This window comes from Pelophylax lessonae, assembly GCF_965119305.1.
Source record: "Pelophylax lessonae genome assembly, chromosome: 5".
NCBI classification, from domain to species: Eukaryota; Metazoa; Chordata; class Amphibia; order Anura; family Ranidae; genus Pelophylax; species Pelophylax lessonae.
The window spans coordinates 175249581-175519903 of record NC_138772.1 but is presented as its reverse complement, the minus strand read 5'-3'; the positions used below and the strand labels follow the sequence as shown (position 1 = coordinate 175519903).

The following is a 270323-nucleotide window of genomic DNA, read 5'->3' as shown; positions in this document are numbered from 1 at the left end:
TTGTGACAGCGAATTTGGAGAGAAGATCCCTGGCCCACTTTCACTAGAGGCAGCGGGTCGGGGGAACAGATGCAGAAGTGGGAGCAGGTTACATGTTCTACCCTGAAAACAGGTGGAACATGTTATTTCCAGGTGAACTTATCCTTTAAAGAGGAACAATACTCACCTCAGCTCCAGCAATGCGGCATCCTCAAGCTCCCCGCCTGGCCGCCGTCATTGGCCAGCCATGGATAACGTCACTCCCGTGCATTCGCAGAAATTCGCTCAGTTTTGGCTTTGCTGAATTTGTACAGTGAGCTGCACAACTCACTGCACAAGGGCAGACAGGCAGGTAAATAGCTTTAATGCAGAAGAGACGAAACATGTCTCTTCTGCATTAAAAATCCTGCCTGTTTTGGATCACTTTTATTCTTTATTACAAGGAATGTAAACATCCCTTTTAATAGGAATATGGCATCACAGGTCCTCTTTATGGAGAGATGTGGGGTCTATAAGACACCACATCTCTCCTCTAGGCAGGGGGGACGATGTTAAAAAAAAAAATGATCTCGGCCTTTCCACCCCAGTACACGCAGTGTTTACAACTGCCGGGTCGGACGTGATGTCATAACGTCACGCCCGGGTCTCTGAAGGTCATAGAGATAGCGGGGAACAATCTGGTCCTCTGTATTCTCTATGGTAAACTTTGGCCCCCAGCAGATTCCTTATCCAGCTCTCCAATCGCAGGGGCAAGCCGATAGAAGCACCAGAGGGCGGCGGGAAGGAGGGGGCATCCCCTCCCGCCACTTCTAAGAACCATTAAGTGGCTGAACCGCCGCTATGATTGTCCTTACAGACTTGTAAAAGGTACTAAAAAGGTCCCCTTTTAGGCCCCATGCACACAGGGCGTTTTAAAAAATGAGCTGCAAAGCCAGTACCAACGCTTTTAGAAGCATTTTGCATTGGCGTTAATGCGCATTTAACCGTGTTCGCGTTTTAGCAGCATTTCTCTGCCCTCTTCTATTTTCCACTCCCAAATCCAATTGCTACAGCTTAAAAATGCTAGACATGGCTTTACGCAGTATACAGCGTTAACACGCGTTAAGCCGCATCAGGCGTTTTTACAGCTGTATCGCTGCTGCTCCAGAACGCACCGGCCCTGGGTTTTTTTGCAAACGCCAATGTCACTTACAGCTCCTAAAAGCCTATGTGTGCATGGACACATAGAATAACTTAGAGAGGGGGATTTAAGCAGTAAAAAAAAAAAAATGCAACGCCCCTAGGAGCAGCTGTAAAAAGATCCAGTGTGCATGAGGCCTAAAGCATATTTAAAATAAAGCTAGGAGGTAGAGCTTTTTGGCAGAAGAGATAATGCACGTCTACACTGCCTGCAACATATGCACAGAGCAGTGTACACTTCTGGTCCACCAATGGATCATCAGAGGTCACCCAGTGGCCAAAGAGAAGACTTCAGGCTGGAGAATGTAACCGAAAAGATGACAAAGAAAAAAATGAAAAGAAAAATTGCCCTGCAATTCAGGCTGGGTTCCCGTTGTTGCAATCTGATTTTTATCAGACTTTAAATGCTGTTAAATTATGCAATTTGTATGCTACTTGGAAGTGATTTGCATATTTTAGGGGCCAACATCACGCTGGAACATTTGCCAAAATCGCACTATGCTAAGTTCCATTGACGTGAGTGGGCACCATTGAAAACAATGTGATTTCCATCGTCATGCTACTCTGTGCGACAAAGTGGATTGGATGTAAAGTAAGAAGATTTTTTTTTTATCTTAATGTATTCTATGCATGAAGATAAAAAGCCTTCTGTGTGCAGCAGCCCCCCTCAGCCCCTCTAATACTTAGCTAAGCCCCCTCTAGATCCACGATGTCCACGAATGCCTCAGTACTCCGGGACTCTCTGTCCTGATCGGCCGAGACACAGCAGCCATGTCATTGGCTCCCACTCCTGTCAATCAAACTCAGTTAGCCAATGGGGAGGGGGAGAGGGAGAGGGCGGGGCCAGACTGCAGCTCCATGTCTGAATGGATACACGGAGCTGTGGCTCGGGTGCCCCATAGCAAGCTGTTTGCTGGGGGCGCACTAAACAGGAGGGAGGGGCCAGGCGCTCCAGGAGGGACCCAAGAAGAGGAGGATCCGTGCTGCACAAAACCATTACACAGAGCAGGTAAATATAACAACAGGTTTGTTATTTTAGTAGAAAAAAAAAACAAGGCTTTACTATCACTTTACCTTGCATTTGAAATTGTAATAGTGTAAACATGGTATCACTAAACAGCAGACCGCGGACCAGTCTTGACTGCAGCCATATCACCCAGCAACCTGAGCGGACTCCTCTCCTCCTGCCGCTGCAGCTGTTAAGGATCACTTCCTGGTAGTGAGGCAGGAGGAATAGTAGGGTGGACCTGGACCCCCGCATGCACCCGCCTGCTCTGCTGTGACTGGTGAGAAACAGAAGATCTACAGGGGGAGTGGCAGCTGCCAATCCCTCCCCAAATGCACTAGTAGCCCACACAGCAAGGAAGACCCGGATCCCCCCCCCCCCCCCCGCATGCACCCGCCCGCCCCTGCCACTGTTGAAGTCACAGCAGAGCAGGCAGGAGGAACAGAAGGTCTACAGGGGGAGCAGCAGCTGCCCAACCCCTCTCCTCCCCCAAATGCACTCGCCAGCCGCTGAACCCAAAGCAAGGTGGAAAGAAGGCGGCAGGGAGCCTAGCGGCAGCAGCAAGCATACTCACCCAGATATGGGGGGGGGCTGTGATGTGAGAAGGGGGGAGTTGTAATGTAAGAGGGGGAGCTGGGATGAGAATAGGGGGTTGCTGTGATTTGGGTGGTCTGATGTAAAAGGGAGAAGTTGTGATGTGGGGGCTGTGATGAGAGAGGGGGAGCTGTGATGTGGGGGAGCTGTGATGTGATATGGCGGAGCTGTGATGTGATATGGCGGAGCGGTTATGTGAGGGTGAAGCAGTGATATAGGGGGATGTGATGTCATATGGTGGCTGTAATGTGAGGGGGAGCTATGATATGGGGGGGCTGAAATATGAGAAGGGGGCTGTGATATGAAGGGTTTGTGATGTGAGGGGGGCTGTCATGAGGGGGTGAGCTGTGATGTGGGGGGTTATGATTGCAAGTAGGCTTGTGACGGTATCAGATTTTCATGCTGCGATTAATTGATTAAGGTTTTGCCACGGTATACGGTATTATCACGGTATTCTATTATTAAATTTAAATTATTAAATTTCCACCTCACTTCAATTTCATTGCTGAATTTAGGGGCTTTGGTTCACTTATGCACATTATTATATAGTCAGTCAGTACAGACTCTGTGAACCAGGCCTAAAATAGGTCATCAAGCAGTGTCTGGCCTAACTGGTGATAACTGGTCCTGGCGCTCGGCTCCGATCCGATGGCCTGGTCATTAAGAGGGCAAATCCTTGTGGTCAAGAAGTGGTTAAACCTGAAGGAGGTGTTGTTTATAAATTACTTTACTATTGCTTTAGGCCTGGTTCACATGTATGCGGGTTGGTGGTTCACATGTATGCGGGTTGGTGGTTCACATGTATGCGGGTTGGTGGTTCACATGTATGCGGGTTGGTGGTTCACATGTATGCGGGTTGGTGGTTCACATGTATGCGGGTTGGCGGTTCACATGTATGCGGGTTGGCGGTTCACATGTATGCGGGTTGGCGGTTCACATGTATACGGGTTGGCGGTTCACATGTATGCGGGTTGGCGGCCCACATTTGCACAGGCATAGCAGCCCATTGATTTGAATGGGCTGCTATGCCCTCATTTTCCGCAGAAAAAAGGTGCATGCAGCATTTTTTTAAAATTCAGTGGCCTTGAAATCCATCCTGCTTTTGCACCATGCGACTAACCTGCAGTTCCTGCTCTGGCAAGCTTTCTGCATTTTTTGTATACATGGGCACGGCATTTAAAAACAGTTTGCGTGTGCAGCAACGGCAGGTAAGTCGCATGGTGCAAAAGAAGGATGGATTTCATGGCCACTGCATTTTTTTAAATTCTGCATGCACCTTTTTTCAGCTGAAAACGCAGGCATAACAGCTCAAGCCCATTCACATCAATGGGCTGCTATGCCTGTGCAAATGTGGGCCCCCAACCCGCATACATGTGAACCAGGCCTAAAGCAATAGTAAAGTCATTAATTGGTTAAACCTGCAGGAGGACCGGTGTTTTTATCTATTAATGACTTTACTATTGCTTTAGGCCTGGTTCACATGTATGCGGGTTGGTGGTTCACATGTATGCGGGTTGGGGGCCCACATTTGCACAGGCATAGCAGCCCATTGATGTGAATGGGCTTGAGCTGCTATGCCTGCGTTTTCAGCTGAAAAAAGGTGCATGCAGAATTTAAAAAAATGCAGTGGCCATGAAATCCATCCTTCTTTTGCACCATGCGACTTACCTGCCGTTGCTGCACACGCAAACTGTTTATTTTTAAATGCCGTGCCCACGTATACAAAAAATGCAGAAAGCTTGCCAGAGCAGGAACTGCAGGTTAGTCGCATGGTGCAAAAGCAGGATGGATTTCAAGGCCACTGAATTTTAAAAAAATGCTGCATGCACCTTTTTTCTGCGGAAAATGAAGGCATAGCAGCCCGTTCAAATCAATGGGCTGCTATGCCTGTGCAAATGTGGGCCGCCAACCCGCATACATGTGAACCGCCAACCCGCATACATGTGAACCGCCAACCCGCATACATGTGAACCAGGCCTAAAGCAATAGTAAAGTCATTAATAGATAAAAACACCGGTCCTCCTGCAGGTTTAACCACTTCTGGATCGCAAGGATTTGCCCCTTTAAAGACCAGGCCATCGGATCAGAGCGCCAGGACCAGTCATCACCAGGTAGGCCAGACACTGCTTGATGGCTATATAATAATGTAATGTGGGCTGCTATGCGTGTGTGTGTGTATATATATATTTATTAGAGCTGCACGATTCTGGCCAAAATGAGAATCACGATTTTTTAGCTTGGAATAAAGATCACGATTCTCTCACGATTCTCTGTGTAACAAAAAAAAAAAAATTGGGATAACTTTACTGTTACGTTTTTTTTTTTTTTTTTATTCATTAAAGTCTAATCATTGCGTTTGAAAGACTGCTGCGCAAATACAGTGTGACATAAAATATTACAACAATCGCCATTTTATTCTGTAGGGTCTCTGCTAAAAAAATATATAAAATGTTTGGGGGTTCTAAGTACTTTTCTAGCAAAAAAAAAACTGATTTTAACTTGCAAGCAGCAAGTGTCAGAAAAAGATCCAGTCTTTAAGAGGTTAAACTTCCTTTCTCCCTGGCAGAGGGAAGGAAAAGATACAAATGTAATCATTTTTGTTTATAGTTAGGAGACTTAATGCTGAAAGGTGTTAGCTGAGTGAGTGAATGAGTCATCCAGCTCACTGAAATGTATCAATTCACAAGTCAGGCAGACTTGACAGAGAAACTCGGTATTTTAAAAATGCCACAATAACAATACCGTGGCTATGCAATACCGCGATATATCGAATTACCGAAAACCGGCATATGTCTAATTGCAAGGGGGGCTGTGATGTAAGTGGGTCTCTAATGTTGGGGGCTCTGATGTGAAAGGGGGTTGTGATGTAAGGAGGGCTGTGATAGGAAAAAAGGGACCGAGGACACCAATTTAAAGGGGGCTGTGACGTGAAAGATCTGAGTCATAGCAGAAAAATTAGATTTGGACCTCTGCAGAAAGAAAAAATTGATTTTTGTAAGATCTTACCGTAAAATCCTTTTCTCTTAAGCTCATTGACAGACGTAGTCTTCTTGATTCTCAAGAGCTGGGTTATGTTGTCTCCGCAGGAGTAGGACTAGGCAGAAAGACAAAACGTTCTGGCTCCACCTTAGGGGCAGTCCCTGAGGGTATATCCTCCCTCTCTCTGCTACAGGGAATCAGTTCTGTTCTAAAGCAGTAACAGAGAATTTAACCCAACCCAACTCAATGATAGAGGGGCGGGTACTACGTCTGTCAATGAGCTTAAGAGAAAAAGATTTTACGGTAAGATCTTACAAAAATCCATTTTTCTCTATCGCTCATTGGCAGACGTAGTCTTCTTGATTCTCAAGAGCTGGGACATCCAGAAGCAGTGCCACAAATGAGGGGTGGGATTGACAAAAATCAAATCCAATCTAGAAGGCCCAACAGGTGCCAAACTAGAAGTTTTAAAGGCTCATTATAAACAAAGAATGAGACTAAAGAAAAAAATTTCCAACGGAAAAAAACCCTCGAGGTAGACCACTGGTCTCCTCAAATTGCGGCCTGCAAAACCTTGCGGCCAAACGAGGCATCAGACGATGCCATTACATCAACTTTATGTTTTGTAAAGGTATGCACCGACGACCAGGTAGCCGCCTTGCACACCTGGACCACTGACGCCTGATGGCGAAAGGCCCATGACGCACTAAGCGCCCGAGTGGAGTGCGCCTTAACAGGGAACGGGGGCTCCCGACCCTTAATAGAATAAGCCTGTACTACCGTCTGTCTGATCCATCTGGAAATGGTCGCGGCAGATGCAGGCAACCCCTTTTTGGGTCCATCTGGGATCACAAAAAGTGAATCCGTCTTGCGAAACGAGTCTGTCGTTTTCAAGTATACCCTGATCGCCCGGACCACATCCAAGGAGTGTAAAACAAACTCCCGAGGATGACTGGGCTTAGGACACAGGGAAGGTAACACAATTTCTTCATTCAGATGAAATTCTGAAACCACTTTTGGTAGGAAGGATGGATTCGGACGAAGAACCACCTTATCTCTATGAACCACCAGATATGGTGAACGACAAGATAATGCGGCCAGTTCTGACACCCTGCGTGCAGAAGTAATAGCCACCAAGAAGGCCACCTTCTGGGACAACGTAGGTAGAGGAATCTCCCTAATATCTTCAAAGGGAGGTTTCTGAAGAACCGACAACACTAAATTAAGATCCCAGGGGGGTAACGGCGCGTGCACTGGCGGAGCCAGATGTTGCACCCCCTGGATGAAATTCCGCACCAAGGAATGAGTAGCCAAAGGCTTCTGAAAGAAGATAGCTAATGCTGAGACCTGACCCTTGATAGTACTCAAGGCCAGTTTCTGCTCAACCCCTTGTTGCAGAAAAGCTAATATTCGACTAATCGAATAAGACCGAGGACGGAACCCCAAAGGTTCACACCATGCAATGTAGGACTTCCATGTGCGATGATAAATCTTTCTGGAAGTCGCTTTCCTTGCTTCAACTAGAGTAGGAATAACTGAAGCTGACAATCCCTTGTCCTTCAGCACCTGGGTCTCAATAGCCAGGCCGTTAAAGCCAGCGGTCGTAAAGCAGGATGGAAGATCGGTCCCTGAGACAGTAGGTCCTCCCTGAGAGGAAGTCTCCACGGGACGTCCGCCACCAGTCTGACCACGTCGGCGTACCAAGCTCGACGAGGCCAGTCCGGAGCTACCAGAATTACTGGAATTCCTTCCTCCTCTATCCTGCGAAGAAGTCTTGGCAGTAACGCGAGAGGAGGGAAGGCATACATTAGCTGGTATTGCCCCCACGGGGCGATCAGTGCGTCTGCGGTTTCTGCTAGAGGATCGCGGGAGCGAGCCACGAATCTCTGAACTTTCCTGTTGAATCGTGATGCCAACAGATCCACATCCGGGGTGCCCCACCGTAGGCACAACTGGTGGAAAACGTCTGGATGGAGGGACCATTCCCCCTGATCCAGAGTCTGACAGCTGAGATAATCTGCCTGCCAATTCTCCACCCCCGGAATGAACACCGCAGAGATTGCTGGAACAAATCGTTCCGCCCAGCGAAGAATGCAAGCCACTTCTTTGGCCGCTCGGACACTCTTGGTGCCCCCCTGGTGATTGACATAAGCCACAGCCGTGGCATTGTCCGACTGGATCCGAACCGGGCTGCCCTGGAGCTGCTCGGTCCAGTGAATCAGACAAAGTCTGATCGCTCTCAGTTCCAATACATTTATCGGTAACCTGGATTCTTCCGGGGACCAAAGTCCCTGGACATATAACTGACCGAGAATTCCTCCCCATCCGGATAGACTGGCATCCGTGGTCACTATCGTCCAATATATTGGCAGAAATGACTTTCCCTGGCTGAGCATCGGAGACCGAAGCCACCAGACCAGAGACTCTCTGGTCTGTTTGCTCAATCGGATCTGATTGTCCAGGGATTCCGGATTCCGATTCCATCTGAGAAGAATCTCTTGCTGAAGAATTCGGGTATGGGACTGGGCAAATGGGACTGCTTCGAACGAAGCCACCATCAACCCCAGAACCCTCATGCAAGTCCGAAGGGAAGACCAGCTGTTGGACAGTAACAACTGGACTGCTGATTGAATCTTTCGAAGTTTCCCTACCGGAAGAAAAACTCTTGTCCTGACTGTGTCTAGAATTAGACCCAGATATTCGAGCCTCTGGGTGGGAACCAGAAATGACTTTTGCTGGTTCACCAGCCACCCGAATTCCTGTAAAGAAATCATAGTAATTTCTATGTTTTGTAGCAAGGTCTGAGGAGACTCTGCATGAAGCAGAAGATAGTCTAGGTAACCAAGGATCGATATGCCTCTTTGGCGCAGAAGTGCCAACATTGGGGCCAACACCTTTGTGAAGACCCGCGGAGCCGTGGCGAGACCGAAAGGTAACGCCACAAACTGATAGTGGTTCTCTTCTACGGAAAAGCGTAGAAACCGCTGATGTCCTGCGAAAATGGGAATGTGAAGATATGCGTCCTTGATGTCTATGGACGCTAGGACATCCCCTGGATGCAGGAAGGCTGCTACTGTGCGAATGGACTCCATTCTGAATCTTCTTATGTTGACAAAAGAATTGAGTGCTCTTAAGTCCAGAATTGGACGCACTTTGCCCTCTTTCCTGGGTATTGTAAATAGGTTTGAATAAAACCCTTGAAACCGTTCTGTCCAAGGAACGTGGACTACCACTCCTTGTTGTAGTAAATCTGTGACTGCTCTCCGCAGATCTTCTAAACGATCCGGGGATAGTCGGATATTGGAAGGGAAGAATCGCGCCGGTGGGAGAGATCAAAACTCGATCTTGTACCCTGACCTTATGACTTCGCAAACCCATTTGTCCGGGATTCTGGAAAGCCATGGATCCGGGAACCGGCGAAGACGTCCCCCCACCCCAGTTATGGGTGGGGGCGCACCTTCAGGCTTTGGACGGTTTATCTTCAGGTCTGGAGGGAGCGGGCTTTTGCTTGCCCGACCAACGACCCCTGACGCCTCCTGCAGGAGCTTTGGAGGACTTAATTTTTTCACCCGCGGGACGAAAAAACCTCTTGTGAGCAGAAAAAGAAGGCCCTCGTCTTTGACGAGTTCCTTTACCTTTAAAATTTTGCGGTAAAAAGGTGCTCTTTCCACCCGTGAGATCCTTAATGATCTCATCTAAGTTGGCTCCAAATAGACGCTCTCCTAAAAAGGGGATATTCGCCAAAGCTTTTTTGGAACCTTGGTCGGCTAACCAACCTTTTAGCCACAGTGTACGCCTGAGAACCACTGCTGAGACTGATGCTCGCGCCAATAATGGAGTGGCGTCTAACGCCGCATCACACACAAACTGTAACCCCTGTATCATTTGTTCCAACAAATCTGATACCGCCTGAGGGACCTCTTCTAAGTCCCGACGTAACCACTTGGTCCATTCAGTTACAGCCTGCGAAACCAGACCAATAGCTATTATAGGTCTGAAAGCTGATCCAATCAAGGAAAACATGGTGCGAGACATAGCTTCTATCTTGCGATCCACTGGATCTTTAAAAGACGGAGCGTCTTCTAGAGGAATAACCGTGGCTTTATTCAATCTAGCAATTGGTGAATCCACCACAGGTGGTTCTGTCCATTTCTTAATGAGGGTTTCCTCAAACGGATAACGCCTGTCAATGCGTTTAGAAATAGTAAAAGTGCGTTTTGGCAGACGCCATTCTTCTTCGATTGGATTGCCAAAACATTTGGGCAATGGAAAAACCTTCGCCACTTTGATGCGTTTTTTAGTCCCAAAAGGGATTTCAGTTTCAGCTATTTCCGATGGAATACCCTGTAACCTTAAGGTTTCTTGAACAGATACAATGAGTGCGTTTACCAACGCTTCCTCTCGGGCTATGGCGGATGCCGAAACATCCTCCTCGCTGTCTGAAGAGACAGGACCCGAGACACCAATCCCAGATGAAGTACCTGCAACTGCAGAAATAGGCTCAGAGTCTGAATCCGAGGTTTCAGATAATAAGGGGTTAGGCGGGGGTCGCTTTCTTGCGCCCTGTCCCTGACAAGCCACTTCCACCCGGGACACAAAAGTTTCCATAATAGCTGACAATGATTCAATTGTCAGTGGGGTGCTGGAGGATCCCGCAGACCCCTCGAGGGGATCCGGAGGAGATACATGAGTGGCAGGGTCCATGTTAATTCAGGACACCTTTGCCAGCAAAAACAAAAAAACTTTCTCTTTTTTTTTTTTTTTTTGTGTGTCTCCCCCTAGCGCAATAGCGCCCCTCAGAGTACCTGCTTCTCGATCCCACAGAGAGAGAGAGGGACCCCCAAGGCTCACCAACCGATGCAGTGAAGTTTCCAACCAACTGCAGTCAGCGTCTGTCTTACATAGACTGGAAGGAGCTGTTGCTTTTTCCCAGGTAGAAGGACGTGGCTCCGCCCCCTGTGTACGCCTTCCGGCGTTCCCAGCTCTCCACGAGGTAGCTGGGCTCACGAAACATGGCCGCCCCCATAGAAGAGACATAAGACTCCAAAAACATGGCGGCCGGCGTGACCTGAGGACATACATGCACTTGGTCTACGGCAAAATGGCGGCGGACCGCCGAAATCGTTTTCCCAGCACATCCACCTGCATCTCTGCTAAGAGGCGATATATGGATCTACAGGAGATACACTACAAATAAGGTAGGATTATACCTCCTATGTCTGCTGTAATGTTACAGTCTGCTGGGTAGAGTGTTAGCTCTCAAACCAAGTCCACTTCCCACAAACACATGCTGTATTACAAGGGGGACTTGTAAGTATCAGATATATACTGACCATATATGGAGGGGCCCATAATTCATACTGCCTCATAACGAGGAAAGAAAAAAAGGGAACGTTTACTCACCATACCGAACCGACAGGCACCCTCTCTTCACAATACCCTCTCCACCGGGGTGGGGGTTTGTGGACCACTCCGGACGCCTCGACTCTCTGGTTCCTGGCGTCCAAGCGAGACTTTTAACTCGCAAGGTCAGTCCCTCCACTGGGACTCCGTCGCGGCCGACCCAGCGCGGAGCTCTGGTCTGCACGCGCTCGTAGGCAGAAACCGGGGTGACCACTGGATCTCAACATCCAGCCCGTCGCCCGGCCCCGCATACTTACTTGAATGTGTCGCGGCCGACCAAGCGCAATGCCATGGTCTGCGCGCGCTCGTAGGCCGGCTGGGGTGACCACAAGTGTCGCCCAGTCCGGCATTTTTGCTTGAAGATCTCACAGGAAAAACACTGGAGAAAAACTACCTAAAAAATGTCTTTTTCTTAAAGAAAAAAGTCTTGCCAGGACCAAAAGATCCCAGCAAGGAACTTAGGTCCTTACTCCTGACTAGACAGAAAAAAACTGATTCCCTGTAGCAGAGAGAGGGAGGATATACCCTCAGGGACTGCCCCTAAGGTGGAGCCAGAACGTTTTGTCTTTCTGCCTAGTCCTACTCCTGCGGAGACAACATAACCCAGCTCTTGAGAATCAAGAAGACTACGTCTGTCAATGAGCGATAGAGAAATGTTACCAACCGGACCTCCGTTAATTTTAATTGAGTACCCCTGGAGTAAAGGAAGCCTTAGGCCTCATGTAAACTGGACGTTTTTTTATAGCTGCTGTTTTTGGCATCAGAAGTTATTTTCTGCAGCCAGTAAACTCCCCAGTATGGTATCCTATGTGTCCATGCACACATTAGGCTGTTATCAGCAGTTTTTGGCAGGGGTGTTTTCTAGCCGGGAAAAAAAAACAGAATTAGTGGGTTTTAAGCGGTGTTTTCAGCTGTAAAACGCTCTAACTCTGATAAAAGCTTAAAAACGCTGAAAGAGGCCAAAAAAACTTGGCTATTCGGCGTTTGTCAACGTTTTTGAGCATAATGCCCCATACACACGTGGAGATTATCTGCAGACTTTTGTCTGCAGACATACCAAAACCATATAATATGAGGTCAAACCTAAACACTTTCAATTTGTATGCAATCCGGCAGGCCCTTGCACTACATAGAAAAGGTAAGTCTGCAGACAAAAGTCTGCAGATAATCTGCACGTGTGTATGGGGCATAAAAGAAAAAAGCCTGCCAAAAAATGCTACAGCTGAAAAAAAGCTGAAAAACGCCATCTATTTTCTACTGACATTTTGATAACGTCCAGTGTGCATGAGGCCTTAATATTATAGGTGAACATGGAAGCTACCAAGGAAGTAAATACTGTTTATTGGCACCACGTGGGGCATAAATATAAACCAGTGAATGCGACATTCATCAAACCTTCCCTGCAGATGTATTTTCCTGGTACAGGTCCTAAATAATGATGGATCTGCAGTAGACGTTTGGTAAATGTTACATTCACTGCATGATAAATACGCCCCTATGTATGACTTGTGTTATAAGTAAAATAATTTTAGCAATCCCACTGCTAAAATGTAAAAATTGCTCTTATTCATAAGTGCTGAACAAGTGCATTAACAATTTGCCCTTGCTAAACATTTTGGAAGATAGTTCCTTACCAGAATACTGTCCAAAATCACAGACAATACATTCTATCCAATTTTAAAGTCTTCTGTTTTTACAGTTATCCAAAGGTCTTTCATGGTATTGCGAAACAGAGCAGGAATTGTACTGTTACACATGAGAAGATACAAGTGCTGACTAGCCACAGAAGCAAGCATGCCAAGTACTAAGTCTCGCTCTCGTTTCCATTTTTCTCAAGGTATTGTTGTCACAAAGACTGTCGTTCAAACCAAAGGTTATCTATTAACACAATGCTAGACAAATGCCAGGAGAATCTGTCCTGGTTTCCATGTTCAAAGGTCCTGTGTAAGACAAAATGGGTTAGAACAGTACACAATTCCAATCTTGAAAATCTCTCTTAAGTGAGAGAAAATCTTAGTCGTCCCTTGAACAAGTACATGCATGAGAAGGTTCCCTCTCACATCCTGGACCATTTCCCATCACTTGTTGCAACTTTCGCAGAAAAGTCTATTAATTTGATCATAGTGATTCGGTTACAGTGAAGCCACCTTAATCGATTAGCGGAACATTAAAAAATAAATGTCACAGTTAGCCAAAATATTAATAAATTTAAATCAAACAACCAATATAATATTGGCTCAGCTTTACGCTCATCCACTTATCTATCCTGCAATCTACCAGACATAAGAACAACCATACTTGGATCGAAATTCGGCATGTTCAGCAGTGGCTGGCCAAATTGCGATGTATGGACAGGCTGCTTGTACAGAAGGGGGGTCTACCAATAGCTTTCTGTACAACTATTTCCCAAATGATCAATGCCCATCAATTCAAGGGGTTGAACAAAGATCAAGTACAAATTTTAGGAACTGCAACCATTTTTCCACACAGTCCTCCAATTTTCAGGGGCTCAAACAATTGTACAAATGAATGTAATCATAAATAAAATGTTCATTTTTAATGTTTTGTTGAGAATCCTTTACTGGCAATGACTACTTGAAGTCTAGAACCAATAGACATTACCAAAGACTGAGCTTCCTCCTTTCTGAGGCTTTGCCCGGCTCTAACTGCAGCTGTCTTCAGTTGTTCTTAGTTTGTGGGTCTTTCTGCCAAAACTGATTCCGCTTTCGATTCAATTGTCCAATTACTTTTGGTCCCTTGAAAAAGGGGGGTGGCTATTCTTAAGAGCCACAATTCCTAAACCCTTCCTCCGATTTGGATGAACAAACCCTCAAATTAAACCTGTGTGTGGGCACTTTCAGCCAACATCAATTATATAACTATAGCTTGAATATGTCTTGGTAAACACCTGAAAAAAAATAATTTACAGGTAAGTCATCAATTTTCTTTTTTCTTTTTTTAAACAAGGCTGAATTGGAATAAGTTCGTGTTGTGCAAGGTCTTGTGTTTGAAGGGCTTGGGGCTAGTCGATGACACCAATTTGAGATGCTTCTGAGATCATTCAGAATTTATTGGCCAATCTGTTTGATCTGCAATTGTTCTTCTGACCTGCTTCAAATGTTTTTTGCATGCCGGTGGACCTAATGGAAATGCAAAATCATCTAATGCAAGAAAAAACTAAAAAGGACATTGACAAGGCCACAATAGAGGCAAGGGAGCAGAACTTCATGTGTATGTTTCAGTTACTGACTTGAGTATGGTTCAAGGTAATTCTAATAAGAAAAACATATTTATTTATTTATATAGTTTTTTCTTCTAGCCAGGGCGACTGTAACCTGCTAGTAACCAAATTTAAAGCCTCTATTTAGGTATTTTTGCAAACTGTTTCATCAATTGCATAAAATAGTAAGCAGACTGCTGAGGAGAACTAATGAGGAAAAAACTGCTTATCTGATCCAGTGTGCCTTTAATGAAAGAAGACATTATGCCTTGTCTTTAGGAGTTCTATAACTGTGTACAGCCTTAAGCCTGGTACACACTAGTAGTTTTATTTTCATCCAATCAAGCAGAACTGAACGATAAAGTGACATCTCAGGAGGAAGCGCTGTACTAACTATCTGACGTTAGTACAGCGATCTCCCCGCTGTACTATTTTGTTCTGACAGGGGGGGGGGGCACTCCTTTGCCAGAACACTCCAGTCAGAGACTGACTGCAGCACACACTGTCCGAACGTCGGCCGGTTTCTGATGAACCAGCCGATGCTGCCCTAGGTTTTGCTCGTGTACTAGGCCTAAGTACTAGCACTGATTGGCTTGTGCGTTGTTTGCAGGAAAAAAATGGATTTTTGTAAAATCTTACCGTAAAATCCTTTTCTCTTAGCTCATCGACAGACGTAGTCCTCGGTGATACACCACCTTCGGGTTATGTTACCTCCGCAGGAGCAGGACTAGACAGGAAATTAAAAAGCTCTGGCCACACCCTAGGGGCAGTCCCAGAGGGTATATCCTCTCTCTCTCTGCCTCAGCAAATCAGTTATGTGAAAAAGCAGTGCTTAGAGAATTTAACCCAACCCAACTCCAAAACAGAGGGGCGGGGACTACGTCTGTCGATGAGCTAAGAGAAAAGGATTTTACGGTAAGATTTTACAAAAATCCATTTTTCTCTAGCGCTCATCGACAGACGTAGTCCTCGGTGATACACCACCTTCGGGACGTCCCAGAGCAGTATCACAACTGAGGGGTGGGAAAATGGAAATCAAATCCCAATCTAGAAGGCCCAACCGGTGCCAACTAGAAGTTTACAATGCTCATCCTTAATGATGAGACTCAACAAAAAAATTTTCAAACAGAAAAAAACCCTCGAGGTAGACCACCGGTCTCCTCAAATTGCGGCCTGCAAAACCTTGCGGCCAAATGAGGCATCCGCCGATGCCGTCACATCAATTTTATAGAATTTAGTAAAGGTATGTACCGACGACCAAGTGGCCGCCTTACATACCTGGACCACTGACGCCTGATGGCGAAAGGCCCAGGAAGTACTGAGCGCTCGAGTGGAATGCGCCCTAACAGGGAACGGAGGACTCTGACCCTTAATAGAATAAGCCTGTACCACCGTTTGTCTAATCCATTTGGCAATGGTCGCGGCAGATGCAGGCAAACCCTTTCTGGGGCCATCCGTGATCACAAAAAGTGAATCCGTCTTACGGAATGATTCCGTAGCTTTCAGGTATACCCTGATTGCCCGAACCACATCCAAGGAATGCAACGCATGTTCCCGATGATGCTTGGGCTGAGGACACAAGGAAGGTAGTACAATATCTTCATTCAGATGAAAATCTGAAACCACCTTAGGAAGAAAAGATGGCTTAGGATGAAGTACTACCTTATCCCTATGAATCACTAGGTATGGGGACTGGCATGATAATGCAGCCAGTTCTGACACCCTGCGAGCAGAAGTAATAGCCACCAAGAAGACCACCTTCTGGGATAAAGTAAGCAAGGGAATCTCCCTGATGTTTTCAAAGGGAGGTTTCTGTAGAACCGACAAAACCAAATTAAGATCCCAGGGCGGTAAGGGTGCGCGGACTGGAGGAGCCAGGTGCCGCACCCCCTGGATGAAATTCCGCACCAAGGATTTGGTAGCTAAAGGTTTCTGAAAGAAGATTGCTAATGCTGAAACTTGACCCTTGATGGTGCTCAAGGCTAGCTTCTGCTCAACCCCTTGTTGCAAAAAGGCCAATATTCGAGACACCGAATAGGTACGTGGAGGAAATCCTAAAGATTCGCACCACGCAATATAAGTCTTCCATGTGTGATAATAGACTTTGCTGGAAGTCGCTTTCCTTGCTTTAATAAGGGTAGGAATGACTGAAGTAGACAAACCTCTGTCCTTCAGTACTTGGGTCTCAATGGCCAGGCCATTAAAACCAGCGACTGTAAAGCACGAAGGTAAATAGGTCCTTGAGACTACAGACACTCCCTGAGACGAAGTTCCCACGGAACGTCTGCGACTAACATGTCCAAGTCGGCCAGGCCGGCTTGAAGAGGCCAGCCTAGAATTTCTAGGACCACTGGCGCTGATTGGATCTGAACCAGGCGTCCCTAGAGCTATCTGGCCCCGACCATCCGAGAAAGTCTGGTCGTTTTCTGTTCCCACACATTTATCAGATACCTGATAGTTATCAGGAAAGGTGATCTTTTCTGGTTGAACCTCAGGGACCGAAGTCACCCGACTAGAGGCTACTTGGCCTATCTGGTCAATCAGATCCGATTCCTGTGAGGTATCGGGACTAATCTTAGGAAAAGGTAAGGGAAAAGATCTATACAGGGAACGGTAACTACCGCTTCCTGTACTTAAATGTTGGAAGGGAAGAATCGCACCGGTAGTAGTGGTTGATGCTCGATCTAATGTCCTGAATACCGGTGAAAACGTCCCCCCACCCTGAAAATCGGGTGGGGGCGCACCTTCAGGCTGTGTACTCCTTTACTTCGGGTTTGGCTGGGTTGGTCCTCTGCTTGTCCGACCAGCCCTTCTTGAACCCTCCTGGAGGAGTCTTGCCTTTCCCGGAAGTACCAGCCGGGCGCCCTTTATGGGCGGTAAAGAAAGGTCCTCGCTTGTTGCGAGGTTCCTTAGCTTTTGCAGCCTGTGGCAAAAAAGTACTCTTGCCCCCGGTGGCATCCTTAATGATTTCATCTAGGTTGGCTCCAAATAGATGATTCCCCTGGAAAGGGAGATTGGTCAAAGTCTTTTTGGAACCTAGGTCAGCTGACCAGCATTTTAACCACAGCACACGTCTGAGGATCACTGCTAACTTAGATGCATGCCCTAACAAGGGAGTAGTGTCCAAGGCTGCGTCACAGATAAACCGTAGCCCTTGTATGATCTGTTCTATCAAATCAGATGTCTCCTGGGGAATATCTTTTCCCCTGAGATCTTGGCGTACCATTTTCGCCCATTCTGTAAGTGTCTGGGAAACTAGACCAATAACAATTACTGGTCTAAATGCTGACCCTATCAGAGAAAAGATAGTGCGGGACTCCGCTTCTATCTTTCGATCCACCGGATCCTTAAAGGACGAAGTGTCCTCCACTGGAATAACCGTGGCTTTATTCAGCCTGGAAATAGGCGGATCCACGACTGGTGGTACCGTCCATTTCTTGATGATGGATTCCTCAAACGGATAGCGTCTAGCAATACGCTTGGAAATAGTAAAGGTACGTTTAGAATGTTCCCATTCTCCTTTAATCTGATTTCCAAAACATTTAGGTACAGGAAAAGCCTTCGCCGTCTTGATGGGCTTATTAGTCCCAAAAGGCCTCTCTGTTTCAGTTGCCTCTGCCGGTAAAGCCTCAAGTTTTAAGGTTTCTTGCACTGCCACAACTAGTGCGTCCACCAATGCTTCTTCCTGAATTATAGCAGGAGAAGAAGCGTCCTCCTCACTGTCTGAGGGGGCTTTACCTGGGATAGCAGCCCTTGCAGAGGAACCTGCAACTGCAGTGACCATCTCTGAATCAGAGTCAGAGGTGTCAGATAGTATAGGGGTAGGCGGGGGTCGCTTCCTTGACCCCCGTCCCTGACAGGCCGCCTCCACCCGAGCCACCATAGACTCCAAAATTGCTGTAAATGACTCTATACTCTGTACACCGGCGGGTCCCGAGGCCCCCTCGAGGGAAACAGGTGGGGGAATATGTGTGGCAGGGTCCATAATAACTCCAGTTACTTCCTGGATGATATAATTCAAAGTAAAGAAAAAACTTTTTTTTTTTTTTTTTGACCCTCAGCGCCACAAAAAAAAAAAAAAACCCCTTAGTGTTACCTGCTAGGGATCCCTATCGATCGAGAGAGAGAGAGATAGACCCCCAGGCTCACCACTTGATGTTCAGAGTTGAACTGCAACAGCTTACAGCGCTGTCTTAGACAAACAGGAAGTCTTTTGGCTGGCTGCCCAGGAAGAAAGGAGGCGGCTCCGCCCCTCTGCACGCCTTCCGGCGCCTCCCCCAAGCTCCACGAGGTGTAGAATCACCTAAAACATGGCCGCCCCCATGCTGGAGACACGAGGCTACGCCAAAATGGCGGCTCGTGCGATCCAGCAAAAAAAATGGCGGCGGCCTGTGCTGACTAGCGGTGTGCTGCAGGCACACAACACTCTCTCTGCATGGGGATATGGCGTGGTTGGCGGTACCGGCCCTGGCGGACCGCATGGCCATTCGGGAGGCCTGCTATTAGCTGGAGATCTGACTTGGAAGGCAGTCTACATGTCCATGGCTTCTGACTGGTAGGTAGCTTATACTTAACCCATAAGATTCCCAGAATGCCACAGATTACATCTTTAAAAACATGTATACAATGGATTGTTAGCTCCCAAACCAAGCCTCCTGGCTTTTTGCACACATAAAATCACACTCAAAGTAGGAGGATTTGTGACATGTTATAGGATAGAAAGAAACTCTTTCTTCCCATACAGAGAGGGGCCCGCGTTCACCACAAAACCCGTCAGGGAAAAAGGGGGAACATACTACTCACCATACCGGAACCAGGCGGGCACCAACTCCTGACAGTACCCCTCTCCACCGGGGCGGGAGGGCTGTCGACCGATACGGACGCCGTGACTCATGGTCTTTGGCGTTTCAGCGAGACGTTTAACTCGCGGGTTCAGTCCTTTTAATGGGACTTTGTCGCGGCCGACCCAGCGCGGAGCTATGGCCTGCACGCGCTCGTAGGCTGAACTGGGGTGACCACCGGATCTCAACATCCAGCCCGTCGCCCAGTTCAGCTTTCTTGCTTGAAGATCTCACAGGAACACTGGAGAAAAAAAGCTGTCCAAAAATCCTTTTAGAAAAAAATTCTTGCCAGGACCTAAGATCCCAGCAAGGTATCTAGGTCCTTACTCCTAACTAGACAGAAAATAACTGATTTGCTGAGGCAGAGAGAGAGAGGATATACCCTCTGGGACTGCCCCTAGGGTGTGGCCAGAGCTTTTTAATTTCCTGTCTAGTCCTGCTCCTGCGGAGGTAACATAACCCGAAGGTGGTGTATCACCGAGGACTACGTCTGTCGATGAGCGCTAGAGAAAAACGTATTTCTACATGAAAGTCAAAGCAATATCAGTTTCACAAAAAATAAAATAAAAGCTAAATTATAGGTCAATATAGTTATCAGGATTTTTTTTTTTTTTTTTTTGGAGCAAGTATTTTACCTCAAATTTCAAGCATATTATTGTTCTAATATGCTTGAAGATGGAGCTGATTTGGTAAGCTCTGACTCCTGCTGCTTATTATTTACAAGAAGCCTGGCAGGAAGTTGTAAAATCCATCTGTTACTAAATAACAGTTTTATTCAATAAATGTGTGAGGGGGAAAACATTTTGAAAAATGTCTTTTGTTTCTGCAAAATATTTTTTAGGGTGATTTGCAGAGAATATTTAAAAATGAGTTGGTAAATTACTAAATTCCAACCTATTTTCACACATCTCTGATGACATTAGCTTAAAATGGACTAATTATATTATAATACGAACTTGAACTGACAGGGCATGTGTCATTATTACACAATCGCATTAAACTACTGCCTTCTTGCAGGTAAAGTCACATGGTCCTTGCCAGGAGATTAGTGTTTTTTATTCTACAGTTGTACCCCAGCCCTAGGTTATTTTTTTTTTTCTTCCATTTCTGACCTCATTGAACCATTTTCCTTCATTTCTTGTCATCTTGGGACATCAGTACAAGAGGTAAAAGAAATAGGGTGGAAGTGAAGTTGTCACTGAAATACAGTTAGCTCCATATATATTTGGACACAGGCACAATTTTAGATATCTTGGAGTAGAGTACAGGCTGGATAGTCATAGACCCTGGGTTAAAGGCTGCTACTTTCAGGGAATAGGACACTGGAAAAGCTTTTGGATATGCCCCCTGGTGTACCCCTTAACCCAACCCCCCTTCATGAGTCTTCTTTTTTTTTTAGCAAGCAATGTAGTGTTACACAGAAACAGAAGTGATGGTGGCCTATGTCCTGTACAGTACTCCAAGATATGGAGTTTACAGGTAAGTCAAAATGCCTTTTATTTTACTTGTGAAATACACACACACAGGCTGGATATTCATAGGCCTTGGGGCATCCCCACCCATTGAATCAGGAGGGTAGGCAACAAAAAGGCAAACAGAGCCTTTCCAACAGGCCTAATAAAACAACAAGGGTCAAAGACTCAATTCAGAGTTCTGCTAAAAGAGTCAAGTCCAATGTCTGCATTCAAAGAGGCATGGACATCTACCTGGTAGAACTTACAGAAAGTATAAACTGAAGACCAGGTGGCAGCCTTATGAAGCTGGGCAACAGAAACTTGACGTCAGAAAGCTCAGGAAACTCCCACCAATCTTGTCTTCATGATCATAAGCCCCCAAGGGCTGGACTTAAAAGCAGTGTGTCCTTGATGAGACATTGTCAGCAATACATAGAGAAAGTCTGTTTTTCAAACAGAGGCTGTGGCAGTCAGAGAGCTATTTCTTTGGGATGCTTTGAAACAGTGCACAAAGAAGGAAGGACGATGTCCTCATTAAGGTGCAATATAATGGAACCACCGTGGGTAGAAAGCAGTCTTGGGTGCAAGTCCACTTTTTCCATGTGAAGAATCAGGAAAGGTTCTTTGCATGACAGAGAAGCTAACTCGAAACACATTTGACAGACATGATTAGTCAACGGAAAGGTCACTTCGCAGGATTGATCACTTAAAGCGGAGTTCCACCCATTTTTAATAGGTTGGAATACATAGATCTTTGTAATCCCCTTTAAAACGGCTTTTACCAATGGAAACTTTTTTTTTTTTTTTTTTGCTAGTAAATACCTTAATTTCGGCTTTATTCCTCCTCTCCTCACTTCCTGGTCCGATCGGCGATGACGTCATTCGGCGATCCGCAGTGTCTGCTGGGATGTATTCTATTCCAGAAATCTCAGTAGCTGTATCTGTACTGAGCCGTGCCTGCCCCGCCTCCGCCCCGCCTCCTCTCATTCAGTTGCATTGTATGAATATATTAAGGCCGTTCTCTGCCCCGCCTCCACCCCGCCTCCTCTCATTGAGTTGTATTGAGAGGAGGCGGGGCGGAGGCTGGGCAGAGAACGGCCTTAATACATTCATACAATGCAATTCATTGAGAGGAGGCGGGGCGGAGGCGGGGCAGGCACGGCTCAGTACAGATACAGCTACTGAGATTTCTGGAATAGAATACATCCCAGCAGACACTGCGGATCGCCGAATGACGTCATCGCCGATCGGACCAGGAAGTGAGGAGAGGAGGAATAAATCCGAAATTAAGGTATTTACTAGCAAAAAAAAAAAAAAAAAAGTTTCCATTGGTAAAAGCCATTTTAAAGGGGATTACAAAGATCTAAAGTTCCAAAAATGGGTGGAACTCCACTTTAAGGGGAGTTCTCTAATGAGTTCAAAGGGTGGTTTCTGCAGGGCAGAGAGAACCAAATTGGGATTGTAAGGAAGCACAGGGTGCTGTAATAGGGATCTAATCCATGAGACCAGTGCAAAAAAAGGTTCAACAAGGGAAAAAGTGAATGGATAAGGCCAAAACCTGACCCTGTGGAATACTTAAGGCCGAATTCTGGTCAAGTCCCAACTGCAGGAAGTTCTATCTAGAAGAATGTGCAAAATATGAAAATCTGACTGAAGTGGTTTTTTCTTTTAAAAAAGTTAAGCGTAGTGCAGTCACAGTTATGAGTCAAATTTAGCAGCTTACTAAATCACTTGCTGTTTTTTAAACTGGTCTGTTAGTAAATACATAAACCATTAGCCCGGCTACAATGTTAACCACTTGCCGACTGCCGCAAGTAGATTTACTGCGGTCAGCCCCTCACAGGCAAAGTGACGTTAATTAACGTCACTAGCCTGGGAGGGTCTGGGGAGCGAGCGCGGACCCCCCCCCGCGCATGTGACCTGCGGACCCGATGTCCGCCGGTCACTCGGCGATCGTCGGGGGAGAGGGAGAAAGTCAGGCAGCTTGTGTAAACAAGCCACCTGTCATTCTCCTCGGTGTAAAAACACTGATCACACGGTTCTACTATGTAGAACCATTGATCAGTGTCCTTACACCTCAAGTCACAGCCAATCACAGTAAGAATCACGCCCCTAGGGACACACACAGCCCCTCCCTCTCAAATAAAGTTAACCCCTTCGCTACCAGTGTATTTTTACAGTAACAGTGCATATTTATAGCACTGATTACTGTAGAAATGTCACCGGTCTACAACAGAAAATTGGGATTAATCAAAAATTCATGCATGCAGAAATGATTTGTGCTTGGTCAGCATTCAACAGTGACAAGAATGAATATCCATGATTAGCCATGATACTGCAGACAGAAATATTGTGGTGCTCTTATAACTTTTTTTTTATCTGTATTAACAATTTCAGCCTCTCAAACGAAGCCTACCACAAGAAAAGCACAGAGGCTACCATTGCTGATTTCTCATTTTGAAAATGGTTTAGCTGTCATGTTGATACTCCGGCTTCAGTACTTAGAACCCTTAATATGGAACAAGCGTGCTTACAGTGGGGATTGAAAGTTTGGGCACCCCAGGTAAAAATTTGTATTATTGTGCATAAAGAAGCCAAGGAAAGATGGAAAAATCTCCAAAAGGCATCAAATTACAGATTATACATTCTTATAATATGTTAACAAAAGTTAGATTTTATTTCCATCATTTACACTTTCAAAATAACAGAAAACAAAAAAAATGGTGTCTGCAAAAGTTTGGGCACCCTGCAGAGTTAATATCTTGTTCTGCCCCCTTTGACAAGTATCACAGATTGCAAATGCTTTTTGTAGCAAGCCAAGAGTCTTTCAATTCTTATTTGAGGTATATTTGCCCATTCTTCCTTACAAAAGTCTTCCAGTCCTTTGAGATTTCTGGGCTGTCTGTCACGCACTGCTCTTTTAAAGGTCTATCCATAGATTTTCAATTATGTTAAGGTCAGGAGATTGTGAAGGCCATGGCAAAACCTTCAGTTTACGCCTCTTGATGTAATCCCCCGTGGATTTCGAGGTGTTTAGGATCATTATCCATTTGTAGAAGCCATCCTCTCTTTAACTTCAGCTTTTTCACAGATGGCATCAAGTTACCATCCAAAATTTGCTGAAATTTTATTAAATCCATTCTTCCTTCTACTCGTGAGATGTTCCCTGTGCCACTGGCTGCAATACAACCCCAAAGCATGATTGATCCACCCCCATGCTTAAGAGTTGGACAGAGGTTCTTTTCATTAAATTCTGTGCCCCTTCTCCAAACGTACCTTTGCTCATTCCGGCCAAAAAGTTCAATTTTAACCTCATCGGTCCACAGAACTTGTTTCCAAAATGCATCAGGCTTGTCTATATGCTCATTTGCAAAGTTCAAACGCTGATTTTTGTGGTGAGGACGTAGAAGAGGTTTTCTTCTGATGACTCTTCCATGAAGACCATATTTGTACAAGTATCTCTTTATAGTGGAATAGTGTACCACAACTCCAGTGCAGTGGCGGCTGGTGCTCAAAATTTTTTTGGGGGGGGGGCGCAAAAAGAAAAATGTAATAGGTATTGCTTTGCGTCAAAAAACGCAGTAAAAAATTGCTTGACTTTGAAGTCATGGTACAGGCATGGCACAGGTGATGGTATAGGCATGGCATAGGTGATGGTCAGACTTGTATAAAGTACTCAAAATTTCTACTTGAGTAAAAGTACAAGTGCTCGATCAAAAAGTGACTTGAGTAGAAGTGGAAGTGCTCGCAGAAAAAGTTACTTAAGTAGAAGTACTAAAGTATTCAACATTTTTTTTACTTAAGTATTGCAAGTAGTTTTTTCAAAAAATTTGCTACTTAAGTACTAAAAGTAAAAAGTACCAGTAGTTTTGAAAAAAAATTTCTACTCAAGTACTGAAAGTAGAAGTACAAGTACTGTGTTATGTAGTTATTAAAGAAATAAGTCAAAAGTTTGAACATCATATTGTTTTTTATTATTTCAAATGATTTATTCAAATGATTAACCTAAAGGACAATCACAATTCCTTAGGCTGTAACTTTTTGTAAACAAAAAACAGATAAAGTATGTCCCTCCCTTCCCCTTTTAAAGCATCCACCTTTTAAAGCCAGGGGTGGTCTCCTTCCTGAGCTTCCTCACTCTCACAGCCAGGCAGATCACTTGAAGTTGAAGGGCCAGGGGTGGAAGGTGGCGTTTTTGGTTCGTCCACCTTTTCAGCTGATCAAAAGACAGAACAGGAGCATGCGCAGTCTTCTTAGTTTGATTTGATTTGCTCAATTGATGATGAAGTGCCAGGCCAGCTTCATCAAACCTACAACGCTTAAAGTGAAAAATGCATCAAAAACTACTAACAAAGTGCCTGCAATTATATATATATATATATTCTTCTTGTATTCAAAATCATCGCCCACAGTATCAAAAATAAAGTGACATGTCTGTGCTAAATGCAGTGCAAATTATTCCCACAATGTAAATTTAATTCATATAAAATATATATGACAATACCACAATAAAATAAGTTGTGATTGTGAATAAGTTAGGTGCAAGATTAAGTGTGTAAACTAAACTTTATAAGGAAAAGTCCATAACTGAATTCCAGTGTGCAATCTAAGAAGTGCTTGTCACTTGCTGTCAGATGCTTCCACCTTTCTTCTGTCATCTGCACAAGTAAAGTGGTGGACTGGATAGCCTCTCTCTCTGCCTCTCACCTTAGTAGCACTGGCACCGCACTGGTTCAAAAAGCTGTCTATATTATTTTCAGTGCATTTTCAGTGCATTTGCACATTTTTCCCAGCAAGGAGTGTTGTCTCCAAGGGTTAGAAGGGCTGGATTCATCTCTTTTTCATGGATAGTGTAGGACCCACTGATAATGGGGTACTTTGACGCAGTAGTGGGCTTGAGCACGATATGGCCATATGGTGGGACCAAACCCCCATTTTTATTTATGGACTCTCTTCAGATTTGGTAGTAATTTCTTTTGCATTTGCGCGCTATTCTTTTTTAATATACATGTCTTTTGGTTCATAGCTGCAGCAGCTTTGGAAATACATGGGTATGCTCCCCCAAATTTTTTGCCTGTTTATTATGTATTCGGTCTGACCAGACTATCGAGGTTGAGCAGCCCTCCCCACCCCCCACATACACCTGTACTCAATCAGTGTCCACCATCAAATGGATATAGGAGGAGTCCCCTGTAGTGCATTTGCACATTTTTCCCAGCAAGGAGTGTTGTCTCCAAGGGTTAGAAGGGCTGGATTCATCTCTTTTTCATGGATAGTGTAGGACCCACTGATAATGGGGTACTTTGACGCAGTAGTGGGCTTGAGCACGATATGGCCATATGGTGGGACCAAACCCCCATTTTTATTTATGGACTCTCTTCAGATTTGGTAGTAATTTCTTTTGCATTTGCGCGCTATTCTTTTTTAATATACATGTCTTTTGGTTCATAGCTGCAGCAGCTTTGGAAATACATGGGTATGCTCCCCCAAATTTTTTGCCTGTTTATTATTTTCATTATAAGAACTTGTCAGAACATGCTTCCACCACCTGTCCTTCACACTAGTAGTGCTCATTTGCTTTGCTCAAGTCAAGTGCCACTGCCAGTGGCCACTGCAGTGCAGGCACAGCCGCACAGGCAGAGGCAGGCTGCAGGAAGCACAGGCCGCACCACAACACAACACTTATGGTCCATGGACCATGGATGGTCGGATAATCATCATAGCCATTAGTCTCACTCTTCTTGGTTCAAAAAAGCCACCCATGACCCGTGTGTATACAATATATTAATATTTTATATTGATTATTTGATTCTCAAATGGCACATTTGCCATGGCAAGGATTAGGCCCTCTCCACGGTCCACCTTACTCACCTCATAGAGAAAAAGATGAGATAACGAAGAAAATGCTCCCGTGTCCGGCCGCCGTGTCACAACTCCTCTCAGTAAGGGCCCTAAGGGGTGGAGTCTGAGTGACACACAACACGTCTAGAGGCAGAGACCTCGAGCGGGAAGACGGCAGCATGGCTCCTCCTGTGTGGTCTTAACTTGATGATCATGACAGTGATTCCGCGGGCCGCGGCGCGAGCGAGGCTGTGGGATTGATTGAATTGAGTTGTGCTGCCTACTGCTACACGCTACCTACTACTAAATTGTGAGTCAGTATATTTTATTTCATTTTTATATATAAAAGCGGTATTGTTGAGCACTACTAGCCACTAGATCTCCTGGCTGTCACTTTGTCACATGTTGGAGAATCACAGCGGCTTGGCTCCAGAAGTGGCGGGTGTCCCTGTCATCCTGCCAGGGCCGCCAAGAAGTTCATCAACTAATCTTAAGTTATTAATATCTTATGAGGAGAGGACCTATGATATTGAGAATTGAAATAATTAAATATATATGGCTTTTTGAACCAGTGCAGTCAGTGCCACAGTGCCACCCAGACGCTATCCACCAGTGCCACCACCATTAAGTGTGTTGGTCGGTCACTCGAGCACTGAAGGAGGTGGAAGCATCTGACAAGTGAAGTGACACTTTAGATTTGCACACTGGAATTCATTTATGGACTTTTCGTTATAGATAGGTTTACACACTTCAACTTGTTGCACGCACCTGACCTAACTTATTTCATAACTTATTTTATTGTGATTTATTGTCATATTTTATATGAATTGAATTTACTGTTACATTGTGGGAATAATTATTTTCACTGCATTTAAGCTTTAGCACATTCATGTCACTTTATTTTTGATACTGTGTGGAGTGTGGGCAGGGCACTGGGGGCAACGATGATATATCGATTGCACAGGCACTTTATTCGCACAGCCAAGTTGTGTTTGTTAGTAGTTTCTTGATGCACTTTAAGCGCTGTAGCACAATTTATTTGTTTGTTTCATATTTTCTTTTTATTGGAAAGATTTGGTATAGCAGCTTTTATTATACACAGCCTTTATTTTCGTATGCGCTGATTTACAAATGACATTATACACATTTTTTTGAGCTTTATGCAACCTGCCATCTACTGTTCTGGCAGTGGTAATTTTTTTAAAAGTAACGAGTAACTATGCAGCACAAAAAAAAAATACTTGAGTAGAAGTATCGAAATCATCGAAAAAATGTAGTGAAGTAAAAGTAGAAGTAGGAGAAAAAAATTCTACTCTAGGAAAGTACAGATACCGCATTTTGGTACTTAAGTACAGTACTTAAGTAGTTCTACTTCGTTACTATACATCTCTGGTGATGGTACAGGCATGGCACAGGTGATGGTACAGGAGATGGTATAGGCATGGCACAGATATGGTATAGGCATGGCACAGGTCATGGTACAGGAGATGGTATATGCCCCCTTTCAATGCAGAGACCAACGTACATGCCCCCTTTCAATGCAGTGACCAGCGTACATGCCCCCTTTCAACGCAGAGACCAGCGTACATGCCCCCTTTCAATGCAGAGACCAACGTACATGCCCCCTTTCAATGCAGAGACCAACGTCCATGCCCCCTTTAATGCAGAGATCAGCGTGCGTGCCCCCTTCAATGCAATGAACGCTGTGCCCACACAATGCAGAGTTCAGCGTGCATGCCCCCTTCAATGCAACTGTGCTGTGCCCCCTTCAATGCAATGAACAATGTGCTGTGCCCCCTTCAATGCAATAAACATTGTGCTGTGCCCCCTTCAATGCAACACTGTTCTGTGCCCCCTTCAATGCAACACTGTTCTGTGCCCCCTTCAATGCAATGAACACTGTTCCGTGCCCCCATCAATGCAGAGTTCAGCGCGCGAGCCCCTTTCAATGCAGAGCACTACAGCATTGTCCCCAATCACTGCAGAGCGCCACAGCATTGTCCCCAATCACTGCAAAGCGCCACAGCATTGTCCCCAATCACTGCAGAGTGCCCACAGCATTGTACCCCAAAGACTGCAGAGTGCCACAGCATTGTCCGCCAATGATTGCAGAGTGCCACAGCATTGTCCCCCAATGATTGCAGAGTGCCCACAGCATTGTACCCCAATGATTGCAGAGTGCCCACAGCATTGTACCCCAATGATTGCAGAGTGCCCACAGCATTGTACCCCAATGATTGCAGAGTGCCCACAGCATTGTACCCCAATGATTGCAGAGTGCCCACAGCATTGTACCCCAATGATTGCAGGGTGCCACGGCATTGTCCCCCAATCAATGCAGAGACCAGCGTGCGTGCTCCCTTCAACCCAATGCACTTACCTGGCGGCGGCGGCTCGGCTATCGGCGGCGGCTTCTCCCCTCCTCGATCCTTCGTCCTCTTCTGCGGCGGCGGGAAGGTGAGCGGCTTCTCCCTCGTCCTCTTCTGCGGCGGGAACCGGCGGAAAGGTGAGCGGCGGTGACGGTGAGTGACTGACGCACGCACCGGCACCGCCCCCATTGCGACGTCAGCAATCGGATGTCCTGGATGATGATTGGTCCAGGCTGGAGACTGGACCAATCACAGCCAGGATATCACGAAGGTGGGGGTGGCTCAGCGCTTTTTCCTGCGCCAAGGTTACGCCCCCAGAAGGCAGCCAATCGGCGCCTTTCTGGGTCGTAAACCCCACCCCCCCTTTAGCCACCACATAGGCCGGCGAACCGATTTTTTTTTTCTATAACTTTATTGTTCTTTTTTGTCTTTTTTTTCCCTTTTTTTTAAGGGGGCGGCGCCCTTGGTGCCCCCTGTGCATGGGCCGCCACTGCTTCAGTGTCTGCCAGATCTTTCTGAAGGGATCATGCAGTCAAACGTGGGTTTTGAATGTTTTTTCTCACAATCCTGCGAGCTGTTCTGTCTGATATTTTTCTTGGTCTTCCAGATCTTGCTTTAACTTCCACTGTTCCTGATGACTGCCATTTCTTAATTACATTCCGAACAAAGGATATTGACATCTGAAAACGCTTTGCTATCTTCCTATAGCCTTACAATTTTATTTTTTAATGTTGGTGCCCTTTTATATATAAAGTGTGGTTTTTCTGGAATGTAATTCTTCAAGTGTCTATCTATTTTTAATACATGCCAGTGTTTTTTGAATATTTTCTCCACTGCAAAGGGCACCAACATTAAAAAATAAAATTGTAAAAACCATCATAGAACCCCCGAAAAAAACATTTTCCTTTTTTACTGGAAAGGGATTTTATCCCTGCAAAAGATGCTTTGCATGTACAAAAACAAAACAACCAAAGCAGAAAATAACTGAATTTTCATCTACCAGTAATGGAACAAAATTCAAAATTAAAGATTTTATCTGCTGCAATACAGAGGGAGCAGTCTACGCTTTACAATGTAGCTGTGGACTGCAATACATAGGCAGAACAAAACGGCTATTAAGGATTCGCATTAAAGAACATGTACAAAATATTATCAAAGGAAGCGACAAACACACCGTATCAAGACACTTTGCCAAATATCATCACAAAGACCCCTCGAAAATGATCTTTTGGGGGATCACTCCCTACATAAGACATTGGAGAGGAAGTCATAAAGTTCGCACACTGAGTAAACTTGAATCACAATGGATTTTTAAAATGGATTCTTTTACACCGAATGGCCTTAATGTAGATTTCGACTTAAACTGTTTTATTAGTGATTTTTAAAGTTTTAAAAGAGAGAATATTTTAAATTTTATAGTTTTAATACATAATTTTAAAATATCCCTAAGATAAGTCAGAGCTACCTGTTTTTATGATTAAGAATCAAGAAATATTTCCCATCCCCTTAGGCAGACCAAAACTATTATGAAGATAATTGATCGTCGGTATACATATATTTTAAAATATATACTCTTAGAAATATATATTACTCTTCTTTGTATCATCTCTTCTGTATGTTTCGTGAATATGAACATTTGATGTGTAGACTGTGAACAATTTGATATACGCAGGATATGTATTCATTTAAATAGAAAGCACGATCCACAACCTCATTTCCGGTGTAAACATTGAAGGAATATCATTAATAATACACCTGGTTTTAAAAGCAATATGGCGGAGTCAGTATATCCGCCGGAACTTCGCTTACAAGTTCTTTTAAAATGGCCGCGACGATACTTCCGGTCCGGCTTATATAAATAAACGTCACATCCAGTATAGGCCACTCCCTGAGGAAGTCACGTGATGTGACGTAACGCGTAGGAGGAGCCGCCAGACTACCGGAAGTGACGTTGGAGATCGGAGCGATATCGCTCCCCACGCTGCATTTACACATTATTTGCGAACTAATGATCTACAAATTGTAAGTGCAACTATGTTGTTAACAATAAACCTGATTTGATATACTGCACCATGATTGCCCTCTATTTTCACTGAGCCCGAGGTCACGATAAGGAACTAAGGACGCCATAAAGTTTAATACCCCAAAAGCTAACAGGACAGGACAGGAAACACCTGGAGGTCGGAACAGGATATTGGAATAAGCAAAAGCCTACATGTTGCCCGGAGGCTAAGCTTTATATACAGGCGCAATATACACCTTATTGAGGTGAGAATATAGAACACCTAGATGTGACACCTGGTGGAGGCAAGCAAGTCACAACACCCTTATTTTGCATGAGAGCACGTTTATTTTTCTTTGAAGATATTGAAGGGAATTGCACCTGATTCTGGATTTTTATATATGGACACTATGAACACTGCACTTTATTTATTTTAGATTCAAGAGAAAAAGCACATAGCACCTTTAGTCTTTTTTGAAGTTTTATTTATATATTTATATTTTGTCAACGGCATATTTATTCATTGACATCTTTAAGGCTACATTCACACCTGAGCGTAGCGTTTTTCGCGCGTTTTTTACCGCGATTTTACCGCGATTTTAGCGGCGATTTTTACCGCGATTTTTGTGCAGGCGTTTTTAGATTCAATAGAGATCAATGGAAAACGCCTGTAATCTGCCCAAAAAGAAGCTCATGTACTTTTTTGAGCGTTGGGCGTTTTGTATACAGCTTCAAAACGCTCAGATGTGAACAGGGGCCATTGAAATGAATAGGATTTGTCTTGTTGGGCGTTTTGAGAGCTGATCCTAGAGCAGAAAAACGCCCCAAAAACGCCCCAAAACGCCTACATGTGAACGGAGCCTAAAAAATTGAAGTACTCAGCACTTTTGTCGGATAGAAGATATATTGAAATGTTCTATTTATATTTTAATTTATTTATTTGACCACCACGTTATAATTCAGACAACACATTTCACCACAAGAACACGCTTTATTATTGTATTTTACATATTCGCATTTTTTAAGCTATATTTCCACTTCTGAAGCGCACTACCCACCCAAATTGTACACTTTGTATTGACTGGTTCCTGGTGCCAGTACTGTGGTGCAGCAGCAGGAAGGGAAACGCATATTACCTCGGATAGCGCAGGAACCACCCATACATATAAGATTGCCCCCCATGCTTGCTCCCGAAGAGCGACGTATGGGTACGGCGCTTCGCGCAGCCGAGCCAGCCTGCCGCAGTATATCTGCCGCTGGCGGTCGTCAAGTGGTTAAACCTGCAATAAAAAAATTAAGGAATCAATATATTTAACATGGTGCATGATTTCCCCATCTCCATTTAGAGGACTCAAAATCAGTGCTGACTTACTAAAAAAAAATGCAAAACATCTGGTATGAATGAAGAAGGCAGACCTTTCTTTTATCCACTTGCCGTCAGTTTCATAGAGCACTTTTTATTCATAGAAGCTAAACTGCATCCTCTAAGTATGTAGGAGGGGCAGAAGGGAAGGCATAGTTGTCACTATTGATGAGTGCCTGTCACAGGTGCCTCAGGTTTATTAACCCTCATCGGCATTTTACCAAAAGCAGGATCCAGCAGCTCAATAAATTAATATTAGGTAATTTTAATTGGGCTAATTTTTTTTATTTTCTTTAACGAAACTTAGGCCATAAAGTGGATGTAAACCCTCACATATACCCAGTGAAGTAAACAGCCTCATATGATACACAGATATGATACAAATCTCCCTACATATGTCTGCTGTCTTCAGCTTTCTATATTCTTTAGAAAGTGCACATCGGATTACAAATTTTTCTCCCTGTTTCAGCACTGGGTGTGGAGTCTAGGCATACGCTGTGTGAAAGCCGATTGGAGGAAAAGCCTACACGCCACCTCCACATAGGCAGAGGAACAAAAACTTGCAGAGCTGTGCTGTGCTGGGAATAGACCAGCTCTCTGCTAATCTTGCTCTATGCACCCACCTCGACACAAATTTCCAGCTGCTTTTATCTCCTGTGTCGGAGAACTTGTCAGAAGTTATCATGCTGATAACAGAGGAACGGAGCAGCAGAAAGACACAGGACTTAGGAGAGATAGGTAAACACTACAGCTCTATGTGCCTAGGTCAGATTTCATAAATGGGGTTACATCCACTTTAGGTTTTGAGTGTGATCCGAGAGACACTGGCTATCATGCAAGAAAAGTTACAAAGATCCGTATACAGGTTTGTATAATTTTATAGATACTATTGGAAAATTTGTGAACCGCTAAATCTAAATCACAGATCTCCAATGCAAAAACTAAAAAGGAACCAGGATGTAGGAGGAGTGGTCAGCATTCTTGCCTTGAAGAACAGGGAACCTCATTTCTGCATCCCAGAGGTTATGACTTTTCTCTAACTTGCTTTCTGCACAATTGACTTAAAAATAGAAGCCATAGGAAAATGACCGCAACCGGATGGCACAAATATAAGGAACTTTATAAAGAGCATTGGTATAGATCTCTGTGGATTTTAAAAAAAAAGCATACAAGTGATCTTGATATTTTATAAAGGCAGCTAATTATTTGTTTTTAAATATAAGCATCACATATCACCATACCACTATTAAAAATGGAACCATAACAAATGAATGGTCAGCCCTCTTGCCTTAAAGCCCCAAACCCCTAAATTCTGCTTACCAGAAGTTATGACTTCTCCGATATTGTTTTTTGCATGCTTCCAGCTAAGTCATTAAAAAAACAGAAGCCAAAAAGACAGCATCACAGCGCCACAACTAGAAGTTTAAAAAGACTTCAGTAATCTATCTCAAGAGATACTTCCCTTAGAGGTTGCTCACAATAATCTGCATTCTGCTGTGCGGGTAAAATGCAGTACAATGCAAGAGACATTGTTTTCAAATTGAGGACATTCTCAAATTTGCATAATACCATTCAAGTCAGTTTAACGAGCTTCCTAGAAGTAACACACTGTAATAAAAATGTCTGACATTACTGATGTGCTTATTGAATTGAAGAAAAACTCCAGGAAATGTTCTCTCATAGGTATTGTCCAATAATAACTTTTCGAAAAATGTTATTTAACTTTTTCCTATGAACTTCTTCTCTGAAAAACACATTCAGCAGCTTTAAAGTGGAGTTCCACCCTAATCTTACACTTTAGGTATTCCAGCAGTGATCGGTATGCTTAATAAGAATTGGGCAATAAGATTTTTTTTTTTTTTTGGGGGTCCCTTACCTTATTTTAGGAGCATAGTTTGTTATACTTCCTCCTCCTCCTTCGGCGGCCGCAGCCCCGGACCTCACTTCCGGCTTTGCATTGCGTCCTGAGATATGTTTGTCATCAATCCCAGGATGAATTGGGCTTCGCTGGCCGCTTCTCTCATCGCATGATTTCCAAAGCGGAAATGACGTATGAAAGACGGCATCTAGCACCATTTTTAAAAAGGGTAACCAGGCTATTGTTGCCATTGTTACCCTAGCCTCCGAAGCAGAGTGACCGGCGGTTTTGGAGCAGAGCCCAGCAGCGTTACAACTTCATTACTTTGCTCCAATTGTGGCCAGTAGGGGAGTGTAGGCAGTGTTGGGGACACTCTAATGTGGGCACTGTGATGGGGGAAATTTTATGGGGGCACTGTAATGGATGGCAGCACTTTGATGAATGGTGGCGTTTTGTTTGCATGTTTTTTTAGACAATCACTTCCTTGTTCCTGGAGGCGGAGAAGGGAAGGGCTTTATATTACAAAAGGGGCGGCAACTTCCTCAGACGCTGCAGTCGCTATGGAAACCGACTATGCTAATCGCAATCTACAGCGCATGCGCGAGATTGCCAGGTGCATTCTGGGTAGCCAGCTTGCACTGGAAGCAGAAAGTACACAGCGGCTTCCACAGCAGCTTCAAATTCCCACAATCGAGATGGCCGCGCTCAGACAGCGTTTTTAAAAGTAAGAATTTGAATACAAATACTGTACAACTTATAAATCTGAGAATTGTGGTACTGTAAAGCGGACAAGTGCCAGCGTTGACCAATCAATCAGAACAGCTCTGTTTCATTCCAGAAGCCTTACAGCAAGAAGGAAAGGAGAGGGATATCAAATCCAGGACTCCTACACCAGCTCCATGGGCAGTGACAGCTCAACACCCAAAGCAGTAAGTACAGCTCAGACCAGGGATTTTAGGGTGTTAGTTCATTTTTTCTGAAGTAAACTTTTAAATATGGCCCCTACTGCAACAGGAACCAATTACAGGACTGGTCAAACTTTGCTGCCAGGCAATTTGGAAAGGGAGCAAGGGAAGGTATAGAGCAGCATAATGCAAGCGCTAGGAGGCTGCATCTTGTTGCCAAACAACCAGGATGCTAGCCAAGGTGAGGAGTGGTAAGGAAACCAGGACAAAAGCTGCCATGTCTTGTTGCCTTGTAATTGGTGCAATAGTTCCCACTGAGAAAAGGGAGCACCATTAAAACAGCGAGGGCCTTTGGGCAGACAGGAGGGTATGCAGGCTGCCGAACTACCAGAAATGCATTGTGTTCCTCATTAAAATCCTGTGGCAGGGCTGATTTGTGTAAGGAAGCAAAGTCAACACAAAAGATTTTATTAATAAAGCCACATCTAACTGCAGGCTTTGGAATGGAGAAGCCTCCCTTCCTGTAGGAGGAGCTATCAGAATCTGATTTTTTTTCTCTCCTATCCTGACTAAACATTTGGTCATACAGTTACCAAGAAGTTGGCCATCCTGATTACTAAAACTTTTGAAAGCTTATTTTTAAAAAGGGTTACATTATATACATGTTTTGCCTTCTTTGTCAGCAATTCTTGGAGTTTAACCACTTAAGGACTAAGCCTATTTCTGACACGTTTACAAGTTAAAAATCAGTATTTTATTTTTTTTTACTGTTCCTTTAAAAAAAAAAAAAAAAAATCTGATCACTTTTATTGCTGTCACAAGGAATGGAAACATATCTTGTGTCAGTAATAGGCTGTGACAGGTACTCTTTATGGAGGGATTTGGGGGTCTATACCTGCTTTGCACTTAAAAGTATTGCGTTTTTGAATATTGCCCGCTTTTTTAAATCAACGTCATTGGCAGCCGAGTAAACCCGAAGTGACGTCGCCTCTGGGTTACTTCATCAGAGACCTAATCAAAGCCGAATCCGGCTTTGTTCAGGACTCTGACTAGCCGGAGGATGTGTCGGCTGGTCGCTCGGGTCTCCTGGTAGGACGGAAGACCCAGGCAGAGCGGCGGAAGGTGAGGACGTCCCCTTCCACTCCTTATAACGGCCTTGCGGCTGCTGAGCTGCATTGGTTATCAGAAAGCCGACTACCAGCCTTAAAAATTGTACCAGGGTGATGCATCAACCCGGTACAACCACTTCCTCAAGCCGAAGTACAGGTACATCAGTTTGCAGGAAGCAGTTAAAAGAACACCAGGCAGTTGATAAAGCAAATCCCCCGATGATGTAGTATATAATGCCAGTTTTGTCAAGGGGGTGATTTAACGGAGTAAAACTTCTTACCTTAGCTGAATGTGGAAGAGCACTGGAACATTATCCTCTAAACTGTAGGACGAGCACCAGCCCTACATTGTATGTAATTATGTTGAAGGGGGCGGCAGCTATGTGACTGGTTGGAGACCAGCAAGAAGAGAGACTTTGTGGACTCTATACAGGCATACCCCATTTTAAGTACACTCACTTTACATACACTCGCAAGTACGGACACAGCCTGGTCAGCTTTGCATGGCACTACTCCCGGTTTTTAAAGATTGGCATCTATGGGAAATCTTGGTCAGCTTGACATGGCACTGCTCCCAAACCATAAGTGACAGAGATACCAAACTAAGGGAGCACCGAGAGGGGACCCAGGACTACAACATATCCTTTTTGTGGCCAGCCAGCTTGCATAGGTAATCTACAATGTCATAGTCCTCGGTCCCCTTAATATGCTCCCCACGCTTGGTGTCCCTGTCACTTATGGTTTGGGAGCAGTGCCATGTCAAGCTGGCCAAGATTTCCTATGGAGTTAGTGTATTTACATGCATTGAGAAATGAAAAAAAGGTATCGCTTCACTTTAAGTACATTTTCGTTTTACATACATGCTCTGGTCCCATTGTGTACTTAAAAGTGGGGTATGCCTGTAATAGATCTTTACCTTGACAAAACCAGCTTCAAATCTTTTATCAGCTAGGAGGGGGGGTTAACCAAATTATATGCTTTTGTAACTGCCTGTAAACCTGTGTTTTGCCCATGCAAGATGATAAAAAAAAAAAAAGATTTACTTAATTTGTCTGTCAGAGAGATCAAGTACTGCCAGAGCATCCAATCACCAAGCCAGAAAACGATCATGTGAGGGAGGAGAAAAAAAAAATTCCTTTGCATGGTCTACCATACTGGCCTGGTGCTTCACAATATAATTAACCTATTTTTTGGCACTGTGCAGGTAAAAATCTTAGGTTCACTTTAAGATCTTTTACTTAATGTCAAGAAATAAAATCCTAGTAACAAAATAATGAAGGGTTAGTAAATGCAGCGCTAAACAATAATCCCAGATTGAATATTTCCTACTCAACAGATGACATACTTTCATTTTACAAATGACGGTTATTGGAAAAAGACAATGGATGATATTAGAAACCCGTTTTCCTGTAACACTAATGCTTGCACACATATATAGTAACAAACACGTGATCAGAGGGAGTAATCAATATAGAAAGAACAGGCAGAAGTAATATCACAGTCTAGTAGTCAATCAGCGCTGCTTTGAAATTACTAAAAATGTAACTTCTGAACAGTTTGAAATTTAAACCAAAAACGTTTAGAAAAATATTAATAAAAAGTAAATAAAAATTTTGTAAATACCTTGTTTAGGTGAAGAATAAAAGACAGAAACGAATATAGATTGTTTTAAATGACACAACTGCAGTTGTACAGTCTCACCTAGAATGATTCACATATTTTCCTGACCTTGCATCGTCAATGCAACAAATCGGGTCCTTCCTTGTTGCAAGCACACTGACTTACCAGAATGCTTAGATACTCCATAAAACAGTTAATTGAGTGAATTTAATTAGGAGCCTGACCCTGGTCATTCCAATCACCAAGTCTCCATTACCAGCCCTTTACTAGGACTGCCAGCCTTGCCAAAAATATACACCATAAAAACACAACATACTGGTTAGTTCACCTTTACAAAAAAAAGACTGTGCAGGCAAAGCGCACCAGTAGTGTAAAAAAAAAAAAAAACCCAACAATGTCCTGCTTAGAAAAATGGAGCTTAGTTTATAGGACATACATATAGATCAATCTCTGCATCCCTCAAACCAGGCCATTATACGATTATCCAGCCCAATTGTGACATAGAAACAGGGACGCGCTGACTGTTGCACATGCCCCCAACATTACCGGAATGAGCTTGTTCACAAACTGGCACATGTGCATATTATGCTGGGGTGCGCTCAACGGTCAACGGCAGTGCTTTAAGTGGGCCGGTACGCACCAGTACTCAGTACCGCCACTTCCAAATATGGCTCTTAAGGGTACCGTCACCTCTCCGTGGGCCTTAGCGTACCGGTATGCTCATTTTGGACATCTGCACCAGACCAGTCACCACCAGTGAGTCCCCCTGGCTCCGGAGACCCAGCCCAGGCCAGCAGCGGCGGCAGAGCTGCCACGCTGCAGGTCTGTACTGAAGTGCACTGGTTGCTATCGCCGCTCGGCGTCTAGCAACCAGTGAGGTCATCTGAGGAGGAGGAGAGCGAGGCCCCAGCATACACTGCGGAGCCTCCTTCCTCCTCTGCTGCTCGCCGAGTGGAGTGTTGGCTCCATCCACCTCCTCCCTCCAGCTACTCAAGGCCAGCACAGCGAGTCCTGTGTGTTAGCCGCCCTCAGCCTAAAAACATGAGTAGGAGCAGTTCTGGGGACCCTGATGTGGGATGGGGGGGCTCTGTGGGGACCCTAATGTGAGGGGGGTGCTCTGTGGGGACCCTAATGTGGGATGGGAGGGGGTTCTCTGTGGGGACCCTAATGTGAGGGGAGTGCTCTGTGGGGACCCTGATGTTGGATGGGAGGAGATGGGGTGCTCTGTGGGGACCCTAATGTGAGGTGGGGGGCGCTCTGTGGGGGCCCTGATGTGAGGGGGGGCTCTGTGGGGACCCTGATGAGAGGGGGGGCTCTGTGGGGACCCTGATGTGGGGTGGGGGCCCTGATATAAAAAGATTATAGGCTATAATAGAGTACCGGCACCGCTTTTGGGCCACTTAAAGCACTGGTCAACGGTCATGCCACAATGGGGCAGATTAGTCAAAACAGTCGATTTTGTAAAAGCTTGGGAGGGTTGCAGAGATTGGCCTATAGATATTTCATGTAAACTAATCTCAATTTTTCTAAATTGAACAATTTTTTTACATTAGTGGGGCCTGTAGGCTGCACAGGAATTTGTTTTTAAAAAGATGAACGAACCCTTATTTTATTGTAATCCCCACTCAGCAGATTCAATAACTTCCTTTCCCAGGAAAACTGTTCATCCTTCCCAAGTAGATTGACCTGGGCCTAAACACAAAAAAAAAATTATATATATATATATATAAAATACTACTAACAAAAACCATCATAAAAAATGAAACTGCCAGCAAAGTAGGAAAAACAAAATAAGAATAACGGAGAAGCCACAAATATGCAACAACAGCTTGTATGTGAAATAATGTTTAGGATTACAAAACTTGCAAAAATGACGATAAACTAAAATGAGGGCTTGTTGTCAGGAGACATACGGGCATCAGGGAAAATGTGAGACAGCAGACATGAAACTGAAGGGGGTGTTCATACCCAAGCATTAGTAGGTTGTGTAATCCGCCAACAGCTTCATTAGCAGCAGGGATTTCAGGATCAGGGCCGGAATAACGAAATACAACACAATTTGGATTTGCTGTAAACCACACCTTATTGTAAAAATGTAACCCAGAAATTGCCATTTAACTTAAAAAAAAAAAAAACACCTTAAACAGACTTTCAATATTACAGTGGCACTTCCCACCACCAGTATTGGTCCTGAAAGGGGTCATCTTTTTTTAGCGCATCAGGCCTAGGTCAGCTATTCCATATAAAGAAAGAAGAACCAAGCAGGGAAATTACCAATACAGGAGCAGCCAGAATCTGGAGCAGCTGTGCATGGCAACCAATCAACTTCTAGCTTTCATTTTCAAAGCTTATCTGAACAAGTTGGAGCTAAAAGCAGATTGGTTACAATGCTCCAGATTCTGGCTGTTCCAGTTTTTAAACACCCCCCCCCCCCCTTATATATTTTCCATTACACAAATCTCTGCCTTTCAATCCAATCTCCAGATCAGAGCTTGCAGACCAGCAAAAGAGAAATGGCTAGTGTTCTAATAATAGCTATCAGTTTTCCTTATAATTAAAACAATCTCTTTATTATTATATACACCATTATGCTGTTTGTTAAAATTAAAAAATGCCAGTGTAATTAATATTTTAAATATAAGAACAAACATGGCAATAGATTAAAATTTTCTAAAGCTGGATAAACATTATACCATATTTTTTTTGTTCAATTTCCTTTAGATTTACCTTTAACTATGTAGTGTAAGGGCCTGCCTGATTGCATACAAGGGATGCACCACAATTTCAGCCACCAAAATTTTCGGCCGAAAATGGGCCTATCCCATTTCGGCCGAAAATGGGTTAAAATTGCCGAAATTAATGGCCGCCGTGAGGAAGGGAGGAGTGCGCAGCGCAGGTTTGAAAAGCCCCGCCTCTGGCCGGCCGCCCGCCTCTCAATGATGTCCCTACTACGACCATGTGTATGAATGAACCGACACACCGGGCAGGAGAGCGGCCGCTAATAGCTATAACTATGTGAGCGCTTCACTTCCCTATCATGCAGGTATCTCCTCTGACAGGGAAGTGAAGCGCTCACATAGTTATAGCTATTAGCGGCCGCTCGGCCGCCCGGTGTGTCAGTTCATTCATGCACATATCGTAGTAGTAGTGACATCACAGGGAGGCGGGCCGCCGGCCAGAGGCACGTCTTTTGAATGAAGAACACCGGAGGAGCAGAGTGACAGTAAGAAGATTGCATCCTTGGGATGGGGAGGGACGCCGAGGCAGGGGGGAGGGGGGTGTACTGCCGAGGGGGACGCTGAGGCAGTGGGGGGGAAGCTGAGGCGAGCTTACCAATGGTATTAGTATTATGCAGCATGAGGGGGTTAATACATTGCCACTGCTGGTCACTGATGCATTAGTGACCGACCAGTGGCAGTTAATTAACCCCTTTGTGCTGCATTAGTGCAACCAGTATCAGTGTTAATTAACACTGGTTGCACTAATGCAGCACAAAGGGGTTAATTAACTGCCACTGGTCGGTCACTAACGCATCAGTGACCAGCAGTGGCAATATATTAACCCCCTCATGCTGCATAATACTAATACCATTGGTAATTAAATTAACCTATTGCCAACCCGTCACAGTACATATACTATGACAGGGTGGCAGCGACAGGTGTACGTCGCTGCCTGTTTTTGGTGTATGCCCCTCTATTTTAAAATTATTTGGGGGAAAAAGTCATTTTCGGTTTTCGGCCAAGGGCATCCTGCATTTTCGGTTTCAGCCCAGAATTTTCATTTTGGTGCATCCCTATTGCATACAATTTGAATAGGTTTAGGTTTGACCCATATTATATGGTTTTAAAATAAAAACTAAAAAGGAAAGTTGTACAAGAAAAATAGTATAAAAAATTGTATAGTGTGTAGCCAGCTTAAGAATCACTAAAATGGCCAATGGGCACACTGGCTCTAGTTCAGCAGAACTCCAAAAAAGACCACCCCACTAAAAAGTAGAAATCACCCAGAGTTGACAATCCACACATATTCAATCCAATGAGAGCATCAAACACACGATTGATAAAACCGATTCATAGCAAAATAGACTCAACAACTTTCAGAGGCCCATACTCCCCCTTCATCAGGGTTCAGAAATGGACTAAGGCCCCGTTCACACCTGAGCGATTTCTATTTGAAGCTTGGAGCTCTGGCAAGCCAAATACCATTCATTTCAATGGTCCCTGTTCACAAGTGAGCCTTCCATCACCTGAAGCAAAACGCCTGTCGTTTAGAAAAGTACGAGCTCCTTTTTTGCAGATTACAAGCGTTTTTTGCCCCATAGACTTCTATAGAAACAGCTGACTTGTCACTCCTATCCTTCTCAAACAGCAGCTCTCCACCTCTAATTTTCCCTCTCGCCTCACCTCCGAGTGCTCTCTATTTGCTAAACAAAAACGCCTGAAGCTGTAAAATGCCTGTACTACACTTCTAAAACTTTACAAACGATAGTAAAAAGCTGCAAAAACTAAAAACAAACACCAGAAAAACGCCAGTAAATTGCTACGGTCAGGTGTAACCTGAGCTTTGCGAACTACTGGCGCTTTTCCAAGGGTTTTTGCAGCTTTTAACAAGCATTTTTAGAGAGTTTTAGGAGCCAATTACAAGCATTTTACAGCTTTAGGCATTTTTGTTTTGCAAATAGAAAGCACTAGGAGGAGAGAGAGGGGAAATTAGGGGCGGAGAGCTGCTGTTTGAGTAAGATAGAAGCGAAAAAGCTCTTGTAAAATGCTCAAGTCAGCTGTTTTTATTGAAGTGGATTGGGCCAAAAATTATTGTAATTTGCCAAAAAGAAGCTCATGTACTTTTTTGAGCAGCGGGCGTTTTGCTTCAAGCGACAGAATGCCCATATGTGAACAGGGGCCATTGAAATTAATGAGATTTGGCTTGTGCGTTTTAGAGCTACACGCTTCAAGCAGAACATTGTTCAGGTGTGAAAGGACCTAAAGTGAGCAGATACCAAATAAAACTGCACAGTCAGAATTTTTAAGCCCTGATGAAAGAGGAGTGTTGCCCCTCCCAAAAAATGCATTGGCTCTATTCTGCTATCAATTAATCTTATCATTAAATTATATTGGACGTTTGGTGCTCTCATTGGACTGAATGAGTGTAATTAATAAATCTATGAAACCAAAAAGCCCAGCCTTTAAGCGCCGGTTCACACTACCGCGACGCTACTTTAGGTGGCGACCTCCGAGGTCGCGGTGCGAGCAGCGCGCCGCGACCTCGGAGCGGCCGCCACGGACTTCATAACATTGAAGTCTATGGCGGTCGCTTCCTGGTCGCCCCAAAGAAGCTCCGGACCCTTTTTCTAGGTCGGAGCGACTTGTGTCGCTCCTATTAGAACGGGTCCGTAGCTTCCCTATGGGAGGCGACCTGTGAGGCGACCAGGTCGCCTCACAGGTGGCCCTAGTGTGAACTGGCACTAATACTTTAGTTGCTATAACTGTGCTGAATTCCATTCTCTACTGATCATAACAAATTATCTACAACAGCCTTTTGCAACAAGGGTGCCCAGGCACACTGGGGTGCCTTGGCAAAATGCCTAAAAATTTATCAAAAATTGTATACAAGCCAGCAGGTGGATCAAGCCTGCCTTTTAGTTACACACTAAAGCCACGGGTTTTCATTATGCACCATTATGACTTTGTAAACACTGGCATCTTAACAACCAATGATGCCATAAATTAATAAGAAGGATGTCTGTTGCCTCCACAGCATCCTTGTTCTACCCTCCTGTGCCCCTCTCCCTCAGCACTGGGGTGACATTAGCCGATTGATGGAGAGAAATTGAGGGGAGAAGAGAAACATTGGAATACTAGTCAGTACCAGTTTGCAAAAGTGTATTTGCTTTGGAAGAATAAATCACCTCGAACGTTGGGTATCCTATGTGTGCATGTTGCTGCATTACGTAAATTAGAATTTTTTTTACATTTTAGAATGGTCTGCCTCGAGACTGTCTATAATTTTAGGTGCCTTGACTGAAAAAAAAAGGTTAACACTGATCTACAAGACATATATATATATATATTTTTTTTTTTTTTAAATCAGAGAAGTTTTTATTGAACATAGGAAAAAAACCAAACACACTTTCCAATGTACAGACATGGCATTAGCCTACATCAAACAATGCAAAATACAGTCATCCCAGTGTCCCCATCATCTGGCAAAACAGTCTGAACCCTATATCACAGGTCCCACATCCACCCTCCAACAGTGCTGATTAAGATGAACAGCGCACTATCCAGACAGTAAAAACCGTGCATGGCCTACCCCTCCCGAAGCTATTGCAGTAGTCTAGACATTACAAATTCCCCGGGACTCAGCCCAGGCGTGTCCAGCCAGGGTGACCACAATTTTTCAAATCTTGTTGGGCTGCCTCTATGTTGATAGATATACCTTTCCATAATTAAAGTGTTTCCCATATGTGAAATCCAAGAGGCCACGGAGTGTGGCGTGGAGGATTTCCAACCCAGGAGGAGGAGCTTACGAGCTTGAAAACAGAGCCCTAGAGAATGCCACACGAGCCAGTTATTCCGGGACAACATCCTCCAGAGCTTCCAGTATACAGCAAATTGGATCAAGTGGAACAGTAGTCTGGAACACCCAGTTGGAGTCGGTTCACACTAATCCGACTCAAAGTCGCCGCGACTTCAGTCGACTAATGAAGTCGCCCATGCAGCGCGACTTCAGCGCGGCTTGCAACGACTTCTCATAATAAAAGTCAATGCAGTGAAGGAACCTTTTTCTAAGTTGGAGCGACTTGAGTCCCTCTGATTAGAACGGTTCCATTGCACAGCACAGCATTGGAAGCTACTTGCCAGGCGACCAAGTCGTCTGACAAGTCGGATCAGTGTGAACCGGCAGTCAAGGGTGCCCAGCACTTCACTCCAATACCTATCTACAAGACATCTTTAGTCTCCAGTTACACTATAGCCATAATAAAAAAGGTCATAAAGCTCTATTTAAATCCAAAATAATTTCATAAAAAAACTTTACAGTTTACCATGACAGTAGCTGGATGTGCTTATTGGATATTTGACTGTCGTAAGAAATATACTGGTATCCTCGCCCAGGGGACACCAACATAAATTTCTGCAGGTTAGCGATACATTTCCTTAATGTGATTTACAACAGCCACAACTCATTTAAGATGCTAGATGTAACCAATAATCTTTTTTTGGTTATACTTAGTTTGGTGACAGTTCAACATAAGTGATTTATAACAGTGTATGTAGCTGGGGAATATGAAATGTGTATGTGAAGTGTAAATGAGCAACACCACACTTTTACATTCCAATGATAGACATCCTAATTACCAGGATGATGCTAGCTTACTTCCACAGCAAACTACAATGCCAACACGTACACATTTCCTCCATTTACCTTTGCTTTTCAGGTTTAAAAACACTAGAAGAAATCAGAGGGATCCTTTATAAATGTATAATACGGTCAGTCACACACACTAGAAAAAAAAAAAACAAAACTAATGTCTGTCTAGGTACAATAAAAATCCAAAGCATTCACACTTCATAAATTTCAACAGATGCTGATCCTATGTCTCAATCGCTGCTTTGAGTAACATTCCCTGGAAAGGAAACATACCATTTCCTGAGATTTAAACACAAAGACTCATCTACATTATGTGCATAATCATATACTTATTTAGCGCTAATAAGACTATTACTGACCAAATATACCATCACTAAATTAAGTATGTAATGAAGCATTGCATTTCCATGAGATGCCGCATAGTTGTTCAAAATACAGCAGGGGTAATTCATCACAACTGGAGCAGAAAGAATCTGGAGCAGCTGTGCCCATCAACCAATTAGCTTCTACCTTCAGCTTGTTCAGTTAAGCTAATAAAATGAAAGATAGATGTCAACTGGTTGCCGTTGAAGGTTTATCTATATAATCTATAGAATTGACTGAAGAACTTCTTTAAAGCGGATCTCCAAGCTTTAGTTTAAATAGTTTGTTCAGGCCAAGCTGGCCCAAACAAATAGTTTCCCTTACTAACATGGCTGTGCTGTATAAAGTGTATGTAGCTGAGGTTACATACAGTATAAAGAACTGTGTTTCAGGTGCGAGAGGCGACCTTCCTGTCCCACATCCAGAACAAATAGGGTTGGACTGATTAGTGTTCAGCCATTCATAGGCAGCTTTGTATTCTATCAATGAATACAAAGCTTCCTCTGATTGGCTGAGTCAGAGACACTCAGATAAAGTGGGGCTGCCTATTCGAAGCTAAATCGCTGGAACCCCTACTGGGGTTCTCGCAGTTGATCGAACACAGGCTGAATTCACAAGTGTAAGCGCACCTCAACACACCCAATGGGCCTACTGTGAATTACAATACATGTCAATAAGTTTTTGGTCTATCTTTTCAATATATCCTGCAAAATATTTGAAGGTTTGGTAATGCACGTTTCTGTATTTATAAAATACTTTTTACAGGTCATGCTGACATGAATTGTTTTCACAAGGTAACTTCTGCTCATGCATTTGTATTAAAAAAACACTTTACGGATATCGCAACAGTCCACTTGTGATGATTATATTGTCAAATTTAAAACAGTGATGATGTAATAACATTTTGGTAATGCCATCATATATGTGACTGAAGCAATGCTCAAGCAGGATATCATCACTCGGTATTATCCTTCTGCATGTAATCCCCTGTAGAGCAAAGTTCATAACGGGGGGGGGGGGGGGCAGCACTAGGGCCAATTAGGCCCTGCTTCATGCACAACACAGGAAACATACTTACAGAAGGAGAAGAGATGACCAGGCTTCATCGCCTACCTGCAGGAGGGAGAACTTAGGTCACCAACCTGCCTCTGCTGTCTGGTAAGGCTCTGTATACTGCATATCAGGAAAGGCAGAGAAGAATACAAATACGTTTGAACATTATACAGCTCCCACACTATAGATTTAAATTGGCTATTCTGATGTTAATCTTGAGATCATATTTAAAAGAGCATGAATAGTTCAAAGCATAGGGTGGGAAAGGTTAGAGATTTTTCCCTCACCTACGGTCCAGGTAATAATGGTTGCAGACAGCAACACTGATCCTGCTGCAGAACATTTATCACTGTGATGTCAGTGGAAATATCTCAGATCAGAGTAAGCCAAATAGCTGTAAAAACATGACAGGGGTTCGAATTAGGGATCGACCGATATCGTTTTTTCATTGCCGATACCAATTCCGATATTTTGGTAATCGCGCATCGGCTGATATGGGCCAAAATTTTCGTACATTTAAACATTTTTTTTTATTTTGACAGGTACTCTTGTGGAGGGATCTGGGGGTCTAACAAACCCCAAACCCCTCCTCTGCACTTAAAAGCATTCAAAACGTTTGGCTGTTTAGAATGCTGTCATTTTTTAAAATCTGGCATCAGTACCCGGAAGTAATGTCATGACATCACTTCTGGGTTTTTGCATGGAGACCCGATCAGAGCCGAATGCAGCTTTGATTGGGTCTTCAGGGGCCGTGCAGGTTGGTTGGCCAGGTCTCCCGGTGGGAGACCCCGGACGAGCCTCGGAAGGCGGCGGGAGGGAGGGGGGTATTACAAGACAGACGTTGGACGCCAGTACGGGGGTGATGCCTCTAGCTGCAGGCATCACTCCGGTACAAGCACTTTCCGAAATATCGGTAACATCGGCCACCGATAATCGGTCGAATCCTTGCCCACTAAATACAAAAAGAAAAAATGGTTTGACTGTTACTGGGGTTTAAATAGACTTTAAAGTGTTTGTAACAACCAAATGCGTTCCTGTAATACATTTGGAGGGCTCATGTGGTCTTTAAATAAAGTATACTGAATATCTGTTGGTTTGCTGCAGTCACACAAGTTATCAGTGTGTTTCAAAATATCATTTCACATAAAAAAGGATGGAAACACCAGTGTACTGGTTATTTTAGATATGAGCTGAACTCCAGGAAACTCTTTCAAAATTCCTGTTTTCAGAACACACTTCCTGTTGTAACTTCTCTTTTGCACTATAAGTTTGGAGAAACAGAGGTGACACATTTGTATCAAAAAGCTGCACATACACAGTTTAAGCCTGTTCACTCGGCAATAACTGTCATTATTTAAAGGCATAGTCGCCCTTTGTGATGATGCTTCATGTTACAACCCAATTTAGGGTGTAGCATGAAACGTAGTCAGATTCTGCAAGCCTGCAACACTAAAATTAGAACGAACAAAACAAAAAACGATTTACAAGGAAGTAAAAGCTTTTCTGCATTTGTAATTTTGCATTGCACATGTGTAGCACTGTGGAGAATGTATGTTCATTGAAAAGGGAACACAAGAAAAGTTCTGCAAATCAAATGCCATAAAAACTGGTATGAAATCAAATTGTATGAAAGAAATAGCTGTCACCCAGAAATTAGACTCACCCCTTCATTGTTACAGTATATTAGGCATACTTTAAGCAGGGCTCCACCCAAAAGGGGAAGCTCCACTTGCTTTCTTCCACCCCCCTCCCCCCCGCCACATTTGGCATTTTTTGGGGGAGAGCGGATACCAGTCAAAACCTGTTATCCGCTCCCACTTCTGGGTAAGATGCCACAATCCTTGTGCAGTGATCTACGTAATTTCCAGCCCATAGCCAGCCCCCCCGCTGGGAGACACACAAGTCCCAGAAGATAGTGGAACCATTCAGAAAGTGCAGCACGACTGGCGCACACGCGCAGTAGGAAACAGGGAGTGAAGCCACAAGGTGTTCAGGAGGGTTATTTTTCAGCCAAGCACACCCTCCTGCTCGCATTACTGAGCTAGGGGCACATGGATTCTAGGAAATGCTACATGAATCATCTGCCCTTACTCAAGATGGACACAACCAGAGATGCTAGCAGGTTTTTTTTCAAAGTGATTTATAAGCAAAATAAAACATGGTGACATGGATAGATGAGTGAGTTTGCTTAAAATATTAAAAGTTTAAAAGGTTTTTTTTTTTTTTTTTGTATGAACTAGATGGACTTGTGTCTTTTTTCAACCTGAATAACAATGTAACTATGTAAATAGTATTTTTGGAGCTCAGATACAGTATACTTCCCCGTTAAAGAAGCACTCCCTGCTATAGCTTTTGGGGAGCCTTGAGCAAAGATATGAGCCCCAAAATTCAGTAACAAGAAAAAAATAAAAATAAATAAACCTTTCTGGGAGTGTTGGATTGAGACCCCGTTCACACTGGGGCGATCCGACTTGCCGGGGTGACCTTACAGGTCGCAGCGCGACCTCGGAGCGGCCGGCACGGACTTCATATCATTGAAGTCAATGCAGGTCGCTCCGGGTCGACCCAAAGAAGCTCCGGACCCTTTTTCTAAGTCGGAGCGACTTGTGTCGCTCCTATTAGAACGGGTCCACAGCTTCTCTATGGCAGGCAACCCGTCAGGTGACCAGGTCGCCTGACAGGTCGCCCGACAGGTCGCCCCAGTGTAAACGGGGTCTGAGAGACTCCTGAGCCTTCAATAGTCTCTGCTGAGATAACTTTGAACTCTGACCATCCCACACATACATAAATGTAATTGGTCAATTGATTCATCTGGCTCAGCTAATTAAAAAGAAAAAAAAAAATGTAATATATACAGTGGGTACGGAAAGTATTCAGACCCCCTTAAATTTTTCACTCTTTGTTATATTGCAGCCATTTGCTAAAATCATTTAGGTTCATTCTTCTTCCTCATGAATGTACACATAGCACCCCATACTGACAGAAAAAAAACACAGAATTGTTGACATTGTTGCAGATTTATTAAAAAAGAAAAACTGAAATATCACATGGTCCTAAGTATTCAGACCCTTTGCTCAGTATTTAGTAGAAGCCCCCTTTTGATCTAATACAGCCAGGAGTCTTTTTGGGAAAGATGCAACAAGTCTTTCACACCTGGATTTGGGGATCCTCTGCCATTCCTCCTTGCAGATCCTCTCCAGTTCTGTCAGGTTGGATGGTAAACGTTGGTGGACAGCCATTTTTAGGTCTCTCCAGAGATGCTCAATTGGGTTTAAGTCAGGGCTCTGGCTGGGCCATTCAAGAACAGTCACGGAGTTGTTGTGAAGCCACTCCTTTATTATTTTAGCTGTGTGCTTAGGGTCATTGTCTTGTTGGAAGGTAAACCTTCGGCCCAGTCTGAGGTCCAGAGCACTCTGGAGAAGGTTTTTGTCCAGGATATCCCTGTACTTGGCCGCATTCATCTTTCCCTCGATTGCAACCAGTCGTCCTGTCCCTGCAGCTGAAAAACACCCCCACAGCATGATGCTGCCACCACCATGCTTCACTGTTGGGACTGTATTGAACAGGTGATGAGCAGTGCCTGGTTTTCTCCACACATACCGCTTAGAATTAAGGCCAAAAAGTTCTATTTTGGTCTCATCAGACCAGAGAGTCTTATTTCTCACCATCTTGGAGTCCTTCAGGTGTTTTTTAGCAAACTCCATGCGGGCTTTCATGTGTCTTACACTGAGGAGAAGCTTCCGTTGGGCCACTCTGCCATACAGCCCCGACTGGTGGAGGGCTGCAGTGATGGTTGACTTTCTACAACTTTCTCCCATCTCCTGACTGCATCTCTGGAGCTCAGCCACAGTGATCTTTGGGTTCTTCTTTACCTCTCTCACCAAGGCTCTTCTCCCCCGATAGCTCAGTTTGGCCGGACGGCCAGCTCTAGGAAGGGTTCTGGTCGTCCCAAATGTCTTCCATTTGAGGATTATGGAGGCCACTGTGCTCTTAGGAACCTTAAGTGCAGCAGAAATCTTTTTGTAACCTTGGCCAGATCTGTACCTTGCCACAATTCTGTCTCTGAGCTCTTCAGGCAGTTCCTTTGACCTCATGATTCTCATTTGCTCTGACATGCATTGTGATCTGGAAGGTCTTATATAGACAGGTGTGTGGCTTTCCTAATCAAGTCCAATCAGTATAATCAAACACAGCTGGACTCAAATGAAGGTGTAGAACCATCTCAAGGATGATCAGAAGAAATGGAAAGCACCCGAGTTAAATATATGAGTGCCACAGCAAAGGGTCTGAATACTTAGGACCATGTGATATTTCAGTTTTTCTTTTTTAATAAATCTGCAACAATGTCAACAATTCTGTGTTTTTCTGTCAGTATGGGGTGCTATGTGTACATTCATGAGGAAGAAGAATGAACCTAAATGATTTTAGCAAATGGCTGCAATATAACAAAGAGTGAAAAATTTAAGGGGGTCTGAATACTTTTCGTACCCACTGTATATATAAAATAGTAATAAAAGAAAACAACCATACAATCCCATATACACAATCCTATACCCACAGTGAAAGGCGAAAACCCCCAGCAAAACCCCCGAGAGGCAATCGCATATTCCCTTGATTAACTTTACCTATAAATATTAGTACCCATTTATATTATGTCCACCCAGGAAAGAATCCAGGCCTTTTTTTTAAAGCAATCTAGTGAGCTGGCCAGAACCACCTAATTTTCCACTTCTTGATTAGAGTTTGAACACTGCTGATTGGCTTTCTCAATTCCTTGGATATCGTTTTATATCCCTTTCCTGTTTTCTATAGTTCAACTACCTTTTCCCGCAGATCCTTAGACAATTCTTTTGCTTTCTCCACGACTCAGAATCCAGAAACATCAGTGCAGCACTGGATGAAAGATGCAAGGGTCTGTCAGAAGTCCAGAAACTCATTGACCTTTTATAGAATACACACTAATTACAAGCAAACGGGTCACGGGTGAGGATGGTTACCTTTGATAGCCATTCAAATCCCTTTGTATCAACATGTGTGCATGTTATCAGGACAAAATCACCAGGGTATGTAAACTTTTATCAGGGTCATTTGGGTAGTTTCTGTTGTCATTATGATTTAAAAAGAGTAAACACAGTTGATTGAAAATAAATGGCTTCAGCCAAACACTAAGCATGAGTGAAAGAAAAGTTTTTGTGTTATCATTCATATTCTCAGAAAAATGGCCAAGAAATCAAATTCTGCCAGGGTATGTAAACTTATGAGCACAAATGTAAGTCCCCATGAGCAGAGCCCTCCTAACCCTCTTGTCTTAAATGGCATGTACTGTACTTCTGCCCTTTATATTGCAAAGTGCTGTGCAAACTATTTGCTATAAACCCTGTAAAATAGTTAAAGCAGAACTATACCCATAACAATAAAAAAAATGATGTGCTTTAACAAGGAACATATATTATTACACATTCATCTACCAAAATTAGCGTGTGCTGTAAATTACCTCCACCATTGCTCCTGTTTCTTATTGCTGAATGCCGCCATTTTTCTGAAGCCCAGATCTCTTACACAGCAGTAAATCCTAAACTGGAACTAAACCCATCAATTTAACGGTTTAAAAAAAAATAAAAATCCTGGAATGCTAGGATTGCTAACTGTCACATTTGCTTGTGTCCTCAACCAAACTGTCAAATCATTGAATGGCTGGTGTCATAACTGATCACATAGCTTCCTTTTCTGTAAAGGATAGGAGGGTTTTATTCAGCTGTAAGGCTGTTAGTAGATCGGCCTCTACAAACTCAGCAATGCCTAAAATTGGAGAGCAACTGAGCATGTGCAGAGCACGGTGGAACAGTGTATTACTGGGTTTCAAAAGTTTTGAGAATGACACAAATCGTAATTTTCACAAAATCTGCTACTTCAGTGTCTCTAGATATTTTTGTCAGATGTTATTATGGTATACTGCAGTATAATTACAAGCATTTCATAAGTGTCAAAAGCTTTTATTGACAATTACATTAAGTTTATGCAGAGAGTCAATATTTGCAGTGTTGACCCTTCTTTTTCAAGACCTCTGCAATTTGCCCTGGCTTGAGGTCAATCAACTGGGCCACATCCTGACTGATGGCAGCCCATTCTTGCATAATCAATGCTTGGAGTTTGTCAGAATTTGTGGGGTTTTTTTGTTCACCCGCCTCTTGAGGATTGAACATAAGTTCTCAATGGAATTAAGGTCTGGGGAGTTTCCTGGCTATTAACCCAAAACTTCAATGTTTAGTTCCCCAAGCCACTTAAGGCCCGTACACACATACCGATTGTCGGCCGTAAAGATTTGGCCGACGACTGATCGGCCGATTGTAGGCTTGTTAATATGATGCTTCCGACAGCCGACAGCGCATTTTCGGCCGAACAGAATCTGTCGTGCAAGCATTAAAATTTTTGTTGGCCAACACCAGAACGGCCGATTGTTCGCCAGTCAGTACAGATTTCGGCCTACAGACAGCAGATTTGCAAGACTGGGCATGCTCAGAAAATAAAAAACACAGGGAAAGTTAACCATCACATGACATCACTTCTGCAGTCGGCTGTTGTTGGCCGACAAAATTCGTGTGCAGTCTTTTGCACTTTTCAACAGACAAGACAGCCCTCGGACAAAAGACGGCCGATCGTTCGGCCGACGATCGGTATGTGTGTACGGGGCTTTAGTTATTACTCTTGCCTTATGGTAAGGTGCTCCATCATGCTGGAAAAGGCATTGTTCGTCAAACTGTTATTGGATGGTTGGGAGAAGTTGCTCTCGGAGGAGGTTTTTAAACCATTTAAATTGTGGCTCTGTTCTTAGGAAAAATTTTGAGTGAGCCCACTTCCTTGGCTGAGAAGCAACCCCACACATGAATGGTCTCAGGATGCTTTACTGTTGGCATTACACAGGACTGATGGTAGCCCTCACCTTTTCTTCTCTGGACAAGATTTTTCTGGATGCCCCAAATAATCCGAAAAGGGATTCATCAGAGAAAATGACTTTACTCCAGTCCTCAGCAGTCCAATCCACAATCCCTGTACCTTTTGCAGAAGATCAGTCTGTCCTTGATATTTTTCTTGGAGAGAAGTGGCTTCCTTGCTGCCCTTCTTGACACCAGGCAATCCAAAAGTCTTTGCCTCACTGTGCGTGCAGATGCCCTCACCTACCTGCCTGCTGCCATTCCTGAGAAGGATCTGCATTGGTGGTGCCTGGATCCCACAGCTGAATCACTTGTAGGTTATGGTCCTGGTGCATGCCTTACATTCTTAGGCGCCCCGAAGCCTTCTTCACAACAATTAAACCTCTCTCCTTGATGTTCTTAATGATCCGATAAATGGTTGATTTAGGTACAATCTTAGTAGCAGCAATATCCATGCCTGTGAATCAATTTTTGTGCAAAGCAATGACGACCGCACGTGTTTCCTTGCAGGTAACCATGTTTAACAGAGGAAGAACAATGATTTCAAGCACCATCCTCCTTTTAAAGCTTCAAGTCTGTTATTTCTAACTCAATCAGTATTACAGAGTGATTTGCAGCATTTTCCTAATCAACACTGAGGAGACAGAGAGAGAGGGAGAGAATCACTGACAATGTCAGCTGGTCCTTTTGAGGCAAGGCTGAAATGCAGTGGAAATATTTTTTTGGGGGATTAAGTTAATTTTCATGGCAAAGAGGGACTTTGCAATTCATCTGATTACTCTTCATAACATTCTAGAGTATATGCAAATTGCCTTGATAAAAACTGGGGCAGAAACTTTATGAAAATTAATATTTGCGTCATTCTCAAGACTTCTGGCCAGGGCTATATATATATATATATATATATATATATATATATATATATACACACACACACACACACACACACACACACACACACACACACACATAGTAAAACCTTGGTTTGAGAACACTTTGCAAGACAAGCAAATGTTTTAAATAAATTTTGACTTGATATACAAGCGATGTCTTGATATACAAGTAGCGTCATGTATAAAAGAGGAGCCTCTAAAGTGTAGTAATATGGTTACATTTAATGAAGGTTCAATATTTAGCAACTCACATGGTTGATGATTAAAACAGGCACATCCAAGTATGATTCAAAGCCACACTTTCAGATCACTCTACTGCAGGCTATTCTTCCCGGTCATGATTGCAGACTGACAGTGGTGAGAGCTGGTGGTTCAGAAGATGGTCTATGTGGACAGCTTTACCCCGGATGCCTGCAAACTTAGATGTGCCTATTTTAATCATCAACCATGTGAGTTGCTAAATGTTGAACCTTCATTAAATGTAACCATATTGCAACACTCTCATCTCTCTTATATTCTGTAGCTCTGCTAGATTTTGCTTCTAATCCCCTTGGGAAGGCTGCATATTGTGGATGGACATTTTATGGTTACACAACCTATCACATTGCTATAATCTTTGTATATAGACTATAAACTGAAGGACTTGTGGAACGAATCATCTGAGTTTCCATTATTTCTTATGGGGAATTTCGCTTTGATATAAGAGTGCTTTGGATTACAAGCATGTTTCCAGAACGAATTATGCTCGCAATCCAAGGTTTTACTAATATATATTATATATATATATATATATATATATATATATATATATATATATACACATACACATACATACATACATACATACATACACACACACACACACACACACCTGCAAAAGAGGCCGGCCTAAAGTAATCTAGCAGAACCTAATTTTCTGACTAAGGCTTCGTTTCCACTAGTGCGACTTGTCCTGCGACTTTGGACACACAAAGTCGCATGACAAGTCACAGCCCATTAATTTCAATGGCACCCGTTCCCATCTATGCGACTTAAAGTTGCTGCGACTTTGAAAAGGTGCCTGCACTACTTTGATGCGACTGAGTCAGAATGTGTCAAGTCAGATCAAAAAAGTTGCATCAAAGTCGCCCTGCAATGTTGCACTGTAAATCGCATGACTTTGGCATCGCACTAGTGGAAACGTAGCCTAAATTTCCACTTTAACAGACAAACTGCTCTGGGTGTCTGGTTTAGAATAATTTGCAAACTGAACCTTCAACTTCACAAAGTAGGTAAATATTTGAATATGGCTTATTTAGAGATCATTAAAAAAAAAAAACTGACAGTTGCTAGACAAGTTTTTTTCTTAGACCACGTTCTTCTGTAAAAAATACTTTTGCCTAATCTGACGCTTCCACAAATAGATGTAAGCAAAGAGATAACGGAGCATTGAACGGTTTATTACAGCAAGTCTGCAACTACATCATAAGCCCTGCAGTGATGAAACACGATCCAATCCTAGAGAAGAAAGGAAAAACATCCATAGATAAAGGAACACATTTACTTCTAGGCAAAAATCTGCTTAATCAGAAGCATAAAATGAAGGCTAGATGCTGTTAATATGAAAAGGGAATTGCAATAGACAATAGAATCTAACTGTCAGACATTTAACAACCATAGAACAAGACTTGGAATATGTTCCTGCATCAAGCATGAAAGGTGCTGATACAAGCAGGAGTCAGCTGATGGCAGGAAATGGAACAAGGCATGTATTGTAAACATATTTCAGCCGTTTCAGATATCATGGTTCAAGCAATAAATGCAGACCCATATGGCCGGCACAAACACACACCTATAGATCGGATGACTGTTCTGTCTTTTATTACAGGAGGAAACTTTCAATAAAAATACACGTCTTCCACATAATATACAGAACATTGGTATGTTTTTAAAGGATAACAATACAGGATCCTGGAAAGGTCACATGCTTTTAGCTAGTCTAACCAATGTAGAGCCCCTGAGCATTGGTGGAACTACAAGTCAAAGTGCACCTCAGTAGTTCCATAAGCTGGAGAAGTGTAGAGTCTAAATGACAGATTGGACAAGGTGCTGATTGCTTAGACTCTTTAAATGCCAAATAACACATTTACAGTAAGGATCACATGACCAAACGACAGCTCAATGATTTGAAATACAGTATTCTAAAAGTGAACCTGTACTTTACCCATGCAGAGAAAAAAACAGATTTGCTTAAAGAGGAAGTAAAGCTTATTCTGTAACTTGTGCCTATTATAAGGCTTACCTATAGGTTTTATAAATATCTCCTAAACATGCACCGTTTAGGAGATATTTACCTTACATGCAGCCAGTGACATCACTGGCGCAGGCGCTCTGAAGGAACGGCTCTCGTGCGCATGCGCAGGAATGTCATCATCGCGGCTCCAGCCAATCAGATGACCGGAGGACACAAACCCGGAAGGAAGACAGGTTAACATGGCAGCCGTGTCAGCGGTGTGTGGGCGCCATTGCAGAGGCTTGGTTCTAAGGTAAGTATTTCATAATGAGCTAGTATGCAATGCATACTAGCTCATTATGCCTTTGATTTTCAGGTTATTTTTTAAATTTCTTTTAGGAGGTTTACAATCTCTTTAAAGCAGGGCTTGACAAATTTGCCTGAAATCTAAGAGCCAGCTAAAAAAGTTAGGAGCCAGTTTTTTTTTTTTTTTTTTTAAACAAACAACCAATCTTTATTTCCAAAAAAATAACATACTAAACTTACACATAAAGACGACTAGAACCCCACTCTCCTCTATAGGGCAATCGGATGGAAACAGACTGTCTGTCTGTTTCCATCCAATGCCATCTGATCAATCCACGGGATGGATAGAAAATGGAACCAACATCCGTCTGTTTTTGGCGGACAGGATCAGATGGCGGCAGATTACTGCTCCATAGAGGAGACTGAAGGGTCCGATCAGGTCTGCCTGAAAAACTGACAGTCGGACCTGATCAGGCAGCCCGTGTGAAAGGGGCCTTCGGCTGTGGCAAGGCGATGAGGAAAAAAAAAGAGAAAATATATTATATATTATATACACACACACACACACACACACACATACATACATACATACATATATATACACACACGCGCACGCGTCTTAAGGAACGACCGCCCGTGCCGTTCCTTTAGAGCCCTGTGCTGTGAACAGTTGCGCCTGCGCGCATGGGCGGAATTTAATTTATCGGGGGTCCGGCCAATCAGACGGCCGCAGGACGTGAACCCGGAAAGGAAGACAGGTGAACAAGTCGGCCGTCTCAGCAGTGAGTGGACGCCGCTGGAATGGCTTTGTTCTAAGTTAAGTATTTCATAATGTGCTAGTATGCGATGCATACTAGCTCATATGCCTTCGTCTTACAGGGTTTTTATTTTTTTTTTTTTTTTTTTTTTTTTAGGAGGTTTACAACCTCTAAAGGCCCAGTTCACACTAGCGCAATGTTTGTTGAGTCTGCTGTCACATTGCAGTGCATGACAATGGAAATCACATTCTCTATTTTGTCAATTCACATCAATGGTGCAGTGCTTCTTTTGATGCAGCATAGTGCATTTTTGGCCCCATTGACTTCACCGGGAGCACATAAAAAGCACCTAAAAAACACATGTACATTAATATTTGGTGCATTTTTTTTTTTTTTTTTTTTTTTTTTTTTACAGGGTTTTCTTATTAACAACCAGCCTCACCTCCTACAAAAAAAATGAATAAAACATAAAAAAAAAAAAAAAAGAGAGAGCAGAACTCAGTGGGAAGAGCTTGAGACAGCACACAGGAACAAAGCTGAGGCTGTCAATCAGCTGGTGACCCCTCCCATCACCATTTTTCTCTTGATTTCAGGAAAACTTGTCAGAAGTGATTCCTGTTGATAGCAGAGGAACAAAGCAGCAGACAGAAATGACACTTAAGCCCTGTACACACGTACCGAATGTCGGCCGAACGATCGGCCGTCTTTTGTCCGGTGCTGTCCTGTCGGTTGAAAAGTGCAAAAGACTGCACACGAATTTTGTCGGCCAATAACAGCCGACTGCAGAAGTGATGTCATGTGATGGTTAGCTTTCAGTGTGTTTTTCCTTCTCTGAGCATGCCCAGTCTTGCTCATCTGCTGTTTGTCGGCCGAATTCTGTACTGACTGAGGAACAATCGGCCGTTCTGGTGTTGGCCAACAAAAATTTTAAAGCCTGCACAACAGATTCTGTTCGGCCGAAAAGTCGCAGTCGGTTGTCGGAAGCATCATACTAACAAGCCGACAATCGGCCGACCGTTCGGCGGCCGAATATTTACGGCCGTCAATCGCTACGTGTGTACGGGGCCTTCGTACTCCTAATTGAGACAAGTACACACTATACAGGGATATACAATTTTGCGTATGCGCCTCAATATATTCCAATGGCTAAAATAAATTGTTATTCTGCCTGGTAGAATGCATTTGCGCATACAAATGTACATGCCGTAAAGGCATTTTTCTGCAAAGTGTTGACAGAAATAAAATTATTACATTTAAAACATAAATTCATATGACCATGAAAATAAGGTGTCAAGTGTATGTACAAATTATTAGAAAAATGTTGCTTCAACCTAATCCACCCTTGTCTGTACAGCAAAACAGGTGGTTATGTCACTGTACAAATCATTATTTTAAGAGACCTTGCATAGAAAGGAAAGATCTAATTCTGTTGTAGATCCCAGCCCCATACAAAAAAAATATGTGCACCAAAAGCAATAAAAAAAAAAAAAAAAACACTGAAAGAAAAATAATAAAATTATTCCCCTTATAAAGCTCAGCTTCCAGTGGGGTTGCCTAAAGGAGGACAAAATCACTGGACCTTCTTGCTGTATTTTGGGTGAGGCTCAGTCACATCACCAGCACTTCCAACAAGCTTCTACTAGGTATTTTTTACAATGACTTTTAAAACCAGCATGGTTGCGTGGGGCTCTGTCTGCACAGCCATGTCATTAATTCACAGAAATCTGAATGAATAAACAATTCCTCTTCTACCACTGCGGCAGATGGACTGGTAGTTCTCAATGGAGCAATATTGCGGTAATCGCTACACTTCTAATCTACTAACACTTTCTCCAGCTGACTCGGTAAAGACAGAGAGCTCTGCAGAAGTCTGGCAGTACACTCCAATCCACTGACAACAGGTGTAATGCTTTGCAGGTTCCTATTATAAAATTTTAAAAAAATGCAAATTTTTCCTGTGCAAATATTTGTGCTTGTACTATTTTTTTTTTCTAAAAAGTGGACCGAGAAGCCATTTGTGGCACCAAAAAACACCCATTGATATCATTCTTCTGTCCTGCCTTGATGCTAGGAAGTGCCAAATAGTGGATGCTCACTCCCAGCATTGCAGAAGTCTTGTCCAAAAGCCCTGCATGCGCAGTACACGCTCTCTCTAATGAATGGATGACTGAACCCCCCCCCCCCCCCTATTCTTGGATCATTGATAGAAGATGTAGTACGGCTGGATGGAAAAGGACAGGCATATTTCGGCACTCTTGAGAGCCTGCAACAAGCTGTTGGATCTATTAACCCCCCACGGCTTCAGAAGATTAAAGAGGCAGGGGTTGGGGGGGACAGGAAAAGAGGAGGATTTCTTCTAACAGTAGAGGGATCAACACAAGCGACACATCCTACTGACTGTTTCCCTTGTTCTGATTCTTCTTGGGGTTTGTTTTTTTTTTTTTTTATACACAGGCTGGTTGTCTGCATTAGGTAAAAAAAAAAAAAAAAAAGTTCAGTACCTGTTTCCCTCCATCCCTAAACACTTACAGTCAGGTCCATAAATATTGGGACATTGACACAACTCTAATCTTTTTGGCTCTATACACCACCACAATGGATTTGAAATTAAACAAACAACAAGTGCTTTAACTGCAGACTTCCAGCTTTAATTTGAGGGTATTTACATCCAAATCAGGTGAACGGTGTAAGAATTACAATAGTTTGTAGATGTGTCTCCCACTTTTTAAGGGACCAAAAGTAATGGGACAATTGGATGCTCAGCTGTTCCATGGCCAGGTGTGTGTTATTCCCTCATTATCCCATTTACAAGGAGCAGATAAAAGGTCCAGAGTTCATTTCAAGTTTGCTAATTGCATTTGGAATCTGTTGCTGTCAGCTCTCAATATGAGACCCAAAGAGCTGTCACTATCAGTGAACCAAGCCATCATTAGGCTGAAAAAAACAAAACAAACCCATCAGAGTATGGAGAAGGAAAGGAACTGCTCATGATCCAAAGCATACCACCTCATCAGTGAAGCATGGTGGTGGTAGTGTCATGGCGTGGGCATGTATGGCTGTCAATGGAACTGGTTCTCTTGTATTCATTGATGATGCGACTGCTGACAAATTCAGCAGGATGAATTCTGAAGTGTTTCAGGCAATATTATCTGCTCATATTCAGCCAAATGCTTCAGAACTCATTGGACAGCGCTTCACAGTGCAGATGGCCAATGACCCGAAGCATACTGCGAAAACAACCAAAGAATTTTTTAAAGCGGTTGTATACTGAAAAAAAATAAAAAAAAACCCTGCAAGACAAAGGCATAATGAGCTAGTATGCATCGCATACTAGCTCATTATGAAATACCTTAAAACGAAGCCCCGACACGGACCCCCGGATACCGCTGTGGGAGCTGACATGCTCCCTCTGTGTCTCTTCCGGGTTCGGCGGCTCCGGCGCTGTGAGTGGCCGAAGCCACGGTGACGCATGCGCGCGGGAGTTTCACTTTCCGGCAAGAAGCTCTGAAGGTCCGCCGGACTTTTAGAGCGCATGCGCCGCAGACGTCAGCGGCTGCATGCAGGGCAAATATCTCCTATTATTTGTACCTACAGGTAAGCCTTATTATAGGCTTACCTGTAGGTAAAAGTCACAAAAAACGGTATACTACCGCTTTAAGGGAAAGAAGTGGAATGTTATGCAATGGCCAAGTCAATCACCTGACCTGAATCCGATTGAGCATGCATTTCACTTGCTGAAGACAAAACTGAAGGGAAAATGCCCCAAGAACAAGCAGGAACTGAAGACAGTTGCAGTAGAGGCCTGGCAGAGCATCACCAGGGATGAAACCCAGCGTCTGGTGATGTCTATGTGTTCCAGACTTCAGGCTGTAATTGACTGCAAAGGATTTGCAACCAAGTATTAAAAAGTGAAAGTTTGATTTATGATTGTTAATCTGTCCCATTACTTTTGGTCCCTTTAACCACTTCCATACCGAGTCATGTAATATGACATCGGCAAAGCAGTTGTAAGGATTCTGGCCGCCGTCATATGACGTCGCCCGGATCTCCCCTCTACTGCGCGCCCCCGGGGGCGCGCAGCGCGGCGATCGGGGGTGAGGCTCGTCCCTCGGACATAGCCCATCCCTGATCAAGGTAAACAGCCAATAGAAATTGGCTGTTTACCATGTGATCGGCTGTGTCAATCACAGCCGATCACATGAGCGGCTTCAGCACGAGCCGCTTGTTCTCTCTGCAATGCGCGCCCCGGGGGCGCGCCGAGCAGCGATCGGGGACGAGGCTCGTCCCTCGGACAGAGTCGATCCCCGATCTAGGTAAAGAGCCAATGAAATTGGCTCTTTACCACGTGACCGGCTGTGTCCAATCACAGCCGGTCACAAATGTCAACAGAGAACACTAGTTAACCGATTACAGTGCACGCTAAACACACTGATTGCCGCCCCCCCCCCCCCCCCAATAAAGAGCACCTGTCACTAGCCCATCAAAGTACCCGAGTACCTGTCACCAGCCCATCAGGTACTCAGATGACAGGTACTCGGTACTCTGATGGGCTGGTGACGGGTACTCTGATGAAGGGTACGCGGGTACTCTGATGACGGGTACTCTGATGACGGGTACTCGGGTACTTTGAGTACCTGTCAACGGAGTACCCGTCATCAGAGTACCTGAGTACCTGTCACCTACCCATCAGAGTACCCGAGTACCTTCCACCTGCTCATCAGAATACCTGACGCCTGAAGTACCAGAGTACTTGCCGCCTGCTCATCAGTACCCATCACTACTCAGTACTCATCAGTACCTATCACGTATCAGTACTGATCATCAGTACCCATCAGTACAGTATCACATATCAGTATCAGTACTACTCATCAGTACCTATCACCTGCCTGTCACCTGCCCATCAGAGTACCGAGTACCTGTCACCAGCCTATCAGAGTACCAGAGTACCTGCCACCTGCTCATCAGTACCAGAGTACCTGTCACCTGCCTGTCACCTGCCCAACAAAGTACCCAAGTACCTGTCACCCTTCATACAGCCACCATGTCCAAGTCCAAAAAGGTTTATATACGTCTTCCGTTTAAACCTAAATACCGGTGTTATGGCAGCAGATAGCTGCCATAACCCTGGTATTTTTTTAAACGGTGGACGCTTGGCTTTCCGATAAGGGTGGTCCCAGCGGCGGATTCGCCGTGGGATCACCCTTCCGGGATGGCGGAAGAGGCGCCCCCCCCCCCTCCCGCCGCGTTCCGGTCCTTTTCCCAGCTTACCGGACCCGCCGGCAGCGGGGAAAATGATCCGGTCCCAGATCCTCACAGACAGGATGTCGAGTGAGGGCAAGCTTGCCCTCACTTGACTCTATGGTCTTGGAGGACCGGAGCTACGGAAAATGTTGTTGCCTAGAAACCGGTTTAAAGGTCTTTTTTTTTTTTTTTCATTTTATATAATAATTTTTTTTTTTTTTTTTTTCTATCTTTTAGTGTACTTGTGAGATCTGAGGACTTTTTGACCCCAGATCTCACAAAAAAGAGGTCCTGTCGTGCCTATTTCTATTACGAGGAATGTTTACATTCCTTTTAATAAAAATGATCAATTTTTTTTTTTTTTTAAACGGTGTAAAAATAAAAAATAATAAATAAAATAAATAGTAAAAAAAAAAAAAAAATTAAAGCGCCCTGTCCCCGTGAGCTCGCGCGCAGAAGCGAACGCATACAGAAACCCCGCCCACATATGTAAACGGTGTTCAAACCACACATGTGAGGTATCGTCGCGATCGTTAGAGCAAGAGCAATAATTTGAGCCCTAGACCTCCTCTGCAACTCAAAGATGGCAACCTGTAGAAATTTTTAAAATTGTCGCCTATGGGGATTTTTAAGTACCAAAGTTTGTCGCCATTCCGTGAGCGTGCGCAATTTTGAAACATGACATGTTAGGTATCATTATCCTTCACATTATGGAAAAAAATTGGGCTAACTTTACTGGTTTCTTATTTTTTAATTAAAAAAAGTGAATTTTTTTCAAAAAAATTGCGTTTGAAAGACCGCTGCGCAAATACGGTGTGATAAAAAATATTGCAATAATCTCCATTTTATTCTCTAGGGTCTCTGCTAAAAAAAAAAATATATAATGTTTGGGGGTTCTAAGCAGTTTTCTAGCAAAACAACTGATTTTAGCTTGTAAACACCAAATGTCAAAAATAGGCCTAGGCAAGTGGCTAGGATGCATGATGATGCTCCTTGGATGTTAGGCCCGTCTATATGGCTAGGCTGTGAAAAAGTCTCACACATGTGGTATTGCCATACTCAGGAGGAGTGGCAGAATGTATTTTGGGGTGTAATTTTTGCTATTTACATGCTATGTGTTAGAAATATCCTATAAATTGACAACTTTGTGTAAAAAAAAAAAAAAAAAGGTTTTCATTTGTTTCCCACATTTTCCAAAAACTTGTGGAAAAAAAATGACACGTTCAAACGACTCATAATGCCTCATAGAATATACGTTGGAGTGTTTGCTTTCCAAAATGGGGTCCATTGTATTGATGCTCTAGGGCCTTGAAAAGTGTGATAGGTAGTAAGAAAGTTTTATGTGCATTTATGCTCCTAGAACGCCTGAAGGTGCTTCTTGGATGTGGAGTCTCTTTTTGTGGCCAGGCTGTGTAAAAGTCTCACACATGTGGTATCGCCATACTCGGAAGGAGTAGCAGAATGTATTTTTGGGTGTAATTTTTGCTGTGTACATGCTATGTGTTAGAAATAGCTTATAAATTGACAACTTTGTGGGAAAAAAAGAAAAAAAAAATTTTTCTTCATTTTCCCCAAGAACTGTGGGAAAAAATTACAACTTCAAAAAACCCACCATGCCTTTTACTAAATACCTTGGACTGTCTACTTTACAAAAAGGGGTCATTTGGGAGGTATTTGTACTGTCCTGACATTTCAGGGCCTCAAGAAAGGAGATAGGCAGTCAGTACATCTGGTGTGATCAATTTTCAGTAATTGGTACCATAGCTTCTAGACTCAATAAATTTCACACACACTAAATAATATACACTCATTTGGGTTAATTTTACCAGAGACATGTAGCAGTATACATTTTGGCCCAAATGTATGAAGAAAAATTAATTTTTTGCAAAAATTTATAATTGAAACTAAAAAAAAGTGTTTTTTTTTCAACATTTTTTGCTCTTTTTTTGCATATATCACGATAAAAAAAAAAACCCCAGTTGTGATCAAATACCACCAAAAGAAAGCTCTATTTGTGTGAAAAAAATGATAAAAATTTTGTTTGGTTACAGTGTAGCATGACTGAGCAATTGTCATTCAAAATGTGAGAGTGCTGAAAGCTGAAAATTGGTCTGGGCAGGAAGGGTGTCTAACTGCTCTGTATGGAAGCGGTTAAAAGTGGGAGGCACATAGACAAACTGTTGTAATTCCTACACCGTTCACCTGATTTGGATGTATATACCCTCAAATTAAAGCTGAAAGTCTGCAGTTAAAGCACATCTTGTTTGTTTCATTTCAAATCCATTGTGGTGGTGTATAGAGCCAAAAAGATTAGAATTGTGTTGATGTCCCAATATTTATGGACCTGACTGTACCTGAGTCTTTTCACACTCCAGCATTGTCCCTGGCTGCAGCAGCGCTGCTCTCTTCCTGAATTCAAATGAGAGAGTCTGAGATCTGCGATAGACATAGGGGTGAATTTACTAAAGGCAAATAGACTGAGTACTTTGCAGCTGCTCCTGATCCTAGTAAATTAGATGATGCTCTACTTTGCAAAGAATACCCAATCATATGCGAGAAAGAAAAAAAAAATTTTTTTGTTTGCTCACAATTAGATGATGGACATCAGAAAAGCTTCCCCTCATTTCCTAAGCTCTGGAGGAACTGCACTTGCAAAGTGCACAGTCTATTTGACTGTGCGTAAATCCATCCCATAGACTTCTGCTACTGTCAGTCAAATCCTGTAAGGAGGAAACAGAGGTGGAAATGAGCAGGGCTGCATGTCTATAGACTCACACAGCCCAGTTCAGGAGAAGCCATAGCACACAGCTTGCTATGGGGGCACCCACAGGGAGGAGCAGACAGCACCAGCAGAGGGCTCTAGAAGGAGGTAAGGGGCTGCCCTGTGGTTCTCAGTCCTGCACTCCTGTGTTCCAGATTCAGTAGAAGCCCACTGTCAGCTGAAGTAACAGAGGAGGTCTGGGCTCTGCAGGGTGTATGACAATAGTGTTGGGATTCACCCAGATGACTGACTTGCAGCTGGCTCAGGCCTCTTAGCAGGCTGCTGGGATCCTGAGCCACCTGCACAGCCAAGCACTCAAGGGAGCACTGGAGGGGCAGGGCAGAGCAGAGAGCCGACGACTGACAGTAACCAGCTCTCTGCTAATTGAAGACCGAGAACTGAGCAATCAGCGGCCTCAGATCGATCAGTTCTCAGTGTAGAGCTGGCATGGGCTAGGTATAAATATTTATTTTATTGTGAACTTGCACTTCTCTTTAAGGCCCTGTTCACACCTGAGCATTTTTCAGCTTGTAAAACACTCATCTCTGCTTGCTAAAGGGGCACTGCTGTGTGCTCGCTCCTGAGCCCCGCTCTATGCATCCATTAAACACAAAGCCGCGGCTCAGCCCTGACCCCCACTCTCTCCTCATCAGCTGCGATTGACAGCAGTGGGAACTAGGGGCTGCACGATATTGAAAAAAAATCACATTGCAATATTTTTTTCCCAACAAAATAGATCGCAATATTTTTTTGCTATAGACCCCCCCCCTCACATATCGCTATATAGACCTCTCCGCCCCCTCTTCCCGGTGTACATGGTACAGTCGCCTCCCCCCCCCCCGTATTTGGTCCCATCTTGGCGGCCCCTGGCCCACGTGCGCTCCCTCCGCCTCTTCTGTTTGTCCCTCATGATCGGGCTGTGAAGTCGGTTCTCCTGGAGGGAGGGGGGGGGATCTCTCTTGCTGGGGGCAAACAGAAACGCGGGAAGTGGGGGGTAACACTGGGAGTTGTAGTCCTCTCCCCCGGGCAGCTCCTTGGCATCGGAATCACACTCCCCACAATACACTTCCGCCCCACAGCATAGTGAACCAATCACCTCGTGTGCAGGCACGCGTGATTGGTTCGCTGTGCCGCTGCTCACCACTCAATCAGGAGATCTAGCTGCAGGGCAGACTACATGTGGGATGGATGTCAGGCTGTGTCCTACCACCACTGAGTCCCGACTGCTCTGCCTTCCATATCGTATGTTCGGCGATGTGACTATCGCCCACGCTCGCAGCACGATATCGATGTTCACACCGACTATCGTTCAGCCCTAGTGGGAACCAATGGCTCCTGCTGCTGTGTCTCAGCCAATGAGGAGAGAGAGACCCGGGACAGCCAAGTCTCTCATGAATGTCCCTGGATCAAGAGGGGGCTCAGGTGAGTTAAGGGGGACCGTGTGGGGCGCAGCACACAAAGTTTTTTACCTTCATGCATAAAAACCCTTCAGCCTTTACAACCACTCAAAAGGGTTACTAAACCCACCAAACAATAAAATCAGTCTGTATATGCAGTTTAGCATGATGGGTATACTCACTGTGGAACCTAAGGGTTTAATCCTCAGCATTGTGTAAAAAGGCTGTTTGATCCTGTCTTCTCTGATCCTCCCCCTTTCCCACAGTCCCCAATCCATCTGCAGCTAGAAAAGAGCCTTGGGGGCACTTTGGTGTGTAGGTTTTTTTTTTTTTTTTGTGGGAGGGTGCATGTGATCAGCACAGGGCCAATCAGCACTGTCCAGAAAGAGGGTCAGGTGCCCTGCAGTATCATAGGACAATCAGAAAAGAATAAAAACGCAACACATTGAGAAGAAAAGAATAAAAACTCCTCCTACGAGGATGAGAAAAAGTAATTTAGCAGTTTATTATTTACTAAAATGATTGCATTTCTGCTCCTGTACTGTGGGAGAGCAGATATAGTGAATGCAGGCTCCTGGGTTTAGTAACACTTTAAGCAATATTTTTCAAAGCTGTTCAGTGAATTTTAACCTACTGCCCCATATCAGCAGTCTATTATTCTCAAATGACAAACTGATCCCCTCTCATTCTGGGACAACATCATATGATGTCGCCCCAGTGTCACCGCAGGGGTGCGCAGCGATCACAGGCACAACCCCGATTTCGGTAAAAAGCCAATGACACGACTCTTTACCCATGTGATCTGTGTCCAATCACAACCGGTCACATGTAAATGCGGAAGTGCCATTTATCGGCTCTCCTCGCCTCACACTGACAGAGCATGAGGCGAGGAGAGCCGATCAGCGTCATCTCTTTGCAAGGGAGACTGTACAGGTAATCAGGGCACGCTCATCAGTGCCCAGGACCTGATGCCAGTCTGCGTCCCTCAGTGACCCCAATCAGTGCCCAGCAACTGATGCCAGTCTGTGTCCCTCAGTGACCCCAATCAGTGCCCAGCAACTGATGCCAGTCTTTGTCCCTCAGTGACCCCAATCAGTGCCAAGCAACTGATGCCAGTCTGTGTCCCTCAGTGACCCCAATCCGTGGCCAGCAACTGATGCCAGTCTGTGTCCCTCAGTGACCCCAACCAGTGCCCAGCAACTGATGCCAGTCTGCGTCCCTCAGTGACCCCAATCAGTGACAAGCAACTGATGCAAGTCTGCGTCCCTCAGTGACCCCAACCAGTGACAAGCAACTGATGCCAGTCTGTGTCCCTCAGTGACCCCAACCAGTGCCCAGCAACTGATGCCAGTCTGCATCCCTCAGTGACCCCAACCAGTGCCCAGCAACTGATGCCAGTCTGCGTCCCTCAGTGACCCCAATCCGTGCCCAGCAACTGATGCCAGTCTGTTTCCCTCAGTGACCCCAATCAGTGCCCAACAACTGATGCCAGTCTGTTTCCCTCAGTGACCCCAATCAGTGCCCAACAACTGATGCCAGTCTGTGTCCCTCAGTGACCCCAACCAGTGCCCAGCAACTGATGCCAGTTAGTGACCCCAATCAGTGCCAAGCAACTGATGCCAGTCTGTGTCCCTCAGTGACCCCAATCAGTGCCAAGCAACTGATGCCAGTCTGTGTCCCTCAGTGACCCCAATCATTGCCCAGCAACTGATGCCAGTCTGTGTCCCTCAGTGACCCCAATCATTGCCCAGCAACTGATGCCAGTCTGTGTCCCTCAGTGACCCCAATCAGTGCCACCCATCAATGCAGCATGTTGTTATTGACTCATCGGTGCCACCCCATTAGTGCGGCCTCATCAGCACACATTATGAAGGAGAAAAATTACTTATTTACAAAACTTTCGATTAGAAAGTAAGACTTTTTTTTTTAGCAAAAAATAAAAAACCCAGTGGTGAATAAATACCACCAAAAGAAAGCGCTATTTGTGTAAAAATTATGATAAAATTAATTTGGGCACAGTGTTGCAATTATCATTCAAAATGTGCCAGCGCTGAAAGCTGAAAATTGGCCTGGGCAGGAAGGGGGTGAAAGTGCCCGGTATTGAAGTGGTTAATAACACAAAGACATGTATTTAAAATGAAAGGAAAAGCAATTTAGAAGAATCCCCTCTTTGTAGGACCGCCACTGCACATGAATAGGGATATTTCAGGTAAGAGTGAAGTTCCTGATCACATTGGAGAGTGACACGGCGGGTGACATGTGGGATGAGATCAGTGGGGTACAAAGTATTGGCAGGCTGGAATATTCCACTTTATAGGATTAGGAAGGGGGGGGGAAGGATGAGCCCTGAGCTATGTCCAGCCATCTACCTCTATACAACACATAGACAAACCACACCTCATAGGAGAGTGGTGCAGCTCACCTGCCATTGAATGAACACTGTCCATCCCCTAGTAATGAATGGTAGAGATATAGAACAGCTCCCTATATACAATCCCTGGCACACCCACAGCCCCTCTATGAGGGCGCACACACACAGTGACATGTACCTGCATATAGAGCAGCACCACACAGCCGCGTTATCCCCGCCCCAATAGCGGTAAACGGTCCCTCCTCCTCTCCAAGCAGGGTGGGGGCCTCAGTCCCGGAATGCTCGTACACCCCCTCTCCGGTCTCTGTCACAGCACCGTCCGTCTATGCCTGACTCACAGACTGTCGCTGGACGCCGCCATGTTTACTCCCCTCCCCGGTCCTCCTGAGTTCACATCCCATGAGTTGCGCGCATGCGCAGCAGCAGCCCTGACAGCCTGCCTCCACACCCCCTGGTACCTGTCAGGCGACTGTCAGCTGACTGCTTCTGAGTAACGTAGACGGGACAGGCGGAAGTGTCCGGGCTCCGGAGGCTGCCATGTTTGATGTGGGAAAATGTCCAGGATGTGTTTTTTATTTGGTTTTCTTGTGTGCAGAGGTGCTGCACGCCCTCTTATGTACCCTTTAGTGTACTTCAAGTTCACACGTTCTTTGGAAATGCTGTAAAGATTTCTAAGTATTCTAAAGCTTGGTTCACACCTATGCAGTTTGCTTTTGATCCTTTTGTGCAATGCATTTTGGCACATTTTTCACACGTTTTGCATTTTTAATGCCTTTTTTTTTTTTTTGGGTGGATAAAAAAACACAAATCGCGGCAGAAACGCACTACATGATTTTCTGCTTCTTCTCTTTTGAAGTCTGTAGAACCAAAAACATTTTGCTTTTTAACCACTAGCCGACCGCTTGCCGCAGTATGGCTTGGCTGCGTGAATTGCCGTACCCATTCGCCGCTCCTCGGCAATTTGCGAGAGGGGAAGCTGATCTGCAGGGCTGGCACCGGCGATTGCCACCGGGCACCAGCGATCACTCCCCGGGAAGACAGAATGGCCGGCTGCTGTTGTAAATACGGCAGACCATTTAGGATCGCATGTCTCTGTGTTGATCCAATAAGCCCATCACCTCCAAAGTTAGAAAGCACCCTCTAGGCTCACATTTAACCCTTTGATCGCCCCTGGGTTAACCCTTTCCCTGCCAGTGTCATTATTACAGTAACAGTGCAAATTTTTAGCACTGATTACTGTAGTAATGTCACTGGTACTCCCAAAAGTGTCAAACATGTCAGTTAGGAGTCCAATCTTTCCGCTGCAATGTTGCAGTCCTGCTAAAAATCGCAGATCGCCACCATTACTAGTAAAAAATAAATAAATTATATAAATCTTTCCCCTAGTTTTTAGACGCGATAACTTTTGCACAAACTAATCAATATACACTTATTGGGATTTTTTTTTACAAAAAATATGTAGCAGAATACAAATTGGCCTAAAATTATGAAAACATTTGATTTTTACATTTTTTTTGGAATGTTATATAGCAGAAAGTGAAAAATATTGTTTTTTTTTCAGAATTGTCACTCTTTTTTGTTTTTTTTTTAGCGCAAAAAATAAAAATCACAGAGGTGATCAAATACCACCAAAAAGATAGCTCTATTTGTGGGGGAAAAAGGACATTAATTTTATTTGGGTATAGTGTCGCACAACCGCGCAACTGTCCGTTAAAATGACGCAGTGCCAAATCGCAAAAAATGGCCTGGCTATTAAGGGGGTAAAACCTTCGGGTCCCTAAGTGGTTAAAGCAGTGTTCTAGCTGGGGTAAAAATAAATTAAAAGTCAACAGCTACAAATACTATAGCTGCTGACTTTATAGACACTTAGGCTCCATGTACACGGGACGCTGGAAATGGCCGTTTAGGAGCAGTTGGGCGTTTTTTTCAGAAGCCCCTGAACCCATCTACATTTTATCTTATCTGTCCATGTACACCAGGATGTTTACAGTCATTTGCAGGCAGTTGCGTTCAGGGACTGTTTTTAGAACGCAATTATTTGCGTTCGAACGTGTGTTTCCCGGCGTTTCAAACGCACAAACGCGTCCGAACGCGCCCGAACGCGTCTGAATGCGATGACCCGCGTTTAGTGTTCGCGTTTTTCCATTTTAAAGGGGAATAATTTTTTTGACCTCTAGGAACGCTTCTAAACGCAAACGCCCGCAAACGCCGCTAAACGCCCGCTAAACGCGGGTACAAACGTGACCGAACGGACGTTTCAAACGTCCTAAAAATTCCAGCATTCAAAGGGACTTTTAACAATGTCCCGTGTACATGGAGCCTTACCTGTCCAGGCAGCCCGCAATGTCAGCACCCAAGCCGGTTTTCAGATCGGGTGCCGGGTGCTGCTGCCGCCATTCGTTCTAAGGGAAACCGGGCAGTGAAGCCTTTCTGCTTCACAGCCAGTTCCCCATTGCCCATGCGCGAAGAGCGCTGCGGATTCTAATTGGCTCTGCAGCGGGGGAAGTAGGAGGAGTTCGAACTTCTGAGGGACAGCAGCGCTGTCTACCAGAAGTGGGGAAAGATACCTGTCAAAAACAGGAACCTGTACCCCCCTCCCCCTTGAAAGGTGCCAAATGTGGCACGGGGGGGGAGCAGATGAGCGGAAGTTCCACTTTTAAGTGGAACTAAAAAGTCCCTGACCCTTTTCAAAAACACAGCAGCTGAAAAAAGCATAGATGTGAACGTGTCCCATAGGAAACCATTATCAATCGACTGTGGTGCGTTTCTGCAAAAAGCATTAAAACACGCATAGGTATTTACACCACAATTTCTCTTCACTGTGCAGTTCTACATTAAACTTTGCGTGTTTGCAGAACATTTTTTTTTTGTCATTTGTTTTATTTGCTAAGTTGCATTTATTCCTGCACTTTTGTGGTGCATTCACATGCGTTCTTGCCTGTTTTCCATGCGTTACGGAGAGGAAAAATTAAGCATGCTGTAAACACACATGAAAGTGTGCAATCTAGGCTCATTGGAATACATTCACTTTTCTTCCATATGCGTTTGTACTGTGTTTTTTCTGCATTTAAAACAATACCTGTGATATTAAAAAAAAAAAAAAAACATACACCTGATTGCATCTGGTTTAAACGAGTCCCTAAAGTGATTGTAAAGGCTTGGTTTTTTTTTTTTCTTTTACAAATTCGTTATACTTACCTGCTGTGTGAAGTGGTTTTGCAGCCTGGATCCTCCTCCTCTCAGGTCCTGCGGCGGCACTCCTGGCCCCTCCCTCCTGCCCCTCCAGCAAGCAGCTTGCTATGGGGGAACCCGAACCGAGCGGCAGCTCTGTATGTCCATCCAGACACGGAGCCATGGCTCGGCCCCAGCCCCTCTCTCTTATCATTGGCTCACTGACTTTAATTGACAGCACCAGGAGCCAATGGCTGAACTACTTTGAAGTCGCTGCAACTTTAATTCGAACATACGATGATGGTTATCATTGGAAAACATGGGGAATGACTTGTCACCTGACTTTGATGTCCAAAGTCAGCTGACAAGTCTTACAAGTGTGAATGGACACTTAGGCTGCACTGGCATCTAGGCTTCGCATGAAAGCGCATTTTAAAACAAAATGTATAAGGCAGCAACACTATCGCAATGCTTGCTTTTTACACATTCCATCAACGTGTGCAAAAAAAGTGCACTTTCCCATGTGTTCACAAAATGCGCAGATGTGAATGGAGCCTTACTTTGGCTAATTGAACAGATCCTTGGTGTCTTCATCCTTCCAGGGCCAACATCACTCAGCAAAGCCAGCAGCATGGCACCAATGATATTTTTACTTGTCTGTAAAGGCTCATTCACATCAGTCTATATGCCTTTCTCATGCACCATACTGTAAAGGGGCACTTCACTTACCACCTTTGTAAGGAACACCACTCCCACTAAACCCCAATACAAACGGGCATTACTCCAATGACCACCAATGGTAAGCAATCCACAGTGAATCGCTTTTCAGGGAACAATTGACAGGCAGCTGGATAATATGTGTGCATTACACATGGTTGAAGGATGGTTGCAATGTAGCCCTGTTTACTTAAATGAGTCTTGTTTGTCTGCAGTACTCCTCACCAATTTGGACATGAAGTATCATTTTTTTGCAGCAAAAATCATACCCTATTTATGTTTGATGGGCAGTACCACTACCCAGTGTTGCCAACCAGTACAGTACAAGCCTGGCAGCCAGTAAAAAACAGGCACTTTTCTCCTGCCAGTAAATGCCAGTGACAGAAAAAGGTTACCAGTAAAAAATATGGCTGTGACGCTCTGTTGAGACCATCCGAGTGCCTCCTACAGTGTGTTCGGGCAGTGGGTCTAGTGGAGGCGGTGCCTGAGTGTGTCATGTGATGTCATAGTGCAAGGGAGCAAAGCAGAATGGCCAGAGACTCATGTGTGGGTCTGCGGGATGGGAAAAAGGCAAGCCGGGAATAGGACTGTCAGTGCTGTTTGGAGTGGAGTGGACTGAAGGGACCACCTGGCATGGAGAAAGACTGTCACTGTGACCCAGGAGGGGTCGTGTCAGTGAGGTGTCATCATCCTCTTTGCTGCTGCACACTGCTGTCAGTGTCACAGTGAGAGTGGATTGCATGTGTGTATGTCGTCCATTCTAATTTCTTGCCCTCCTGAGTCCGGTCCCTCAGCTACTTACTTACTATATCAAAAATAAAATAAAAAATATGTTTATTGCCTTCCTCTAGTTCCTCCTCTGGTCCTCCTCCAGAGGCTGCACGTTCTGCTTCCCAATTCCACCCCCAGCTTCTTCCAGGCAGGAGCACAAGGAAAGGGGGATGCACTGTGAGGTAAGGGAGGGTGGGGGACTCTTGCAATCTGATGTAAGGGAGGTGGGGTGCTCTGGATATTCAGTCTTACAAATACAACTGGCCCTTTGAGGGAACCATAATGCTTGTGTGGCCCACAACAAAATTGAGTTTGACACCCCTGGTCTATGCCAAACTGTTTGCTGTAAATTCTTGTGTAACTTCAGTGTGAGCTGTAGCTTGGCTTCAATTTCTTAGTGCATCTAGATCTGTTAGTACATCTAATACTCACCTCCCTGAAGACTGACAATGCTGCTGTAAAAAGGTGCCCCTGTGCTCCTTCATTCAGAGTGGGGACACTCTAATAGTGTTACTGTCCAGATCACCGAGTGAAAACAAAGGGAAAAGGCCTAAAACAAGAAAACAAATGCAGCCACCACATCTAATGATTGGTAAGCTGCAATTTATTACATATTTTGTTTTTCATTAACCACTTAAGCCCCGGAAGATTTTCCCCTCTTCCTGACCAGGGCCTATTTTGCGATTCGGCACTGCGTGACTTTAACGGACAATTGCGCGGTCGTGCGATGCTGTACCTAAACTAATTTGACGTCCTTTTTTCGCACAAACAGAGCTTTCTTTTGGTGGTATTTGATCACCTGTGCGATTTTTTGATAATGCGCTATAAACAAAAAAAGAGCTTCAATTTTGCAAAAATAACAATATTTTTCACATTTTTTTCTATGAAACTCAAAAAAAAATGTAAAAATCTAAATTTTTTAACATTTTAGGCCAATTTGTTTTATGCTACCTATGTTTGGTAAAAAAAATTGCAAAAAGCGTATTTTGATTGGTTTGCGCAAAAGTTATTGCGTTTACTAAGGGAAAGATTTTTGTCATTTTTTTTTTTTTTTTAACGAGTAATGGCGGCGATCTGCGATTTTTTTTGCGGGACTGCGACATTGCGGCGGACAGATCGGACCCTTGACTGACATTTTTGACACTTTTGGGGTTACCAGAGACATTACTACAGTAATCAGTGCTATACATATGCACTGTTACTGTAAAAATTACACTAGCAGTGAAGGAGTTAACTTTATTTGAGAGGGATGGGTTAAGTGTCTCCCTAGGGGCGTGTTTCTAACTGTGATTGGCTGTGGCTACTAGTGTAAGAACAGAGATCAACGGTCCTACATAGCAGAACCGTTTGATCTCCATTCTTACACAGGGAAGAATGACAGGCGGCTTTGTTTACATTAGCCGCCTGCCTTTCGTCCGGTGTAACGGAAGATCGTGAGTGCCCGGCGGACATCGGGTTCACCGGGCACACGCGCAGGGGGGTCCGTGACCGCGCGGGAGCGCGCCTCCGGCGGCGCGCGCTCGCTCCCTAGACCCTCACAGGCTAGCGACGTAGCCCTACATCGCTTTGCCTGTGAGAGGCTCATAGGCGGCCCTCTAATTAGGCAAATTAGGCGGTTGCCTAAGGCCTCGCACCTACAGGGGCCTCGCGGCCAGTGGTGGAGTGACAACATTTAGAAGGGCGCACTCAGGGAAATCTCCCAAAAAAAGATTGTATTAACTCCTCGGATATAAAAGTTGCAGCAGTGTGCTGCAGTCCCTTCACTGCGACTGCCAGGTGTCTGTTGTCCGCTCACGCTTACCCCACCTTCTCTGCCTGGGTATTGGCCGTCTGATCATGTAATCCAAAGATGTGGAGGAATCGGTAGGCGTGTACCTGCATTAGTAGGATGTGACTGCCCGATCAGCTAACTCTGCTATCATTGGTTGTTGCTCTGGGGGGAGAGCTCTGCCCTGGCCCAGGAACATACAGGTAACCAGGTCCCGACTTGTCACTCTGCAGGCTGGTCATAGATTTGTGGTGTTTACTGCGCAAAGGGGGTGAGAAGCCCCAGGGAAGTTAGAAGAGTCTTAGAATGGTTGGTGGCTGGGGGAGGAGAGGGTGGCTGGAAGAGAAGTAGACGGTCCCTGGGTGGCTAGGGGAAAAGGAGAGGGTCCATGGGTGGCTAGGGGAAAAAGAGAGGGCCCCTGGGTGGCTAGGGGACAAGGAGCGGGCCCCTGAGTGGCTAGGAGAAAAGGAGAGGGCCCCTGGGTGGTTAGGGGAAGAGGAAAGGGCCCCTGGGTGGCTGAAGGAGAAGGAGAGGGCACCTAGGTGGCTAAGGGAGGAGAGGTCCACTGGGTGGCTGAAGGAGAGGGCCCCTGGGTGGCTGAGGGAGAAGGAGAGGGCCCCTGGATGGCTGAGGGAGAAGGAGAGGGCCCCTGGGTGGCTGAGGGAGGAGGAGAGGGCCCCTGGGTGGCTGGGGGAGAAGAAGATTGCCCCTGGGTGGCTGGGGGAGAAGGAGAGGGCCCCTAGGTGGCTGGGGAAGAAAGAAAGGGCCCCTGGGTGGCTGGAGGAGAAGGAGGAGAGGAACCCTGGGTGGCTGGAGGATGAGAGGGACCATGGGTGGCTGGAGGAGAAAGAGGAGAGGGCCCCTGGGTGGCTAGGGGAAAAGGAGAGGGTCCCTGGGTGGCTAGGGGAAAAGGAGAGGGCCCCTGTGTGGCTAGGGGACAAGGAGCGGGCCCCTGGGTGGCTAGGAGAAAAGGAGAGGGCCCCTGGGTGGCTAGGGGAAGAGGAAAGGGCCCCTGGGTGGCTGAAGGAGAAGAAGAGGGCACCTGGGTGGCTAAGGGAGGAGAGGGTCCCTGGGTGGCTGAAGGAGAGGGCCCCTGGGTGGCTGAAGGAGAAGGAAAGGGCCCCTGGATGGCTGAGGGAGAAGGAGAGGGCCCCTGGGTGGCTGAGGGAGGAGGAGAGGGCCCCTGGGTGGGTGGGGGAGAAGGAGATGTCCCCTGGGTGGCTGGGGGAGAAGGAGAGGGCCCCTAGGTGGCTGGGGAAGAAGGAAAGGGCCCCTGGGTGGCTGGAGGAGAAGGAGGAGAGGGACCCTGGGTGGCTGGAGGAGAAGGAGGAGAGGGACCCTGGGTGGCTGGAGGAGAAAGAGGAGAGGGCCCCTGGGTGGCTAGGGGAAAAGGAGAGGGTCCATTGGTGGCTAGGGTAAAAAGGTAGGGCCCCTGGGTGCCTGAAGGAGAAAGAGAGGGCCACTGGGTGGTTGGGGGAGAAGGAGAGGTTCCCTTGGTGGCTAGGGGAAAATGAGAGGGCCCCTAGGTGGCTGGGGGAGAAGGAGAGGGCCCCTGGGTGGCTGGGGGAGAAGGAGAGGGCCCCTGGGTGGCTGGGGGAAAAGGGAAGGTCCCTGGGTGGCTGGGGGAGAAGGAGAGGGCCCTACGGTGGCTGGAGGAGAAGGAGAGGGCCCCTGGGTGGCTGGAGGAGAAGGAGGAGTATATATACATACATACATACCTGATGTTTAATAATCTTTGATTAAAGAAGAATTGGTTAGAGAAAATTCTAGAAACTGTGAATTTATAGTACAAAGGTTAAAGCTCTTAATATATGCAATTTATACAGTTAATTTTTATCGCTTGGATTATTTTTCCCATTATGGGCGTAAGTGGGGCCTCATGTCCAAGTTTTGCCTTAGGCCTCACAAAGCCTAGAGCCGCCTCTGGAGAGGCTGACTGCCGACGTAAATCGTCGTGCGGCGGTCGGCAAGCGGTTAAATACCGCTTTAATATTGTATTACTTACTGATCTTCCTAATGTACTAGATATAGTATTTTAAGAAACACGAAAAAACATTTTAAGGGTTCCTCAGGGGTAAAACTGTTGAGAAAGTTGATTTAGTATAGAAACTGAAGGGGATTAACCTATGTTTCCCATAGCAACCCCTGAAGGGAACTGGTTTGTCCCTATAAACAAGACAAACCTATTTGGTTCAGATGGTGTCAAACATATGTGAGGGGAAATCAGGTGAGGAGTACAAAGACAAGTGTGTTTTGCCTACAGTTAAGCATGGTGGTGTGAGTGTCCTGGTCTGGGGCTGCATGAGTGCTGCCGGCACTGGGGAGCTACAGTTCATTAAGGGAACCATGAATGCCAACATGTACTGTGACATAATGAAGCAGAGCATGATCTCCTTCCTTCAGAGACTGGGCCGCAGGGCAGTATTCCGACATGATAGCGACCGCAAACACACCTCCAAGATGACCACTGCCTTGCTAAAGAAGCTGAGGGTGATGGACTGGCCAAGCATGTCTCCAGACCTAAACACCATTGAGCATTTGTGGGGCATCCTCAAACAAAAGGAGGAGGAGCACAAGGTCTCTAACATTCACCAGCTTTGTGATGTCATCTCATCATGGAGGAGTGGAAGAGGACTCCAGTGGCAACCTGTGAAGCTCTGGTGAACTCCATGCCCAAGAGGGTTAAGGCGGTGCTGGAAAATAATGGTGGCCACACAAAATATTGTTACTTTGAGCCCAATTTGGACATTTTCACTTAGGGGTGTACTTACTTTTGTTGCCAGCAATTTAGACATTAATGGCTGTGCATTGAGTTATTTTGAGGGGACAGAAATTGACACTGTTACACAAGCTGTAAACTCACTACTTTACATTGTAGCACAGTATCATTTGTTGTTGTCACATGAAAAGATATAATAAAATATTTACCAAAATGTGAGGGGTGTACTAAGTTTTGTGAGATACTATACATATACTCAGCATATGGCATCTGCATTGGTACTTTTTGGTGCAGTGAAAATTCTGCAGTTACATGAACATTGATTTAAATACAAGATATCTCCAATTTTATCATCTAAAGGCTAAATTCACTTTTTTTTCTCTAGAATCCTCCCCTTTGTATCAATATATAGTTACATAGTTTAATAGTAGATAAGGTTGAATAAAGACAATCTCAGTCTATCCCAGCCTTTCTCAATCTTTTCAACACAGAGGAACCCTTGAAATAAATTTCTGGGAACCCCTACTAAAAGTTAAAAATCTACAACTCATGACACATTAGTGTGACAGTCAGTAGGAAGGATGCTCCTAGCCAGTGGCGGCCGGTCTATAGGGGGCGCAGGGGTGCCGCCCCCCCCAATCTGTGTGCAAATAAAAAAAAAAAAATTACCATTTGAAGCCCACTAGGGGCGACGGACCTACTGCTGGCTATGGGGGGGGTTTGCACCCCACGTGCTGCCACGTAGAGGCTCCGATTGGCGGCCTTCTGGGTGTCATCGGGGCACAGAGCTATGCGCCCAGACACTCCCCACTGTAGTGCTGTCCTGGCTGTGATTGGTCCAGACTCCAGCCTGGACCAATCATACAGGACATCCCAGGTGACGTCACGTGGGGGTGGTGCGTGCGTCAGTCACTCACTGTCCCGGCGTCACCTTCCCGCCCGCCGTCAGACGTTCAGAGAGGAGGAGCAGCGGGCCGGCGCGCGTGATCGAGGAGGAAGAAGATGTCTCAACTCCAGAGTCCCGAGTCTCCGAGTCCCGTCAGCAGCACAGCAGAGCAGTGTTAATTTCGTCGACTAAAACCGACTAAAACGTTTTCGTCGACTAACACAATTCAGATGACTAAAATACGACTAAAACTAAAATGGCATTTTAGTCTTAAGACTAAAATACGATTAAAACTAAAATGGCATTTTAGTCAAAAGACTATAACTAAAACTAAATCGAAATTTGCTGCCAAAAATTAACACTGGTGTATGCTCAAAGCATAAATAATAACATATTAGATTTTTCACTCCAGGACCAGCAGTAGTATATATAATGAGTTTGGAAATTGTAGAGAAATGCTTAAATAATGCATTACAAATTACAATTGAACTACACCCATTTGATTATAGATGACTAAAATGAGTTTTAGTCGACTAAAATGTAGGGCGTTTTAGTCGACTAAAATATACTGGAGTTTTAGTCGACTAAAATATACTGGAGTTTTAGTCGACTAAATACGACTAAAACTAAAACACTTGCAGAAGACTAAAATAGGACTAAAACTAAAATGCCATTTTAGTCCTAAGACTAAGACTAAAACTAAATTGAAATTTGCTGCCAAAATTAACACTGCAGCAGAGAGCAGCAGCACGCCAGGCAGTGACACTGCAGAGTCGGTCCGGTCCGGTCGTCGTGTCGTGAGAGAGCAAGCCCAAGAGCAGAAGGTAAGTGATTTAATGCAGCCGCTGCCTCAGACTCAGTGCCTCCCTCCTCTCTCTCCTGTGTGCGGGACTGCGGACTTGTGTCCGTCCGGCAGTGGGGAACTTTGCAGACTCAGTCAGAGTCTGTCTGAGTCTGACCAGGCCAGCCCAGGACACCTCTTCCTCCGAGTCCTCTCCAAGCCAGCAGCAACCAGCCAGTCTCCTCCTGGTCTGGATATTCTCATCATGCCAGCCACCAGAACCATGATGTTGGGAACCATCTTATACCATGCCGCTGTCTTATATTGTGTACACTGCTAAGCAGGCTGCTGGCCTGGCACTATATATTTATTAATAGAAAATGGCACACAGCGGACTGGTATAAGATGGTTCCATCATGGTTATGGACTGGTGGCATGATGAGAAGTCCTTGTAGTAGTTCTGGCCTCATCCAGGACACGGAAGGATGCCACTGCCACTGCCCACTCTGCTATTAGGGATATCCCCCCCTCCTATGATAAAGAGTCTAGACAGCCTGCTGAGCCACCCTCCCATTCCTAGACTGTGTGACCTCCATCAGTGATAACTAAGGGAAATATTAAAACTCAATTAAAATTTGGCAAGTTTACTCAATTTACCTTTGTGTGAATCTAGGAATGGGAGGGATGGAAGTGCCATGCCTATACCATCTCCTGTACCATGACCTATGACATGCCGGTACCATGACCTGTGATATGCCTGTACCATGACCTGTGCCATGCCTATACCATCTCCTGTACCATGACCTGTGACATGCCTGTACCCTGACCTGTGCCATGCCTATACCATCACCTGTGCCATGCCTATACCATCATCTGTGCCATGCCTGTACCATCACCTGTGCCATGACCTGTGCATGCCTATACCATCTCCTGTACCATGACCTGTGACATGCCTGTACCATGACCTGTGACATGCCTGTACCATCACCTGTGACATGCCTGTGCCATGCTTGTACCATCACCTGTGCCATGCCTATACCATCATCTGTGCCATGCCTGTACCATGACCTCAAAGTCACACAATTTTTTACCGCGTTTTTTGCCGCTAAGCAATACCTATTACATTTTTCTTTTTGCGCCCCCCCCAAAAAATTTTGAGCACCAGTCGCCACTGCTCCTAACTCTTGTCAGAATTACACCCTTACAGATAGCTAAAGGGAACAATGGTGTCATTGTGAACTTATCTAAGGGGCAGTAAATGCCCATTTCTCAAAGAACCCCTAGCAACCTCAGGAGGAACCCTAGGATTCCACGGAACCCTGGTTGAGAAACCCTGCTCTATCCAGTGCAACCTGTGCAGGTGTAGGTGTGTCAGTGTCGATATTCATTTCCCATATCCCTGTATATTGTATACTTTAAGATGCACATCCAAGAGTCTTTTAAAAATATCAATACTCCCCGCTGACACCACCACTTGTGGAAGAGAGTACCACATTCTTACCGCCCTGACAGTGAAAAATCCCTGCGCAGCTTAAAATTAAAACGCTTCTCCTCCAATCTCATTGTGTGGCCCCCTGTCCTCTGTTATATATTATTAATGTACCTCAGTTGCAGAAAAATAAAAGTTTTCTTTTATTTTTAGAACATGGCCTTACCTTAGCCCCTGCTGTGTTCCATAATAAGCAGTTTACCACCAGTTGATATCATTAGTACACTGCACCCATCAACTAGGCCCTCCATATGTGCATTTGCCTGGGTTGTGTCAGTCAAACATGGTGTATCAAATAACTTATAAATAAATGAACATAAAAACATCAAACCTCTCAATGACAAATTATTGTGCAAAATAGTGCATAGTGAATAAATATATAAAGCAATTCCAATCAATAGGAGAAAAATAAAAATTAAATATTAATATATAGTCCAGAATAATTAGTGACTTCAGTGCTCAAAATAATGGTAGAGTCCTTAGTGAAAGTGAATCTTCAAATTTGAAGGTGCAAGTGCTCTGGCGTGACTGGCGGTGACATTAATTCCTTTGCATTGTAAGTAAGTAGATTGGATCACTTACCAGATGAAGTGGGTCCAACATGCCATACGGCATTAGAACCTTTAGCGCTTAGAAAGCCCCCTGGGCTTAATGGGTTCCCCTTTAAGTGGTCCTATGGGCTGCTGATGGCTCCTTTAGGCTCCGGGGTAATCGGCCAGTTTTGGTATAAAAGGAGAAAGAACAGTGTAACAGTGTAATATTGTTAAGAAAAAAGTTTATTTCCCATATACCGGGTAAGAATCAGCATAAAAAGGGTTAAAACATCACTGGTGGTCTAGCAGTGCAGGCAGCTATAGCCGGCAACACTAATCATTGTGTTCGAATGCCAGGAAAGGCTACCTTGTGCTTCCTTGGTCTTCGGCTGTGTTGGTGGGGGATTTAAGCAATTCTCTTTCCTTCCACATGTGGTGGATGGAAGGAAAATTGCATAATCTGCATTACCATACTCTACACAATCTGACTGTACAACCTCTGTTAAAGTGGAGTTCCACCCAAAAGTGGAACTTCCGCTTTAGGTATTCTAACCCCCTGACATGTCACATTTGGCATGTCATTTTTTTGGGGGGGGGGAGCGGGTACCTAGTTTTGACAGGTACCCGCTCCCACTTCCGCTCGGAGCCCTGCGGCGCCCTGAACGGAGGTTCTCCTCTCCCCCTCCCTCCCTGCAATCTTCTGGGACATGTCAGAGGTCCCAGAAGATTGCCGGCCAATCAAGACGCGCAGCGCGACTCGCGCATTCGCAGTGGGTACCCGGCTGTGAAGCCACAAACTGTCCCAGCCGGGTGCCCACAGCAGTGATGCCGGCGCCGCCAAGACCAGAGGGAAGAGGATCGAGGCTTCGGGCGGCCGCATCGCTGGACCGTTGGACAGGTGAGTGAAAAGGCTGGAACTCCGCTTTAACTTTAAATCCTTCCAAAACCATTTATTAGCAGAACCAACCCATTCGATGCAATACATTTATATCCAATCAGGTAGCCTTGCACTACATACATGTTGGTAGATCATATGGAGATTGTACAACCAGATTGTAATGTGTATGGTGAGCTCTAAACCTATTTGTTATTGAACTTTCCTTTTGGCAGTCCTCTGATGTGAGTAGTAAAGTTGTAACATTGGTGCCAATAGCGTTTGTTAAAAAAAAAAAAAAGCTGGTGCTTATTCCAGGAAAGGAGGCTCTTGTAATAGTTAACATGGCAGGCTCCATTCATATTTAAACCTGAAAGTCGGGCCAGTTATTGGAAGATATGTTTCTATAGCAACAGTCTCTTTTTTATATGAGCCTACTGACATGATACTAATCAATAGTGAAAACTGTGAAGCAGATTGTGCTGCTGTAGTCTAAAAATACACTGGGAGATTACTCAGCTTTGACTTTCTAGGGTAGTCTTAATGTGCGGATGTTGTTTGTAACAGTGATAGCCTGATAGGGACATTGGAATGCAGGTTAAACTCTGTAGGCTGGACTGCACTGATGGGTTCCATGCAGGAATAATAATAATGGAAGGGAACTGTCTTATATCTGCCACAGATACTGTATGTTCAAATGAAGATCCTTTTCATGTACAGTCTTTTACTGCATTCTTCAATACAGGAAAAATCTGTGTGCTGGTTACTATCCATTGTTATTTAAGTTTTAGTAAGTTTACCCTTGCGCCAGACTTTGCTGCATGTGACAAGAGATATGTCACCTCTCCATCGCCTTTTCTTTATCCTGAAAAGCCTGCAGTTACAGAGCAGTGGCGATGCAGTCCCATTCCCTTTGTCACTCTGCTTTCTCCTTCTATCAGCATGCTTCTCGTCAGCACAGAAATGCTCAGCTCTTTGTGATTCTTCTTTCTCTTCTACTCTGCGTTCTGCTGAACAGGGACAGCCAGAGACTGATACCAAGTCAAAGTCAGGTACATTAAGCCCTTTACACACCGGCTGAATGTCAGGACACAATGGCCGGTCCAAAAACAGCCTACATTCAGCCAGTGTGTATGTCGATCTGTCCGACAGAAGCCGGCCTCTTGTGCTGGAAAACCAGCATTCGACCGACTCAAAACCTTGGATTGTGAGCATAATTAGTTCCAGAAACATGATTGTAATCCAAAGCACTCTTATATCAAAGCAAATTTACCCATAAGAATTAATGGAAACTCAGATGACTCGTTCCACAACCATTTATTTATAAATCCTTCAGTTTATAGTCCATTTAAAAAGATTATAGCAATGTGATAGGTTGTGTAACCATAAAATGTCCATCCACAAATGGAAGTCCTTCAGAATGGGATTAGAAGCAAAATCGAGCTACAGAGTATAAAAGAGAAGAGAGGCGCCTCTAAGTGTAGCAATATGGTTACATTTATTAAAGGTTCAACATTTAGCAACTCACATGGTTGACTAAAAGAGGCACATCTAAGTATGCAGGCATCCAGGTTAAAGCTGTCCACATAGAACAGGGTGTCCAAACTTTTTTCAAAGAGGGCCAGACTTGATAAAGTGAATATGCGTGTGGGCTGACCATTTTGCCTGACATAAGAGAAGGCCAAGGTCCCCCTCCCAATATAGATCCTCCTAGAGCAGGCCAGGGTCCCCCTCCCATTATAGATTCCCTTAGAGCAGGCCAGGGCATGTTTCTCCCCCATAGAAAAGATCTGATCCATAGTGAGTACTGTAGTGAGTGACTCTGTCTTGACTTCAAGACAGTTCTCTTCTTACTTCGCCTACCTTAGAATGTTGTCTCGAGTCCTCCGGTCCAGCCTCTCTCTCCAGTCTCCAAGAATTTATTCCTCCAGAGTCCAAATCCTCCCTCTATCCAGTTCTCCTCCAGCGCTTTGGCGGTGGCGCTGCAATGCACAGTTGACTAGTGAGTCCACTCCTCAGTCTAAGTCCCTCCCCCAGCCAGGGTCCCGAGATCACTCCGCAGCCACACAGTCGCATGTCTCTTGCCGACACCACTTCACTTGTAGGTGGCGCCGGCCAGATAGAGCCAATCAGGGGGCGGAGTGGGACTCAGCAGAACTCGGGAGCGGCCGAGCTGCCGAGGGAGGCCAGAGGCAGCGAGGCCCCGCCCCCAAGCCATCGCATCGGCATTGAGGCGGGGATGTGAAGAGTCTCAGAGAGACATTGAGAAAAGTCAGCGGTGTCCCTGGGGCTGTATTAAACTGAAGCACGGGTCGCAATTGGCCCACAGGCCGGACTTTGAACATGACTGACATAGACCGTCCTCCTCACCACCGACTCTCACTGCTGTTAGTCTGCAGTTGTGACCGGGAAGACTACCCTGCAGTAGAGCGATCTGAAAGCGAGGCTTGAAGTGCTCGTGGAGCACAGCATGGAAAGGATGATGTTGATGGCGGTGCGGAGGATGGTCAATGTGGACAGCTTTACCCCGGATGCCTGCATACTTAGATGTGCCTGTTTTAATCATCAACCATGTTAGTTGCTAAATGTTGAACCTTCAATAAAGTTTACCATATTGCTACACTTAGAGGCGCCTCTCTTCTCTTTTATACTCTGTTGTCACATGACGGTACTTGTATATCAAGACATTACTTGTTTATCAAGTCAATATGTATAAAAAAATTTTGCTTGTCTTGCAAATTGCTCTTAAACCAAGTTACTCTCAATCCAAGGTTTTACCATATTATCATTTTTACCTTTTTCTTGATTTTTGTGCAGCAAAACTGCTTTCTGGCCTAGGTCAGGCCCCATTGCCCCCTGGAATTGCTATGTCATACATATCCCAGGAGGCAGTGTGTTATCAAAGGGGCACACACGCAGCAAAATGAAGCACATGGCAAAAAACATGTGCATTTCCAGGGCATCTGCGCACACCCACAGCAGGTTTCTGTGCAGGTATACAAATGGTGCAGACCACTATAGTGCTCAGCTACCAGGAACGGGGGCTATTGTGCGTGAGTGCAAAAATTCTCTCCAGGTGCTCAAATGTACCGTCAGTCTCTGCCAGGTTCCAAATTCCAACTTGGTAGGGACCAGCAGCATATTTCCACTTTAACTTGTTATTAAAAAAATATATATTTTAATGATGTATTAACCACTTGCCGACCGCCGCAAGTACATATACTGCGGCGGTCAGCCCCAGCCAGGCAAAGTGACGTACCGGTACGTCACTAGCCTGTCACTGGCTTGTGAGCCAATAGCGGGCGAGCGCCCGCCTGCGGAGGCACGCCCCCGCAACGGCTCATTCCCTAACAAGTCAGTGCGTGTGACCGGCGGACCCGATGTCCGCCGGTCACTCGCGATCGTTCGACGGGAAGGGAGAAAGGCAGGCGGCTAATGTAAACAAGCCGCCTGTCATTCTCCCCTGTGTAAAAATGGAGATCAGACGGTTCTACTATGTAGGACCGTTGATCTCTGTTTTTACACTAGTAGCCATGTCCAATCACAGTTAGAAACACGCCCCTAGGACACACTTAACCCCGCCCTCTCCAATACAGTTAACCCCTTCCCTGCCAGTGTCATTTTTACAGTAACAGTGCATATGTATAGCACTGATTACTGCAGTAATGGCACTGGTAACCCCAAAAGTGTCAAAAATGTCAGTCAAGGGTCCGATCTGTCCCCCGCAATGTCGCAGTCCCGCAAAAAAAAAAAACGCAGATCGCCGCCATTACTCGTTAAAAAAAAAAACACCAAAAATGACAAAAATCTTTCCCTTTGTTAGTAAACGCAATAACTTTTGCACAAACCAATCAAAATACGCTTTTTGCGATTTTTTTTTTTACCAAACATATGTAGCATAAAACAAATTGGCTGAAAATGTTTAGTTACATTGGTAAGTATACATTGTCCATATCTATGGGACTGCTGTAAAAGTATCAGGGCTTTTACAGTAACACCGTGGTCTTTCGGGTGCTGTGCCAAACAGCTGCCCTTCTGCACAGTGAACACAGGGGGTCCCAAACTTACCACTGCTGTCATTCACTGAATGCCTTTTAGTTTCTTCAAACAATAGCCAATTGTGCCTTTAACTGGGTTAATACTCCCAGGGGCATGAAGGACTGCTCAATCATGTGACCAATGTGATTGGCAGTCACAGTCATCAAATGGTCCAGAACTGGTCCCGCCAGCTCCCGATCATTACTAAAAACTGGGAGCTGTCCTTAACCACTTAAGGACAGGAAAGTTTTACCCCCTTAATGACCAGGCCATTTTTGCGATACGGAACTGCATTACTTTAACTGACAACTGCGCGGTCATGCAAAGCTGTACCCAAAAAAAATTGATGTCTTTTTTCCCCACTAATAGAGCTTTCTTTTGCTGGTATTTGATCACCTCTGTGGTTTTTATTTTTTGCGCTATAAACCAAAAAAGAGCGACAATTCTTAAAAAAAAAAAAAATATATATATATATATATATATATATATATATATATATATATATACAGTGCCTTGCGAAAGTATTCGGCCCCCTTGAACTTTGCGACGTTTTGCCACATTTCAGGCTTCAAACATAAAGATATATAACTTTAATTTTTTGTGAAGAATCAACAACAAGAGGGACACAATCATGAAGTGGAACGAAATTTATTGGATATTTCAAACTTTGTTAACAAATAAAAAAACTGAAAAAACAGCTGTAATCGCAGCAAAAGGTGGCGCTACAAAGTATTAACTTAAGGGGGCTGAATAATTTTGCACGCCCAATTTTTCAGTTTTTTATTTGTTAAAAAAGTTTGAAATATCCAATAAATTTAGTTCCACTTCATGATTGTGTCCTACTTGTTGTTGATTCTTCACAAAAAATTACAGTTTTATATCTATATGTTTGAAGCCTGAAATGTGGCAAAAGGTCGAAAAGTTCAAGGGGGCCGAATACTTTTGCAAAGCACTGTATATTTTTTACTTTTTGCTATAAAACACATCCAATAAAAACAATTAAAAAATCGAATTTTTTCATGAGTTTAGGCCAATATGTATTCTGCCACATATTTTTCGTAATTTTCGTAAAAAAAAATCCCAATAAGTGCATATTGATTGGTTTGCCCATGGACACTTTTTTTCCAGTTTCACCTAGTTTTCTACTACTGGTTGTGGAACACTTGCATGGTAGACTTTCATGGCTGCGTTGTCAAAGATCAGTCTGTGATAGGGAAATGTTTCCTTCGTTTTAGGTCAATCCTGGAAAGTGTTTTCAAAATCATGTACTGCTCCTTTTTTATTCTTGGAATTCCCTTGCAACCAAGTACAGTACTTTAAAATATTTGGTCCAATTTCTGTTTTTTTGTTTAGGACTCCCTTTTTATTTAAAACTGGCTATAAATTCAAGACAAAACAGAGGAACCCACCAAAGTTTACAGGAACTAAATATTGTGCAGTTGTCATGAAATGCCTTATGGTCATAGATATCCACACCAGAGCATTCATTTCCTGGTTGAATACAATTTCCCACTAATCAGTTCAATTGTCTTCATTTAAAAGTACTGTACATCATCTTAAATTCATCTCTAGGCTTTAAGCCAGATGCTGAATATATTATTTCCATTTCCAAGGCTACTATGTAATGAGTTTTGATCTTTTATTCTGCTGCAAATATTTCTCCTATTTCCAGGAATAAATTTGGTCCAGGCTCACAGAGTATATGATTATGATGAGTATGATGAAGTAACGTTTCCAATTACAGTAACTATGAACTCATAGTTTGAAAAGGCCGTTCATATTAGGATTCTTTAGCAATATAATAATTAAACTTTGTTTTGTCACTTCATATGCATGTAACTCATATTATCATATCATCAGTACGGTGGAATAGTATTTTTTTTTATTTTGGACATCAGTTTAACTGTATAAGTTTGGTGCAGGCATGAAAAAGAAACCAAAATTTAGTAATGAACTCCAAGTTTTATCTGTATGGCCAAAAACCATTATTGCAGGCCCTTTCTCTGAAATGTCAGTAAACTACAGTAATTATGCAGGATTCATACCTTCAAAGCTCAGACACATATGAAGTTCCTCAAATATTAGCCCCTTTTGGTAAAGTGTATTTTGATAATAACACTGTCAGATCCCACCCTGTGCAGAGATGTTCCTGCTCTGGGACATACAGGTGCGTGTCATAAAATTAGAATATCATCAAAAGTTAATTTATTTCAGTAATTAAAATTAAAAAGTGAAACTCATATATTTTATATAAATGCGTTACACACAAAGTAATATAATTCAAGCATTTCTTTCTTTTAATTTTGATGATTATGGCTTACAGCTAGTGAAAACTCAAACTTCAGTATCTCAGAAAATTAGAATAATACATAAGACCAATAAAAAAATGATTTTTAATACAAAAATGTTGGCTTACTGGAAAGTATATCCATGTTCAGTATAGTTTGCACTCAATACTTGGTTGGGGCTCCTTTTGCATGACTTGCTGCATCGATGTGGCATTTCATGAAGGCAATCAGCCTGTGGCACTGCTGAGGTGTTATGGAAGCCCAGGTTGCTTTGATAGTGGCTTTCACTTCATCTGCATTGTTGGGTCTGGTGTCTCTCATCTTCCTCTTCACAATACCCCACAGATTCTCTATGGGGTTTAGGTCAGGCGAGTTTGCTGTCCAATCAAGCACAGTGATACCATAATCATTAAACCAGGTATTGGTACTTTTGGCGGTGTGGGCAGTCCTGCTGGAAATGAAATCAGCATCTCCAGGAAGCTGGCCAACAGAAGGAAGCATGAGGTGCTCTAGAATTTTCCTGCTAGAGGGCTGTGCTGACTTTGGACTTGATAAAACACAGTGGACTAACACCGGCAGATGTTAAGGCTCCCAAAATCATTACAGACTGTGGAAAATGTAATTTGGCAGTCAAGGTCCCAGAGTCTAGAGGAAGAGTGGAGAGGCACAGAATCCAAGTTGTATTAGGTCCAGCATGAAGCTTCCACAGTCACTGATGAATCTTCTACTGGTGCTATAAGGTCCTGGATATTAGAGGCTTTTTTTATATATAAATCTGAGATGTGAAGGGAGGATAGGTCTCAAGAGTCTATCATTCTGTAAAATCCCCCAATATTTCATAATAATCTTTTCTATACGTATTGTACATTTTAATCAAGAATGATATGGAACTGATCATCGAACTCTGTTCTATTTTGTCCTATTATGTCATGATTTTCTCTCTCTCTCTCTCTAATCAATGCACCCCTTTCTTTTCGATAACATATCAGATTGTTATAAAAAAAATCTGTATCCAAGGTTCAGTTCCTATGTGAATGGAATAGTTGGCCCCTAAGAATATTAAATAATAATTTCTTATGGTGACAGCTATCTAATGGTATGTAACTGTTATGACTGGTTGGTTTGAAGTTGGTTTTGGTCTCAAATTTCCCTTTCTCTACTGAGATTTCCAAATCTCAAAACACATTCCTCTTTTTGTCGGTTTTCCATGAAAGGACTATGTTTTTGTCATAACAATCGAGCTTTTCCATAAACAAAGACAAACTCGTCACATCACCTTCCCAGATCATAAATAGGTCGCCCATTAACTACCTATAGCACTTAAGCTGTTTAGGTCTATTTTTAAACACCACTTCTGCTTCCCAGTGGACCATAAAAAGATGGGAGTGAATCTGGCACCCATAGCAACACCCTTGACTTGTTGATAATTTTGGTGATTATACCAGAAGTACTTGTGCTGTAATCAAAATTCCAAGCTCTCAATCAGATACTTTTGATGTTTCTTACATCTGATCTTCCCAATGCCCACTTCACATAAGATAAAGCAGCTTGTTGTCTAATTATTGTATACAGCAAACCTACATCAGCTGTTACAAGGATACAAGAATTAAAGCCTTCAATACTCTCCAAAATGTGTACTAAGTGCTCAGTATTCTGTAAATAAGCTTCCGTAGAGCAAATTAGAGATTGTAGAAAATATTATTTGTATTCCCCAACCAACCACTACTTTCTAACTCCATCCATACAAGGCAAATATGCTCAAGAATATAGGGCATGCAACTGTTTACAGCTATCAGTGTATGCCTACTGCAAGCTGTACCTCTAATATAATACTGCAATGGCCATCTTCATCTGTATGGCTGTTGTTTTTTTTTAAAGTTATACCATTATAAAACAAATAAAAAAAAAATACAAAACAATTGACCATCTCAGCTCAGCACTACTGCTCTTTTATTTTATTATTTATTTCAGGTACTTACATAGAGCTGTCAATTTATGCAGTGCTTTACATATACATTGTACATTCACATCAGTCCCTGCCCTCAGGGAGCGTACAATCTAAGGTCCCTAACTCACATTCATACATACATAGTAGGGCCAATTTTATACAGGATCCAATTAACCTACCAGCATGTCTTTTGGAGTGTGGGAGGAAACCGGAGTACCTGGAGGAAACCCATGCAGGCACAGGGAGAACATGCAAACTCCAGGCAACGTAGTGTCGTGGTTGGGATTTGAACCAGCGACCCTCTTGCTGCTAGGTGAAAGTGCTAACCACTACACCACTGTGCTCTTGCTTACATGTTGCTGTGACAATGCTTCTGCCCATCTTTATGTTATTTCCTATTGGCTTTTTTTGTCTAGGTATGTTGTTTTTTTCAGGTGTTTTGATTTTTCAGTAAACACCAATATTTTAAAACTATTAGGGAATATCCTTAACTTTTGTATCTGAGTATCTGACATAGGGAAACACCTCAAACCGTTATGTTTGTTATGATATACACTAAATAATCTACAAGGGAGCTCACCATATTAAGTTGCAAGTGTAGCCAGGTGCTGTACTACAGAAACATGGATGAGATATTGTCCTCTTTACAGTCAGTTTTACTTTCACTTTCTACCACTAAGCTGGATGTTATGTTGCATGCCTCCAGTCAGCTGGAAAAGTCATTGGACCTCTATCATGGGAATTTAAGTCAGAACCCGGGTTTGAACCTGTGACCTCTGCTGTGTTTGGCAATGTCTCTTCTTACTGAGCCACCTGGGATGCTGGACAGCTCCCTGGACAAGTCCTTGAACAATCTTGGCTTGAACCTTGTTTCTCTTGAGCCTTGAACCATTTGCTCCTCCTTCCTATTTAAGCCATACTTTTGCACTTTTTGTTTGCCAGAATATTGTGCTTTTTCCAGCCAGTAGCTCACTCCTGTCACTCCTGCTGCTGTTCGTATCTCCATTACCATTCATTACTGACCTTTGGCTTGTTCCTTGACTACACTTCTGCTTGAGCCCAACCACTTGCTTCCCATCTTTAGCTTGTTTATTGACTACGCTTCTGCTTATTCCTTACCTGCTCTATCTGCTACTGGACCTTAGCTTGCTCACCTCCTGGTGGGGCAATCCTGAGGACTTTGACCTGGTACCAACACGCAGCAATACCCATCTTCACCATCAGGAGCTCTTGTGAACACCAGATAGTGCTTGGACTCCACACCTTGTGTGAGCCCCTGATGTCTGCCAGGGTGATCTTCTACTGCACTTATCCAGCTGGTCAGAATGAGCCATTCCACTCCTTTTGCTACTCCAAACCTGACTGTGGCTCTTCATTTGCCAGACTACACTGTGGAAAGGGGAGTGGTGGAAGAGCTTTTACTGTACCAGACTGTAGTGGAAGCTTCTTCCTCTTGGCAGCCTGGGACTCCATGCTAGCACTTCAGCCTGTGCACACACATTCCTGTGGGAGACGCGATCGGCTGGGACCAAAGCTTGAGGCCCAAGAGCAGTGACAAAAGGGCAGTGCTGCACTGACCCTGATGACTCCATCAATCCTGCCATTACTGCAGAGAGACTGGAGCGTTCTCACACTCTCCCCTCCACTTCTGATTGCCGGAGCCATCTGCTTAGAGGAAAAGGGCCCCTTTCCTAGAGTGGGAATCTACAGCCACACCACAGGAACTGGTGAGAGGGCTCATTGCCCATCATTTGAACACTGTTATCAGAGACTGAATTACAGTAAGCAGTATATTTAGTACATAGCACCTACACTGCATGCTGGTTCACCAAGACTGTTAATAAGTGCACCAATGCTGCTTATGGGCCCAAACAATAGCCAGCAGAAGAACAACGTAAAGAACTGTCCCTTAAAAAGCCATTCTACCAGTCCCTATATACTACTCATATGAAGGGTACCTCCATTCAGTTAGCCTAGGCCCTGGATAGTCACTCTTATTGCACTTTGGCAGTATAGTCTCCTTAATGTAGTAAATTTAGCCACATTACTGTCCATTGCTGCACTCACGGTGGTCTTGCTACTGTTTATGCTGATCCTGGTGCATAGTGTTATCTTTTATATCTACTACTGACTGATGATTATACAGTATGTTGAGTTATACAACTATTGCTAATCTTCTTTTATGTCTTTATTGCTACCAATCATATTGTGTGACAGTATATTGAGACTTGCCTTTACCAACTCATTTGGTGCCTGATACAGCATCATTATTGTGTATCCGGTATAGCCTTCAGTAATTTCTGTGATATTGCAAGCTTTGTTTGCTTAATCTAGTGTGTCAGAGGGGCTGAAGTCATTGCGTAGGTAGAGCAAAGAACCTATCCTATCCAGCAGCTCCTGCAGGGGTAGAGCTACACAAGTAAACCTTGCTGTTGCATTGTACCATTTGTGGAGTTTCTGTTTTTTTTTTTATTTTAGTGATTGGCTTTTTTTTTTTTAACCGCTCCTTTAATCTTCATGGACCCAATACTGACCACCTTCTAAAAAAATGCTAGCTGCCTGGCTGCCTTTGGTTTCAGTACTTTGAGACCCTGACCCTGATGCAGATCAGGAAAGTTAAAGTCAAATTAGAACTACTAGTTTGCATTCCTAATCTGTGTTAGTGACAATACTGAAGCTAATACATGATAGTCATGGAACTAGCATTTTCAGAAGGTATTAACAGCAGTATCTTCTATAGTTTTTCAATACATTTGCTTTTAAGTATTGAAAGACCTACTAAGCTCATTTTGAAAATGTCTTTTTAGAATACACCACAAAGAAATTGTGGTCTGTAATATGTTAACCCCTGATTCTCATAGGACATAATGTGAAAGAGCAAGGGCTTATGTCCTATTTAGTATTTGTGGCAGGATCAGAGCTTAGAGGTCTTCCTTCATAAGGGCTGGTTCACACCAGCAGATGCAATTTAACACGCAGCATATTGCACTGTTTACTTGTTCTTCGTTTTTTTTTTTTTTCAACTTAAACCTAAAAAATTATATTCTTTTTGAATATATTCCTCACAGCTCATTGCGATGCGGCTGTGATGCAGTGCGGCATGAAAAAAGCATGGCATGTCCTACTCTTTTTAGTGCTCACTACTGTACCTTTGAACTGAACACACACGGCATAAGGCAACTTGCCTTGTCCATGCATTGGACTGTCCAGTGTAGCAATACACACCTGGTGTGAATGAGCCCCAAAGGAGATGGTCTCTATTATAAGTTTGTTCCACAAATCTTTTGCAGCTGTACAAACGCACAAATGTAAATCAATAAAGCCATTGATCTGCTGACGTGTTGTTTTTCTTTCCACTCTGCAATTCTTTACAAATTAAGTTAACTCAGGAATTATGCAGAGCATATTATAGCAGCTGACAAGTGCAAAATTTCCTCATAATTGTCACTATAGTAAGATAAAGCTGCTTTAAAATAATTGACAAATTCAAGAAAAAAGTTTAAAGGGGCATGTTAAATATTACAAGGGAAGTAAAAACAGAAAACAGAATACTGTAAATATTTAAAACCCCAAGGGGGTCTTTTTTTAAAGCCTTAGGTTTAGATGAATGTCACAAGCAATTGTGCAGGCAGCAGTTATTTTCCATACTATATTAGTTACTTTGATTGTCCGCTCCATCTAGTGGCCATAATGCAGTATAGTTTTCTGTACTACCTCAATGAGAAAATATACCAGATTTTGGTCAACAGATGGAGCTGATGATCCTAAGAATGAATATATTACAGAAAATATGGGGAAAATTCATCCAGCTTACACAAATTCTTGTGATATTCTTTCAAAGGTTTACCACTTCAGCACCAGAAGGTTTTACTCCCTTAATGACCAGGCCATTTTTTGTGATACGGCACTGATACTTTAACTGACAATTGTGTGGTTGTTGTTTTTCCCACAAATAGAGCTTTCTTTTGGTTGTATTTGATCACCTCTTTTTTTTGCGCTATAAACAAAAAAAGAGCAACAATATAAAAAAAATAAAAAAAAAATGTATTTTTTTTTTACTTTCTGCTATAAAACACATCTAATAAAAAAAATTTTAAAAAATCAAATTTCTTCATCAGTTTAGGCCAATATGTATTCTTCTACATATTTTTGGTTAAAAAATCCCAATAAGCGCATTGATTGGTTTGCACAAAAATTATTGTGTCTACAAACTATGGGATATTTTTATGGTATTTATATATATATATATATATATATATATATATATATATATATTTTTTTTTTTTTTTTTTTTAACTAGTATTGGTGGCGATCAGCGATTTTTAGCAGGACTGTGACATTGCGTTGGACAAATCGGACATCTAGCTGACACTTTTTTGGGGACCAGTGACATTATTACAGTGATCAGTGCTTAAAATAAGCACTGTTACTGTACTAACGACACTGGCAGGAAAGAAGTTAACATCAGGGGCGATCAAAGGGTTAAATGTGTCCCTAGGGGGTGCTGGCAATGTTGGCAGCACTCATACGTCTATTTCCCAAAGACAACCTCTGGATATGATGCTGTGCACGTGCACTCAACCTCTTTGGTTGACCATGGCGAGGCCTGTTCTGAGTGGAACCTGTCCTGTTAAACCGCTGTGTGGTCTTGGCTACTGTGCTGCAGCTCAGTTTCAGGGTCTTGGCAATCTTCTTATAGCCTAGGCCATCTTTATGTAGATCAGCAATTCTTTTTTTTAGATCCTCAGAGAGTTCTTTGCCATGAGGTGCCATGTTGAACTTCCAGTGACCAGTATGAGAGAGTGAGAGCGATAACACCAAATTTAACACACCTGCTCCCCATTCACACCTGAGACCTTGTAACACTAACGAGTCACATGACACCGGGGAGGGGAAATGGCTAATTGGGCCCAATTTGGACATTGTCACTTAGGGGTGTACTCACTTTTGTTGCCAACGGTTTAGACATTAATGGCTGTGTGTTGAGTTATTTTGAGGGGACAGCAAATGTACACTGTTATACAAGCTGTACACTCACTACTTTACATTGTAGCAAAGTGTAATTTCTTCAGTGTTATCACATGAAAAGATACAATAAAATATTTACAAAAATGTGAGGAATGTACTCACTTTAGTGAAATCTAAACAAAATAAATAAATCGGCGCTAATCTATCACAAATTCGAAATTCCTGTGATAAAATTATATCTCCAATAATAGAGAATATAAGGTGCAAATAAGATAAATGGAACACTATATAAAATAGTGATAACAGTGATAAATAAATGATGATAAGATCCACAATAAATAATGATAAGATCCGCAACAAAAAGATTCACCCAAAAATAAAGAATAACAACCTAAACAAATGACAGGAAAGTGGGGATAGCACCTAAAGGGTGAGTATGAATCTTAAAGTGCACTGTGCTGAAATAATCAAAAAATATTAAATAAATTCATCAAAAGGAATATACCATCATATAAAATTGCTAAAACGTGGGTGTAGCAATTAAGAGGTGAATGTGAATCTTCCAGTGCACTGTGCTGAGATAAAATAGATTTATCAAAAACATAACATTTCAAAAGAATAAGTGATAATCAGTGCTACACAACACACAAAGGCGGCATATATAAATTCAATAAATGCAAAGGGTCCTTGTGTATATAAATCAATGCGCAAAGTTCATGTGCTTTCAAGTGAGATAAAACAGAGATAGGAGATGGTGTCTTCACAAATTGCCAGCAGTGGAGGGGAGCGTGTCACCAGGGCGTGAGCATTTATCCACAAACAAGTGTAATGGCCGCTCACCTCCAAAACACTCAAAAAGAGCGTTGTAATGGATATCACAGTAGGCTCTGCTACAGGTACTTCCTCCACATCGGGGGTCTGGATATAGATATTGATTTTCTCCTTATCTCTTTGGGTGGTATTAATCCTCCGGTGGATGATGATGTTTTTTATAGGGGCAAATCCTAGTGGGGTTTGAGCTTAAACCGAGGATAGAAGGAGGGACTTCATAGTTTCAGCTCAGACACCATGGGGTATGTACCCATGCCCGCATTGTACCGAATGTAATTTTGTAATTAGAAATAAATTTTTTACACAGTCAATAACAGGAAAAAAATTCCAACTAAATTGTTTGTGAACTGCTGTGGTTACCTGTATGACGGGGGACATGTCCAGTCACCCGTCTTCCGGGATCGTGGCATCCGGCCATCTGATTGGCCGGAGCCGCGGTGACGTCACTCCCGCGCACACGTGCGGGAGCCGACAGTCACGGCACGGGGCTCTGAAGAAACAGCACCAGCGGCCGTTCCTTCAGAGCGCATGCGCCAGTGATGTCACTGGCTGCATGTAAGGTAAATATCTCCTAAACGGTACATGTTTAGGAGATATTTACAGTACCTATAGGTAAGCCTAATCATAGGCTTACCTATAGGTAAAAGTTGCAGAGGAGGGTTTACTTCCTCTTTAAGCCTTGCAGTGTGTGTGTGTGTGTGTGTGTGTGTGTGGGGGGGGGGGTGATTGTTGTGTCCAAAGTTGGGCTTTAATGCACAGATAAAATAAGTGTATGTGAGCTGCCTTACAACTTAAATGAAGTGTAGGTTTGTTCACCTTGTTGTATGATCTTGGCTGACAGCATAGCAAGATTGGCAAACCTCAATTTTCTTCATTGCAGTTAAGTAATACAGGTTGGTTACCATTTTTATTTTGTATATAGTAGGGAGAGTTATAACCCCTGTCCAGTGGTGGGATTCAGCCGGTTCGCACCGGTTCGTTGGAACCCGTTACTAACATTTCACAAGTTCTGCAAACCAGTGCAAGCCAGAGATTGGGCCGGTCCATCTGTCACAGGGTTGCAACTTGCCACCCAGCCGGTAATTTACCGGCACAGCTGGTATTTGTGGATTGCCAGCAATTGCCGGTATTTGTATTGCAGTATCTGTGTGCAGTAGACTGTGTGCAGTGGTTGCTAGGATGGCCAGCCGACTGGCATCTAGCAACCAGTGATGTGCAGAGTAGAAGAGGACCCAATATGCACTGCAAAGGAGGATCTTCCTTGTCCTCTGTGCCTGGGTCTGGCTCCACCCACCTCCTCCCTGCATCTTCACAATGCGGCTGCTGCAGAAGGGAAACTGCCTGACAGAAGACCTCAGAGCAGACACAAACTGATGAATTGGTGAGTCTCTCCCTCTCCTCTCTCTCTCCCCGTCCTCTCTCTCTCTCTCCTCCTTCTCTCTCTCTTTCCTCCTTCTCACTCTCTCTCCTCCTTCTCTCTCTCTCTCGCCTCCTCTCTCTCCCCCTCCTCTCTCCTTCTTCTCTCTCTCTCCCTCCCTTCATCCCTCTTTCTTTTCCTCTCTCTCTCTCTCTCTCTCTCTCTCTCTCTCTCTCTCTCTCTCCCTCCCTGCATCCCTCTTTCTTCCCCCTCCTCTCTCTCTCCCTTCTTCCCTATTTCTTTCCCTCTCTCCCTCTCCCTCCCTTCATCCATCTTTCTTTCCCCCCTCTCTCTCCCTCCCTTCATCCCTCTTTCTTTGCCTCTCTCTCTCCCTCCCTTCATCCCTCTTTCTTTCCCTTCATCCCTCTTTCTTTCCCTCTCTATCTCTCTCTCCCTTCATCCCTCTTTCTTTCCCCCTCTCTCTCTCCCTCCCTTCATCCCTCTTTCTTTTCCTCTCTCTCTCTCTCCCTCCCTGCATCCCTCTTTCTTTCTCTCTCTCTCTCTCCCTCCCTGCATTCCTCTTTCTTTCTTTATCTCTCTCTCTCCCTCCCTGCATCCCTCTTTCTTTCTCTCTTTCTTCTGACTGCCTCTTGGGTTGCGAGCACGCGCCGCCGGAGGTGCTCGTTCCCTAACATGTCCGCCGGTCACTCGCGATCTCCAGGTGGAGAGGGAGAAAGGCAGGCGGCTAATGTAAACAAAGCCGGCTGTCATTCTCCCTGATGTAAGAACAGAGATCATACGATCCTGCTATGTAGGATCGTATGTCTCTGTGGTTACATCACTAGCCACACCCCTTTACAGTTAGAAGCACGCCCCTAGGGACACACTTAACCCCTGCATCACCAATAAAGTTACCCCTTCCCTGCCAGTGTCATTTTTACAGTAACAGTGCATATGTATAGCACTGATTACTGTAGTAATGTCACTGGTACCCCCAAAAGTGTCAAACATGTCAGTCAAGGGTCCGATCTGTCCGCCGCAATATCGCAGTCCCGCAAAAAAAATCGCAGATCACCGCCATTACTCATTAAAAAAAAAAACATAAATAAAAATTACAAAAATCTTTCCCTTAGTAAACGCAATAACTTTTGCGCAAACCAATCAAAATACGCTTATTGCGATTTTTTTTTACCAAACATATGTAGCAGAAAACATTGGCCTAAAATGTTAAAAAATTTTGATTTTTACATTTTTTTGGGGGGGAATTGTGAAAATGTGAAAAATATTGTTATTTTTTCAAAATTGTCGCTCTTTTTTTGTTTAAAGCGCAAAAAGTAAAAATCGCACAGGTGATCAAATACCACCAAAAGAAAGCTCTGTTTGTGGAAAAAAAGGATGTTAATTTGGGTACAGTGTCGCACGACTGCGCAATTGTCCGTTAAAATCACGCAGTGCCGAATCGCTAAATAGGGCCTGGTCTTTGGGCAGCCAAATCCTCCAGGTTAAGTGGTTAAAAACCCTTCTATTCAAGTACTGTATGTATTAAAGTTGTAAAGGCTCCTATTTTTTCTTTTTCTCTTAAAAACATGCACAGAGCAGCCCTGAACTGCCCCTTTTGGGATACCCCACCGGCGCTCCTCCTCTTCTGTGTGTGCCACCATAACAAGCTGCTTGCATTGGGGGCGTACGCACGGGCTTGCTCCTGAACCAGGCTGTGCACATGCATAGACATAGACACACACTGCACAGCTCTGCCTTGCCCGCTCACAGGATTTGATTGACAGCAACAGGAGCCATTGGCTTCTGCTGCTGCTTCTGTGTCCTGTAGGGAGAAAGAGAGAAAGAGAACAGCGATATGTCCAATATTTAAGGGCAACACTTCTTGGTACTTATTATCTCTGAACGAGATTACAGTCTTCATCTGCTTTTCTCTACAGAAGCATGTTTCTTTAGACTTCATTCAGCATCTAGTTTCTGGACTGAAATGATGGCTCAGGGATAAAAGTCATGTAAATCATTGTGTCCATGCAGTTCTTAGCTGTGTCAAATATCTGACACAAATCAGCCCCTGTTGAGGTCTTTCCTTTTGTAACTGGCTATAAAGTTAGGATTTGCGGTCTTATCAATGGGAGAGGAGGAGGAGAAAATGCTTCACGCTGCCTTCACAAACTGGTCATGTTATCTCACTTAACTGGAGCTCATGGATTACTTTCTAATGGTAAAAAAAATGGGGATTTTCTGAAAAATGTTACTGTTAGGGCCCATTCGCACTTTTATGTTCTGGTAAATTAAACCACATTGTGTCCCATGCTATGTTAAGGTAGACAATTCATTTGAATGGTCTCACCAAACCATGTGCACGCACGATTCCTGCACCATGTTAGTGAATTGCCATTTGTTGCGTATGTGTAGGGATGCCATGGGGTGTGTAATTGCAATAAAGAGCCCTACCTGTATCTTTTGACATGTAAGGAATTTATTTGTGAAAGTTACTAAAAGGTCCCATTATTTTGGTTCTATCTCTACAGTTTTTATGTTGCATACTGCTTGTCTATAACAGATGGTCTCAAATCATTGTATTCTTCTATGCTTACTTTGTATTGTGTAATGCAACTTTGGATAAATAAAGAAATTACAAAAAAAAATGTCCAATCATTATTTTTATATATCAAAGTGTATTAAAAATAAAAGAAATTTACAGGTAGATATGGTGGCTTGTGAATATGATGCCTTTTTTAAATGAAAAAGTTCTGAAATTAAACGTTTAAATCAATGCATAGATACATCAATGGAATTAGAGACTGAACCAATTCACAATAATGTTTTTATTTTCACATTTTTTTCAAAAAAGCCATAACATAAGCAATACCTTGCTTGCCCATAAGTCTCATGTTCTTTTAAAATATACTATACATATTATATAATAAAATAATACATTTGTGTTAGCTTTTTAAAAAAAATATTTGTTTTTATAATTCAACACACAGTTTAAAGAAGTAATAAACCCCAAAACAAGAACAAAACATATTATATTGCAGTGTACTGATGTAAGACAATGTGGTGGTTGGATTCGTTTTCTTTTTTAGGCTTTTTTTCTTTATATTCACCTGTTGATCCTGACAGCCTATTTTTCAACTTCCTTTAATAGACAAAGCTGGCCAGCATAAGTGGCAATTAGAGGGATGAGACAAACATTTACAGGGGTGCTAACAATGGTCAGATTTTATTCATTTACGTAAAAACCTTTATCCTAAAGGGAAAAAAAAAAGTGTTGCTAGCTGGAGTTTGGTTTTAATTTGTTAGTCGAGTCGATCTAAATCTGCCAGTGCATCTAACACTACCCCATCCCCAGACTGATAAATAGGAGCAATCTTCCAATTGACTATGCCACTAATGTACAGTGAGCTGTAGACAGAGTAATTATTAGCAGGAGTTCCCTGATACTTGAAAGGTATTTCATGCGTTTCTCTGTGTTAAAAAAAGTTGAGAACTTTTGATCTAAAAGAACCCTGGTTGAGAAAGACTGTTCTAAAGCATTAAGATGGCTCATGGTTAACAATTGAATCTGTGAGATAATCTAGTTGTCAATTTATACTCAACTTTGCCAGTCAGCCATATTTACTAAAAGCATAACAAAAGGCAAAACTTTTTTATTTAAAATGTTGGATGGAGTAGAGCGGGATTAGAACCCCTGTCAGTTTTAATTTCTGTCTGTGCCCCCAGTAGGGATATTCACCCTCTCCATTTGCTCTAAAAGCATGTATGATGCTTATCCTTGTTATGTTTGTAATCCTTAAAAATTCAGGCCAGTTCTCCCTGAGGAAGCAGGCTTTGTCCCTGCGAAATATGTCGGGGGCCTTTTGTATAAAATACCCCATCATACCATCTGGGGATGAATCCATCTGTAACTGGCAATACATACTATATTGTCAAAAGTATTGGGATGCCTGCCTTTACATGCATATGAACTTTAATGGCATCCCAGTCTTAGTCCGTAGGGTTCAATATTGAGTTGGCCCACGCTTTGCAGCTATAACAGCTTCAACTCTTCTGGGAAAGCTGTCCACAAGGTTTAGGAATGTGTCTATGGGAATGTTTGGCCATTATTCCAGAAGCGCATTTGTGAGGTCAGGCACTGATATTGGACAAGAAGGCCTGGCTCGCAATCTCTGCTCTAATTCATCCCAAAGGTGTTCTATCAGGCTGAGGTCGGGACTCTATGCAGGCCAGTCAAGTTCCTCCACCCCAAACTCGCTTATCCATGTATGGCACTGTTGCGCAGTCATGTTGGAACAGGAAGGGGCCTTCCCCAAACTGTTCCCACAAAGTTGGGAGCATGAAATTGTCCAAAATGTCTTTCCCTTCACTGGAACTAAGGGAGTGGTTTCATAATTATTATCATTCAGCTGTGGCAGCTGCAGAGCACTAATGAGGAAAGCTGCTGGGCCTACATCCCTTTAGACGTGTTCCTATTGGGAGTATCTCACCAAAAATGAAATTTTTGTTCCAGGGGATGCCTGAAATCTGACTTAGTGCAGGCTTCTGGGAAAATCGGTGAGCCAATCACACAAGCAGGAAATTATGTTTCTGGGGTGTGGTCAATACACATTCTGTGTAGAGAACAACTCCAGGTAGCCATATTGCATTGCATTTTCAGAAAATTACAGCGGGTCCAGATCGAAAAGAAAAGGTAATTTTTAATAACATTTTGTACAAAATGTGCAGCGCTAAACATGAATAACAATACTAATAATGATGAACCTAATATCGTAAATTAGATGAATTGAAACAACAGTGAGAATATATAAAACAAATTTGTAAATTCGCATTCAATTACAATATGATTTGTGCCACAATTGTATATGCTATATTGTTTTTTCTTTATTTGCTATTTTTTTTCCTACCAAAGTGGAGTTACCCTTTAAGCATTTTTTCTGCCATAAAGCCACTGCTCCTAGGGCAGTGAGTTTTTTTTTTTTTTTGCTTCTAAAAGCTCCTGCCAGTTAACGCTGCTAAAAGTCTATGTGTGCATGGACACATAGGCCAAAGTGCCGTGGAGTTTAAAGGCAGGAAAAAAAGCCTGACGCCCCTCAAAGCAGCTGCAAAATCGTTCATTGTCCATGAGGCCTAAGTTCTATAAAAAATCCCACCAGGTTCCATACCCTAAAAAGCTAACTTTACCACTTGCCAACCGCTCACTGTGCTGCTACTGCAGCACAGTGGCTCCCCTGGGTCCAGCGATGTAGACCTACGTCGCTGGACTCCTAGTGGTCTCGGCGGCATGCGTTTAGACACAGCGGGAGTCGGGCCCGGAGGAGGAGAGGCGGTGATCACTGCCTCTCTTCCCCGATCGTCGGGGAAAGCGTGAGGAGATCCGCCCACTTGTGTAAACAAAGCAGGTGGATCTTCTCTGTGACAGACAGGGAGAGATCACAGGATTCAGCATAGCTGAACCTGCAATCTCTGTCTCTGTCACAGAACCCCCTCGCCCCACACACGTCAGTAAGCATGAGGCATACATTTAACCCCTTGATCACCAACAGTGTTAACCCCTTCCCTGCCAGTGTCAATAATACAGTAACAGTGCATATTTTTAGCACTGATTACTGTAGTAATGCACTGGTCCCCTCAAAAGTGTCAAAAATGTCAGTTAGGGGTCCGATCTGTCTGCCGCAAAAAAAAAAAAATCGCAGATCGCCGCCATTACTAGTAAAAAAAAAAAAAAATGACAAATCTTTCCCGTAGTTAGTAAAACCGCGATAACTTTTGCACAAACCAATCAAAATTTGCTTATTGCAATTTTTTTTTACCAAAAATTTGTAGCAGAAAACAAATTGGCCTAAAATGTTAAAAAAGTTTGATTTTTAAATTTCTTTTTTGGGAATGTTATATATCAGAATGTGAAAAAATATTGTTTTTTAAAAAATAAAAAATCGCACAGGTGATCAAATACCACCAAAAGAAAGCCCTATTTGTGGGGAAAAAAAAGGACGTAAATTTCATTTGGGTACAGCGTCGCACGACCGCGCAATTTCCCGTTAAAGTAACGCAGTGCCGAATTGCAAAATATGGCCTGGTCAGGAAGGGGGTAAAATCTTCCGGTCTTAAAGTGGATACAAATACGATCATTGAGAATTTTTTTGTCAAAGACATGTAGCTAAATAGATTTTGGCCTAAATATATGACAAAAATTTAATATATTGGATACTTTTTAACAGTCAAAGTAGAAAATGTAAATTTTTCGCAAATTTTCGCTCTTTTTTTATTAATATCGCAAAAAATAAAAAGCGCAGAGGTAATCAAATACCACCAAAAAAAAGCTCTGTTTGTGGGAAAAAAGGACGTAAATTTTGTTTGGGTACAGCATTGCATGACCGCGCAGTTGTCAGTTAAAGCCGCGCAGTGCCAAGTTGAAAAAAGTGGCCTGGTCATTGAGCAGCAAAATCTTCCAGGGCTAAAGTGGTTAAAACACATACCTTCAATAGGGAACACTGCCCAGACAGCCCAGTGCTGAAATTTGTATATAAGTCCTGGATCGGGCATAATCTGCTGTGCATACTCTATGCGCTTAACCTCATGTAGGTGTCTGCAGTTCTACGCCTGTGATGAGCATGGCCATCTCCTAATGGCAGCACCCTTCGCTTGCACCCACTGCAGAGAACATTAAAGCTAGGGCCATAAACAAGAGCAGTTTGCCTGCATCAAAGGTATCATTTCCATTGCTAGCTGTGATAGCAATTCCATCAACAAACAATTGCTAAAATATATAAAGTATATTATTGCTATGTAAGAACAAATGGCAAAAGAACCCCCTATAGATGGGACTATGTAGACTACCACATATCCAATTGTGTTAAAAAAAAAATGCAAAACAACAATAAGGAAAATTAGAGCTACGTACATGAAATATTAAAATTGAAAAACACGGCTTGCAATGAATGTTGATCACTGGTGTAAATGAAGGCCCCTTGACCCCATCCTCTAGGGAAAGGGAGCCTTGACTGATGGAAGCTTGGCAGCTATGTGGGCATTGTGATAAACGGGGAGTTTAAGTGGATTTGACGGGATTGGCCACTAAGGCACAAGGTGATGGGGTGGAGCCTAAGCTCTAGAAAAGGGGCTACGCAAGGGCACGTCCAACCACTCTGAGGAGTTTCTGACGTCACAAGAGTTGCCCAACCACCCGTTGCAAATTTGTCACAGCTTTGTTGGCAGTTTTACCTGCGATGGATATTCCTTTATGGGTCATGCCCTAAAGTTTAAGTCTGGGATCAGTTTAATGCCTGTCTCGCACTGATGGTGGATATAGGCCTATTAGACTATCTGTGTTTGTTTTGACACTCACGGTATAGACCGTGACTGGCATCGTTATGTGGTAATTTTAATTTAATATTGTTACAGTTGAAAAATTCAATAAAGCTGTGGCCTTGCCCTAATTCCAACTTAAACAAGTCTGTGTGTCTTTTCTGGGGGGGCAAGGTCTTGTGTTCGTAATAACTGGTCAGAATGGGCCTAAGCTTATCAGCAGTCAAGTAACATCGTGGAAATCCTCCAAACACGGTTTGGAGGATTTCCACTGTTACTTTTTTACCTGTGATTAACATTCATTGTAAGCCGTGTTTTTCAATTTTAATATTTCATGTATTTAGCTCTAATTTATCTTATTGTTCATTTTGCATGTTACTGTATATATTTGTAAGCAGACACATGATGTGTCACACTACCCACTATTTGTATTGTATTAATAACAATTTTATTTTTACACAATTGGATGTGTGGTAGCCTACACAATCCCACATATAGGGGGTTCCTTTGCCTTTTGTTCTTACCTCATAGGGACAATGGCAACCCACATCCTGGGTTCCGAATAACTGGGGATTCTTTGTTATTTGCTATGTAATACATATGTACTGAACACTTTCTTAGCAAGAGATGCCATCAGTGCAAATCTGATTCATTCATCTTGTGAATTTCCTACTTTATATTGCAGTACATGAAGTCATTTATGTAATCTGCACACTTAGCAAACATGGCGGTCACTTTTGCTCTCCAAAGCACCATCCAAAAACTCAAATACAAGCACATCCTCTGATTTCACGTCATAATGTTTTGTTGCAGATTTGTGTGACCTCTTGATGAGAAAGCAGCAGTGATAGTTCTTTTTTATCCGCCTTGGTGCCAAATGTTTAGTAGTCTGTTCTCTTGTTTTTAACGCACGGTCATTTTAATATAACATCAGTTTTAATGGCATAATACTGAGTGCTTCTCCAAAGATTTCCTCATACTGCGTCATAACGCTCCTTCATCAACTGTTTCCGACAGATAAGACACACGACCAAAAGACCAACTAATGCAATGGCCAGGATAATCACAGCAATGGTCAATCCTTTAACCTTGCCTGGAAAAATAAACACATTTTTAAATTAAACACCATAAAAAAATGACGATCAACATACAATATATTTATTGCAGGGAAATTTTGCAGCTAATTCAGATCCCTGTACTCAATAATATCCCTTATCCCGAGCAGGCTATTAGCTGTCATCTCAAATATTTTGCTCACAGCACACCCTGTTGGTGAATTTGAGATCACCCATTCATTTCTCAATCGTTTCGATTGACTTTATCTAAAAAGCAGAAAGAATCCATGTAATCAGGGGAGAAGTTTAATTTATAGATTGCTTTCGGCCAACTTTACACACATCAATGTAATATTTGAAATAGAAGACTGATGCTGAGTACACATTGTCATTCCTAATCAGTGCAATTATTAGCTGTGATTATTTTAATAAATAGCGCTGTACATCTCTGCTGTCAGCTCAGCCGGTTGTAACTGCAATCTATACTAAAAACATTCAACCATGCTTGTGGTCATGATCAATGTCAGAGTAGATCTTATAGGTTGTTTAATATAGAATGGCTATGGTTGCCACCTCATCCCTTTAACCACTTAAGCCCCGGAAGATTTTACCCCCTTCCTGACCAGGGGGTTTTAGCGATTTTTTACTGCATGACTTTAACGGATAATTGCGCGGTTGTGCGACGCTGTACCTAAACAAATTTGAGGTCCTTTTTTCCCCACAAACAGAGCTTTCTTTTGGTGGTATTTGATTACCTGTGCGATTTTTTGATCATGTGCTATAAACAAAAAAAGAGCGTAAATTTTGCAAAAATAACAATATTTTTCACATTTTTTTATATGAAATTCCCCCCAAAAAAGTAAAAATCTAAATTTTTTAACATTTTCGGCCAATTTGTTTTATGCTACATATGTTTGGTAAAAAAAAAAATCGCAAAAAGCGTATTTTGATTGGTTTGCACAAAAGCTATCGCGTTTACTAACAAAGGGAAAGATTTTTGTCATTTTTGGTGTTTTTTTTTTAACGAGTAATGGCGGCGATATGTGATTTTTTTTGCGGGACTGCGACATTGCGGCGGACAGATCGGACCCTTGACTGACATTTTTGACACTTTTGGGATTACCAGTGACATTACTGCAGTAATCAGTGCTATACATATGCACTGTTACTGCAAAAATGACACTGGCAGGGAAGGGGTTAACTGTATTGGAGAGGGAGGGGTTAAGTGTTGTCCTAGGGGCGTGTTTCTAACTGTGAATGGACATGGCTAATACTGTAAAAACAGAGATCAACGGTCCTACATAGTAGAACCGTCTGATCTCCATTTTTACACAGGGAGAATGACAGGCGGCTTTGTTTACATTTGCCGCCTGCCTTTCTCCCTTCCCGGGGAACGATCGCGAGTGACCGGCGGGCATCGGGTCCGCCGGTCACACGCACTGACTTGTTAGGGATCGAGCCGGGGCGGGCGCGCGACTCAGCTATTGGCTCACAAGCCAGTGACAGGCTAGTGACGTACCGGTACGTCACTTTGCCTGGCCGGGGTTAACTGCACATTCATTTTATTTGGGTACAGCGTCGCATGACCGTGCAATTGTCAGTTAATTGTCAATTGTCAGTTAAGTAAGAATCGCAAAAAATGGCCTGGTCATTATGGGGGAAATCTTCTGGTCCAATAGTGGTTACATTAAAAGCAGGGAGTTAGTACATCAGTGAGTGGTGGTGGACACAGCAACCTCCCCCCTTCCCCTGTATGGAGAGAGAGAGAGAGTATAAGAGAGAGAGGGATAAAGGGAGGGAGGGAGAGAGAGAGGGAGAAAGAAAGAGGGATGAAGGGAGGAAGAGAGGGAGAGAGAGAGAGAGAATAAAGAAATAGGGATGAAAGGAGAGAGAGAGAGAGAGAGAGAAAGAAAGAAAGATGGATGAAAGGAGAGAGAGAGAGAGAGGGAGAGAGAGAGAGAGAGAGAGAGAGAGGAAGGAGGGATGAAGGGAGGGGGAGAGAGAGAGGGGGACAGAAAGGGGGATGAAGGGAGAGAGAGAGAGAGAGAAAAAAAGAAAGAGGGATGAAGGGAGGAAGAGAGAGAGAGAAAGAAAGAGGCAGAGAGGGAGAGAGAGGGAGAGAGAGAAAAGAGGGATGACGGTAGGAAGAGAGAGGGAGAGAGAGAGAGAGGAGAGAGAAAGAAAGGGGATGAAAGAGAGAGAGATAGAGAAAGAAAGAAAGATGGATGAAAGGAGAGAGAGAGACAGAGAGAGAGAGAGAAGAGAGAGAGAGAGAGAGAGAGAAAGGAGGGATGAAGGGAGGGGGAGAGAGAGAGGGGGAAAGAAAGGAGGGATGAAGGGAGGGTGGGAGAGAGAGAAGAAAGAGGATGAGAGAGAGAGAGAGGGAAAGAAAGAGGGATGAAGGGAGAGAGGGAGAGAGAGAGAAAAAGAAAGAGGGAGAAGGGAGAGGAGAGAGAGAGAAAGAAAGAGGGAGAGGAGAGAGAGAGGAGGGAGAGGGAGAGAGAGAGAGAGAGAGAGAGAGAGAGAGAGAAAGAGGGATGACGGGAGGAAAGAGAGAGAGAGGAGAAAGAGGGATGACGGGAGGAAGAGAGAGAGAGAAAGAAAGAGGGATAAAGGGAGGGAGGGAGAGAGAGAGGGAAAGAAAGAGGGATGAAGGGAGAGAGAGAGAGAGAAAGAAGAGGGATGCAGGGAGGGAGAGAGAGAGAGAAAGGGAAAGAAAGAGGGATGAAGGGAGGGAGAGAGAGAGGGGAAGAAAGAGGGATGAAGGGAGGGAGAGAGAGAGAGGAGGAAGAAAGAGGGATGAAGGGAGGGAGGAGAGATAAAGAAAGAGGAAGAGAGAGAGAGAGAGAGATAGAGATAGAGATAGAGATAGAGAGAGAGAGAGAGAGAGAGAGAGAGAGAGAGAGAGAGAGAGAGAGGAAAATAAGGAGGGATGAAGGGAGAGAGAGAGAGAGAGGGAAAGAAAGAGGGATGAAGGGAGAGAGAGAGATGGAGAGAGAGGGAAGAAAGAGGGGAGAAGGGAGGAGAGAGAGAGAAAGAAAGAGGGATGATGGGAGGGAGAGAGAGAGGGAAAGAAAGAGGGATGAAGGGAGGGAAAGAGAGAGAGAGGGGGGGAGAAAGAGGGATGAAGGAGGGAGAGAGAGAGAGAGGGGGAAAGAGAGAGAGGGGAAGAGAGAAGGGAGGGAGAGAGAGGGAAAGAAAGAGGGATGAAGGGAGGGAGAGAGAGAGAGAGAGAGGAGGGGAGAGAGAGAGTGAGGAGGGGGAGAGAGAAGAGGAGAGAGAGAGAGAGGAAGGAGGAGAGAGCGAGAGAGGAGGGGGGAGAGAGAGTGAGAAGGAGGAGAGAGAGAGAGGAGGGAGAGAGCAAGAGGAGAGAGAGAGAGAGAGAGAGAAGAGAGAGAGAGAGAGAGAGAGGAAAATAAGAGGGATGAAGGGAGGGAGAGAGAGAGAGAGGGAAAGAAAGAGGGATGAAGGGAGAGAGAGAGATGGGAGAGAGGGAAAGAAAGAGGGATGAAGGGAGGGAGAGAGAGAGGGAAAGAAAGGGGATGAAGGGAGGGAGAGAGAGAGGGAAAGAAAGAGGGATGAAGGGAGGGAGAGAGAGAGAGCGGAAAGAAAGAGGGATGAAGGAGGGAAAGAGAGAGAGAGGGGGAGAAAGAGGGATGAAGGGAGGGAGAGAGAGAGAGAGGGGGGAAGAGAGAGAGAGGGGGAAAGAAAGAGGGATGAAGGGAGGGAGAGGGAGGGAAGAAAGAGGGAGAGAGGAGGAGAGAGAGAAAGAGGGAGAGAGAGAGAGAGAGAGGAGAGGGGGAGAGAGCAAGAGGAGAGAGAGAGAGAGAAGAGAGAGAGAGCGAGAGAGGAGGGGGAGAGAGAGAGAGAAGGAGGAGAGAGAGAGAGAGAGAGAGAAGGAGAGAGCAAGAGGAGAGAAGAGAGAGAGAGAGAGAGAGAGAGAGAGAGAGAGAGAGAGAGAGAGAGGAAAAAGAAGGAGGGATGAAGGGAGGAGAGAGAGAGAGAGGGAAAGAAAGAGGGATGAAGGGAGAGAGAGAGAGAGAGAGAAGAGAGAAGAGAGAGAGAGGAGAGAAGGGAGGGAGAGAGGAAAAGAAAGAGGGATGAAGGAGGGAGAGAGAGAGAGAGGGAAAGAAAGAGGGATGAAGGGAGGGAGAGAGAGAGAGGGGAGGAGAAGAGGGATGAAGGGAGGGAGAGAGAGAGAGGAGAGAGAGAGGAAGGAGAGAGGGAGAGAGAGAGGGAAAGAAAGAGGGATGAAGGAGGGGAGAGAGAGAGAGAAAGAGGAGAGAGAGAGAGAGAGAGAGGAGGGGGAGAGAGCAAGAGGAGAGAGAGAGAGAGAAGGAGGAGAGCGAGAGAGGAGGGGGGAGAGAGAGTGAGAGGAGGAGAGAGAGAGAGAGGAGGGGAGAGAGCAAGAGGAGAGAGAGAGAGAGAGAGAGAGAGAGGGAAGGTAGAGAGAGAGAGAGAGAGAGAGCGAGAGAGGAGGGGGGAGAGAGAGTGAGAAGGAGGAGAAGAGAGAGAAGGAGCGAGAGAGAGAAGGAGGGAGAGGAGAGAAGGAGGAGAAGAGAGAGAGAAGAGGAGAGAGAGAGAGGACGGGGAGAGAGAGGAGAGGGAGAGACTCACCAAATCATCAGTTGTGTCTGCTCTGAGGCAGTTTCCCTTCTGCAGCAGCCGCATTGTGAAGATGCAGGGAGGAGGTGGGTGGAGCCAGACCCAGGCACGGAGGACAAGGAAGATCCTCCTTTGCAGTGCATGTTGGGTCCTCTTCTACTCTGCATGTCACTGGTTGCTAGATGCCAGTCGGCTGGCCATCCTAGCAACCACTGCACACAGTCTACTGCACACAGATACTGCAATACAAATACCAGCAATTGCTGGCAATCCACAAATACCAGCTGTGCCGGTAAATTACCGCCTGGGCGGCAAGTTGCAACCCTGTGACAGATGGACCGGCCCGATCTCTGGCTTGCACCGGTTTGCAGAACTTGTGAAATGTTAGTAACAGGTTCCAACGAACCGGTGCGAACCGGTGCGAACCGGCTGAATCCCACCACTGGACAGGGGTTATAACCCTCCCTACTATATCCAAAATAAAAAAAAATGGTAACCAACCTGTATTACTTAACTGTAATGAAGAAAATTGAGGTTTGCCAATCTTCCTATGCTGTTAGCCAAGATCATACAACTAGGTGAACAAACCTACACTTCATTTGAGTTGTAAGGCAGCTCACATACACTTATTTTATCTGTGCATTAAAGCCCAACTTTGGACAACTATCCCCCCCCCCCCCCACACACACACACACACTGCAAGGCTTAAATGCTAGGGAGGTGCAAAATCCCTTCCGTGCCTCCCTGCTCCAACAGGCTCTGGTGCTCCCCTCTTCTCCCGAAAGTTGTGGCCTGTGGGCTAATAACCATGTATTGTACATGGTGGGGGTGAGTGCACAACTGTGGACAGGAGCATCTTACAGAGGGGGCTGTGGCTGACTGGTAGCATGAAATGAGAAGCCAACTGGAGCAGGGAGTCAGATAAGTAATAAATCCTCTTCCAAAACACCCTAAATTTAATGAGCATTTAACCCTTGCATTCTGGGGGGGGGGGGGGTGATTGAGTTTAGTTTTAAAGTGTTTGCCTTTATTATTTTTGGTTTCAATTGTATTACAGTCCTATGTTTTTTTTATGAAATCATACATTTTTGTAAAAAAAAAAAAGTGAAATGTGAGTGTGGAAGGCATTTCATTTGGATACTTTTTTTGTCCTAATAAATTATGTCAAAGTCAAATTCTAATGTATTTTTAGACACCTTAATTGCTGAGTACTGTTAATGTTTAAAAAGATATAGCTCTACTTCCTTCTCCGACTTCCTCCCTTTCTTCTTGCAAGTTTATATAGCTCACTACCTAAGTCTTAAACAGATTATTATAATTCTATGCAATAAACAAATGTAACCTATAATGATTAATATAGGCATGTCTTTTAAACCGGAAAAAGATGTGAAAGATAAAAAAACCCTCTAATTTTAGGCAAAAATGCATGTAATAGTTAATATTAGTGAGGAATTCTGTTTATAGAATCAATATAACAGCCAAATGATAGGGTACAGAAAATAGAAACTGACAATTAAATTTTTTTTTAACTTTATGGGCTTATACACACGGGTGCTTTCCTATCTACAGTGTAAAGCTGCATATTTTGGTGCCTGGGAACCCCTGATACAGTTTACAGCCATCTAAACACATGAATTTGTGTAGGCAGCAGCAATCAGGTATGTGCTGCTACGGCGCATTTATGTGGACATAAGATCCAGAACGCAGACTGTCTGCAATCACTTATTTAAACAAGTAGCGGTTCATACCTGCATACTGTCACCTACATCCATTTAGGTCTATGGGCCGCTGTATCCAGCACCAGGGGGCATCAAAATAGGCAGCATGTTTATGCTGTAAGGAATGTGCCCCTGTGCATGTGCCTTAGTTGGAAAGAAGTTCTCTATATACAGTAGCTAGTGTTCTAGGACAGTCCCATCTGCTAAAAGGGATAGGGGAAGCTTGTTGTAATGTTTTCTGCATTGATATGGGGCTCAAAGATTTATAAGGTAAGATGGTCAGTCAACCCATGTGCATAGTCCCTGCTATGAGATGTGATATACTTATAGGTTTGGGTTGCTTTACAATGCAGAAAAGGTGTCCGCTGACACCTACCTGGCATCCGATCCGACAAGATTTGCTGAAAACAGACGGATGGCGATATGTTTGCCATCCATTCAGCGGGTAGGATCGGATGGGATCAGATGAAAACAGACAAGACCTGTCATCCACCTTCCACTGGGTTCAACCAGTCCGTCCAAACAGATCTGCCCCATGTGAAAGGGGCCCAAGTCAAAAAGCAAGCATAAATGATCTATTATTTTGATTAAAGAAGAACACTAGGCATGTAGTTATATATGTTTATTGTTCTACATGCCAAAAGGTTTGTAAATCTGCACAGCCAGTAATGTGATTGCCACACTGCACTGTCTGTTAATGAAACACTTATTTCAAATGTCAGCAATGCAGCTTCCTATGTTACCTCTTTACCTCCTCATCTGATCACTGTACCATCAGTCAGTATCATCACTCCTATTCAATGACCCAGCTGACCTAAAACATTAATACTAAGTCAAAATGTAGCTGACAAGGAGAGGTGTGTGTATATCACAAGAATTGCTGGCCAAAATGATGCCAAAACTATGACTTTTTTGGTAGGTTAGGCTTGGTCCACATTTTTGCAGTTTGCGATTGGTGAGTTCTACAGTGCATTTTGCTGTGTGTTTTTGCACACATGATTTTACTGCATTGTGTTTTGCATGCTTTTATTTTTTTTGCAAACTTGGCCAACTTGTTGTTGGGCAGATTAAAAAATGCAGATCAAGGCAAAAATGCACTACATGCTTTTGTGCAGCCTCTCCATTGAAGTCTATGGAACCAAAAAGCAATGTTTTGTGCTTAAAAAAGTCAATGATCCTTTCCAAAAACACAGCGGCTGAAAAAAGCATAGATGTGAACATGTTCCATAGGAAACCATGTTCAATTGACTGTAGTGGGTTTCTGCAAAAATCACCAAAAAATGCATTGGTCGTGACCCAGGTCTAAAACATATATGTATTTAAAGTAGAACTTCAGCCAAAAAAATTGCCTTCAGTCTGATGGCTAGTATTATTCAAGCCACTTCTTCTGAGCCTATGTTGTCCTGGACCCTCCACTCTGTGACTGGGCAGAGGAAAGAGGCAGCACAGTGATTTATCTTCCTATTAGTATTCTTCTTGTAAGCACATGAGCTGATTGGCTTATTGTGCTGCTTCTTCTATTCACACTCAAGCAATGCTGTACAGGGACTGTAAAAGGCTGATACCAGGTCAAATTTGTGTACATACGCTGCTAGCATTTAAAAAAGAATGTATATATTAATGATTCATTTGTGTCTTATGGATACCTAGATTTGAAACGTGTATTTAACTATTTGCTTAGTGTTCCACATTAAAATAGAATTCCAGTCTAACGCAACTAGTCTTAAAAATGTTTCCTCCCACCTCCTGCTACCTCTGCTGACTGACCTGTGTAAAAAAAGATGTGTATACATACCTTTTTTTAGTGTGTTCTGGTCATGAAATCCACAGCTTTGGCTTCCCTGTGTGAGCCAGCAGCAGCTGCAGGGGAGAGGATGGAGCACTGACAACGGATGGAACATACCTACGAGCAACGTCACAGCTCCTAGAATTCTCAGCCATTGTTGAGCTTATCCCCCTTCCCTTGCAGCCGGCGCTCACTGACACAGGAGATCACGTGAACAGACTGGAGAGGACTAAAAATAGGCAAGTATACAGAACTTTTTTTTTTTTTTTTTACATGTGATAGGCAGTATAGGTAGCAGGAGGAGGAAGGGGACATTTTTAGGACCAGTTGGTGTTAGGCTGGAATTCTACTTTAGGTTGGTCATAGTATGTACAGTATATGTTTGCCAAAAAAGTTTATTTCATGAAAATTTTAAAATGTGAAGGAAAACATAATGTCTAATGGTATAGTAAAGGGTTCAATCCTTTCAGTATAACATTTGACACCTTGGTTATATAAAGATATAAAGATATAAGATGTAACCATACCTGAGAGATTATTCCCATCTTCAAATCCACATTCTTTTCTCCAGTCTTGCACAAAGATTGAGGATGTTAGGTCAGTAAAACGCTTCAAACTACAAGACTGGGAACATTCTGGTAAAGCAATTGGGTACGGCTCAACTGAAGAATCATTCCTATAGTACATCTCAATATAGGTCCTATTATTTGAATATATAATAGTTAATATTTTTTTTTTATCACATAATGCAAAATTCCATGTATAATTTTTGACATGTAGATCAATAAACAGTAAATATGTGATAATTAAAATATTGTTTTAGGTAGTGTATGTTAGTGTTAAAAGAGATCAAAAGTCACAATGTACACTTTTATTTTATAACAGCAGCATTGTAATAGCCATACAAATGATACTTACAGTATTATTGACAAGCTTACTTGAAAAATCTCCTTTCACGTTGTGAGTGCTGCCTGTCTGCTGGCCATCTCTATCCACAACTTTCTGGATTCCCTGCATGCTTTGCAGCTTCTCCTCACCTACTTACTTTCATTTCTAAAGACTACATATCCCATAAAACCTCACTGCCTGTAAGCAATGATTCCTGCACCGATTCCACCTCTTGAAACTCCTCCTCTCGGTACCTCTGTAATTCAGAAGGCAGGCTCTGTGGAATGCGTGACACAGCAGTGCCTACTCACAGGGCACAGTAAAAAGTGTGTCATAAAATTCAAGCCTTTGTGGAAGGAAAGAAAATCAAATTATCTATAGGCTGCTTAACTTTTCTCATAGCCTACAAAATAGGAATTCGGTCTGTTTTCAAAGGTGGACTCAGCCTCCTAACTGCTTTGTCTCCAAAACAGGAATTAAAAAGAAATATTCCAAAAAGGAAACAGACAGCAAACAAGGCTTTTAACCATTCTCTGCTTGATCTAAAACCAAAAATAAAAGTTCGAACTAGAAATAAAATTTAGTGGAAGTTGAACTATCATAGACAATGACTTAAACAACTTCAGTGATTTTACTTAGAGGATGAATTGTTCCAAAGTGCCTGTAGTTACAGAGGTCAGTGAGAGACTTATTTTAAAACTCATATACTCTTTCCTAAGAATGTGTGAATACCTAAATGTCCATAGCCTTAGCACAAGTTTAGTATGAACCAATGACAACCTAACCATAGGTTATCCTTTAATTTAAGGTAAACATTTTGCAGCCAATATACTCCCTGATCTGACATATTTTGGTTTGAATCAGGAGATGATCCAATATCTACAAGGCAGCTTAAAGCAGGCCCAAATAGGAATTTTTCATGAATGTGATCCAGGAGGTTAGAAACCCCTGCCAGATTATTGTTTTCGTTTGTGCTGCCATTGTCTGCACCCAGGTCATTCTGCCTACTCCTATGCCCTAAACGTAATTGTTCATGCTAGGGCACTCCTGTTTAGGGGGACAAATAGCCCAGAAGACATTCCGAGACAGTTGGATTGTGCCTGCTGGTCTGACTACTCACTAATATATGTGGCCAGTGGTCTAGGTCGAGGACTGAAAAACACAGAAGAGGGGGCGCATGCGTGAAGCCATCCAGGCAAGTCATGCTTGTGTGAGGCTTCCCATCTACCGGGACTAAACAGCCATAAAGTGCCAGTAGCCTTTATATGTATATATATGTATATGTATGCAGCAGTTGGCTACACGCTTTGAAAATATTTTATGAAACGAAACGCGTCAGCCACATCATATTGGCCTGTTTTGAATCCATTATGCTGTTTACTTGTGGATGTCTGTAAGTACATGTCCTTTTTTAATAAAACGTATCAAAGCAGTTTTACACTATGTACTTCTGTTTGGCTTGCTTACATGGTCATTGAATGCGGAGTTTATCATTCTACATCCATCTATATCTGTGAGGCCTTCTGCCTATTCCCTATGAACAGCTACTTAGAGGAATCCATGTTTTTACCTGCTATGCTTTGCTGACCTGTCTGCTGTATGGTAATACAGGTCTATTATTTTTGGCATTGGCAAGAGTATCTCGTTTTTATCTTATTTTGGTGATGGAATACCACGTATCTGGCTGATTTTCCTCTTCACGGACCTTCAATCGGTTGCATGTGGATGATATCTATAAAATCTGTTTAGCCTGTATACTATGGTATTATAGGTTCACATCATCTGGTAAACATACACATAGGGTGTCTTTTCCGTGGTGATGGGATCCTAAGTGTTAAGGATTCGTTGGCGGATTTAGCATCTTCCTTGGACGAGTAATTCAGTTTGGCTGCTACAGTGCCTTGCGAAAGTATTCAGCCCCCTTGAACTTTTTGACCTTTTGCCACATTTCAGGCTTCAAACATAAAGATATAAAACTGTATTTTTTTGTGAAGAATCAACAACAAGTGGGAAACAATCATGAAGTGGAACAAAATTTATTGGATATTTCAAACTTTGTTAACAAATAAAAAACTGAAAAATTGGGCGTGCAACATTATTCAGCCCCTTTACTTTCAGTGCAGCAAACTCTTTCCAGAAGTTCAGTGAGGATCTCTGAATGATCCAATGTTGACCTAAATGACTAATGATGATAAATAGAATCCACCTGTGTGTAATCAAGTCTCCGTATAAATGCACCTGCACTGTGATAGTCTCCCAAGGAGCACTGTGCAGGCGATAATATTGAAATGGAAGGAGTATCAGACCACTGCAAATCTACGAAGACCTGGCCGTCCCTCTAAACTTTCAGCTCATACAAGGAGAAGACTGATCAGAGATGCAGCCAAGAGGCTCTGGATGAACTGCAGAGATCTCCAGCTGAGGTGGGAGACTGTCCATAGGACAACAATCAGTCGTATACTGCACAAATCTGACCTTTATGGAAGAGTGGCAAGAAGAAAGCCATTTCTTAAAGATATCCATAAAAAGTGTAGTTTAAAGTTTGCCACAAGCCATCTGGGAGACACACCAAACATGTGGAAGAAGGTGCTCTGGTCAGATGAACCCAAAATCAAACTTTTTGGCAACAATGCAAAACGTTATGTTTGGCGTAAAAGCAACACAGCTCATCACCCTGAAAACACCATCCCCACTGTCAAACATGGTGGTGGCAGCATCATGGTTTGGGCCTGCTTTTCTTCAGCAGGGACAGGGAAGATGGTTAAAATTGATGGGAAGATGGATGGAGCCAAATACAGGACCATTCGGGAAGAAAACCTGATGGAGTCTGCAAAAGACCTGAGACTGGGACGGAGATCTGTCTTCCAACCAGACAATGATCCAAAACATAAAGCAAAATCTACAATGGAATGGTTCACAAATAAACATATCCAGGTGTTAGAATGGCCAAGTCAAAGTCCAGACCAGAATCCAATCAAGAATCTGTGGAAATAACTGAAAACTGCTGTTCACAAACAAACACTATCCATCCAACCTCACTGAGCTTGAGCTGTTTTGCAAGGAAGAATGGGCAAAAATGTCTCTCGATGTGCAAAACTGATAGAGACATACCCTAAGCGACTTACAGCTGTAATCGCAGCAAAAGGTGGCACTACAAAGTATTAACTTAAGGGGGCTGAATAATTTTGCACGCCCAATTTTTCAGTTTTTTAATTGTTAAAAAAGTTTGAAATATCCAATAAATTTCGTTCCACTTCATGATTGTGTCCCACTTGTGGATTTTTCACAAAAAATTAAAGTTTTATATCTTTATGTTTGAAGCCTGAAATGTGGCAAAAGGTTGAAAAGTTCAAGGGGGCCGAATACTTTCGCAAGGCACTGTGTATATATATATATATATATATATATATATATATATATATATATGCTATTGAGTCATATCGTTTATTATTTCTGGTAAATGCATATCTTAACTTTCATACCTGGTGACGGGTTGGTCTAATTACTGCACTTCACCTCGGTTAATTGTTTTTTGTGAATGGTCCTTATTCCATTATTCACATTACCCTACACTTCTGCCTGGTGTTTGAGTGATATATGCATGCACGTATGTGATACATTGTTGTTAGCGGTATCACACTATATAAATTTTACTTTTTTTGCTGCTTACAACAGCCCGGTCTGGATGAGGGACTCCTCTTTTACCTCTTGAAGATTATATATCCAGGAAATAAGTCCTGACGACACCTTCTTCAGAGTATTCCTACATCAACTTTTTGGCCCAATTGACTTGCGTACCGTAGGGTAGCGTAAGCCCACTTATTCTGGTAAGCGCACTTATCTACCACCATAACGGAGGGCAAGATATCTACATCTTCTTCAATTTGCTATAGATTTATTTGGACTTTTTTTATATTTTTTTCACATATAACATACCTTCAGGAATTTTAAGTTATTTTAGATTCACTATGTTTATCCAACACAGATTAAGTTCATTCTTGGACTGATTTGACTAAACACTTCCACATATGGACCTCTTCCCCAGATAACTCTTGCTATGAAGCCTTACCTACAGATTTTACAACAACATTGCATCGCATATTGCTGGCATTTTCCCTTTGCCATTCGTTTCTCTGACAAAGGAACCTCCTATCAATCCTAATCTGTAGAAGACCTCCAGGCCACACACCAAGATCTACGCCTCCTGCCAGCCGAATCTGTTGCTGAGGTCTCTCGGGGCAGAGCAGCCTCCAATTCTCCCAAGAAGACACCAACTACCTCATGTCTTCAAACTAAGTCCAGTGCCAACAAACGAGGACGCTACATTTCACTGGGTCTGGCTCCAGAAGAAGACTCCATGGACTGACACTATTGCCCTGTTAACTAGGGGTATTCCCCCCGTATCAACCTCTCTTCCCTCTTCAAGATGTCAACCTTACAAACCCAGTAGGTGACACCTTTAGAACGGTATCCATTCAATGTTCTCTTCCAAAAACGTCTGAACTGTATTCTCCAATACATTCAACTGCTAACGCTAACCTATGTAAGCTGTATGCCTACAGCTCCCCTATCGGCTCCTCATACCCCTTCCACCCCTTCCCACTACCCCCTACCCTCCACCGTCCCCACCCCTCCTTCCCCTAACTTGTATTGGTTTTATTTGCTAATAATGTAGTCTGGTTTCTTGGGTGTCTCAAGGGCTCAGTATGCTTTGGCTTCCACTTACTCTTCCACAGAGAAAATAATCGGTACTCCCTGCCCTAAGTAACCAAGGTCGTCCTTACTCCTAATGCATCTGTAGCCCTTGTCCCCCAAAATCCCTCTTGGTGACTCCCTGAAACCTGGCACTGACCCCCCCCCCCATGTTAGGTGAGGAGATCCAGGCTCACACGTGTCACAACAACTACTTGAAAAATCCTGCTTTAAAGCCTACCACGTTGTTTTATATAATCTCTCATCTTATCATTAGTTTGTGAAGTTATCCTGATCTCACTTAGTCTCAACCTAGGGGCTTTTATGCCTCTATTTATTGAGGCATGTTTTAGATCTAAGCTCAATGGTTTATTTTTGTTACTACAAACTCTAGTTTACTAATGTTACCTGCTCCATTGCTTCCTAGGACAATCGAGTAATCCACAAAGGCTCCCTGATTGTCGATTTGGAAATACAATGATATTCGTTCAGTTGAACTTTGTGTGTTACGGTATTGTGTTACCGTATTAATGTCTGTTTTTTTAAGGCTGCAATTGTCCTGGAGAAAGTTCACTGCTCCCCCACCTAGTTCTCCAGTGCCCCACCTCCAAACTAATTGAAGTTATCCCAAATTTTTTTCCATAACCAGGTGCTCCTTGGACTACTCCTCCCCCCTTTTCCTTATTTTTTTTAGGTCCAGTGGCAAAGTAGAAGATTCTACACCCTCGGACCTCCAGTTCTGTCACTTCCCTTCTCTCTGTAGTGCTTATAACTTCTCCCATCTACTCCCCCCTCTACTCCCCTTTCTTCCTCCTGCTTGAACCCCCCCCCCCTCCCTAGGGAGGTACTCCAAGGTTTTTAGTGAACCAAAATTGACATACTACAGATACTAATGACGACCTCCTTTTTATGTCCAACACTTAATGTGCAGGGCCTCGAAGCCCCAGCAAAACAGACTAAAGCACGTTTTCACCCATCTTAGCCAGAGTGGTTTGTCTACAGGAGACGCACTTCTCAACTAACTCAACCCTAAATTCTTTGGCTGTCAATATCACCAAGTATACACAGCCTCTGCCCCTACCAAAAAAAAGGGGGGTTCTTGTAGCATTCCATCGGTACACATCATTTATGCCCCTGGGGGAGTTCAGAGACCCAGAAGGTCGCTACCTAATCCTCTCTGGCAATCTCTTGGATAGTGAAGTGACGATTGTCTCTTATTATGCTCCCAACAGAAATCCGGTTCCCTTTCTTTCCCATTTACTATCAGTAGTTGCCTCTCACAGAAAAGGAATGCTCTTGCTTTGTGGAGGCTCAAACCGGGTTCTATACCCCTTTTTGGACAAATCACCAACCCAGCATACAGCCCAGCACCTCTCTTTTGAGCAACTCCTGAACCAATATTCTCTATTAGACTCCTGGAGGGAACAGAACCATGCCAGACGCCAATACACCCTTTATTCCCACCCTCATAAGCAATTTTCCCATATAGATCACATTCTCATCAATAACAGCACCTCCCCACTAACTTCTGCTCATGGTTTGATCATAATGCGGTTATCACTTCCTTCTCCTCCTTAGTCCCTAGACCTAACCACCACTCCTGGACTATCAATGATAGCTTGCTGACCAACCCAACCCACCGCCAAGACCTTGAAAAAGCCATTAAAGATTACATAATTAACAACAGCACTTCAGAAGTCTCCCCTCTAACTCTATGGGAGGCCCACCAGGAGGTTACCGATATTGCCGATACTTCGGGAAAGTGCTTGTATCGGAGTGATGCCTGCAGCTAGAGGCATCTCCCTGGTACCGGCATCCATAGCCGATGGTCGGCTGTCTTGTAATGACAACCGATGCAGCTGAGAAGCCGCTCGGCTGTCATTACAAGTAGTGGGAGGGGACATCTCCCCCCTCCCGCCACCTTCCGTGGCTCGCCCGGGTCTCCCGTCCCACCGGGAGACCCGGGCATCCTACCTGCACGGCTGCCGAAGAGAAGACCCGATCAAAGCCGCATTCGGCTCTGATCGGGTCTCCATGTAAAAAACCCAGAAGAGATGTCATGTCATCACTTCCAGGTACTCGGTGGCAAATTAAAAAAAAATGCGAGCAATCAAAACAGCCAAACTTGGCGTTTTGAATGCTTTTAAGTGCAGAGTAGGGGTTTGGGGTCCTTTAGACCCCCAGATCCCTCCACAATAGTACCTGTGAAAAATAAAAAATAGAAAGAATTTTTTTTTCTTTTAATGTCCGAAAATACCTCCACCAAGCAGGAGACAATATATGAGGAGCCACACTCCTAGCCCACACAGCTCGTACCTGCCGCATTCCGACCTGCTTCATTTTCCTAGACATACGCAAAGCGTTTGACATGCTTTCCTGGTCGTTCTTAGACTCCATCCTACGCCGTTGGAGGTTTGGCTCCCACTTTTTGAAATGGATATCAGCCCTCTATCAGAACCCCAAAGCATACGTATCATATGCTGGCTTTCGTTCTGACCTCTTCCCTATTGAGCAAGGCACTCGTCAAGGTTGCCCACTTTCCCCACTACTTTTTGCCCTGGTGATTTAACCTCTCGCACTCTTAATCCGCTCAAACCCAAATATTAAAGACATAAAACCCAGGAGGACACCAGCATAAATTATACTTATTCACAGATGATGTCCTCATCGAGATCCACTCAACCCTATTTGAGACGCCATTGTCACCTGACTCTACCATAGCTCTCCTGAATACCCACCCTTGACTGTGACCCACCGCCAATTCAAACTCCTTCTTATTATCACTAATGTGGCTACACAGACCATTGCGAAGACCTGGAAATCACCTACTCTTAGTACCTTAGCAAGGAAACACAGAATTACTCAGGCAATGGCCCACGCCAAGATCGAGGTAGTCTTCCTAGACAAAGTTTCCTCCTATGAAAAATTTTGGAGACCCTGGATTGATCATTTCCTACCCCTTGACTTTGATGGCTTACTCCTGCTACCTTAAACAATTTAATTCTCGGGGTACTACTGACGACAAATTATGGACCTCTCTAGGGATCCCAATTACTTTGACCCTTCCCCCTCACTCCCACCCCCTTGCTCTCCACATCCTACTTAGTTGCTTCGGTCTCCAACCCCACTTCTCCTCCTACCCCCCTTTTTTTTCCTTTTTTTTTTTTTACCTGAGACTTCTTTTACAACCTAGTATCCGCTCAAATCCAACAATGAGGGGTTTACCATTTAAACCTGATACACAGCATAGCATTACTTGTTTGGAATTAGCTTCCCCATTCTGGTCTTTGACTAAAGTAATGTCATGATGTATTGATGCTGTGATATTCGAATGCTCCTGATTGCTAACCTTTTTCTCTATTATATATATTGTTTTGTTCATTGAGAAATGTTAAATAAAATATTTGAACAAGAAAATCACAAACAATAGGAAACAAATTGTCTCCTGGTTTACCTTATGTTGAACAGGATTAACTAAGAAACTTGTATAAGCATTTGATGCATAGACTGCAAGACTTTTTTAAAAAAGCCAATCAATAATTTTTGCAAAATCAAGGTGACCCTTAGGCTATTACTAATAGCTATTGAAGCGAAAGCTGACCATACACTGGTAGATTTTCGTACAAGCTTTCATTTGAAAAATCTTGTCAGTGAAAATGCCATCAAAAACATGGCAAATTACATTGCTTTTAAAATTTTGTTTACTTTTAACAATTCATTTTGGAATGAACTGAATTTCTAAATCATCATAAATTATGAGAAAATCGACAAACATTCTGAAAATTAAAAATAAAACAAATCCTACTGTTGTATGGCCAGCTTAAGTGTACTGGCATGGGCATCTGTGTGCTATAGAAACTATTATACAGTATACATGTAATATGAAAACTTCCTCTTCATTATTGAATGTTTTTATGTAAAAAAAATATGAACTAAATGAGATCATAAAAGAGAAAACAATAATCCTGCAATAATCAATTTTTTAGCTACTTACTCATTGTCAACCTGGTAAATCTCAAAGAAATTACAAGAGGCATAAGGAGGGAGTTTTCCATTGGAGACATTTAGAGCTATCTGCAGAGCACCTAAAGTTGTATCATGCTGCAAGAGATAAACAGACCATACTAATTGTTATAGGTCAAGTTTAGCCTAAATATAGTATAATAAAGTAATGGTTATCCTCATAATTGTTATACATAAATCTGCTGGTAATTAGATTTTCTGAAGACATTGAAGGGAATTCACAATGAGAAACACGTAAGTTTTGTGGTGTAAATATTGGCACTTTTTTGTGTTCCAAATTAACTGTCTTTTGAGACAAATTTTATGTTGTTTTGCACATGCCATTGCGAACTCATGTTAAATGCTATCTGACAGTTCCTACAATTGTCCAGTCTCATGCCGAAAATTAATGAAGCACTGTTCTAAAATATATACAATTGCCAGAGTGGCAAAAATACTGTAGTGAGGAGGGGTAAACAGCACTGCAGCAAGGATAGGAGAATGTGTATGGATAACCAGTGATGTAGGAAAGAGAGGAGAAAATTAAGGATGATCCCAAAAGAAAATTCTCAATTTTATGACAAAATGTTGGTGTATGCATATGCCACCATAACCCCCTATGCCTCATACACACGATCAGATAATCAGAAGAAAAAAAATCACTTTCGAAATGATCGTACAATAATCTGATCATTAGTACACAGCTTTCGACAGCTGATCAGGACAGTTCGTCCAACAATATCCAAAGGGGCAAACACGAAAACTTTACTCGCACGATAGCCTAGCGAGGGACAATCATTTAAACAGTACAGTATGAGTTCCCTAAAAATCGATAGACAAAGACCATGCATGATCGGAAACACGAAAATAACCTGGAAGGAGATGGCAGAACATAAGCAATGTTTGAACAGCGAAAAATATAGCCAGAAAATCATTTGCAGGCTATCACAATGTCTCTCAACGTTCAGTCGGGACTTTTAAAATACAGCAATAATGATAAAGACTGGCTGCCATTGTTTTTGATTTGCACTATTTTTTACACATTGCAGGGTAACTATTCCACTCCCTTTTTTATGGAAGGGGATTCCACGCAAACAGGAAGCTTTTCCAGAAGTGTACGAAAAAAAAAATGAAACGTTTAGTACTCATTGTTGAACTCGATATTAATGCAACAAAATGCGAATGATATCTGATCATACGCGGCATTACACTATTATCACAATGTGACAAATAAACAAATTGATGTTATTAATTTGTCACAGGAAGCACTAATTAAGCAGGTCTTATTTTAAATAGGGGCGTGGCATTCATTTGTAGGTGTGGCCCAGATGGAGAGGAGTAATGCGGTGCGCGCAGCGTGGCAAAAAAATGGGTGTGGTTTACATTATTCTAAATAGTGGGCGTAGCTTAAAGAAGGTGTGGTTAAATAGAGTCTGAGGTGAAAGAGGGATGGAGGGAGAAGGAAGATAGAAAGAGAAGAGAGAGAGAGAAAAAGAAATGGAGGGAGCGAGAAAGAAAAAAAAGTGCTAGGGAGGGAAGGAGAAAGAAGGAAAGAAAGAGGGATGGAGGGACAGCAGGTCCAGATCCAATAACACAATAGCAATATGTGTGTAGCGGGGTTAAACATGCCTAAAGACACTGTTTGATATGTGGGAAGGAACTAGGCTCCCTCTAGTGGTAGCTGCATGGAATTTCCCGGGCTGTGACTTCCTTTTCACAAGATGAAGAAACTACATCTCCCAGGCTGCTTTGCAAGATCCAGGAACTAGGCTCCCTCTAGTGGTAGCTGCATGGAATTTCCCAGGCTGTGACTTCCTTTTCACAAGATGAAGAAACTACATTTCCCAGGCTGCTTTGCAAGATCGAGGGTGCACGGCTGCACCGCACGGCACTATGGGGGAGGTTATTTAAAGGAAGAGAGAAGCGCGCGAAAGGGGGGGCCTTTCTGTGCTGGACTCTGAGGAACCAGCGAGCGAGAGTGAAGGACTGACACTGGATATTGGGCCAGAGCCTTTTAGCCTGGAGGGACGACGTGGAACCGTCCCATCTCAAGCACGAGGCACATTCCTGGAGGTCATACTGCTGTTTGCCGAGACCGGAAGTCATCCGCCAGAAGGACCCCGCGCGGCTGGCATATAGCCAAAGGACTGAGACCGCAGTGGAAGCGCGCGAAGGAGAAACTTCTGTTGGTGAGAGGGCACATGCCCAATAACTGACTTTATCTGCTGAAGAGACAGTTTTATCTACAGATAGCGGTAGCGCAGCAGGAGGTGATAAAACCCCGGGGTTTATCACCATACTCTCTCAGGAGACTCATAGACAAACAATAAGGTCTGTAAAGGAGTCGCCAGAGGCTTATCTCTCTCGCAGAAGTTATTGCTCAGTTACGCAGACACCCTGCGGTGACAACTAACAGCTCGTTGTTTTTTTTCTCTCTTGATCTTTATTCCTAATCTGGATTACAAATGAGCTCTATTCAATAACCTTGCTAGCGAAGATCAACAAGAAAGAAGAGAACTCTGGGGGAGGGACTCAGATAGGCCCACCTACCTGGTACTGTGTCTAGCCTTAATGCAAGAGGAGTGTGGGGGCATTCTTTTACCTTTTTAAAGCTGTTTTAAATAACCTTTTATGGACTTGTATTGTATTGTATTGTATCTCCCCTATTCAATTTGATACATAGTAAACTAAGTTTGGTTAATTACAATCTTGTGCGTTGTTCCATTGTGTCACCCAGAAGGACTACTATTCAAGAAGGTAACAAGGTATTGTTGCATAGTGAAGTATTGTATTCCAACCTGTGTATCTATTTGATAGTCCAGTCCTATTCTGGGTCAGTTGTGCCTGAGGAGGGATCGAGCCAATTTGATTGGGTTGTTAGGCAGGGTGTAGACCCAATAATATAATCAGCAGCTCCTGCGGGGGTGGCGCTACACGTGGGGGCTCGTCCGGGATTTCTACAGTCCTGCAATACAACCCTCTCAGCCATAGAATCCCCTCCCACGCAGAAATGGATCCTGTCGCTGCTGCTGAGTGGTGCAAGGAAGAGAATGTCATAGTGGAAAATGGCCTGGTGGTTGAAATCAAGGGAGAAGCCTGGACTGAAGAAAAGCTCCTCCCTGTTTTGAGGGCACTATCCACAGACAGGAAATTTTGGGTGATTGACATGAAAACTGACACCACTGTCCCACACACGTATGCACTGTGTGAGTGGAGGAAGGGGGTCCCTGATTATTTCAACGGAAACAGTGTAAAAACTACTGACCAAACAGAACTTTTCCTGATACATCCAGGAGTTCCTATTGCGGGTCCCTCATCCACCACCCCTGGGGTATCCAGCCAAGAAAAAGGTGTCCAAGAAGGGCATCCTGAGTCATCACCTTTGTCGACTTTTAGCTCAGAACTGTGTGCTGTTCTTGGGGAGATTGTGGCAAAATGTAGTAGGGACTCCTCGAGCTATTTGATGACTGGATATAGGAAGCTCCGGACATTCTCTGGGAAACAGCCTGTGCCTTCAGCAGAAGATGGGTTCGAAGAGTGGTTAGATACCGCCACTCAGGCTTTGGAGGAATGGGAGGTACCAGAACAGCACAAGAAGCAGAGAATCACAGAGAGTTTAAGGGGACCTGCATTAGAGGCTGTACGTAATCTAAAGCTTAGCAAGAAGAACTGCACTGCACAGGATTATTTGGACATTCTGCAAGATGTGTTTGGTCGGACGGAGAACGCGGCTGAACTTCTCTACCAGTTGGACCACTGTTATCAAGAAGAGGGGGAGAAGTTGTCCGAATTCATTAAACGTCTGGATAGGATTATCCACCAGATTCTGTTAAAGAAAGGAATAGACCACCGGAAAATAGATGAGACTCGTGCACGACAGGTTCTGAAAGGGGCTCAACCTTTAGATCCCATTGCCATACTGTTACGAACTCGTCGAGATGGCGGCATTCTAGAATACCCCGATCTGATTCGAATGGTCAGAGAGGAAGAGGTTATGTTGGACAACAAGAAGAAAAGTCGGCAGTTTGACTCAACTGCCCGGGTTGGAGTGATAAGTGTGGAAGAGGGTGACTCTCAAGTTGAACTTCTAAAGACCCAAGTGTCTCAGTTGATAGAAATGGTGTCCATCCTGACTGGTCTGGTATCCACTCTACCCAAGGGGAGTATATCGGAGAGGCCAGATGAACCTGTTAGTCTCAGCACAGATCCAGAGCCACGGCCTGCAAGATTGTTAACTTGTTTCAACTGCGGGGGAGTTGGGCATGTTAGAAGGGTATGTCCCAGCTCAGGAAATGCTGCCGCGAAACCTCGCGAGCCAGCGGGAAACTTCAGAGGACACCGGTGAAGGAGTCAACCGGGTGTCCGCCAGTCTTAAGGGACTCCAGAAGTGGTGCAGGATCAGGGAAACTGAGTCAGGGGGTCAGACCCAAATATAATACCCCCAGTTCTAGACTCCGGGTTACTGAGGGAAGGAAAGTCAATGCACACCGGGTTCAGCGGGGGCCCAGATCAAGGAAGAAAAAGGAGAAGAGGGCCAGGGTACAGAGAACTGAATCAGACAACCAGGCTACATCAAGAGAATTCCCAACTAACTTGGTCGGGCCCTCCCCAGTGGTCTCGGTTCAGGTGGAAGGAATTTACACAAGAGCCCTCCTTGACACAGGGGCCCAGGTGACTCTTTTGTATAGAGACTTCTATGATAAATATCTTACCCATCTACCTTTGCAGAAGTTGGAAGATCTGGAGATATGGGGTATTGGGACCCAAAGTTTTCCCTATGACGGGTATCTGCCAATCAAGTTGACCTTTGATCCATCAGTGGCTGGTGAAGCGGAAACCTTCGACACCTTAGCGGTGGTCTGTCCTCGTCCACCAGGGGCCAACAAAAGCTCTCTCATCGTAGGAACAAACACTGACCTGGTAAGGCGCCTTCTGATACAACTGGTCCAGGGACAAGATGCTCAGGCGCCAAGGATCCATCCCATGCTACGGCAGGCCTACCAACGATTAGTGTTGGAGCAAGAGACCCCCGCAGAAGGAGTTGGACGACTCTGGAAGCTGGATAGAGCAGAAAAGGTCTTACAGCCAGGAGAGGTGGCCTGTTTTAAGGCTTCTGTTAAACTCACATGGCAACAGCCGGGTCCCTTCATTATCTTTGAATCAGGTCAAAAGGAGAGACAGAGAGGGATAGAAGTGATCCCTGAGGTGATCCCTTTGAAGGTGTTACAGGAAAACCGTGGAAGGGTTTTAGTGAGTGTCAGAAACACCTCTATTACACCAGTGAAGGTACCGGCCAGAGTGCTCCTGGGCCAAGTCAACCCGGCTACCCCAGTTGCCCCCATTGATTTCAAAGAAAAGGAACAGGGTGAAGCGGTTATAGAGGAGCTTTGCTCTGGAAACGCTGCCCTCCCGCCGGAATGGGTGAAGAGGGCCAAGGCACAACTTGCTCGATGTAGGGAAATATTCTCTAAGGACGAGTTTGACGTGGGATGTGCCAGGAGCGCTACTCATAAGATCCGCCTGAGTGAGGACAAGCCTTTCAGGGAGAGAGTCCGGCGAGTCCCCTTAGGTGACTTAGAAGATCTACGTCAACAGCTGGCAGAGCTCAAAAAGATCGGGATTATCCGAGAATCCAGGAGCCCGTATGCTTCCCCGATAGTGGTAGTCCGGAAGAAAAATGGATCTTTGAGGCTTTGTATCGACTACCGAACGCTGAACAGAAGAACCATCCCAGACCAGTATACCACTCCTCGAATCGAAGATGCCCTACAGAGTCTGTCAGGGGCGAAGTGGTTCAGTGTGATGGACTTAAAGAGTGGGTATTATCAGATCCCCATGCACCCTGAAGATCGGGAGAAAACAGCCTTCATCACCCCTGTGGGGTTCTTTGAGTTCAATCGCATGCCTCAGGGGTTGTCCGGGGCCCCTGCTACCTTCCAAAGGCTGATGGAGAGGACCGTTGGAGATATGAATTTGATAGAGGTACTGGTATACTTGGATGATGTTATCGTGTTTGGCAGAACTTTAGAAGAACATGAGGAGAGGTTGGAAAAGGTCTTGAAGAGGCTACATGAAGAAGGTCTGAAACTTTCTCCTGAGAAGTGCCAATTCTATCAGTCCTCGGTCCATTACCTGGGCCATATCGTGTCTGAAGAAGGGGTGGCCACTGACCCGGACAAGCTGGATGCTGTTGCTTCCTGGCCGAGACCCACAAATGTGACCGAACTCCGGTCATTCTTGGGCTTTTGCTCCTATTACAGGAGGTTTGTGGAGGGGTTCGCCCAGATTGCCCGACCCCTAAATGAGCTCCTGAAGAATGAAGAAGATGATGTCCCTGAGTTGGTAAAGCCGGCGAAGTCCACCATAGGCCCCCGGAAGGCTAAGGAATCCATCCAGGATCAGTGGACCCCGGAATGCGAAGGGGCCTTTGTCCAGCTGAAGGAAACCCTAACCACTGCCCCTGTGTTGGCCTATGCGGACCCCACAAAACCATATGAACTGCATGTTGATGCCAGCCGAGATGGGCTGGGGGGGGTACTTTATCAGGAGCATGAGGGTCATCTGCGACCTGTTGCCTATGTGAGCAGAAGCCTATTGCCTGCTGAAAGGAATTATCCTACTCACAAACTTGAATTCTTGGCCTTGAAGTGGGCAGTGGTTGACAAATTGAAAGACTACCTGTACGGAGCTGAATTCATTGTCAAGACAGATAATAATCCCCTCACCTATCTGTTGACTACGGCCAAGCTGGATGCAACAGGACATCGATGGTTGGCTGCCCTCTCTAGCTTCAATTTTAGCCTGAAGTATCGGCCAGGAATCGGAAATAGGGATGCAGATGCCCTATCCAGAAGGTTGCATGTTCCACAGGAACCTGCGGAAGAATGGACTCATTTGGCTCCAGAAGGGGTGCGTGCCCTATATCAGGGAACTGAATTTCGATCCCGAGGAGGGTCAAGAGCAGAAGAGATTGGGGTTTCGGCTATCGGAGTACCCAAATGCTACTGCCAGGTGACCCAAGTTGAAGGGGAGGGTTTGCCCCGGCTGTCCAAAAGGGACTTGCGGAAGGAGCAGTTGGAAGACCCTTTGGGAAAACTTCTCTTGGAAGCTCTGGAGATCCAGAGCCCTGAGTTGCTTCTAACTGACTCCCCTCAGGGGGCCCGTCTGTTGCATAGAGAGTGGACCCGGTTACAGATCAGAGAAGGAGTGGCCTACCGGAGAGGTCCATCTGAAGATCTGGAGGAGAAGTGGCAACTGTTCTTACCAGCTAAATACAGAGAGGGAGTTCTGGCCGCTCTTCATGATAATCATGGCCATCTGGGGCCCGAAAGAACCTTTCAGCTTGTCAGGGACAGGTTCTACTGGCCTTGTATGAGGGCCGAAGTTGAAGGATACTGTCATTCTTGTGTCCGGTGTATACAGAGGAAGACTCTGCCACGTCAAGCAGCCCCAATGGGCCATCTACAAAGTCAGGGACCCATGGAGCTGGTGTGCATTGATTTCCTTTGCTTAGAGCCTGATCTGAGTGGCCAGGGGAATGTCCTTGTGGTAACAGACCATTTTACCAGATATGCTCAAGCATTCCCAACAAGGGATCAGAAGGCCTCAACGGTAGCCAAAGTTCTTGTAGAGAAGTTCTTTGTACATTATGGGTTACCACAACGCCTCCATTCTGATCAGGGAAGGGACTTTGAAAGCAGACTGATCAAGAGACTGTTAGATATGTTAGGCATTCAAAAGACTAGAACCACTCCCTACCATCCACAGGGGGATGCCCAGCCTGAACGATTTAACAGGACTCTTTTGGATATGTTGGGGACTTTGAGCTCAGAGAAGAAACAGCATTGGGGCAAGCACGTAGCTGCCATTGTGCATGCCTACAACAGCACTGTCAGTGATGCTACTGGATATTCCCCTTATCGGCTGATGTTTGGAAGGGAGGCTCGGTTGCCAGTGGATTTGGCCTTTGGCATTTCGCCTGATCATACCTCTTCAGCATCGCATAGAGGATATGTGGACCGACTGCGGAAGAGTCTGAAAGCGGCCTATGACAAGGCTCAGGCCACATCTGATCAACGTGGACTGCGGAATAAAAAAAATTTCGACCTAAAAGTTCGGATCCATGACCTGCAACCAGGGGACAGGGTTTTGTTGAGAAACTTGGGTGTCCCGGGAAAACACAAGTTGGCAGACCGCTGGAAGTCCCAACCTTATGTTATCTGCAAGCAACTGCCAAACCTTCCTGTGTACCAAATTCGGCCTGAAGGAAGTGTGGGTCCATTGAAGGCTTGGCATCGGAACCATTTGCTGCCTCTCTCTGAAGCGGTTCGTATGCCCCCTGTGGAAGACTTGTCAGAGGCCCCTTCGACTTCTCGCCGGTCTAGACCAGTTACCAGATCTCAGACGACGCTCCCAGATGAGGGAGAGGGAAGTTCTCCATCTGAAGATTTGGAAGATGAAGAGGAGGTACCTGACTGGTTGTGGTCATCTCAGTTGCCAGAACCCACACCTGCCTCCCTGTCTTCATCTGACTTGGCTGATAGAGGAGCCCTTCGGGCAGAAGCCCCTGAATTCATACCCTTTCATATGCTTCCAGAAGAAGCAGCTGAGGATGAAGATCCTGAGGAGGAGGTTGCACCCTTCTCTGAAGAAGAACTGACCTCTCTTGAACCATCAGGTTCCTCTGTGTTGGAACATGAGGAGGGGGACATTGAAGAATCCTCAGAAGTGCCTGATCCTAGCACCTCTGAGAGCATGCCTCCACGGGAACAGAGGGAAAGGAGAGTCATTCACCCACCTAAGAGACTGACCTATGATCAATTGGGTGAATGTTCGGAAGAAGCTGTTTTTACCTCCAAAAGATCTCCTGACCAGCCTAGTTCCTCCACTGTAGATTTGGTGGGGGACAACCCTAGCTCACCCCCAGGCACAACTGTACAAGCCACCCAAGTTTTGGGGGGTCTGTGAGAGATCATGAGAACAAAGTATTGAAGTAGAAAACGTTTGCATTTAAGTTTGTACATAAGGATATTGGGTTTGGCCATTATAATAAGCACAGTTTTTGATGTTCACAATTTGGTTTACTTTGTGAGTTAATGTTTGCGCACATTTTGTTGCTCTGACCTCACTATATGTTTTTTTTTTTCTTTCTCACCTTTTGATGTTTTTTTTCAACACAAACTTTAAGATGTAAGTGTTTAAGAAATTGCAAAGGCACATGTGCTTTTTAAAGCAGCACTATATTAACACTGTAGAAATCACTTATTTGTTTATTAATTGCACTTTATCGTTTTACTGTTGCACTGCTATTAGAATACAAAATTGGATGTATTCAGATTGATTTATTTCAGCAAAATGTTAATGTTTTTGTTGTATAATGCCAACCTATGCACTAGGGTACATACTGTTGACCTCTTTGGGGACCAAAGTTTCTCAAGTGGGGGGAGTGTGTAGCGGGGTTAAACATGCCTAAAGACACTGTTTGATATGTGGGAAGGAACTAGGCTCCCTCTAGTGGTAGCTGCATGGAATTTCCCGGGCTGTGACTTCCTTTTCACAAGATGAAGAAACTACATCTCCCAGGCTGCTTTGCAAGATCCAGGAACTAGGCTCCCTCTAGTGGTAGCTGCATGGAATTTCCCAGGCTGTGACTTCCTTTTCACAAGATGAAGAAACTACATTTCCCAGGCTGCTTTGCAAGATCGAGGGTGCACGGCTGCACCGCACGGCACTATGGGGGAGGTTATTTAAAGGAAGAGAGAAGCGCGCGAAAGGGGGGGCCTTTCTGTGCTGGACTCTGAGGAACCAGCGAGCGAGAGTGAAGGACTGACACTGGATATTGGGCCAGAGCCTTTTAGCCTGGAGGGACGACGTGGAACCGTCCCATCTCAAGCACGAGGCACATTCCTGGAGGTCATACTGCTGTTTGCCGAGACCGGAAGTCATCCGCCAGAAGGACCCCGCGCGGCTGGCATATAGCCAAAGGACTGAGACCGCAGTGGAAGCGCGCGAAGGAGAAACTTCTGTTGGTGAGAGGGCACATGCCCAATAACTGACTTTATCTGCTGAAGAGACAGTTTTATCTACAGATAGCGGTAGCGCAGCAGGAGGTGATAAAACCCCGGGGTTTATCACCATACTCTCTCAGGAGACTCATAGACAAACAATAAGGTCTGTAAAGGAGTCGCCAGAGGCTTATCTCTCTCGCAGAAGTTATTGCTCAGTTACGCAGACACCCTGCGGTGACAACTAACAGCTCGTTGTTTTTTTTCTCTCTTGATCTTTATTCCTAATCTGGATTACAAATGAGCTCTATTCAATAACCTTGCTAGCGAAGATCAACAAGAAAGAAGAGAACTCTGGGGGAGGGACTCAGATAGGCCCACCTACCTGGTACTGTGTCTAGCCTTAATGCAAGAGGAGTGTGGGGGCATTCTTTTACCTTTTTAAAGCTGTTTTAAATAACCTTTTATGGACTTGTATTGTATTGTATTGTATCTCCCCTATTCAATTTGATACATAGTAAACTAAGTTTGGTTAATTACAATCTTGTGCGTTGTTCCATTGTGTCACCCAGAAGGACTACTATTCAAGAAGGTAACAAGGTATTGTTGCATAGTGAAGTATTGTATTCCAACCTGTGTATCTATTTGATAGTCCAGTCCTATTCTGGGTCAGTTGTGCCTGAGGAGGGATCGAGCCAATTTGATTGGGTTGTTAGGCAGGGTGTAGACCCAATAATATAATCAGCAGCTCCTGCGGGGGTGGCGCTACACGTGTATGCTATAAAGTTTAACAATCAGCAGATAAAGATACTTCAAACACCAGAGTGTGCGGACATGATACAGGAGATGGTCACAGAGTGTGCGGACCTGGTACAGGTGACGGTAAGAGAGGGTGCGGACATGGTACAGGATACAGCCAGAGAGCGTGTGGACATAGTACAGAAGACGCTCAGAGAGTGTGCAGACATGGTACAGAAGAAGGGCAGAGAGTGTGCAGACGTGGTACAGAAGATGGTAAGAGAGTGTGCAGACATGATACAGGAGATGGTCAGAGAGTGTGCGGACATGGTACAGAAGACAGTCAGAAAGTGTGCGGACATGGTACAGAAGACGGTCAGAGATGCGTGCGGACATGATACAGGAGATGGACAGGGAGTGTGCGGGCATGATACAGGAGATGGACAGAGAGTGTGCGGACATGGCACAGAAGATGGTCAGAGAGGGTGGGGACATGGTACAGAAGATGGTCAGAGAGTGTGCGGACATGATACAGGAGAGGGTCAGAGAGTGTGCGGACTTGGTACAGGAGATGGTCAGAGAGTGTGCGGACATGGTACAGAAGATGGTCAGAGAGTGTGCGGACATGATACAGGAGAGGGTCAGAGAGTGTGCGGACATGGTACAGGAGATGGTCAGAGAGTGTGCGGACATGATACAGAAGACGGTCATTGAGGGTGCGGACATGCTACAGGAGATGGTCAGAGAGGGTGCAGACACAGTACAGGACTTGATGTGCACCTCCAATCCAAACACAGCTCTGTAGCCCCCCACACACAGAACATCCAGCAGATTACCCCATGACCACTCACCTGCAACTGTGGTGCGTGCAGCATCTCCCCCTGCACCTCTGGCTGTCAGCTTATTAAGAATTGAGAGGGTGGAGGACGGTAGTTCTGTGGTGCCCACGAAGTCTCCCTCCAGCTAGCAGGTGTCTTTCCTGTGTACAATGGAGAGAGACCTCCGACCCTGGCAGCTAATCGGCTTCAGTGTACATGTGAATTGCTTTGCTTGTACACTAAAGAAATAAGCCGATTAGCTACTTGGGTCAGAGGTCCCTCCCCTCTCCACTGTACACAGGGAAGACACATGCTATCCAGAGGGAGATCCCGCGGCCATGTTTTCACAGCCGGAATCTTCGGCCATCCCAAAGATCTGACGGGTTGCCCACAGAACACTGGGACAAAGCCAATTTCCTGCGATTTTTCCGGGGACACAGACGGACTGGGGCATGGGTCTGAATATCTTTAATGTCCGGTGAAATTCAGGACTGTTGCCAACTATGATATTGTTGCATTTTCTAGCATGCACCAGTCTTTGGTAATTGGTCTTTGGTAACCCCCCCCATACTTTTTCGTTATTGTGTAGAAATAGAAAAACCTGGGTTTACCATTTCATTTTTACATGGCCTTACAAGCAAAGGTTGAAAACATTATTCTAAAGCAGTGTTTCTCAACTTCGGTCCTCTGGGCACACTAACAGTCCAGATTTTAAGTATTACCTTGGGGAGATGCAGACTAGAAAACTGCAATCACTGAGCATCAAATGATATCACCTGTGATGTATTTCAGTTTTCTTGCAAACCTGGCCTGTTAGTGTGCCCTGAGGACCGGAGTTGAGAAACATTGTTCTAAAGCATAAAAATGCAGCAAAGAGCCTCTAAAATAATGTATATGAAACAGTAAATTAATTTTAAAGTATAATTTCACATTAAAAAAAAAAAAATTATAATAAATAAATAAACATTTTTTTGCAGTTAAAAAAATTTCTATAATTTTTTTTTTTGTAGGAGCCTGGAAAGTAACTTCACACAATGCCCTCCCTGATTATCATCACAGACAGAAATAAACTCCCCATTGAAATCACTGGAAATTGTGGTACCCATGCACAGAAGAAGCTGATAGTGAAGAGGCAGCGTGGCATTGCACAGACCACACAGAAGTCTCGAAGGAGGTAGGACAGGTAAGTGTATCGGGATAACTGAGAGGGTATTGAAGCTCACCAAGTGTAAATCCACTTAAAGTGGAGTTGAAAGCCTAACAATGTGAACAAAGAAAGCAATAAAATCCTGACAGAGTTTCTAACCCTTCCAATCCTTTATTTAAAACCCAACACCAGGAAACCTAAAATATTTACTCTTGTAGGGTTTAAATGTTTGTTTAGTCTAGGAACAGAGGATTAAGGACCTAATATTTACATTACCCCTTAGCTCCTGCAGAGTCCTCTAAGAAGAGACTGGTCCCCTGCAGTCTGCTCTGTAAGCTTGGACCATCGCAGGTCACACTCCAGACTCCTCAGCATACCATAAAGGAGTAATGTTCCTGTTTTGTGTGTAATGATGCCGCGACTCCACAGACCAGAGCTTAAGGCATAGGAGGAGAGCGCTGGAGCTAGGTGTAAGGGCCCTTTCATTCCTCTCCTGGACATAAAAAGCATTTAACCCTTGCAGTGTGGGAAAGAGTGGATTTTTTCATCCTCCAAGAGTTGTAGTAAACTCCCATTGGACATTTGTACCTACAGGTAAGCTTATAATAAAGCGTTACCTGTAGGTACAAGAAATATTTCCTCAACATTCACCATTTGGAAGATATTCAGTATCTTTGCAGCTGGTGATGTCTCCGACGCATGTGCTCTGAAGGAATGGCATACTCCTTCAGAGCTCTGTGCGGCGTCTGGGACTCCCACATGCACGTGGCCAGGAAGATCGTGTGAAGATGGAAGCCCTGTCTGCAGTGACCTGTGTGCTGCTGGAGGGCTTTGTTTCAAGGTAAGTCTTTCATAATGTGCTAGTATGCGTTGCGTTTTTCACTAGGCTGTCAGCTTTGGCTAGGGTCATACCTGGACCCGACAGAGCAGGGATATGCAAACTGTGGCCCTCCAGATGTTACAGAACTACAAGTCCCATGAGGCATAGCAAGTCTCTGACAGCCGCAAGCATTACACCCAGAGGCATAGGCATGATGGGACTTGTAGTTTTGCAGCAGCTGGAGGGCCACAGCTTGCTTATCCCTGCTACAGAGGTTGCACAGGCAGTCCAAATCCTCCAGTATGGCACATCACTACGGGCCATTGCCAGAAGGTTAGCTGTGTCTCCCAGCACAGTCTCAAGAGCATGGAGGAGCTTCCAGGAGACAGGCAGTAACTCTAGGAGAGCTGGACAGGGCCATAGAAGCTCCCTAACCCATCAGCAGGACCGGTATCTGCTCCTTTGTGCAAAGAGGAACAGGATGACCACTGCCAGAGCCCTAGAAAATGACCTCCAGCAAGCCACTGGTGTGAATGTCTCTGACCAAACAATCAGAATTAGATTTTATGAGGGTGGCCTGAGGGCCCGATGTCCTCTAGTGGCCATTGACATTTGCCATTGAACACCAGAATTGGCAGGTCCACCACTGGCGTCCTGTGCTTTTCATAGATGAGAGCAGGTTCACCCTGAGCACATGTGACAGACGTGAAAGGATCTGCAGAAGCTGTGGAGAACGCTATGCTGCCTGTAACATTGTTCAGCATGACCGGTTTGGTGGTAGGTCAGAGATGGTCTGGGGAGGCAAATCCATGGAGGGACGCACAGACCTCTACAGGCTAGACAACGGCACCCTGAATGCCATTAGGTATCGGGATGAAATCCTTGGACCCATTGTCAGACCCTAGGCTGGGGCAGTGGGTCCTGGGTTCCTCCTGGTGCATAACAATGCCCGGCCTCATGTGATGAGAATATGCAGCCAGTTCCTGGAGGATGAAGGAATTTATACCATTGAATGTCCCCCAGGCTCGTCTTACCTAAATAAAATAGAACACCTTTAGGATATTATGTTTCACTCCATCCATGCCGCCAGGTTGCACCTCAGTCTGTTCAGGAGCTCAGTGATGCCCTGGTCCAGATGTGAGATGAAGTACCACAGGACACCATCAGTCATCTCATTAGGAGCATGCCCCGATATTGTCAGACATGCATAGAAGCACGTGAGGGCCATATAAACTACTGAGTACCATTTTGATTTTCGGGTTTCCTTTAAAATTCAACCCTCCGTAGGTTGATAATTTTTAATTCCATCACATCCTTTCATTCCTAACACATTGCCCAGTCCATATCAGTATAGATATCCAGCATGATATTTTTCCCCATTGAGATTTGATGTGTTTTCAAAGTGTTCCTTTAATTTTTAATATATATATATATATATATATATATATATATATATAAGATTAACTAAAACCAGTGTCCAAATCCAGTTTAGAGGTCTATTTCTGTTGTGTTATATTTTCTTACATTTTCTTGAGACCCTTTTAAAATATGAAGAAATATTGCTAAGAATGCCAAATACATACCGCTGAGTACATTATCAGTTTTTGTTTGCTAGATGTAGTGAGAGCTTGTGTGATATTTTCTAAAATGGCTTTCACAAGAACACCTGAAAACAAGATGAAATGCTTTGAATTAATTACAAGAATTCAAAGAACACCAGCTGTGCAATTTTTGGCTTAAGTTAAACACCTTCACCTTATTCACTGATAAATATATAAAAATATTTGGTTGTTTACTTCATGGCTGCTTGAGTTCTCACACTGGTTGTCAATTGTTTAGCAAGCTTGTCTTTTACATGACATTTACAAAATATTCACTGCAGGTGAATCTTCCACTTGCATGTGTTTTATATGTCAGTGCTTGATTCAACACCAGTGAATACTTAGTGAACCTCACATTCACTGCTTTACATATATGCACCTGGTGTCTATAGAGTAAAACAACTAGATATGTTGTTTTAAAGTAACAGAGGAACCAGCATCCAAAGTGTACAGTATCTCCCAAGTGTCAGCCAGCCGCAGCTGCAGGGTTGAGGAGAGAGCCCTCCGACAAAGACTAGTAAAGCCGTAAGTGGTGACATCACCCATAGACTTCAATGGCCCATCCGATGTCGGTGTTCCCTTTTCCCCCCCTGAAACCCCGCTGGCTGACACAGAGGAGCTGAATCATGTGAACAGACCAGAGCAGGCTGAATAGGTAAATACTGTATATAAATCTTTCCTAAACAAGTTAGTTAGCATAGCTGTTAGGAGGGGAGAGAGGACAGTTTTAAGAGTAGTTAGTTTTAAGCTGGTTGATAGCATTGTTTATACAGAACAGACTGAAAAAAATCCTGTTGCATTATGGAAGTGGAGCATATGAGGAGTGAAAAACATCTATTTAAAGCCTAATTTTAACTAAAATCAAATAGATAACAATTAGCACAAGGGATTCAACTTACAATCAGTATGATATGTCCCGTGTGCTGATTCATCTTCTTTGTCTTCCTCCATCCCACCCCCTTCACCCCTGCCACCGCAATCTTCTGGCACGCAATAATACAACTAAAGGGCTGTCAGGAGCTCTTATAAAGAGTGTCAGGACTTAAATTACCTGCTGGCGGTACTGTGGTTCCCTGGGAAGACAGTTGTAGTTGTAGTGCCCATCTACAGCACAGTGGGTGTCTCCCAGGAGTCAACATTTTGTAGTAATCAGTCTCCACCTTTATGCTAGCTACTGGGAGGGTACTTAAAGCAGAGTTCCACCCAGTGAACTTTTTTTTTAATAAAAATACCCCCGGGACAGTCAGGGCTAGTGCATTCCACAATGGCTAGCCTCTGATCTGTCCGGGGTTGCACTTACCTGCAAGACGAAATACTTACCTTGAAAATGTATTCTCCAGCGCTGCCATCTCAGGTGTGGGCAGCTTGAAGCCAACGCGATCCTCTTCTGTGTCCTCTTCCATCTTCTTCGGTACCACGATGCACTGCACCGGCCCCGCCGTCACTTCCGGTGCCGCAGCGTCATCCCTGCACAGCTTCTGGGCATGCCCAGAAGCTGTTTTGCAAGGTATGACGGCACCTGCACCGGAACTGACGTCGGGGCCGGTGCAGGCGCATTGATTCCTGGGAGCAATGACGTTCAGCTCCCAGGAATCATTGCATGCCAGGAAGTGACGAATCGCCGTGGCCGCCGAGGGGAGGAAGTAGGAAGTAAGGTGAGTATATTAGCTTCTAAACGAGGTAAGTAGAAAAAAAAAAATTGCGATTATCCATTTGTTTTTCAGGTGACCCGGAGCGAGAAGATGGAGGTAAGTATCATTTTAGGGTGGAACTCCACTTTAACCTCCCTGGCGGTATGATTCTTTTGGATTTTAGGTGCTGAAAGCGGTACCATTATTTTGCATGTAATTCTTGTGAATGAGCAGCCCAAACCAACTGTATACATTTATTATATATATATATATATATATATATATTATATATATATATATATATATACACAGTTTGTTTGGGCTGCTCATTCACAAGAATTACGTATATATATATATATATATATATATATATACACTATATATATATACACACACATATATACACGTGTATATATATATATATACATATATATATATATATATATATACATATATATATATATATATATATATATATATACATATATATATATATATATATATATATATATATATATATACATATATATATATATATATATATATATATACATATATACGTATATATATACACACACTGTATACACTGTATATATATATATATATATATATATATATATACACACACACACATATTTACATAAAAAGTACAGTAAAACTGCAGGAAAGGGCACTGGGGGGCAATGTAATGTGATTTTTTTTATTTTGAATGATATCAGTGTGTTTGGTGTGTTTTACATTTGAATTTGCCGCCGGTTCCACCCCCCGGCGGACATCACGTCGCCGGAGACGGAAGTCGGGGCTCGCAGACGATCCGGAGGAAGCTCCGCCGCCGCATACCGCCCGCATTCTTCGCTGGATCCCGGGGAAAAGGTAAGTAAAACCTCTACCAGGATCCAGCGATCTTCCTAGCGCTACCCCGAGTGTGGCTCAGGGTTACCGCTTTTGGCTCTAAAATCTAACCCCGAGTCACGCTCGGGAATACCGCTAGGAAGGTTAAGTACCTCTTCTGCTGGTACACCTTGCCAGTGTTTTGATTTGCTTGCTATGTCAGCAAGTTAGATGCTGCTACCTTTTATCCTGCTCTCAATCTTCCTCTTGTCCTGCATCCTATAGCTTGCAGTCAGCTGCCTAATATCTGCTCCCCTTGTTCCTGTACCCAGTCCTGGTTCCCCCTTTCCTTGTATCTCTCGTATTCCCTGTGACCTGTGCTTCCATTCTTATATATATATATATATATATATATATATATCGTACATAGTGTATGGCTATAGTGTGCAAGACATAGTGTATAACACACACTTTTTTCCCTTGAAAATAGGTGTCAAATCATGTGTGCCTTTTATACGCCAATATTTTACCTGGCTGACTCGCAGGGGACTCGCAATGACATCAGGTGACTTCAGATAGAAAAAGATGCTCCCTGATGGAAGGCTGGAACTTCCAATAGTAGTGACTCGCACGGTTCTGTGTGCGGCCGCCATACTGAACCGGGGCCAATGCGTAGTTGAAAGCCGAGTCCTACGTGCGGACTGGAAGTGACGCCTGGATGACGTCACCGGAAGTAGCCGGAAATAATGCCGCGGGGATCCACAGAGGCCAGGCTGGGCGGATGAAGTATCACAAATGCTTCTGAAGAGCTTCTGGTTGCCACAACTACATGTTTCGCTATATATAGCTTTGTCAAGTAGTAATGTCTTAGTTGTGACAGACCACTTTACTAGGAGCTTTTCCAACACAAGACAAGAAGGCTAGCACATTTGCCAAGACACTGGTTGAAAAGTTCTTTGTTCATTATGGCCTGCCGCAACGTTTACACTCTGACCAAGGTCGGGACTTTGAGAGCAAGTTGATTCGGAAACTATGTGAACTGTTGAACATACAAAAATCAAGAACAACACTGTATCACCCTCAGGGGGATCCTCAGCATGAAAGCACCTAGCTGAATATGTCACTCGTGGACGCTGACGTTATATAAAATGCCTAGTGACCTTTGGAACCACAAGTATTCTTTTCAACACAAAATACACTGACAGCAGTTGGGATCTTATTAACATCCTTAACCTTGGATTACAAATATCACATGAAGAGTGATAAAGAGCTCCAAATGCCAGTGAAGTAGTGCAAGGCCTTGCTAGCATAGGTACTACATTCTCTTCGGTTCTTAAAGGGGGCTTCTGTAGCTGTCCAGCTAGAACCTGTCCTAGGTTGCTAATATGACCTACATGCATATACAGCTAGACCTGTTAATAACCTCAATACAGTGCATATGTTTATATGTGAGAGACAAAAGCAGAGTTATTTACTGTGATTTCATGTTTGGATGTCACATAACAGTTGTATGTTGTGTTCACAGAAGCAAAAGGAAATTTGCCTGTAAGATTCATTTATATGCCTGTAAGGTAAGCTCAGACAGAGCAGAGTTGAAACCAGAAAGCACAGAGTTAAACTTTATTACCCATAAGGAGTTTGTGGCCAATCACAGCCAATCTCATACTCAGCAACAGTCTTGGCCAATTACAGCCAGCCTTACACTCATTTTTTGTCTCTGAAGCCTCATGCTTCAGCCAGCCTTCTCATTTTCCACTACAGAAGAGAACTGAATAGACACACAGATCCACAGAGCAGTTTTATGGAAGCAAGTGGCCAAAAATAGGTAATTAACAGTTATACATGTTCCTATTGTTAGTAATGTGATTAGAGCTGTATACTGAACTAGTTATGTGTTCACTTGTAGTTCCACCAAACTCGAACACGAAATCAAACAAACAAACAAACTATCAAACTTCAAAAGTTATATCGAATTCAAACTATCGAACAAACCCAAACAACTCTAACAACTCAAAACCAAACCCAAGCAAACAAACTCAAACAGCAAACAGCAATAGAGAGAGAAATATATCCACCATTTGTTATACTGTATTCAGCACATGTTGTACATGGACTGTCTGCTGCAAAAGTGTCACTGTTATCTATGAAGAAAAGTTGAAGTTAATAAAGAAGATATCTTAAGCGTTTGGTGTGCTCTTTAACCGCTTTACCTCTAGCCACTGTGCTGCTACTGCGGAACAGTGGCTCGTTATCGTATAGCGACGTAGACCTACGTCGCTAGACTCCTCCCCTGTAGGCGGCGCTCACGCGCCGCCGGAGGAGCGCTCCCGCTGTTTTCATTCACAGCGGGAGTCGGGCCAGGGGAGGAGCGGCGGCGATCGCCGCTGCTCTGCCCCGATCGTCGGGGAATCCAGTTTGGAGATCCGCCCGCCTATGTAAACAGAGCGGGCGGATCTCCTAAGTGACAGGGAGTGACAGATCGGAGTGTTCAGCATAGCTGAACATCCGATCTGTCCCTGGCTCACTCAGTCACCTCCCCTCCACACGTTAGTAAGCACCAGGCATACATTAACCCCTCCCTCTCCAATAAAATTAACCCCTTCCCTGCCAGTGTCATTTTTACAGTAACAGTGCATATATATATAGCACTGATTACTGCAGTAATGTCACTGGTACCCCCAAAAGTGTCAAAAATGTCAGTCAAGGGTCCGATCTGTCCGCCGCAATGTCGCAGTTCCGCAAAAAAAAATCGCAGATCGAGTTTATTACTCATTAAAAAAAAAAACACCAAAAATTACAGAAATCTTTCCCTTAGTTAGTAAACGCAATAACTTTTGCGCAAACCAATCAAAATATTTTTTTTACCAAACATAGGTAGCAGAAAACAAATTGGCCAAAAATTTAAAAAAAATTTGGTTTTTACATCTTTTTTGGGGGGGAATTTCATATAAAAAAATGTTAAAAATATTGTTTTTTTTTTTTAAAATAAACGCTCTTTTTTTGTTTATAGCGCAAAAAGTAAAAATCGCACAGGTGATCAAACATCACCAAAAGAAAGCTCTGTTTGTGGGAAAAAAAGGACGTAAATTTCGTTTAGGTACAGCGTCGCACGACCGCGCAATTGTCAGTTAAAGTCGCACAGCGCCGAATCGCAAAAAGTGGCCCAGACGTAAGACAGCAAAATGCTCTAGTGGTAAAGTGGTTAAACCTACTGCTTTCCATAGAACGGTATTAGAGGAATTTATAGAGTAACAGACAGTCTGGTTAGACTGAAGTCAGAGAGATCCAATTCTTCTAATGCCACAGCGCATAAGGCACTTTGTAGTGCTGCGCCTGCCACAGTGGAACTATTTTAGCCCTTTGAGGGCAAAGTAATAGTGCTCCTCAACTTGCAGAGTAAAGAGCGCATTTGAGCAGCGGAGCTACATAGAGGCCATAACGTGTGGTTTTAGTCAAACTGCAGCCAACTCTTAAAGTGGCAGAACGGCAAAGATAGACACAGAAAAAGCGCCAACCCTCCTGCGATTCCTAGAGAGAGAAAGAGACGCATGGTGGGAGGCCAAAGTCCAGAGCTAGAGTGCCTGCACCGCTACCCATGGAGAGACCACGTACTGCAGCCAGCTAGTTTCCCGCCACTAGGCCCAAAGCCTGCAGCACAAAGCATCGCAAGTCAGCGCAGAGCATCGCAAGTCAGAGCAGAGCATCGCAAGTCAGAGCAGAGCATCGCAAGTCAGCGCAGAGCAACGCAAGTCAGCGCAGAGCATCTCAAGTCAGCGCAGAGCATCGCAAGTCAGCGCAGAGCATCGCAAGTCTGCATAGAGCATCAGATCAAGAAAAGACAAGTCTCCTTTTAGACTGATATTTGTTCCATCAACCTACAGATCACAGTATCCTGCTCTTCAGAATAAGGTCAGAACTTTCCTTTATTACTTATCATTGCAATAGGCTTGACAAGAAAAAGACATTTTCGTGTTCAGGAATAAAAGGACTGTAAGTAAAAAACAAGGGGCAGTTGTAGTACACGGACTCTAAAGTATTTAAAGTGAATGTCATTTTTTACTGCCTGCACCCTATTGCTATTGCACTTAAAGTGAAAGTCATTTTTATTGCCTGCACCTATTGCTATTGCATTTAAAGTGAAAGTCTTCTTAATATTCTTATTGAGTGTTATAGCATTTAGAGTAAAAATGTCTAAGTCTAGTATTGCTATGCCACTGTTAGAGGATACAAAGATAGATAAGTTAGAAAGTGAAGAGCAAGGGAACCTGTCTGAGGTAAAAGAGTCAGATGCAGCATTAGTCTTGCCCCAAACTGATATATCCCAACCAGACGAACTAAGACGTTCAGAACGTATCAGAAAACCGACCGCAAAGATGCTGGAAAATTTGGAGCAAGAAGCAGCATTAAAAGGAAAAAAGTTCACCAGAATGTATGATAAGTGCAAATTATACATTAAAGATGTTCGTAGAAGGCTAAAGCAAGAAAGTGTAAGAAAACTTGAGTGATATTGTAGAGACGATAGAAGAATCTGAATCAGAGCTCATGGCAGCATATGTCAATCTGCGGTCATCCACGACACCTTCCCAGGATATTGTAAGGAACATGGACACGTGTACTGCAGTCACTAAAGATTTAGTAAAGCTCATGAGAGAACTATCATCTGAAGCTAACAATGATGAAGTTAAGGCAAGAAAGAGAATGAACGAGCTCTTTATGAGAGACTATGCTAGGTCCTTAGGGGGAACCACAATCTCAAGTGGTACTTCCTTCACTAGCAGAAGTGCCAGTAACATATCAGAGTCCTTAAGTACCTTAATAGCCAAAAGAAAGGAACTGGTCGAACAACTTGCTGTCAAGAAAGCAGAAATTGAGATGGAATCTGCCATTGAGGCGCAGCGCCTACGAAAAGCTGAAATGGAAGCTAAAATGGAAAGTCTGGAAAGGCTGAAAGAAGCAAGACTGCCCGTTCCAGAACCTGCTGTATTTTCAGGAGACATATTGAAGTTCATAGAGTGGAAGGCGAGTTTTGAAGTAATCATTGAGCACTATTGCTCCAGGCCAGTTGACAAGTTATTCTACCTTCAGAAATATGTTGGTGGAGAAGCAAAGAAAGCTCTTGAAGGTAACTTCTATAGAACAGACGAAGAAGCCTACAAACAAGCTTGGGAAAAGTTAAATGCAAGATATGGTCATCCTTTCTTAGTACAAAGAGCCTTTAGGGAGAAATTGAATAACTGGCCTAAGATAGGTCCTAAAGAACATTTCAAACTCCAAGAGTATGGTGACTTCCTGCAAGCAAGCAGCAATGCCATCCCACATGTACGAGGACTAGAAGTACTGAACGACTATCTGGAAAACCACAGGATGCTAGCTAAACTACATGAAGGAGTGGCTTCTAGGTGGAATCGCTATGTGACTGAACAGTTAGATCTAAATAAGGACTTCCCAAGTTTTGAAAAGTTCTCTGAGTTTGTCAATAAGGAAGCACGAATAGCATGTAACCCAGTAACAGCATCTTATGCCTTAAAATCCTTAGAAGAAAGGCCTGCGAGAGATATAAGACGTTCAAGAGCAGCTAGCTTTGCAACCAACACCAAAGTCACTACTGGGATCAGTAGAGAGACAGAACTGACAAATCCTCAGACTACCTTTAAGTGTATGTTCTGTGGAGAGAACCACTCCATACACAAGTGCCAACAATTGAAAGAGAAGTCCTCAAATGAAAAGAAAAAATTTGTACTTGATAATCAACTGTGTTTTGGATGCCTAAGAAAAGGACATATTACTAAGGAGTGTAAGAAAAGGGCCACATGTAGTGTTTGCAAAGGACGCCATCCTACACCACTACATGAAGAACGTCCAAAGAAGGATGAATCCTCAATACCTAAAGATGCTGAGGAAGAAAAGAAAGTATCAGTATTCTCTTGCAGAGTAAGGGAAGGACGGTACATCAATGGTCATACCAGTGTGCATTCAAATCCTAAAAGGAGGAATAAGAAGGTATATGCCTATGCACTATTGGACGCCCAAAGCGATGTTACCTTCATTGATCAAGAAATCTGCAAGAAATTACAAGTGGCTACAGAACCAGTGAAGCTCAAACTCACCACAATGATGGGGAGAGATACATTAGTGAACAGTCAAAGAGTCAAAGGATTGAGAGTTAGAGGACTTCATTTAAACCTCACATTAAATCTACCTCCAGCCTATACGAAAGACGATATACCTCTAGATCGAGATCGCATACCTACCTGTGAAACAGCCAATAAATGGGAACACCTATCTGTCATATCACATGAAATGTCCCCGCTGAAGGAGTTTGGTGTTGGACTGTTGATAGGCTAAGATTGTCCCGAAGCTTTGGTACCACGAGAGGTAATCACAGGAGGAAAGGGTAAAGACAGGTGACAGGATTGTGTCATCGAATATCCGTCCAAGAGTTACCAACTGTAAGTTCAGCAAAAGTAATCAAGATCCTTGAGTCTGACTTTGCAGACAAAGGTTCTGAAGAAAAGAGTGTATCTCAAGAAGACATAAAGTTCGTACACACTCTAGAAGAAAGTATTCAGCAGAATCAACAAGGTTATCTTGAAATGCCCTTACCCTTTAGAGAACAGCCTTGTCTGCCAAATAACAGAAATCTTGCAAGATTGAAATGCCTGAAGAAAAAGATGGGAAGAGATCCCAAATTCAAGCAAGATTATTTTAAATTCATGGAAGGCATCCTTGAAGAAGGACATGCAGAGAAGGTGAATAACCAACCTAAAGAAGGAGAAGTGTGGTACATCCCACATCAAGGTGTTTACCACCCAAAGAAACCAGATAAGATTAGAGTAGTATTTGATTGCTCAGCAAAGTATGATGGTGTTGCATTGAACGATCATCTACTAAAAGGACCAGACCTTACAAACACTCTGCCTGGAGTACTCTGTAGATTCAGAAAGTATCCCGTAGCGGTCATGTGTGACGTTGAAAAGATGTTCCACCAGTTTCATGTGAAGAATGAAGATAGAGACTTCCTGAGGTTTCTATGGTGGGAGGACGGAGATACAGATACAGAGCCAGCAGAATACAGAATGAAAGTACACTTGTTTGGAGCAGCATCGTCTCCAGATTGCGCCAATTATGGTATGAAGTACCTGGCCAACAAAAATGAAGAGGATTGCCCATCAGCAGCAAATTTTCTTAAGAAAAACTTCTATGTAGATGATGGTATTATAAGTCTAGAGTCCACAGAATCTGCAACCAAACTAGTAAAAGAAAGCCAAGAGTTATGCGCAAGAGGAAATCTGCGCCTTCATAAATTCATCTCAAACAACAGAGAGGTACTGGAATCCATCAGTGACTCTGAACGTGCATCAACAATGAAGGATGTAGATCTCAATTATGATCATCTTCCAGTTCAGAATGTACTTGGATTGGGATGGAATGTAGAGAATGATGAGTTCTTCTTTGAAGTATCCTTTGGAGAGAAAGTTGCAACTAGACGTACCATTCTTTCCACAGTGGCTTCTATATATGATCCATTGGGATTCTTGGCCCCAGTGATCCTCAAAGCAAAAGAAATACTACAAGAATTATGCAGACGGAAGTTGGGATGGGATGAACCCATACCTGAAGATTTGAGGCCAAGGTGGGAGGCTTGGATAAGAGACTTGCAGAATTTAAGAGAAGTTCGGATACCCAGATGTTTTGTACCTCATGCTTTCGGAGAGTACAAGAAAATAGAACTTCATCACTTTTCAGACGCCAGTAGTTATGGTTATGGTCAGTGCTCCTACATCAGAGTGATAGGAGAAGGAAAAATATACTGTGCCCTGGTTATGGGAAAGACCAGAGTCGCACCTACCAGTATTCAGACAATACCAAGACTTGAACTGACAGCAGCTGTTGTTTCAGCATCAGTAAGCAAGTTTCTGAGAGAAGAATTAGAGTTAAAAATAGATGAAGAATACTTTTGGACAGACTCACTAGTTGTCCTAGGATACATAAATAACGAAGCTCGAAGATTCCATGTCTTTGTCGCCAACAGAGTTCAGAAAATTCGGGAAATAACAAATCCGGAACATTGGCATCACATTGATACAAAGCATAACCCAGCAGATCATGCTTCAAGAGGCCTGAATGTAACAGAATCGAGAAATTCAAATTGGTTCACCGATCCAGAGTTCCTTTGGGAAAAGGAGATCATACCCAGTGAAGGTTACACAGAATTGTCTATGGGTGATCCAGAAGTAAAAGTTGTACAAACATTGAGCACTGTGTCAAGATGAAATACTTGAAAGACTATTCAGTTGTTCAAAAGGGAAAACGTCTCACTACTCCACTCAAGTTGGAACGTCCTATACAGCAGTTAGTTGTTCTATTTGAAAGTGATAAAAGACACTTGGAAGTTGAAAACCTGATGGAAAATTCCCCAAATTCATGTTCAAATCCTACTATAGAGAACATAGAATTATAGGTAATTTTGGTGGGAGTGTAGCTGGCCAGCTAGAACCTGTCCTAGGTTGCTAATATGACCTACATGCATATACAGCTAGACCTGTTAATAACCTCAATACAGTTCATATGTTTATATGTGAGAGACAAAAGCAGAGTTATTTACTGTGATTTCATGTTTGGATGTCACATAACAGTTGTATGTTGTGTTCACAGAAGCAAAAGGAAATTTGCCTGTAAGATTCATTTATATGCCTGTAAGGTAAGCTCAGACACAGCAGAGTTGAAACCAGAAAGCACAGAGCTAAACTTTATTACCCATAAGGTGTTTGTGGCCAATCACAGCCAATCTCACACTCAGCAACAGTCTTGGCCAATTACAGCCAGCCTTACACTCATTTTTTGTCTCTGAAGCCTCATGCTTCAGCCAGCCTTCTAATTTTCCACTACAGAAGAGAACTGAATAGACACACAGATCCACAGAGCAGTTTTATGGAAGCAAGTGGCCAAAAATAGGTAATTAACAGTTATACATGTTCCTATTGTTAGTAATGTGATTAGAGCTGTATACTGAACTAGTTATGTGTTCACTTGTAGTTCCACCAAACTCGAACACGAAATCAAACAAACAAACAAACTATCAAACTTCAAAAGTTATATCGAATTCAAACTATCGAACAAACCCAAACAACTCTAACAACTCAAAACCAAACCCAAGCAAACAAACTCAAACAGCAATAGAGAGAGAAATATATCCACCATTTGTTATACTGTATTCAGCACATGTTGTACATGGACTGTCTGCTGCAAAAGTGTCACTGTTATCTATGAAGAAAAGTTGAAGTTAATAAAGAAGATATCTTAAGCGTTTGGTGTGCTCTTTAAACCTACTACTTTCCATAGAACGGTATTAGAGGAATTTATAGAGTAACAGACAGTCTGGTTAGACTGAAGTCAGAGAGATCCAATTCTTCTAATGCCACAGCGCATAAGCCACTTTGTAGTGCTGCGCCTGCCACAGCTTTCGGTTATAGATTATAATTCTGCCAGTTGATTTAGACTGATTATTAAGCTGAATAGGAAGAAGCAGATTGTAGTTTGAGGTTACTATATCTGAGTCATAGTACAAACAGTTACAATTACAATACTTTACAGTCACTCTCACTTAATATAAATGTATATTGTTTGAGCATTAAATTATTGCCGGTGTCAATCTCCCAAGTTCTACCTTTATTATTGGGAATTGGATGACACCATATTGATCCGTATATAAGTATTTGGTGTTTCTTACTTGTATGTATGTTCTACTCATTTCTACCCCAGTAAATGGTTAAACTGGAATCTTTGTGGTGAGAGTATTTTTAGCATAACTTTACAGAAAATGACTGAACCTGTAGTGCCAAGCGGGTCAGATGTTTCTCAGGGTCCAGGGAGTGCAGAGGATGTTCTATTAGACAGCAGCCCCAAGGGGGTCGTGCTACATGTGTTTTACAACTGTGCGTGTTATACAATAACAATAGTTATTGTTATAATAAATACAATAGTTAGTTTGTTAGGTTTCCTGTAACTTAGTTAGGCATTTTGGTTATATGGTGATAGTTCACTTGTATCTTCAAGTTTGCTTGTTTCCTGTTTTCTGGTGTGTGGATGTCTTTTGTCTTATTATTAATAAATTGACTTAACTATACAGGTACATCTCATAAAATTATAATATCATCAAAAAGTTAATTTATTTCAGTAATTCCATTCAAAAAGTGAAATTCATAATTAGTATATAGATGCGTTACACACAGGGTGATATATTTCAAGCATTTCTTTCTTTAAATTTTGATTATTATGGCTTACAGCTAATGAAAAGAGATTACACAGAGCCAGGATCTCCTGTTTACATGGCGCTCGCAGTCACACACAGTCCCGACTCCTAGGATAGAAGTCACATGTCCCAATACTGGACAAGTGTTCTGTCTACCAAAGGAGCCATTCCAGGAGGCAGGACTGTGTGTGTCAATGACTGTGGAAACTTCACACTGGACATCATGCAACTTGGATTCTGTACCTCTCCACTTTTCCCCCAGACTCTGGGACCTTAATTTCCAAATGAAATGCAAAATTTTCCACAGTCCGTGATACTTAGGGGAGCCATGTCATCTACTGGTGTTGGTCCACTGTGTTTTATCAAGTCCAAAGTCATCACAGCCCTCTACCAGGAAATACTAGAGCACTTCCTGCTTCCCTCTACTGACCAGCTTTATGGGGGTCCCGATTTCATTTTCCAGCAGGACTTGGCACCTGCCCACACTGCCAAAAATACCAATACCTGGTTTATTGATCATGGTATCACTATGCTTGATTGGCTAGCAAACTTGCTTGACCTAAACATCATAGAGAATCTGTAGTTTATTATCAAAAGGAAGATGGGAGACACCAGATCAAACAATGCAGTTGTGCTGAAAGTCGCTATCAAAGAAACCGGGGCTTCCATAACTCTACCTTATAACTCTATCTTAGCAGTGCCACAGGCTGATTGCCTCCATGCCACGCCACATTGATGTAGTAATTCATGCAAAAGGAGCCCTGACCAAGTATTGAGTGCATACTATACTGTACATGGACATACTTTTTAGTAAACCAACATTTCTGTATTAAAAACCTTTTTTTTTTTTTTAAATGGACTTATGTAATATTCTAATTTTCTGAGACACTGAATTTTGGGTTTTCACTAGCTGTAAGCCATAATCATCAAAATTAAAAGAAAAAAATGCTTGAAATATATCACTCTGTGTATAACTTATCTATATAAAATATATGAGTTTCACTTTTTGAATGGAATTACTGAAATAAATGAACTTTTTGATGATATTCTAATTTTATGAGATGCAGCTGTTTATAGTCTTGCTTCGATTTCTAAGTGTAGTCACACAGATCTGGCCATCTCTGCTGCAGATTCCTGACAAAGAGAGCTTGGCTTGCCTGTCCTTTCCTGCCTGATCCTCCATTCATAGAAGCTGTACTACAGCTTCTATAAATGTCACAAGATCTGTAAATGGAGGGGGTGAAGTTATCAATTATCTGCCCACCCCCCATTCATATATCCTGTGGTGCTGGAGTGGATCCTGCAGAATGCCATGTAGTTCTCTATGCTTAAAAAAGCAGAGAGTTTAGTGATTGGAGGAGAGGCTGTTCACATGACCAGGCTTTCCTCCTCGATTTTTTCCCCCTTTTTTCTTCATTTATTTTAATTGAGCTCCACTTGCATCAAAGGCCTCATACAAGCTCAGTTCAATTCACATTTTGAAGAACACTATTGCGCTAAATAAATGCGTGGAACTTTTTTTTTTTAAAGCAGCCATATTGCTGCTCTATTGACCACAGATTCTGACTTGACTTAAACTTTCGTTGATTTCTTTAAAAAAAGCTTTCTTAAAGCTGGCATACACTAGTAGAATTCCATTCAAAAGTTTATATTTTAACTACTTGCCTTCTGTGCACTTAAACACCCTTCCCATCCAGGCCAATTTTCAGCTTTCAGCGCTCTAACACTTTGAATGACAATTGCGCGGTCATGCTACACTGTACCCATATGAAATTTTTATCATTTTTTTCACACAAATAGAGCTTTCTTTTGGTGGTATTTAATCATCTCTGGGTTTTTTATTTTTTACAAAAAAAAAGAAAAAAGACAGAAAATTTAAAAAAAAAAAAAAAAGTTTTTCTTATTTTCTGCGAGTAAATTTTGAAAATAAATTTTTCTCCCTCACTGATGTGCGCTGATGAGGCGGCACTGATGGGCACTGATAGGCTGCACTTATGGGCACTGATAGGCTGCACTTATGGGCACTGATGAGGTGGCACTTATGGGCACTGATTAGGTGGCACTTATGGGCACTGATGAGGAGGTACTAATATGCCGCACTGATGAGCACTGATAGGTGGCACTGATAGGTGGCACTGATAGGCAGCACTGATAGGCGGCACTGATAGGCACTGAGAGGTGGCACTGGTGGGTACTGAGAGGTGGCACTGCTGGGCACTGAGAGGTGGCACTGACGGGTGGCACTGATGGGCACTGATAGGCGGCACTGATGGACACTAACGGGTGGCACTGATGGACACTGACGGGTGGCACTGATGAGCACTGATGGGCGGCACTGATGAGCACTGATGGGCAGCACCATCAGTGCCCACACTCAGTGCCCATAGTGCTGCCAGTCAGTGCTCATCAGTGCCTAGATGAGCAGGCACTGATGGGCACTGACTGGCAGCACTATGGGCACTGATTGTGGGCATTGATGGAGGCACTGATGGCGGGCACTGTGGGCACTGATGGGGGGGCAATGTGTGTGTTTTTTTTACCTTCAGTAATCAGGGCACTGGTGATCGGTGCCCTGATTACATGTCTCTGTGTCCCCAGCGGCTGTCGGCTCCCCCTCCTTCCTCACACTGCAGACTATCATTGTCTAGTTTAATCTTGTAGGCAGACTTTTCATTCTCCCATGATTGTCCTATGAGCTTGCAGGACCCCTGACCCTCTGTCTGGACAGTGCTGATTGGCCTCATACACCCTCCCAAGAAAAAAAAAAAAACTCTCTAGCAATACACACCAAACTGAGTATGTGCAGAATGACTCCAAAAGCTCTGTCTTATCAGGAGATGGATTGGGGACCATGGAAGAAGGGGAGGATCAGAGAAGATAGGATCAAACATCCTTTTTACACAATGCAGATGATAAAGCCCTTAGGCTCCACAGTGAGTATAACAAGCATGGTTTATTGCACATACAGACTGATTTTACTGTTGTGGGTTTAGCAATACTTAACAAAAAATTGTTAATCAGTTCAAATCAACGTTCATTTTGGAACGCAGTGATGAGAAAATTGGAAAGAGCAGAATGGAAATTTTTTTATTAAAATAATACATTTCTAATAGTGTACGTATGTGGTTTTCGTTCGGGAAATTACATTTATTCTAAAATCAAATGTATCAATAAGTACTTTTAAATGACATTCGTCTAGTCATCCAAGGTACAACGAATTTTCATACGAATATTTGCACAAAATCTACAAGTGTATAGCCAGTGTTTTTGAAACTGTGGAAGCATAGACAGCTGGAAAACTGAAAGACAGAATGACAGCCTCAATATTTCCTAAAATGTTTCCATTAATAAAAAATGCCAGCTTTCACTGTTGTCCTAGTCACCAACCCACACACACATCTCACCACAGTACCTAGTTATAAAATTAGCAGGTTCATTTACCTCCCATCAGTTTAGATTTTTCATGTTGTTTGTATGTGCCAAACAAAGCATCCAGGGATATTTCTGTCAGTTCACGAAGCTTTTCCATGGTGGTGTCTGTTGCCCAATTAGGCAAAGTGAAATTGTGAACTTTCTGAAATAAATGTTTAAGATGTTTTAAAGCAGAAATATACCCATAAAAGTTTGATAACAATTAATGTTTTTTAACAAAAGAACATACACTATATTACCAAAAGTATTGGGACACCTGTCTTTACACACATGAACTGTAATGGCATCCCAGTCTTAATTCGTAGGGTTCAATATTGAGTTGGCCCACCCTTTGCAGCTATAACAGCTTCAATTCTTCTGGGAAGGCTACCCACAAGGTTCAGGAGTGTGTCTATGGGAATGTTTGACCATTCTTTCAGAAGCGCATTTATGAAGTCAGGCACTAATGTGGAAGAAGGCCTGGCTCGCAGTCTCCGCTTTAATTTATCCCAAAGGTGTTCTATCAGGTTGAGGTCAGGACTCTGTGCAGGCCAGTCAAGTTCCTCCACTCGAAAACTCGCTCATCCATGATTGGGAGTTTGCTTGTTGGGCATTTTGGAACTTCAAAGATGAGCATTTTACAAGCTGAAAAACGCTCAGGTGTGAACAGGGCCTTATTGAGGTAACTGCTGATTACAGTACAGTTCTTAACCACTTAAGCCCCGGAAGATTTTACCCCCATTCTGACCAGGGGGTATTTTGCGATTCGGCACTGCGTGATTTTAACGGACAATTGCGCGGTCATGCGACGCTGTACCTAAACGAATTTGGCGTCCTTTTTTTCCCACAAACAGAGCTTTCTTTTGGTGGTATTTGATCACCTGTGCGATTTTTTGATCACGCGTTATAAACAAAAAAAGAGCGTCAATTTTGCAAAAATAGCAATATTTTTCACATTTTTTTATATGAAATTCCCCCCAAAAAAAATGTAAAAATCAAAATTTTTTTAACATTTTCGGCCAATTTGTTTTCTGCTACCTATGTTTGGTAAAAAAAATTGCAAAAAGCGTATTTTGATTGGTTTGCGCAAAAGTTATCGCGTTTACTAACAAAGGGAAAGATTTTTGTCATTTTTGTTGGTTTTTTTTTTAACGCGTAATGGCGGCGATCTGCGTTTTTTTTTTGCGGTACTGCGACATTGCGGCGGACAGATCGGACCCTTGACTGACATTTTTGACACTTTTGGGGTTACCAGTGACATTTCCACAGTAATCAGTGCTATATATATGCACTGTTACTGTAAAAATACACTGGTAGTGAAGGGGTTAACTTTATTTGGGAGGGAGGGGCTGTGTGTGTCCCTAGGGGCGTGCTTTCTACTGTGATTGGCTGTGGCTTGAGCTGTAAGGACACTGATCAACGGATCTACATAGTAGATCCATGTGATCAGTGTCTTTACAGCGAGGAGAATGACAGGTGGCTTGTTTACACAAGCTGCCTGACATTCTCCCTCTCTCCCGCCGATCGCCGAGTGGCCGGCGGACATCGGGTCCGCTGGTCACACGCGCGGGGGGGTCCGTGACCACGCGGGAGCGCGCCTCCGGGGGCGCGCGCTTGCTCCCTAGACCCTCACAAGCAAGCAACGTAGCCCTACGTTAGTTTGCCTGTGAGGGGCTGACCGCCGACGTAGATAGTCGTGCGGCGGTCGGCAAGTGGTTAAGAAACATTCTCAGTACAGTTCCTTTACAGAGCTTTTCTAATACCCCATAAAGTGTGCATACCTTATGCATAAGGCAAGTCCATAAAACAATTGCTTTTGATTGCAAGAGTCAAATTCTCCAAGCTTGGGACCCCCCACCAGGAGCCCCACTTAGGCCCCCATCACCCCCTCCCCCCTCCATAAGGGGCGATCACAGCCTGAGGAGTAGCAAGCTATATTTTGGCAGTATTCTCCCAGGAACCTCTTTAGGGGCTTGGAGCCTACCTCCTTTTATCTGGGCTGACCTGTCGGGGGCAGTGACCTGGCTGAAAAGGGCAGTAAAAGCATTAGTAAACCTTTTACTTCCAGCACACAGGTCAACCTAAGGACACAAAAAACATCAAGACATTGTAACATTTGGCACTTGGAAGGCTCAATTAACATGAGGAAATTAGCACAACCAGGAAAAGCAAGTGCTTACGCAGAACGGCCTGTTAATCCCTTGTAGGCGCTTGTCTACAGGCCAAACAAAATAGCTGAAGGCTCCTAAACAAAATAGGGCAGAAGATGCTGGAGTTGGTGATCTTCAGAAAAAGTGTCAGTTAGAGGGTTGAAAAACAAGTGATAGGGGTGCTTACAATGGTTAGCTTTTATTTATGCATGGGAAAAAAAAGTTGCTGTAACTGCTTTAAAAGTGTTAGCTTGACAATGCCGCTGTCAATGGGTGACACTGTTGCACCTCTATAGCGTGGAGGGACCCTAAGACAGGAAGTATGTAGCTACCTGGATACCCATAATAAGGGGGAAAAAAACAAAGGCACCCTCTACATTTCAAGTGGCTCTAAAGCAGGGATCTCAAAACGACGGCCCTCCAGCTTTTGCGGAACTACACATCCCATGATGCATTGTAAAACTCTGACATTCACAGATATGATTAGGCATGATGAAAATTGTAGTTCCTGAACAAAAGGAGGGCCATAGTTTGGAGACCTCTACTCTAAGGGAAAGGTTTTTTTTTTTTTTTTTTTTTTCGCCTTAAAGAGGAAGTAAACCCTCCTCAGGAAGTTGTACCTATAGGTAAGCCTATGATAAGGCTTACCTATAGGTACTGTAAATATCTCCTAAACATGTACGGTTTAGGAGATATTTACCTTTAATGCAGCCAGTGACGTCACTGGCGCATGCGCTCTGAAGGAACGGCTGATCGTGCCGTTCCTTCAGAGCCCCGTGCCGTGACCGTCGGCTCCTGTGCGCGTGCGCAGGAGTGACGTCACCGCGGCTCCGGCCAATCCGATGGCCGGATGCCGCGATCCCGGAAGACGGGCGACTGAACATGTCGCTCGTCATACAGGTAAGAGAGCGGCACGGCGGGGGCTCGTTCTAAGGTAAGTATTTCATAATGAGCTAGTATGCGATGCATACTAGCTCATTATGTCTTTCTCTTGCAGGTTGTAAAAGAAAATTTTTTTTTTTTAACGAGTTTACAACCTCTTTAAATGCATTCTCTGCATTAGGGTAAAAATTATTTCAAAATCTGTTCCCCCCAGCCCCCCCACCTTACATACTCACCTCCAGCGGTGTACCCCTCTGCAGCAGCTCTTCTCCCTTCTCTCTCTGTTCTCATAAGAGGCTCTGAAAGCAGTGGGAGCCATTGGCCCCTGCTGCTGTCAATCAAATCCTGTGAGTAGGGAGCAGGGGGCGGGGCTGAGCCCCGTTGTGTGTGTCTATGGATGCACTTAGCTCTGTTCAAGAGCTAGCCTGCACAAGTGCATCCATAGCAAGTGGATTGCCATGGGGACATTTGGAGAAGAGGAGGGGCAGACAGCGGTGGCGGGGGACCCCAGAAGAGGAGTTTTGAGGCTGCCCTATGCAATACTATTGCACAGAGCATTTATATACAAAATGGTTATTATTTTAAGAAAAAAATATTTTGGTATTAGGATTGGTATATTGCAATATCATACATTTTTGTTTTTGGGTTTATATTTCAGTCTTTTTATTTTTCAAGCTCCATATACGGCCCTTCCAAACAGGAGTAAAAAGTGAGTAATTCGGCAGCATTGTGTAAAAAATAAGACAATAAACATCACTAGTATTATACTGTGTACAAAAATAGTCAATATCATTGATATTATATGTGCCATAGCATAAGAATAAGAGTCGGTTCACACTATTGCGACACGACTCTGCACTACTTCGGGAGGCGACTTGTCAGTCCCGTGCACCGCGACTTCGGCGCGACTTGCATGGACTCCATATAATGAATGTCTATGCAAGTCGCTCCGAGGTCGCCCCGAAGTAGTACAGGACCCTTTTTCTAAGTTGGAGCGACTTGTGTCGCTCCTATTAGAACGGGTCCTGTAGCAGTCAATGGACTGCGAGGGACCGCAACTTGTCAGGCTGACAAGTCGCCTGACAAGTCGCTTTAGTGTGAATCGAGTCTAAGAGCTTTGCATCTATTTGTTTTTGGGTTTAGATACACTTTAGGCTTTGGGAGCAATAAAAGAGGATTACATTTTTTTTTTTTTCGAGAATCATATCTACCTAGGTTGATGCAGCATCGGCCCAAAGCTGCATCCGTCACCTGCCAGCTCTAACACTGAGAACCGAGCGATCAAACACCGCTGATCACTCAGTTCTCAGAGCCAGCGAGCAGAGCTGATGACTGCCAGTCTCCAGCTATCAGCTCTGCCCCTCCTACGCTCACTGGAGCGCTGGGCTGTGGAAGGGGTGCACTGAGAGGCTGAGCCAGATGCCGGTCCAGGGATCTGGGGGATCCCGACCATATGATCACGATCCTTTCTGAGCCTGGACCGGCTCTGTGATGTCAGCCGACAGCAGGCTTCAGCCCATTGTCTTCTGAAAATGGGTCACCGGAGTGCAGAATGAACAGCACCACTGTGATCCACTGGAGAAGTACAGCCAAATGAGCTTTGGCTATATTTCTCCTTTTAATATGGCACTTTTTACTTCCCATTGATTTGTAGGGGAACACAGGCAGCTCTTATGTGAACAAAAGCTCATTGGCACATGACCATACTAGAACCACAAGGTGGCGGTGCTTGTCCCAACCATTTGAAAAGCAGCCTTTATACTCACACCCTCAAATAGTGGAAAAAAAGCTCTGCCACCTTGTGGTTCTGGTATGGTCATGTGTCAATGAGCTTTTGTTCACATCAGAGCTGTCTGTGTTCCCTTACAAATCAATGGGAAGTAAAAAGTAGCTGGAAGCAAGTCAATGCAGCTAAGAAGGAGGTCAGCTGCAGATCAACTGCATCTATCATTGAACTGTGAACGATCTCAGAAATATCTGAACTCGCATGATTTTAAACAGCATTTTGTTAGTCTGATTTCGGGTGCGATTTGACAGACATCTGCTGGTTCCTGCACAGATTGACATGGCCCCTTGAAGTCGCCAAAAGTAGTAAAGAAACTACTTTTGGGAATTGGTGTGGCGCCGCAAAGTCGACGTTGCACCAATTCGGACAGTGCCATTGCTGGCAATTAGCTCCGATTAGACATGCGACTTGACATGTCAAATTGCATGTCAAATCAGACCAATGTGAACGTGGGCTTAAACTGATATTTTATGCAAGCACCTGAAAGCAATCAAAATTTGCTCACAAGTCCAAAGCCCATTGACATAATTCCTAATATGAATGAGCTTGGGTTTGGTCTGACCCGGGTGTGGTCCAAACCCAAAAGTTAGTTGCCACTGCTGTCCCAGTGAACTGTAGGCTGGAGATTCTCCATTTCCCAGCTGACCAAATAGGGGCATTGACCGAATATGATTTTGACTTAATATGGCCATAAGTCTATATTTGGTCAATAATGTTATGAGCATCTGTGTATGTTAGCTGCGGAATAGGAAATCTTCCGCTTGTAGCTCATTGGACCAACAATGACCACTGATCTCCAGGTTTGGACAAACTTGGGTTCCAGCGAACCCAAGCTCATTTGTAGTCCCTAATACAGGCAATTGAGAAAATGTATAGGTTGTGTGGATGAAAATCTGTGCCAGTCCAGAACAAAAGTCTACTGGTATATTCATTACTAATTAATTTTTACTTCATATTTAAAATACCAAACAATATTTCACAAAGACAGCAACAAGGCAAAATCAGCAAATGAAAGGCACATAAATGTGATATTCTAAAAGTGTTCAGCCCATTAATACATAATCCTTAAAGAGGACCATAACTGTGTTTAGTACAATACGGTTAGGGCAGCCTCCAGGCATTCATTGCTAAAGCATTGTAGGGCCTCTTTTTTCATACAGTGTTTGCTTTATAATGACTTGAGCTAACAGGCGCTCTTTATAGTCCTTACGTCCATTATCTTTTCATTTAAGCTGGCCATACACTGCTAGTTCTCTTTCGTTCAGCCCAATGGCTAAACAGATTGCTCCATCCACACAAACGAGGTGGATGATGGAATCCCACTCCACTAGCCGGGACATTGCATTATGATCAAGAAACATTTTCCCAACTAGCTCATTAGACAGAAGTAGCTTAAATGATCAACTTCTATCAAGAGGGGACTGTCACTCACTAATCAAATTTGGCCGGTTTCTGCTAAACCGGCTAAATTTCAAACAATGTATGGCCAGCTTTAGTGTGTTATAGAACAGTATACTTTTATTTATACATTAGCAGCACTTTAAACACCAATAGAATAGTGTATATAAAGGACTGAATGTATAATTCACTGTAATGAAACAAAAAACCATAACATTCAAATCCCATAAATCCTATTGAGGAAAACTGGAAGGAGTGACCACACGGCTTTCACATCTGTGATTATACACAAGCACAGCGTCTTGTCGGGTGCCGTGGCTGGACTGTCCTCCCCACTGAACACCGCAGGACAGAGAGCGGTGAGCACAGAGTAGGCTTCGGGGGCTTGGTTAGCTATGCTTTGATGCTTTTATTCTATTGATATCTTGTAAGTGCATATTGTAAGGTGATGGATGGGCTTATTCAATAAATTGTACAAACGGACTTCACTATGAATTGTTTATTTCATTTTTGGATCAAACTGGCACCACGGTCTTATGAGATCCAACCCGCAGGGAGGAGATGAGAACTGTTCATATATCTTTGGAGTCAGTGCAGTGAAGTCTGTTTATATATATATATATATATATATATATATATATATATGTAATGGGCCCGCCCATACTGCATATATATGTGGTGAGTTTTTCTACTTGTGGGGGTGATCTTCCACGAGGTGTAGTGAAGGTTTATCTAAGATCTAAAGACTGTTTCTGGCCACACGGATCTATCTTACTTTTATCACCATTTACTGTGACTGTTTTCCAAGAACATAATCAGTGGACTTTATTTTCTTCCCTTATATATCTGCACAGGATATTAATGGACTTAATGGTTATTGATTCTGTTTATTAGAGTGAATGACATATCCAGTTTTCCTCAATAGGATTTATGGGATTTGCACATTATGGTTTTTTGTTTCATTACAGTGAATTATAATACATTCAGTCTTTTATATACACTATTCTATTGGTGTTTAAAACGCTGCTAATGTATGATTAATTTATTACCATACATATTATATATATATTGTTTTATCCATTTATAGTAGCAGCTATTCTTATCGAGTTTTGTGTTCCACATCTCTCGATTCTAATCCTAATATTTTGGTGCTGGGTGGTTGCATTTATTGATTTTTCATTGGTGTAACCCTATTGGTTATTTTATACTTTTATTTACCTCACAAACTAGTGCATCGTTGAGTGTCCACCATTGATAGGGTCCTTTCGGTCCAATTAATTGTTCAGATGAGTAGCCAGTTTCTTTTTGTAAAGAGCTCAGAAATTCCTGTATTCAAAATAACAGCAGTACACATACATTTTAGAATTAACAGAATTGAGTCTGTTATGCAGTTGCTCAACTAATCCACTTTGCTTATGTAGTTTTGACTAGACATATGTGGTTTGTTTTTTTCCGAATCGAAATTCAGACAAAAGTTTTGTTATTCAGAGATTCAGATGTATCCAAATTTCAGAAATACAATAGTAACAAATTTAAATGGGTTCGAAACAAAATTATGTCTGAAATTCAAATCAATTTGACTTGAATTCAAATCAAATTTGAATAGAATTCGTATCAAATTAAAACTGAATTTGAATCAAATCTGAAGACGAAATAAAACTTGAAAACAAATTTGTAATACAAACCTATTGCTGATTTCCTTCAAAGAATGTGTATTGGTGTTAGAATATAAAGCCTTCATCCCAGTCAATGCCTTCTTAAAGGAAACGCGTTGGATTAGGGCTAGCAAAGTGACGTCAACTAGCGCGGTCCGCACTGCAGGCGGCCTTGCAAGATTTTTTCCTATATCGCTCAAATTCATTGTCCTTGATGTAAGAGCAATTTTTATTTAATAAACCAGCTTTATACGCATTATTGCACTATGAGTGTCTTTCATTATCTTTTATAACCACATGATGTGATTAACGAGATTAACCACTTAAGGACTGCCCCACGTACATAGACTGTGGCAGGGCGGACCTGAAGCACAAAATCACGTACCTATACGTGACTGTTTAAGATGTCTCTAGGGGGCACACGTGCCGCTGGAGCCACACTCCAACTGCGATTGGTCACAGTAGGAGCCAGTCAGCAGGAGCCATTCAGCGGATCCCGTGGCCGCTATGGCCACTGGCCACCCGTGATCATGAAGGAGAATGACAGAACAGCGGTATGCCTATATAAACAAGGCAGACCGCTGTTCTGCCGGACAGGAAGAGAGAGATTGTGTGTTCCTACAAATCAGGAACACAGATCTCCCTCTTCCTGCAGTCAGTCCTGTCCCCCTACAGTTAGAAAGCATTCCCTAGAAGCACACCTAACCCCTTGATTGCCCCTGATGTTAACCCCTTCCCTAATAAAATAAAATATATAAGTATAGTCCGTGCTATGGATAATCAACAAAAAATGTGATAATATTCTAAAAGTGCTTTGAGCTTCTGCCTCCAATTAGAATGCTACAGAGGTAGTGCCTGTTGTAAATCTATGTATAAAAAAATGGGTTTTGGTGATGCTCTAGGTGCAATAAAAGACAAATATACCAGTATGCATATCATTCTCCAAAAATCACAAATCAAATGAATATGAATTATAGTGCAATTTATGCAAAAAAATTATGTGCAAAAATTACTAAAATGTCAGTGCTAAAATAATAGTGCCTAATGGAGTGAACTTCCAATTACACTCAAATCATAAAAAGTACTGAAAAGTATGTCTATGTATAGTATAGTATGCACTTAGTACTTGCTTGGGCCTCCTTTTGCATAAATTACTACATCAATGTGGCGTGGCATGGAGGGGATCAACCTGTGGCACTGCTAAGGTGTTAGAGAGGCCCAGTTTGCTTTGATAGCAGCTTTCACCACATTTGCATTGTTGGGTCTGGTGTCTCTCATCGTCCTCTTGACAATACTCTACAGATTCTCCATGGGGTTTAGGTCAGGCGAGTTTGCTGACCAATCAAGCATAGTGATACCATGATCATTAAACCAGGTATTGGTACTTTTGGCAGTGTGGGCAGGTGCCAAGTCCTGCTGGAAAATGAAATCAGCATCCCCATAAAGCTGGTCAGCAGAGGGAAGCATGAAGTGTATTAGAATTTCCTGGTAGAGGGCTGCGCTGACTTTGGACTTGATAAAACACAGAGGACCAACACCAGCAGATGACATGGCTCCCCAAATCATCGCTGACTGTGGAAACTTCACACTGGACCTCATGCAACTTGGATCCTGTGCCTCTCCACTCTTCCTCCAGACTCTGGGACATTGATTTACAAATAAAATGCACATTTTCCACAGTTTGTGATGATTGGTCTTATGTAACATTCTAATTTTCTGAGATACTTAATTTGGGGTTTTCACTAGCTGCAAGCCATAATCAAAGTTAAAATAAAGAAATGCTTGAAATATATCACTCTGTGTGTAACGCATCTATATAAAATTTATGAGTTTCACTTGAATTGAATTACCGAAATAAATGAACTTTTTGAGGATATTCTAATTTTATGGTATGCAATCGTAGTTTAATGTATTGTTTTCTATCTCTTTAAAATATAAAACACATGCAATCACTGCTTTACAAACAAACATTTAAAATATGACAAATTGTTCCCACAGTGCCACAGATTAAATAAAGAGACAGCGCAGCACAGCAGCTTGCTTTGAGGCACACTTTAATTTAAACTGAGCCATTCCATAAGGGATGAGTCACTGGGATAAATGAATGTTGATGAGTCATTGAACTGGGTAGGCAAACAGCAGCTTTCATAAAAGAAACAAACTGAGAGCTTAAAAAAATGTGAGAAAACGACCCGAAGCTCTACCTGCTGACTCAAATGCATCCATTGAATTATAAAAATGAAGTTCAATAAGTCACTGGGATAGGTGACTGTTGATGAGCCTTTGAACTGGGTAAAAAACAGGGAGAGCCTAAAAAAAATGTAAAAATCACCTGAAGATCTAGCTGTTGGCTCAAAAGCATAAAGTGAAATATTAAAGTAGAATTCCAGTCAAATACCAATTACAGGCAGTTCCTGAGTTACAAACATCCGACTTACAAATGGCTCATACTTACAAATGGAGGGAGACAATAGGGAGTGAGAGAAAATCTACCCATATGACAAAAAATTCACTCCTGTAAGAGTTATCATGGGGAAAAAGGTGTCTCCCCTGAAGCTTTATCACCAAACCCAAAATTTTTAAAAACAAATTGTCACAGGGAGAGAAAATAAGATGAAATCTTCTGAACAGGGGCACAGACAGCAAAACAAACATTACAGGTGTATAAAGCCTTCCCTATGCTATCCACAAAGATTAAAAATATTATATTTTTTGGCTGGAGTTACACTTAAAAAATTTACCTGTTCCAACTTACATACAAATTCAGCTTAAGAACAAACCTACAGACCCTATCTTGTTTGTAACATGGACTGCCTGTGTACCCAAACTAGCTCACTATTCTAAACCTATTTTAACTAACCTGTTAAAGAACGATGTCTATACTTACCTATTCTGAGGGTCCTCTGGTCTGGTCACATGATCAGATCCCAGCACCGGCTTCAGTGTAGAGGAGTGACAGCCGATAATCGATGCCCCATAGTAAGCCTATGGGTGACGTTATCGCCTAGGCTCTTCAGCCATTGTTGGCGATCTCTCCTCTTCACTAAAGCCGGCTGGTGGGGTGATCATGTACCTGAACCGAAGCACCCTTAGAATAAGTAAATAAAGACATCTTTCATTTACAGAGTAGTTAGAATAGGCTTAGAATAGAGAGTGGGTGCAGGTTTAAGTACAGTTAGTATTTGAATGGAGCTCTACTTTAATATAGAATTTAGTAAGGGATGAGTCACTGGGATAAGTGACTGTTGATGAGTCTTTGAACTGGGTAAAAAACAGGAGATTAAATCAAAGAAACAAACTGCGGCCTAAAAAACTGAATTTTTGTAAAATCTTACCGTAAAATTCCTTTCTCTGAGTCCTCCGACAGTCGCCGCCCACTCATACAGTCTTCACCAATGGGTATTGACCTCTTATCCATAGGAGCAAGCTAGGCATAAGACTTGTTAAAAACAAAGCATTTACATAGACACACCTATGGGGGCTGTCCCACTGGTCCAATACCCCCCCCTGCTATCAGCCATCCCAACTCAGTTTGGTAGCAAGCAGTTAGCAGCCAAAAAAAGGGGCGGCGACTGTCGGAGGACTCAGAGAAAGGAATTTTACAGTAAGATTTTACAAAAATTCAGTTTTCTCTTACGTCCTCCGACAGTCGCCGCCCACTCATACAGTCTTCACCAAAGGGATGTCCCAAAGCAGTGTAGACATGAGGGGTGGGAAACGCAACCGTCAGAAAAGGCCACGCAGTACCCACATCAGAGAAAGGAACCTTACATGAACATAAAGGTAACCCTCTGGGTAATAAAAAAGGCTCAACAGGAGCAACAACCCAGGAAAGCAAATAACCAAGGGGGAAAAAACAACCCCAACAGCCAGGGACCCGTGAAACCAGGGTCCCCTCACAATACTGCCGCACAGAGAACTTTGCGGCCAAAGGAGGCTGATGCCAGAACATCAATTTTGTAGAGTTTGGAAAAAGTGTGCACTGACGACCAAGTCGCAGCCTTACACACCTGGGCCAACAAAGCCTGATGCCGGAAGGCCCAGGACACACTCACCGCTCTGGTAGAGTGCGCCTTGACAGGGAAGGGCGGTACCCATTCCTTCAACGAATAGGCATGTACAATTGTCTGTCTGATCCATTTCGAAATGGTCGCCGCAGACGCAGCCATACCCTTCCAAGGTCCCTCAGGAAGGACAAAAAGAATCCAATTTTCGAAAGGATTCAGTTGACGACAAGTAAACCCTGATCGCCCTGACAACATCCAAGGAATGCAAAGCAAACTCCTTAGGATGCTTAGGGTTCGCACAGAGCGAAGGCAAAACAATGTCCTCATTAAGGTGAAAATCAGAAACCACCGTCGGAAGAAAGGATGGATTAGGCCGCAAGACCACCTTATCCCTATGAACCACCAGGTAAGGGGAGCGGCAGGACAAATCCGCCAACTCCGACACTCTGCGAGCAGAAGTGATTGCCACAAGAAAGGCAACCTTTTTAGTCAGCAGAGACAACGAGATTTCCCTGATGTTTTCAAACGGGGAATGTTGCAACACGGACAGAACCAAGTTCAAGTCCCATGGAGGTAGAGGCGCCCTCCGAGGATGGGCCAAGTGATGCACTCCCTGAATGAAGGTGCGAATCAAAGAATCAGACGCCACGGGGCGCTGGAAAAGGACGGCCAGAGCAGAGACTTGGCCCTTAATCGTGGTCAACGCAAGATGTTGGTCCACACCAGACTGAAGGAAAGCCAACACTCTCGCCACTGAGTATGAACGAGGAGAGACGCCCCTGGACTCACACCAGGCAAAATAAGCTTTCCATCTACGGTAATAAACCTTACCAGACGAGGCTTTTCTAGCCTTGAGTAAGGTAGGAATGACCTCTGAGGAGAGACCCCTGTCTCTCAGGACCTGGCTTTCAACAGCCATGCCGTTAAAGCCAGCGACTGTAAAGCAGGATGGAAGATCGGTCCCTGAGACAGTAGATCTTCCCGCATTGGTAGCCGCCAAGGAGGCTCGACGGCCAGGTGAACGATGTCCACGTACCAGGACCGGCGTGGCCAGTCCGGCGCCACCAGAATCACCAATGTTGGTTCCGAGGCCAATCTGCAAAGGAACCTGGACAACAACTGAATCGGAAGAAAGGCATATATCAGATGATACTGATGCAAAGGCACCACCAGCGCATCCGAGGCGTCTGCCAGAGGATCACGCGTTCTTGCCACGAACCTTTCCACCTTGTGGTTCAGCCGAGACGCGAACAGATCCACATCCGTGGATCCCCATTTCGCGCACAACATCTGAAACACCTTCGGGTGCAGGGACCATTCCCCCTGGTCCAGGGTCTGGCGGCTCAGATAGTCCGCCTGCCAATTCTCCACACCCGGAATGTGAACTGCCGATATTGCCGGGATGTGAATCTCGGCCCAAGACAGAATACTGGTCACTTCCTGGGCCGCCCGGGCACTCCTGGTGCCCCCTTGGTGATTGATGTTAGCCACTCCTGTGGCATTGTCCGTCTGCACCTGTACAGGGCAGCCCTGGAGACGATCCGACCAATGGAGCAGGCACAGCCTGATCGCTCTCAATTCCAATATGTTTATGGGGAGGGAGGATTCCTCCACCGACCAAGTGCCCTGGACAGACAGGTTGCCCAGGACTCCACCCCAGCCTGACAGGCTGACATCCGTGGTATTACTGTCCACAGTAACGGCCGAAAGGATTTTCCATCTGGATCTTCTGTGGGACTGGAGCCACCACAGAAGATCCATTCTGGCGACTCAGGGACACCCTCAGATCCAAGGACTGAGGCAGTCTGTCCCATCTGGCCAGGATCTCAGCTTGGAGAGATCTCGTGTGAAACTGTGCAAACGGCATTGCCTCGAAGGCTGACACCATCAACCCCAGGGACCGCATACAGGTCCTGAGTGACGAGGATTCGTTGTCCCTGACGGCCCTGACCTCGTTCTGCAGGGTCCGGAGCTTGTCCTCCCGCAAGAACACCTTTGCTTGAGCAGAGTCCAGAACCATTCCCAAGTATGGGAGATAAACCGAAGGAGACAAGGTCGACTTCTGCATGTTGATGGTCCATCCGAACTCCTGAAGCGTCTTAACTGTAGTGGACAGATCGTGCAGCAGGCTCTGGCTGGCACTTGATCTTAACAGGAGATCATCCAGATATCCCAAGACCGCAATGCCCTGTGCCCGTAACAGGCCCAGAACAGAAGCCAGCACTTTGGTAAACACCCTTGGAGCCGAAGCGAGACCGAAAGGTAACGCCACAAACTGATAGTGTTCCTCCGCGATAGCGAATCGGAGGTACCTCTGATGACCCTCGAAAATGGGGATTTGTAGATACGCATCCTTCAGGTCGATAGAGGCCAGTAGTTCGCCCGGACTCAAGGAGGCTACCACCGAGCGGAGCGATTCCATGCGGAACTTCCGAACGTGCACAAAGCGGTTCAAAGCTTTTAAGTCCAGAATTGGACGCACCTTGCCCTCCTTTCTGGGCACAGTGAACAGATTTGAATAAAACCCCCGAAACCTGTCCCGATGAGGCACCGGGACGATCACCCCTTGGGCGAGAAGATCTTGCACTGCCTGATACAGGTCCTGTAACCGCCCTGGGGTCAAATGAAGATTTGAGGGAAAGAATCTGTCCGCCCGCCGCGAAAGGAATTCGATCTTGTAACCTGATCGAATGATTTCCTGAATCCACCTGTCCGGAATTCGGAGCAGCCAAGGTTGGAGGAAACCACGTAAACGTCCCCCCACCCCTGAAATGGGTGAGGACACCCCATCAGGCAGAGGCGGACTGGGCCACCGCACCAGCATGGCCGGATTTAGGTTTGCTCGCCCAGGGCTTTCTCTGGCCACCCTGGCCCTTGAGGGGTTTTCCCTTGTTCTGTGCCTTGAAGGCACGAAAGGACCCCGGATTTGGTTTAAAGGAGGGGCCCTGCTTACCGCGGAAAAACTTGCCCTTAGGATTCTGGGGCAGCAGAGTGCTCTTGCCCCCAGTGACCCCCTAAACCAATTCATCCAGAGATTCCCCAAACAGGCGAGACCCCACATAGGGGATTTCAGCCACCGTTTTCCTTGAAGTCTGGTCACCATATCAGGCGACGGTTAATCACTGCGACACTGGACAGGCGCGCAGCTAAAGGGGCCTCATTCAAGGCCCCATCACACAAATACATGACCCCTTGATAAATCTGGTCCACCATCGCCACGGTAATAGGGGGAGCAGAATCAGCCATGAGGGTGCGTCTTAGCGCCTTAGTCCAATTCTCCACGGCTTGAGCCACCAGGACAGAGGCGAAAATAGGCTTCAGCAGGGACCCCACCACCATGTAGGCATTGCAGGCAAGGGATTCCATCCGTCTATCCGTAGGATCCCTGAACACCGGAGAATCTTCGGTGGGTACCAGAGTAGCCTTCTTTAACCTGGCCACAGTGTGATCCACAGTAGGAGCCACACACAAGCGCGAATCCGTAGGAGACGCGAAGGGATAAAGGAGCTGAAACTTCTTAGGCACCACAAAGGTGCGTTTTAAATGACGCCATTGATCATTCACAGTAGCGTGAACACCTGCGCCGCCTTGCTGGTCCTGTGTGTACCAAAAGAGGACACAATTCCCGGAGGATTGGGCTCATCCTCCAAATGTAGTGTTTCTTTAATGGCAAGAATCAGCGCATCCATCGCTGTACGGTCTTCAGCCGTCCCAGGGGAAGAATCATCCACCCCTGCAACCTCCGCCTCCCCCTCAGACAGAGACGAGCGAGACCCTGCAAGGGACATGCCACCTACGGCAACCATGTCAGATTCAGAATCAGAAGACAAGGAAAAACAAGGCTTTTTTCTGTCAGCACGTTCAGTCATCAGAATATCCACTTTGGACACCAAAGTCGCCACTGCAGCAGACAATGTGGTCAGAGCAGAAGATTCAGAGGAGCCCGAATCCCCCACTAAGGCTGAGGGAAATTTGCTGTCCTGAGATTCCATGGTAAAAAAAAAAATTCCCCCTTTTTAAAAAAAAAAAAAAAAAAAAAGGTACTGGCCCTTTAAATGCGCCACGGACCCCCGCAGCCCACCGCTACAAGACTGTGACAAACAGACCCCTGAGCAGGATAAACTGACAGCCAGAAGGATTTGCACACAAAAAAAGAACAGCAGACAGACCCCCACAAAGTGCTACCACCGCAGCCGATCTTTTCTGAGCAGAAGGAGGAAGTGATGTCACCGCAAGAGACTGAAACTGAGACTGCAGGCCAAGGAAAAATGGTTGCCTATAGAAGTAATAGGAGGCTTCGGCAAGATGGCCGCCGACATGTGCTCGGAACGAACGGTTTGCCACACACAAGATGGCGCTGCAAGGCGCCAAAAACACAATACATTCATGCTGTTTAAGCGCCCACAGTGAAGCCAGACATGCTGCCCACACCTAAAATGGCGGACCGGCAGAGTTTTACCCCACAGCGGTCGCCACACGAGTCTGTACCTCCAAGAAACACCCTAAGGTGACACAGAAAAGGGACCCCCACAACCCACACAGCGCACAGACTGTGAGAAAAAACCCCCGCAGGGACTGGGATCAGGGAGCCCAAAAACCCACAGACATGAGGGGATAACACAGACACACAGGACTGCCAGCCCCAGACAGAGGCCCCGCACAGAATGTACTTACCTGTACCCGATGGCGCGGGGTGCCTCTCATCGACGGGAAACCGTCCACCCTCAGATGGCAGGGGTGCCATCAGCCAACAAACGCAGGACGCCAACAGTACACGGAGAACCGTAGGGAGACGTCCAGGCAAGGTAGCCACCTCGCAGGCTTGCATCCCTGAGGACAGGGATGGGTTGTTTGTGAGGCCAGGGCGAACACATAGCCTGCTAAACGCTCAATGGTGGGCTGGGATTCCATCAGGCCCTCTGTCCTGGAAAAACCAAGACGACCAGTCCGACTCCCAGCTCCGCAACGCCGTCATCATCTTGAAGAAGTGATTAACTAAAAGCTGAGAAAATAACAGCTAGTAATGTGAAGAAAAAAACACATTCCCTGAAATAAAATCATAAAATCATAAGAAAAAGAAAGAAGGCTGAGACTGTAGCCTCAGCACAGGGAGAACCTATCTCACTCCTAACTAGACAGAAGACAAACTGAGTTGGGATGGCTGATAGCAGGGGGGGTATTGGACCAGTGGGGCAGCCCCCATAGGTGTGTCTATGTTAATGCTTTGTTTTTAACAAGTCTTATGCCTAGCTTGCTCCTATGGATAAGAGGTCAATACCCATTGGTGAAGACTGTATGAGTGAGCGGCGACTGTCGGAGGACGTAAGAGAAAATTTTAAAAATTACCTGAAGCTTTACCTGCTGGCTCAAAATCATGAAGTGAAATATTAAACAAATGAAAACAAAAACAAATTTAGAAAAAATCACGTACAAATCCATTACACAATTCTGTTAAAGTGTTGCTAAACCCATAACAGTAAAACCAGTCTGTATATGCAGTAAAGCATGCTTGTTATACTCACTTTGGAACCTAAGGGGTGCAAGAGAATTTTTTTTTTCTTGGAAGGGTGCATGTGATTGACACAGGACCAATCAGCACTGTCCAGACAGAGGATTGGGGTCCTGTAGCCTCATAGAACAGTCAGAGTAGAATGAACTCCTCCTACAAGCTTTAACCAGACACTAATAGAAGTCACAAGACTGCTTTATACGGCTCATGAGAAAAGGTATTTAGCAGTTTATATTTACCAAAATATTTGCATTTCAATGATTGTGTGCTGTGGGAGAACAGATATAGTGAATGCAAGCTCCTGGGTTTAGTAACACTTTAGACTAGTAGATAAACATAACATTGTTGGATGCTTTAAACATACATTTTTTTTAAAGGCGTAATTTTCATTCTTGCCTGTGTTCATCAGATTTATGGGAATTAAAAACAGTGTCAAATAGGACAAGGGTCTGGCTACTGTCATGGCTATTTGAAGGAAACACAAACTTGGATAAAAGTTACTATTAGTTTAGTAAAGCAGTCACATAATGTTCAATGTCTTACTAATGAAATAGACCCTTACCTCATAGGGCTTTGTACGTTCAATAAACTCTTTTGATGTGATAGTTTCCTTTACAAGTTTGGCAAATTGGGGGCAGATGTCTACAGATTTGAAAAGCATCTGAAATCAAGATAATAAAATCAGATTCTCTGCAACATTCAAGGAAAATTTTATTTTTAGTATGAGTTCAGGAGATCTCAGGAAATTCAGTTCACATCAGCTTTTTAGAGTTGAAAACAATGTCTGGTAGGCCCAACAAACACAGATGAGATGTTGTCAAAGAGAAGACTTTGGAACTGTAGCATACAATTTTTTGCCAAGCAGTGTAATCAGATACAGATAAGCAGCTACTCCCACAATATGCATGTTGCTGATGTATGTGTATTGAATGGAATTCTAGTTACCTTACCACAATTGAGGCTAGTTTTTTTTTTTTTTTTTTTAAATCAGAATAAGGTAATGATGTTCATTATGCTCATCTTCATGTCACCGATATAGACATCTTTGTTGAGCCTCTGGCCGATTGCCCCACGTACATTTACTGCAGGGCAGGGGCTTCCCTGTGCAGAATCACGTACCTGCACATCATTCTGCAATTCACACACACGCGCCACCAGTGACCCCCTCCCACTGTGATCGGACACAGCGGGAGCCAATGAGTGGGGAGACAGGCAGAACGCCGAGCTGCCTTGTTTACATAGGCAATATTACTGTGACAAGGGAAGGCTGTGATCCTGTGCTCCTACAAAGCAGGAACACAGATCTCTGCCTTGCCACAGTAAAATCACCCCCACACAGTTACTAAGCACTCCCTAGGAACACATTTAACCCTTTGATTGCCCCTGATGTTAAGCCTTTCACTGCCAGTGTCATTACTACAGTGACAGTGCATATTTTTAGTACTGATCACTGTAATAATGTCACTGGTCCCCAAAAAGTGTCACTTAGTGACGGATTTGTCCATTGCAATGTCGCAGTCCTGCTATAACTCGATGATTGCCACCTGTAATGGAACCACAATCCACACTGTGCTTGTGGGCTTCCATCAGAATACCGCTTCCTCCAGTCTGAACATATATATCAGATATTACAGCCGCCCTACATGCAAAACTAGACGGATCTCAGCTTGTATAGATCTGGAACAACAACAATTTTTATTGAACAGACTCGCACACAACTAACGTGATTCCGATATTCAAAAAGGGCCAGAGGCATATCCCAGGAAATTATAGGCCTGTCAGTTTGACATCAATAATATGTAAACTTCTGGAGGGGATGATAAGGGACTATATCGTAAAGTATGCTAAAGACAACAACATCATCAGCAGTAATAAGCACGGGTTTACAAATGGGCGTTCTTGTCAAACCAATCTCTTAACATTCTACGAGGAGGTGAGCTGTGAGCTAGATAGGGGCAGACCAGTGGATGTGGTGTACTTGGATTTCGCTAAGGCGTTTGATACAGTTCCCCACAAGCGCTTAATTTATAAAATAAGGTCTGCAGGTATTGACAGCAGGGTTTGCTCTTGGATACGAAACTGGCTAAAAGGCCATGTCCAAAGGGTGGTAATAAACAGCGCTTACTCAGACTGGTCTGAGGTTGTAAGCGGGGTGCCCCAGGGCTCAGTCCAGGGACCAACCTTGTTCAAATTATTCCTAAACAGCTGTCAGGAGACTAGCCAGAGGAGAGTTGCCCGTAGGCCTGGCATGGTGGCCAATTTCCAATATGGCCGCACTCGCACAAATGCACGCACACGTATTGCGAACGCACGTTCACTATGGCAAAGACGTGTGTGTGCTGGCTCACACAATGCTTGTCAGATCTTGGCGCCCTCTGGCCTTTAAAAGAGGGACTGCAGCACATGGACATTGCTGACTGATCTTCAGCTTCCTGTTTCCTGTTCTTGTGTGTGTGCTTATGCTTCTGATCATCTGTTACCGACCCGGCCTGCCTTTGGATACCTCTTGTTATTCCCCCAGCTCTGACCTCGGATAGCCCACGGATCTGCTCTTGCCTCTTGTCCTGTGTATGACTTCGGCTTGCCTGACTACGTCCCTGCTCTTCTGTCTGCTGACCACTGGCTTACTGACTTTGGCATCCATCTCTGACTACGTTTCCTGCTTCACCCTGTCTGCTGTGATCCACCTTGGTGCCTACCTGCAGTACCCAGCCTGCTGTACCCACCTGCAGTACTTACCTGTTGCTCCAGCCTGCAATACCTATTTGCCATATCCAGCTTACTGGAGCCACTACAACCTGTTTCCTGCTGTGTGCAGTCTGCACCATCATCAGCTCCACTGGGTCCTACTGCTCACCTCATCTGGTATCCACCTGCGGAGAGATCTCCACACCTGCATCTCTCATCCGTGGCACAGCCTGCAATCCCTGCTTCTTTGGGCTTCGTGTTCCCTGTTTCCACCTTCAGGGACACCGAGCACCTAGCCGCAAGGAGAGCCCTCTCAGCATTTCGGCTTCAGGACCAGGTACGTGACAGTATCAGTCAGCCAAAAGATGTCTGAAGCCGACAGAGGTGCGTCTCCATTAGAAGCTCTGTGCCAACAAGTCGCAGCCATCACGCAAGCCATAACAAATCTGCAAGAAGACTATGATCAATTGGAAGGTCGTCTGCAGAGTCTATACACTACTCCTTTTCCTACCGACCAGAACCCGGAAAATACAGCCCCAGCCTCAGCTTCTGCTGCCTATAAACGCACAGCTGTCGCACCAACGATAGTGGTACCTCCACCCGAACCAAGGGTCCCCATACCTGAACGTTTCTCTGGGGACCGAAGAAAGTTCAGGGCTTTTAAAAACGCTTGCCAGTTGTATCTAGCTCTGCAACCACAGACTTTTTCTCTTGAAACCGTTAAGGTTGGCTTTGTCATTTCTCTGCTCACAGATGAACCACAATCCTGGGCCCATTATCTTTTGGAGCAAAAGAACCCGGTCCTCAACTCAGTCTCAGCTTTCTTCGAAACTATGTCGCAACTTTATGACGACCCCCAGCGAATGGCCACGGCCGAGGCAGCCCTACACACACTACAACAAGGGTGCCGGCCTGTTGAGGACTATACAGCTGAATTCTACAAATGGTCAGCAGACACCGGCTGGAATGAGGCCGCATTAAAGTACCAGTTTCGGCTCGGCCTATCTGAAGCACTTAAAGACGAGCTGGCTCGTGTCGACACCCCTGCCACTCTGGAACACCTTATCAAACTGTCCATCCAGCTTGATCGCCGACTGCGGGAGAGACGATCCGAACGAATTCAGTCCTCCAGACCTACCTGGATGCTACCCAGAGTTCCCCCAGCAATCCACTCTACGCCTGTTACCTCTTCTTCCTCAACACCCCTAGAGGGAGAACCAATCCAGATTGGACTGATGCATTCTGCCCTAACTCCCGAAGAAAGGACACGCCGTCGGCAAGCCAACCTTTGCCTCTACTGTGGAGGGGCTGGACATTTTCTTTGTAATTGCCCTGTGAGACCCAGTAAGCCCCGGCTTCCTGGCCCTGCCTACTCTCCAGTCACCGGGATTCACCCAGCTCACCTACTTCTACCCATCTCACTACAGGTGGCGGATAGGGAAATCAAGTTTCAGGCCATAATTGACTCCGGTGCTTGCAGTTGCTTCCTAGATCTTGCTCTAGCCAAGAAATTTAGCATTCCGCTTAGACCTAAAAGACTGAGCCTTACTGTTCACCTGGCAGATGGCACCATCCCCACATCGGGGCCCGTCACCCAAGAGACTGAACCTGTTATGACTATAACTGACTCTGAACATCAGGAATTCCTGTGCTTCGATGTCCTTCGCTCCCCCATATTTCCTGTGATATTGGGCATCCCCTGGCTGCGAGCCCATAACCCCAGGATTGACTGGTCTAAGGGGGAGATCATATTTTCCTCTGCCTACTGCCGCCAACATTGTTTTGTACCTGAGTCCCTGAGCTCTTCCAGTTGCATGACCATCCAATCAGTATCGGATAACAGTCAGCTTGTCCCATCCAGCTACCACAACTTTCTAGACGTGTTTGATAAGAGGAGAGCCGATGTCTTGCCTCTGCATCGGCCCTATGATTGTCCCATAGAATTGCTGCCAGGTGCAGAAATTCCCTTTGGCCGGATATTCCCGTTATCCGAGGTGGAATTGGAAGCTCTACGTCTCTACATTGACGAAAATCTAAACAAAGGATTTATTCGTCCATCCTCTTCCCCAGCAGGCGCGGGGATCTTCTTTGTTGAAAAGAAGGACCACACACTTAGGCCCTGTGTGGACTACAGAGAATTAAATAAAATTACTATTAAAAATCGATATCCACTTCCCCTAGTACCAGAACTTTTTCAAAGATTTAGGACTGCCCAAGTTTTCACAAAACTAGATCTCCGGGGTGCTTATAATTTAGTCCGGATTAGAGAGGGGGATGAGTGGAAGACAGCTTTCCGAACCCGTTTCGGACATTTTGAGTATCTTGTCATGCCCTTTGGACTGTGTAATGCCCCGGCAACTTTCCAGCATTTTGTAAATGACATCTTTAGAGAATACCTGGATCACTTTCTGATTGTGTATCTTGACGATATTCTTATTTTCTCTGCATCACTCGAACTACACCGTGTACATGTGAAGAAAGTCTTATCTACACTTAGAAAACATGGACTCTATGCTAAAGCAGAGAAATGTGAGTTCGAGAAACAAGCCATCCAATTCCTGGGGTTGATAATATCCACCAATGGAATCGCCATGGACCCCCAGAAGGTGTCTTCTATTCTTGAGTGGCCTGCTCCAGTGGATAAAAAAGGAATCCAAAGATTTGTAGGATTCGCTAATTTCTACAGAAGGTTCATCAGAGGGTTCTCAGCCATCATTGCCCCCATCACTCAATTGACACGACAACACTCTCGATTTCAGTGGTCTCAGGAGGCCCAGGAAGCCTTTGATAAACTTAAAGCCCTGTTCACTTCTGCTCCAGTATTACAGCACCCAGAACCCACTCTACCCTACGTCCTGGAGGTAGACGCCTCGGAAGTGGCTACTGGAGCAATCTTATCACAGCGCCAAGGGCCTAAAGCTTTGCTCCACCCAGTAGCCTTCTTTTCAAGAAAATTAAGTCAAGCAGAAAAGAATTATGATGTCGGTGACCGGGAGCTGTTGGCCATCAAGGCGGCTTTAGAAGAGTGGCGATATCTGCTGGAGGGTGCAGCCCACCCTGTGATGATCTTTACCGATCACAAAAATTTGGAATACCTCAGGACTGCCAAACGGCTTAGACCCCGGCAAGCACGGTGGGCCCTGTTTTTCTCCCATTTTAACTTTCACATAACCTATCGGCCGGGGTCCAAGAATAGCAAAGCTGACGCTCTCTCTCGAATGTTCCCGGAAACTCCTGAAGTAGCATCTTCCAGCACAATCCTGTCCTCCCAAAATTTTTTACTAATACTACCTAATCTAAAGTCAGCCATACAGCTAGCATCTGCCCAATGCCTGGAAACTGAAGTTTCAGCTTTAAGGAAGCAAGATGGATTCTTCTGGCATAACGATAAAATTTTTGTACCACAAGAGACCAGGACTTTAGTCCTTAAAGCATGCCATGATCATCAGCTAGCCGGTCATTTTGGGGTACACAAGACCATCGAACTTGTCCAACGTTCCTTCTGGTGGCCAGGCTTGAGCCAGGACTGCAAAGATTATGTTGGTTCCTGCACAACTTGCCTCCGCAGCAAAGGGAGTAACACTAAAGCCTGGGGCCTGTTAAGACCATTACCGGTCCCGGACCTTCCCTGGAAAATGCTGTCCATGGACTTCATTGTGGATCTACCCCCTTCTGAGGGATTCACTTCCATTTTTGTAATAGTAGACCGATTGTCTAAAATGTCACATTTTGTACCGATGGTGGGCACTCCCTCTGCCGCAGACACCGCCCATGCCTTTATAAAGGAAATAGTAAGGCTCCATGGTCTGCCCAGAAACATAGTCTCTGACAGAGGAGTACAATTTACCTCCAGGTTCTGGAGAACTCTTTGTAGAGCCTTAGACATTGACGTCTGCCTATCCTCGGCCTACCACCCCCAAAGCAACGGCCAGACGGAAAGAACCAATCAAACCTTGGAACAGTACCTTCGATGCTTTTCCACTTTCTCACAAGATAATTGGGTATCTCTGTTACCCTGTGCCGAATTTGCCTATAACAATTCAGTTCATGCTGCCACCAACCAGACTCCATTCTGGGCCAACTCTGGGTACCATCCATCCTTTCTACCTGACGTGTTGCCTGAAAGTCCTGTGCCCGCAGTTCAAGACAGATTAACCTCCATCTTAACCAACTATCAGGTTCTTCAGGAAGCCATTTCAAAAGCTCAGGAGGATTATAAAAGGTACTATGATAAGAAGAGGAGGGGGAATCCAGTTTTGAAAGTTGGAGACAGGGTCTGGCTATCTACGGCTAATTTGAAACTCCCTTGCCCTTCACGAAAACTGGGTCCAAGGTTCATTGGGCCATTTGAGATAAGGAGAGTGATAAACCCTGTGGCCTTTGAACTGAAACTTCCACAATCTTATAAAATCCACCCGGTTTTTCATGTGTCTCCTCTGAAACCTGCCTCTTCAGACCATTTTCCGGGAAGAGAAGACCCACCACCACCACCACCGGTTACAGTGGGCGAAGATACTGAATTTGAGGTAGAAACAATTCTTGATTGCAGGAAGAGAGGAAGGCAAACTCAATATCTTGTCAGATGGAAAGGTTACCCCCCTGAAGAGAATTCTTGGGAGCCCGAAGGGAATATTCATGCTCCCAGATTGTTGCTGGAGTTCTTCAACAGAAACCCTGAAAAGGTATCGCGTTTGGGCATCCGGAGGCTGCCCGTAGGGGGGGGGGCACTGTCAGGAGACTAGCCAGAGGAGAGTTGCCCGTAGGCCTGGCATGGTGGCCAATTTCCAATATGGCCGCACTCGCACAAATGCACGCACACGTATTGCGAACGCACGTTCACTATGGCAAAGACGTGTGTGTGCTGGCTCACACAATGCTTGTCAGATCTTGGCGCCCTCTGGCCTTTAAAAGAGGGACTGCAGCACATGGACATTGCTGACTGATCTTCAGCTTCCTGTTTCCTGTTCTTGTGTGTGTGCTTATGCTTCTGATCATCTGTTACCGACCCGGCCTGCCTTTGGATACCTCTTGTTATTCCCCCAGCTCTGACCTCGGATAGCCCACGGATCTGCTCTTGCCTCTTGTCCTGTGTATGACTTCGGCTTGCCTGACTACGTCCCTGCTCTTCTGTCTGCTGACCACTGGCTTACTGACTTTGGCATCCATCTCTGACTACGTTTCCTGCTTCACCCTGTCTGCTGTGATCCACCTTGGTGCCTACCTGCAGTACCCAGCCTGCTGTACCCACCTGCAGTACTTACCTGTTGCTCCAGCCTGCAATACCTATTTGCCATATCCAGCTTACTGGAGCCACTACAACCTGTTTCCTGCTGTGTGCAGTCTGCACCATCATCAGCTCCACTGGGTCCTACTGCTCACCTCATCTGGTATCCACCTGCGGAGAGATCTCCACACCTGCATCTCTCATCCGTGGCACAGCCTGCAATCCCTGCTTCTTTGGGCTTCGTGTTCCCTGTTTCCACCTTCAGGGACACCGAGCACCTAGCCGCAAGGAGAGCCCTCTCAGCATTTCGGCTTCAGGACCAGGTACGTGACAACAGCATTGAGGACGGGATCAGTAGTTCGTTATCAGTTTTTGCAGATGACACAAAATTGGCCAGGGCAATAACTGCACAGCATGAAGCAGATATCCTACAGAATGACCTGGACAAAATAACGGAGTGGGCAACTATATGGCAAATGAGGTTTAACGTGGAGAAGTGTAAGGTTTTGCACTTGGGGACTAAAAACATGAAAACACAATACACGTTAGGAGGGGAACCCTTGGGGGAATCAAAAATGGAGAAAGATCTGGGAGTCTTGGTTGATGATAGATTAGGCAACAGCATGCAATGTCAAGCGGCAGCTGCCAAAGCCAGCAGAATATTAGCATGCATAAAGAAAGGGATGTATTCCAGAGATAAGACTATAATCCTTCCACTTTATAAAACTCTGGTCCGACCGCATCTGGAGTATTCTGTCCAGTTCTGGTCGCCAGTCCTGAGGAGAGATTTGTTGGAGCTGGAGAGAGTCCAGAGAAGGGCAACTAAATTGATTAGGGGGTTGGAGGACCTTAACTATGAAGATCATCTGCAATCGCTCGATTTATTCTCCCTGGAGAAGAGACATCTGAGGGGGGACATGATAGGGGGACATGAAATTACTTAATGGGGATCTCAGCTTAGAAAGAAAACTGTTCATTCGAAGGAATTGCATGAGGACTCGAGGACATACAATGCAATTAGAGGAGAAGTGTTTTAACCTCAGGCAACGAGGAGGGTTCTTTACTGTTAGGGCTACAAGATTGTGGAATTCTCTACCACAAGAGGTGGTTTCTGCGGGTAGTATGGTGGCTTTCAAAAGACTCTTAGACTTACATCTCAAGGATCAGGACATTAAGGGCTATGTGAGATGATTACAGCCACGCACACCTACACAGGTTGAACTGGATGGACTGTTGTCTTTATTCAACCTCACCTACCATGTAACTATGTAACAATATATACCACATAGGAGGACATCCCCCTCCTGATCAAATTACCCTGCCAGGTTAGGTGCCTGATTACGTTATCCTATGCAGATGAAATTGTGTACAGAAATATAATTAACCTGAATTACCTAGCCATCTGGACAGAAACAATAGGTGAATGGGAATTCACATCTGCACAATGTTATAATTAACACGTTAATTAACTCAGCACTGCAAAAAGGCTAAAACAAAATACATTACATATTATCCGAAGTATAAACACAGAACCCACAGTAGACAATAGATGAGTAAATCAGCATAATCAACAATGTGTGGAAGACAGGTGGTTGAGCTGATGATATTAGCATCTGCTATGAGTCTGACTGTGTGAAGCAGTCTCCTATTGGCAATAGCCAGCTAGGCCTTTACCATGGATCCTAGGCCTAGAGTCCCAGAGTCTTCATATATTCCTTCAGGTATATTGTTGATTAATATTACTGTCCCATTTGAAGTAATCCAAACCATATTCTCAGTGTCCATTAAGTAGCTGCCCATCATTTTCCTGGTCATCCTGTGCCCCTAATAGACACAGGGTAACTTACACATAAGAGGGGCCTAGGGAGCTGAGAGAGGAATTTTTCAACCTCTCGAAGGTAAGCTGAGTTCCACTGCCCCCCCAACCAATGTGACTCCTTTCACACCACCATTACTAGTAAAAAAATCCATAAATCTATCCCATAGATTATAGACGCTATAACTTTTGCGCTATAACTATAACACGCTACAATACGCTATAACTTTTGCGCAAACAAACCAATATACACTTATTGGGATTTTCTTTTTACCAATAATATGTAGCAGAATACATATTGGCCTAAATTGATAAAGAAATTAGATTTTTTTCCCCTTTTTTTTTGGATAAGTTTTATAGCAGAAAATAAAAAAATACTGTTTTTTTTTTTTTTTTTTTTTTTCAAAATAGTCGTTTTTCTGTGTATAGTGCAAAAAATATAAACCACAGAGGTGATCAAATACCCCCAAAAGAAAGCTCTATTTGTGATTAAAAAAAAGGACATACATTTTATTTGGGTACAGCGTCGCATGACCGTGCAATTGCCAGTTAAAATAACGCAGTGCTGTATCGCAAAAAATGGCCTGGTCATGAATGTGGGTAAACCTCCTTGAGCTGAAGTAGTAAAGGTGAGGTACCTGTAGCTAGGCAGAAGAAGCTGGTCCATAGTGGTCTAGTGCCTTTACTTGCCAACTGGCCATTAGCAGAGTGAAAAGGAGGGGGAGAAAAGTACTGAGCCTACATTTTTAGGCCTCATGCACACTGGAAGTTTTTACAGCTGCTGTTAGGGGCGTTCAGGCAATTTTTTTTTACAGCTTAAAAATGCCTCTCCCTGTTATTCTATGTGTCCATGCACATATAGGCTTTTAGGAACTGTAAGTGGCATAGACGTTTTCAAGCTGCAAAAAAACACCAGGGCCAGTGCATTCTGCAGCAGTAGCGTTACAGCTGTAAAAATGCCTGACACAGGACAGCATTTTTAAGCTGTAGTAGTTGATTTTGGGAATGGAAAATAGAAGAGGGCAGAGAAATGCTGCTAAATGCTAATGCGACTAAACGCTAATGCAGCTAAATACTCATTAACACCATTGCAAGTGCTTCTAAATCCGTTTTTAAAGCCACTTCTCTTCTGGCATCGGTACTGGCTTTGCAGCTCATTTTGTAAAATGCCTTGTGTACATGAGGCCTTAAATTTAAGAATCTCTGGACCATGGGCATAGGGGTAAGTTTAATGTACACCACTACTTTTAATTTGCTGTGGTACAGGTAATTGATTTTTATATAGAGGTGGTCATGAAGTACACAGAAATACATTTTAGACAAGAAAGAGAGGTTATATTGCACTATATTATATTTATATACAAACCCGATTCCAAAAAAGTTGGGAGACTGTACAAATTGTGAATAAAAACAGAATGCAATGATGTGGAAGTTTCAATATCTTATTCAAAATACAACATAGATGACATATCAAATGTTTAAACTGAGAAAATGTATCATTTTAAGGGAAAAATACATTGATTTAAAATTTCATGGCATCAACATATCTCAAAAAAGTTGGGACAAGGCCATGTTTACCACTGTGTGGCATCCCCTCTTCTTTTTATAACAGTCTGCAAACATCTGGGGACTGAGGAGACAAGTTGCTCAAGATTAGGAATATGAATTTTGTCCCATTCTTGTCTAATACAGGCTTCTAGTTGCTCAACTGTCTTAGGTCTTCTTTGTCACATCTTCCTCTTTATGATGCGCCAAATGATTTCTATGGGTGAAAGATCTGGACTGCAGGCTGGCCATTTCAGTACCCGGATCCTTCTTCTACGCAGCCATGATGTTGTAATTGATGCAGTATGTGGTCTGGCATTGTCATGTTGGAAAACGCAAGGTCTTCCCTGAAAGAGATGACGTCTGGATGGGAGAATATGTTGTTCTAGAACTTGGATATACCTTTTAGCATTGATGGTGCCTTTCCAGATGTGTAAGTTGCCCATGCCACACGCACTCATGCAACCCCATACCATCAGAGATGCAGGCTTCTGAACTGAGCGCTGATAACAACTTGGGTTGTCCTTGTCCTCTTTAATCCGGATGACATGGCGTCCCAGTTTTCCAAAAAGAACTTCAAATTTTGATAAGTCTGACCACAGAACAGTTTTCCACTTTGCCACAGACCATTTTAAATGAGCCTTGGCCCAGAGAAAATGCCTGTGATTCTGGATCACGTTTAGATATGGCTTCTTTTTTGGCCTATAGAGTTTTAGCTGGCAACGGCGAATGGATTGTTGGTGGATTGTGTTCACCGACAATGTTTTCTGGAAGTATTCATGAGCCCATGTTGTGATTTCCATTACAGTAGCATTCCTGTATGTGATGCAGTGCCATCTAAGGGCCCGAAGATCACGGACAGCCAGTATGGTTTTCCGACCTTGACCCTTACGCACAGATTTTGTTCAAGATTCTCTGAATCTTTGGATGAGATTATGTACTGTAGATAATGATAACTCCAAACTCTTTCAAATTTTTCTCTGAGAAACTCCTTTCTGATATTGCTCCACTATTTTTCGCCACAGCATTGGGGGAATTGGTGATCCTCTGTCCATCTTGACTTCTGAGAGACACTGCCACTCTGAGAGGCTCTTTTTTTACCCAATCATGTTGCCAATTGACCTATTAAGATGCAAATTGGTCCTCCAGCCGTTCCTTTTATGTACATTTAACTTTTCTGGCCTCTTATTGCTACCTGTCCCAACTTTTTTGGAATGTGTAGCTCTCATGAAATCCAAAATGAGCCAATATTTGGCATGACATTTCAAAATGTCTCAATTTCAACATTTGATATGTTATCTATATTATATTGTGAATAAAATATAAGTTTATGAGATTTGTAAATTAGTCCATTCCTTTTATACTCACAATTTGTACAGTGTCCCAACTTTTTTGGATTTGGGTTTGAAATATATATATATATATATATATATATATATATATATACATACATACATACACAGTATATATATTATTATATTATATATATTATTATTATTATTATGATTATTAAATTTATTGATACCTCAATTATATGCAAAAAATAATCCATGTAAATTCCCTAAGCAAATGCATAAAGCAAAACTCCCACCATAAAAATGGACAGATCTGTCTCCAGAAACACAGACGACTTGAAATCACCCACATATCATATCACACACGAAAGGGAATAACCTCCTGTTTCTTTGAATTGAAGGCCCTTTTCACATAGTTACATAGCTACATAGTTACATAGTAGGAGAGGTTGAATAAAGACAAAAGTCCATCCAGTTCAACCTGTGTAGGTGTGTGTGGCTGTAATCATCTCACATACCCCTGAATGTTCTGATCCTTGAGATGCACATCCAATAGTCTTTTGAAAGCCACCATACTACCCGCAGAAACCACCTCTTGTGGTAGAGAATTCCACAATCTTGTAGCCCTAACAGTAAAGAACTCCCCACGTTGCCTGAGGTTAAAACGCTTCTCCTCTAATCACATTGTATGCCCCTGAGTCCTCATGCAATCCCCATCAAATCACATGATCACGTTCTGATCAGATCCATCCGTCTGAATTTTGGGCAGACCTGAGCAGAAGCTCCATGTTTGTTTATGAGCAAGTGGCTGTAAATGGTGAGCATCGCACTGAAAAAATGGTGCAGGTACATTTGTTTGATTTGACATGAAGAAAGACAATGCACATTTCAAGGGCACACAAGTCCTTTTTGTCAAGACAGGCCTTGACAAAGAGGACTTGAATTTCCTCAAAACTTGAGCTACAGGTTTCATGCAGTACTTACCTTTCTTCGTATCTAGCAGCACTACCACTGGATATGAACCCCAAAAATTTGAAGGTGTTTGCTTTGTTTGTTTTTAGTTGCAATGTCAGCCAGTCCTAAAAGATGTGCACCTCAATGTACATGCATGAACTTGCATGTGATAATGTAATCCTAGTGTGGTTGAGCCCTTAATTAGTATTTCTGTTTCTAATATGTTTATTGGTTTTAAGAACAAACATGAGATAACAACAGCAAGCTTGTAAAATTGCCCACACAGGGGCTAAAAAATGGGTAAACATCACAAATGAGCAATTAAGCTAATTAATTTGCTAACCAAAGTGATACAAGTTTGAAATTAGGGGATGATACTGAGAAATAAAAACTGCGAAACTACCATGTCCTCAAAATCTTCGTGCGATCGGGGTGGTTGAAGGGTCATAGGTAAGAGAGAGTGGGAGAGAGGGAAAGGGGGTAACTCAGACACGAGAGCCTCAAAGGGAGAAATTATACAAGGCCCCCAAACAGGTCGATTGGCATGAAGGGAACCCATAAGAGATCAGTATTTCTTTTTTTTATAAGTGCTATTTTTTAATTTATGCCTATGTACAGTATTTGTGGGGTTGTAAATATTGTATATATGTGTTTTTATTAATACACAGTGTATTTATTAATACACTGATGTTTGTTATGTTTAAATTAATCAAGGCACTTTCTGTAAAACTCCAGCCAATAAATGTCAAATGCCAAACTTCAAGTAGCGGAGTTCCGGCCTCAAAAACTTTTTTTTCGATAAAAATACCCCTGGGACAGTCAGGGTTCGTGTATTTCAGCAATGATAGCCTCTGAACTGTCCCCGGTTTCACGTACCTTTTAGAAGAAATAATTACCTTGAAAATGTCTTGTCCAGCGCTGCCATCTCAGGTGTGGGCAGCTGAAGCCAGAGCGTCCTCTTCCATGACCTCTTCCGTATCCTCTTCCGTGTCCTCTTTGGTCCCAGAATGCCCTGCACCGGCCCTGCTCGTCACTTCCGGTGCAGGCACGTCATCCCTGCACAGCTTCTGGGCATGCCCAAAAGTTATTTAGCAGGGAATGACGCGCCTGAACCGGAAGTGACGAGCAGGGCCAGTGCAGGCGCATTGACTCCTGGGAGCGATGATGTTTAGCTCCCAGGAGTCAATGCAAGCAGGAAGTGACGGTGCGGGACACGGCCGCAGAGGGAGGAAGTGGAAGGAAGGTAAGTATATTTTCTTCAAAAACAAGGTAAGTAAAGTTTTTCAGGTTAAAAAAACCAAGCGGATGGTGCAAAGTTGTTTTTAAGGGTGGAATTCCGCTTTAGTCCAAGTTGAGTAGAAGTATGTTTTTCCCTCTTGGAAATAAATCTGCTTTGCTGACTTACACCTTCTTTCCTTTTAAAGAGCCCTGTCATATAGATTAATCGTTCTGTATTAAAAGGAAAAAAAGGCTGATTCCAAGGTCCTCACAGCCCTACCTTCCACAGCAATAAGCTGTTTACATAGGTTTATGTTTTATTTTAAAGGAGAACTCATCCTTTCAAATTATAGGTGAGCCATTTCTAATTTAATTCCAACTCCCCATTGCCCCTTTCTGTGGGGGTTCCCCAAGGCACTGTTCTTGGACCCCTCCTCTTCTCTATCTACACTGCCTCCCTCTGCCACTTGATAACCGCCCACGGTTTCCAATGCCATCTCTACGCCGATGACACTCAAATCTATCTGTCTACTCCTCACCTCACTCCTTCAGTCTCCTCTCGCATTGCTAACTTACTTACTGACATATCAACATGGATGTCGCACCACTTCCTCAAACTAAATCTCTCAAAAACTCAGCTGGTAATTCCCCCCCGCCCGTGCCCCCCTCCATGACTTTTCCATCAAAACTAGTTATGCAACCATCAATCCCTCCCCTCATGCCAGGGTACTAGGTGTATTGCTAGACTCTGACTTATCCTTTCAGCCCCAAATCCAATCATTGTCAAAAACTTGTAGACTTCACCTCCACAACATCTCTAAAATTTGCCCCTTTTTAACAACTGAAACCACCAAGCCACTCATTCACTCCCTTGTTATTTCTCGCCTCGACTACTGCAACTCCCTTCTCATAGGCCTACCACTTCATAGGCTATCCCTTATTCAGTCCATCATGAATGCTGCTGCCAGGCTTATCCACCTTACCAACAGCTCAGTGTCTGCCTCCCCTCTCTGCCAATCCCTACACTGGCTCCCGATTGCCCAGCGAATTAAATTCAAAATACTAACCATAACATACAAAGCCATTCACAACTCTGCCCCGAGCTACATCACCAATCTTGTCTCCAAATATCACCCAAACCGTCCTCTCTGCTCCTCTCAAGACCTCCTACTCTCAAGCTCCCTTGTCTCCTCCTCCCATGCTCGTCTCCAGGATTTCTCCAGGGCCTCTCCCATCCTCTGGAATGCTCTACCTCAACCTGTACTGCTATCTCCTACTCTAGCTGCTTTCAGGCGATCCCTGAAAACGTATCTTTTCAGGGAAGCCTATCATACCTCCAACGAATCTTCCATCAGCTCATTCCCTACTCTTACAACCTCTTGTAACACCTGCCCCACCCCATTAGATTGTAAGCTCTTCTGAGCAGGGCCCTCTTAATTCTCTTGTATTTTATTGTATTGTAACTGTATTGTCTCCCTCTAACATTGTAAAGCGCTGCGTAAACTGCTGGCGCTATAGAAATCCTGAATAATAAATAATAATAATGCGGTGCGAATCACATGCGATGTCTGGCATCGCACTAGTGTGAACCAACACTTATGAATCAGCAGCTGACTAATCACTATGTTCTATTCTACCTGGACTGGATCAGCCAGAATATGAAGCAGCTGTTCATGGCAACCAACCAGCTTCTAGCTTTCATTTTCAATGCTTCACTGATCAAGCTGAGACTAGAAGCTGATTGGTCACTATGCAGAGCTGCTCCAGATTCTGTCTGCTCCATTGTTATACTCATTAGTACTTCCATTTAGGGCAGTATTCAACCTAGGGCAGTATTCACCCTGGAACACAGGCTGCTTGCGGTCCAGGAATTAGTTGCTGGGTGCATACTGCCCTTAGGCTCCATTCACACCGGAGTGTATCAAATTACTGACGTTTTTTTCCAGCTTTTACAAGATTTTTTAAAGCATTTTAGAAGTGTATTACAAATATTACAAGCGTTTTACAGCTTCAGGCGTTTTTGTTTAGCCAATAGAAAGCACTAGGGGGAGGAGAGGGAGAGGAAACTAGGAGTGGAGAGCTGCTATTTTAGCAGAAAAACGCTCGTAAAACTCACATCAGGCGTTTCTATTGAAGTCTATGGGGCCAAAAACACTCGTAATCTGCCAAAAAGAAGCTCATGTACTTTTTTTTGAGCTTCAGGCGACAAAACACTTGAATGTGAACAGGGGCCATTGAAATTAATCGGATTTGGTTTGTTGAGTGTTTTAGAGCTACAAGCTTCAAACAGAAAATCGCTCAGGTGTGAACAAGGCCTAAATGTGCATACAGCTTGGTATAAATCCCAGTCCCATCCAGCTGCAGCAGCTGTCAGACTCTTAGAGTTTGACAGGGTGACGGCTACGGTGCTGGATGGTTGGCCTGTACCCTCCAGCTGTAGCCTAATGCTGGAGCCTCATGCATCGGGGGCTAAACAACCACAATGAATGAGGCCCCATGCTGGGACTAAATATGTAGGTACAGTAGGCAGTCTGTTTCGCTTCGCACTTAACCTATCCCAAGGTCCTTTGAATAAAATAAGTTATTTTAAGGTTTAGTTAAATCTTTGCAATGTGTATGGTTTACTTGGAATAGATTTTTTTCTACTATTCAATCAATTTAAAAGAACCATGTTTGAGTATGGGCAGGTATGGGGGAGAGAATGGCAGTCTTAATGTACCCATAGACTTTATTTGGTATTCAGATGGGTAATCAAAGAGCTGCATAGTGCTGATTATTTATTCAATTTATTTGAAAGCTCAGATTTGTCAATCGTACATGCTTATGCTAACAGAGTTGCGGGGATGCTGTAAGCACTGGCTTATCATGGTGAACTGTAGCTGTAAGGGCTCTTTCACATGGCCGCTCCGCTTGTCCGCAAATCATCCTATTTTTTTGCGGATGATTTGTGGACATAATGTAAGTCAATGGCATTGCGGATGTCAGCGGAATACTATCCGCTGACATCCAATTTTCTTCCTTTCAGTTCTGTTCCGTTTTTTGGAACGGATCAGAACCCTATTTTTCCTCCGTGTAAAAAAACGGAAAGGAAGGAAAATCGACACCGCTGACATCCGCAATGCCCATAGACATACATTATGTCCGCATATCATCCGCAAACGGATAGGATGATATGCGGGCATACGGAGCAGATGACACAAATGTCATCCGCTCCGAAAAAAATAAATAAAAATAAAGTCCCGCAGCGGACAAAAACAGCGGAGCGGCCGTCTGAAAGAGCCCTAAGGATATTTATTAAAACCTGATCTCATGTTCCCACAAAATAGTTGTCAGACACTGCTGTTAATGTCAATTGAAAGACATGAGGTTGTTGGCTGATAAAAATGTCAATATTCAAGTGGGTTTGTTACCCCATTTCATATTCCTGATATGTGCCTGGTTGTATATAAAAGTATCCTGTTCTCTTTGTATTGCTTCCTTTGTGTGAAATCTCTGGTGTTCCTGCAAGTCCCTCTGCCATCCTATTAAAAACGGACCACACTAAACAGGAGAACACACCATGGTCAGTTCTCTAGCTGTGCTGGGAACTCAGCCTGCTATCCTCCAATGAGCAGACTTATCCAAACATGCCCCCCCTACACAGCCATTCACTGGGAAGATCAGTGTGCCTTTGCTTCTCTTCCCCCCAGACCTTATGCATCTGAGAACAGAGGGAATGTGATCATTTATAAAAAAAAAGGGGAAACTAGAGTTTTTGTAAGAATTTACCGTAAAACTCTTTTCTCTGAGTCCTCCGACAGTTGCAGCCCCTCGTACAGCCTTCACGAGTGGGTAATGGCGCCCTCTGCAGGAGCACGCTAGGCAGTTTTAAATGTTAATAAAAAACTTTCTACACTTAGGCACACCTCCAGGGGGCCATTATCCTGATCCAGTTACCACTGACCCTCAGGTTGTAGCAAGCAGTACCAGAAGGCAATAACCCCAAGATCCAAAAAAAGACCAGAGGGGCGGGGGCTGCGACTGTCGGAGGACTCAGAGAAAAGAGTTTTATGGTAAGTTCTTACAAAAACTCTATTTTCTTTTACGTCCTCCGACAGTCGCAGCCCCTCATACAGCCTTCACAAGTGGGACGTCCCAAAGCAGTGCAGGTGTGAGGGGTGGGAAGACGCAACCTACCGAAAGGTAACGTATCAACCAGGCCAGAAAAAAAACAACTGAGCCAACAGGGCAACAAAGCTCAAACAGGAGCTAACCCAGAACAACAAAAAACACCCCAGGAAGAGACAGAAAAAAACACATCTCTTCAAACAACCGCCGCACTTTGTAGCCAAAGGAAGCATCCGAGGATGCCATCACATCAAGTTTGTAGAATTTTGTGAAAGTGTGCACAGACGACCAGGTTGCCGCTTTGCACACCTGAGCCGCAGAAGCCTGATGGCAAAAAGCCCAAGAGGCACTGACAGCTCTAGTAGAATGTGCCTTTACAGGGAAAGCAGGAACCTGACCCTTGATAGAATAGGCTTGAACAATCGTCTGTCTGATCAATTTAGAAATGGTTGCCGCGGACGCAGCCGAACCCTTCTGAGGTCCCTCAGGAAGGGCAAACAGAGAATCAGACTTTTTAAAAGACTCTGTGGCAGAGAGGTAAACCCTGACCACCCAGACCACATCCAAGGAATTCCTTGGGATGCGAGGGCTTCACACAAAGCGAAGGCTACACAATATCCTCATTGAGGTGGAAAGTCGACACCACCCTGGGGAGAAAAGATTGATTGGGTCACAGAACCACTTCATCCCTATGAACCACCAGATAAGGTGAACGGCAAGACAGAGCCGCCAACTCAGACACCCTGTGAGCCACTAGAAAGACAACCTTCTGGGACAATGCAGGCAGAGGAATGCCTCTGATGTTCTCAAAGGGAGGCTGTTGTAAAACGGATAACACCAAATTCAGGTCCCAAGGAGGCAAAGGAGCCTTCCATGGGGGAGCCAGATGCCGCACCCCTTGGATAAAGGTACGAATTAAGGAATTAGTCGCCAAGGGACACTGGAACAGAATGGCCAAGGCCGACAACTGACCCTTTATCGTGGTCAGTGCCAAACACTGATCCACACCTTCCTGCAGGAAGACCAAAATCCTCGCCACCGAAAAGGAGCGGGGATGAAACCCTTGTGACTCGCACCAGGCAATATCGCCTTCCAGGTGCGATGGTAAATCTTTCTAGAGGTAGCTTTCCGAGCCTTCAGCAAGGTAGGAATGACAGCATTCGGGAGATCCTTGTCCCTCAAGACTTGGCTTTCAACAGCCATGCTGTCAAAGCCAGAGTCTGTAAAGCAAGATGGAAGATCGGCCCTTGAGACAGAAGATCGTCTCTCAGCGGAAGCCGCCAGGGAGGCTCGACGACCGTCTGCACGATGTCTGCGTACCAAGACCGACGCGGCCAGTCTAGGGCTACCAGAATGACCTGCACCCGTTCTGAAGCCAACCTGCGGAGGAACCTAGATAACAGTTGAATTGGAGGGAAGGCATAAATCAGCCGATACCGGTGCCAAGGCACCACTAACGCGTCCGTGGCGTCCGCTGGAGGATTGCGGGTTCTGGCCACGAACCTTCCCACCTTGTAGTTGAGATGGGACGTGAACAGGTTCACGTCCGGAGACCCCCACCGGGCACACAGGAGGCGAAATACCTCCAGATGCAGGAACCATTCTCCCTGGTCCAGGGTCTGGTGACTCAGATAGGCTGCCTGCCAGTTCTCCACATTGGGAACGTGCGTCTCGGCCCACGCGAGGATCTCTGCCACTTTCTTGGCCGCCTGAGCACTCTTGGTGCCCCCTTGGAGATTGATGGAAGTCACCACCATGGCGTTGTCCATCTGTACCCGAACCGGACAACCCCGAAGCCGAGGCGACCAATGGAACAGGCAGAGTTTGATTGCTCGGAGCTCCAAGACGTTTATCGCTAAGCAGACCTCCTCCTCTGACCACATCCCCTGGGCATAAAGCGTGCCCAGAACTCCACCCCAGCCCGACAGGCTGGTATCCGTGGTGAGCACCATCCACAGCAGAGGTTGGAAGGACATGCCTTGTGTCAGAGTTGGAGACAGGAGCCACCACAAAAGATCCGATCTGGCCAGGTGGCTCAGAGAAATCCTTCTGTCCAACGACTGAGGCATCCTGTCCCACTTGGCATGGATCTCTGCTTGCAGAGTTCTCATGTCAAATTGAGCAAATGGGATGGATTTAAAAAGCCGAAACCATCAAACCCAGGGACTGCATGCAGGCCCATAGAGAAGAGAGATCGTTGTCCCTGAGGGACCTGATCTCGCCCTGCACGGTCCGGAGTTTTTCCTCCGGGAGAAAGATTTTACCTGAGCGGAGTCCAGGATCATCCCCAGGTACCGGAGGCGAACCGAACCGTAGCAGTCAGAGCTGACTTCTGAAAGTTGATGGTCCACCCGAACTCCTGGAGCATCTGAACCGTGACCGACAGATCGCTCATCAAAGTGGCACACGAGCTCGACCTTAACAGGAAGTCGTCCAGATAACCAAGGGCCGCAATCCCCTTTAAACGCAGTAAAGCCAGTACTGGAGCCAAAACCTTGGTGAATACCCTGGGAGCCGAAGCGAGACCGAAGGGCAACGCCACAAACTGGTAATGCTCCTCTGCCACTACGAAGCGGAGATATCTCCGATGACCCTCGTAGATGTGCAGATAAGCGTCCTTCAAGTTGATGGAAGCCAGGAAGTCCCCTGGACACAAAGACGCCACCACCGACCTGATGGATTCCATCCGGAACTTCTGTACGATCACAACGGTTGAGAGACTTTAGGTCCAGAATCGGACGCACTTTGCCCTCTTTTCTGGGCACCGTGAACTGGTTGGAATAAAAACCATGAAATCTGTCCCGTGAAGGCACTGGCACAATGACTCCTTGGGCGAGAAGATCTTGCACCGTAGATCCCTGAAATGATCGGGGGTCAGATGGAGATTTGATGGAAAGAACCTGTCTGCGGGGCAAGATCGAAACTCGATCTTGTACCCTGAACGAATCAGTTCATGAACCCACCTTTCCTGAATTCTGGACAACCAGGGTTCCTGAAAACAATGCAGAAGTCCCCCCCCCCCCCACCCCTGAAACAGGTGAGGGCGTCCCTTCATGAAGAGGTGGACTGGGTTGCCGAACCGGTCTGACGGGTCTTTGGATTCCCTGATCACGGCTTCTTGTGACCACCAGGGGCCTTGAAGGATTTACCTTTATCCTGTGCCCCGAAGGCACGAAAGGACCCACAATGAGCTTTAAAAGAAGGGCCCCGCCTAGCGCGGGTGGATTTTTCCCTTAGAGGCTTGGGGCCAAAAGAGTACTCTTACCACCGTAAGCCCCTTGATCAACTCATCCAGAGTGTCCCCAAAGAGACGACTCCCCACATAAGGGACATCAAACACAGTCTTTTTGGAAGCGTGGTCAGCTGACCAGCTTTTCAGCCAAACAATGCGGCGGACCGCAGCCCCAACTTCAGACAACCATGCGACTAACGGAGCCTCGTCCAAGGCCGCGTCACACAGGTACATCACGGCCTGGGTCACTTGATCCGCCATGTCAAGGGCAGTCGGAGAGGCCGATTCCGCCACCAGGGTGCTCCGAAGCACCTTGGACCATGCAGTGACAGCCTGAGAGACTATCACCGAGGCAAACACAGGTTGAGCAGGGAGCCCGCCACCAGATACATGTGGAGGGAAAGTGCCTCAACATGCCTATCTGCCGGATCCTTGAAAACCGGAGAGTCCTCCACCGGCATCAATGTGGATATTTATTCAGCCTAGAAATGGTGTGGTGCACCTTAGGTGACACCGTCCAACGTTTGTCTACAGGATCCGCAAAGGGATAGCGGTAGTTAAACTGCTTAGGCACCACCAGCATATGTTTAATGGGACGCCATTGGTCGTTCACTTTTTCATGAAACTCCTCGGGGCAGGGGAAAACCTGACCCAACTTCTGGGCTTTTCGGAACATGGACCACTGTAAACATAGGTATATTAACTTTTTTTTTTATTTTTTATTAAGAGATGACCTAATGGATAAACATGACCCTGTGGAACTCTATAACAGAGAGAGTCAAGTTGAGAATGACTACTTCAGTAAAACAGTAGGGAGCACAGCTGCTTGCATTTGTGCTCACAGCCAGCTTCCCTCACAGCGAAGTCCAGGGTAGCTTTAGTAACACAGGCAAACAGCTGAAGGGATCCAAATGATGAGAAAGAATTACCCTCCACTCGAACTGGAGTACTCTGGTAGCAATCATGGAGGTTCTTCCCACTATGGCTGGATGTTTTCTGGAGAACCTTTGTGCTATTAGGCTCCGGCCTGGCTGACTGCACATCTGTTTTGACAGTGAATGACATCTCACTTGACTGCAGATTACTTGCCCAGCCAGCTCTCTCTCTGCCTCATCAGTTGTTGACTAAGGGAGGGAACAGAGAAATGTACCTTCCTTGAGTGTGCCCAGGAATTACGAGAGTTGTAGAAGAAGTTGGAGGGTCATCTGAGCATTGTGAGTAAAGGGAACTCCTCTACACTAGTTAAATCCTCTGCTGGCTCACTAGCAAAAGCAGTAAAATAAATGTAGATAAAAACTATATTAAAGTTGATGTAAATCATTACTCACGTTATCCTGTGTTATAGGTATTGTATGAATAGGTATTGGTTGCCAGGCAATGCTAGGTCTCCAGACTTGCCTGCCAGTGGGTGGGAACAAACCAGCAAGATTAGCCTGGGCACTCATTAATGTACGGTCTATATCTGTGCTTCTCACAAAAACCTATGGTACAAACATATATAATAATATTGTTATTACAATAATCATCATCTGTCTTAATAGTACAAAAATATTCTACAGGAATATACAGACTATACAGTCTATGCAAGAAGCTACCACAGTCATACTGACCTACATACACAACAGAGTCAGCTATAAGTAGAAGCCACTAAAAGGGAAACTTTGGGCAAAAAAAAAAGCAAACTATATTAATAAATAAGGTGATTTCCCCCATTTTTAAGATGCAGTAATTGACAGAAAAGCTTATGATGGACATCAGTTTTCAAAAATATCCTAAGGACCTGTATGATCTTAGCATGTTCAGGACAACACATTTCTCATTTATGTAGCATTATTGCAATTGCATTTTTGCTATATATAGGGCTCTGGCCAGAAGTTGTACCCATACAATACATTACAATATTTGTGTTGGGTAAAGGGGAGTCAAAGCAGAATCACCAGCCTAAATGTATACAAAAGTAAAGTCTAAAGTTCATACAGTTATTTGTGGGAGAGGAAAAACAAGGGTGTGTTTTTAAAAGGGTGCTGTTAAATAGTAACAACCCTTTTAGCCTCTACAAACCAGGACACAAACCCCCCCAAAGCAACAGTATAACACTCAGTCAGCTATATAACATTAGCTATCAGCAGCACACGGTGCATCTCATAAAATTAGAATATAATCAAAAAGTAATTAATTTCAGTAATTCAATTCAAAAAGTGAAACTCATATTTTATATAGATGCATTACACACAGAGTGATATATTTCAAGCATTTCTTTCTTTTAATTGTAATGATTATGGCTTACAGCTAGTGAAAATCCTAAATTCAGTATCTCAGTATCTTACTGAAAAGCATGTCCTTATACAGTATAGTATGCACTCAATACTTGGTTGGGACTCCTTTTCCATGAATTACTGCATCAATGTGGCGTGGCATGGATGCGATCAGCCTGTGGCACTTCTGAGGTGTTATGGAAGCCCAGGTTGCTTTGATAGTGGCCTTCAGCTTGTCTGCATTGTTGGGCCTGGTGTCTCTCATCTTCCTCTTGATGATTCCCCACAGATTCTCTATGGGGTTTAGGTCAGGCTAATCAAGCACAGCGATACCATGATCATTAAATCAGGTATTGGTACTTTTGGCAGTGTGGGCAAGTGCCAAGTCTTACTGGAAAATGAAATCAGCATCTCCATAAAGCTGGTCAGCAAGGGAGGGAAGCAGGAAGTTCTCTAGAATTTCCTGGTAGAGGGCTGTGCTGACTTTGGACTTGATAAAACACAGTGGATCAACACCAACGGATGACATGGCTTCCCAAATCATCACGGACTGTGGAAACTTCACTAGACCTTATGCGACTTGGATTCTGTGCCTCTCCACTCTTCCTCCAGACTCTGGGACCTTGATTTCCAAATGAAATGCAAAATTTTCTACAGTCGGCAATGATTTGGGGAGCTATAACATCTGCTGGTGTTGGTCCACTGTTTCTTATCAAGTCCAAAATCAGTACAGGAAGCAGGAAATTCTAGAACACTTCATGTACTGTATCTATTTAAAATATATAAGTTTCAGTTTTTGAATTGAATTACTGAAGTAAATTAACATTTTGATGATATTCTAATTTTATGAGATGCACCATATCCATATGTGCTCCCATTAGAAAGCATAACAGCCCCTTTGTGTACAACATCACTGGTTTACATTTGGTAGGTTTTTATCCTCTGGGCCTGTAATAGAGAGTGTGTCTTTCAGGCAAGTTGTGAATTTAGTTTGATCAGGCAGGGTAAGAACCAGATAGCACATCCTACCCTCCACAATATCAAAATAAATACAAAATAACAAGCCCCCCCATGCACCTCATTAAAATCAGCTCAGCACATCAATCACTACAATAAACTCAACATTTCATACAATGTACCCACTTAGACAGCACACTGCAACATGCACCTCAAATACACTTAGCATTTTATATCATGCACACCGTTACAGTAAGCAATCTGCACCATACGCCCTATTATGCACACGGCAACCATTCAATAACCTTGTTACACCCAACACTTGGCCAAATTATATTTGTGCTATTATCTTTTTTTTTGTGTGAAAAACATTAAAACAGTTGTTTTTCTTTGAAAGTGGTATTAAAATACCTTTTATGCTCAGTAAAAATGTTGCTTCCTGGCTTAACACTGCAGTGCCCTGTGCTTGCAGAGCTGAATAACAGCCACACCCCTCAGCACAAGTGTCCTTATAAGTAACAGTGTTTTGCAGAGAGGGGGGTGGTGTTAGACCAAGTCTATTACATTACTGAGAGCAATAGGACTTTTTGTACTATAGTCATATTTAGATACTTGTTAGACACTGCTGTTACAAGAAAATGGAGATTGTTTTTACAATGTATATCTGACTATGTATCTATGACTGTGATTTCCATTTGGCTTCAACTCTAATTACCTGTAAAGAGAAAAGTAAGCTACCACGTTTTTACCTCATCTTTGTTGTAGGTTTCATTTAGAAACCCAGAATATCTCTTTCTCAGGTATTGTCCCAGTTCAAAATGTTGCTCCATTCCTAGCTGTTGAGATACAGAAAGTTTTCATGAAAAAAAATTCAGTATGAGTGCTATTTTATTTTTATGCTGGTTAAATCTGTTAACCTACTGCTAGCATTTGGTAAAGGTCACACTTTGACATTTTAATACTGTCCATAATGCCAAATTGTAGTGTTTATTAAAAAAAAAAAAAACATTAAAAGGAGAAGTACAGATAAAGCTTGTTTAGCTGTACATCTCCTGTGGATCACAAGAGTACAGTTCATTCTGCACTCCCGTGACACATTTTCAGCTGACAGCGGGCTAAAGCCTGCTGTCAGCTGAAGTCACAGAACCGGTGCAGGCTGGGGAAAGATTGCGACCCCATGGTAGGGATCCACCCAGGAGCCTGAACTGGCATCTTGCTCAGCCTCTCAGCCAGCCGCTGAGACCCTGAGCTAGCTGCTCCAGCCCCCTCCACAACCAAGAGTTCCAGTGAGCGCAGGGGAGGGGCCGAGCACACAGTAGTGACTGACAGTCACCAGCTCTCTGCTCACGGAGCACTGAGAACTGAGTGATCAACGGTGTTTGATAGCTATGTTCTCATTGGAGCTGGCGGGGGTCCGATGTTGCATCCACCTAGGCAAGTATTTAAAAAAACAAACAAACAAACAAACAAATAAACGTTTCTCTTTTAAAACAAATCAATACTATTATAATCTTACCTTGGTGTGTAAGCTTTGTGGATTACGCCTATTCCACATCTGTATAGGATGTAATCAAGGAACCTGTGCTGTGAGAAATATGTAAATGCCATTGCTGGCCCGCTTGTCATCCTGGTCCAATGACTTCAATATTTTATTAGTCACTGTTCTGGAACAAAAGTTAGGACTCCTGATCTGCTTGCTTGTTACAGGTCATGCGGGTGCTCTGCTCCATTCAGTAGGAGATCTGTGAGCAGATCCCATACTGGATCAGAGTAAAACAGCATGGATGTCACTTTTGTGAAATCTGTGCCCATTCAGTTTTAGTCCACATTTTGACAGTGGATTGTGGTAGACTTGTGATAGCTTCGTGAGTGGCCAGATGTACATAGACTTGTATCTGTTAACATCAGGCCACCTCTTTCATGTTTAGGTAAAAAAGGATGCAGTGTCAAACTCAAAGGTAGGAGGATGTAAACACACACAGGTCTTCCTACACCCGGCTGCCCATAGACCTGCATGGAGCATCCAACCAGGTCTGCCTAAAAAACCAACAGGGGGACCTTAGCCGAAAGCCCATGCAAAAGGTGCCTTAGAAAGCACTGAAAGAATTGTGTTAGCATGGAAACCAAAGATTTAGAAGAAACTGTATTTCTCTTACATTTATTGATGACACTGCTCTTCTGATTCTTGACCATAGAGGTTATAGCCCCACCTACAGGAGAAGGACACTAGGCAGAAAATAAACACAGCACTACTTATGAGCAGTGTTAGCTGGTATAACCCCCCTCTCTGCTATAGCAAGTCAGTTATTTCTACTTAGTGTTTCAGGAGTAAGGATATAGTTCCTTGTTAGGACCTTTGGTTCAATAGGTTTTTTTTCCTTTTTTTTTTCTTTCCCAAGCATTTTTCCTGCGGAGATCTTCAATCAACATCTGGGCTAAACGATGACCTATGTAATCTAAATCCAGTGGTCAACCCAGTCTGACCAACTGGCGGACCAGTTGTTCCGGGGACCCCACTACTTTCCAAGCTTTCTGTCCGTCTTGGCATTGGTGCTTAAGCAAGAACTTTGGTTAAAATGTTGGACTGCTGACACAACCTCTAAAAAGGCACTGGAGGATTTACCCTTCCAATGGGATTGTCACTCTGATGGTACCTTGGACGAAATCATCAATAACCTACTTTCCTCCCACAGGCCAAGAAGGGAAAGGAACTTCATCGTAGGCCTGGTCCTTCCTTCACAAGAGTCTTTTAAGTTCCTCTCGCTCCTTGGACATCAGTGGTTCCTGCAATTTGTAGTCAGGGATGCAAATTATCAATTTGTGGCACTCCCTTTTGGCCTGGCCTCTGCTCCCTGGGTATTTTCCAAGGTGTTAGTTCCAGCTACAGACATGAACGAAGTATAGCAAGTCTGTGATATTGTGGACCTAGTGCGAGCAATTTTGAGCACTGAACATATAGTGTATATTTACATAGATTGAATTGACTTTTTACTTTAGCTAAACAAAAGGTGTTGTACACTATTTACTAAGATATTTTACTAAAATGCACTTTATACTAAAATGCTATATCATAATATAGTAGAAAAAAGAATGAGTTTAATGTGATTATTGTGAGTTACTATACTTTGCATATTACTTTTTGCCTTAAGAAATAATGTCTGATCAGATGAGCACCACCACGATGGCAGCTACAGAAAGTGGTGACACCACTCTATTTCGTTCTTTGGAAGCTTTATGTGTTCGTATAGCCAAAACATTTTTTTATAGTTTTGAATATAGTAGAGAACTTGTTAAGGCCCCAGGTAGTCTACATTGAGGGTCGATCACTCGCATTTGATTACTGCATGAGCGATTACATGCAAATGGCCATAATTAGCTGTGGGAGCCAGTGGCCTATAGTGGTTTTCAATGAGGCTGCCTCTTACTGTAAAAGTGGAAAACCTTGCTGGGGTTCTTAAATCTAATTGGAGTGTGAGTGCATTGCTGGGGTTCTCAAATTGAATTGGCGTGTGAGTGCATTCACCGGGGTGAATGCACCCTAAAAAATCTTGACATATTTGGGGGGGGGGGGGGGATGTTGGTGTTGTTGGGGCTCAGGAGACCAGAGTGATCACCCTGACCAAGGAGGGGTGAGGAAACACAGGTGGACATGACACACCTGTGTCCACTCCCACATGGGTGGACCAGATCACTTATTTAAATGACACACTAGCAGATAGCCAATCGCTTCTCGGCCTTTTGGCTCAGATCAAGTGTAGTTTCTGCCTTGGTCTGGGTCGGTTTCGGAAGGTACCAGTCCCACTCGGCCTTGGGTTGTTTTTCTTTGGGTGCACCCCATGCTGCTATTGGGCGGGACGCTACCTGATGTTTACGAGAGTGATCCCTCTCCCCGTCTTGTCCTTGTGACTTTTAGTGGGTGAGTGTTTTGGGCGGAGATATGGTGACGAAAGCACCAGAGGCTCAGAACACCGTAAGGCTGGTGGTTGCCGAGCCTAGGAGATAGAGCGTTGGGCTGTTCGTGGTACAGAAGAAGGTGATTGAGGATTTATTGGGAATGCCACAAGAGAGTATTTTTTGCGTGCAGTGTTTTCCTAGTACTAGTTGGTATGATGTTACCTTCTGGAAGAAGGATGATCTGCATTCATGTATGGCGAGGAAAGCAGAGAAGGCGGACAATCCCCTGTTGGAGGGTATTACTTTTTTATGTGGCGAGTCAAAGCAGCAGGTACCAGTGACCCTACACATGTACAACCCCTTTGTGAGGGATGAGGAGGTAAGGGCTTTCCTGTTGCGGTATTGTGACTTTGTGTTGGCAGTAACGAAGCTCACAAATATTTTGGGCACCTTTAATGGTCATAGGCGGTTTTGGGCGCAATTCAGGGCTGACGCAGATGGGGTGGGGGGGTCCGGCACCCCCCTCAGGTGTTTTCCATTGGGAGTAACCGTGGTTACTTGTGGTACCCCGGTCAGCCTCAGTTTTGCCGGTTTCTTTCGGACATTCTAAAGAAAGCTGCAGCACTGGACAGGTTTGTCAGAACGGTTTTAAAGCTGGACACATGATGTCAGATTGCCCCGAGCATCGGAAATGTCAAATTTTTTGAAGTGTGAGACACTTGGCTAGGCAGTGCTCGGAGGTGGATCGTGCTCCAAGGACTCACCTAGGGGCCACTACCATTGGCGAGGAGGGCGCTGTCGGCAGGGTTGTGGATGTGTTCCAGCTCCCTCCATCCTATGCCAACGTGGCGCGGGGTATGGCACCCTGCAAGAGCACTCCAGCAAAGGCTCTTGATCCTCCCAATGACATAGCTGAGGTGGAGGGGGCTACCTCTGTGACCGAGAGGTGTGTCCCTAAAACCCTGTTAGCAGAGGGAGAGGAGGAGGGTGAAGAGGAGGTTGGGGAAGGCCCTGGGGTGGAGGATGGGAGTGAGGAGATGGATCAGAGCGTGTCCCTAAAGCGCAAGAGCTCGGATTCTCCCTCTTCCTCTGAATGTATTGAGGAGTTCTCAGCTAGCATGGGTCCAATGGGTTCAGATCATGTCATTGAGTCAGACTCTTCTGCCCAGTCTTTTGCCAGCCAAGGGCAAGTGGAGAATTTCCAGGAGGTGGTAGGATTTTCAAAGACGCTACCCAGAGGAAAGCCCAAAAAATCTGAACCGAGGAAAGAGATGCAAGGGGTAAGGACGGAAGAGGCTCCAAGGACTTCAAGGCGGACAAGGTCCAGATGCAGGTGATGTTTTTCCCCTAAAACCCTGTCCAGATAAATGCTGCAGCTGCGGTGTTCCTCTTTAAATGTGAGGATCATCCGGTCTGTATACAGGAGAGCTGTAATCCTGAAACTTTTAGAAACTTTACCATCTGACATTATTTGTTTACAGGATTGCAATCTAAAAGAGGAGCCCAAAACCTCTGAATGGCCACATGGGGCTGCAGTTTGGTCTCTTGGGAAAGAGAAAAATGAAGGGGTTTGCATATTATTTAAAAGGAAATATAATAAAATTTAAAAAATAATTCACGTGGTAAGGGGGTGGTGCATGTTGGTGGTTTTTTGAGTATGGGGGTATTGTATGTAGGGTGGTGGGGGTGTATGCTATTGCTGATAGGCATGAAAGGGTTGTTTTCTTTGATAAATTAAAGTTTTTTCTGGGAGGGAGGGAACCTATGGTTATATTGGGGGATTTTAATTGTATTATAAGGGCTAGGGATAGGAGTGGTGGTGGGCATGGAGGGGGATATTGTAAATACTTTTAACCTGAAGGATGCCGGGAAGGAGGGAGGGTTTAGGTTTTTCAGTGATAAAGGGAATGTATGTTCACGGATTGATTTTTGTTTTTTATCCAGGTGTTGGGATGTGGAGTCTTTTTCTGTGCGGAGGGAGCCTTTCACGGACCATGGTAGGATTGACTGTGTTATAAGCATGAAAGGGGAAGATGTGTATGGAAGGGGAGTATGGAAATTAAATATGAGTTTGTTGGAGGATGTGGGGATAATGAGTGAATATTTATGTTTGTTTAATAAACTTATGAGGAGAATGAATGATTTTGAAAATCTTAAGTGGTGGGAATGGATGAAGGTAAGAACAAAGTGTTTTTTTGTTAGGAAAGGATGTGAGAAGGGAGGCGAGAGAGAGGAGTATGACGGATGGCAGAAGCGCTTTAAATATTTAAATGAGTTAAGAAGATTGGGGGAGGATGTAAAGTGTGAGTTGGAGGAGGCGGGAGAAAAATTAAATAAATATATGGAGCAAAGGTGTAAAAATATATTATCGCAAGCTAAGGCTGTGCTTAAAGAAGAGGATGAAAAATGGCAAAATGGGGATGTGGAATGTGTTGGATAAGAATGGAGAAGAGGTACAGGGTAATGAGAAAGTGAGAGAGGCAGTATGTGAGTTTTATTCAAATATGTATGTTGAGAAAGAAAGAGATGAGCGTATGGAGGATGGAGTTTTGAAACATATTGAGAAATGTTTGGGGGATGAATAATTGAATATGTTATGTGGTAATGTGAAGAAAGGAGAAATAGAAGCATGCTTAAGAAGTATGAAGAAAGGTAAGATGCCTGGGAGCGATGGGTTGCCAGTTTAAATTTTTTTGTACGTTTTGGGAAGTATTGGGTGATTGGGTGCACAAGGTATGCTTGGAAGTCTTGGAAGGGAAGAGGTTGCCTGAGTCTATACATAAGAGTATAATTGTATTGCTGTATAAAAAAGGATGCAAGGAGGATTTGAGAAACTGGAGACCCATTTCTTTGTTGAATGTTGATTATAAATGAATTACTAAAATGATTGCTGATAGATTGCGGGAGGTGGTTGGGAAAATGGTGGGGGAAGAACAAGTGTGTGCAGTGCCTGTGAGGTCTATTGCAGAAAGTTTGATATGTTTGAGAGATGTGTTATGGTATTGTAAAGAAAGAAACAGATGGTTGCAGTTTTGGGAGTAGATTTTGAATAGGCGTATGACAGGGTTTCGCATGATTTTATGTTTAACGTGTTGGAAAAAATGGGGGTGCCTGAGGTAATGTTGGGGTGGGTTAAATGTTTGTATAGTGGGATGGTCAGTAAGGTACAGGTGAATGGGTGGTTAACAGAGGAAATATATATAGGTGCGGGTGTAATGCAGGGGTGTCCTCTGTCCCCTGTTTAGTTTATATGTGTAATTGAGCCTCTGTTGCGAATGTTGGCAAAGGATAAGCTGGTGAGAGGGGTGGAAGTGCCTGGGAGTGGGGGGGAGGAGTTTGAGTGTAATTGGCTATATGGATGATGTGACTGTGTTATGTAAAGATATTGCTGGATTAAGGAGAGTGAAGTTGTTGATTGATATTTTTTGTTCTGTAAGTGGTTTTGGGATAAATATTGAAAAGAGTGAATGTAAGTTTTTTGGTGAATGGAATGATGTGGATGAGTGTGGTTGGAAGGTATATAAGGGAGGTATTAAGATTTTGGGTGTCAGATTTAATAATGAGCTGTATGGGAGAGAGAGTTGGGAGGAAGTGTATGCAAAAGTTAAGAAAAAAATAAGTTTTTGGTCATTGAGGGCCCTAACCTTGGAGGGGAAGGCCTTAATTATTAAGGCTGTAATTTTACCAATTTTGTTGTATTTATTTTATGTTTTTCCTGCTCCTGATAGAATGTTGAAGAATATAATAAAATAATGTTTTACGTTTGTATGGTCGTCAAGGATGGAGAAGTTGAAGAGAGAGAAAGTGATGAAAGGGAAAGCGAATAGAGGAAAAGGTGTGGTAAATATTAAACAGTTCTTAGAAGTAAAGTATGTGTGTGTGGATTAGTAAGAAAGAGAACCTGGCTGGATGTATGCTGAAGTATGTTAGTGGAAGCGTGCTAAGAAAGTATAAGCTGTGTGAGATTGATTTGTTTTAGGGCGCCGTGGTTTTATGTAAGAATCGAAAGGTGTATGAGGAGATATGAATTGCATGAAGTTACAAAAGAGGTATGGTGTGAAAGTAAGAAAGTAATGGGGGTGTTAGAAGGGAGAGAAAGTTTGGAAGTGGTAGGTGGGTTGAGTGAGGCACAGAGTAAGAGCGTATGGAAAAATGTGTGTAATACGGATCTAGTTAATAGGCAAAAGGATGTTGTGTGGATGGCGGTGCATAGATGTTTGCCGACGAGAGAATTCCAGAGGGCTGGTTGATAGGGAGGTATGTCCGAGGGAGGGGTGTAGGAGGGTGGAGAATGTGGAGCATTTGTTTTGGGAGTGTGCTTTTGCAAGAAGAGTCTGGAAGAATCTGACGGAAATGGTCAAAGGGTTGACTGGGGTGGGAAGGATAACTTTTGAAATGATGATGTTTGGTTTGTGTACATTGGGGAGGGATGAGCAAAGGGTGTTTTGGATGATGGTGAATTGTGTGAAGGAAAGTTTGTGGGATGTGCGTAATATTTTGATTTTTAGGAGAGAGGAAATAATGTGTTTCCATGGTCCGGGGAAGGCTATATTTATATGCATATTGTGATTGTAAAAGCTTTGGGTTTGAAGAGGCCCAGAAGATTTGGAAATGAAGTGGGTGGAGGGAGTGGAGTAAGTAATGTTATGCATAATGCTAGAGGTGGGTGTGGAATAGGGGTGGGGTTTTGTTAATATTTCTGTGAATGGTGGGATTCTTATGAGGGAGGTGGGAGTAAGTTGAAGGGTGGGTTTGGTTATATTATCTGTGGAGGTTGGTTTTGTGGGTGTAAATATTTTCTTGCTGTTTATTAATTTTGTCCTTTTCCTTTTTCACTATAGGGGGTGCAAGCGGTGAAGGGACAGCGATGGAGGGAAAGCAAAGTTGTGTGTTGTTTAGGTGGAGGGAAAGGTCTTGAGGGAGAGTTATGTTAAAATTTTAATTTGTGGAAAAATATTTTGTTTGATCTTGCTTTGAAATTTTGTTTTATGTATTAATTTTAAAGACTTTTTAAATAAAAGAATTAAAAATAAATCTGTTCTTATTGGTTGGTATGGACCTAGAAGGTTAGTATCGGCAGAGACTGAAATGAACCGCAGCACCCTGGGCATAACTGTGGGGGCCGGGAAGTAGGTAATGTCAGAGAAAGCTGGAAGGGTCCATTGCCTCCTGATTTGAATGGGATCTCCCCCTATCAGCTTGAAGGGAGCGAGAAAGCCGGTTCTCCCACCGCCGGTTTGTACTGCTTCTGGATGTAATTGGTAAGGAATGGTGATGGTGGTGGGAGGGCCTTCCTCCTGGGTTGAGTCACTCCCCAGTTAGGGTAGGCTCTCCCTAAGCCATCTAAGTTATGATGCCTCCAGGTAGGGGTGGGCTGGTATTGGTCTGGCCGAAGGCTGGGACCGAAAGAAGCCCGTGGTGTATGTGCCCCTAGGGTAGAAGCCTAGGGGTGCCTTAATCTCACAGGTGAGGGGCAGCTAATCTTGAGTATTTTGGCACCTTGGTCACTGCACTACACACTTTTTTCACACCTGCCTCTTGGGACAGGCCTTTTGGCTCGGACCAGAGGAATTTTTTATTCTTGGCCGGAAGGCCTGCCATGGTATCTCACTATGGCACTAAGCACTTTCCCCACTTTTTTGTTTGTGTGTTGTTTTCTTTGTTGTTGTGTCACTTCACTTTCACCTTTTTTCACATGATGAGTAGGGTGTGGGTCCTCGGGCCTACCTTGAAAGTCTTGGGAAGGGGCGGATATGGCCTTTTGGCTTAGTTTGCTCTCTCTCGTGGGGTCTCCCTTCGGGGGAGCCTCACCTAGTACTTGGGGTGGGCTGTTTCAGCAGTCCTCCCAGAGAACGGGGTTTGCCTGGTTTTGGCAGGGCAGACCATGTAAGTACCTCAGTCCCTGTCAGGAGTCTGGCGCCCCGGGGGATCAAGGTCAGGGTCCTTCCTCTTCGGAGGTGGATCATTTCGCACACCCTGTGCACTTTTTGTGTTCTTCACGTTTGCGTGTGTGCACTTTTTTATGTTAGTCTGAGTGTGTTCACACACCACGGGCTTAAAAAAAAAAACTAGCAGTTAACCAATGTGCTGCCTTTCTATAGACATGCTATATAGATCTGATCAAGCCATGAATTCACACTGAAATTGTAACATTTGCTATTAACTAGATTTAATTTACTCTTATGCAACTTAATTTGTGTAACCTTTTGAATGATGGTATATGGTCTCCTCACTTAATCTTTTCAATCTGGGGGATAATATACAATCACATTAGTTTTGCATATGAAATGCAATGAGTTTCTTGTTATCTTTGTTGCAGAGATAGTCCCTTTTTTCCCTCCTCGCAATCCGTGCTGCAATGAGAACGGTTTCTGTTTCAACACTGGAAATGACTGTAATTTTGGTTTGTTTTGTCAGCAAACTGATTTTGAAACATCTGCGACCAACCAGATTTATTCCTACCTCCATGCAGTGAGTACACTCCTCACATTTTATTATATCTTTTCAATAGACAACACTGAGGAAATGACACTTTGCTACAATAAAAAGTAGTGAGTGTACAGCTTGTATAACAGTGTACATTTGCTGTGCTCTCAAAATAACTCAACACACAGCCATTAATGTCTAAACCGCTGGCAACAAAAGTGAGTACACCCGTAAGTTAAAATGTGTAAATTGGGCCCAAAGTGTCAATATTTTGTGTGGCCACCATTATTTTCTGGCACTGCCTTAACCCTCTTGAGCATGGAGTTCAACAGAGCTTCACAGGTTGCCACTAGAGTCCTTTTCCGCTCATACACAATGACATCACGGAGCTGGTGGATGTTAGAGACCTTGAGCTCCTCCACCTTCCTTTTGAGGATGCCCCACAGATGCTCAATAAGGTTTGGGCCTGGAGACATGCTTGGTCAGTCCATCACCTTTACCCTCAGCTTCTTTAGCAAGGCAGTGGTCATCTTGGAGGTGTGTTTGGGGTCATTATCATGTTGGAATACTGCCCAGCGGACCAGGAGGGGATCATGCTTTGCTTCAGTATGTCACAGTACATTGTGGCATTCATGGTTCCCTGTATGAAGTGTAGCTCCCCAGTGCTGGCAGCACTCATGCAACCTCAGACCATGACACTCCCACCACCATGCTTGACTGTAGGCAACATACACTTGTCTTTGTACTCCTCACCTGGTTGCCACCACACACGCTTGACACCATCTAAACCAAATAAGTTTATCTTGGTCTCATCAGACCACAGGACATGGTTCCAGTAATCCATGTCCTTAGTCTGCTTGTCTTTGGCAAACTGTTTGCAGGCTTTATTGTGCATCATCTTTAGAAGAGGCTTCCTTCTGTGACGACAGCCATGCAGACCATTTTGATGCAGAGTGCGGCGTATGGTCTGAGCACTGACAGGCTGACCTCCCACCCCTTCAACCTCTGCAGCAATGCTGGCAGCACTCATACATCTATTTCCTAAAGACAACCTCTGGATATGATGCGGAGCATGTGCACTCAACCTCTTTGGTCGACCATGGCGAGGCCTGTTCTGAGTGGAACCTGTCCTGTTAAACCACTGTATGGTCTAGGCCACTGTGCTGCAGCTCAGTTTCAGGGCCTTGGCAATCTTTTTTTAGCCTAGGCCATATTTATGTAGAACAACTATTCTTTTTTTCAGATCCTCAGAGAGTTCTTTGCCATGAGGTGCCATGTTGAACTTCCAGTGACCAGTAAGAGAGTGAGAGCAATAACACCCCAAGTTTATCACACCTGCTCCCCATTCACACCTGTGACCTTGTAACACTAACGAGTCACATGACACAGAGGAGGGAAAATGGCTAATTGGACCCAATTTGGACATTTTCACTTAGGGTTGTAATCATTTTTTTTGCCAGCGGTTTAGACATTAATGGCTGTGTTGAGTTATTTTGAGGGGACAGCAAATTTACACTGTTATACAAGCTGTACACTTACTACTTTACATTGTAGCAAAGTGTAATTTCTTCAGTGTTGTCACATGAAAAGATATAATAGGATATTTACAAAAATGTGAGGGGTGTACTCACTTTTGTGAGATAATATATATATATATATATATATATATATATATATATATATATATATATATATATATATATATATTTCTTGGTTTGAGAATTTAAAAATGGCTAGATCCTCCCTATTTAAGTAATTTACATTTACTGAGCTGTCACAAGATCTATAGAGCTTTATCTTGAGGTTATAAAAATGAGCAATACATGTACAGTGCATCCAGAAAGTATTCACAACGTTTCACATTTTCCACATTTTGTTTTGTTACAGTCTTATTCCAAAATGGATTAAATTCATTATTTTCCTCATAATTCTACAAAACAATACCTCATAATGACAACATGAAAGAAGTTTGTTTGAAATCTTTGCAAATTTAAAAAAATAAAAAACAAAACACATCCCATGTATATATGTATTGACAGCCTTTGCTCAATACTTTGTTGAAGCACCTTTGGCACCAATTACAGCCTCAAGTCTTTTTGAGTATGATGCTACAAGCTTGGCACACCTATTTTTGTGTAGTTTCTCCCATTCTTCTTTGCAGAACCCCTGAAGCTGCATCAGGTTGGATGGGGAGCGTCGGTGCACAGCCATTTTCATATCCTTCCAGAGATGTTTAATCGGGTTCAAGTCCAGGCTCTGGCTGGGCCACTCAAGGACATTTACAGAGTTGTCCCATAGCCACTCCTTTGTTATCTTGGCTGTGTGTCTAGGGTCATTGTCCTGTTGGAAGATGAACCTTCGCCCCAGTCGGAGGTCCAGAGCGCTTTGGAGCAGGTTCTAATCAAGGATGTCTCTGTACATTGATGCTTTCATATTTCCCTCGATCCTGACTAGTCTCCCAGTTCCTGCCACTGAAAAATATCCCCACAGCATGATGATGCCACCCCCATGTTTCACTGTAGGGATGGTATTGGCCAGGTGATCAGCAGTGACTGAGGAGTGGCTTCAGTCTGGCCACTCTACCATACAGGCCTGATTAGTGGAGTGCTGCAGAGATGGTTGTTTTTCTGGAAGGTTCTCCTCTCTCTCTCCACAGAGAACTCTATTAGAGTGACCATCGGACTCTTGGTCACGTCCCTGACAAAGGCCCTTCTCTCTTGATTGCTCAGTTTGACCGAGTGGCCTATTCAGGGAAGGTGGTTCCAAACTTCTCTCATTTACAGATGATGGAGGATACTGTGCTCATTTGGAAACTTCAATTCTGCAGACATTTTTCTGTACCTTTCCCCAGATCTTTGCCTCGATACAATGCGGTTTCAGAGGCCTACAGACAATTCCTTGGACTTCATGACTTGGTTTGTGCTCTGACGTGCACTGTTAACTGTGGGACCTTACAGTATATAGACATGTGTGTGATTTTCCAAATCATGTCCAATCAACTGAATTTACCATAGGTGGACTCTAATCAAGTTGTAGACACGTCTCCAAGATAATCAGTGGAAACAGGATGCACCCGAGCTCAATTTTGAGTGTCAATGCAAAGGCTGTGAATACTTATGTCATTTTTTTGTTTTTTATTTTTAATACATTTGCAAAGATTTCAAACTAACGTCTTTCGCATTGTCATTATGGGGTATTGTTTGTAGAATTTTGAGGAAAATTATGAATTTAATCAATTTTGAAATAAGGCTGTAACAGAACAAAATGTGGAAAACGTGAAGTGCTGTGAATACTTTCTGGATGCACTGTACATTTTTGTTTCTCATCACCAAAAACTGTGTGCTCCCTCCCCACCATGTACAGGTTAGCATAGGACAGGGCACATATTATCCCCATCACCATGTTTTGCACTTGGAGGTAGTGGGAGCCAGCAAAAGCAAATTGTTGTATCTTTATCATGTCAGCTGCATGTAAAAAAGTAGACTTTGTTCCAAAAAACATGAAGAATAAATATCTGCAAATGCAAAAAATCTTGGTGATGTATACATTAAGAAGCTAATGATGGATCTTTTTTATGCGTCACAGTAAAAATACCTCAAAATGCCGTAAATCTGCTTTTATATGGAAAAATAAAAATTGGAGATATTTTATGTCTGTGCCGGTATTATTACTCCCCCCTCTTCTTTTGAAATGTGGCTGTTGATAATATTTGCTATAGGGAATAGGAATTGCAAGATATAAATCTTTTGCTCTGACTTCCTACTTTCATTGCGAAGTCTTCCTCTCTAAAGGTAAATTCTAAGGTCAGTTTTATGGTGGTTAGCATATACAGTTTATGTTAAAGGAAATCAGAATACATACCCAATTGCTCCTCATTTAGATCATTTATTTTCATAATATGTATTGCCAAGGGCAGAAGGGCAGGGCTGCTGTTAGAAACCATGGGGCCCCATGCAGCCAACCTGACAGGGCACCCCACAAATAAACACAGTTTACTATGCTTTGCTTATGAATGAACACATTGAGTGATCAGTACTGAGCACTCATTGCGTTCATTCAGGAAAGGAAGAGACTGGACAATGTGACATTTACCTGACCCTTCCCCCACTTTCCACCCTAAAGGCTCCAATTGTGAGCTTGCAGCTGCCGGCTGAAAGGAGAGAAGGGAAACTGGAACCACCGCAGGGGTAGCGTGGGCTGGGTAACAGGGGGAAAGGCATGGTGCATGGGGAGAGTGATCAGTGCAACGGGGGTGTGGCTCTTCCCAGCAGCAGCTGAAAGCTGGCAGAAGGGAGAGGAGAGGAAGCTAGCTTTGAACTGCTGATCACCCTCCCTGCCCAAATATGATTTACCCTGCTGCCTAGGCCCCGTACAGGAGGACTGGTGGTACCCCCTTATCCATGGCACTGGCTAAGGGTATGGTATAAGCTTTTTTCTTACATATATTTTACTAAAAGATTTCCCTTTTCTCTATGCTGAGAGGTATGCAGCTGGCAACATGCTGACTGCAGAAACCATCTACTACAACCACTAGATGGGCAGACATCTGGGATCAGGTGCTTTACCTTCCTAGAACTAGTACCCACATGGACATCCCAGGAAAGTCATTTTTATTAGGTACTCTACATAGGATATAATTCCTGAAAGAATTGCAGTTATGCTATCCATACTCATAATTTTGCAAGCAGTTTCAACCAACTTTTTACAAAAAATTATTGAACAGATTATGACAACATGCCACCATATATGTTGTATAGTTACATATTTATTTAAATTGCAGGTATGATAGTAGGTGTTCATAATTCACTTGGTTGATTTTATTGTTTCAAAGTGGTTAAATTGCTAGACAATAGGCAATTGCTTAGACTTTACATTTTTTTTAGTACATTACTCCAATACATAGTGTAGATAAAATATTTAATATAAAACAAATGACAAAATAACTTGTTTGGGTCCCACCTGCGTTAGTTGTCCGAACCCATCAGGCCAAGAATCTTCCTGATACTTGTCATTAGGATAAGTTTTAATTGGACTTCTATCACCATGTCGGAACACCTAACAAAGAGAAAATATAAAAAAAATCTCAGCACTAAGGTGGATAGACATTATCAAGGGCTGGTAAATATTTGTCAGGGGAATTCAATAAAGCACTTAAGACACTTTTCTGGCAGTATGGCCCCTTTGAAATAGCCTGTGCTAATCTCAAAAAGCCCTGCTGCCAGTTTTGTTAGCTCTACTGATATAAATAAATAAATGAATACTTCTCTGGGTAAACCCGGTATAAATCTAATAGGTTTCTCTTATGCACATAAAGCATTAAGTGCTCTACTGGAGCTAAGACTGGTGAAACAGAGTTGCTACCTTCTTAATAACCCTCAGCTTGCAGGCACGAGCTTCCAGCTAAAAAGGTCTCTGATAATCTTCAATCTTCAGAATATGTAGAAAAAGCTGGTACCCCAGTGAATCAGCTGTAATCAATTGCTCTTTATTGAAGTTTGGGTAATACAGCCATGTACATATCCAATGCGTTTCAGCCATCAGGCCTTAATCATGGCTCAGGTGCTCAACTCCCAGACATGATTTGAAGAAATAAAGAGTTATGGAGCAAATGTTGCCCCTAAATTTAAAAAAGGGGTGCAACCACAAAAGGGGAGCATGCAGCTCTAGCTCTTCATTCCCAGAAAATGGAAAGCTGGAGCTTCATGCTCCGATTTCTCTGCCTGTCCCAGCTCTGCTCAGAGTGGAGGAAGGAGAAAGGTGATAACTCTGCTGTGTCTGCTGTCATTACATAGGCAGAGAGAGGAATAAATTAGTAAAACTTAGCATTGTAAGCAACCCCATTAGTTTTAAATGGTTTGTCTCAATCCTCTTACTGCTACTTTGTCTTGGTCTGTTAAAGGGGGTTGAAAACAGAATTACTAGTTGGATCACCAGGTGAAAATAAAGCCAAAAAGAGAAAACTAATAAATCCACCACATCTAAGATCTGATTAGCTGAAATGTATTCATTTTTTGTTTTGGGGTTTATTACTGCTTTAAATCTCCACTGAGATGTTAGTGTGTTCATTCACTAGGTTTCCAGTTATTTTTCTATCTTATTATATAACAGATTTGTGCTACCTTGTATTGTTTGTGCATTGTGTCTGTGCAGTTGGTGGTAGTTGTATTATTTGGCCAGCTATTGCATTTTTGTTACCATGCATTTTAAACCCAAAAACCAAAAATGTAATATATCACAGCTTACCATTCTTGGATGAGTTTTCTTTTTTTCCCAGGGTATTTTTTACCTTGTAACTTTATCTATTCTGTTTTTGGTAGGATACATTTTATGTTTGCTTTTTCTGACTTGTTTCACGCTTAACAAAAGGTGCTTTAAAGTGGAACTTCACTCACAAACATTTATTATTTTTAATCCTCATGCTGCTAGCATTAGTAATTAGATAGGAAAGTATATCATATTTACTTGTTTTAAACTTGTTTTTAAATTTCTTCAGTTATTTCCTGATTTCTTATCTAGACAAATTATGTCATATGTTTCAGGAGTCTTCAGGAGGGGAGGAGGGGTTTTCTCAGCTAAGCACACCTCTCCTGCATGCATGCTTGAGCTAAGGGCAGATGGATTCCAGGAAGTAAATGCTACATGAATCATTTGCCCTTACTCAAGATGGCCACAGCCAGAAATGATAGGGGGTTGTTTTTCTTTCACTCAAATTTTATTATATAGAAATAACAAGTAAAAATACACTGTTTCATGTCAAAAGGTTTGTGCAAAAATACAGAAGGAGTTTTTTTCTCTGTAAAGTTGTAACATTCAACAGTAACATAGGTGTAAAGGACCCTTGGTCCTAAACATTGTCCTATCAGTATGTAATTAATTAACAGAACCTTGTATGGAGATGCGATGCGCTTTGTTTTGTGAAAAAGACTATGAACTAGGGGCCCTTAAGCTATAGAGAGCAGTATAGTTGTCCTCAGGACCAAAAATATGTAATACTCTTGCTCGAGGGCAGAAAAAGAGAAAAGGGCTATGTTTTGGCAGAAAGAAGAAAAAGGGAGAAAAAGAGAAAGATTAAAAAAAAAAATAAAGGAGGGGGGGTATCAGAGGTTCACTTTGGGTCGGGATCCCTGGATTACAAACCATACAGAGTTTCGTGTGAACTGCTTTGGGCCAACGGGCCGGAAATGGAACTCTGTGAGTGACTGCCCGAAAAAAGTGGGTGATGGCTTAAAAGTTTTTTTGGTGGGGGGTGCCCTGGTGCCAGGGACACCTGAAGAAACCACAAACCTCTACAGGACTGATGTGTTGCTCAGGCTCGGGCAACTAAATTCCTGTTGGGAGAAAAAACTGGGTGCTGAAGGTTGTGGGTGTAGAAGATACCGCAAGCGCCAGTTTTTTTGGGACTGTCAATAGATAGTCAGTGGCAGGGTTCAGGGTAACCTTGGAGGAGTGATGCTGAGCACTGGGTCAAGACTGAAGATGGAAGAAAATGTTTCTAATAAGTAACATACAGTTGTTGCCCACATTGTGCAATGGTGGGTTAATCCTATGGAGACAGGTAAATTCGCTTAAAATATGTACGTATTTAGATCCAAACTAATAAGGTGCACTGTGTTTCACAAAACACGGTGAGACACCCGCATGGGATCTGGCTGACACAGCACCTGGAACACTGGAATACAGCACCACTGTCATTTTGAATTAACAGAAACAACTTAATATATAGTCTTTGATCTCAATTGTCACTTTATTTGCACTATTTGCACACACTTGTTGGCATGCTATATAATTAGCACTTCCCTGAAGGACAGGGACCACGGTAATATCCCAACTAATTAAAGTATCACATTCAAGCACTATTTGATTTGCACATGAATTAGTCATTTGGGGCATCACCCATCTGCAGCGCAAATACCAGAATAGCACAAACTAGCACTTTATATAACACAGTTTAATTATTGTTTTATGTACAGCACTGTTTAACCAGCACTTTAAAGTGGTAAGCATCAGTGTATAGACAAACATTGTATACATTTTTTAAAGTTTAGCACCACAGCACTTTTGTGAAACACAGTACACCTTATTAGTTTGGATCTAAATACGTTGTCATGAACTTGCAATAGTGTTTGGCAGCTTACCTGTTCCTTAATGTCTGTATTAGAGGTCAGACTTCACTTCTAGTTCCTTTTTATCACCTCTCCTTCCTGTTCCTGCCCCACCCCAGGTCATCACAGGAAGTCTATATTAACCAGTGCACTGCAGGTCTGCTTTGCTCTTCAACAGTGTTTGTTTCCTGTTTCCTGTCTGCCGTGTGCTTGATCTACCTTTCTGTGTACCGACTTTGGCTTGTCTCTAACTATTCCTGTTTGCCTGTTACCCTGACCTTTGGCCTGTCCCTTGGTTACCCTCGTCTGCCTGTTCCCCCGACCTCGGCTTACCCATCACCATTCCGTGTGTCCTGAGTGGCTGCTTCCCTTCTTTCCCTACGGAGCGTGACCCGGGGGACCCCAGGGGCCGCGACCTGGGCCCAGCTGCAGCCAAGTCCATCCTCACCACTAGAGGCTCTGGTGAACACCTGCTGGGTCTTAGACTCCGCGCCCTGGGGAATCTTGGGCTCACGTTCCGGTCCATCCACAGCAGACTGCTATCGGGTTCACTACCTTGTGCTGCACCCCTGCCTCCAACAGGGTGCAGTTGTCACCTGGCCACTGGTGACCTGTACATATTTTAAGCAAATTTATCTGTCTGCATAGGATTAACCCACCACTGCACTATGTGGGCAACAACTGTATGTTATTTATTAGAAACACTTTCTAATAATTTCCAGTACATTTACAAACTCCCTCTTATTAGTTCAGAGTTTGTGTCCACTCACCAGTGCAGAGTTTGCCCAGTGGGGCTGAATTGCCTTAAATGCACTCAACATGTATTATACTGTACAGATCTCTATTTTCATGTAATTTATTCATGTATATTTGTTCTTTCCCCTTTCCCCCCTTTTCCAGGTTTGTGGGATACTCCGTGTAAATTTGTGTAGGGGCGGCTGCCCCAGAGCCAATAGGGACATGGCTTGTTTTGGTGGGGGGTAGATGTAGCACCCTCCTAGGTAGGGCCTAGGTAGGGCCTAGGTAGGTAAAAGCCTAGTGTCTATCTGCTTATTAGGGGAGCCAGATTGTTAGTTAGGCCTGTTGCATGTGTCCATGTATGATTCATCTGGCCTGAGGGAGTGTCCCCACTAGGGGGGGGCTGTTGGACAGTGGAGGAAACCCAGCCAGTGACACACAGGCTTTTGTAACTATCCCAGTTGGTTGGCACAAACAGTGGTGCATCCTGGGATATGTTATAAAAGCCAAGGGCACATGTGACAGGGTGTCTTTGGGTGGGAAGCCAGATCCCAGAAGGAGGGTGACAGTTGTCTCTCTTTCTGATGCATTAAAAATTTTAATGTCAACATTGAGAAGTGAAATTGGGCGAAAGTTGGTCCAGGTTTGGGTGTCCTTATCCGGCTTAGGGAGCATCACAATAGAGGCCTGTAGCATAGTTTTGGGTAAGGTTTCATCCTGCTTGAGGTTATTGAAAAGGGAAGTAAGATGCGGAACTGCGACATCTGATAATTTTTTATAGAAAAGGGCCATGAATCTGTCCGGGCCTGGGCGTTAATAGGCTTTAAGGTCTTTGATAACCTGTCTCACTTTCTGCGATATCGGCACCTAAAGCTTCCCGATGGTCAGGGTTTAGAGACGGCAATGTTTTTTCGTTAAGAAAAGAGGTAAGATCTGAGCGAGACATGTTTTTCGGAGAAGAATAGTTTCGATAGGTGGTGCCGAAATTTGTCCAGGATCTTGACCGGGTTAGACGTTCAAACTTGAAATCTGGTTCTGAGAGAGAGGGCGGGCTGTCTGGGGACAAAAGATTTCAGTTTATTTGCCAACATGGTGCCAGGTTTATTGCCTTTAGCATAGAATTTTCGTTTGGTCCATCTCAAGTGGCGTTCTGCTCTCTTGGTCAGGCAAAGATTTAGGTCCCCCTGGAGCATATCTACTTCAACTTGCTTGTGGCAACATTCAGCTCGGATTCCAATCGGGAAATCTGCGTCTGTCTCTCTCTGTTCCGGTAGTAAGCGTATTGGATTAAATGGCCCTAAATTACCGCCTTATAGGCTTCCCACAGGGTAACCAGGGACTGGACTGAGCCTGTATTCAGTTGAAAATATTCCGCTAAACAGTCTTAAGTCAGGTTTTTCTAAAGTGATTTCTCAACAAAATAAAGCAGAGACATGGATGGATGAATATTAAAAATTAAATATATGCTGCTTTTGGTTGGAGGTTGGCTCAGATGCAGAGAGGATCTGCTTTAACTTTCTTGCTGATGACTCAAATACATGGTCAGTAAGTATTAAAATGTAGTCATTCTGTTTGTGAGTTCAGCACCGGTTGAATAATGTTGACAGAAGAGACTTTCACTTTCAGGTTTCACTCTATCCTTCCTCAGTGTCCTAAACAATATGGGATTAAATATGGCCATTACATCATGAGGTTGATAACAGCAAGTGCTGATCTTCCTTGTCTGTTGGTGGTCAAAGATAATAGCTGATACCTAGATCATGCACACATAACCTAAGGCAGGCCATAAAATACGCAAATTTATTTTCCTGCAGCCACTATTTTCCCATCAACACAAGCAGTTCTGACAGGGGAATTCCTCCTGCCGCAACATTTGTTTTCTCCTACCAGCCTGCCAGGTTTACTTGTGATTATCGCTAGCAGCTGCTATAGCCACTGGCAATAATCACTGTCTTCTCCTGCCGCTCCCCTGTCGAGCTGCTAGCAATAATCGCAAGTAAACCTGGCAGACTGGTTGTACCCAAGTTGATCAATCAATCAATCAGGTATATTTAGTCTGCTGAACTGACCGATATTGGAACCGTCTATGGCCAGCCTTAGACAAGGTGAGTTACGTGTGCAGACTTGAATTATACACTTACAGTATATTATATCCAAATAAAAAGAAGGTCAATTTTTACTCTAGCCTGTGCTCATTCGGGGAAAAAAATGGAAAATTGACCGAAATTTACCCTGAACCAGCTGTTTGAAGTGAGTACATTTTAGGGCAAAATTATGGCTTTTACACTGGCGGCCAGATAGCGCGCCCCCACCCCCCAGCCATCTACCGGAATTCTAACATTACAATCTGACAAGGCTGTACACATGCAATTTTAACTCGAGTTTGAAAGGCAGCAACGCAACTTACCTATTGAGATCAATGGAGCTGCACCACAACTGCAAGCTCGTAGCCCTGCCGCAATGTGAAAAGCACCTCCTGCACCTCCTGAACAACTGCCAGCTACTACTATGCTGCCCTTTGAAAAGCAGTTCAGCACAGATCACCTTTCAGAGAGTAGACTGTCTAAAAGAGCTCTTATTCCTTTTCCCTCCCCACCACACAGTCTTTCAATAGAGGTAAAACCGGTAAAACAAATCTGTATTGTTCAGCAATAAACTGAGACTGCTCATGATTGTTTTGTTAATTTTTTTAAAAACTCTAAATTAGCTCAGCAAACAACTTGAAACTAATCCGACCAGTTTGCTATGTGACAAGCAGCCAAGATGCAGAAAAATACAATTTTCTTGTAAATTACAGATTACTATCTAACTATTTGCATTAGATGGAAGACAAAAAAAAAAATTAAAATAATAAGAAAAAATAATTCTTAACCAAGCAATACACCTTAAAAAATCAAACAAATTACAATGTCTTCAGCAACACCAACATTTAATATTGTACTTGTAAAAGAAAAGTTATATTTGTCAAGAGAAATTCCAATAAAGGTTGAATGATCTACCTATAAAGTTGGGGCAAAACTGGGAACATTTGCTTCCTGGATCAGAATATACTACCAATGGCCGGTTGACATACCCTGTATTTATAACTTGCAGTTAGGCTGCACCCAGTCCTAGGGCAAGGTCATCCAACGCCCAGAGCAACAATGCCAAACTGCACCCCCCTTAGGGTCACCCTGTATTTATAACTTAGGTGAATGATGTGTGCATTTTGCAGTGAATGAACAGCAAACATGATCTGGTGGATCCTCTTTGGAAAGAGGGTTTACCATGTTGAAATCAATAAAAGCAAAGTAGCATGAACATTTTGTTTAATGCTCAGCTATGTAAATTAGAAAATACACAGATATCTGTAATTTCACAAAAGTTTTTATATGCCTAGAGTCACATAATTAATCTACAAGACAACCTGGTCAGACGCCTAAGATATTCCAAAGGCCCAGCTTAAGTCCCATCTCTGAAAATTCTGCCCTGCTGGGACAAGGTCATCCAACGCCCAGAGCAACGATGCCAAACTTCGCCCCCCCCCCTTCCCTTAGGGTTAGGGTCAGGGCCCTCCCCTTGTTCCAACCCAGGCTGCACCCATACAACAAGAGTTAACTACGCATTTAGGTCTAGGGGAGAGTAAGGACTCTTTCAGACTGGGGGTAATGCTTTCTGCCCTCTGATAAGTGATCTGCGGTGAATCACTTTTCAGAGGACAGTATAACAGTAGCTGGCAGACATCCAGGAGGCGTATTTTTTTTATGTTCTTTTACATGGCCAATGGCAATTTTACATTGCAGGACTGTACTGCAACTGCAAACCACATGTTTGGCTCACGGCTGCAGTGTAGCCCCACTGATCTCAATGGGTGAGTTTGGCAAGCTGTGTCGCCTGTAAAATCTGCAGCTCGAGTTGAAAATGCTGCGAAGCAAAGCATCATGGCCACGGCAACTGTACAGCCCTGTCAGGCTGTAATGTTATAATTCTGATATGTGGAAAAATCATGGCTAGGATGCCTGTTTTACTGCCCTCCCCTGTGCACTAGTGTGAAAAAGCCCTAAATGCACTTTTACTTACCTGATTCTCCGCTGCTCCCCAGCAGTTGGCACTCCCCCAGATAGGTGGTGGAGTGTCCCACAGTGTCCTCACATCCATTGCAGTGCTATGGACCTTGAATTGGCCTTAATGATTTCCCCGCGTCTGTCACTTACAAGGCAGGATGAACTTGTAGGCAGTTGTTATCTGATGGAGCAGCCATGCCAGTACAGACAGCGCAAATGTGGCGGCGTCTATGTTCCTACTGAAATCCCTATTAAAGTCAAGGGATGGTGGGGGGTAAAATTATTGTCTTGCTTAGGGGCCCTTTCTCTCCTAATCTATCTCTGTATAAGGCCACAGATTGGAAAGTTTCTGTAATTTGTACATCCTCTAAACCAGTGTTTCTCAACCTTTTTACAGTCAGGCACCCTTGAAAAGTATTTTCAGTCTTGAGGCACCCCATGTCCAAGGCTTGGTTCACGTTACTGTATGCCGCCGAACACGCCCAAAATCGCGCTCGTTCCTGACATACAGACAAATGCTCTGCTCTTTAGGGGTGGCATTAATTCTTAATGGTATCCCACACATTGGCAATTGTGGGGTGTTTTTTTTGGGGCGCCATTTAAAAAAAAGGGCCAAGGACTTATTTTCTGCATTTCTGGGGGTAGGGAAGCCCATTGAAATGAATAGGCTGCCCTACATGCAGCACATGTCACATTGGAGGGGCGGTAAAAACACAAGGTTGAGCTGTTTTTACCACCCCCAACTTCTCACCCTTTAGCTGCAGAGGCAACAGCTGGGGTGTACACATGCTGTGGCTTCAGTTGGAGGTATACCCAGGGTGAATGGGGCTGCACTGCAACTCCCCACTACACACACATACACATATTTATACTAGAGATCGACCGATTATCGGCAAAGCAGATATATCGAGGGCAGATATGGACTTTCCCCGATATATCGGAATCTGTTTTTTTTTTTTACCGATATTGCCGATATTTTCGTGACGTCATTCCGTATGTTGCGTGCACACATTCTGCCTTCTAACAGCACCTTCCACGCCCGCGTGGCCCGTACGTGACGCCATTTCACAGCGCGCACTGCACTTAAGACCGCCTCCCACAGCCTCGTGTTACAGCCAGATGCAGTCCAGTCCGGTCACGCTGCCAGCCATCCATTCACCCACAGGCCCTGGTCTCAGCCTCCCACCACAACAGGATGCCAGCCCAGCGAGCAAGCAACCAGCTACCCAGATGACACCAAGCCAGCCACCCGCAGCCACCCGCCACTGTGACCAGTGTTCCAGCAAGCCAGCAGCAGCTACCCGCCACAACAGGCCAGGGTGAGTGAGTGAGTGACACCAAGCCAGCCACCCATACAACAACAGGGTGACCCCAAGCCAGCCCCCCACTACAGTGTTTCAGCAAGCCAACCACCCACCACAGTGTTCCGGCAAGCCAGCCACTCACCACAGTGTTCCTGCAAGCCAGCCACCCACCCACCCACCACAGTGTTCCTGCAAGCCAGCCACCCACCAGTGTTCCTGCAAGCCAGCCAGCCACCACAGTGTTCCTGCAAGCCAGCCACCCATAACAGGCTGACACCCAGCAAGCCAACCAGGCACCACAGAGACTGTTCCTGCAAGCCAGCCACCCACCACAGTACAGCGTTCCTGCAAGCCAGTCACCCATAAGAGGGTGACACCAATCCAGCCAGCCACCACAGTGTTCCTGCAAGCCAGCCACCCATAACAGGCTGACGCCAGGCAAGCCAACCAGGCACCACAGAGACTGTTCCTGCAAGCCAGCCAGCCACCACAGTGTTCCTGCAAGCCATCCAGCCACCACAGTGTTCCTGCAAGCCAGCCACTTATAAGAGGGTGACACCAATCCAGCCAGCCACCACAGTGTTCCTGCAAGCCAGCCACCCATAAGAGGGTGACACCAATCCAGCCAGCCACCACAGTGTTCCTGCAAGCCAGCCACCTATAACAGGGTGACACCAAGCCATTCAACCAGCCACCATAGACTGTTCCAGAAAGCCAGTCACCAATAACAACGTGACACCATTTACCAAGCCAGCCAGCCACCCATCCATAACAGGGTGACACCACCAAGCCAGCCAACCAGCCACCACACCACACCACACCACAGACTGTTCCTGAAAGCCAGCCACCAATAACAAGGTGACACCAGTCACCAAGCCAGCCAGCCACCCATAACAGGATGACACCAAGCCAGCCAGCCACCACAGTGTTCCTGCAAGCCAGCCAGCCACCACATTGTTCCTGCACGCCAGCCACCCAGAACAGGGTGACACCAGACCAGCCCCACTGCCAGGCGTCAGCCACCACCAACCCACAACAGGGTGCCAGTGCCCGCATCAGCAGCAACTTCAGCAAGCCATTTCTTTAAACTATTTTGTGTCTTTCAGGTTTAAATGGAGATGGATGAGGAGAGAAAGAGTAAAAGTGTGGTCTGGGACTATTTCTCGTATCAACCATCTCCAGGAAAAGCAGCAGTGTGCAACACACGTACAAGCAACATAAGCATGGGATCAGTAACTGTAAAAAAACAAAAATACCTCAAATTTTTGGGCCCTTCTAAGAGTTTATCATATTGAATTGTATCATGCAGCACAGAAAAAACAAAATGAATATCAATGTGATTTTGAAATACCTCCTCCACTATCCCAGGCAGCAATAACAGATATGTTTGTGAAAAAAACAGATGCCACTGTCTAGATTCAGATGGAAGATCCCAACTGCTGGACAGAGTAATCACAAAGATGATTGTCACTGATAACCAGCCATTTACAATGGTGTCTGACTCAGGATTTAAGCGGTTGATGTCCATGGTTGAGCCAAGCTACACACTGAAGAGTGAGAAGTATTATCGAACCAAAATGCTGGCAAAGCTACACCAAAAGGTAGTTCACAAAGTAAAGGCTATGCTGCAACCAGAGAATGCTGGCAACTGGCTCTCATTAACGACGGACTGCTGGTCACAAACCGAGTCCGAGTCACTACTCATTCTTACATGCCACTTCATTGACAGCGGATGGACAAAAAGGCAATTGGTGTTGAATACAAAAGTGATGCAAGGATCCCACACAGCTGAGTACAGTAGAGAAATGTTTCTAGGCATGCTTGAAGAATGGGGCATCAACAAAGACCGAGTGATGCTTGCGCAACTTAGAAACAGCAAAGTGGAGCAAGTTGAGCAAACATGCCTAAAGGAGTGAGGCTCGCTGATGCGTCAGACCTCTGTGTCATCATGGCACACAACAGCCTCCAACTTTCAAATGATAGTCTGTCAAGCCAAAGAGCTTTGCTTGATATATGTTTTGAGAAGCATGAAGAGATTAAACATGTTGTGCTTGCAAGTCTTTTGAATCCTCGATACAAGAACCATGCTTTCTCTTCTGATAATGTATTGGCTAAGGGGAAACAATCCAAACAGGGAAGACCGCTCTAGGTGAGGCTGGAATCAGGTGCCGGTCGGATCCGTAATCCAGGATAGCTTCATACAACAAAAGGAATGACCGCACTTCCGATGAGTTTCAAAAAGGAGTGTCTTTATTCCACATCAATCGGCAAATACAGATACACACTGTGAGTGCAGGACAATCGGTGGACGCGTTTCACGACTGGATGTGTCGCTTATTCATCACCAAGTTCACTCTGGATGTGCATCGGCCATATATACACCCCATACATACAGCTGGCAACAATTGGAGTCATCAAACTAGTTGTTCCTCCCCTTGGTCAGCTGTTGGGAATCCATAGCTAGATTGCACAGACAGAGTGATCCCAACAAATCCAAACTTCAAAACACTTGTGCAAAAAACATTTTACATATATAAATGTCAATCAAAATGAATATCCATAGTGGTAAGTGCTCAAGTAAAGAAAAATAGAAAAACATCAATAATGAAAACATATTCAGTGTATGTGTACGTTTATCATATATATAATAAAAAGAGAATGTATGTGTATATGGGGTATGAATAAAAAGAATATGTATTGAAGACCTTGTGAATAGCCATAAAATAAAAGTAAATTAAAAAAGTATAAAGTGATAATAATATATTGTTATAAATAATAATAATGATGATAATGTGACGTGTCACAAGAAAATTCTTGATGTTTAAAGAAGCCGTTTAACCGGCCAAGAAGAAACATATGTAGTGTATTAAAAAACGGAGCAATATAATTATAAAATATATAAAAAGTATATGAAAAATATAGAGAGCTCCAATCAGTGATTTCTACCCAACAATCATAGATAGAACAATACAGTGATATATCTTTGATGAAAAATTGTATATAAATTGCCGCTTCGATATCTATAGGATACATTTTCTATAAAACATTTACAAATAGTGAAACACTAATAAACCTTGTATAAGAAAAAATCACAAGTATGTGAATCATATATAAAAAATTATTGTTTCCATATATCAATGGATATACATGATTCACCATAAAGAGTATAACATGTATAAAATATAATGCGATGCACAGTGACATAGTTTATATTCTTCTTTGGTTGTGTAAACAGCGATAAATAACAATCAATGTAGACACATTGTAACAACCTGTTGCTGTTTTGAAGAATGTTGCAAATGTCAGTGTGCATCTCCTTTTTCATAGGCAAAATTTCTCATCTGGTGTTAAAACCACAAAACCTCTATTTGGAAGAAAGTTTTACAAAAAAGACGACCAAAAAGAGGGAGGGGGGATTGTTGGGAAAAAGAAAAAACGAAATACAAAACAAGGAAAATCGGGTATAGATAGCTATATGTCAATAGGCTAGATTGGCTAAAATTAGCTCTCCATTTTAATTAATCAGCCATATTTATAGGAGACCCGATATGTTAAAATCGGCCGGTCTATGGGTGAATGTGGGAGTATTATCTCATCTAAATAGGTCTAGGCACTCAAAAATATTTTGATTATTGTGTTATTTAGTTTTTATTACTATTATAATCTATTTTGTCGCTCTGAATGCTGACCTCATCCACAAATCCCAGAGGCAGGGAAAGGAAGATTTGGGAACGAACCTCCAATGTAGTATAATAATTATGTATTATAATACTAAAGATTTATGTCAATACAGATCTATGTCTATACAGATGGCTCCAGCACTCTAGATAGAATATATCTGATATTCCATTGCTTACATGTGCACATCATATGGAGTCCGGAGCTCTATCTGTAATTCTCACAGATCTTGAGAAAAAACTTTTTTGGTGCCTTTTAAGCTCATATATGTGTACATTCAGACTAAAATGAAAAAATGAAAAATGGTCTCAAATGTTAATTACAGGGAAAACATTTCCTTATATATTTTTACTGGATGTTTTATGAGTTTTATCAAAGTTTCATTTTATGAAAAATGGTCTCAAATGTTTATTACAGGGAAAATATTCCTTTATATATTTTTACTTTTACATATTTTTACTGGATGTTCTATGAGCTTTATCAAAGTAGGGAAATATTTATGATCGTTTTTCTGGATCAATATTATACTGGTATCCTTTCCCTGCCTCTGGGATTTGTGGATGAGGTCAGCATTCAGAGCGACAAAATAGATTATAATAGTAATAAAAACTAAATAACACAATAATCAAAATATTTTTGAGTGCCTAGACCTATTTAGATGAGATAATACTCCCACATTCACCCATAGACCGGCCGATTTTAACATATCGGGTCTCCTATAAATATGGCTGATTAATTAAAATGGAGAGCTAATTTTAGCCAATCTAGCCTATTGACATATAGCTATCTATACCCGATTTTCCTTGTTTTGTATTTCGTTTTTTCTTTTTCCCAACAATCCCCCCTCCCTCTTTTTGGTCGTCTTTTTTGTAAAACTTTCTTCCAAATAGAGGTTTTGTGGTTTTAACACCAGATGAGAAATTTTGCCTATGAAAAAGGAGATGCACACTGACATTTGCAACATTCTTCAAAACAGCAACAGGTTGTTACAATGTGTCTACATTGATTGTTATTTATCGCTGTTTACACAACCAAAGAAGAATATAAACTATGTCACTGTGCATCGCATTATATTTTATACATGTTATACTCTTTATGGTGAATCATGTATATCCATTGATATATGGAAACAATAATTTTTTATATATGATTCACATACTTGTGATTTTTTCTTATACAAGGTTTATTAGTGTTTCACTATTTGTAAATGTTTTATAGAAAATGTATCCTATAGATATCGAAGCGGCAATTTATATACAATTTTTCATCAAAGATATATCACTGTATTGTTCTATCTATGATTGTTGGGTAGAAATCACTGATTGGAGCTCTCTATATTTTTCATATACTTTTTATATATTTTATAATTATATTGCTCCGTTTTTTAATACACTACATATGTTTCTTCTTGGCCGGTTAAACGGCTTCTTTAAACATCAAGAATTTTCTTGTGACACGTCACATTATCATCATTATTATTATTTATAACAATATATTATTATCACTTTATACTTTTTTAATTTACTTTTATTTTATGGCTATTCACAAGGTCTTCAATACATATTCTTTTTATTCATACCCCATATACACATACATTCTCTTTTTATTATATATATGATAAACGTACACATACACTGAATATGTTTTCATTATTGATGTTTTTCTATTTTTCTTTACTTGAGCACTTACCACTATGGATATTCATTTTGATTGACATTTATATATGTAAAATGTTTTTTGCACAAGTGTTTTGAAGTTTGGATTTGTTGGGATCACTCTGTCTGTGCAATCTAGCTATGGATTCCCAACAGCTGACCAAGGGGAGGAACAACTAGTTTGATGACTCCAATTGTTGCCAGCTGTATGTATGGGGTGTATATATGGCCGATGCACATCCAGAGTGAACTTGGTGATGAATAAGCGACACATCCAGTCGTGAAACGCGTCCACCGATTGTCCTGCACTCACAGTGTGTATCTGTATTTGCCGATTGATGTGGAATAAAGACACTCCTTTTTGAAACTCATCGGAAGTGCGGTCATTCCTTTTGTTGTATAAGGGGAAACAATGGCTGACAGAAGATACGGAGGTGCAGGAGGTTCCTGCCCAAAAGAAAAGTCCAGAACACTACTTTTATGAAGAGCAGCATGCTGAAAAAAACAGACAAATGTCTAAAAATACATCAACGAACAGAAGAGAATCTGCTTCATTGTCGTCAAATTGAAATTTTCTGTGTTTTATTGGGGCCTCATGCAAAGGATTCAATTTCTTCTGAATCTGCAACGATGAGCCTGGATGATAAACTTCATCTCTATTTGAAAGAAGCCGTAATTGACAGAAGACGTCATCCTCTTCAGTGGTGGATAGAAAATTGAGGCACGCTACAAAAGACTTGCTTCCAATGCTAGAAGATACCTCTCTTTCTCTGCTCCTCGGTCCTCCACTCCTGAGCATGTTTACAAAGTTGCAGCATTGTTTGAACAAAACAGAAGACCTTTAACAGGTGGTCATGGACATGCTGAAATGTTCCGCTTTCTGCATTATAATATTGTTCTACTTAACTGGGAGTATTGAAAAGAGTAGTGTCCACTCCACTCCACTGTCTAGCTGTTGCCTACCTTTTTTTCTAGCAGTTTTGCACTGACTGCTGTAGTTGCAGTGAGTGGCCTACTGCAGAGGTAGTCCTCTGACTTCAATCCAATCCACTGTCTAGATGTTGCCTAGCTTTTTTCTAGCAGTTTTGCACTGACTGCTGTGGTTGCAGTGAGTGCCCTACTGCAGATGTAGTCCGCTGAGTGACTCCAATCCACTGTCTAGCTATTGCCTAGCTTTTTTCTAGCAATTTTGCACTGACTGCTGTAGTTGCAGTGAGTGCCCTACTGCAGAGGTAATCCGCTGAGTGACTCCAATCCACTGTCTAGCTGTTGCCTAGCTTTTTTTCTAGCAGTTTTGCACTGACTGCTGTAGTTGCAGTGAGTGGCCTACTGCAGAGGTAGTTCACTGAGTGACTCCAATCCACTGTCTAGCTGTTGCTTAGCTTTTTTCGAGCAGTTTTGCACTGACTGAACTGCATTAGTTGCAGTCAGTGCCTTACTGCAGAGGGTAGTCCTCCACTGACTCCAGTCCAGTCCAATCCACTGTGACATTGTGTAGCTGTTGCCTTGCTCTTTTTCTAGCAGTTTTGCACTGACTGCACTGCATTAGTGGCAGTCAGTGCCTTACTGCAGAGGGTAGTAGTCCTCCACTGACTCCAGTCCAACCAATCCACTGTGTATGTGTATTTTGTGTAGCTGTTGTTGTTGCCTAGCTTTTTTTCTAGCTGTTTTGCACTGAATGCACTGCAGTAACATACTGCAGTGTGTGAGTCCACTACTGCAGCACCTTTATCATAAAAGTGCTGCAGTAGTGGACTCACACACAGCAATATGTTACTGCAGTGCAGTCAGTTTTATGCATTAATACACAATCAGATGATGTGAAATGCCAATGTCCAACTCCTTGCAATTGAAGTTTTCCTATAATTTTTTATGCAGTTAAGGTGTAAAGAACGAGCACCTAATTTTAATAAATAAAGATTAACATGTTTTAAGAGATTTCTGTTGTATTTTGTGTTTTTTTGGGGTAATTTTTACATGTGTGAAAATATCGGCAAATATTGGCTGATCCTGATATGCGATCGGCAAAATATCGGTATCGGCAACGAAAAAACGATATCGGTCGATCACTAATATATACACACACACATACATATATACACACACACATACATACACACACACACACACACACACACACACACACACACACATATATATATATATATATATATATATATATATACACAGTATATACACAGTATATATATATATACGTATATATATATATATATATATATATATACATATACACACACACACACAACCCATGTTGTTTCTCAGTCCGCATGGGATGCCCTGTCTACATTAATCTGGCCCTGAATCCGGGGACAAAACCGGGGACAGACTTGGACCAAAGACAGTGTCCTCAATCCGGGGACTGTCCCCAGAAACTGGGGATGTCTGGTCACCCTAGTGTAGGACCCACTGATAATGGGGTACTTTGACGCAGTGGTGGGCTTAAGCACGATATGGCCATATAGTGTGACCAAATCCCCATTTTTCTCATTTTGATCAGGTCTCGGTAGCCTTGTAATATTTGAAAGTTACTCCTTTTGTATGTGTGCGCCATCCTCTGTAGTTACAGAATATACTGTATGCATATTGGTCTTTATAGCAGCACCAGCTTTAGCAATTCATGTTTAGGGTGTGCCCCCCCCCAACCCTTTGTCTGTTTGTTACACATTAAGTCCTGAGCAGACTCCTGGTGTAGAACACCCCACTCTCCCACACCAGTACTTCGTTATCAGTGTCCACTAGTAAGCAGATATAGGAGGAGTCCCTGTATAGTGTAGTTTAAGCAGTGTTTTCTGCAGCTAGCACATTTCTCCCATGTAAGGAGTAAGTATCTCCCATGGTTAAGAGAGGTGGGATTTATCCTTCATTTTATGGATAGTGTTGGACCTACTGATAATGGGGTACTTTGACGCAGTGGTGGGCTTAAGCGCGATATGGCCATATAGTGTGACCAAATCCCCATTTTTCTCATTTTGATCAGGTCTCAGTAGCCTTGTAATATTTGAAAGTTACTCCTTTTGTATGTGTGCGCTATCCTTTGTAGTTATATATATATACACACACACACATACATGTACATATATACACACATACATATACAGTATACTTACAAACACACACATGTACACACACACACACACACACATAAAGCCATTTTTTGCTGAGGCTGAGGGAGCTCCCTCACAGTGCCAATGTACAGTTCATCAGGAGATCGGGTTCATCTGATAGCCCATCTCTCCCATGATTCAGCAGCACACCTGAGAAAGAGAGCAGGGGGGACAGGGCTGAGCCGCGGTTCTATGTGTCTTACGGATGCATAGAGCAGTGGCTCGGGAGTGAGCACGCAGCAGTGCCCCCAGAGCAAGCAGCTTTATCTAGGGGCACTAGGGGCTTTAGCCAGGAGCGCCCGTGAGGGACCTGAAAAGAAGTGGTTTTGGGGTGCTGTGTGTAAAACCCCTGCACAGAGCAGGTAAGTATAACATGTTTGTTATTTTAGTATTACTTTAACAATACTCATTTGTGGTGCGGTTTTAAAGCGCCAAAAACGCATGTCAACCAATTGTGCATAGGGCTTTTTTATTGCTCATTAAACGCTTATTAACTGCACCTATTAATGTGCATTAACCCTATAGGCGCCTTTGAGAAGAGTCAGTATTTTGAGCAAGTGTGAACAAGCCCTTAAAGTGGTTGTAAACCATTACATATTCCCAGTGAAGTGACTGGCCTTAGGTGATATACAGAAATTAAATAAATCCTCCTACAAAAATTATACCTGTCTCTTTGCAGCCATCTCTTCTCTACATCTGTTCAAAGTGCTGAATTTATGAAGCTTGTCTGAGAGTAAAAAAGAAAAGTGGCAGAGAGCTGAAGTTACACTCTACTGAGATCAGTGAGGAGAGGTCGGAGAGCTGATTGGAGGAAAGGGACACACACCCCTTGACGCAGGTCCCTCCCAGTCACTATTTTTCTCTTGGTGTCATGAAAACTTGACTCATGCAGATAGCAGAGGAACAAGGCAGCAGACAGAAAAGACACTCAATGCTCTTGACTGAGACATGTACACACTATACAGGGATATGCTTTGTTCATATTTCATGTCTGAGATTTACAATCACTTTAAGAATACCTGTCAAGTATGAAAAATTAAGGCTGACATTGCTGAGCTCTTTTTAAAACAAGATATTGAAGTGGCTTGAATACTGACCCTCTGGGTTGAGAGAGAACTAAGAGGCAGACCAGAAAATTAAAGTGTTCATATCTGCATGCTTGTTCCAGGTCAGTAATTTAAGGTAAAAAAGTAAATGTAAACATGATAGGACAGAAATAGTATTTCCTCTATGACAGGTTTTCTTTTCAGCAGTGACAAGTTACATAGTTACATAGTTAGTGAGGCTGAAAAAAGACACAAGTCCATCCAGTTCAACCTATGATGTGTGTGTGTGTTTGCTTTTAACCGTACATTGTATACCCCTGTATGTTGTGGTCTTTAAGGTGTCCATCCAATAGTTTTTTGAAACTATCAAGGCTCCCCGCTGATACGACTGCTTGCGGAATTGAATTCCACATCCTTACCGCTCTTACAGTGAAGAACCCCTTACGCATTTTAAGGTTAAACCGCCTTTCCTCAAGTTTTAGTGAGTGGCCACGTGTCTTATTGTATTCCCTTACTCTGAATAGTTTGTTCCTTATGCTAGGGTCGCCAGTACAGTATTTGTACATTGATATCATATCCCCCCTCAATCGTCTCTTCTCCAGAGAGAATAAGTTCAGTGCTTGTAGTCTTTCCTCATAGCTGATGTCCTCCATTCCCCTAATTATTTTTGTTGCCCTTCTCTGGACTTTCTCCAGTTCCAGCACATCCTTCCTGAGGACCGGTGCCCAGAACTGGACAGCATACTCCAGATGTGGCCGGACCAGAGTTTTGTAGAGTGGAAGAATAATCTCTTTATTTCTGGAGTGAATCCCCTTTTTTATACAACCCAGTATTCTGTTGGCTTTGCTTGCAGCGGCTTGGCATTGCATGCCACTTCCAAGCCTGTTGTCTACCAGTACCCCCAGGTCCCTTTCCATCCTAGACTCACCCAGAGGTTCCCCCCCTAGTGAGTAGCTTGCTTTCTGGTTACTGGCCCCCAAGTGCATTACTTTACATTTTTCTACATTAAATCTCATCTGCCATGTAGTTGCCCACCCCGTTATTTTGTTCAGGTCTGCTTGCAAGATTTCCACATCCTGCATAGAAGATATTGGCATGCCTAATTTAGTATCATCTGCAAATACTGAGATTGTACTAGATATCCCCTCCTCTAGATCATTTATGAATAAATTAAACAGGATTGGTCCCAGGACAGAACCCTGGGGGACCCCACTTTCCACACCCGCCCAATCAGAGTACTCCCCATTAATCACCACCGTCTGGACTCTCCCCTGGAGCCAGTTCTCTATCCAGGTACTCACCTTATGGTCCATACCTACCTTCCTTAGTTTGTACAGTAAGCGTTTGTGGGGAACGGTGTCAAAGGCCTTTGCAAAGTCCAGATACACCACATCCACAGGATACCTTTATCTAAGTGGCAGCTCACTTCATCGTAGAAGGTTAATAGATTGGTTTGGCATGAACGATTTTTCATGAATCCATGCTGATTACTACTTATAATACCGTTTTCATTACTAAAGTCTTGTATGTGGTCCCTTATCATCCCCTCCAAAATTTTGCAGACTACTGATGTTAGGCTGACCGGCCTATAGTTACCCGGGATATATCTCGGCCCCTTTTTAAATATTGGTACCACGTTGGCTTTTTTCCAATCAGCTGGCACCATACCTGTCTGTAAACTATCCTTAAAGATCAAGAATAATGGTCTGGCAATCACCTGGCTGAGCTCATTAAGAACCTTTGGGTGCAAGCCATCCGGTCCCGGGGATTTATTTATGTTAAGTTTCTCTAGTTTAGCTCTTAGTCTATCCTCTGTTAGCCATGGCGGCACTTCCTGAGGTGTATTATTTAGTTCGGCCTTACAAGCGGGGTTCGTGTAGCCCCCCGATTCCTTTGTGAAGACTGAAGAAAAGAAATTATTTAACACTTCCGCCTTTTCTCTGTCCTCAGTGGCCATTTTTCCTTTATCATCTTTTATGGGGCCAATGTGTTCTGGCCTCGCTTTCTTACTGTTTATATACTTAAAGAACTTCTTGGGGTTCTTTTTACTCTCCTCCGCTATATGTCTCTCGTGTTCTATTTTAGCCGCCCTGATTTCATCTTTACATTTCTTATTACACTCTTTGTAATGCTTAAATGCTGCCAATGACCCCTCAGTCTTGTATTTTTTGAAGGCCTTTTCTTTAGCTCTAATATACATTTTTATGTTGGAGTTTAGCCACCCAGGGTTTAGTTTTGCTCTTTTAAATTTATTTCCCTGTGGAATGCACTGGCCCACCCCCTTGTTAAGTATGCTCTTGAAGCACTCCCATTTTTCCTCCGTGTTCTTTGTTCCCAGGGTTCTATCCCATTTGATATTTTCTAGCAGCGAGCGCAGTTTAGGGAAATTGGCTCTTTTGAAATTCAGTGTCCTTATATTACCCTTGTGTTTCCTATTACTGTAATTAATACTGAAACCAATTGACCTATGGTCACTGCTCCCTAAGTTGTCCCGTATTTCTATATCCGTGAGCAGGTCTGTATTGTTGGTAATCAGTAGGTCAAGTACCGCATTGTTTCTTGTCGGTGCATTCACCATCTGACCCATGAAATTGTCCTGCAAAACATTTAGGAACTGCCGAGCCTTGGCTGAATGCGCGGTTCCTTCTGCCCAGTCTATATCAGGATAATTAAAGTCCCCCATTATAATGACATTTCCCATCCTTGCTGCCAATCCTATCTGTAACATGAGGTCCACCTCACCCTCCTCCCTCTGGTTTGGGGGCCTATAGCATACGCCCAATATTACCTTCCCCACCGTGCCTTCCCTTTGAAGCTCTACCCATAGGGATTCTGCTTCGTCCATAGCTCCATTATTAATATCATCCCTCATATTTACCTGTATACTGTTCTTAATATACAAACATACCCCTCCCCCTTTTTTACCCTCTCTATCTCTGCGATAAAGGGAATACCCCTGAATGGTCGCCATCCAGTCATGAGAGCTGTCAAACCAAGTCTCAGTTATCCCCACAAAATCTAAGTCCTCCTCAAACATCAGCAGCTCCAGCTCTCCCATCTTGTTGGCCAGGCTTCTGGCATTGGTATATAAGCCTCGTAATTTTGATGTTTTTAGGCTGCTCTCTTGATTTTTCCCCGTACCCACCCTGGGTATAGGAGCTCCGAACACCCTACCGCTAATGCCCCCATTTCTGCCCTCTGAAACTTGCTTTCCACTGGCTAATTCTACATCTGTACCCTCCCCCCCATTCCCTAGTTTAAAAGTGTCGGTTGTCATCAGGCCCGGACTGGGACAAAAAATAGGCCCAGGCATTTTAGGCTGAGCAGCCCATTTATGTTTTTTTTTTTAAAACAAATTGACCAATGATGACCAACTACCGGTTTCTCTATGTTTTTTAGTTATATTTAGCCTGCACACCCATGCGATCCGATTCTGCAAATCGCACTGTGTTTTGAAAACCGATTGCGGGGTGTCATTAACCTTACATACACTCCACAATCCGTTTGCATGGACGGGTTGCTATTTAGATGCAGTCCGCATTTGGTGTGAACCCAAGCTAAGAGATAACAGGTAATTTTAGGGTACATTAAAAATATATTACCCAATTTTTGGGTAAAATATAAAAGATGAGTTTGTGTCAAGTAAATAAATACCCAACATGTCAAACCTTAAGACTATGCATGCCCGAAAATAGCAACACAGTTCAGTACCCTATATTTTCCATAGGAAAGCTATTAAAGATCATAGAGGTCATCAGTTCAGAGTTAACCATGAATAATGATCCTATAATTATTGCTCTCATTCCAGTGTGCAGGGTGATATATTACACATGTAGTAAAATCAAGGTTTTTGTTCACAGGCGTCCCCAAAATGTGTATGTAGTTTCTTATGGTATTGGTGGGATAGGGGTGACATCAGTAGCAGTGGTGGTAGTGGGGATAGGGATGACATCAGTAGTGGTGGTAGGATAGGGATGACATCAGTAGCAGTGGTGGTAGTGGGGATAAGGATGACATCAGTAGTGGTGGTAGGATAGGGATGACATCAGTAGCAGTGGGAATAGGAATGACAGCATCCGTGGCAGTGGTAGTGGGGATTGGGATGACATCAGTGGCAGTGGTGGTGGGGATAGGGGTGACATCAGTGGTGGTGCGGGATAGGGGTGACAACAGTGGCAGTGGTGGTGGAGATAGGGGTTACATCAGTGGTAGTGGGGATTGGGATGACATCAGTGTCAGTGGTGGTGGGGATAGGGGTGACATCAGTGGTGGTGGGGGATAGGGATGACATCAGTGGCAGTGGTGGTGGGGATAGGGGTAACATCAGTGGCAGTGGTGGTGGGGATAGGGGCGACATCAGTGGTGGTGGGGATAGGGGTGACAGCAGTGGCAGTGGTGGTGGGGATAGGGGTTACATCAGTGGCAGTGGGAATAGGAATGCCTTCAGTGGTAGTGGGGATTGGGAAGACATCAGTGGCAGTGGTAGGGATAGGGATGACATCAGTGGCGGTGGTGGTGGGGATAGCGATAACATAGGGATAACATCAGTGGCGGTGTTGAGGATAGGGATGACATCAGTGGGAATGATGGGGATAGGGGTGGCATCAGTGGGAGTGGTGGTAAGGATAGGAATAACATCAGTGTCAGTGGTGGTGGGGATAAGGATGACATCAGTGGCAGTGGTGGTAGGGTGGGGATAGGAATGACAATGTCCACTGCCACTGATGTCATCCCTATCCTCATCACCACTGCCACTAATTTCATCCCTATTCCCCCCACCACCGCTACTAATGTCATCCCTATATCCCCCATCATCACTGCCTCATGGGAGGGGGGGAGAGATCAGACAGAGGGATGGCGGTGGGAGGGATGGGATCAGGCAGAAGGATGGCAGTGGGAGGGATGGGATCCGGCAGAGGTATGGCAGTGGGAGAGATGGGATCAGGCAGAGGGATGGCGGTGGGAGAGATAGGAATCAGACAGAGGGATGGCGGTGGGAGAGATGGGATCAGGCAGAGGGATGGCGGTGGGAGAGATGAGATCTGACAGAGGGATGGAGGTGAGAGAGATGGGATGAGGCAGAGTAGAGGGATGGCAGTGGGAGGGATGGGATAAGGCAGAGCAGAGGGATGGCGGTGGGAGGGATGGGGTGAGGCAGAGCAGAGGGATGGAGGTGGGAGGGATGGGATGAGGCAGAGCAGAGGGATGGAGGTGGGAGGGATGGGATGAGGCAGAGCAGAGGGATGAAGGTGGGAGGGATGGGATAAGGCAGAGCAGAGGGATGGCAGTGGGAGAGATGGGACTCAGAATGATGGCTTGGTTTGGTTGTTGACCACTACTTGTGGCAGGAAAGATGACAAATACCTTGGCGGTTCACCTCTGTGGTTTCTCCAGCTTGCCCGAACAGCAGTGGCCTGGGTCACCAGCTGCCGATTCAGGAAAGGTACTGGAGAAGCCAGTTCTGCAGCAAAGCTTGTCTCAGTCCATCTGAGGCAGAGCAGAGGGATGGCGGTGGGAGGGATGGGATGATGAGGCAGAGCAGAGGGATGGCGGTGACACGGGGCTGCACAAGTGCACAGCACTGCAGGCACTTACCTTCTCCCCGCCGCCACCCCTCGCAAGCAGCCTGGACTGAAGGAGCTGCTGCAGCTGCTTCACACAGCGATGCGGGCTGGGCTGGCCGCACCGGGCAGGACACCGGCCTGACACCCCGTGAAGAAGAAGCAGGCTGCGGGAACATTTGACTTGTCCGGCTCCATAGCCAATCAGCCTTCTGCTCAGGGGGGTGTGACTCACACACCCCTGAGCAGAAGGCTGATTGGCCGTGGAGCCAGCCGCAGTGAGGGAACTTCAGAGCCGCAGCCTGCCGGGAATATGCTCGGTCTGCCCTATGGCCAGTCCGGGCCTGGTTGTCATGATTTGTGCCTTTAAGGGTCCTTTCTGCCCGGCAGACTCCGCTTTGCTTAGCAGGGGAACAATCCACCGATCCCCGCTGAGCAGGCGGATGACAGGTCTCTCTCTGCTCTCTGTGCTAAGATGGACCTAGGGAAATCAGATGAAAATGGACCGCCTGTCTGTTTTCATCCGAACCCATCCGATCCGCCAGACAGATGGAAAATAGGGTTATCACCTGTCTGGAATTCAGGGAGAGGATTGAATCGGATAGCAGCGGGTGTCAGCGGACATGTCACCGCTGACATCCGCTGCCCCATATGGGTGAATGGAGCGTCCGACAGTTATCCCATCCAATCCTGTCCGTGAAATCCAGATGATGGATGGTAACCCTATTTTCCATCCTTCTGACGGATCGGACGGGATTGGATGAAAACGGACAGACGGTCCATTTTCATCCAATCTCCCCATAGAGGAAAGCTGTGCTCTGACAGGTCCATCTCTGCACAGTAAGCGTAGACGGACTTGTCATCCGCCTGCTTAGCGAGGATCACTGAATCGATCCCCCCACTGAGCAAAGCGGAGTCCTCCAGGTGGAACGTCCGTGTGAAAGGACTCTTAAGCTTATTGTGTAAGTGTTATTAACAAATCTAGTGAGACGCTAGGTTTTACTCAATGCTTACAGGAATTTTTAAAATTTGCCCCACAAAATGTGAATTAATTCACCTGATTCCTTGACTTGGAAGTTACCGTATTTTTTGCTCCATAAGACGCACCTGACCATAAGACGCACCTAGGTTGTAGAGGAGGAAAACAAGAAAAAAAATATTCTGTCCCAAATTATATATATATATATATATACACACATACATAGATACATATATATATATACACATAGATACATATACACATATATATATATATATATATATATATATATATATATATACATACATATACACATACACACACACATATATATATATATATATATACACATACACACACAGTATATGGTAATAGCAATAATATTAGTGGGTACTTGCAGAGGATTTGTTTGTAGGCACTGTCTGTGGCTGAGCCTGGGAGGAAATATGCTGCTGCAGTGTATGGCTCCTCCTGTCACAGATATCACTCTGCCTGTGAGCCAGACCTATACAGGAAGTAGCGGCTCCGTGCCAGTAAGTGACGGCTGAGCCGGGACTCGGGGGACACCGCGGGGAGACCCCATATTCGCTCCATAAGACGCACAGACATTTCCCCCCATTTTATTGGGGGGTGCGTCTTATGGAGCGGAAAATACGGTAATAGGTGTTTAGGGTTTCCCTTTAGGAGCCCGCTGATTACATACTATGCCTTCAGACATTCTGGGGCTTCATGAATGACTTATTCATGGCTGACATATAAACATCAATAGTGTGTAAGGCCTCTTACACACGATACTCCTGTTTGAGCATCTCCTTTTTCAGCTGTAAATTTCAGGCGTATTTGTCTTATTGAAATGCGTGCATTTTCTTGCATTCGTGTGCATTTACGCGCATATGTGTTCTTGAAAATTTGTGTCTTTTCGTGCAAATGTATTCTCGCGTTCTTGTAAAATATGCAAATTAGCATTTTTCAGATCACAGTATGTTCATGTGTGATCATTTGTTCGCAATCATGCAAATTACTGCCCAAAGATGCAGATTTTTCTATTTTGTTCTTACTGAAGAATGCACGGCGCTCATTTACGCGCCTGTGTGCACAGGCACATTACAATTAATGGGCTGTGTTTTAGCTCAGAAAAAAAGCTGTACTGAGCTTTTTTTAAGCTGCAGTGTGCAAGAGGCCTAACAGTGGCTCAGATGCTGCTGGCTACATACACGCTGTACTGTAGATATTGACATGCTGACCCTGAGCAGTGCTAGCAGCAAATAGGGTCCCTATACATTGTACACATGTAAACATTAGCAAAAAAGTTTACACGCGTCCAGAGTTTGTAAACAATTGTACACATTACAGATCTGAAAGCACAATATTTTGGGCCCATAGCCCCTTACAATGTAACAGTATGAGGCCGTAAGGGAGTGTCTTGCCTAGCTAAACTCTCTGATTAAAAAAAGGAGTTGTGGGTGTGGCATAGACATTATTTTAAAGCTGAACACCACATACAAAAACATAATAAATATACTCCTCAATAGCCACAAAATCCACTTTCACTGCACCAAATGCCTTTAGAGACCTATAATAGTATGTGTAATAGCGCCATCATCACTGTGTTGTACTGTGCAGAAGGCAGAGCTGTAGGAAGAGCCCATTTGGCCCCACCCACTAAAGGCTACCTGCAGAAAACTACAGGAGGGGGCGAAGACGAGACCAGTCACCCTGCACAAAGAACGAAAGCAGCAGTGACCGGTCTTTATTACAGGACTGCATGGAGCCAAAAATTTACATTGGATTACAGCACAGATCTGGAAAAATAAACAAAGCACACCAAGATTCAAGTAACAAAACTAGTGCTTCTTGTATTTAGACAATATTTGGTCAGGTCTGAGCATGTAGGCTCTTTACTAAATAATCTGGAGTAGGTGACTGGGAACAAAGAGAAGACAGATTTTTGTAATACTTTCTTCAGCTCTGTGTATACAAAGGAGCATGGGGGAGCTCATGACCATAATGAGGATGGTATTGACACAGCCTAAAATTATCCACAATGGCTCAAAAGTGACATGATCCCGAAATATTTAGACCGAATAAAGTTGGATAAAGCACCAGGACCAATTGGCATCCACCCACGGATCCTAAAAGAATTAGGCCCCTTTCACACAGGCGGACCGTTCAGATCCGCCTGTCTGTTTTTTTGGCGGATCTGAACGGTCCCCCCATGCATTCCTATGGGGCATCGGATGTCAGCGGAGACATGTCCGCTGACATCCGACCCGATCCGATCCGTCAAATCTGGACGGATGGAAACCCTATTTTCCATCCGTCCAGCAGATCGGATCGGATGGGATCGGGTGAGAACGGACTGACAGTCCGTTGACATCCGATTTCCCCCATAGAGATGCATGGGGAACTGTCAGCTGTGTCTCCGCACACAGCGCGGAGACACAGCTGTCCTCCTGCTGCTCAGCGGGGGATCGGCGGCTCGATCCCCCGCTGAGAAAAACGGACTCCGTCCAACGGACGGAGTGTGTGAAAGAGCCCTTAAGCTCTGTCATTTCAAAGCCATTGTTTCTAATTTTTAGGGACTCGTTAATGACTAGAATAGTACCATTGGATTGACATAGGGCAAATGTGGTGCCTAATGCCTATATATAAAAAAGGAACAAAGTCTTTACCAAGTATTTATAGACCTGTTAGTTTAACTTCTATAGTCAGGAAGACACTGGGGAGTTCATTAAAAGACCACATAGATGAGTTATTGCTGGAAAAAAATATTTTAAGCAACCGATAGTGTAAGGGATATCAGGTACTCCATAAAAAAACAACACATTTCCGTTTTATGGCATTTCTATGAAACCACCAGTAGATGGCAGCACAAAGCACAACTGCAAGCAAGGCATGGGAGGAACTAAAAGTTAGATCTTTTGTTCCTGGGGAACAGAATAGAAGTGCTGTGTCCCTCAGAATCATACCTCACTCATGTCCTTGTATTTCCAGGTAAGAAGGAGTATATTTATGGTTATAAACAGGGCGAAATTGATTTAATTTATATCCCTGTGATCAGTAAAGGCTGCTGTCACTACTGTGTGATTGAATAACATACTGCACAAATGTTAGTGGGCCACACTGTAGCATCACATGACTACAGTGTACCAGGAATGTGGGTATTATAGTGTTATGTTTTTATATCTTAAATTAGATTGTATTATGAGACCACTGTGATGCAGAAGGAGTAACAACATTTCAGCATTGTTTAATTGGTTATTATTTTCTATGAGGATGTTATTCCTGTATATCAGAATGTTGATATTATTATATATATAGTTATGTAATAGTATGTATGAACAGAATAGAAGTGCTGTGTCCCTCAGAATCATACCTCACTCATGTCCTTGTATTTCCAGAAACGTTTTCAATAAAAATAATTCTGGTTTCACCCGGTCCGATCCCTTCGCACATTGGAATTATTGACCATACTTTCAGCATATGTGCAACAATAGCATGGGTTCATGAAAAAACAGAAGTTGTCACACAAGCCTGATTTCTTTTTATGAACAGATAAGTAAAACCTTGGACAGAGCGGTGGCTGTGGACGTAGTATACTTGGATTTTACAAAAGCGTTTGACCCAGTTCCCCACACACACAGCTAATGCATAAGGTAAAGTCTACAGGCTTGGAAAGATCAGTTTGTAAATAAATAGAAAAAACTGGCTAAAAGACAGAATTTAGAGAGTAGTGGTTAATGATTCGTTCTCTGAATGGTCTAAGGTTATCAGTGGTGTACCCTGAGGTTCAGTGTTGGAACCCTTACTTTTTAATATATTTATAAATGATATAGGGTCTGGGATTAAAAGTACCATTTCAGTCTTTGCAAATGACACCAAGCAATGCAGTGGAATAACGTCCTTACCGGATGTCCCCAATTTACAAGCCGACCTCAATGTATGTTTCATTGGGCAATCGCGTGGCTAATGAGGATTAATGTTGATAAATTAATGCACTTGGGGGCTAAGAATATGCATGCATCATACGTGCTGGGGAGAGTACAACTGAGGGAATCCATAGTGGAGAGGGATAATAATAATGCAATGCCAAGCTGTGGTTTCCAAAGCGAGCCAAGTGCTTTCTTGTATTAACAGAGGTATGGACTCCAGAGAGAGAGATATCATTTTGCCTCTGTACAAATCATTAGTAAGACCTCATCTGGAATATGCAGTTCAGTTTTTTTTTTTTTTTTTTTCAAATATTTTATTGAGTTATAAAGATGTAAAAGTACAAACATACATTCAGCACAAGTTGACATATGTAAAAATACAGAATGGCTTATAACGAGCAATATTGGTAAGCAAGGGAGCATAGGACAACAACCCCCTGTGGGGCTTACACATAGTTAAGTATAGACCTGCAGCGTGAAGGAGTAGGTGGTAAATGAAGAGGTAAGAGGAGGGGGCAAGAAAGAGGAAACGAGCCATCAGGGGATCGGAGCACTCAAGTCAGACAGGGCCGCAGTGAGGCCCATACCCTGGGTGAACAGTACCCAGGGACGGGAGACAGGGGAGTCGTCCGAAAGGGGAGTCGGCAAATGAGTCACTAAATTGCATAAAGGAGGGGGGGCCAGTTGACCGGGCCTGCCCAGTAACAACTAGGCTCCCAGGACAAAAGGAGGCGGATGAGGAGGTTGGGAAGGGGAGGGGGAGGTGGAGGGGAGTAAAGGTGGGGAGGGGGGAAGGAAGAGAGAAAAAGAAAAAAAAAAAAAAAAAAAGGGGGGGGAGTAGGGAAGGTGGATAGAGTGATGAGCCCAGAGAACGGAGTATCCGGTGAAGTGGCTAATAGAAATATATACAGACTTTACTGACAGAGTTGAGAGTATTCCGGTGTGGACGTATAGTGGGTCCAACACGCCCATTTTTTGTGATGCTTGGAAGGAGTATCCCTCGCGACAGAAATGAGCTCCTCCATCTCCGCCACCTTAGAGAGGCGTTGGAACCACTGCTTAACGGTGGGCACCTGCGCTGTCTTCCAGAGTGCCGGAATGCATTGTCTGGCGGCATTCACCATAAGTATTGTTAGAGATTTAGAATAGGTCCTACTGGAAGTAGGGGAGTGGTGCAAAAGGTATTGGGCCGGGGTGAAGGCGACATCTGACGTGGTGACCTGCTTTATAATCCTATGAACTTCCGTCCAAAAGGGGGTGAGGCGAGGGCAAGACCAGAAGATGTGCAGGAGCGTGCCAGGTTCAACGTGGCACCTCCAACAGATCTGTGAGGTGGAGGGGAAAAGCTTGTGTAGCCTTGAAGGGGTGTAGTACCAGCGGCTGACCAGCTTGTAACCACTTTCCTGAGAAGTGACATTAAGAGAACATTTGTGATTGTTGGTGTAGATCAGTTCCCAGTCTTCTGGGGTGAAATCAACCGCCAACTCCGCTTCCCAATCCTCACAACGCTTGAGTTTCTTTCGTTCAGGTTCGTCAAGTAAAAGAGAGTGGATGGTAGAAAGAAGCCCGCGAACCGGACCCTCCTGTTGGCACAGGGAGTCAAACGGGGTCGTGGACGATAAGGAGGGGCACGTCCGGAAGACAGACTGAAGATATTGCTTAAGGAGCAAATATGGCCAAGGGGGTAAGGGGGGCAAGCCGGACTTTTCCGAGATGGAGGCTATCGAGAGGGGAGCATCGGTGCCCCAGAGGTGGTGAACCCGCAGTTGATCCTGAGCCCAATGCGAGGATAGGTAGGTACGGTGCATGCCAGGGGGGAAGTCAGGATTCAACCGAACAGGGGACATCGGACCCGGAATTGCAGAAATAGAGTGAGACGCACTTACCGACCGAAAAACTTTGAGAGAGGGACCGATAAGGGGGTGGTGTTTAAGAGAAGCGGGGATGTGTGAGGCTTGGAGCCATGGTGATGAGCGTAGATCCAGGGAAGTAAAACCCTTCTCTAGAGAAACCCAGTCTTTTTGGGGCGCATGTATGTTCCAGTCAACTATTCTGGTAAAGTGGCAAGCTGCATAATAATTATGTAGGTCAGGAAGTCCAATACCTCCTCTGGTTTTAGGCAATGTAAGGATCTTGTAGGAAATGCGGGGTTGCTTGTCTCCCCACAGAAAGGCAGTGCAGATGCGGCGGTGATTCTTGAAAAAGGACTGAGGAATCAGGACAGGAACCGTCTGGAGGACATAGAGAAGGCGGGGCAGGGCGTTCATCTTTAAAACTGCTGCCCTGCCGAACCAGGACAGCTGAAGTTTGGACCAGGACCGGAGGTCTTTCGAGATTCGTGCGAGGAGCGGGGGGAAGTTGCGTTCAAATAAGTTTTGGAGGTTAGACGGGATCTCAATACCCAGATAGGTGATCGAATCCGATTTCCATGCGAATCGGAAGTTCGCCCGACAGCGCTCCACTTCCGGCTGGGGCAAGGAAACGTTCAAAGCAAAGGACTTGGAGAAGTTAATCCGGAAGTTGGAAATGGAGGAATATTCCTCGAATACTTTGAGGAGTGCAGGAAGAGTCGTGACAGGGTCTGAGAGAAACAACAGTAGATCGTCCGCATAGGCGGCGATCTTGTACGTTTCGTCAGCAAAGTGAATTCCGTGGACCGTGTCATTTTGCCTAATCTTATGAAGAAGGGGTTCCAGGGTCATGATGAAGAGCAGGGGTGATAAAGGGCACCCTTGTCTGGTCCCGTTGGAGACGTGAAAGGCACTCGACAGGGTGTCATTAACACGGACCCTCGCCTGCGGTTTAGCGTACATGGCCATAATATATCCAAGAAACCGAGGGCCCAGTCCCCAGGCGGAAAGCGTAGCCGCCATAAATTCCCATGAGACCCTGTCGAATGCCTTCTCCGCATCCAGGGAGAGCAGGAACCCCTTCTGATTAGTGGTGGAGAGGACATGGTGCAGGTTAATGGCTTTGATGGTGTTGTCTCGGGCCTCGCGGCCCGGGACAAAACCAACTTGGTCCTTGTGGATACCTTTGGGGAGGAGAGGGAGAAGTCTATTAGCCAGGATCTTCGCGAACAGCTTGACGTCCACATTGATGAGCGAAATCGGCCTGTAGCTAGCAGGGGAGGTCGGATCCTTCCCTTCTTTAGGGATAACAACAATGTGGGCCTCAAGCATCCGCGAAGACAAGGGATTGTCCGTCGAGACAGAATTGAAGGCCGACAAAAATGGAGAAGCCAGGATGTCAGGGAAGGACTTGTAATAGGAAACAGGCAGGCCATCAGGGCCAGGGCTCTTGTTAGGCTGCATCTGCTTAAGAGCCAAGTCCCATTCAAGTTTGGAGATGGGGAGGTCCAGCGCAGAACGAAAATCGGAGGAAGCCTTTTGGGGCAAGTTAGTCGCGAGGAAGTCGGAAATGGCCTGAGACGTGGAGGGGCTAGAGGAGGGGTGGGGACGTGAAGGGTCCAGATTATACAGATTACTGTAGAAAGCCTCGAATTCTGCAGCAATGTCCCGGTTGTTGGATACCAGAGAACCAGAAGACGAACGGAGAGAGTGGACTATGGTCTTCGCCTTCTTCTGCCGAAGAGCCGTAGCAAGGAGACGGCCGCTCTTATTGGCATGTTCATAGAAAAGCTTCTGCGAAAGGAGGAAACCACGCCTGGTCTTCCTATCAAGCTCCTCTGTGAGTTGTTCACGAGCGGAGGTGAGAGCAGTTAAGGTGTCTTGGGCAAGGGACTGTTTATGAGCAATTTCCAAAGTGCGAATGCGCGAAAGCAGCTCAGAGATAAGGGCCTCTCTTTGTTTTCTTAGAGCCGCCGAGAGCGCTATAAATTTTCCCCGGACCACACACTTGTGTGCTTCCCATTGAGTGAGGGCCGACGTATCTAGAGTCGCGTTAATAGAGAAGTAATCCTTTAAAGTTTCACGGACAGCGGCTGACCTTGCTTTGTCCGTCAACAAGGAGGAGTTAAGGGACCATACCCGGTCTCTGGATAAAGTTAAGGGGAAGGACATGGTGAGAGAGATGGGGTGATGATCCGAGAGTATTGACGGTTCAATAGAGGCCCCCGTAAGGGATGTGAGAGCCGGTTGAGACAAGAAGAGGTAGTCGATCCTTGAATATTTAGCGTGGAGCGGGGAAAAATAAGTGTAGTCCTTGTCTCGAGGATGAAGCGTCCGCCAGGAGTCGTGAAGCTGAAGGTCCCGGAGAGACAGCTTAATCTGTTTTAAAGCCTTGTATGGCAAGCAGGAGGAACCCGAGGAGGTGTCAAGCAGCGGCTCCAGGGGGACATTGAAGTCTCCCCCGAGGATCAAGGTGCCCTGCTGGAAGGGCGTCAATTCACTTATCACCGACCTAAAGAATGAGACCTGAGACTTATTAGGGCTGTATACATTCGCAAGGGTGAGCTGAATATGTTTGAGTGTACCCCGAAGCAACAAGTAACGTCCCTGGGCATCCGCTACAGAGTCAGAAATGGAGATAGGGGTAGATTTCGCGATGAGAACAGAGACACCCTTAGATTTAGAGGAGTCCGACGCAGCGTGAAACGCTTGGGTGAAGTGCTTGTTTGTGCATTTTGGGAGGGCGTCCGAGCGGAAGTGCGTCTCTTGCAGGAACACCACATCCGCTCTGAGCCTGTGCATGTGCATGAGCAGTTTTGAGCGTTTTTGGGGCGTGTTCAAGCCGCGGGCGTTCAAGGATACAACCTTAAGACGGAGGTCACTCGGCTGGGGAGCGGATGCGGGCATTTTCAGCGCACTCAAAGGGGAGGATGCAAAGAGAAAAAAAAAAAAAAAAAAAAAAAAAAAAAGGAGGGGGGGAGGGAACCAGCAAGGGGAGAGGAAGGGGAGGAGATTGGTAGGGGAACTACTTTACCGTGATGGCCAACAGACCAGCTGAGGAACTCAGAGGGGGTGGGGGGGTCTGGAAGTCGGTGAAAGTCGGACGACCGTTAAGGAACGTCGACCGTTGGCGGGCGTAGAAGGAGACAACCAACACGGTGGCCAGACCTCCAGGGACCTGCAGGGGTCAATAGTAGCTTCTGAATGAGCCCAGCGCGACAGGGAGAGTGGGAGATCCGGAGCAAGAATGATCTGCATTGGAGAGTTGAGGAAGAGTCAGGGACATAGAGCGAGTGAGAGAGCCAGAGAGATATACGAGGAGTATCAAGGAGTGTGGGCGAGGGTGACCGTGGCAAAGTGTCGGGGGTCCATTGGTTAGGCAGTAGCAGTCTGGAGGGTAGTGGGCAAGTCCGAAGCGAGGGGTGCGCGCGGTAGCAAGATATCCGGGGGTCAAGTAGGGTGCGGACGGTCAGTGTTGTAGTCGGGCGAGAGGCAGAGAGAGTAGGAAGGAGGAGCAGTAGAGAGGAAGAGCATTTTGGTGGGATGCATCCCATGAAGAGCATTTCTTAACAGTGGAGGTAGACGTGAACCAGAGAGCATAACCAATCAACACAGCACAGAGAAACAATCGAAAAAAAGGAAACATGTTGGAACCAATGCAACAGGGGAACAACAGTGCATTAATACATCAGTAATACAGTAATAACTTCCAGCAGCTGTCAAACAACACACAGCTCAAGTCCCGGTGTGGTGCTGCCTGGCAAAGCTGTATTCACCGCCATCACCATTCAGGACGCCGTGAACCCACCGGCGGCCAGCACCCCCGCACACCCGTAAGGATGTAAACCAGCTGGAGGGTTGCCGAGGAATACATATCCAGGGGTGCAGGCCGTCGGCGGGAGCGGGCGCCCACTGCCACAGCAATGAGTATCGTCACCAGGGGCACTGGCACCCGTGAAGCATCCCATCTCCCCCAGGAGCGTGAGCAACAGCCCGGGGGGAGGGCAAGGTAGAGCAGGAATATCCCGCGGGCAGCAGTGTGACAATGACCTGGTCAACTAGGGGGAAGGGGAGCCCAAAATCAGTGCTAAGGCTCCGCTCCCTACCAGCAAGCAGGGCATCATTCATCCAAAGGGCAAAATGTCCAGGAGAAGGGCAATACCAGTAAAAAAAAAAAAATCACGGAGGAGTCCGGGAAAGGTAGGAGGGGAGGAGGAGGGGCGGAGTAATTGGAGGAGGAGAGAATGTGGGAGGGTAAGGGGAAAGGGGAGGGGAGGGGAAGAGGAGAGGGGGAGGACGGGGGAAGAGGGGGGGCAAGAGGGGGGGAAGAGGGAGAGAGGGGGGAGGGGGGAAGGGAGCGAAAGGGAACAATAATAAAATGCTCTACAAATACAGTGCCGCAGACCTTATATTCCCCCAAGCATAGTAGTGAGCAGTACCCCAAGAGAACAAACGTAGTCCGTGTCCATATGAGCATGGGGATAACCATGAGGGTATCGCACTGGGTCGGGGGGGGGGGCCGGGAACAGTATCTCGAGGTGCTGGCCAGAGCTAGGGCCGAAGTGGTCCATCGGCGGACAGTCTCGGGCATCAAGGAGTGGTAGCAGGTGACAATGGGGAAGGCAAGAGGGAGGGGGGGGAGAATCGAGGCACAATGAGAGGGGGAACCAAGGCACATACCGGTAACGATCATGAGGAACTCGAGTCCAGAGTAGAGGGGGCGAAGAGGCATAGCTGCCGGCTTTTCCAGTGACGAGGGTGGGAGGATCAGGCTGCTCGGAGGTACCGTATGTGAGGGAAAGGCAGCTCACGGTTACTGGATGCATTGTCAATAGGACCCGCGGGATCGTTTACAGCAGGCATCAGTGCTGAGGCATCAGGCAGCTCGGTGGTGCGGAGGAGTCCGGGATCGTGGACACATCACGGAGGCAAGGGAGACTTCATGACAGGACAGCAGGAGGAGAAAAAAAAAAAATAAAAAAGTCATGACCAGCCGACGAGCAGATTCCAAAAAAGAAAAAAGAAGGTCTCTGTGCTACTAGATGAAGGCGATGAGCGCAGTCAGCTACGGAGTGTGCCGCGCTCTTCGGTGGACGGGCGAGGCCGTCGGGCTCCCGTTGCGAGGAGCATCCCTGCTATTGCCCGGTGGTGAAGAAGGCGGGTGGGAGCGGCGGCGGCCCAAAACGAAGTTGTCAGCCATCTGGATACCATCCATGGAGATCGCCCGGTGCATCGGGGAAACGCGGAACTCACTGTACCAGTCGGGGACACTAACCGGTGGGATGCCCAGGGTGGCACAGAAGTGCTCGAGGTCTTCTGGTACTCTCAGCAAAGCCGATCGGCCTTGTGACGAGGCCGACAATCCGAAGGGGAACTTCCAGCGGTAAACGATCGCCCTGGATCTAAGTTCTTCTAGTAGAGGGCGTAGTTCTCTCCTTCTCTGCAATGTTATGGCAGAGAGGTCTTGGTACAGTTTAATGTCCGCGCCTTGAAACGTGAGGTGTTGCCGCATTCTGGCATTCCGTAAAACATCTTCCTTGAGCTGAAAGTTGGCCAGGCAGCACACCACGTCTCTCGGCGGATCATTCTCTCTTCCACGGGGTCTCAGGGCTCTGTGGATGCGCTCAAATACCACGGGCGCTTCGGGGGGCCTCCCAAGCAGATCATTGCATATGGAGGTGATGGTCTGAGGTAAATTTTGATGCTCAATGCTTTCGGGTACTCCCCTCACCCTCAGATTCCTCCGGCGACCCCGATTGTCCAGGTCCTCGACGTGTCTGTTAAGGTCCCTCAGGAGTATGGCATGCGATTCAGTAACTTGATGTACATGACCCAGGGAGGCGTCATGGCGGGCAGTGACCTGTTCTACCTCCTCCACTCTTACTGTCATGGCCTGGAAGTCACTGCGGAGCTCTGCTATAGCCGCCGCCATGGCAGCCTTAATATCCGCGGCAACAAATTGTAAGTCCGCCATTGAGAGGGTCGGTGGGGCCGTCGGAGCTCTCGGAGGATCCTGGGCGGACATAGGCAAGGAGGCACCCAGCTCTGCAGATTGCCTGTTTGGTGAGCGGGAGCGCGAGCGGGCGGATTGAGAGGATGAGGGGGACGGAGAAGGCCGCTGTGTCCGGAAAATGTCCGGGATATTGCGGCTGAGCTGAGTCTCCACTTCTCTCGGAGTGCCCACTCGGGTGGCAGAAGAGCTCCTGGCTTTGCTCCCCATGTCTCAGGCTGTGGTAGGCGCAGGGAAAGGGCTCAGATAAGGCAAAATCAGACCCCTCAGTGCAGGAGCTCAGAGTCAGGCGGCCATATCAGATCGGGTCCAAGCCACGCCCCCCCCCCATGCAGTTCAGTTTTGAGCACCAGTTCACAAAAAGGATATCGGTGAACTGGAGAAAGTGCAGAGAAGGGCAACCAATGGAGGAGCTTGGCTATGAGGAAAGGTTAGAATAACTAAATGTATTCTCTCTTGAGAAGAGAAGATTAAGGGGGGATATGATAAACATGTACAAATACATAAGGGGTCCATATAGTGAACTTGGTGTTGAGGAATTCACTTTAAGGTCATCACAAAGAACAAGGGGCACTCTTTAAAGTCTAGAGGAAAAGAGATTTCGTCTCCAAATACAGAAAGTTTTCTTCACAGTAAGAGCTGTGAAAATACGGAATAGACTCCCTCTAGAGGTGGTTCTGGCCAGCTCAGTAGATTGCTTTAAAAAAAGCTTGGATTCTTTCCTAGGTGTACATACACTGCCTGGTCAAAAAAAAAAGTCCCCACCTGGAATTAACTAAGCAACTAACTAAACTAAGCATGCAGTAACGACTGCATGTGCCCAAAGAATGAGGTCAGCTGACTACCTGAATATACTGAATGACCAGGTTATTCCATCAATGGATTTTTTCTTCCCTGATGGCACGGGCATATTCCAAGAGGACAATGGCAGGATTCATCGGGCTCAAATTGTGAAAGAGTGGTTCAGGGAGCATGAGACATCATTTTCACACATGAATTGGCCACCACAGAGTGCAGAACCTAACCCCATTGAGAATCTTTGGGATGTGCTGGAGAAGGCTTTGGGCATTGGTCCGACTCTCCCATCATCAATACAAGATCTTGTTGAAAAATGAATGCAACACTGGATGGAAATAAATCTTGTGACGTTGCAAAAGTTTATCGAAACAATGCCACAGCGAATGTGCGCTGCATTTAAAGCCAACAAAATATTAGTGTGGGACCTTTTTTTTTGGTGGTGACTTTTTATTTGGGCCAGGCAGTGTAATATAACTGGGTACTAACACTTTAGGCTACATTCACACCTAAGCGTAGTGTTTTTCGCGCGTTTTTTACCGCGATTTTACCGTGATTTTTGCGGCGTTTTTTACCGTGATTTTTACCGCGATTTTTGTGCAGGCGTTTTTAGATTGAATAGAGATCAATGGAAAACGCCTGTAATCTGCCCAAAAAGAAGCTCATGTACTTTTTTGAGCGTTGGGCGTTTTGTATACAGCGTCAAAACGCTCAGATGTGAACAGGGGCCATTGAAATGAATAGGATTTGTCTTGTTGGGCGTTTTGAGAGCTGATCCTAGAGCAGAAAAACGCCCCAAAAACGCCCCAAAACGCCTAGATGTGAACGGAGCCTTAAAGTTGATCCAGGGAATATCCAATTACCTCTCGGGGGATCAGGAAGGAATTTTTTTCCCCTGCTGTAGCAATTTGCTTTGCAGTGGTTTTTCACTTCCCTCTGGATCAACTGTGTGTAAAGAATTGTGTATATGGGATTGTATGTTTTTTTTTTTATTGGTTGAGCTAGATGGACTTGTATCTTTTTTCAACCTATTGATTTATTTATTTATTTATTTCAGGTACTTATATAGCGCTGTTAATTTACGCAGCGCTTTACATATACATTACACTTTCACATCAGTCCCTGCCCTCAAGGAGCTTACAATCTAAGGTCCCTAACTCACATACATAGTAGGGCCAATTTTATACAGGACCCAATTAACCTACCAGCATGTCTTTGGAGTGTGGGAGGAAACCGGAGTACGCGGAGGAAACCCACGCAGGCACAGGGAGAACATGCAAACTCCAGGCAGGTAGTGTCGTGGTTGGGATTCGAACCAGCGACCCTCTTGCTGCTAGGTGAAAGTGCTAACCATTACACCACTGTGTCGCCCTAACCTAACTATGTATGCTTATCCCTTGCACAGAGGCATGAAAACTTGAGAATGCCCACGCTGTGCAAGGTTGAGGCCTTGTTCATACGGGCGTAGTTAACCACTTAAGCCCCGGAAGATTTTACCCCTTTCCTAACCAGGGGGTATTTTGCGATTCGGCACTGCGTGACTTTAACGGACAATTGCGTGGTCGTGCGACGCTGAACCTAAACAAATTTGACGTCCTTTTTTTCCCACAAACAGAGCTTTCTTTTGGTGGTATTTGATCACCTGTCCGATTTTTTGATCATGCGCTATAAACAAAAAAAGAGCGTCAATTTTGCAACAATAACAATATTTTTCACATTTTTTTATATGAAATTCCCCCCCAAAAAAATGTAAAAATCAAAATTTTTTAACATTTTCGGCCAATTTGTTTTATGCTACATATGTTTGGTAAAAAAAATCGCAAAGAGCGTATTTTGATTGGTTTGCGCAAAATTTATCGCGTTTACTAACAAAGGGAAAGATTTTTGTCATTTTTGTTGTTTTTTTTTTAACGCGTAATGGCGGCGATCTGCGATTTTTTTTGCGGTACTGCGACATTGCGGCGGACAGATCGGACCCTTGCCTGACATTTTTGACACTTTTGGGGTTACCAGTGACATTTCTACAGTAATCAGTGCTATACAAATGCACTGTTACTGTAAAATGACACTGGTAGTGAAGGGGTTAACTTTTTTTTGAGAGGGAGGGGTGGTGTGTGTCCCTAGGGGCGTGATTCTAGCTGTGATTGGCTGTGGCTTGAGCTGTAGGAACAGTGATCAACGGTCCTACATAGTAGAACCGTTTGATCACTATTCCTACACAGGGGAGAATGACAGGTGGCTTGTTTACATCAGCCGCCTGCCTTTCTCCCTCTCCACCCGACGATCGCGAGTGACCGGCGGACATCGGATCCGCCGGTCACATGCGCGGGGGAGTCCGTGACTGTGCGGGAGCGCGCCTCCGGCGGCAGGCGCTCGCTCCCCAGAGCCTCACAGGCTAGTGACATACCGGTACGTCACTTTGCCTGTGAGGGGCTGACCGCCGCAGTATATGTACTTGCAGCGGTCGGCAAGTGGTTAAGCATACACAAGCCCAAGAACACTCAGACAGGGCAACCACCAGATTTTACAAGATCTCTTGTCACAAGGGCCGCATTGTGCCTGCACAAGATGTAGAGCTGTTCCATACATCCTTGTGTAGGCAGTCCCATTCATATCAATTAGGACACATTGGATGTGTGGACACCGCCACTGCTCCTAATTTGATGGCTGTGTGTCACCAAATGCAGACAGTGTGAGTTTGTTGACCTGTACCCACACGAATGTCAAATTGGGAGTAGTGTATGTGTCCGTGCGGCAGCTGCACCCAGGGCCCCGGGACAAGGGGTGGGCAGGAGGGGTGCCTGCCCTGGGCTCTGTTGTATTATGTGAGCTGGGGGGTGTGTGTTAGAAGTAGGGAATTTGGGGGGCTGGATGGGGTAAGTATTCTTTTAGGAGGGGACATTTGGGGGAGGTGTTAAGAGTGGTGTTTTAGGGGGATTTATGTTGGGAGGGGGATGGGGGAAGAAGATTTGTGCAAGGGGGGGGGGATTTGGGGGCAATTTGTGCTGGGAGGGGGGGAGAGGTGTGTACTGGGGGGGATTTTAAGTGGGGGGGGGGGATGTGTACTAGAAGGGGACATTTTAGGGGTAGAGAATATGTGCTAGGAGGGGTGAATTTTTTTGGGGAGGGAGGAAAAAGATTTGTGCTAAGATAGGGGATTTCAGCAGAGGGGCAGATTTGTACTGGGAGGAGTGGGAATTTATAGTTAGGGGGCAAGCATGCAGATTACTGCGCAGTGTTTTTGTGGGGGATATTTGCTGACACATAATGCTCATATTTGTTGGGGTGGGGGGGCGCAGTTTGGCATGTTCACCCTGGGCTTTAGGTGACCTTATCCCAGCACTGGCTGCACCCAAATTAACATGAATGGGACTGCCTGCACGCAAATGCAGGGAACATCTGTGCATCCCGTGTAGGCAAAATATGACCCTCACACAGGTGTATACTTAGGTATGCAATGTGAATGAGGCCTGAGGTACACACTGCAGTAAGTGGGCAGCAGTATGGGGGTTCAGGTCTAGAGAAGGATGCCCTAGTGCAGTGATTGCGAACCTTGGCACCCCAGATGTTTTGGAACTACATTGCCCATGATGCTCATGCACTCTGCAGTGTAGTTGAGCATCATGAGAAATGTAGTTCCAAAACATCTAGGGTGCCAAGGTTCGCAATCACTGCCCTTGTGGGTTGATTGTGATTTAGCTCAATGAAGAGCTGCCATCAGTTAGTAAAGGTATTTCTACGTGGATCTAGGCATAATTCTGCCAGGATGGGATTCTGCCATCTAGAATTGAAATCATCAGTCATACAAGAAAGTTGCTGTCAGTGTAAGTAGAACAGAACAGAATGTTTCGGGGGCATCAAATGAAATATTTAACTGGGTCACAGGGTGAGAGTTTGAACAGTGATCAGGTCACTTGAGCAATAGGTCAACGGAAAAAAAGATTTTAGTAATTCTTTAACCCCACTGGAAAGTTGAACACTTCATTGTCAGGAATCTGAAATGCACATGGAGAATGAACTGTGCATGAATGAAAAGGAGTTTATGTAGTGCAGAGAATTTTTTTTTTTTACACAGCTTGTATAACGCAATAAAAAAAATTCCATATTATGAAATTTACTATGGTGCAATACTATGTAGTAATGAATAAAAGCCTTGTGACAAGTGACCTTGTGAAATCTGGTGGATGCCCTGTCTGAGTGTTCTTAACCACTTGCCGACCGCCGCAAGTACATATACTGCGGCGGTCAGCCCCTCACAGGCAAAGTGACGTATCGGTAAGTCACTAGCCTGTGAGGCTCTGGGGAGCGAGGGCACGCCGCCAGATGCACGGTCCCGCTCAGTCACGGACCCCCCCGCGCGTGTGCCCGGCGGACCCGATGTCCGCAGGGCACTCGCGATCGTCCGTTACATCGGGAGAAAGGCAGGCGGCTAATGTAAACAAGCCGCCTGTCATTCTCCCCTGTGTAAGAATAGTGATCATACGGTTCTGCTATGTAGGACCGTTGATCACTGTTCTTACAGCTCAAGCCACAGCCAATCACAGTTAGAATCACGCCCCTAGGGACACACTTAACCCCTGCCTCTCAAAAAAGTTAACCCCTTCACTGACAGTGTCATTTTACAGTAACAGTGCATATGTATAGCACTGATTACTGTAGTAATGTCACTGGTAACCCCAAAAGTGTCAAAAATGTCAGTCAAGGGTCCGATCTGTCCGCCGCAATGTCCCAGTCCCGCAAAAAAAAAAATCGCAGATCGCCGCCATTACGCGTTAAAAAGAAAAACAACAAAAATGACAAAAATCTTTCCCTTAGTAAACGCAATAACTTTTGCGCAAACCAATCAAAATACGCTTTTTGCGATTTTTTTTTTACCAAACATATGTAGCAGAAAACAAATTGGCCTAAAATGTTAAAATATTTTGATTTTTACATTTTTTTGGGGAATTTCATATAAAAAAATGTGAAAAATATTGTTTTTTTTTGCAAAATTGACACTCTTTTTTTGTTTATAGCGCATGATCAAAAAATCGCACAGGTGATCAAATACCACCAAACGAAAGCTCTGTTTGTGAGAAAAAAAGGACATCAAATTAGTTTAGGTACAGCGTCGCACGACCGCGCAATTGTCCGTTAAAGTCACGCAGCGCCGAATCACAAAATAGGCCCTGGTCAGGAAGGGGGTAAAATCTTCCGGGGCTTAAGTGGTTAAGTTTGTCTAGCTGTGCCCAATCCTTCCTCTCTGCCACATGGAAAAGTAGTACTGCACTGCCACAAATGAGTCAAATTTGTCATACCAAAATAAAAGAATAATATTGGTGCAACGCAACAAACTGAAAATAAATAAGTGTCCATAAATAGTCCTTTTTGAATAAAATTCTATGTGCAATGATGGCGGGATCCGCCTCCTAATAATCACCCAGATGTGTGTATGTCACATTTAAAATTAGGCCTATTGATGACTATGCATATTTTGGCGTAACGCATACAGGAATTGAGAGTCACATGAAGTCTTTATTCCTGCCAGACTGGTTAGCAGTTCAGTTTATGGATTCATGCGCAGTACTCAGTTGTTTTATGTGAGTGGTTTGAGCTATTTTTATTACAGTTTATAGTATACAGAGAGCACTATCTGCCCTCCTTTTCATACTTTACATTGACCACTATTTACCATGAGGAAAGAGCATGAGTGGAGAAGAGTTGTATTATATAACATAAGTTTCCTTGAAACGCCAGCTTTACTTTAGTCTAATAGTGAGGCCATAAGAGAAGGTGAGCGGCCACTCTTGAGAATGTGGTAATTGTATGTTTTACCTCAGTGGGGTCATACGAGAAGGTTAGCGGCCCCTCTTGAGCACGTGGCTGGGAGTGGGGCACAAGAGCTTGCCATCTTTACATACTGGACGACTGGCAGGGTATCCAGGCATGTGGCTCTTATGTGGTATCTATATGCCTCTATGTGAGTGGTTTGATATATTTCCCCACCTAGGGATATTCAATGTTTATCATTGGTGATACGTGAACCATTGGGAGTCTTTTATACTAGGGCAAGTCACAATAAATTGCTTTTGTATCCAGTGGTGTATTTTGATTTTGTGCTACCCTAGGCAAGACTAAAATCGGGCGCCCCCCACCATCTAAATTAATCCCATCCTAGCAGCTTTAAAATTGCACATGCCTGTGCAATGGCAAAAACTGACGTAAAGTTTACTATCCATGGATGACACTTTAAAAGCCTTTACAGGTTAACACTTCAGATTAACAGAGGAGGTCTGGTGCTAGAGTTACTGCCCATGATCTGATATTCGTGGTGATACCTCAAATGTGTGGGGCAATCGCTGTTTGCGTGGGTGCTGGACTGGCATGCGCTTTGGCCTTTGCGTGCGAGCATGGAAGGATGAGGGCACTTTGATTTTTTTTTCTGTCTCATTTTATTGTTTTAATAATTATTTTTTTTTTTTTTTACATTGTTGCTTTCATTTCTTTTTTTAAGAATGTAAACATCTTTGTGACAGCAATAAGATAGAAACTCTTTATGGAGAGATCTGGGGTCTAAAAGACCCCAAATAGCTCCTCTGTCCTTAAAAGCATTAAAAAATGCCAAGATCTGTGTTTTTGAATGCTTTAGATTTTTCAAAACTGGCACCAATGGTTTTCGAGTATACCAAAAGTAATATCATGCCATCGCTGTTACGAGCAGCCGATCAAAGCTGATCCCGGTGGGACAGGAGAGCCTGAGAGAGCTGTGGATGGTGGTGGGAGATGTCTCCTCTTGCTGCTTGTAATAGCAATCGAGCGGCTAGTAAGTGCTCCGATTGCTATTACAAGGGAGCCAACCGCTGGCTCTAAAAAAAGGATACAGGCGGCGTGATGCCTGCAGCTGCAGACATCATCATGGTAAAGGCTCCACCCCCCCCAGGAAAAATGCCACCCAATGCATACGCCTTTTTTGCCTCACAGTAAATACGCCCCTGCTTGTACCTCAATCTAACAGTGAGGTCACACAAGGAGGTGAGTGGGCAATTTTGCATGTTATATGAACACATCTGGGTGATTTTTTAGGAAGAGGATCCCGCCATCATTGCACACAGGATTCTAGCCAAAAAGGACTAGGCGTTCAAGCTTGCAGCAAATTGTAAGTTGTATATCCTTTTTTTCTGGTCACAAGTGTGTCTGCACTGATCACTAGTTTTTATTTTTAAATTGATCATACCGGAGTATTAGATACAGCAGTCTCTGGATGAGTCTACTATAATAAGAGCACAAACGGGTAGACTTGGGTGGATGAAGAAGGGCAGATGACTTCTAGGTGGTGGCCCTGAGTGGAGTCACCATGAAGACAATAATTACAGCAGAACCCCCAGTCGGTGACACCTGTTATTATACAGACCGTATGTGACCGAATGCTGAAAGTCACTAAGGAATCTTGCTGGAAGATTTAAAAATATATATATATATCACAATATGCCATGTCCTTTAGAAATATCAAACTTTCACAGTGCCCACCAATTGCTGTGGCACCATGGCACACTTCGCAACGTACTTCTTTATAACACCCAAAGAAATCTATTCCTACCATAAAAGGGCCATTTGTTTGAATTTACATCTCAGGCCAAAAGGTCCTCCCCTAAGTGCACGCAACTTTGAAATATTTCCCTAAAAGCTAGAAAGTGGGTTTAAACTTTTAGACACTAGCAGGTTTTTTTCTAGCTTAGATGAAATTGATAACTGGTGATGGTTGGTGCCTGGCATTATCTTCTTTTAGAGGAGAACAGAACATTCCATATTCTCCACATAAACTAAAAATCAACCTGTTCTACCTAGTTTCTAGGACTTTGTAAAACACTTTCAGCCATTACTACTCACCCCCACCATCATAGTAGAGAGCTATCAAACCCCTGCACATGTGTAGTACACTATCTCCTCCATCACTGTATCTCCAGGGCCATCTTACCGAATGAGTACCCTGGGCAGTTGTCCGGGGGCCCCACTAGCCCAGCGACCCAGCCCTAGCCAAGCATTAATCCTGATTCCTGTGTGCATCCCGCCGCCTAACTTAGCAGGTGGCAAGCGCCTGTCGGCCCTGCATTTCAGTCTGGCCCCTTAGGACGTAGAGAGGGAGCCCACAACTGCAGGAATGCCTGTCTGCTTCCATGGGAACAGGCAGACACAGGACAGTCGAGCCTGACTCCTGTCCGTGTGTGTGTGTTCACTGGACCCAGCTGCCGAACTTGGAAGCTGTCATTAGCCTGGCACTGCTGTACCAATAAATATCGCCTTATCGATAATTTGCATTTTTATTCTCGTGGGTGATTGTGTAGGCATTGCCCCAGTGCACTGCATTGCCTGGGGCCCTTTAATGCTCTTCAGATGGCACTGAATATCTCTGAGCTCAAAGCTACTGCAACAGAGGAGAAAGAATGCATGCAAAAGGGTTTGAATTAGCTGGGAGTGTCTTAGCAACATCCTAGTAACAAGGCATGCCAAGATGATGCCATATCTAAGAGTTATTTGTCCAGGCTTTGGGAAGTACAAATGTAAGTGGGGAAATTAGCGTGGTTGTGTTATAGAGGAAATCACACTGTGTGGTATTGTAAATGAAGTAACTTTAATTGCCGGATAAGCAGCAGTGGAAAATTATATTTACAAAAGTGTCGTAAACAGTTCTCTTGTTAGCATATAAGATTCTTAGTACATTCACCAAAGATACAGAATGCAGCTTAGTAAACTGGAACTGTAGTTATTATTCCTCTCTTCAGGCACATCAGTGGTGTACAGGGCACATATTGATTACTTGCCATAGGCTGGTGTCCATAAGCAGGATCCACCGATGCAGCAGGCTTTATTACACAGTGATTTTTTTAAAGCCTATGGCCTTGCATTAACAGCTTCTAAAAATTGCTACAGTCCCTGTACAATGGCATTTTAAAGGGTAATCCAGTTAAAGGCCAATGGGATAAACACACCCAAAAGGAATATTTAAAAGACAAGTATGTTTTTTTTTTTCAGAATCATACTTACCTAGATGGATGCAGCATCAGTCTGATGCTGCATGTTCCCCGGCGCCTCTAACAATGAGAACTAAGCGATCAAACACCACCGATCACTCAGTTTCCAGGGCTCCCTAAACAGAGAGCCTCTGCCCCCCCCCATGCTCACTGGAGTGCTGGGCTGTGGAGGGGACGGTAGCAGCCAGCTCAGGCTCTTAGCAGGTCACTGAGAGGCTGAGCCGGGTGCCGGTCCAAGCATGTGGTTGGATCCCAACTTCATTGTTGCGATCTTGCCCAATCCTGGACTGGCTTTATGACATCAGCCGACAGTGAATTTCAGCCCGCTGTCTGCTGAAAGTGAGTCACAGGAGTGCAGAATGAACAGCACTTCTGGGAAACACAGGAGAAGTACAGCCAAGCGAGCTTTGGCTGTACTTCTTCTTTAAAGAGGAAGTAAACTCAGCCAAAAAAATGAGAAAAAAAAAACCTGTAAAGACAAAGGCATAATGAGCTAGTATGCATTGCATACTAGCTCATTATGAGGTACTTACCTTAAAACGAAGCCCCCCCGCTGTGCCGCCCGCTCAGCGACAGGACGGCCGACATGGTCAGTCATCCTGCTCCCTGGTTCGCGTCCTCCAGCCATCTGATTGGCACGGGTGGCTGTTCCTTCAGAGCGCGTGCGCCAATGACGTCATATGTAAATATCTCCTAAACGGTGCATGTTTAGGAGATATTTATATCACCTATAGGTAAGCCTTAATATACAGTAGGCTTACCTATAGGTAACAGTCTTTAAAGTGGGTTTACAACCACTTTAAGTTGGATGTTTTGTCAGCCATGTCAGTCACTGGCTTCTTAAATGTGTTCAATAATAAAACCTCCCTGATGTAATTCTCCGTTCTGGGCTGCTTACCTGACAGGTTTGGGTGCTTGTGCTCAGCTTTGCATGTTCCAGCTCCTCCTGCTGCATTCTTTATGATATAAAATAAATAATAGATCTGATAAGGAGAATGGGACTCCTTCTTAATGGGTAGAGAAAGTATGCAGCAAACACAGGAACTCACAACTCTCCAACAGCATGCAAAAGCTTTAGCAAGCTGCCAATTCATTTCAAGCAGGAGTTTAGTTAGTTACATTCTATTTCTGGGATACAGAGTCAGTAACATTACCTGTCTCCAATGAACGATATTCCACATCCTGCTGATTACTCCTTGGTGTAGAAATTCTACCTGCAATGATGACAGGTCCTCTTCACAATGATGCTGCAGGGGTTAACTTCTTCTGCCTTTGTAGTACATTTAAAAAGTCCAGATGGCCATCCGTCTTTACTGTCCTTTCCTCCACCCAGACATGTACTTGTATTGTTTTCACAGCATGCAACATGATTTGTGAATGGAGGAGAGGCGGATGAATAACAGGATACTCTCCCCATTCACAGAGCATGTTGTATTCTGTGAAAATAATAAGGACTTTTCTGAATGGAGGGGAGAAAACAAAGGTGTAGGTGGACATCTGAACTTTTAAAATGTACTGAAAAGGCAGAAGAAGTTAACCCCTACAGGACCGGAGGTTCAGCAGTGTAAAGAGGACTTGTCATCATTGCAGGTAACATTTCTACAGTAAGAAGCAATCAGCAGGATGTGGGATATGGTTCATTAGAGGTAGGTAATGTTACTAAATCTATACTCCCCCCATTCACAGAACATGTTGCATTCTGTAAAAACAATATAAGGACTTTTCTGCATGGAGGAGTGGACAGAAAAGGGCAAGTGGCCATGAGGACGTCTTAAAGTGACACTAAACTCTGGTTTAAAAAAAAAAAATATTCAAGTATGTATTTTTAACCACTTACGAACCGCCCGCCGTGTATTTACGTTAGTACTTTGACGTTAAATTCCGGGGTTATGGCAGCAGATAGCTGCCATGACCCCCGTATTTTTTTAAACAGCGGGCGGTCCCCTTTAACATTAGGGTGCTCCCAGTGGCAGATTCACCAAGGGATCACCTTTATGGGCGGAGGAGAGGTCCTACCCCCTCCTACTGCTTCCCGGTCAATTTCCCCGGTTACCGGACCCGTCGGTAGCGGGAAAAACGATCCGGTCCGCCGTCCTCTTAGGCATGAAGTCGAGTGAGGGCAAGATGGCCCTCACTGGACTCTATGGTCTTGGAGGACCGGAGCGATGTCATACGTCGCTTCCTAGCAACGGTTTTAAAGAGTCCATTTTTTTCATCATGAAAAAAAATGACTTTTTTTTTTCTTTTTTAGTGTAGATGTGAGATCTGAGGCCTTTTTGACCCCAGATCTCACATTAAAGAGGTCCTGTCATCTTTATTTCTATTACAAGGGATGTTTACATTTCTTGTAATAGTAATAAAAGTGATCACATTTATTTTTTTTTAAAGGACAGTGTAAAAATAAAAAATAAAAGATAAAATAAATAGAAAAAAAAAAAAAAAAAAAGAGCCCCGTCCCCGTTAGCTCACGCGCAGAAGCGAACACAAACTTAAGTCATGCCCACATATGTAAACGGTGTTTAAATCACACATGTGAGGTATCGCCACAATCGCTAGAGCGAGAGCAATAATTTGAGCCCTGGAACTCCTCTGTAACTCTAAACTGGTAACCTGTAGAAATTTTTAAAATGTCGCCTATGGATTTTTAAGTACCATTGTTAGTCGCCATTCCACCAGCGTGCGCAATTTTGAAGCATGACATGTTAGGTATCTATTTACTCCACGTAACATTATCTTTCACATTATAGAAAAAAACTGGGCTAACTTTACTGTTTTCTTATTTTTTAATTAAAAAAAGTGTATTTTTTCCACAAAAATTGCGTTTGTAAAACCGTTGTGCAAATACGGTGTGATAAAAAATATTGCAATAATCTCCATTTTATTCTCTGCTAAAATAAATATATAATGTTTGGAGGTTCTAAGTATTTTTCTAGCAAAAAAAAATAAAAAAACTGATTTTAACTTGTAAACAAACATGTGTCAGAAAAAGGCCCAGTCCAGAAGTGGTTAACTCGAAAAGTATCTTCTATTGTTCTCCAGTCTCCAAATTCCTTTTTTTTCTATTTTTTATTTTTTTGCTGATGTGATCTCATTTCCCACGTTAGTTCTCCACAGTCCCACAGTATGTAGGAACATAGCCATTTTCTCTTGCTTGGCTTCTAAGATGTACTGAGGACTATGGGGAGTATGAAGCTGGGCACAACTAACGTGCTCTGTTAATTCCAAACCAATGGAAGTGAGGAGGGAAAAGGAGAGTTTCAGGAGCTCCAGCATTTACCAAAAACAGAAAAAGAAAAACAGTTTTGTGTAGTGTAGTAAAGTGAATCTTGAAAAAAAGTTGTCTGATTTCTCAAATATAATTTATTTTAATAAGAACTTAAGTAGAACTCAAAGCATTTATTTTATATGTTTTAGTGTACGGGAGAGTTATACCCCCTGTTCATGTTTTTTTTTTTTTTTGGCATCTGTTCCACCGGAGTGATTGCCGGTGTTCTAAAATTTTCTCGGACCCGTGAAAAAATCGGACCTCGTCACTTCCGGTGAAAGGAGTCTCAAGTGCGCATGCGCATAAGACATTATCTTGGTTTGGTAAACTTATAACACATAGCGGGCAGCTGAATGAGAGGAGGCGGGGCTGAGGTGGGACGGAAGACACCGCCGCATCATCTGCAGAGCTGAATAGAGGAGGCGGGACGGAGGTGCGGCCGTGTAATAAATGCAGGACTTTAGCGACTCCTTGTTTTATTATCTTTAGCAATTATCGTATTATTTATCCTTAGGATTTCATTACATTTACTATTTATATAATACAAAATAAGAAATACTAAATGTAATGAAATCCTAAGGATAAATAATACGATAATTGCTAAAGATAATAAAACATAAGGAGTCGCTAAAGTCCTGCATATATTACACGGCCGCACCTCCGTCCCGCCTCCTCCACCAGCTCTGCATATGTGTCCTCCGTCCTCCGTCGCACCTCAGCCCCGCCTCCTCTCAATCAGCTGTCCGCTCTCTGTTATAATTTTGCCAAACCTCGAAAAATGTCTTCTGCGCATGCGTGTGGACGACTCCCATCCGCTGTTTTGTGATGCTCTGTCACCGGAAGTGACGAGGTCCGATTTTTTCACGGGTCCGACAAAATTTTACAACACCGGTTAATTCCTGTCCCATACCCACAACAAGAAGTGAGAAAATCCCTGATTGTCACCAAAAGTAGTGTCCACATTGGAAGATTTCCCCTCTATTCCTGTTCTGGGGACAACCCAAAATTTGGGATTTTATTTGGCTTTCACTTTTTTTTTATTTTACTTTCACTTTTGATGATAATGGCTCCATTCACATATAGGCGTTTCGGATCGCAGGGAGAATTGCCGCGATTTTGTCCGTGATCCCGAACCATTGCAAGTCGAGGGACGCCCATGTGATTCCCGTGACTTGAAATGGCACCCCAAACGCGGCGAGATTGTCGCCCGACTAATCGCAGTAAAATCGCGCAAGCAGAATCGCGGGACGCCTGTCGCCCCAAAAGAAGTACAAGAATGCCTATATGCGAATGGAGCCAAAGAGAGCAAGGAATTTCCATTTGGGATTTTATTTTACTTTCACTTTTGATGATAATGGCAAACAGGACAAAGAGAACGTGGAATTTCCTTATTAGGGGCACAGACAGCAATAAGAATTCCTCTCTAATTCCTCTCCACTCTATCCAAAGCTAAAACAAAGTTTGTCTTCATGTTACTAACTAAACTTAACTAATGTTAACCAAACTTCAGATTTTATACTTGAGAATTTATTAAAGTCTGAAAAATCAGTTTTCAATGGAGTGAACCTTGAAATAAAAATTTTTAGATTGTGCAAAACCAATTTTTTTTTTCAAATGATAAATAAACACACACACATTGCATGTACACTAATGTTGTCCAACCAGTCTATAGGCATGTCAGCTCGTATAGAGGAGGGAGCAGGGATGGGGGATGGTAACTGCCTGGGGGCAGCAGTATCACCGGCAAATCAATAGCCATTTGGATGAGCATCTAAGCCCCCGTTCACACTGGGGCGACGCTACTTCGGACCGCGACCTCCGAGGTCGCGGTGCGAGCAGCGCGCCGCGACCTCGGAGCGGCCGCCACGGACTTCATAACATTGAAGTCTATGGCGGTCGCCTCCTGGTCGCCCCAAAGAAGCTCCGGACCCTTTTTCTGAGTCGGAGCGACTTGTGTCGCTCCTATCAGAACGGGTCCGCAGCTTCCCTATGGGAGGCGACCTGCGGCGACCTGTGAGGCGACCAGGTCGCCTCACAGGTCGCCCCAGTGTGAACGGGGGCTAAAGCTGGCCAGTGGCTGAAGGAAAACAACGAACAGATTCTGCCATCCACACAAACAAGATGAATGGAGGAATACCCCCCCCCCCCCCCACACACATGACAAGGCATTGTATTCTGACAGCAGGACCCACATCTATCAGAATACATTGATCAATGACTATAGGCACTGATTGATAAAAGTTTCCCAGCATGTCCCCTGGACAGAAGTCTAGCAAACGATTGACTTCTATCAAGCAGGAATGACCACACACTGATCGAACTTTGTCTGGTCCCTGCTGACCTTGCCAAAATTTGGATCAGTGTATGGCCAGCTTTGGTTTGATCCAGCCATAGCCAGGTGACCCTTATCTGACATCTATGGCATTTATTAGGGCTGGCTCACACCTAAAATGCACAGGAAAGTGACTCGATGGGGTGTGATTTTCAACCCATTCATTTAAATGGCTTTAATTCGCACTGGATTCCATCAAAAGTTGAGTATGTTCTACTTTTTAAAAACGCACTGCACATATTTGCATGGATACCATGCGACTCTGTGCAGGCAAACACACTGCTTTTGGGGTGTCGTTAGGAATATATTGATCAACATTCAAATTTGCCAGCACACCATGAATCACCAATGTTGTCCTAAGGTCCCTTTCACACACTCCATTTTGCTCAGCGGGGGATCGATCCGCCAATCCCCCGCTGAGCAGGCGGATGACAGCTGTGTCTCCACGCTGTGTGCGGAGACAGAGCTGTCAGGTCCCCATGCATCTCTATGGGGGAATTGGATGGGAACGGACTGTCTGTCCGTTCTCATCTGATCTGCTGGATGGATGTCAGTGGACATGTCTCCGCTGACATCCGATGCCCCATAGAGATGCATGGGGGGGACCGACTGTTCAGATCCGCCAGAAAAACGGACAGACGGATCTGAACAGTACACCTGTGTGAAAGAGGCCTAAAGGCTTTTTTTTATTAAAGAATGATCACATAGCAAAAAGAAGGGTGCAAAGTTTTGGAGCCGCGCAGGACCCCTTTTGTCAGGCATATGTCGCATATCTGATGAAGGGGTCCTGTGAGGCTCTGAAACCTTTCTTTTTGTAAAGTGATAATTCGTCAATAAGAATAGCTTCATGTACAACATTGATGATCTATAGTGTGCTGGCAAATATGAATATGATCAATATACTCCTAACGACACACCCCAAACACAAGTGTATTTGCCGACACAGGGTTGCATGGTATAGCAGTACCATGCGATTCTGTGCAGTGCATTTTTAATATGAACGTTGGTCTATGATTGTTCCAGTTTCCAGCTGGATATTGTTGCAGCACCTGCTACTTTCGAGCCTGTGTTCAAAGAGGGTGTCAAGCCTGATCCAGGAACGTGTGCGATGGGAATTATAAAGTGTTACTAAACCCAGGAGCCTGCATTCACTGTATCTGGTCTCCCACAGTACACAGAACATGGAAATGCATTTATTTTAGTAAATTTAACCTGCTAAATACCTTTTCTCATCATTAGTATATAGCAGTCTTGTGACTTCTGTCAGTGCATGGTTAAAGCTTGTAGGAGGAGTTTTCATTTTCCCACAATTGCCCTGTCAGGATGCAGGACCTCTGACCCTCTGTCTGGACAGTGGTGATTGGCTCTGTGCTGATCACATGCACTCTCTCAAAAAAAAAAACTCTCTAGCAATACACACTGAACTGAGCATGTGCAGCCTGACTCCAGTAACTCTGTCTTATCTGGAAATGTTCTGTAGTCAGTGGAAGAAAAGAAGGATCTGTGCATACAGGATCAAAGCCTTTTTACACAATGCAGAGGATTAACCCCTTAGGTTGCACAGTGAGTATAACAAGCATGCCTTACTGCATATACACACTTATTTTCCTGTTGTGGGTTTAGTAATATTTTAAGAGAATTGTGTAATGGATTTGTACATGCTTTTTTCTATACTTGTGTTTATTTTTTCATTTGTTGAAAAATTACACCTTTAAAAAAAAATGTATGTCTAAAGTATCCAACAATGTTACGTTTATCTACACGCCTAAGGCTTGGTTCACACTGGGGCGGCACGACTCTGTACTGCTTCGTGGGGCGACTTGTGCATTCCCATGCACCACGACTTCGGAGCGACTTGCACGGACTTCACATAATGGAAGTCTATGCAAGTCGCTCCGAGGTCGCCCCAAAGTAGTACAGGACCCTTTTTCTAAGTCGGAGCAACTTGTGTCGCTCCTATTAGAAACGGGTCCTGTAGCAGTCAATGGACCACGAGGGAGCGCGACTTGTCAGGCTGACAAGTCGCCTGACAAGTCGCGCTGGTGTGAATGGAGTCTAAAGAGTTACTAAACCCAGTACCCTGCATTCACTATATCTGGTCTCCCACAGTACAGAGAACATGGTAATGCAATTATTTGGTAAATATAAACTGCTAAATACCTTTTCTCATCAGCAGTACATAGCAGTCTTGTGACTTCTATCGGTGTCTGGTTAAAGCTTGTAGGAGGAGTTTTCATTCTACTTTGACTGTCCTATGAGGATGCAGGATCCTGATCCTCTGTCTGCACAGTGCTGATCACATGCACCCTCCCAAGAAAAGAAAAATTCTCTAGCAATACACACCAAACTAAGCATGTGCAGAGTGTCTCAGGAGATAGATTAGGGGCTGTGGAAGAAGGGGAGGATCAGAGAAGACAGGATCAAACATCCTTTTTACACAATGCAAAGGATTAACTCTTTAGGCTCCTCAGTAAGTATAAAAAGCATGCTTTACAGCATGGGTGTCCAACCTTTTGGCCTCTCTGGGCCACATTGAGTGTAAAGAAATTTTTTCGGGCCGTATATAAAATATATACTATAGTTAAGGTATATAAGTAATAAAATGCCGCCGCACCCTTCCCGCACCGGCGCACCCCCTGCACTAATTTAACACAACTAGAGGATGATCAAATGAAATGGAATCAGTATACAGAGGTTTAATTCTTCTGAGAGATATTAAAGGAACACTCTAACCACCATGACCACTTCAGTGATTTGAAGTGGTCATGGTGGTAGGAGTCAGAAACACTGCACATGCTCGTCTCCCCCCTCCCCTCCGAGGCAGCCTTTGCCTACCGTTGGAAGCCACTGTGGCCATGCCACCGACCCAACTTACTTCCTCCCCAGCAAAAAAAAAAATTGTAAGGGGGCAGTGGACCGCATTGCCTGGGGTTCCTGGGCCGCAGGTTGGACATGCCTGCTTTACAGCAAATTCATACTGATTTTACTGTAGTGGGCAGTGCCGGGACAAGGTCATCCAGCGCCCAGGGCAAGGATGCCAAACTGCACCCCCCCCTTCCCATAGGGTTAGGGTCAAGGTGCCCCCCCATCCCTGCAATATACCAATGCGTCCAGGGCAAATGATCCTCCTGCCCACCCCTTTTCCCAGCCCTGGTTGTAGGTTTAGTAGCACTTTAACATTATGATAGGAGTATATTGACACCCACAGCAGATCACACACACAGTGTGTTTTGAGCACGGTGTGAGAAACACACACAGACAGAACGTGGGGTTTTTTGCACCGCATTCCGGTGTAAACGAGCCCTTAGATCACAGGAAAATAAAGCAGCCAAGAAAGCAGGAAACAGAGGAATGTTATAAACCGTATTAATAGTACAGACCCTCCAACATGTGTCTCAGGCATCCGAAAAGAGCAAAACAGGAAACCGCTAATGCATGCATATCTCAAACATTAACACATCTTAGAGTACGTAAAACTGAAAATTCTGAAACATTTACAAGAGTAATTAGGCCTCTATGAACAGACTTTGTAGAAACTTGAACAATAAGAACTGCAGTTTGCTATGTACTGAAAGTTACCTACAAGTAGTAAATGTAGAATAACACAGGAAACATCCTCTAAAAACATCTGTAATGCAGATCACTCACCACAATCACAAGTTTAAGTTTCTTTTCTGCAGCAGACTGCCCCAGTAGAGGAAAGCATACATTCAGGAAAATAAAACAACTTAATAAAAAATACGATGAGCGTATTGCAGCTGGAAGGGTGGAAGGCATTGTTATCAGTCTCGTAGAGCAAGTTCATCTGGCAACCTTTAGACAATTCACTGCATATGAAAAAAAAAAAAAGTGGCAGGGTGGAGCAAAGCATTCTATTGCCAAATGAAAGTGAATGTAAATCACCATAATGTTTAAACATGTCCCCTCTTGTAGAATGCTCGGCTGAAAGGATATAGAAAAATATTGTTTTGAGGCTGTTTGATAATGTCTAACTTTATAACATTTTCATTTTTTCTTTGTGGTGAAATAAACAATATTACAGTGCAGGGGATACAACAAACTACTTTATAATAGAAACTTAA

The 270323-nt window shown here is 44.1% G+C and overlaps 2 protein-coding genes across 3 annotated transcripts in view; both read right to left on the bottom strand.

Moving 5' to 3' along the window:
- DNAJC13 (DnaJ heat shock protein family (Hsp40) member C13) overlaps positions 1–69748 on the bottom strand; it is a 350519-nt gene extending 280771 nt beyond the window's left edge. For both annotated transcript variants that reach the window (XR_014225354.1, XM_082259499.1), the window contains exon 1: positions 69556–69748. The gene's annotated coding sequence lies outside the window, so the exon portion shown is untranslated. The remainder of the gene's footprint in view (positions 1–69555) is intronic.
- Positions 69749–106779: 37031 nt separating this feature from the next.
- On the bottom strand, positions 106780–270071 carry LOC309556067 (prostatic acid phosphatase-like). The gene is made up of 11 exons (XM_082258379.1): positions 269890–270071; positions 213778–213873; positions 199248–199334; positions 196615–196767; positions 173770–173868; positions 163255–163362; positions 155851–155983; positions 139678–139760; positions 124560–124666; positions 115513–115685; positions 106780–106914 (listed from the first exon to the last, which is right to left on the bottom strand). Exons 1-11 carry the CDS (start codon positions 270016–270018, stop codon positions 106796–106798), a joined length of 1287 nt encoding a protein of 428 aa, XP_082114505.1. The 5' UTR covers positions 270019–270071; the 3' UTR covers positions 106780–106795.
- Positions 270072–270323: the final 252 nt, after the last annotated feature.

What these genes read in the sequence shown, in the direction of transcription:
- LOC309556067 (XM_082258379.1), bottom strand. Translation starts at nt 270,018, where the DNA reads ATGCCTTCCACCCTTCCAGCTGCAATACGCTCATCGTATTTTTTATTA. An exon ending in GGTTCGGACAACTAACGCAG is followed by an intron (nt 199,335 to 213,777) that starts GTGGGACCCAAA and finishes GTATCTCAACAG; the next exon opens with CTAGGAATGGAGCAACATTT. An exon ending in ATTTACCAGGTTGACAATGA is followed by an intron (nt 115,686 to 124,559) that starts GTAAGTAGCTAA and finishes TTCAAATAATAG; the next exon opens with GACCTATATTGAGATGTACT.